Source organism: Cherax quadricarinatus, chromosome 2, assembly GCF_038502225.1.
Source record: "Cherax quadricarinatus isolate ZL_2023a chromosome 2, ASM3850222v1, whole genome shotgun sequence".
NCBI classification, from domain to species: Eukaryota; Metazoa; Arthropoda; class Malacostraca; order Decapoda; family Parastacidae; genus Cherax; species Cherax quadricarinatus.
Window position 1 is genome coordinate 56016641 of NC_091293.1, and position 288358 is coordinate 56304998.

Here is a 288358-nt window from a genome sequence, read left to right on the forward strand (position 1 = left end):
TCATATCGATTACGCTTGCTCTTCATGGTACTCTGCCTTGACAAAAAAACTGAAAGATAGACTGCAAATCACCCAGAACAAAATAGTAAGATTTGGGCCTGGGTGCAAGAGAGCATGTAGGCCAGAATGAATTACAGCAGTTGGATATGCTGAATGCTGAAGCTAAATCATGTTTATAAAATTGCTCACAAACAGTGTCCAGAATATCTTGCTGCCAATTTTGTCAAGGTTGGGAACCAAAGCAACCATAGTACTAGGGGGAGAGAACACAACTCTGTAGTACCCACAGTCAGTGGCCAGGCTTCAAACACCTTTTATTGTACAGCAATAAAGAAATGGAACAGACTGCTCGCACATGTCAAAGCCAGTCATTGCATGAACCAGTTCAAGAAGAGTGCCAAAAGGTGTCTGATGAATATAGCAACAGAAAAGGAGGGGAATGATTTTTTATTTTTTTTTTAGCTAACACGTGCTCTTGATTTAGGGAATTGGATCTGTGCTCCAGTTCCCCGAATTAAGCCTGAATGCCTTCCACATCCCCCCCCCCAGGCGCTGTCTAATCCTCCGGGTTTAGCGCTTCCCCCTTGATTATAATAATAATAATAATAGCTAACACGTGTAATTTTACCTTATTCCTAGTAATGACACTCGTATTGTAGATAGTCTTAATGACCCTCATGTAGTAGATAGTCTTTTTAGTATGATAATAAGATGTTATCTTCATTATAGAATAATAAGATAATAACCAATAATAACCCAACAAAAAGCTGCAGTAAGAATAATCACTAAATCCCATCCCTGGCAACACACCCCCCCACTCTTCATAGATCTAAACTTACTCCCTGTTCAGTACATCCACACTTACTACTGTGCAATCTACATCTACAGGGCCTTAAACTCTAATATCAACCTTGACCTAAAACGCTTTCTTGATAGTTGTGACAGAACCCACAGGCATAACACCAGACACAAACATCTCTACGACATTCCCCGTGTCCGACTAAACCTTTACAAAAATTCAATGTATGTCAAAGGCCCTAAAATCTGGAATACTCTACCTGAGAACTCTAGAACTGCAGACACATTCATCACCTTCAAAACTACCATTAGAAAACATCTTATCTCCCTGATACACCCCGTCAACTAACTACACGAATACCACCTGGTGGTTCACACTTACACTCACTCATTTGACCATAAACAGAAATATTAATCTCAGTCTTAAAATAATGAATCCTGTGATACTCCAATACTGAAACTATGTACTGTGCCAAAACAAAAGCATTCACATTGCTAAACTCACAAACTAGTATTTAGTCACTTAGCCATAATACCAACTTACCTCATAATTTGTAATATTTTACAATTAAGAATAAAACTAAGTATGCCCGAAATGCCTAGCCATGCTAAGCGTTCTAGTGGTACACTCTGTAATCACAATTTTACTACATGTAAACCAAACAATAACCAAATTTCTGTAAACTCAGCATTGTAATCCTTATAGAGAATAAACTTTGAATTGAATTGAATTGAATATAACCTTTATATTATAATAAGGGAAAAGAACCCCAATGGAAATAGGTCACTCTGACTTTTTTGGGTTATCCTAGGTTCTCTACACATATGCTGCTATGTATGATAATCTATGTAACTGTTTATACCTGAATAAATTTACTTACTTATATACAATAGATGAGGTAATCAGTCCCTCAGCCTTGGAGCTGGTGTAGAGATTCTGGAGCACAGGCAAGGAGACACGTTTATATAGGCGTCAGTGGATAGGGACGTGTAGCAGACGACGGCATAGTCACTGGTGGGCGGGATTTCCCAGTGGAAGTAGGTCCTACCCAAAGGGATGGGTTGGTTGTAGTAGCCGTGAAGAAGGTCTTGTAGATGTCCTCTGAACCAAGATTCCATGATGTTGCAGTGTCTGACAAGTTGTGTAAGAAAGGTATACAATGCCGACAAGATGAAAGTTAAGACACATGTGCAACATCTGGTTATCTTTATTGTAGACGTTTCGCCATCCAGTGACTTTATCAATACAGATTCTAGGACATGATTAGAAGACAGTAGAACTATATACAAAACATCATGGAATCTTGGTTCAGAGGACATCTACAAGACCTTCTTCATGGCTACTACAACAACCCGAGTACACTAAGAGACAACACAATAAGTGTCAGGGGCCTAAGACTGTTCAACTGCCTCCCAGCATACATAAGGGGGATTACCAATAGACCCCTGGCTATTTTGAAGAAGGTGCTGGACAGACACTTAAAATCAGTACCTAACCAGCCTGTGCTGTGGCTCTTACGTCGGTTTGCGTGTGGCCAGCAGTAACAGCCTGGTTGCTCAGACCCTGATCCACCACGAGGCCTGGTCACAGACTGAGCCACAGGGGCACTGACCCCTGAAACCCTCTCCGGGTATACCCGAGACAATGAATGCAGGATTAGAGAACACAATCATATCACCACCCCAATCCCAATCATCACTCTTGATTCCCTTTCCTCCACACATCTTCTTAATTCTCCTTTCATACACCTAAATGTCATTTTCCTTCTCACTCGTCTTCCCCCCCAAAAGCACCTAGTACTTCTGAACTATCCCACAATCCTTCGATACTTTCCACGCTCTATTTCTTCTGCTGTCACTGAACTTTTCAATGCTTCTCTTGTCTCTGGATACGACTGGAAACGACTTGTCAAAACTAGATTGCAATCTTGGCTTGTCAGTTAGCAGTTTAAGAACAATAATAGAGACGACTCACTCAGAAATGTTCAAAAATGGCGAAGTATTTTATCCACAGTGGTATATTACAGACCATTCTGGAGAAATACCCTGACTTTGCTCCCTGTAAATAAAGCATTACCACGTGCGTACTCACCTAGTTATACTCACCTAGTTGAGGTTGCAGGGGTCGAGTCCAAGCTCCTGGCCCCGCCTCTTCACTGGTCGCTACTAGGCCACTCTCCCTGAACCTTGAGCTTTATCATACCTCTGCTTAAAGCTATGTATGGATCCTGCCTCCACTACATCGCTTCCCAAACTATTCCACTTCCTGACTACTCTGTGGCTGAAGAAATACTTCCTAACATCCCTGTGATTCATCTGTGTGTGTGTGTGTGTGTGTGTGTGTGTGTGTGTTTACCTGGAGTTTACCTGGAGAGAGTTTCGGGGGTCAACGCCCCCGCGGCCCGGTCTGTGACCAGGCCTCCTGGTGGATCAGCGCCTGATCAACCAGGCTGTTGCTGCTGGCTGCACGCAAACCAACGTACGAGCCACAGCCCGGCTGATCAGGAACTGACTTTAGGTGCTTGTCCAGTGCCAGCTTGAAGACTGCCAGGGGTCTGTTGGTAATCCCCCTTATGTGTGCTGGGAGGCAGTTGAACAGTCTCGGGCCCCTGACACTTATTGTATGGTCTCTTAACGTGCTAGTGACACCCCTGCTTTTCATTGGGGGGATGGTGCATCGTCTGCCAAGTCTTTTGCTTTCGTAGTGAGTGATTTTCGTGTGCAAGTTCGGTACTAGTCCCACTAGGATTTTCCAGGTGTATATAATCATGTATCTCTCCCTCCTGCGTTCCAGGGAATACAGGTTTAGAAACCTCAAGCGCTCCCAGTAATTGAGGTGTTTTATCTCCGTTATGCGCGCCGTGAAAGTTCTCTGTACATTTTCTAGGTCGGCAATTTCACCTGCCTTGAAAGGTGCTGTTAGAGTGCAGCAATATTCCAGCCTAGATAGAACAAGTGACCTGAAGAGTGTCATCATGGGCTTGGCCTCCCTAGTTTTGAAGGTTCTCATTATCCATCCTGTCATTTTTCTAGCAGATGCGATTGATACAATGTTATGGTCCTTGAAGGTGAGATCCTCCGACATAATCACTCCCAGGTCTTTGACGTTGGTGTTTCGCTCTATTTTGTGGCCAGAATTCGTTTTGTACTCTGATGAAGATTTAATTTCCTCATGTTTACCATATCTGAGTAATTGAAATTTCTCATCGTTGAACTTCATATTGTTTTCTGCAGCCCACTGAAAGATTTGGTTGATGTCCGCCTGGAGCCTTGCAGTGTCTGCAATGGAAGACACTGTCATGCAGATTCGGGTGTCATCTGCAAAGGAAGACACAGTGCTGTGGCTGACATCCTTGTCTATGTCGGATATGAGGATGAGGAACAAGATGGGAGCTAGTACTGTGCCTTGTGGAACAGAGCTTTTCACCGTAGCTGCCTCGGACTTTACTCTGTTGACGACTACTCTCTGTGTTCTGTTAGTGAGGAAATTATAGATCCATCGACCGACTTTTCCTGTTATTCCTTTAGCGCGCATTTTGTGCGCTATTACGCCATGGTCACACTTGTCGAAGGCTTTTGCAAAGTCTGTATATATTACATCTGCATTCTTTTTGTCTTCTAGTGCATTTAGGACCTTGTCGTAGTGATCCAGTAGTTGAGACAGACAGGAGCGACCTGTTCTAAACCCATGTTGCCCTGGGTTGTGTAACTGATGGGTTTCTAGATGGGTGGTGATCTTGCTTCTTAGGACCCTTTCAAAGATTTTTATGATATGGGATGTTAGTGCTATTGGTCTGTAGTTCTTTGCTGTTGCTTTACTGCCCCCTTTGTGGAGTGGGGCTATGTCTGTTGTTTTTAGTAACTGAGGGACGACCCCCGTGTCCATGCTCCCTCTCCATAGGATGGAAAAGGCTCGTGATAGGGGCTTCTTGCAGTTCTTGATGAACACAGAGTTCCATGAGTCTGGCCCTGGGGCAGAGTGCATGGGCATGTCATTTATCGCCTGTTCGAAGTCATTTGGCGTCAGGATAACATCGGATAGGCTTGTGTTAATCAAATTTTGTGGCTCTCTCATAAAAAATTCATTTTGATCTTCGACTCTCAGTCTGGTTAGCGGCTTGCTAAAAACTGAGTCATATTGGGACTTGAGTAGCTCACTCATTTCCTTGCTGTCATCTGTGTAGGACCCATCTTGTTTAAGTAGGGGCCCAATACTGGACGTTGTTCTCGATTTTGATTTGGCATAGGAGAAGAAATACTTTGGGTTTCTTTCGATTTCATTTATGGCTTTTAGTTCTTCCCGCGATTCCTGACTCCTAAAGGATTCTTTTAGCTTAAGTTCGATGCTTGCTATTTCTCTGACCAGTGTCTCCCTGCGCATTTCAGATATATTGACCTCTTTTAGCCGCTCTGTTATTCTTTTCCGTCGCCTGTAAAGGGAGCGCCTGTCTCTTTCTATTTTACATCTACTCCTCCTTTTTCTTAGAGGAATAAGCGTTGTGCATACATCGAGTGCCACCGAGTTAATCTGTTCTAGGCATAAGTTTGGGTCTGTGTTGCTTAGTATATCTTCCCAGCTTATATCGGTTAGGACTTGGTTTGCTTGGTCCCACTTTATGTTTTTGTTATTGAAGTTGAATTTGGTGAATGCTCCCTCGTGACTAGTCTCATTTTGTCGGTCTGGGGCTCCACGCATACATGTCTGAACCTCAATTATGTTGTGATCTGAGTATATTGTTTTTGATATGGTGACATTTCTTATCAGATCATCATTGTTAGTGAAGATGAGGTCTAGTGTATTCTCCAGTCTAGTAGGCTCTATTATTTGCTGGTTTAAATTGAATTTTGTGCAGAGATTTAAAAGCTCGTGTGAGTGTGAGTTTTCATCAGAGCTGCCTCCTGGTGTTATTACTGCAACAATATTATTTGCTATATTCCTCCATTTTAGGTGCCTTAAGTTGAAGTCCCCCAGGAGCAAGATGTTGGGTGCAGGAGCTGGAAGATTTTCCAGACAGTGGTCAATTTTTAACAGCTGTTCCTGGAATTGCTGGGATGTTGCATCCGGAGGCTTGTAGACTACCACAATGAATAGGTTTTGGTTCTCGACCTTTACTGCTAAAACTTCTACTACATCATTTGAGGCATTAAGCAGTTCTGTGCAAACAAGTGACTCTGCAATGTACAGGCCCACCCCCCCGACCCCCTTTTGCCTGTTCACTCTGTCACATCTGTATAGGTTGTAACCTGGGATCCATATTTCGTTGTCCAAGTGATCCTTTATGTGGGTCTCAGTGAAAGCCGCGAACATTGCCTTTGCCTCTGCAAGCAGTCCACGGATGAAAGGTATTTTGTTGTTTGTTGCTGGCTTTAGACCCTGTATATTTGCAAAGAAGAATGTTATCGGACTGGTGGTATTGTTGGTACTGGGGGGGGATTTTTTTTCCGGCATTAGTATCTGTATCTGTTGGTTTGGAGTGGAGGCCATCGACTGTGGTTCCACTCCAGGAATGACTGGATTTGGTGTGTGTGTGTGTGTGTGTGTGTGTGTCTCAACAATCAATATTTGCACCAATAACTCATTACAGTTGTGACCGGGTGTGGAAGTGTGAATTTCTTATTACTCTATAATTTGTTCATGATCGTAGCCATGTATAAACGTAAGTAACGATACTTACAGGATTCATTACTTTTGTAACTTGTGAGTTCATTACCTTTATACCTAGTTCAGCTATCAAAACTTTGGGGGCCCAGTCCCTGGACCCATTATGTACCTCTGTAATCTGTAAATACCTTTGTAACTTGTCATGATTGTGGCCAGACCTACCTGGAGTTCATTACCTTTGTAAATTGTGATTTCATTACCTTTGTATATTGTGAGTTCATTACCTTTGTAACTTGCTCAGCTATCAAAACTTTGCGGCCCAGTCCCTGGACCCATTATGTACCTCTGTAATCTTTTGACTACCGTCCACAGGATGAGTATGGGGTGCATAATAAAGATATTAAACTAACTAAAAATTCACCTTGAGATAAATCACTTACTGAATGAGCGATAGTTTGGATTTAGACAACACCACTCTACACAAGACACTTTAAACATCCTAAGACTGTGCAACTGCCCTCGTTGTTAAGAACTAGGAGAAAGCTTTCAACATGGTCTAGCACGACAGCTTGAAGTACAAGCTCTGCAACTCCTTTGATTTTCCAGTCAACATGGCTAAATTATTATGTCACTTCCTTGATGGCCACACTATGCGTATAAAGTTCAGGAATAACTTCTCCGACTACTTTACCCTTCAAGCAGGAGTCCCTCAAGGCTCCATCCTCTCTCCAACACTATATTCTCTACACAAATGACTTACCAGACCCCATATAACCAAATACCATCACAATCTCTTATGCAGACGACATTACACAACTCACTGCACATTGAAAACATCAAACTTCTCACACACAGAACACGAGGTAGACAGGATTAGCGCATGGGAACTACTATGGCATACGAAGACTAATGCCAACAAGCCTAAGATCACCTTTTTCCGAAAACGACGAGTCATCAAAGCTTCTGCAGAACTCAGAACCAGCATCTCACAAACACCTGTACCACGCACATCTTTGGCGTGGATGAAACCACTCATCACTTCTAAGACAGATGTGGCAAGGATTGCACTCTCTCGGTTCTATAAGCTTAGAGATGCACGTCCTGCCAGAAAACTCCACCTGTACTGCTTTTATCAGACCCCTCATCACTTACACTCCACTTGCTTTAACAATGACTGCTAAGGCTAACGCACTCCAGCTACAATGCATCCAGAACCAGGCATATCGCTGGGTGATGGACGTGAGATGGCAGGACTATGCCACGTGCGAGTCACTCCACCTCAGGCCTAGCATACCAGCTCTGAATGTGTTCTGGAAAACACTTAGTGATAGACAACTTAACAGACTTGATCAAGACGCACAATGATTATTGGACTTCCTTGACGACACTATCAGACGCTCTCACAATCTTGAAAACCTCTTCAGTGCTCTTTGCAATTCTGTTCTTCCACCACTTTACACTTAACCTTCCCTAAGCCACTTTTTCTTGATCTTTTTTATGCACTTTGCTCTTTTTTATTGCCCATATGTCAAGAAGAAACTACCATCCTTAGCCGTGGAGGGGCGTCTCTGTGCAGTTCACTTGAAGAGCCCTTAGTGTGACCTTACCTGTGAGTCACTTCGCTTTTTTTTGCTTCAGAGAACTCAAAACTTAAACAGGCAATAATAGAACAAATTCTTATCTCCCGCCGCACTGCTGAGAGGCGCATTTCTGAAATTAGTTCTACAATCGTATGTTCACTGCAGAATGATCTGAACAGCTGCGTTGTTTTCAGCTTAGCACTGGATGAATCTACAGATATTCAAGATATCCCTCAGCTGGCTGCATTTTTTCGTTATGCTACAAACGATGGATATGTAAAAGAAGAATTCTTAGACCTGATAAGCTTAAAGGAAACCACAAAAGGTATTAACATTAAAAAATGCACTTGAGAGAGCTTTATTAAATGCTCAACTACCTTTGCATAAACTTATCAGCATTGCAACAGACAGAGCACCAGCTGTGGTAGGTTAAAATTCTAGCCTAGTTGGGCAATTGACACATGATGTCAGCTATCCATCTTCAGCATTTAGTAAGCAAACACTTCAAGTTCAACAGTGTCATAAATTGCATTTTAGAAATTGTGAATATCATTCGGACAAATGCAAAAACACCGTAAATTTGGAAATTTTATTAAGCTGTAGGTTAAAGAAAAGCCAAGTGACCTTTCATTCTACGGTATTGTAAGACGCTTGTCAACTACCAGTCTTTTGAATAAGGTTGTTGCTCTTTTTGAACCAATCATTGCTTTCATGAAAGAAAGGAAAAATAAATACCCACAACTAGAAGATCACGAATGGGTACAGGATCTGATGTTCTTTACATTTGTAATGCATCACCTCCAATATTTAAATCTGGCACTTCAAGGAAGGGACAAAGTTATTACAGAACTTGCCCAATCACTTTCAGTTTTCAGAATGAAATAAGGCTTTTCCAAAGAGATCTGACAACAAAGAAATTTTACCACTTTCCCAATTTTAAATTAAGAATGCCCTCCAAACTTTCTTCAGCACTGGTGAACACTCTTCCAGATGGATCGAAAAAACTGGAACCGACCTCCGCATGAATCAGATACATGATCTATGTCAACAGCGGCACTTCTCCGCTCCATGGGATATTACCCCATTCCAAACTACCATTCCTCCATTTCCCCCAAACTACTTCTTAAATCACAACCAAAACTTCGCCTAGAAGCCAAACATTATGCCTTAAGCTGTATTGATAACTTAGTCACACAGCACACACACTTGCAAATTATTTACGTTGATGGTTCTGTTCACCAATCCACTGGTGCAGCTGGTAGTGCTGCTGTTGTCGTACAGAGTCATGGTTCTCTTAAAGAAATTGGAGCACGCATTAATAATTGGGCCTCTACCCTTCAGACAGAACTGTTTGCCATACTCCTTGCACTCAAATGTGTCCATGTATCTAAGATGGACACTTTAATTGTAACTGATTCTCTGTCATCCATAAATGCTCTCAACTCATTAAGTATAAGTTGTGGCATGCTTGTGTCAGAAGCCAGACATAGGTAGGGTAAGATTATGGACAGTGGAGTCAGAGTGCACATGCTGTGGATTATATCTCACATTGGTCTTCAGATGCATGATAAAACTGATAAATTGGCTAAGCTGTATGCTCTCAAAGAGGGGGTAGATTGCAATCTTGGCTTGTCGGTTAGCAGTATGAGAACAATAATACGAAAAGAACTTCAACTGAATTTTATTTACTTAAGACTCAGGGAGATTGACACCAGTGAGTCCATCTATCATCATTCTATCATGCAGGAGGAGCCACATGTCTATGGTGCATCCAACAAAATAAGCAAACTCTTGGATGTCACTACCGCCCGGCTCCGGCTGGGTTACAAGTATCTTTGGCAGGTTAAATCACCACCACCAGATGTAGACCAAACGAAATGTAAACTTTGCCAGATGGACTATTGTCACACCTTGCGTCATTATTTACTGGAGTGCGATAAAATTAATGAATTTAGAGACAACTCACTCAGAAATGTTCAAGAAATGGCAAAGTATTTTATCCACAGTGGTATATTACAGACCATTCTGGAGATTATTATTATTATTATAATCAAAAAGAAGCGCTAAGCCACAAGGACTATACAGCACCATTCTGGAGAAATACCCTGACTTTGCTCCCTGTAAATAAAGCATTACCACGTGTGTGTGTGTGTGTGTGTGTGTGTGTGTGTGTGTGTGTGTGTGTGTGTGTACTCACCTATTTGTGGTTGCAGGGGGCGAGTCATAGCTCCTGGCCCCGCCTCTTCACTGATTGCTACTAGGTCCTCTCTCTCCCTGCCTCTGTAATCTTTTGACTACCGCCCACGGGATGGGTATGGGGTGCATAATAAACATATTAAACTAAACTCCCTGCTCCATGAGCTTTATCATACCTCGCCTTAAAACTATGTATGGTTCCCGCCTCCACTACTTCACTTTATAGGCTATTCCACGGCCTGACTACTCTATGACTGAAGAAATACTTCCTAACATCCCTTTGATTCATCTGAGTCTTCAATTTCCAATTGTGACCTCTTGTTTCTGTGTCCCATCTCTGGAACATCCCGTCTTTGTCCACCTTGCCTATTCCGCGCAGTATTTTACATGTCGTTACCTGGAGTTTACCTGGAGAGAGTTCCGGGGGTCAACGCCCCCGCGGCCCGGTCTGTGACCAGGCCTCCTGGTGGATCAGAGCCTGATCAACCAGGCTGTTGCTGCTGGCTGCACGCAAACCAACGTACGAGCCACAGCCCGGCTGATCAGGAACTGACTTTAGGTGCTTGTCCAGTGCCAGCTTGAAGACTGCCAGGGGTCTGTTGGTAATCCCCCTTATGTGTGCTGGGAGGCAGTTGAACAGTCTCGGGCCCCTGACACTTATTGTATGGTCTCTTAACGTGCTAGTGACACCCCTGCTTTTCATTGGGGGGATGGTGCATCGTCTGCCAAGTCTTTTGCTTTCGTAGTGAGTGATTTTCGTGTGCAAGTTCGGTACTAGTCCCTCTAGGATTTTCCAGGTGTATATAATCATGTATCTCTCCCTCCTGCGTTCCAGGGAATACAGGTTTAGGAACCTCAAGCGCTCCCAATAATTGAGGTGTTTTATCTCCGTTATGCACGCCGTGAAAGTTCTCTGTACATTTTCTAGGTCGGCAATTTCACCTGCCTTGAAAGGTGCTGTTAGTGTGCAGCAATATTCCAGCCTAGATAGAACAAGTGACCTGAAGAGTGTCATCATGGGCTTGGCCTCCCTAGTTTTGAAGGTTCTCATTATCCATCCTGTCATTTTTCTAGCAGATGTTTCCCCTGACCCTCCTGTCCTCCAGAGTCGTCAGGCCGATTTCCTTCAACCTTTCTTCGTAGGACAATCCCCTTAGCTCTGGGACTAGTCTTATTGCAAACCTTTGCACTTTCTCTAATTTCTTGACGTGCTTGACCAGGTGTGGATTCCAAACTGGTGCTGCATACTCTAGTATGGGCCTGACGTAAATGGTATACAGAGTCTTGAACGATTCCTTACTGAGGTATACCTGGAGTTTTACCTGGAGTTTACCTGGAGAGAGTTCCGGGGGTCAACGCCCCCACGGCCCGGTCTGTGACCAGGCCTCCTGGTGGATCAGAGCCTGATCAACCAGGCTGTTGCTGCTGGCTGCACGCAAACCAACGTACGAGCCACAGCCCGGCTGATCAGGAACTGACTTTAGGTGCTTGTCCAGTGCCAGCTTGAACACTGCCAGGGGTCTGTTGGTAATCCCCCTTATGTGTGCTGGGAGGCAGTTGAACAGTCTCGGGCCCCTGACACTTATTGTATGGTCTCTTAACGTGCTAGTGACACCCCTGCTTTTCATTGGGGGGATGGTGCATCGTCTGCCAAGTCTTTTGCTTTCGTAGTGAGTGATTTTCGTGTGCAAGTTCGGTACTAGTCCCTCTAGGATTTTCCAGGTGTATATAATCATGTATCTCTCCCTCCTGCGTTCCAGGGAATACAGGTTTAGGAACCTCAAGCGCTCCCAGTAATTGAGGTGTTTTATCTCCGTTATGCGCGCCGTGAAAGTTCTCTGTACATTTTCTAGGTCGGCAATTTCACCTGCCTTGAAAGGTGCTGTTAGTGTGCAGCAATATTCCAGCCTAGGTAGAACAAGTGACCTGAAGAGTGTCATCATGGGCTTGGCCTACCTAGTTTTGAAGGTTCTCATTATCCATCCTGTCATTTTTCTAGCAGATGCGATTGATACAATGTTATGGTCCTTGAAGGTGAGATCCTCCGACATGATCACTCCCAGGTCTTTGACGTTGGTGTTTCGCTCTATTTTGTGGCCAGAATTTGTTTTGTACTCTGATGAAGATTTAATTTCCTCATGTTTACCATATCTGAGTAATTGAAATTTCTCATCGTTGAACTTCATATTGTTTTCTGCAGCCCACTGAAAGATTTGGTTGATGTCTGCCTGGAGCTTTGCAGTGTCTGCAATGGAAGACACTGTCATGCAGATTCGGGTGTCATCTGCAAAGGAAGACACAGTGCTGTGGCTGACATCTTTGTCTATGTCGGATATGAGGATGAGGAACAAGATGGGAGCGAGTACTGTGCCTTGTGGAACAGAGCTTTTCACCGTAGCTGCCTCGGACTTTACTCTGTTGACGACTACTCTCTGTGTTCTGTTATTGAGGAAATTATAGATCCATCGACCGACTTTTCCTGTTATTCCTTTAGCACGCATTTTGTGCGCTATTACGCCATGGTCACACTTGTCGAAGGCTTTTGCAAAGTCTGTATATATTACATCTGCATTCTTTTTGTCTTCTAGTGCATTTAGGACCTTGTCGTAGTGATCCAATAGTTGAGACAGACAGGAGCGACCTGTTCTAAACCCATGTTGCCCTGGGTTGTGTAACTGATGGGTTTCTAGATGGGTGGTGATCTTGCTTCTTAGGACCCTTTCAAAGATTTTTATGATATGGGATGTTAGTGCTATTGGTCTGTAGTTCTTTGCTGTTGCTTTACTGCCCCCTTTGTGGAGTGGGGCTATGTCTGTTGTTTTTAGTAACTGTGGGACGACCCCCGTGTCTATGCTCCCTCTCCATAGGATGGAAAAGGCTCGTGATAGGGGCTTCTTGCAGTTCTTGATGAACACAGAGTTCCATGAATCTGGCCCTGGGGCAGAGTGCATGGGCATGTCATTTATCGCCTGTTCGAAGTCATTTGGCGTCAGGATAACATCGGATAGGCTTGTGTTAATCAAATTTTGTGGCTCTCTCATAAAAAATTCATTTTGATCTTCGACTCTCAGTCTGGTTAGCGGCTTGCTAAAAACTGAGTCATATTGGGACTTGAGTAGCTCACTCATTTCCTTGCTGTCATCTGTGTAGGACCCCTCTTGTTTAAGTAGGGGCCCAATACTTTACGTTGTTCTCGATTTTGATTTGGCATAGAAGAAATACTTTTTTATGTTTCTTTCGATTTCATTTATGGCTTTTAGTTCTTCCCGCGATTCGTGACTCCTAAAGGATTCTTTTAGCTTAAGTTCGATGCTTGCTATTTCTCTGACCAGTGTCTCCCTACGCATTTCAGATATATTGACCTCGTTTAGCCGCTCTGTTATTCTTTTCCGTCGCCTGTAAAGGGAGCGCCTGTCTCTTTCTATTTTACATCTACTCCTCCTTTTTCTTAGAGGAATAAGCCTTGTGCATACATCGAGTGCCACCGAGTTAATCTGTTCTAGGCATAAGTTGGGGTCTGTGTTGCTTAGTATATCTTCCCAGCTTATATCGGTTAGGACTTGGTTTACTTGGTCCCACTTTATGTTTTTGTTATTGAAGTTGAACTTGGTGAATGCTCCCTCGTGACTAATCTCATTATGTCGGTCTGGGGCTCCGCGCATACATGACTGAACCTCAATTATGTTGTGATCTGAGTATATTGTTTTTGATATGGTGACATTTCTTATCAGATCATCATTGTTAGTGAAGATGAGGTCTAGTGTATTCTCCAGTCTAGTAGGCTCTATTATTTGCTGGTTTAAATTGAATTTTGTGCAGAGATTTAAAAGCTCGCGTGAGTGTGAGTTTTCATCAGAGCTGCCTCCTGGTGTTATTTCTGCAACAATATTATTTGCTATATTCCTCCATTTTAGGTGCCTTAAGTTGAAATCCCCCAGGAGCAAGACGTTGGGTGCAGGAGCTGGAAGATTTTCCAGACAGTGGTCAATTTTTAACAGCTGTTCCTGGAATTGCTGGGATGTTGCATCCGGAGGCTTGTAGACTACCACAATGACTAGGTTTTGGGTCTCGACCTTTACTGCTAAAACTTCCACTACATCATTTGAGGCATTTAGCAGTTCTGTGCAAACAAGTGACTCTGCAATGTTCAGGCCAACCCCCCCCTTTTGCCTGTTCACTCTGTCACATCTGTATAGGTTGTAACCTGGGATCCATATTTCGTTGTCCAAGTGATCCTTTATGTGGGTCTCAGTGAAAGCCGCGAACATTGCCTTTGCCTCTGCAAGCAGTCCACGGATGAAAGGTATTTTGTTGTTTGTTGCTGGCTTTAGACCCTGTATATTTGCCAAGAAGAATGTTATCGGACTGGTGGTATTGTTGGTACTGGGGGGGATTTTTTTTCCGGCATTAGTATCTGTATCTGTTGGTTTGGAGTGGCGGCCATCGACTGTGGTTCCACTCCAGGAATGACTGGATTTGGTGTACGATTTCTGCCATTTCCTGCCAGTTTTTTTCCTTCCTGGCACTAAAAAACCTCTCCCTCTTGAGTGGCTGTGGCTACCCAGGTTTTCCCATGGCCTGGATGTTTTGTATCTTTTTGTCCCCTTTAGATGGTATGCCTGGCAATTTAAGTTATAGCACAGTCTTTCCTGTACTGAAGAGGTACACAGTTCAGGGTGAAAAAGCTTACAGGAAGGGAGTTTGCATTTTCCTGTTGTCATATGGGCATGGCATTTTCTAGGGTGGTCATAGTTGCACGTCCCGTCTGTTTTTCCAGATTTCCCATGCCAGCAGATACCGAGTGCATAGTATGTGCACAGGCTTGGTTTCCGTTTGCCTTGGGTTTCTGTGACTGTATTCCCTGTTGGTGCATGTTTCCCTGTCTTACTTCTGTCCTCCCTAGCACCAACAATGGAGCTCCCACCAGTTGTTTTTGGTAATATATCCTCACTATTGCTAGTGGAGTCCTCTTGTTTGCTATTTCCTGCGGTATTTCTAGTTTGCAATATTGGTTTTATCTTATCTTTGACTACACTTGTTTCCCTACTATGGCTCCTGTCCCCTATGAGGTCATTTATATGTATTCCTTCCTGCGTATAATTCCCGACTACCTGGACAAAATCTCCAGCTTCACCATTACTGTCTCCCAGGACAGCATCTCCAGCTTCACCATTACTGTCTCCCAGGACAGCATCTCCAGCTTCACCATTACTGTCTCCCAGGACAGCACCTCCAGCTTCACCATTACTGTCTCCCAGGACAGCATCTCCAGCTTCACCATTACTGTCTCCCAGGACAGCACTATCAGCCCCCCATTTACTGACTACCAGGACATCATCTCCAGCCTTACAGTTTCTGACTACATGGCCAGTATCAAGGGCAGTACCATTCAGCCCAGACTTTTTTTGTTCCCATCTGTTGTAGAAAGCTTCCAGGTTTTCTATGAAAGCAGCTTTGATGTTGACCTCTTTTAATACCCTTGTGATTTTAGTCCACAGATTTATCTCATTTGGGCATACCCAAAAACACTTCCCTGTTTTAATACTGCTTGTAGCTAGTTCTTGGATATCTGCACAAGGGGCGTGACACCAATTTCCACAAAAATGACAATTTATGCATGTGGAAGCCCGTTTGTTTGACTGACCACAGACTACACACAGCTTCATAATGATTTGAATGGTTGATTTACTGCAATTCTACTAGCAACCTCTTGAATATTCTATTAATAACCTCCTTAAATGAAGCTCTAGCTATTTGTATTTCTGTTTCTAACTGTTTTTGTATATTGGACAGCTTACCGTGCACGTTCCTGGTATATATTTAATGTTTGTGTTTATAAGGGCGCCTACAACCCCATCCGTTTACAGTCTGCTTTATTGTCCAACGAAACCGTTTGAAACCAGTCAAGGGTTCGGACCAGTCAAGGGTTCGGACCGGTCCAGGGTTCGGACCAGTCAAGGGTTCGGACCAGTCGATCTGATCTGATCAGTGGGTCACTTATTTAAACCATACTGGTCGGTGATTTGAGCTAACACATGAAGGATCTACTGGAAATTATCTACCCGAGTAATATGTGATTTGATTGATACAAAAGTATAACTTGCGTGTTGAAGAGCCGGTGACTGCTGGCAACTCCTACAATGACGAACGGTCGACCTCCACCCTTGTTTATCAATCGCTGTATCTAGCTTTTCTTTTTTTTCCCCGTCTCCACCACAATAAATGCTATATTATCACTATAGTTGACTGGTGCAAATTTTGTACATAATCTCACCACTTACCAGATATTCTCTTGTGGTCACTTGATGTAGCTAGATCACTCATAACCTATCCAATTACAACATACCTAACTGGCCAGTATCAGTCTGCTATAACTAGAAGGGTTACTTAACTGTGGGTGATTGATACTCCTTATTTCCTCCATTCACCATCTCATTTCGATGTCCTGCTACACCGACACGGTTCTTATTCCAGCAGGACGAGGTATCCGTCGGTTTGTCCCGGTTTAGAAGTCGTGATTCCATAAAGCTTCACTATCCTCGGTACGAGAATCACGCATTCACTCGGAGCAGGGCGATCTATTTCACATCCTGCATTCTCTTAACTCAATGTTATTATCACTGATTACATTACCATTCACAAGATGATTTAACGTCTCATAATTATTATACACATTAGAGGTCACTCCATTAAGATCTGAGGCCGATGAGCGAGGATTAACACACGGGTATTTCCCCTGGACACACACCATGGCAGCGCACCAGTCACACCCCGGTCGAACCATTATTCACCAATTTTACCACCTTTTTACGGTGGTCCCGTAAATCACGTTCCCTCACTCTTCACCAGGAACAGTTACGACACTTCCTATTATGAAATGAGGCCTATATTAATCCTTAGGCCGCCGTGAATGCCAATTTCCTGGTTCCATGCTTTCCCAGCCTCCTCACCACATTCAAAACACTCCCGCCTCCCCCATGGCCCGAGTCGACCTATACCCCCGCACATCCGCGCATGCGCATAGGGAACTCTTGGTTCTATCCTATTGTCAAATACGTTTTTGACTCATATCGACACATTAAACACCTATTAGGCGCTATAGCTTCGGAAAATCAAAAATTTTTCCACAGCCCGGCTGGTCAGGAACCGACTTTAGGTGCTTGTCCAGTGCCAGCTTGAAGACTGCCAGGGGTCTGTTGGTAATCCCCCTTATGTGTGCTGGGAGGCAGTTGAACAGTCTCGGGCCCCTGACACTTATTGTATCGTCTCTTAACGTGCTAGTGACACCCCTGCGTTTCATTGGGGGGATGCATCGTCTGCCAAGTCTTTTGCTTTCGTAGTGAGTGATTTTCGTGTGCAAGTTCGGTGCTAGTCCCTCTAGGATTTTCCAGGTGTATATAATCATGTATCTCTCCCGCCTGCGTTCCAGGGAAAGAGATACATGATTATATACACCTGGAAAATCCTAGAGGGACTAGTACCGAACTTGCACACGATTATTATTATTATTATTATTATTATTATTATTATTATTATTATTATTATTATTATTATTATTATTATTGTTATTATTATTGTTATTATTATTTATTATTATTATTATTATTATTATTATTATTATTATTATTATTATTATTATTATTATTATTATTATTATTATTATTATTATTATGATGATGCACGTAAGACTAAGTTTCCAGCCGGTTCGCTAATATTAGTTATTACTTAGGCTGCTGAAATAAGTCACTTTGACTTTTTTGGGTCATGCTTGGTTTCTACACATATTCATCAATGCATGATAATCAATGTAAGTGTATTTGTGTATACCTGAATAAAGCTACTGAGGTGTGGCAGTGTTGGCTGGACTCCATCAAGAGGCCGTCAGGTCCAGAGTCTCAGATGACTGATAACTAGTGTTAAGCAAACACAGTTGTGTGACCTCCGGCTCAAGATAAGGAAGTTATTTATCCTTGAGTGAATCAACACAACAACAGTGATAATAAACACTGCAGCTAGTACAGTTATCAGGAGGAGAAGAATCCTCATAGTAAACTATATGTATTGTGGTGGAGACTGTTCAACACAAGTTAAGTAGCTGTTGCTGTGCCAGTGTTCCTGTTATATTTAATAACAACTGCCACAGCTCATATATTTCTGGCACATTAAGGAGTGAAAATATGGCTGCTGTTCGTTATTTAGCACGTTATACCAGCGTTAACAGGTTAGTTTTAGTTTTAAGTATGTAAGAAAGGTTCAGTAGGCCTATCTGTAAAGAATGCTTTACAATTAAAGTGATATAATTGAAATACTTTATATTTAGCCCCTGGTCATGCAGAACATGTCAGGCAGCCCTGAAATGTCTTACAAACACCTAATAACTGCAAGTGAAATTTTTGGGTTATCCTCGGTAATTTAAACTACTATATAATAAATGTACTTATGTGTACCTGTGCCTAAATAAGCTTATTTCCTTGTTTACTAAAAATTTGATGGAAGTTTTAGTAAGACAATTTGCTTTAACTTTTGTGGAAGTTACTAAATGTAGTATATTACACGAGGGTGGGGCAGCCTGGGTGGCTACCATACCTCCCACACCTGACTTCTTATAATAAATACTACTCGCCTCACCCTACATTAAGACTAAAAAATATTTTAAGATAAGTATTGAGTGTACTGTGTGTGTATTTTACTTTTTATTGTTTTTAATGCCCAGTTCTATCGCTAACTTAAAATGTTAGTGTAAACTTGTTATCTGCTATTTATATGCATTTATAAATGCATATGTCTGCTTTCCAGAGGTAACCTGGAGCCTAACCTGCTGTATAAGTAGGGCCCTACTGTACTAAAGTTGCTTGAACTTTTCTAATTAATTTAGTGAGGACAGACGTATAGTGTTTGAAGTTTCATATTGATGAATCTTAGGATGCTGTTAGTAAGCAATAATAATAATATAATAATAATAATAATATCTTTATTTACTACAAGTACATGTACAAGGTATACAGTCCTAGCTGACAACAATGACATACTACTACAGTAACTATATAGAAAGTCCTTTGTTATGCTCCGCATTTCGGTACATTTCGGGCAAATTAGGTCAGTGTCCCAGGATGCGACCCACACCAGTCGACTAACACCCAGGTACCCATTTTACATAGGCAACAAGTGGAAAGAAACACGTCCAATGTTTCTACTCTGGCTGGGAATCGAACCCAGACCCTCGCCGTGTGAAGTGAGAGCGTTAGCCACCAGGCCACCAGAGCCCCCCTTTAGTCTTTTATTGGTGTTTTTATGGGACAATGTTATATAATTATGAATTTTGTTTAGAAATGCCTCTACCCATTCATTATTATCAATGGCACTGGAAAATTCTGTAGGCCTGTCGACTGAGCTTAGTTCTGCAGTGAAGTTACTTATTGAAGCCTCATCATGGAGTTGAATGGAGAACTTATTACATTCCGTTGGTTGCAGTTGGGTAGTTGTCAGTAGTGCTGTCCATGATTATCCTCACTTTTAGAGGGGCTAGTTTCTTCATATATGGTCAATTATGGTTGCACTTGTCTCAGTTAGTCTTATTGGCTTTGTAATTGCTGGTATGTGTAGTGTATTGTTCATATTGTTAATGAAGTCAGATACAGGTTGGTCATCTGTTAGACCAAGGTTGATAATAATATAACATAATAATAAATAATATCTTTATTTATTATGAATACATGACAAGGTATACAGGCCTAGCTGACATCAATGACATACTACGTACTATATAAAAAGCCACTTGTTATGCAGAGCATTTCGGGCAAATTAGGTCAGTTTTGTCCCAGGATGTGACCCACACCAGTTGACTCACTCCCAGGTACCCATTTTACTGATGGGTGAACATAGACAACTGGTGTAAGGAAACACATCCAATGTTTCCATCCCTTTGCCGGGAATCGAACTCGGACCCTTACCATGTGATGTGAGAGCTTTTGCTACCAGGCCACGGGGCACCATTTGTTGAAATCTCCTGCTAGTAGTAGGTGGTGCTTATTCATTTGTGTATCTGTAATCAGTGTTTTTAGTTTATCACTAAAGGCTGGGATATTAGTATTAGGCATCCTGTATATGGCCCTAGTAGAAGGATATGGTGTTGGTACATGATAGTTCATTAGAATAATAGATGGCAGCACCTCCCCAGTTTGTTCTGGCCTGCGGTTGTGGATTGCTGTGTATCCTGGTAGTGTGTAGATGTCTGTTGTGTCTTGCTTAAGCCAGGCATCAGTAAGAATAATACAGGAGAAGTTTCCCCTTAATGAATCTAGGAGTGCCAGGAGGTCATCATACTGTTTACTTAGGGATCTAATATTGTAATTCAAAATTGTAATATTTCTGGCGTTGCTGAAGACAGTACAGTGGACCCCCGCATAATGATATTAATCCGTTCCTGAGAGCTCATTGTTATGCGAAATTATCGTTATGCGAATGAATTTTCCCCATAAGAAATAATGGAAATCAAATTAATCCGTGCAAGACACCCCAAAGTATGAAAAATTTTTTTTTACCACATGAAATATTAATTTTAATACACACAAACTGAAAAAGGCATGCACAGTTACATGACACTTACCTTTATTGAAGATCTGGTGATGATTGATGGGATGGGAGGAGGAGAGAGTCTTAGTGTTTAGAAGGGGAATCCCCTTCCATTAAGACTTGAGGTGTCAAGTCCTTTTCTTTTAATGCCACTAGGACCAGCTTCAGAGTCACTGGACTTCTGTCGCACAACATATCTATCCATAGTGGCCTGTACCTCTTGTTCCTTTATGACTTTCCTAAAGTGTTTCACAACAATGTCAGTGTAATAGTCACCAGCACGGCTTGCAATAGCTGTGTTAGGGTGGTTGTCATCAAAAACGGTTTGCACTTTAAGCCACATTCCACACATTTCCTTAATCTTTGAAGTAGGCAACTTCTTCAATTTCTCTCTCCCCTCCTCCGAACCAGTTTCCTCAGGTCTGGCCTCTTGCTGTTGAAGTTGATCTAGCAGCTCTTCAGTGGTTAGTTCTTCATTGTCCTCGTCCACCAACTCTTCCACATCATCCCCACTAACCTCCAACCCCAAGGACTTTCCCAATGCCACAATGGATTCCTCAACTGGCATAGGATTCCCAGAGTTAGCCTCAAACCCTTCAAAATCCCTTTGGTCTACACATTCTGGCCACAGTTTTTTCCAAGCAGAGTTCAAGGTCCTCTTAGTCACTCCCTCCCAAGCCATACCTATAAGGTTTATACAATTGAGGATATTAAAGTGATCTCTCCAAAACTCTCTTAGAGTCAATCGAGTTTCTGAGGAGAGGAGTGGTATTAGGACGCAAAAACTTCACCTTAATTAAGCTCATGTCCCCATAAAGTCGCTCTGCCACGTCTGTAGGATGACCAGGGGCATTGTCTAACACCAGGAGGCACTTAAGGTCTAATCTCTTTTCAGTTAGGTAATCTTTCACATTGGGGGCAAATGCTTGGTGTAACCAGTCATAGAAAAAGTCCTTAGTGACCCATGCCTTCGTGTTTGCCCTCCACAGCACACACAAATTAGCCTTGAGGATATTCTTTTGCCTGAACGGTCTGGAAGTTTCTGAGTGATACACTATTAAAGGCTTCACTTTGCAATCACCAGTAGCATTGGAACACATCAACAGAGTAAGCCTGTCTTTCATAGGCTTATGTCCTGGGAGCGCCTTTTCCTCCTGAGTAATGTAGGTCCTGCTTGGCATTTTCTTCCAAAACAGGCCCGTTTCATCACAATTAAACACTTGTTCAGGTTTCAGTCCTTCACTGTCTATGTACTCCTTGAATTCCTGCACATATTTTTCAGCTGCTTTGTGGTCCGAACTGGCAGCCTCACCATGCCTTATCACACTATGTATGCCACTACGCTTCTTAAATCTCTCAAACCAACCTTTGCTGGCCTTAAATTCACTCACATCATCACTAGTTGCAGGCATTTTTTTAATTAAATCCTCATGCAACTTCCTAGCCTTTTCACTTATGATCACTTGAGAGATGCTATCTCCTGCTATCTATTTTTCATTTATCCATACCAATAAGAGTCTCTCAACATCTTCCATCACTTGCGATCTCTGTTTCGAAAACACAGTTGAACCTTTGGCAAGAACAGCTTCCTTGATTGCCGTTTTGTTGGACACAATAGTAGCGATGGTTGATTGGGGTTTTGTGTACAACCTGGCCAGCTCGGAGACACACACTCCACTTTCATACTTAGTAATGATCTCTTTCTTCATCTCTATAGTAATTCTCACCCTTATTCCTGTAGGGTTGGCACTAGAAGCTTTCTTGGGGCCCATGGTCACTTATTTTGCAGATAAAATCACCAAAAACACTGTAATACAGTGGACCCTCGACTAACGCTATTAATCCGTTCCTGAGAGCTCATCGTTAGTCAAAATAATCGTTAGTCAAGTTAATTTTCCCAATAAGAAATAATGGAAATCAAATTAATCCGTGCAAGACACCCAAAAGTATTGAAAAAAAAAATTTTTAACACGTGAAATATTAATTTTAATACACACAAACTGAAGAAGACATGCACAGTTACATGACACTTACCTTTATTGAAGATCTGGTGATGATTGATGGGATGGGAAGAGGGGAGTGTGTTGATGGTCTTAGTGTTTAGAATGGGAATGCCCTTCCATTAGGACTTGAGGTGGCAAGTCCTTTTTCGGGGTTACTTCCCTTCTTCTTTTAATGCCACTAGGACCAGCTTGAGAGTCACTGGACCTCTGTCGCACAACATATCTGCCCATAGAGGCCTGTACCTCCCGTTCCTTTATGACATTCCTAAAGTGTTTCACAACATTGTCAGTGTCACCATTAAACACTTGTTCAGGTTTCAGTCCTTCACTGTCTTATGTACTCCTTGAATTCCTGCACATATTTTTCAGCTGCTTTTTGGTCCAAACTGGCAGCCTCACCATGCCTTATCACACTATGTATGCCACTACGATTCTTAAATCTCTCAAACCAACCTTTGCTGGCCTTAAATTCACTCACATCACCACTAGTTGCTGGCATTTTTCTAATTAAATCGTCATGCAACTTCCTAGCCTTTTCACATATGATCGCTTGAGAGATGCTATCTCCTGCTATCTGTTTTTCGTTTATCCATACCAATAACAGTCTCTCAACATCTTCTATCACTTGCGATCTCAGTTTCGATAACATAGTTGAACCTTTGGCAAGAACAGCTTCCTTGATTGCCGTTTTCTTGGCCACAATAGTAGCGATGGTTGATTGGGGTTTTGTGTACAGCCTGGCCAGCTCGGAGACATGCACTCCACTTTCATACTTAGCAATGATCTTTCTTCATATCAATAGTAATTCTCACCCTTTTTGCTGTAGGGTTGGCACTAGAAGCTTTCTTGGGGCCCATGGTGACTTATTTTGCAGGTGCAATCACTAAAAAGGCTGTGATAATATGAAATGTTCCGATTGTATGCTTGAAAGCGACCGCGGTGGCTGGCTGGCTTGTAAACACTGGCCAGAAGTGGACGCGTCTCAGACGGAACGAATAGTGTTGGTCGAGTTTTTTAGCGCTAATCGAGGCAAAATTTTTGCGATAAAATGTATCGCTAGTCAGATTTATCGTTAATCGATGCCATCGCTGGTCGAGGGTCCACTGTAATATGAAATGTTCCGATTGTATGCTTGGATGTTACCGCGGAGGCTGGCTGGTAAACAATGCCACCGGCGGAACATGTGAGGCTGGCTCAGGCCGCACATTAGACGCGTCTCGGACGAATAGCGTTGAGCGGGTTTTTTAGCGGTATGCGAGGCAAAATCTTAGCGATAAAATGTATCGGTGTGCGGATTTAACGTTATGTGATGCCAACGGTATGCAGGGGTCCACTGTACTGACTTCTGCTGCTGTGTAGTAATAGCAGTTGCTCTCAGTTAAATGGTAACTGGGATTTAGCTTACATAGATTCAGTTCAGGGTCAATGTCAGCATGACTCACGAAATCGTAATGACACGATTGCAAACAAACCATACCACGGGCGGGATTGAACCCGCGGTCAGAGAGTCTCAAAACTCCAGACCGTCGCGTTAGCCACTGGACCAGCTAGCCACAATAAGATTCGTCCAACTAGGTATATTTCTACACCATAGGAAGGTTAGCATAGGCACCACTGTGACCACAAATGCAAGTTTTTACAGACGAATCTCCAGCTAGCGTCACTAACGCGACGGTCTGGAGTTTTGAGACTCTCTGACCACGGGTTCAATCCCGCCCGTGGTATGGTCAATGTCAGCATTGAGCATTTGGGGTTAACTGATAAAATTTCAATGATTATGAATTGCAGAAGGGTGATAAGGAGTAATATTAATATTTGTAATAAAGGGGTGATTGAACAATAATGGTGTAAGTATTTATTATTCCAGTAGATTGTATAACCTAATAAACATATACTATATGTAGTGATATAGTAGTAGTAATAAAATATAATGAGCTATTAAAACTAGATATTTTAATAGCACCGAACAGTTATTGCACTAATGCTATAATATACTGTATACATTAAACGTTAAAAAAAAATAAAGTTTTTAAATCAGTAGTATCTAACTTTGGATTGTATTGCACTATGTTATAGACTACACACAATAGACAGTAAAAAAAATTAAATATATTTCTTTACTAATAGAGGACAGTAAAAGATAGTTACAAATATAAAAAAATAGAATTGTAAACCTTTTTAGGCAAATAAGATGGTAATACTTTTTACTTTTTTTTTTAGTGCTATTAATTGCTCAAATTTTTTGTTGCAAGTCAAATCTTACTCCTAAATTAATGTTATTTCGTGGTTGCTGTCTGTCCATTTAATTTTGTTTACCACTACTTATTTTAGTCCCTTTTATATTGTGTGGTGCATTTAGTGTATGTTCTTATTACATTATTGTGCAATTCCTTGTATGTACTATCTTTTACAAGCTAGTACCAACTACCTCATACTTTTTACTTTTTTTTAGTGCTATTAATTGCTCAAAATTTATATTACAAGTCAAATCCTACTCCTAAATTAATATTATATCATAGTTACTATCTGTCGATTTAACTTTGTTTACCACTACTTGTTTTAGTCCCTTTCATATTTTCTCCTAAAATAGTTCTCTACGTACCAATACCTCATACTGCCCTTTATTCAGTAATTCCTTTACTCTTAGTTTTAATAATAATTCAGGTGTTAAAGAGTTTTACTTTCACTGTTTTAAAATTATATTCACTAGCTCCTTTATTTTAACTTCAAATAACTACCAATTTGGCCAGTGATGGCCAAATTGGTAGTTATTTTTGGCCAGTGATGGCCAAATTGCAAGTACTGCTGCAACAACATGCAAGGAACCTATAGTGACATAAAAACTGACGGTGATGACAACGAAATGGACTAAATATGACAAAAGAGGGACAGGCATTCAAGTACCAGACCTGCTGCCAGAAGTGAACCAGACATGAGACGTTTTCCACTACAATGAAATAACTGACCTCCATATCAGCTGCACCAGTGTTTGACGGGAAGACAACATGGCAGAAAACCTGATCAACAAGGAAATGACAGGTCTGTAGGGCTTTTTTTCCTCAGTGCCAAACGAGGGAAAAAATTGAGTATTTAAACATGGCTGACCGGCATCCAAACACCAGCTACTGCCAGACGTACAACTAGCGAAGTGAAATTCTCATCTTTACTAACGTTCATCTGTACTGACAGTAGCATCATATCTGTACCACCATCATATCACCTGTGCCAGTGCTAACGAGAGGGAAACACAGGAGACATAGTCAAATCAATAATACAAAACTCCAAGGTTATGGGACGGTTATCCCTCAGTGCCAGTCGTGGGAAAGAAGTGAATAGTTAAACAGCCAAGGTTAATGTTTTAGTAGCTGACCTATATTCAGCTGGCCAGTGTACAGTGAGAGAATCATAGCAGAAAACGCCAAATATATCTATAAACTCGAAAGTCAGGTTGTAAGTGGCGTTTACTTCCCTCAGTGTTTTAAAAATGGTAGAGTCAGCAGACCAGGTCAGGAGTCAACAACACAACACAACCCCTGATAAATGGAAATGAGGGGGATTTGGAAAGATATAACCATTGATTAAACCTTTCTGGTCTACTAGAATGGAAAGGAGTTAGAAGTTAATAGGTGAAACCGGACTGTGAAGTGAGGCGGGAAGGGGAGTGTGTGAAAGGGATGTGTGAAGTTAAGGAAAAGTGAGCAGTGAAGAGGGTTTTGAAGAAGAAAATTTGCTAGTAATTCAGTGGTGATTACTAAAGCAGATATTAGGGTGTACTAGGTGACTGGAAAAGAGAAATAAATATTATTGTATATGAGTAAAAGAGTGAAGAGTGAAAATGGCAGGCATTAGGGGGGTACAGGCTACCATAATTATATTTATCTTTCTTCTTCAATTCCATGAAGAAAGAAATCAGTCATGGGGGCTGGAAAAGGTGAATGGAGTAATAGCACCCTGGACAGTAAAAGCCCAACAGTTGCCATCCTACCAGAAAAGTAAATGTCACTATCGCTGCAAGGTATGGCAACACTGCATACCCAAACAAAAACAGTGGCACACAGCTCTTATTGTAGTGCTCTTAAGTGGTGATATCCAAATTAATCCAGCGCCTCAAACTATTGTGCAGAGGCAAAACAGACAGATAAATGACGGTGATAATGACGGTCTGGTAGCTAGGAATGATAACCTTAACTCCATATGTAATGCATACATAGGTCAATGTGAGACAATACAGCCATTATTATCTTAAACACTACCAAACAGGTGCATACACTGTACTAAAGTACGTATGAAAAACAGAAAAGGCACCTTATGTAAAATGTGCATGATGGATGTATGTACAATTATAGTAACAGTGCCAGAATTCACTTTGTGTGTAACAAATGCACTTTAGCACAGTTACCCTTTAGCAATGATGACATTGATTTACCTAATTTTAATACATATGACCCATTGCCATATATTGATGATTATAATTGTTTTATGAAAACAGGCCTTCACTTTATTCATGTCAACGCAAGATCGCTTCTTCCTAAATTGGCAGAGACTAGGATTCTAGCTAACAAAATTAGGGCGGCAGTTATAACCATCTCTGAATCCTGGTTGGATGATACGGTGACTGACGACGAGGTCAAAATAGAAGGTTACAATATAAAACGCTTAGATAGGAACAGAAAGGGTGGTGGAGTATGTGCCTACATTAGAAATGACTTAGCTTACAACCCAAGACCTGATTTAAATAACAATAAACTGGAGATTCTATGGTTTGAAGTGCTGCTTCCCAAGACCAAACCCATCTTAGTAGGAACTAGTTACCGCTCTCCCACCCAGGACCAGTTCTTAGAAGACTTTTCCAGAGTATTGTCCAGACTTGATAACAATTGCGAGACGGTAATACTAGGAGACTTCAATATCTGTTTTCAGCAGCAAAATAACGGGCTATGCAAAAGGTATAAGCAAATTCTAGGTTTAAATAGTTACACTCAACTAATTAATACACCAACCCGGATCACACAGTTCTCAGCCACCCTAATTGACCACATACTTTGTAACCGCTCTGAGAACATTAGTCGGTCAGGCGTCATTACCACAGGCCTTAGTGATCATTTCATCATTTACTACACTAGGAAAATCACTAGGGATAGGATAGGCCTACACAGGACAATAAAAATGAGGTCAACTAGAAACTACAGTAAAGAAACACTGGTAAATAGGCTACACAATTGTGACTGGACAGTGATAACAAGTTGCACGGACGTAAATGATGCCTGGGAAAAATTCAAAACAATGTTCACTACCATCCTTGATAATATTGCACCAGTTAAAGAGGTTAGGATTAAACGGAGAACTGAACCCTGGATGACTACTGAGATATTAGATAATATGAAATTCAGAGACCAGCTGCTAAAAAGATTTAAAGCAAACAGACAGGATATTGCAGCACTAAATGAATTCCAAAGGGTGAGGAACAGAGTGCAGAGACTTATAAAAGGAGCAAAGGCAAAGCACTATTGCTCAACAATTGAAGAGTATAAGCATAACCCCAGAAAGCTCTGGCAACAACTAAAACAGCTGGGGTATTGCCATAAGCCAGTAGATAGGTCTAACATAGTACTCACTATCGATAACGAGGCATGCCACGAAACGTCTAAGTTGGCAATTTGCTTTAATTCCTTCTACACATCTGTTGCATCAGCACTAGTAAGTAAACTACCAGCTGCATCAAATACCTTTAACACAGACTCTGATAAGTTTCAAACATACTATACCAATGAAGGGGTAACCCCGAACAGTTGTCAACTAGTAAGTGTATCTCATGACTTTATTCAAAAGGAACTAAGCAGGTTAAACCCAACTAAGAGCACTAGCCAGGATAACATCCCGTCTAAGTTCCTAAAAGATGGTGCTTCTGAACTGTCAATCCCTATTGCTCACATAATAAATCTATCAATCGCCAATAATACCGTACCGGATGGGTTCAAGGAGGCCAGCGTTACTCCTATCTTCAAGAAAAATAGTAGGTCTGATGTAAGCAACTACAGTGGACCCCTGGTATTCGATGTCATCGGTATTCGATAAATCCGGTATTTGATGCATTATATCGCAAAAATTTTGCCTCGGTATCCGATCGAAAACTCGATATTCGATACGATTTGTACGAGACATGTCCACGTGTGGCCTGAACTGCCCCATGTGTGCCAGTGTTTACAAGCCAGCCAGTGTGCGCGCATCTAAGGATACATTCGGTACATTCCACATTATCACTGTTTTTGGTGCTTGTTTCTGCAAAATAAGTAACCATGGGCCCCAAGAAAGCTCCTAGTGCCAACCCTTCGAGAAAAAAGGTGCTAATGACTATTGAAATGAAGAAAGAGATAATTGCAAAGTACGGAAGTGGAGTGCATGTGTCGGAGCTGGTCAGGTTGTATAATAAACTCCAATCAACCATCTCTACTATAGTGACCAGGAAAACGGCAATCAAGGAAGCTGTTCTTGCAAAAGGTGCAACTGTAATTACGAAACAGCGACCGCAAGTGTTAGAAAATGTTCAGAGAATGTTATTGGTGTGGATAAATGAAAAACAGATAGCAGGAGATAGCATCTCTCAAGCGATCATTTGTGAAAAGGCTAGGCAGTTGCATGACGATTTGGTAAAGAAATTGCCTGCAACTAGTGGTGATGTGAGTGAATTTAAGGCCAGCAAAGGTTGGTTTGAAAGATTTAAGAATCGTAGTGGCATACATATTGTGATTAGGCATGGTGAGGCTGCCAGTTCAGACCAAAAAGCAGCTGAAAAATATGCGAAAGAATTCAAGGATTACATAGACAGTGAAGACTTGAAACCTGAACAAGTGTTTAATTGTGACGAAACAGGCCTGTTTTGGAAGAAAATGCCAAGCAGGACCTACATTACTCAGGAGGAAAAGGCACTCCCAGGACATAAGCCTATGAAAGACAGGCTTACTCTATTGATGTGTGCCAATGCTAGTGGTGATTGCAAAGTGAAGCCTTTATTGGTGTATTACTCTGAAACTCCCAGAATGTTCAGGAAAAACAATGTCCACAAGGCTAATTTGTGTGTGCTGTGGAGGGCAAACAGTAAGGCATGGGTCACTAGGGACTTTCTATGACTGGTTACACCATGCATTTGTCTCCACTGTGAAAAATTACCTAATTGAAAAGAAATTAGACCTTAAGTGCCTCCTGGTATTAGACAATGCCCCTGGTCATCCTACAGACTTGGCAGAGCGACTTTGTGGGGACATGAGTTTCATTAAGGTGAAGTTTTTGCCTCCTAATACCACTCCTCTCCTGCAGCCCATGGACCAGCAGGTCATTTCCAACTTCAAAAAACTGTACACAAAAGCTATGTTTCAAAAGTGCTTTGTAGTGACCACAGAAACTCAACTGACTCTAAAAGAGTTTTGGAAAGATCACTTTAATATCCTCAATTGTATAAACCTTATAGGTATGGCTTGGGAGGGAGTGACTAAGAGGACCTTGAACTCTGCTTGGAAAAAACTGTGGCCAGAATGTGTAGACAAAAGGGATTTTGAAGGATTTGAGGCTAACCCTGAGAAGCCTATGCCAGTTGAGGAATCCATTGTGGCATTGGGGAAGTCCTTGGGGTTGGAGGTTAGTGGGGAGGATGTGGAAGAGTTGGAGAAGGACAATGAAGAACTAACCGCTGATGAGCTGCTAGATTGTCTTCAACAGCAAGAGGCCACACCTGCGGAAACTGCTTCAGAGGAGGGGATAGAGAAATTGAAGAAGTTGCCTACTTCACAGATTAAGGAAATGTGTGCAATGTGGCTTAAAGTGCAAACCTTTTTTCATGACAATCACCCTAACACAGCTATTGCAAGCCGTGCTGGTGACTATTACACTGACAATGTTGTGAAACACTTTAGGAATGTCATAAAGGAACGGGAGGTACTGGCCACTATGGACAGATATGTTGTGCGACAGAAGTCCAGTGACTCTCAAGCTGGTCCTGGAGGCATTAAAAGAAGGGAAGTAACCCCGGAAAAGGACTTGTTACCTCAAGTCCTAATGGAAGGGGATTTCCCTTCTAAACACTAACGCCTTTCCCCTCCTCCCATCCCATCAATCATCACCAGATCTTCATTAAAGGTAAGTGTCACTTATTCTATTGTTATTGTTGTTATTGTAATTATTACATTAAACTTAATATTTCATGTAGTAAAATTTTTTTTTTCATACTTTTGGGTGTCTTGCATGGATTAATTTGATTTCCATTATTTCTTATGAGGAAAATTGATTCGCTTTTAGATATTTTCGATATTCGATGAGCTCTCAGGAACGGATTAATGTCAAATACCGGGGGTCCACTGTATAGGCCTGTTAGTATACTCAGTATAATATCCAAAATTCTAGAGAGGACGGTGTACTCTCAAGTAGTTAAGTACCTTAATGACAACAGCATTCTCCATAGCTATCAATCGGGCTTTAGAAGATCTTACTCAACCGAGACCTCCCTAATTAATCTGATGGATTACCTGAGAACTGAAATGTCAAAGGGGAACTTCATAGGTATGGTAACCTTAGACCTGCAAAAGGCCTTCGATACTGTCAACCACAATATATTATGTAAGAAACTTCAAGCTATTGGTACAGGTTCTGTAGACTGGTTTAAGTCCTACCTTAGCAACAGGAGACAAATTGTCAAAATCAACAAAATAGAATCAGAACCCCTGCCGATAGCATGTGGAGTTCCCCTAGGTAGTATTATGGGTCCCTTATTATTCTTATGTTATGTCAATGACATGCCCATCATTGTCAAGTGCAAACTCCTACTGTATGCAGATAACAGTGCTCTGTTAGTGCCAGGTAAAGACCCACAAGATATAGCTAATGTTTTAACACTGGAACTTGAGTCCTGCAGCAAATGGTTAGTAGACAACAAACTATCATTACATCTCGGGAAAACTGAAGCCATTCTCTTTGGCACGAAACGTAAACTGAGAAGGGTAAATAATTTTCATGTCCAGTGTAATGGGGAGCCCATCACTTTGGTTTCATCAGTAAAATATCTGGGAATCCCCTTTGACCCATGCATGTCAGGAGAATTGATAGGGAACAGTGTAGTAAAGAAAGCGAATGCCAGACTGAAGTTCCTCTATAGACAAGCACAGTGTCTACCTACTGAGGCTCGCAGGACCCTATGTCTAGCCCTTATACAATGCCATATGGATTACGCTTGCTCTTCATGGTGCTCTGCCTTGACAAAAAAACTGAATGATAGACTGCAAACCACCCAGAACAAAATCGTAAGATTCATCCTGGGGCTGAGACCAAGAGAGCATGTAGGCCAGAATGAATTACAGCAGTTGGATATGCTGAATGTTGAAGACAGAGTAAAACAACTGAAGCTAAATCATGTTTATAAAATTGCTCACAAACAGTGTCCAGAATACCTTGCTGTCAATTTTGCCAAGGTTGGGGACCAAACCAATCATAGTACTAGGGGGAGAGAGCACAACTTTGTAGTACCCACAGTCATTGGCCAGGCTTCAAATACCTTTTATTGTACAGCAATAAAGGAATGGACAGACTGCCACACATGTCAAAGCCAGTCATAGCATGAACCAGTTCAAGAAGAGTGCCAAAAGGTGTCTGATGAATGTAGCTACAGAAAGGGAGGGGAAAGATTTTCTATTTTTTAGCTAACATACGTGTAAATTTTACCTTATTCCTAGTAATGACCCTCATACTGTAGATAGTCTTAATGACCCTCGTGTAGTAGATAGTCATTTTAGTATGATAATAAGATGTTATCTTCATTATAGAATAATAAGAAAACATTATAACCTTTATATTATAATAATAAGGTAAAAGGACCCCAATGGAAATAAGTCACTCTGTCTGACTTTTTTTTTGGGTTATCCTAGGTTCTCTACACACATGCTGCTATGTACGATAATTCTATGTAACTGTATTTGTGTATACCTGAATAAACTTATTTACTTACTTATTCATATGTTCATATTTGTCAAAATAATTAACTTACTAATTCAGGTGCTAAATTGTTTTCCTTTCATTGTTTTATTTTTATATTCACTAGCTCCTTTATTTTAGCTTTAAATAACTATCTTAGTTCATATATTCACATTTGTTTAAATAATTAAGGTGCTATTTCAGGTGCTAAAGTGTAATACTTTCATTATTTTACTATTATATTCCCTAGCTCCTTTATTTTTTAGCTTTAGAATATTTACATTGTTTTATTCTTAAGTCTAGTTATAGAATCACTCTCAATCTTATGATTGCAAGCATTGATCCTGATACCAACCTATTACTAAATGACTTACATGAATCCAACAGCAACTGTAATTATTACACGGCAGAACAAGCAAAGGCACTTCTCAGAGCCAACAACAACATAACTGTCTTTAACTACAATGTCAGATCTTTTAGCAGACACTATGATGACCTCACAGCATTACTAAATTTCCTGCATGCCAGTATGTCCATCATCACCCTCAGCAAAACCTGGCTAAAGCCTGATGCTACAGATGTCTATGCCATTCCTGATTACACAGTTATACTCAACTTTAGGCCAGACCAGCAAAAGGGTGGCACAGCTATATACTACTCAGACCAACTTGAATGTATCAATAATACTTGCACAAGGGATGAACATGGGGAATATATAATAGCTAAATTTAAATCCAAATACATACAAAAACCTCTCACGGTGATAAACATCTACAGAGTGCCAGAGTCAAATGTTAACCAATTTAGTGAAAAACTAGGAAGCATGATAACTGATGCACAAATGAACAAAGACCACTTACTACTCACAGGAGACTTCAAGCTAAATCTCCTGCAAGACCAGGACCCACAAGTAACTGAATTCACAAACACTATGAGCAACTGCTTGCTGCTGCCAACAGTTACAAAACCTACAAGAATCTTGGAGACTAGCATTTCCTTATTAGACCACATCTGGACCAACACCACATCCCCTTTAAAATCAGGCATAATCACAGATAACCCCATAGACCACTACCCTACCTTTCTCATAACCAATCTAGGTAAATTACCCTAAGACACTTCTAAAGTTACCTTCAGACTTCATAATGAGACAGCTGTTAATAACTTCACAACAGCAATGACAAACATCGACTGGCAAACCAAGCTAGAAATCTATACAGATACTGACGAATGAATTAATAATTTTCTAAAAAGACCCAACCCCTCTATAACATGCATTACCCTAAAAAAAACTAAACAGATCACAGCTAAGAGACTGAACAGTCCGTGGCTAACACATAGCATCCTCAAATCCATAAATATAAAGCACTTATATGAAAAAGAGTACAGAATGGGCCAAATATCCAAAGACCAAACAAAGCGCTACTCATCAGTCCTAACCAGCCTGATAAGAAGGGCAAAAAAATTGTATTATGAGAACAGATTACTTAACTTAAAAGGTGATATGACAAAGACCTGGAAAACCCTAGCAGAAATTCTAGGAACTAAAAAGTTATCAGGAAAAAGAACAATCAAACTAACAAAACCAGATGAACCCCTACTCCCACTGACTGAAACAGCAGACTCGATGTTTTCTTCACCATAGGAAAAAATCTGGCGAGCAAAATCCCAAGCTCAGACACCCCACCTAACAACTACCTCACTGGCACCTACCCGAACACACTATTCCTAGCTCCAACCAACCCAACGGAAGTCTCACTTATTATCAACACACCAAAGAACAAGGCAGGATAGGTTGATAGGTCCCGCGCGCGGAGCAAAAAAAAAAATTGAAAATATATGAAAACTGAGTTATTGTTACCAAAAAATAGCTGAACTTTCTGGCTACACGCTGGTATAATTATTATCCTTGTACGATGTTTCTAAAAGGAATTACAGCCATTTATAACAGGCATGGTGACAGCGCTGACGCAACATGTTGCGTAAGAAGCGCTGACTCAACTTTGTTGACGTTTTTGTTACGTTTTTCCCCGTGTTATTTTTATCGTTTTCGTACATCTTTATGTTTAATATAATACAAATTTACCATCTGAGATCATGCCAGAGTGGGCGGAGATAATGTGATCAAGGAACCAATCGGGAACACCTGGGAATAGTGCACAAAATGGCCGACACCTCCAGCCAACAAAATGTTCCATACCCACGCTAATATCAATTATAAGGCTTATTTATCTATCACAATTGATCTATTATGATATAATGCAATATAATAATAGCATATAAACATAAAAATTACACCTCAAAAAAAAATATATAGCATATGACGCCCCAAGGAATAAATTTCTATCGATATTTCCCCTGAAGGTGAAGAGAGGGTCCGCCCTCTCTCATCAGTGATGAGAGGAAACGGATTTACAATGGTTAACTGTAATAAACACTCGTAGGCCGCGGAAAAAGTGTAAAATAAAGCGAATTTTTCGGGGAAAAAAATTATTTCCCGGCCAGCGGGGGTGCCGCGCGCTTGGGCCTATATCTCGAAAGTAACTTATTTACCTATTTAGGGGGATTGCATCCTTATTTATGAATGAATTGACTTGATTTTCACAACAAACATAGAAGAATGATTGCTTTACAAGTTTTATGGTACCTTTCTGAACTATCCCAAATATTTTCAGATTTGTGTGGGGAACAAGACCGACATCTTCCAAAATGTCAAAAAAGTTATGAAACTTTATTTTTTTTTAGCATGAAGATAAGAGTTATTATATAATTTTAATCTGCAAAATGATGGAATTAGAAGTGTTCTATCAGCAGAAAGAGTCAAAACCACTTTTCCAAGTACCACTAAGTACAGGTCCCCTGCCAAATGTAATTTTTCGTAAATTTTGCATATTTCATTTCCTTTTTGGCCGATATTTTTGAAACTTCAGCAGAGCATACTCGATATAAGCTTCTAATAGTACACCAAAAATGAATGTAATCGGTTCATAAATAAAGACGTCGAATATTTTTTTAGCGACCTCGCCTTAAATAACTTGCCACCCTTTATATACAAAAAAGCTTCTCAAGTGCTGTCACCAATTATTGCAACACTCTTTAACAAATCCATCGAATCCTTTACCTTCTGCTCAGTTCTCAAAATAGCGAGGGTCACCCCGATACATAAAGGAGATCAAACAAACCTGAATAACTATCAGTCAGTATCTAACTTACCCCTTCTCTCTAAAATCTTTGAAAAATTAATTCATAAGCGAATCTATTCCTACATCATCTCCCACAACATGCTCAACCCCTGTCAGTTTGGGTTCAGGCCTAATAAAAACGCAAATGATGCTATTATACACATGCTAGAACTAATATACACTGCACTCGAGAAAAAAGAAGTCCCATTGGGAATCTTCATTGATCTATGTAAAGCTTTTGATACAGTTAACCATGATTTGTTGCACATAAAATTATCACATTATGGTATAAGAGGGCACTCCCTCAACTACCTAAAGTCATACCTTAGCAACAGAAGCCAATATGTGCACACAAATGGAGAAAACTCTTCCACACAGCCAATTACAGTCAGTGTCCCACAGGGAAGTGTCCTTGGCCCACTTCTCTTTCTCATTTACATAAACCACCTACTAAATGCATCTCAACTACTCATACCTATACTATTTGCAGATGACACTACATACGTCTTCTCTCACCCAAGTCCAGTCATACTAGCCAATACTGTAAATACTGAATTATAGAAAATATCTACCTGGATGATTAACAAACTTATTCTCAATATTGACAAAACCTATTTCATTCAGTTTGGGAACAGAGCTACAAATGTTCCCCTTAACATAACGATAAATGGAACACCTATCACAAAACTCACAGAGGGAAAATTCTTAGGAATCCACCTTGATAATAGCCTCAAATTTCAGACACATGTACAACAAATTTCCAAAAAAGTCTCCAAGACTGTAGGCATACTGTTGAAGATATGGTACTATGTTCCACAATCAGCTCTCCTTGCCCTGTATCACTCGCTTATTTACCTCTATCTCACCTATGGAATTTGTGCATGGGGCTCAACAACAATAAATCATCTCGGACCATTAATTACCCAGCAAAAGGCTGCAGTCAGAATGACAACAAATTCCCACTCTAGACAGCACACTCCACCAATATTCAAAAGTCTAAACTTACTCACTGTACAAAACATCCATACTTATTATTGTGCCTACCACATACATAGAACACTAAACTCAGATATAAACCCTCCCCTCAAACTTCTCCTTACCAACCTTAACAGTACACACGACCATAACACAAGACACGGATCACTCTTTGATGTTCCCTGTGTCCATCTTGCACTATGTAAAAACTCAATGCACATGAAAGGCCCAAAAATTTTGAATTCATTACCAGTGATTACCAAAGAAACACTGTATATCAATTCAAGACTTTTCTTAAAAACCACCTACTCACACAAAGCTAAATACACAGTATGTACTTACTGTAACTTTACCTACATAGTTAACAAATCACTTTCTTCTGCCTCAAAATATCATTACTCACTGTGTTACTCCCCTAGCCTTAGGACCCCATAAATAAATGCTCAAAGATCAATAAATTCTCATATCTAATCTAATGAAAATATTGAATAACTTATATTTCATAAATATATAACCCAGATGTATAATTAGAGAAACCTTATCAAACTATGCTTTTATAACATTACCTAATAGAATAATTCATTCTTTTGAATGCACTGTAACTCATCTAACGACCATATGAACTGTTATTGTGCTACAGATCATTGATTTGATTTGATTAGATCTGGTTAATAAATTGTATGACTACATATGTAAATTGATCATTTTGTTATATTATTCACTGTAATGTTACACAACTGTAAAACTATAATGCTTCAAATTGAAATGTTCAAATTTCATTGTTTAAAATACTACAGTGGAACCACTGCTTGCGAACATGTCCACTTGCGAGTTTTTCCAAATACAGGTCCTGTATTTGGGACCTGTAGTGTGCCGGATTACTGAGTTTGCCGAATTACAGTGGTTAGGTTAGAATACACTTAATAAAATTAACCAACCTGACTTACATAGTTCATTGAACATCGGCAAAAATCGAACATTTCCGCTACTTTGAGCTCAATTTCAAGGTACTTTTCGTTATGAAAGCAATCAAAATCATGTCTATTTCTGTAATATATCTTCCATTCTATCAAGTGAGTCCAAAAAATGAGAATACAACCATAAAAACCTGCAAAGAGGCAGCAAATGGCTGAGAAGTGAACTCCCTTATTTATCGTCCGTCTTTTTTATTTTTGTTGTACGTTAAGAAGCATTTTTCCATCATACATTGCCCAAGTTTCAATGAGATAACCCAACAAACAACCGAGAAAAAAATAATATTTACCAAAAATCGTATGGCAAGCCCAAGCCAGGTACTGGAAATAAGTCACTTTGTCTGACTTTTCTGGGTTACCTGGAGTTTACCTGGAGAGAGTTCCGGGGGTCACCGCCCCCGCGGCCCGGTCTGTGACCAGATAATATATCCTAGGTTCTCTATACATACACTGCTATGTATGATAATCTATGTAACTGTATTTGTGTATACCTGAATAAACTTATTTACTTCTAGTCTGTCAACTGAGTACAAGAAACTGCCCATTCACTTATTTCAACTACCTAATAAAGTGGTCAGAAATTGGCAATTTGGCCGATTTCACACAAATTTCAACAGATGCCAATTTCAAAATAGGATCCAGAATAAACAATGCAGACATTCCTGGCACTAAAATAACATTTTCTCTGTTCATTAGTCACATCTCCAGGCCCCTCTTATATTACTCTTGCTTACCATTTGGAATTTTTATTCACAAAAAAATAGAAGATTTACTGTTATGCAGACTACTGCATTATTGTAATTATTGTATAAATAATGTCAATCCATTCTTGACTTCGTACTGGAATTTAGACTGGCAGGCGGACAGGTATTGGACGGTGACGTCATTTGTTTACTCTTGAGCTTCGGTAAAGAATAGAACATTTTCGCTACTGTGAGCGCAATTTCAAGGTACTTTTCATCATGAAAGCAATCAGTCATATCTATTTCTGTAATATATCTTTCATTCTATCAAATGAGACTGAAAAAATGAGAATATAACCATAACAACCATACAAAAATATACCGCTAAGCTGCCGCTACTGGCTGAGAAATGAACTCCGCTATTTATGGTTTGATTTCTTTCATTTTTGGTGTACATGAAGAAGTATCTTTCCATCATACATTGCCCAAGTTTGAATAAGATAACCCAACAAACAACTGAGAAAATAATAATAATAATAAAATAATAATAATAATAATAATAATATTTTTATTTACTACATGTACATGTACAAGGTATACAGGCCTAGCTGACATCAGTGACATACTACTGTATAGAAAGGCACTTGTTATGCTGAGTATTTCAAGAAAATTAGGTCAGTGTCCCAGGATAACACCCACACTAGTTGGCTAACACCCAGGTACCCATTTACTGATGGGTAAACATAGACAACAAGTGTAAAGAAACACTCCTAATGTTTCTACCCTGGCTGGGAATCGAATATTTACCAAAAATCATATATGGCTAACCCAAGCCAGGTACTAAAAATAAGCCACGTTGACTTTTTTGGGGTTATCCTAGGTTCTCTACACATATGCTGCTATGTGTGATAATCTCTAGAGAGAAAATAACTTTTTTGTTTCATGTTTATGGTGGAGTACAAGTGTATATCATAGCCCTGTGCTATACTCCGTTTTCTCTAATATAAGCCACCAAGACAAGGATAGGAGAATGGTATTTGTTTACCATATCCTCTTCATAACGCTGTCGAACTGCTCGGTGTTATGCCAAATAATATTCATTCTGGAGTATTTAACATGTTTTATGTTATTTATGTTGTTTCTTATGTCATATTAGATCAATTGTGATAGGCAAATAAGCTGTAGCATTGATATTAGCGTAATAATAAGCATATTCTCCTGCTTCATGAGACTGAGCTCATGGCATCCGACAGTGGCTTCAAAGCCACCTTATCTTTAATGGATAATGTACTGTGTAGGTGCTTTACATAATGAGAAGCATTTCTTTTATTCATTGGAACCATGGCTAGGGCTAAAAGTAAGCAGGTTAAAACAATAAATGGAGAAAAAGAAATTGGAATGACTTATGCAGCAAGTAGCGCCACCAAATAGTACCAGCAGGTTGGTGTGGCGACCCTGGAAATTTGAAATTATGCTAGCCAAAATTAGTACCGAATAACTGAAGGAACCGAATAACTGATTGCTGGATTTGTGATGGCAGACCTGTACAAGCAGTTGATGGGTCAATTTTTTGCTTCCATACGCGAGCAAAATTTCCATAAGCAAGCAGATCTCAAGGCAGGTTCCTTGACACTGGTGAGGGGCTCTTGCTCTTGATCTCGGGAATTGTATCTCATTTGTTTGTTGGACTATCTTATTGAAACTTGGGCAATGTATGATGGAAAGTTGTTTCTTAACATACACCAAAAATGAAAGAAATCTAAGCATAAATAATGGAGTTCACTTCTTAGCAATTAGCCACCCCTTAGCAGTAATTTTGAATGCTTTTTATGGTCGTTTTTTTGGTCTCATTTGATAGAATGGAAGATATATTACAGAAATAGATATGATTTTGATTGCTTTCATGACGAAAAGTGCCTTGAAATTGAGCTCAACCTAGGAGAAATGGTCCATATGCAGTCGTGAATGGGTTGACATTATTTATACAATTATTGCAATAAGGAATAACAGTAAATCTTATATTTTTTGTGAGAATAAAAATTACAATTTATATAATTAATAATAATAATAATATGTATAATAATAATATGTATAATAATAATACATATAATAATGATAGTATAATATAATACATATAATAATAATAATAGTATAATATAATACAATAATAATAATAATAATAACAGTGGACCCTCGACCAACGATATTAATCCGTTCCTGAGAGCTCGTCGTTAGTCGAAATTATCGTTAGTCAAGTTAATTTTCTTCATAAGAAATAATGGAAATCAAATTAATCCGTTCCTGACACCCCAAAGTATTGAAAAAAAAAATTTTACCACATGAAATATTAATTTTAATACACACAAACTGAAGAAGACATGTACAGTTACATGACACTTACCTTTATTGAAGATCTGGTGATGATTGATGGGATGGGATTAGGGGAAAGTGTGAATGGTGTTAGTGTTTAGAAGGGGAATCCCCTTCCATTAGGACCTGAGGTGTCAAGTCCTTTTCTGGGGTTACTTCCCTTCTTCTTTTAATGCCACCAGGACCAGCTTGAGAGTCACTGGACCTCTGTCACACAACATATCTGTCCATAGAGCTCTGTACCTCTCGTTCCTTTACGACTTGTCTAAAATGGGCCACAACATTGTCATTGTAATAGTCACCAGCATGTCTTGCAATAGCTGTGTTAGGGTGATTTTCATCCATAAAGGTTTGCAGTTCAACCCACTTTGCACACATTTCCTTAATCTTTGAAGTAGGCACAATGGATTCCACAACTGGCATAGGCATCTCAGGGTTAGCCCCAAACCCTTCAAAATCTTTCTTAATTTCCATACTAATTCTCACCCATTTTATCACAGGGATGGCACTAGAAGCTTTCTTGGGGCCCATGGTGACTTACTGTGCAGGTGCAATCACTAAAAACGCTGTGATAATATGAAATGTTCCGATTGTATGTTTGGATGCGACCGCGGTGGCTGGCTTGTAAACACTGCGCAGGCCACACGTGGACGCATCTCGAACAGAACGAATTGCGTTGGTCGAGTTTTTTAGCGCTACTCGAGGCAAAATTTTTGCGTTAAAATGTATCGCTAGTCGGATTTAACGTTATACGATGCCATCGTTGGTCAAGGGTCCACTGTATATGTATAATAATGATACATATATAATAATAATGTACTACATATAATAATTATAATAATGGACGGCTTCAAAAGGCTGTCACTAGATGGCAGTGTTAACCACAACAAAGAGGGAGCAGTTGTGGCCGCCTCCACCTGTTACATAATGACATATTTTATTCATTCTAGAGTATATATATCATGTTTCTGTGTTATTCATTTTGTTTATGTCATATTAGATGAACTGTGATAGATAAATAAGCCGTATAGATGATATTAGCGAAATTATTCATGAAGTGCAGTGGAACCTCTACTTACGAGTTTAATCCGTTCCATGACCTTGCTGGCAACTGGATTTGCTTGTTTGCAGAGTCAATTTTCCTCATTTAAATTAAATGAAAAGGAATTAATTTGTTCCAGTGGAATTCCAGGCACGAGAAAATACTTTAATAATTCCCCTAATATCATCTCTGCAGCTTATTTATCTATTACAATTCATGTAATATGACATACTAAACAATATTAATAACATAGAAACATGATATATACACTAGAATGCAAGGAATTCACAAGAGCAGGCGAAATATACACAAACACTGATCTCTGGCTGAAGGAGACTCAAACCTACGAACCTTGGAACAAGGTACGCAGTGCTTTACCAATCTACCCACATTGGACCAATACCTTGGAGTCCAGCTTGTGCTAGACTTTGATCCAAGGCAGCCAGCTTTCAGGGAGATGGCTTACAGTTTTTCATCTCATCCCCTGCATGCATCAGCCTTACTAGAGATACAAAGTCTAGCGCAAGCTGAATTCCAAGGTATTTGTCCAGTGTGGGTAGATTGGTAAAGCACTGCGTACCTTGTTCTGAGGTTCGTAGGTTCGAGTCTCCTTCAGCCAGAGATCAGTGTTTGTGTATATTTTGCCTGCTCTTGCAAATTCCTTGCATTGTTAATATCTCTAGTAAGGCTGATGCATGCAGGGGATGAGATGAAAAGCTGTAAGCCTTCTCCCTGAAAGCTGGCCGCCTTGGATCAAAGTCTAGCGCAAGCTGGACTCCAAGGTATTGGTCCAATGTGGGTAGATTGGTAAAGCACTGCGTACCTTGTTCCAAGGTTCGTAGGTTCGAGTCTCCTTCAGCCAGAGATCAGTGTTTATACACTAGAGTGAATAAAATACATGTCATTATGTTTGTGGCTTGTGATGGTGACAGCTGCCATTGTTGTTGTTGGGGTTTATAGGCCCACCACAGCGGCCATTCCTGCTCCTGACTACATGTGTAGAGAACCTAGGATAACCCAAAAAAAAAAAGTCAGAGTGCTTCAGTTAATTGCTACACTCTTAATACTACACTTAATTTGCTACACTCTTAATGCTACACTTTGCCTCTGCTGCTTCATGATGTCTGCCACTGCTGCTTCATGTTATCTGCCACTGCTGCTTCATGTTGTCTGCCATTGCTACCTCATGATGTCTACCATAGATATCGCCAAAGAATCAAACATTTCTGCTATTTTGAGCTCAATTTCAAGGTACTTTTCATCGTGAAACCAATTAAAATCATATTTATGTAGTACACCTATCATCCGACTTACGACCGAATTCGGTTCCGAGAAACCGGTCGTAAGTCGAACTTTACTACTGAATATCAACAAAACATTTTTGTAATGACTTTATTTTATTGTTTTATTTTGGTATTTCATGTTTTACTTTTTATGCTGTTAGTACTGTATTTTATACTGTAAGGTTTAGGATAAACACTGTGTACAACACAAATAGTTGTTTATTTCCCAGAAATTTGGCATAAAAAACACGGTCGTAAGTCAAGTGGTCGTAAGTCGAGCAGGTCGTAAGTCGGATGGTAGGTGTATATCTTACATTCTATCACAAGAGACCAAATGAAACGAGAATACAACCATTGAAACCATAGGCAAGGCAAACGGAAACCAAGCCTGTGCACATACTATGCACTTGGTATCTGCAGGCATGGGAAATCTGGAAAAACAGATTGGACGTGCAACTTTGACCACCCTAGAAAATGCCATGCCCATATGACAACAGGAAAATGCAAACTCCCTTCCTGTAAGTTTTTCTCCCTGAAATGTGCCCCTCTTCAGTACAGGAAAGACTGTGCTATAACTTAAATTGCCAGGCACACCATCTAAAGGGGACAAAAAGATACAAAACATCCAGGCCATGGGAAAACCTGGGTAGCCACAGCCACTCAAGAGGGAGAGGTTTTTTAGTGCCAGGAAGGAAAAAAAGCTGGCAGGAAATGGCAGAAATCGCACGCCAAATCCAGTCATTTCTGGAGTGGAACCACAGTCAATGGCCTCCACTCCAAACCAACAGCTACAGATACTAGTGCCGGAAAAAAAAGTCCCCCCCAGTACCACCAATACCACCAGTCCGATGACATTCTTTGCAAATATACAGGGTCTAAAGCCAGCAACGAAAAACAAAATACCTTTCATCCGTGGACTGCTTGCAGAGGCAAATGCAATGTTTGCGGCTTTCAGAGACCCACATAAAGGATCACTTGGACAATGAAATATGGATCCCAGGTTACAACCTATACAGATGTGACAGAGTGAACAGGCAAAGGTGGGGAGGGGGGTTGGCCTGTATATCGCAGAGTCACTTATTTGCACAGAACTGCTTAATGCCTCAAATGATGTAGTGGAAGTTTTAGCAGTAAAGATCAAGAACCACAACCTAGTCATTGTGGTAGTCTACAAGCCTCCGGATGTAACGTCCCAGCAATTCCAGGAACAGCTGTTAAAAATTGACCACTGTCTGGAAAATCTTCTAGCTCCTGCCCCCAACATCTTGCTCCTGGGGGGATTTCAACTTGAGGCACCTAAAATGGAGGAATATAACAAATAATGTTGTTGCAGTGATAACACTAGGAGGCAGCTCTGACGACAACTCAAACACACAGGAGCTTTTAAATCTCTGCACAAAATTCAACTATCTAGGCTGGAATATTGCTGCACACTAACAGCACCTTTCAAGGCAGGTGAAATTGCCGACCTAGAAAATGTACGGAGAACTTTCACGGCGCGCATAACGGAGATAAAACACCTCAATTACTGGGAGCGCTTGAGGTTCCTATGTCTGTATTCCCTGGAATGCAGGAGGGAGAGATACATGATTATATACACCTGGAAAGTCCTAGAGGGACTAGTACCAAACTTGCACACGAAAATCACTCACTACGAAAGCAAAAGACTTGGCAGACGATGCACCATCCCCCCAATGAAAAGCAGGGGTGTCACTAGCACGTTAAGAGACCATACAATAAGTGTCAGGGGCCCAAGACTGTTCAACTGCCTCCCAGCACACATAAGGGGGATTACCAACAGACCCCTGGCAGTCTTCAAGCTGGCACTGGACAAGCACCTAAAGTCAGTTCCTGATCAGCCGGGCTGTGGCTCGTACGTTGGTTTGCGTGCAGCCAGCAGCAACAGCCTGGTTGATCAGGCTCTGATCCACCAGGAGGCCTGGTCACAGACCGGGCTGCGGGGGCGTTGACCTCCGGAACTCTCTCCAGGTAAATTCCAGGTAAACCAGCAAATAATGGAGCCTACTAGACTGGAGAATACACTAGACCTCATCTTCTCTAACAATGATGATCTGATGCAAAATGTCACCATATCAAAAACAATATACTCAGATCACAACATAATCAAGATTCAGACATGTATGCGCTGAGCCCCAGACCGAGAAAATGAGATTAGTCACGAGGGAGCCTTCACCAAATTCAACTTCACTAACAAGAACATAAAGTGGGACCAAGTAAACCAAGTCCTAAACAATATAAGCTGGGAAGATAGACTAAGCAACACAAACCCCAACTTATGCCTAGAACAGATTAACTCGGTGGCACTTGATGTATGCTTAAGGCTTATTCCTTTAAGAAAAAGGAGGAGTAGATGTAAAATAGAAAGAGACAGGTGGTCCCTTTACAGGCGATGGAAAAGAATAACAGAGCAGCTAGAAGAGGCCAATATATCTGAAATGCTAGGGAGTAACTGGTCAGAGAAATAGCAAACATCGAACTTAAGCTAAAGGAATCTTATAGGAGTCAGGAATCGCGGGAAGAACTAAAAGCCATAAATGAAATTGGAAGAAACCCAAAGTACAGTGGACCCCCGCATAACGCTATTAATCCGTTCCTGAGAGCTCAATGTTAGGCGAAAATATCGTTATGCGAATTAATTTTCCCCATAAGAAATAATGGAAATCAAATTAATCCATGCAAGACACCCAAAAGTATGAAAAGAAATATTTTTACCACATGAAATATTAATTTTAATACACACAAACTTAAGAAAACATGCACAGTTACATGACACTTACCTTTATTAAAGATGTGGTGATGATTGATGGGATGGGAGGAGGGGAGACTGGATGGTTTTAGTGTTTAGAAGGGGAATCCCCTTCCATTAGGACTTGAGGTGTCAAGTCCTTTTCCGGGGTTGCTTCCCTTCTTTTAATGCCATTAGGACCATCTTCAGAGTCACTGGACTTCTGTCACACAACGTATCTGTCCATAGTGGCCTGTACCTCTCGTTCCTGTATGACTTTACTAAAGTGTTTCACAACAGAGTCAGTGTAATAGCCACCAGCACGGCTTGCAATAGCTGTCTAAGGGTGATTTTCATCCATGAAGGTTTGCACTTCAAGCCACTTTGCACACATTTCCTTAATCTTTGAAGTAGGCAACTTCTTCAATTTCTCTCTCCCCTCCTCCGAAGCAATTTCCTCATGTGTGGCCTCTTGCTGTTGAAGTTGATCTAGCAGCTCATCAGTGGTTAGTTCTTCATTGTCCTCCTCCACCAACTCTTTCACTTCCTCCCCACTAACCTCCAACCCCAAGGACTTCCCCAATGCCACAATTGATTCCTCAACTGGCATAGGATTCTCAGGGTTAGCCTCAAATCCTTCAGAATCCCTTTGGTCTACACATTCTGGCCACAGTTTCTTCCAAGCAGAGTTCAAGGTCTTCTTAGTCACTCCCTCCCAAGCCTTACCTATAAGGTTTACACAATTGAGGATATTAAAGTGCTCTCTCCAAAACTCTCTTAGAGTCAATTGAGTTTCAGAGGTCACTACTAAGCACCTTTCAAACAGAGCTTTTGTGTACAATTTTTTGAAGTTTGCAATAACCTGCTGGTCCATGGGCTGCAGGAGAGGAGTGGTATTAGGAGGCAAAAACTTCACCTTAATGAAGCTCATGTCCCCACAAAGTCGCTCTGCCAAGTCTGTAGGATGACCAGGGGCATTGTCTAACAGCAGGAGGCACTTAAGGTCTAATTTCTTTTCAGTTAGGTAATTTTTCACAGTGGGGGCAAATGCTTGGTGTAACCAGTCATAGAAAAAGTCCCTAGTGACCCATGCCTTATTGTTTGCCCTCCACAGCACACACAAATTAGCCTTGAGGATATTCTTTTGCCTGAACGCTCTGGGAGTTTCAGAGTGATACACTAATAAAGGCTTCACTTTGCAATCACCACTAGCATTGGCACACATGAGAAGAGTAAGCCTGTCTTTCATAGGCTTATGTCCTGGGAGTGCCTTTTCCTCCTAAGTAATGTAGGTCCTGCTTGGCATTTTCTTCCAAAACAGGCCTGTTTCGTCACAAACACTTGTTCAGGTTTCAGTCCTTCACTGTCTATGTACTCCTTGAATTCATGCACATATTTTTCAGCTGCTTTTTGGTCCGAACTGGCAGCCTCACCATGCCTTATCACACTATGTATGCCACTACGCCTCTTAAATCTTTCAAACCAACCTTTGCTGGCCTTAAATTCACTCGCATCACCACTAGTTGCAGGCATTTTTCTAATTAAATCCTCGTGCAACTTCGTAGCCTTTTCACTTATGATCGCTTGAGAGATGCTATCTCCTGCTATCTATTTTTCGTTTATCCACACCAATAACAGTCTCTCAACATCTTCTATCACTTGTGATCTCTGTTTCGAAAGCACAGTTAAACCTTTGGCAAGAACAGCTTCCTTGATTGCCGTTCTCTTGGACACAATAGAAGCGATGGTTGATTGGGGTTTACTATACAACCTGGCCAGCTCGGAGACACTCACTCCACTATCATATTTAGCAATGATCTCTTTCTTCATCTCCATAGTAATTCTCACCCTTATTCCTGTAGAGTTGGCACTAGAAGCTTTCTTGGGGCCCATGGTCACTTACTTTTCAGGTGAAATCACTATAAAAAGGCTATAATAATACGAAATGTTCCGATTGTATGCTTGAATGTTACCCCAGAGGCTTGCTTGTAAACAATGCCACTGGCATTGTTTACAAGTGAGGCTGGCTCAGGCCGCATGGACGTGTCTCGGACAAATTGCGTTGAGCGAATTTTTTAGCACTATGTATGCTAGGCAAAATTTTAGTGATAAAATGTATTGCTATGCGGATTTAACACTATGCGATGCCAACGTTATGCGGGGGTCCACTGTATTTCTTTTCTTATGCCAAATCAAAGTCAAGAACAAAATCCAGTATTGGGCCCCTACTTAAACAAGATGGGTCTTACACAGATGACAGCAAAGAAATGAGTGAGCTACTCAAGTCCCAATATGACTCAGTTTTTAGCAAGCCGCTAACCAGACTGAGAGTCAAAGATCAAAATGAATTTTTTATGAGAGAGCCACAGAATTTGGTTAACACAAGCCTATCTGATGTTATCCTGATGCCAAATGACTTCGAACAGGCGATAAATGACATGCCCATGCACTCTACCCCAGGGCCAGACTCGTAGAACTTCGTGTTCATCAAGAACTGCAAGAAGCCCCTATCACGAACTTTTACCATCCTATGGAGAGGGAGCATGGACACGGGGGTCGTCCCACAGTTACTAAAAACAACGGACATAGCCCCACTCCACAAAGGGGGGCAGTAAAGCAATAGCAAAGAACTACAGACCGATAGCACTAACATCCCATATCATAAAAATCTTTGAAAGGGTCCTAAGAAGCAAGATCACCACCCATCAAATACCCATCAATTACACAACCCAGGGCAACATGGGTTTAGAGCAAGTCGATTCTGTCTGTTTCAACTACTGGATCACTACGACAAGGTCCTAGATGCACTAGAAGACAAAAAGAATGCAAATGTAATATATACAGACTTTGCAAAAGCTTTCGACAAGTGTGACCATGGCGTAATAGCGCACAAAATGCGTGCTAAAGGAATAACAGGAAAAGTTGGTAGATGGATCTATAATTTCCTCACAAACAGAACACAAAGAGTAGTAGTCAACAGAGTAAAGTCTGAGGCAGCTACAGTGAAAAGTTCTGTTCCACAAGGCACAGTACTCGCTCCCATCTTGTTTCTCATCCTCATATCTGACATAGACAAGAATGTCAGCCACAGCACCACGGGTGTCATCTGCAAAGGAATAATAGTAATAATACGATAAAATTGATGAAGGAAATTTTACAAAAATACAAGGGTTGAAGCAGTGGTGGAGGAAGTGGCTGAGGCATTGTCAGTCAGTGTGGCTTTGTTTATGCTGGAGTGAGCATTAGCCTCTGCGCTCTTCCAAACATTTCACAATAATTCATTGTGTTTGGTGCTTGTAGATTGAGTGGAACTGCTACTTAATTAACCGTGGGCCCAAAGGAACTTGCTAGTGCCAGCCCTTTGGTAAAGAAATTGAGAAAACGATAGAATTGAAGAAAGAAATTGTACCAAAATATGAGCAGTGCGCCGCAGTGGTTGAGGCAGTGGTATTTAATGACATACATGTTATTAAACCCTAGGTAGTAGGTTGGTAGACAGCAACCGCCCATGGAGGTACTACCGTCCTGCCAAGTGAGTGTAAAACGAAAGCCTGTAATTGTTTTACATGATGGTAGGATTGCTGGTGTCCATTTTTCTGTCTTGTAAACATGCAAGATTTCAGGTACATCTTGCTACTTCTTCTTACACTTAGGTCACACTACACATACATGTACAAGCATATATATATGTACACACCCCTCTGCATTTTCTTCTATTTTCTTACTAGTTCTTGTTTATTTCCTGTTCTCTCCATGGGGAAGGGGAAAAGAATTCTTCCTCCGTAAGCCACGCATGTTGTAAGAGGCGACTAAAATGCTGGGAGCAAGGGGCTACTAATTCCTTCTCCTGTATATATTACTAAATGTAAAAGGAGAAGCTTTCATTTTTCCTTTTGGGCCACCCTGCCTTGGTGAGATATGGCCGGTGTGTTGAAAGAAAGAAGAATGTTATTTAACCTTAACATGTATGTACTATTTAGCACAATATTTTATGACATTTTCATGTATTTTATGACTGTTCATGGTTCAACAAGTTAAGGAAGCAGTATTGTATTGTATTTCCCTGCAATATACTGGGGCACCAAACATTCACGATTTTTCAACGTTCGCGAGGTTCTTGATCCCCTAACCCTCGCGAATGTTGAGGGAGACCTGTACAGAATTCCACTGGAATGGATTAATTGCATTTCAGTTAATTTAAACGAGGGAAATACTCTGCAAATGAGCAAATCCACTTGTGAGCAAGGTCATGGAATGGATTAAACTCGCAAGTAGAGGTTCCATTGTAAATTGTTTACTGTAACTGTTACCATTAAATCTGTTATAGCTTAAATAATCTTAAGTTAATTTTAAGCCTTCCCATATTGCTCTGCATACAAGGGGCTTTTGACATGTACACCCAACTACTATAATACCTTGTACAACTATGTATCATGTCCTAATAAACTACTATTATTATTATTATTATTATTATTATTATTATTATTATTATTATTATTATTGTTATTATTATTATTATTATTATTATTATTATTATTATTATTATTATTATTATTATTATTATAGTATAAACTATTAGGTGGTGTTTGGACAGCTTAACAATTCACTGCTGTCAGATTGATAATATAGAAATGAAAATTAGGTTCTATAGAAAATAATTGAATAAAAAAATTGGGGTTTCATAACACTTGTGGAAAGTGGGTACATACTGCATTTTGTTCTGACTCAGGCCAATATCACTTAGGAATTTTTTTAGTTCATGTTCAATGGAAGTGAAATATCTCCTTCCTATTGATTACTTTTTGACTGCAATTTTTCCATCCCTTATTTATGTATTGTACATTGTATGCAAATTTCAAGGTGCTGTATTCGTTCTCTTCTGGGAGCACCTTACCAGCGAATTCCAGCATGGTCTGCTGCGACTCAGGTTCGACTTATGAGTGGCTTAAGTGCACAGTTTGAAGAGGCCAAAGCCCGTCTGCTAACTTTAAAGGAAGAACCTAGTAAGTGATTTAAAGTGTTCTTATTGGCAGATACAGGAGGGCCCTGCTTTATGGCACTTCACTTTATGGCAATTTGCTAATACAAACATTTCAAGTTATGACCAAAAATTTGTTTATTCAGCTCCCTGATTCACTATTAATGGCATCCGCATGCCATTCTGTTTAACATCCTCCACGAGCTCTGCATCTCTCGATTACGTCTGGAAACTTTCCAGAATTTCAAGCATTTTAAAGTTATTTCATATTTTATATATACTCTTGTAATTGTACTTATGTGTACCTGTACCTAGATAAACTTACTCACTGTGCTGGCATTCAGGTGCACATTTAAATCACTAAGAGTCTTTCTCTGCTGTTGAAGACACAGTAAGGATAATAGTAATAGTGATAATAATAATAATTCCTCTGGGGCACTTTAAATGTCATATATTACATTAAAATAGACATTTTCATTAATCCATCTATGGTATTTTTTTAATAAGAAACAAGCTACAAATCATATAAGCATAATACAACTAAATGTATAGTATAACAAATCAACATAAATACAAGGTTGTCATCACTACTAAAAGCCAAGCGGCTTGTAGTAGTGACGACAAGAATTCATTTTCTCTAGTCCAATACTAGAGAGAGTGTGTACAGTATAGTATTACTGGGGTAACTGTGTTACATGAGAATGAGATTGTTGCTGTTATTTAATCTACTGCACCAACATGAAGACAACTTGTACACAATGTAAGCCTGGAACATAACCCGCTGTATAAGCGGGGCCCTTCTGTATATGAAACTTCAGGAAGGCCCCACGTACACGGCAAGTTAGGTTTACTGTCATAAATTGAAAATTGCCGAAAAGTGAATCGTCCTTTTTTTTTCACTTTTAATTGCATATAAAATCTGGATGACATGTTTACACTATCATATATTAAGTTAGCAAGAAAAATGTACAATGCACATAGAGTACACTCATTACTTACCTTAAAAAAATTTCGGCCTTAACGTATGGTGAAAGGTGAGTAGTATTTATTGTAGGAAGTTAGGAGGATATACGTATATGGCTGAATAATGACTTGGCTTAAAAGCACGTTTTAACTAGTTTAATCTTCAATCCACACCAGTCTAAGTGTTTCAAAATCAGCAATAAAGTTATCACGTTTCCTAATTACTTTAGTGTCCACTGGTGTAGCACTTTAAGTTTGATGAGTCAAACCAAGCTTATGTCCTATCTCAGCCATCGACATACTTTGTTCTCTGAGTTTAATCATTTCTAACTTGGCATTTAAAGTCAGAGCCTTACAACTCCTCTGTTTATCACAACTACCCTTAGATGTCATTGTGTCAAAAATAGTACATACAATGTTTTTTTTTTTTTTTCTTTTTCTTTAACAAGTCGGCCATCTCCTACCGAGGCAGGGTTACCCCAAAAGAAAGAAAATCCCCAAAAAGAAAATACTTTCATCATCATTCAACACTTTGACCTCACTCACACATAATCACTGTTTTTGCAGAGGTGCTCAGAATATAATAGTTTAGAAGTACAGTGGAACCTTGACTTTGGAGTGTCCCAACTTACGAGTAAGTCAGTCATGTCACTCAGTCAATCAAGTCATTCAGTAAGTCAGTCAAGTCATTCAGTCAATCAAGTCATTCAAAGAGTCAGTCAAGTCATTCAGTAAGTCAGTCAAGTCATTCAGTAAGTCAGTCAAGTCAGTCAGTAAGTCAGTCAAGTCATTCGGTAAGTCACTCGGTAAGTCAGTCAAGTCATTCAGTAAGTCAGTCAAGTCACTCAGAAAGTCAGTCACTCAGCCAGTCAATCATTCAGTCAGTCAGCCATTCAGTCAGTCACACAAACTCATGTTAACCTCTTTTTCTGTGTACAAAGTAACACTTCAGTTAGGGCTACAGGTTATCTCTTGTCTAATTTTTTTTTTATTATTATCACACTGGCCGATTCCCACCAAGGCAGGGTGGCCCGAAAAAGAAAAACTTTCACCATCATTCACTCCATCACTGTCTTGCCAGAAGGGTGCTTTACACTACAGTTTTTAAACTGCAACATTAACACCCCTCCTTCAGAGTGCAGGCACTGTACTTCCCATCTCCAGGACTCAAGTCCGGCCTGCCGGGTTCCCTGAACCCCTTCATAAATGTTACTTTGCTCACACTCCAACAGCACGTCAAGTATTAAAAACCATTTGTCTCCATTCACTATCAAACACGCTCATGCATACCTGCTGGAAGTCCAAGCCCCTCGCACACAAAACCTCCTTTACCCCCTCTCTCCAACCTTTCCTAGGCCGACCCCTACCCCGCCTTCCTTCCACTACAGACTGATACACTCTTGAAGTCATTCTGTTTCGCTCCATTCTCTCTACATGTCCGAACCACCTCAACAACCCTTCCTCAGCCCTCTGGACAACAGTTTTGGTAATCCCGCACCTCCTCCTAACTTCCAAACTACGAATTCTCTGCATTATATTCACACCACACATTGCCCTCAGACATGACATCTCCACTGCCTCCAGCCTTCTCCTCGCTGCAACATTCATCACCCATGCTTCACACCCATATAAGAGCGTTGGTAAAACTATACTCTCATACATTCCCCTCTTTGCCTCCAAGGACAAAGTTCTTTGTCTCCACAGACTCCTAAGTGCACCACTCACTCTTTTTCCCTCATCAATTCTATGATTCACCTCATCTTTCATAGACCCATCCGCTGACACGTCCACTCCCAAATATCTGAATACATTCACCTCCTCCATACTCTCTCCCTCCAATCTGATATTCAATCTTTCATCACCTAATCTTTTTGTTATCCTCATAACCTTACTCTTTCCTGTATTCACCTTTAATTTTCTTCTTTTGCACACCCTACCAAATTCATCCACCAATCTCTGCAACTTCTCTTCAGAATCTCCCAAGAGCACAGTGTCATCAGCAAAGAGCAGCTGTGACAACTCCCACTTTGTGTGTGATTCTTTATCTTTTAACTCCACGCCTCTTGTCAAGACCCTCGCATTTACTTCTCTTACAACCCCATCTATAAATATATTAAACAACCACAGTGACATCACACATCCTTGTCTAAGGCCTACTTTTACTGGGAAATAATTTCCCTCTTTCCTACATACTCTAACTTGAGCCTCACTATCCTCGTAAAAACTCTTCACTGCTTTCAGTAACCTACCTCCTACACCATACACTTGCAACATCTGCCACATTGCCCCCCTATCCACCCTGTCATACGCCTTTTCCAAATCCATAAATGCCACAAAGACCTCTTTAGCCTTATCTAAATACTGTTCACTTATATGTTTCACTGTCAACACCTGGTCCACACACCCCCTACCTTTCCTAAAGCCTCCTTGTTCATCTGCTATCCTATTCTCCGTCTTACTCTTAATTCTTTCAATAATAACTCTACCATACACTTTACCAGGTATACTCAGCAGACTTATCCCCCTATAATTTTTGCACTCTCTTTTATCCCCTTTGCCTTTATACAAAGGAACTATGCATGCTCTCTGCCAATCCCTAGGTACCTTACCCTCTTCCATACATTTATTAAATAATTGCACCAACCACTCCAAAACTATATCCCCACCTGCTTTTAACATTTCTATCTTTATCCCATCAATCCCGGCTGCCTTACCCCCTTTCATTTTACCTACTGCCTCACGAACTTCCCCCACACTCACAACTGGCTCTTCCTCACTCCTACAAGATGTTGTTCCTCCTTGCCCTATACACGAAATCACAGCTTCCCTATCTTCATCAACATTTAACAATTCCTCAAAATATTCCCTCCATCTTCCCAATACCTCTAACTCTCCATTTAATAACTCTCCTCTCCTATTTTTAACTGACAAATCCATTTGTTCTCTAGGCTTTCTTAACTTGTTAATCTCACTCCAAAACTTTTTCTTATTTTCAACAAAATTTGTTGATAACATCTCACCCACTCTCTCATTTGCTCTCTTTTTACATTGCTTCACCACTCTCTTAACCTCTCTCTTTTTCTCCATATACTCTTCCCTCCTTGCATCACTTCTACTTTGTAAAAACTTCTCATATGCTAACTTTTTCTCCCTTACTACTCTCTTTACATCATCATTCCACCAATCGCTCCTCTTCCCTCCCGCACCCACTTTCCTGTAACCACAAACTTCTGCTGAACACTCTAACACTACATTTTTAAACCTACCCCATACCTCTTCGACCCCATTGCCTATGCTCTCATTAGCCCATCTATCCTCCAATAGCTGTTTATATCTTACCCTAACTGCCTCCTCTTTTAGTTTATAAACCTTCACCTCTCTCTTCCCTGATGCTTCTATTCTCCTTGTATCCCATCTACCTTTTACTCTCAGTGTAGCTACAACTAGAAAGTGATCTGATATATCTGTGGCCCCTCTATAAACATGTACATCCTGAAGTCTACTCAACAGTCTTTTATCTACCAATACATAATCCAACAAACTACTGTCATTTCGCCCTACATCATGTCTTGTATACTTATTTATCCTCTTTTTCTTAAAATATGTATTACCTATAACTAAACCCCTTTCTATACAAAGTTCAATCAAAGGGCTCCCATTATCATTTTCACCTGGCACCCCAAACTTACCTACCACACCCTCTCTAAAAGTTTCTCCTACTTTAGCATTCAGGTCCCCTACCACAATTACTCTCTCACTTGGTTCAAAGGCTCCTATACATTCACTTAACATCTCCCAGAATCTCTCTCTCTCCTCTGCATTCGTCTCTTCTCCAGGTGCATACACGCTTATTATGACCCACTTCTCGCATCCAACCTTTACTTTAATCCACATAAATCTTGAATTTACACATTCATATTCTCTTTTCTCCTTCCATAACTGATCATTTAACATTACTGCTACCCCTTCCTTTGCTCTAACTCTTGTCTAATATCTTTGTGAATTCTAAGACTTAAGTGCTTATACCTCTTCATGCCACTTTCAGCAACACTAGTATGGCTACTGGGTGTCATGATTGCTTGGCAGATACAAAATATAGTAATTAAAATATCATAACACAATTGACAAACACAGCTGTCTTGTAGCAGAGAAAGACTGGACATGTATGAATTAGGAATGCTGGGAAGGTGGGGGATGGTGTCGGGGAGTGGTAGGGGATGGTGGGAGGGCTCCCCGGCTGCTACACAACAAGGTGGCCGCTTTGTCAAGCCGTTATGGCTTGACAAAGCTCCTGGAGAGCGAAACGTTGCCACAAAAAAATGTCACGTTAGTTGCACTTGTGTCCTTTTACTTTACATACAGCAGTAAACATGTTTACATCCCTGTGGGAGGCAGTTCTCTCGTGCTTGTTTGCATTTTTTTTAGTCATTTGACCAAATTTCTTTTTTCTAACCATGGGTCCTAGTGATCTACTGCAGTTAGCCTCGAAAGTACTCCATTTTCTCTTACAGTAAGAACATGGGATGATACTATAGTCAAATTGTGACAGAAATGGCCAACGCTTCTGCTGCTGCCACTTCCTCTGCCACCATATTATGGCCTATTTTATTCATTCTAGAGTACAAATCATGTTTCTGTGCTAATTATATTGATTATTATGTCATGTTAGATGAATTGTGATAGATAAATAAGCTGTTAAGTTGATAATAGCATCATATTCAGGTATTTTTTCTGGTCTCTCCAGAGTGCAGGAACGAATTAATGGCTTATCAATTAATTTAAATGAGGAAAATTAATTTGATATACGAATAAATTGAGTTACGAGCTAGCTCCTGGAACAGATTGAACTCGTAAGTCAAGGTTCCACTGTATATACGTATAAAGATACACAACATATCCCTCCAAAAGTGCCAATATCCTAAACCCCTCCTTTAAAGTGTAGGCATTGTACTTCCCATTTCCAGGACTCAAGTCTGGCTATATAAAATAACCGGTTTTCCTGAATCTCTTCACTAAATATTACCCTGCTCACACTCCAACAGCTCGCCAGGTCCCGAATACCATTCATCTCCAATCACTCCTATCTAACACTCTCATGCATGCTTGCTGGAAGTCCAAGCCCCTGGCCCACAAAACCTCCTTTACCCCCTCCCTCCAACCTTTTCGAGGATGACCCCTACCCCGCCTTCCTTCCCCTACAGATTTATATGCTCTCCATGTCATTCTACTTTGATCCATTCTCTCTAAAAGACCAAACCACCTCAACAAACCCTCTTCAGCCTTCTGACTAATACTTTTATTAACTCCACACCTCCTAATTTCCACACTTCGAGTTTTTTGCATAATATTTACACCACACATTGCCATTAGACAGGACATCTCCACTGCCTCCAACCGCCTCCTCGCTGCAGCATTTACAACTCTAGCTTCACACCCATAAAAGAGTGTTGGTACTACTATACTTTCATACATTCCCTTCTTTGCCTCCATAGATAACATTTTTTGCATCTGCATATACCTCAATGCACCACTTGCCTTTTTTCTTTCATCAATTCTATGATTAACCTCATCCTTCATAAATCCATCCACTGACACGTCAACTCCCAAATATCTGAAAACAATCACTTCTTCCATACATCTCCCCAGTTTGATATCCAATTTTTCTTTATCTAAATCATTTGATACCCTCATCACCTTACTCTTTTCTATGTTCACTTTCAACTTTCTACCTTTACACACACACCCAAATTCGTCCACTAACCTTTGCAATTTTTCTTTAGAATCTCCCATAAGCACAGTATTATCAGCAAAAAGTAACTTGTATTTAATTCCCCATAATTTAATCCCACCCCTCTCCCGAACACCCTAGCATTTACTTCTTTTTCAACCCTGTCTATAAATATATTAAACAACCATGGTGACATTACACATCCCTGTCTAAGACCTACTTTTACCGGGAAATAGTCTCCCTCTCTTCTACACACCCTAACCTGAGCCTCACTATCCTCATAAAAACTCTTTACAGCATTTAGTAACGTACCACCTATTCCATGCACTTGCAACATCTGCCACATTGCTTCCCTATCCACTCTGTCATATGCCTTTTCTAAATCCATAAATGCAATAAAAACTTCCCTAACATTTGATCTACACATCCCCTACCCACTCTAAAACCTCCTTGCTCATCTGCAATTCTACCTTCTGTCTTACCTCTAATTCTTTCAATAATAACCCTACCGTACACTTTGGAAAGTTTCCAGACTGAATGAGAGATGTAAAACTCACGGAGGATGTAAACAAACTGAGAGTGGATGGGTGGTGGATGGTCAGATGAACGTATATTAATACCTGTCCACTGGCCGTTACAAACACCTGGCATTGTGTGCAAGCTGTCTTTGTGTTGGTGCATTAGCCTGTATAACAGCAACACTCCCTGGCTCATGCAACACACCCTTTTGAGAACGAGTGATGCTTTTTATGAGTGAAGGCATACCAAAGGAGTGTTTTTCTACAGTTATGTTCCCCCAGTAATATTCACAGTTTCTCTGGTGGTGTTGTACTAGAGAGAACATCTTGTTGTAATTATTGTCTAACACTCCTTTACACCTACCCAGCTACCACACCTCACAGTCATATCAGTTTGTTGTAGTATGGTTGTATGTATTATGTTTATGTAATGTAATATGTAGCATGTTTCTTATATAATTTTGAAAAACTGTCATAGATGGATTAAAGAAAATGTCTAAATTAAAATAATATACGATGAATAAAGTGCCCCAGAGCAATTATTATTATATTATTATTATTATTATTATTATTATTATTATTATTATTATTATTATTATTATTATTATTATTATTATTATTATTATTACAGTGGAACCTCGGTACTTGAACAGCTCCCTACTTTGTAATGATGCCAGATAGTGATTTCACTGTACAGGGGAACCTCTGTTGTCAAACTTAATTCGTTCCAAATGTCAATTCGACAACCAAAATGTCGACAACCAAACCAATTTTTCCCATAAGAATGACAGTATAATTTATTAATAATAATGTACTAACTACAGTAGGACATAAAATAATGTATACAATTATACAGCACACAGAAGCTGTAAAAATGAATACTAAATGAAAATCTAACTGAATTACTGTACAGTAAATGAAAATTTAACCGCCTCTTACCTGTCAGAGGAGGGCTAATGGCAAAATTCTAGCGGCTTCAAATCTTGCGGGAGAAAGCTGGTAGGCCTACCTATGAGAGAATGGGTCTGCATGGTCAGTGTCTGCAGTATAAAAAAAAAAAACTGCAGCATGCAGTGCATAATGAGAAAAAAAAGTGACCTTGTTTTTGGTTTAAAGCAGCAAATTTGTGGTGTATTTTCTTATGGTATTTATGGTTGAATTCTCATTTCCTTGGTCTCATTTGATAGAATGGAAGATATATTACAGAAATATAGATGATTTTGAATGGTTTAAAGACTAAACGTAGCTTGAAATTGAGCTCAAAGCAGCATGGATGTTCGATTTTTGCAGATGTTCAAGAATAAACAAATCATATCACGCGTCCAATACATGTCAACTGGTGGGTCTAATATGCATTCACAAATGTGCTGATATTATTTATACAGTTATTACACTTACGCAGTAGTCTGAACAACAGTAAATCTTCTATTTTTTGTGTGTATAAAAATTCAAAATGAAAGCAAGTGTAATATAAGAGGGGCCTGGAAACATGACTAATGAACAGATACAATGTTATTTTAGTGCCAGGAATGTCTGCATTGTTTATGTTGGACCCTATTTTGAAATTGGCCTTTCTTGAATTTTGTGTGAAATTGGCCAAATCAGTAATTTCAGATCACTTCATTGGGTAGTTGAAATAAGTAAATGGGCAGTTTCTTGTACTCAATAGATAGAATAAAAGGAGTTCTAGCAAAATTGCTATGAGTTTGGTCGACTGAAACAATGGAATTGGCCCAAAATAGGGCTCAAAGTGAGCAAAATCACCAATGCCTAACTATCACTGAGACTGCTAGCTTCACGATAGCGTGATTCCGTAAGCCTTACATCAAATTTCATACTTTTGGTTTCATTACCTTCACAAGATAAACAGCAAGAGTTCGAGATGTTTACAGCATACATGTTAGTCACTATACTGATTGAGACCCACACTGTGGACTCTGTCTGGTGATCACTTGATCCAAGCATTGCCGGTCGACAGCCAAGACCACATAGTACGAAAATCAGGACCGAATTCCATGTTCGAAAACTGATTTGTTTGACTACTAGTCCATTTGACGATTGAGGTTCCACTGTACCTGCACGCTAGCACAGTAAGTTTATTTACATATAGGTAAATGTACTATCACAGCCATAGACATAGTACTACCTTCCTGACTTAGTTTAATCATATCTAACTTTGCACTTAAAGTAAGAGCCTTATGACTCCTCTTTTTATCACAACTACCCTAAAAGAGTGCATACATATAAAATATGCAATAACTTTGAAACACTTGAAACTTTGGAAAGTTTCCAGATGTAATTGAGAGATGCAGAGCTCACAGAACATGTAAACAAAGTGGATGGGTGGTAGGTGGTCGGCGTAATAGTGAATCGGGCCATAAGCAAATTTTTGGGTATAATTTGAAATGTCCGTCTTAGCGAAGCACCGTTAGGCAAAGTGCCATAAAGTTGGGCCTTTCTGTACCTTTCATTTCAAATTCAGATTCAAATTTTTATTTCTCTGGAAGTTTACAGTGTGATTGACATGTTGTAGGGAGTCCTATTTACATAGATAGTTTAAAGTGTGTAATTACAATAATGATTTGCAGTGCAAAGAGAGCCACTATCATGCCTAGGCATTACAGGCAGACCAAATTTAATGGGTTATGGACTACTTAACACTAGACAACTTGGTCATAGTTTGTTAAAGTTGTACATCTGTTTTTATATATAGCAAACAGTAAATTGACTTAAATTATAATATGGGAATATTACAATGGGCCATTTTGAACGTAGTTTACAATATGAGATTGTTACAATTGAGTATAAGTCAGAACAGTTTTGTGCAGGTATTGATTTTTTACAATGTAGTACAGGTCTCCCTCAACATTCGCGAGGGTTAGGGGATCAAGAACCTTGCGAATGTTGAAAAATCACGAATGTTTGGTGCTCCAATATATTGTAGGGAAATATACAATACTGCTTCCTTAACCTATTGAACCATGAACAATCATAAAACACATGAAAAATTGTAAAGTATTGTACTAGTGCCAGCCCTTTGGTAAAGAAGGTGAGAAAGACTATAGAATTCAAGAAAGAACTCGTAGCAGAGTACCAAAGTGGAGGAGGAAGAGAAAGGGGAGAATTTGCCTTCTTCAGTGATTCAGTGATTCTACGACATGTACGATACTAAAGCAGCATGAGTCGATAAATGCTATAGCGCCAGCCAGCGATAAAGTGTAGCATTAAGAGTGTAGCAAGTAAGTTAAACAATTAATCGATAGAAATAGGACAGCATGAACCTAACTCCTCCAATGTTGTTGGAATTATACAGGGCGACTGACAACACCCCCGTTTCTAGTTTCTACTGCCTCTGTTGTCACCTCCACCACCACTATGTACGGCTTATGTCTCAGTGGCCCATATACACCCAACAACAACAACAACAACACAGCAACACTCGTGACATGCTTAATGACGTATTTTATTCATTCTAGAGTACAGTGGTCCCCCAACTTACAGTGGCCTCAGCCTACGATAAAACCAACTTAGGACGCTTGTCAGCGTAAGAATTTGACCCCGACCTACATTGAAAAACTCGACTTACATCATTCGTCCCGTGTGCGTCCACGCGTCCGTCTGGCTTGAGCACTCCTCAGCTGCCCTGCCTTCAGTTAGTATGCCAATGTTTACAAGCCAGTGCAGTCACTTCCACTCATACATTTGGAACATTTTGTATTATTCCAGTGTTTTTAGTGCTTGTAATTGCTAAATAAGCCACCATGGGCCCAAAGAAAGCTTCTAGTGCCAACTCTGTGGTAAAAAGGGTGAAAATTACAATTGAAATGAAGGAGATAATTATTAAGTTTGAAAGTGGAGTGCATGCCTCTGAGCTGGCCAGGTTGTACAATAAACCCCGGTCAACCATCGCTACCGTCCTAGCCAACAAAAAAGCAATCAAGGAAGCTGTTGTTGCGAAAGGTGCAAGTATCTTTACGAAACACAGATCGCAAGTACTCGAAGATGTTGAGAGACTGTTGTTGGTGTGGATAAACGAAAAACAGACATCAGGAGATACTATCTCTCGAGCAATCATATGTGAAAAGGCAAGGCAGTTGCATGATGATTTAATTAAAAAAATGCCTGCAACTAGTGATGTGAGTGAATTTAAGGCCAGCAAAGGTTGGTTGGCTTTAGAGATTTAAGAATTGTAGTGGCATACACAGTGTGATAAGGCACGGTGAGGCTGCCAGTTTGGACCAAAAAACGGCTGAAAAATATGTGCAGGAATTCAAAGGGTACATAGAGGCTGAAAGACTGCAACCCCATCAAGTGTTTAATTGTGACAAAACAGGCCTGTTTTGGAAGAAAATGCCAAACAGGACCTACATTACACAGGAGGAAAAAGCACTCCCAGGACACAAGCCTATGAAGGACAGGGTTACTTTAATGTTGTGTAGTAATGCTAGTGGGGATTGCAGAGTGAAGCCTCTACTTGTGTATCACTCTGAAACTCCCAGAGTTTTCAGGAAAAACTATGTCATCAAGGCTAACTTTTGTGTGATGTGGAGGGCAAACAGTAAGGCATGGGTCACTAGGGACATTTTCTATGACTGGTTTTACCATGTGTTTGGCCCCACTGTGAAAAATTACCTCCTGGAAAATAAATTGGAGCTTAAGCACCTCCTGGTATTAGTGCTCCTGGTCATCCTTCAGACTTGGCAGAGCGAATTTCGGGAAGTTGAGCTTCATAAAAGTTGAGTTTTTGCCTCCTAATACCACTCCTCTCCTCCAGCCCATGGACCAGGAGATAATTTCAAATTTCAAAAAACTGTACACCAAAGCAGTGTTTCAAAAGTGCTCTGAAGTGACCTCAGACACTCGATTGACCCTAAGAGAGTTTTGGAAAGATCACTTTAGTATCCTCAATTGCATAAACCTTGTAAGGCTTGGGAGGGAGTGACTGAGAGGACCTTGAACTCTGCTTGGAGGAAATTTTGGCCAGAATGTGTAGAAGAGGGATTTTGAAGGGTTTGGGGCTAACCCTGAGGAGCCTATGCCAGTTGTGGAATCTATTGTGGCATTGGGGAAGTCCTTGGGGTTGGAGGTTAGTGGCAAGGATGTGGAAGAGTTGGTGCAGGACAACGATGGAGAACTAACCACTGATGAGCTGGAAGAGCATCTGCAACAGCTAGAGGCCACAACTGAGGAAATTGTTTCAGAGGAGGGGAGAGAGAAATCGAGGAAGTTACCTTCTTCAACGATTAAGGAAATGTGTACAGTGTGAACAAGGGTGCAAACCTTTGTGGAAGAAAATCACCCTGACACATCTATTGCAAGCCGTGCTGGTGACTTTTACAATGACAATGTTGTGAACCACTTTATAAAAATCTTAAAGGAACGTGAAGTACAGAGCTCTATGGACAGATTTTTGGTGTGACAGAGGTCCAGTGACTCTCAAGTTGTTCCCAGTGGCATTAAAAGAAGAGGGGAAGTAACCCCGGAAAAGGACTTGCTACCTAAAGTCCTTATGGAAGGGAATTTCCTTTCCAAAAAATAATACACCTCCATCATCTCTCCTCCTCCCATCCCGTCACTCATCACCACATCTTCAATAAAGGTAAGTGTCATTTATTCTTAATTACACGATATATATTGTGCATGTATCCTTCTGTTTGTGTGTATGAAAACGTATATTTCATGTGGTAAATTTTTTTTTTCATACTTTTGGGTGTCTTGAACAGATTAATTTGATTACCATTATTTCTTAAGGGGAAAATTAATTCGATTAAGTCGGGGGTCCACTGTATATGTCATGTTTCTATGTTATTAATATTGTTTATTATATCATATTAGATGAATTGTGATAGACAAATAAGCCGTAAAGTTGATATTAGTGTCATAATGAAGGACTATCTTGTCCTATCTCCAAACAAACTCTGCCACTGCCACAATTCCTAAGATATGTATTGACATATTTTAAATGTGATTGGATGGTTGGGAATTTGCAAATCTTTGAAGCCCTCGAAAGTGGAAAACGCGAATGTTGAGGGAGACCTGTATTAAGTAATGTAATGAACTTTGAGCATCTATTTTTGAAGTTTTGAGATTTAGGTGAGTGACACTGTGATCCTTAGCACAGTATGTGGTAGTGGAGGTGAATTTGAGAGCAGCTTGGAAGCTGTTTAGTTTTGGGTGAGTAGGTGATTTCTAAGAGTCTTGAGAACTGATTTGCAAACAGGGGTTTTTTAGTGTTCTCTGGCAGTGAATTCCAAAACTTAGGGCCCTTTATGTGCATACTGTTTTTGCATAGGGAGAGACGAACACAAGGGATATCAAAGAGTGTTCTGTGCCTTGTATTATGGTTGTGTGTTCTGTTGCAGCTGTCAAGGCAAAGTTTAAGAGGAGGGTTTATATTAGAATGCAGTGTTCTATGTATGTAGTAGGCACAATAGAAAGTGTGGGTGTTTTGTATATTGAGTAAATTCAGACTCTTGAATAGTGGCAGAGTATGTTGTCTCGAGTTGGAATTTTTTATTAATTGGACTACTGTTTTTTGTTGGGTTATTAAGGGTCTGAGGTGAGCTACTGTAGTTGAGCCCCATGCACATACTCCATAGGTGAGATAGGGGTAAATGAGTGAGTGGTAAAGAGCAAGGAGAGCTGATTGCGGTACATAGTACCGTATCTTTGATAGAATGCCCACTGTCGTAGAGACTTTCTTAGAAATTTGCTGTATGTGTGTCTGGAACTTGAGACTGCTGTCAAGGTGGAGTCCTAGAAATTTACCCTCCATGAGTCTAGAAATGTGCTTTATAGTAATCTGTTTACATTAATGTTTTATCACTGATTTCATCATTGCTTAGTTAATCTTAAGTTAATTTTAAGCCAGCCCGTAATGCTATGCATAGTATAAGTGGCTTTGGCATACTGCTCTTATCTGTATTTTTTTGTACCTCTGTATTTGTGCTCAAATTGGAAATAAATAAATAAATAAATAAAAAATTATGTTAAGCCATACATTTGAAGCCCTTTTTCCAAATAGCATGAAGTAGGTTTTGTCTATATTGTGAGTAAGCCTGTTGTTCATCATCCAGGTAGATATTTTCTGTAATTCAGGATTTACAGTATTAGCTAGTATGAGTGGATTTGGGTGAGAGAAGATGTAACTAGTGTCATCTTCAAATAATGTGGGTTTGAGGAGTTCAGGTGCATTTGGGAGATCACCGATGTAAATGAGAAAGAGAAGTGGGCCAAGGACACTACCCTGTGGGACATCAACAGTGACTGGTTGTGTGGTAGAGTTAGCTCCATTTGTGCATACATATTGGTTTCTGTTGCTAAGGCATGACTTTAGGCAGTTGAGAGAGTGCCCGCTTATTCCATAATGAGTTAACTTTAGGTGCAATAAGTCATGATCAACTGTATCAAAAGCTTTTCGTAAATTGATGAAGATTCCCATGTAGAGTTCTTTTTTTTCGAGTGTCATATATATTAGTTCTAGCATGTGTATTATAGCATAGTTCGTGCTTTTTTTCGGCCTGAATCCAAACTGACTGGGGTTGAGTATGTTGAGGGAGACTAAGTAGGAATAGACTTGTTTATGGATTAATTTTTCAAAGATTTTAGAAAGAATGGGTAAGTTAGATGTGGGCCTGTAGTAGTTCAGATCAGTTGCATCACCTCCTTTGTGGATCGGGTTGACCCTTGCTATTTTAAGAATTGATGGGAAGGTGGAGGATTCAATGGATTTGTTAAAGAGAGTTGCAATAATTGGTGACAGTACACGAGAAGCTTTTTTATACATAAACATGTAACAAAACAAAATGTTTTATGAATTACCTGGTTAAACTTTTTAATATTGGAGCCTATGATACATTTCTTCTCAGCTGTTTTGTGTTGCCTAACCCTAAATTAAGGACTTGTAGGTTCATCATTTTTTAAACAGTGGTTCTCTTTTTAGATAATGATGTGAAATTGAAAATTTATGCCCTGTTCAAGCAGTCTACCTCTGGTACTGTTACAACCAAGAGACCAGGGATGGTGGACTTTGTTGGGCGTGCTAAGTGGGATGCTTGGAATGCTCTAGGCAGCATGAGCCAAGAGGATGCTCAGAAAGCCTACATTGACCTAGTCAATTCACTTGCAGGTGGAGAGGTACTGTACTAAAATTTGTATGAAAATTAACTAAATTGTTAGGCATTTTGCTTCAGTTCATATAACGTAAAAATTATAGTGAATAATAAGGTAGATTTAGGGTAAAATGCAGTATTTACTTTACTGCATTATTTTTTTAAGCACTTCATAATAATAGCCATTGATGTGGCCTTTCATTGTCATTAATGTTATGTTATTAGTCAGGCATAATTAATTGCCACTTGCTGAATTGTCAACTGAAGTGTTACACACCTTTTGGACGTGCAAGATAAATGATATGGTAGGACCCGACTTTCCAGGTCTTTAATTAACCCCTAAATGGTCCAAACATATATATACGTTCTCTCACCCAGTGCCACGAATATTTTGAAAAATAAAAAAAATAGCTTTTTTTTTACATTGAAACAAAGAGAAAATTTTTCTAAAGGATTAAAATAAAAAAATAGGGTCAGTACTTACTGAGATATGAGGCTACAAAGTTGGCACTTAATGCTCACCTGACAGCAACATAGAGTCCTGCCGCTTGCAGAAGCGTTGCTGATATACCATTTTTTCTCATTTTCATATTATTTTATATAATTTTTTATAGGTAGTAGGTTGGTAGACAGGAACCACCCAGGGAGGTACTACTGTCCTGCCAAGTGAGTGTAAAACAAGAGCCTGTAATTGTTTTACATGATGGTAGGATTGCTGGTGTCTTTTGTCTGTAAAAGTCTGCCTTAGACAGGGATGTGTGATTTACATGGTGTAAGAAGTACGAAGAGGTATGGGGTAGGTTTAAAAATGTAGTGTTAGAGTGTTCAGCAGAAGTTTGTGGTTACAGGAAAGTGGGTGCGGGAGGGAAGAGGAGTGATTGGTGGAATGATGATGTGAAGAGAGTAGTAAGGGAGAAAAAGTTAGCATATGAGAAGTTTTTACAAAGTAGAAGTGATGCAAGGAGGGAATAGTATATGGAGAAAAAGAGAGAGGTTAAGAGAGTGGTGAAGCAATGTAAAAAGAGAGCAAATGAGAGAGTGGGTGAGATGTTATCAACAAATTTTGTTGAAAATAAGAAAAAGTATTGGAGTGAGATTAACAAGTTAAGAAAGCCTAGAGAACAAATGGATTTGTCAGTTAAAAATAGGAGAGGAGAGTTATTAAATGGAGAGTTACAGGTATTGGGAAGATGGAGGGAATATTTTGAGGAATTGTTAAATGTTGATGAAGATAGGGAAGCTGTGATTTTGTGTATAGGGCAAGGAGGAACAACATCTTGTAGGAGTGAGGAAGAGCCAGTTGTGAGTGTGGGGGAAGTTCGTGAGGCAGTAGGTAAAATGAAAGGGGGTAAGGCAGCCGGGATTGATGGGATAAAGATAGAAATGTTAAAAGCAGGTGGGGATATAGTTTTGGAGTGGTTGGTGCAATTATTTAATAAATGTATGGAAGAGGGTAAGGTACCTAGGGATTGGCAGAGAGCATGCATAGTTCCTTTGTATAAAGGCAAAGGGGATAAAAGAGAGTGCAAAAATTATAGGGGGATAAGTCTGTTGAGTATACCTGGCAAAGTGTATGGTAGAGTAATTATTGAAAGAATTAAGAGTAAGACGGATACTAGGATGGCAGATGAACAAGGAGGCTTTAGGAAAGGTAGGGGGTGTGTGGACCAGGTGTTTACAGTGAAACATATAAGTGAACAGTATTTAGATAAGGCTAAAGAGGTCTTTGTGGCATTTATGGATTTGGAAAAGGCGTATGACAGGGTGGATAGGGGGGCAGTGTGGCAGATGTTGCAGGTGTATGGTGTAGGAGGTAGGTTACTGAAAGCAGTGAAGAGTTTTTACGAGGATAGTGAGGCTCAAGTTAGAGTATGTAGGAAAGAGGGAAATTATTTCCCAGTAAAAGTAGGCCTTAGACAAGGATGTGTGATGTCACCGTGGTTGTTTAATATATTTATAGATGGGGTTGTAAGAGAAGTAAATGCGAGGGTCTTGGCAAGAGGCGTGGAGTTAAAAGATAAAGAATCACACATCAAGTGGGAGTTGTCACAGTTGCTCTTTGCTGATGACACTGTGCTCTTGGGAGATTCTGAAGAGAAGTTGCAGAGATTGGTGGATGAATTTGGTAGGGTGTGCAAAAGAAGAAAATTAAAGGTGAATACAGGAAAGAGTAAGGTTATGAGGATAACAAAAAGATTAGGTGATGAAAGATTGGATATCAGATTGGAGGGAGAGAGTATGGAGGAGGTGAATGTATTCAGATATTTGGGAGTGGACGTGTCAGCGGATGGGTCTATGAAAGATGAGGTGAATCATAGAATTGATGAGGGGAAAAGGGTGAGTGGTGCACTTAGGAGTCTGTGGAGACAAAGAACTTTGTCCTTGGAGGCAAAGAGGGGAATGTATGAGAGTATAGTTTTACCAACGCTCTTATATGGGTGTGAAGCATGGGTGATGAATGTTGCAGTGAGGAGAAGACTGGAGGCAGTGGAGATGTCATGTCTGAGGGCAATGTGTGGTGTGAATATAATGCAGAGAATTTGTAGTTTGGAAGTTAGGAGGAGGTGCGGGATTACCAAAACTGTTGTCCAGAGGGCTGAGGAAGGGTTGTTGAGGTGGTTCGGACATGTGGAGAGAATGGAGTGAAACAGAATAACTTCAAGAGTGTATCAGTCTGTAGTGGAAGGAAGGCGGGGTAGGGGTCGGCCTAGGAAAGGTTGGAGGGAGGGGGTAAAGGAGGTTTTGTGTGCGAGGGGCTTGGACTTCCAGCAGGCATGCGTGAGCGTGTTTGATAGGAGTGAATGGAGACAAATGGTTTTTAATACTTGACGTGCTGTTGGAGTGTGAGCAAAGTAACATTTATGAAGGGATTCAGGGAAACCGGCAGGCTGGACTTGAGTCCTGGAGATGGGAAGTACAGTGCCTGCATTCTGAAGGAGGGGTGTTAATGTTGCAGTTTAAAAACTGTAGTGTAAAGCACCCTTCTGGCAAGACAGTGATGGCGTGAATGATGGTGAAAGTTTTTCTTTTTCGGGCCACCCTGCCTTGGTGGGAATCGGCCAGTGTGATAATAATAAAAAAAAGAAGTACGTGTATTTCGCTCTAGGTCACTGTAAAGTTGTATACTATATGCAAATGGTGTGACTTGCAATACTCAGCCTGTAGTTGTTGGAGTGCCACAGGGAAGTGTCCCAGGTCCTCGGTCCTTTACTCTTTTTTATTTACATCAATTACCTCCCAAATGCATCATGACTCCTAAAACCAGTTCTATTCGCAGAAAACACCACTTGTGTTTTCTCCCACCCAAACCCAGCTATACTTAGTAACATTGTAAACAGCGAGCTTCACAAAATATCAAACTGGATGACGACCAACAAACTTACTCTCAATATAGACAAAACCTACTTCATGCTTTTTGGAAACAGAGCATCAAATATCGAGCTTAACATATCAGTAAATGGTTTGACCATTACAAGACTCACTGAGGGCAAATTTCTAGGTCTCCACCTTGACTGTAATCTTAAATTTCAGACCCACATCCAGCATGTAACTAAGAAAGTTTCCAAAACAGTAGGTATCCTTTCCAAGATACGATACTATGTACCCCAAAGGGCCCTCCTTACCTTGTATCACACTCTAATATATCCTTACCTCACCTATGGTATTGTGCCTGGGGATCTACCATGGCCAGTCACCTTAAACCTTTAACCAGTAAATGGTCCAAGCAGATCTATGTTCACATGTGTAGTGCTACAAAAGTAGATCTACGTTTTTTTTACAGATTTTCAAATATAGCAAAAAAAAAAAGTAGATCAAAGTTTTTTACACATTTTCAAATGTAAAAAAACAAAAAGATCATCTACCTTTTTTGCATACTTTCAAATGTTGAAAAAACGTATATATACGTTTGGACCGTTTACGGGTTAATAACCCAACAAAAAGCTGCAATGCGAATGATCACAAACTCCAGTGCCAGACAACATGCTCCACCTCTCTTCAAGAGCATGAACTTACTTAATATACGTAAAAAATGAATATCCTCTGGGGCTCTTCATAGACCTACGGAAAGCATTTGATACAGTAGATCACAATATCTTGCACCTAAAACTAGAGCGTTACGGGATCAGAGGACACTCTAGTGGACACTAGTGACATGGTCCTCAGACAAATAGAGAAATTAAAAGCTAACAAATCCCCTGGCCCTGATGAACTGTTTGCAATGGTGTTAAAGGAATGTAAAGAGGACCTTAGCATACCTTTGGCTAATCTTTTCAGTATATCACTACAAACTGGCATAGTAGCTGACAAGTGGAAAATGGCAAATGTAATACCTATTTACAAGGCAGGTGACAAGTCCTTAGCTTTGAGCTATAGACCAATAAGCCTTACCTCTATTTTTTTTATTTTTTTTTATTAACACACTGGTCGATTCCCACCAAGGCAGGGTGGCCCGAAAAAGAAAAACTTTCACCATCATTCACTCCATCACTGTCTTGCCAGAAGGGTGCTTTACACTACAGTTTTTAAACTGCAAGATTAACACCCCTCCTTCAGAGTGCAGGCACTGTACTTCCCATCTCCAGGACTCAAGTCCAGCCTGCTGGTTTCCCTGAATCCCTTCATAAATGTTACTTTGCTCACACTCCAACAGCATATCAAGTATTAAAAACCATTTGTCTCCATTCACTCCTATCAAACACGCTCACGCATGCCTGCTGGAAGTCCAAGCCCCTCGCACACAAAACCTCCTTTACCCCCACCCTCCAACCTTTCCTAGGCCGACCCCTACCCCGCCTTCCTTCCACTACAGACTGATACACTCTTGAAGTCATTCTGTTTTGATCCATTCTCTCTACATGTCCGAACCACCTCAACAACCCTTCCTCAGCCCTCTGGACGACAGTTTTGGTAATCCCGCACCTCCTCCTAACTTCCAAACTACGAATTGTCTGCATTATATTCACACCACATAGTGGGAAAATTTATGGAATTGATAATTGCCGAAGCAATTCGTAGCCATCTCGAAAGGCATAAATTGATTAATGAATCTCGGCACGGTTTTACAAAGGGGCGTTCCTGTCTTAAGAATTTACTAACTTTCTTCACTAAGGTATTTGAGGAGGTAGATCATGGTATTGAATATGATATTGTGTATATGGACTTCAGTAAGGCTTTCGATAGAGTTCCACATCAGAGGCTATTGAGGAAACTTAGGGCACACAGAATAGGAGGAGAAATTTTTTCCTGGGTTGAGGCATGGTTCACGAATAGGCAGCAGAGAGTTTGCATAAATGAGGAGAAATCAGAATGGGGGAACATCACAAGCGGTGTTCCACAGGGGTCAGTGTTGGGCCCCTTGTTGTTCATAATCTACATAAATGACATAGATGAGGGAATAAATAGCAACATAAGCAAATTTGCTGATGACACGAAAATAGGCCATCCAATTCATTCTAACGAGGACATTATAGCACTCCAGGATGATTTGAATAGACTCGTTCAGTGGTCGGAGAAGTGGCAGATGCAGTTTAACCCTTTCAGGGTTTCCAGCGTACTAGTACATGTATATCTTACGCACCAGGGTTATTGATGTACTAGTATGCGTAAATTCTAGCGCCTTCAGATCTAGCGAGAGAAAGCTGGTAGGCCTACATGTGAAAGAATGGGTCTATATAGTCATTGTGCACAGTAATAAAAAAATCCTGCAGTACACAGTGCATAATGATAAAAAAAACTTTGACCATGTTTTTGGTTTAAAACAGTGACTTTGCAGTGTATTTTTGTATGGTATTTATGGTTGTACAGGTCCGCCATCACAAATCCGGCAGTCAGTTATTTGGTTCCTTCAGTTATTCAGCACTAATTTTGGCTAGCATAATTTCAAATTTCCAGGGTCACCACAAAAACCTGCTGGTGCTGTTCGGTAGTGCTACTTGCTGCATATCATTCCAATTTTTTTTTCCCCATTTATTGTTTTAACCTGCTTACTTTTAGCCCTAGCCATGGTTCCAATGAATAAAAGAAATGCTTCTCATTATGTACAGCACCTACACAGTACATTATCCATTAAAGATAAGGTGACTTTGAAGCCACTGTCGGTTGCCATGAGCTCAGTCTCATGAAGCAGGAGAATATGCTTTATTACGCTAATATGAACACTACAGCTTATTTGCCTATCACAATTAATTAATTATTAATTAATTAATTAATTTGAACATGATACAAAGAAGTACAAAGGAATACAGTTATTAAAGCGCAACATGCCAAAGCCCCTTGTATGCAGAGCATTATGGGCAGGCTTAAAATTAACTTAAGATTAACTAAGCAATAATATATTCAGTGGTAAAAACATTACTGTAAATAGATAACAATTTAGCACAAATGAGTATTGCAAAGACAGGTCATATAGTGCTTTACTGTGTTTCTGTGCATTCAATAGAATGGAGTATTCTGTTATGAAATGTGTTTAAAAAATAACATTGTTTATTCTGGATCCTATTTTGAAATTGGCATCTGTTGAAATTTGTGTGAAATCAGCCAAATTGCCAATTTCTGACCACTTTATTGGGTAGTTGAAATAAGTGAATGGGCGGTTTCTTGTACTCGGTTGACAGACTAGAAGTAAATAAGTTTATTCAGGTACAGTGGACCCCCGCATAGCGAACTTAATCCGTGCAAGAGGGCTGGTCGTTATGCGAAATGTTCGCTATGCGAATTAATTTTCCCCATAAGAAATAATGGAAATAAAATTAATCCGTGCAAGACACCCAAAAGTATGAAAAAAAATTTTTTTTACCACAAAAAAAATGTTAATTTTAGTACACACAAACTGAAAAAGGCATGCACAATTACATGACACTTACTTTTATTGAAGATCTGGTGATGATTGATGGGATGGGAGGAGGGGAGAGAGAGTGTTAGTGTTTAGAAGGGGAATCCCCTTCCATTAGGACTTGAGGTAGCAAGTCCTTTTCTGGGGTTACTTCCCTTCTTCTTTTAATGCCACTAGGACCAGCTTCAGAGTCACTGGACTTCTTTCGCACAACATATCTGTCCATAGTGGCCTGTACCTCTCGTTCCTTTATGATTTGTCTAAAGTGGTTCACAACAGTGTCATTGTAACAGTCACCAGCACGGCTTGCAATAGCTGTGTGAGGGTGATTTTCATCAAAAAAGGTTTGCACTTCAAGCCATTTTGCACACATTTCCTTAATCTTTGAAGTAGGCAATTCCTTCAATTTCTCTCTCCCCTCCTTTGAACCAGTTTCCCCAGGTCTGGCCTCTTGCTCTTGAAGTTGATCTATCAGCTCATCAGTGGTTAGTTCTTCATTGTCCTCCTCCACCAACTCTTCCACATCCTCCCCACTAACCTCCAACCCCAAGGACTTCCCCAATTCCACAATTGATTCCTCAACTGGTATACTACTCCTCTCAGGGTTAGCCTCAAACCCTTCAAAATCCCTTTTGTCTACACATTCTGGCCACAGTTTCTTCCAAGCAGAGTTCAAGGTTCTCTTAGTCATTCCCTCCCAAGCCTTACCTATAAGGTTTACACAATTGAGGATATTAAAGTGATCCTTCCAAAACTCTTTTAGAGTCAATCGAGTGTCTGTGGTCACTTCAAAGCACTTTTGAAACAGAGCTTTTGTGTACAGTTTCTTGAAGTTGGAAATGACCTGCTGGTCCATGGGCTGCAGGAGAGGAGTGGTATTAGGAGGCAAAAACTTCACCTTAATGAAGCTCATGTCCCCATAAAGTCGCTCTGCCACGTCTGTAGGATGACCAGGGGCATTGTCTAACACCAGGAGGCACTTAAGGTCTAATTTCTTTTCAGTTAGGTAATCTTTCACATTGGGGGCAAATGCATGGTGTAACCAGTTATAGAAAAATTCCCTAGTGACCATGCCTTACTGTTTGCCCTCCACAGCACACACAAATTATCCTTGAGGACATTCTTTTGCCTGAACGCTCTGGGAGTTTCAGAGTGATACACTAATAAAGGCTTAACTTTGCAGTCACCACTAGCATTGGCACACATCAACAAAGTAAGCCTGTCTTTCATAGGCTTATGTCCTGGGAGTGCCTTTTCCTCCTGAGTAATGTAGGTCCTGCTTGGCATTTTCTTCCAGAACAGGCCTGTTTCATCACAATTAAACACTTGTTCAGGTTCCAGTCCTTCAGTTTCTATGTACTCCTTGAATTCATGCACATATTTTTCAGCCGCTTTGTGGTCCGAACTGGCAGCCTCACCATGCCGTATCACACTATGGATGCCACTACGCTTCTTAAATCTCTCAAACCAACCTTTGCTGGCCTTAAATTCACTCACATCATCACTAGTTGCAGGCATTTTTTTAATTAAATCGTCATGCAACTTCCTAGCCTTTTCACATATGATCGCTTGAGAGACGCTATCTCCTGCTAGCTGTTTTTCATTTATCCACACCAATAAGAGTCTCTCAACATCTTCCATCACTTGCGATCTTTGTTTCGAAAACACAGTTAAACCTTTGGCAACAACAGCTTCCTTGATTGCCGTTTTCTTGCCCACAATAGAAGAGATGGTTGATTTTGGTTTCTTGTACAACCTGACCAGGTCGGTGATACGTACTCCACTTTCATACTTATCAATGGTCTCTTTCTTCATTTCAATGGGTATTCTTACCCTTTGAGGTGTAGGGTTGGCACTAGAAGCTTTCTTGGGGCCCATGGTCACTTATTTTCCACAAACAGCACCGAAAACACTGTAATAATACGAAATATTCCGAGTGTATGCTTGAATGTTACCGCGGAGGCTGGCTGGTAAACAATGGGACGGGCGGCACATGTGAGGCTGGCTGAGGGCGCACATTGGACGCGTCTCGGACGAAGGCCGCTGAGCGGGTTTTTGTCCACTATGCGGGGCAAAATTTTAGCGAACAAAGCGTCCGCTATGCGGATTGTTCGCTATGCAAGGCGTTCGCTATGCGGGGGTCCACTGTATACACAAATACAGTTACATAGATTATCATACATAGCAGTGTATGTATAGAGAACCTAGGATAACCCAGAAAAGTCAGACAAAGTGACTTATTTCCAGTACCTGGCTTGGGCTTGCCATATATGATTTTTGGTAAATTTTTTTTTCTCGGTTGTTTGTTGGGCTATCTCATTGAAACTTGGGCAATGTATGATGGAAAGATGCTTCTTAACGTATATTTTCGTATGTTTTTTATGGTTGTATTCTCATTTTTTTGGACTCATTTGATAGAATGGAAGATATATTATAGAAATAGACATGATTTTGATTGCTTTCATTACAAAAAGTACCTTGAAATTGAGCTCAAAGTAGCAGAGATGTTCGATTTTTGCCGATGTTCAATGAACTTTGTATAAGTCAAGTTGGTTAATTTTATTAAGTGTATTCTAACCTAACCACTCTGTAATCCGGCAAACTCAGTAATCCGGCACACTACAGGTCCCATTGATGCCGGATTTGTGATGGAGGACCTGTACATGTATTTTAGTTTTCCTGGTCTCATTTTATAGAATGGAAGACATATTACAGAAATTGAGATGATTTTTATTGGTTTCACAATGAAAAGTACCTTGAAATTGAGTTCAAAAGTAGCAGAAATGTTCGATTTTTGCCAAAGTTCAAAAGTAAACAAATCGTGCCATTCGTCCAATACACATCAATTGGCGAGTCTAATATTCTTTCACAAGTGCACTGATATTATTTATACCATTTCTACACTAATGCAGTAGTCTGCATAACAATAAATCTTCTATTTTTTGTGAGAATAAAAATTCAAAGTGGAAAGCAAAAGAAATGTAAGAGGGGCCTGGGGACGTGACTAATGCACAGAGAAAATGTTATTTTAGTGCCAGGAATGTCTGCCTTGTTTATTCTGGACCCTATTTGGAAATTGGCATCTTTTGAAATTTGTCTGAAATTGGCAAAATTTCCAATTTCTGACCACTTTATTGGATAGTTGAAATTGGTAAATGGGTGGGTTCTTGTACTCATTCAATAGAAAAAATGGAGTTCTAGTGAAATAATTATGATATTTGTTGACTAGTACACTGGAATTGGCCGAAAACAGGACTCAATGTGGCTGAAATTGCCGATGCGTAAACATCGTCGAGACCGCTAACTTCGCAAAAGCATAATTCCGTAAGTTTTCCATCAAATTTCATACTTTTGGTGTCATTATGACCGGGAAGAGATTCTCTATCATTTCATAAGAAATAAATAATTTTTTTTTTTTCCCAAAAAATTTTCGACCCTGGAGATTCGGGATGTAAATAGCGTGCTAAAAATATCTAACATAGACAGGACTCACAACAATGGCTTTAAATTGGAAAAATTCAGATTCAGGAAGGATATAGAAAAGCACTGGTTTGGTAATAGAGTTGTGGATGAGTGGAACAAACTCCCGGGTACCATCATATCGCTAAGATGTTGTGTAGTTTTAAAAATAGGTTGGATAAATACCCTGAGTGGGTGTGGGTGGGTGTGAGTTGGACCTAGCTTGTGCTACTAGGTTGGATGCACTGCCCCTCCCTTAAGTGATGTGTCTGACCTCACTAGGTTAAGGCATTAGCTTAAGCCGGTGGGAGAATTGGAGCTGCCTCGCATAGGCCAGTAGGCCTGTTGCAGTGTTCCTTCTTTCTTATGTTCTTAACAGAACACACAGGCATAACATGAGGCACAAAACACTTTTTGACATTCCTTGGGTCTGGCTCGCACTATGCAAAAATGCAATGCACATAAAGGGCCCAAAGATCTGGAACTCTTTGCCTGAAACAGCAAAAGGTTCCCTACCCACAAATCAGTTTAGGGCCATACTCAAAAATCATCTCATCTCGCAATAACAAACAAACCCACGTTATGCTAAACCCTAACCAAATTCAAAGCAACTCTCCCAAATATTTTATTGCCCTTAACTATTAAGTCATTAAAAATGTATGTTTGTACCACTAATTGTACTGCCTCATATTAATAATAGAGTGAAATACTGAATATTTGTATTCTAATAACCCACACATAGAAGAGAGGAGCTTACGACGAAGTTTCAGTCCGACCTGGACCATTTACAAAGTCACAATTTGTAAATGGTCCAAGCCAGACTGAAATGTCATCGTAAGCTCCTCTCTTGTATGTGCGGGTTATTTGTGTATTGTTCCAGTCACGGTATTGTGCCTTTTTTTTGTTATTTGTATTCTATCACTCTTCACCTGTCTAGACTTAAGTAGACTATAAGTATTAGGTTAAGTCTGATAGTGGTTTTCTTTATTCCAATCTAATTATAAAATGTAAACATACATTGTAACCTTAGCAAAGAAAGTTTTGTTTTGTTTGTTTGTTGTTTGTTTACTGTGAGGAGGAGGCTGGAGGAATTGAAGATGTGTTTGAGTGCAGTGTGTGGTGTGAATGTATTGTAGAGAATGTAGAGCTTGGAGATCAGGAGGTGTGCAGTTACAAAAGCATTCAGTGGGTTGAGAAGGGCTTGCCGAGGTGGTTTAGGCACTTAGAAAGGATGGAAAAAATTAGGAAGTTTAGGATGGGTATAAAAATCTGGGGTGGAGGGGTAGGGGACATTCTAGGAAAGGTTGAAGGTGGGGGGGGGGGGTAAAGGAAGCTTGGAATGCTAGGGGCTGAGATATCCAATAGGCTTGTGTGAGCATCTTGGATAGGAGTAAGCGGAGACAAATGGTTTTAATGGACATGTTGTTGGAATGTGGACAAAGTAACTTTTATGAAGGGATTCAGGGCAATTGTTAGCTGGACTTGAGTTGCAGAGGTGGGAAGTAGAGTGCCTTCACTGTGAAGGAGAGATTGGGATGATGTTGCAGTTTGAAGGGTCATCTAAACTGATGTCAGCACATTTCTGGCAAGGGAGTGATTATGAAAATGTTATACAATACAGACAAGTACATGAGTAAGACACATGTGCAACAGCTGGGTATCTATATTGTTGAAACATTTCACTTGCACAGTAGGTGGTGGTGCAGTAAAGATTATGTGATCAGTCTGTCAATATCGAAGTAGTGTTTTTGAAGTGGTCAGTTCTTCTCCAGGCTGAGGGACCGACCACCTCACAGACTACTACAGCTTCAAGGTTGATGGCCTGATCACATATTTACATTGCTACTACTTTGGCTGCTTCCATATTAATATAATTTCCTCCTGTGTTTGACTGAAGAAGCCTGCTGTGTAGGCAAAATGTTTCAACAATATAGATACCTAAGTGTTGCACATGTTTTACTCATTTACCCAAGACAGTGGCTGAATGAATGATAATGAAAGTGTTTTCCTCCTTTTTAGGTTATCCTACCTTGGTGGGAGATGATCAGTGTGTTAAAAAATAAAACAATTATTTTTTGGCAATGTTTGTTATATATTCTTTCTTCTCGTCTTACTCTTGATACATGGCACGAAGAGTAATGCTGTAGTGCAAGCATGAAGCTTGTCTTGAATAAAAGGTTATTGTTTGCTTTGGTAGAATGAGACAAGTACAACATACTTTATATACTGTATTTGCAGGAGAAGACTGCAGCAGCTCAGACAGACTCTGGTCAAAAATATAAAAACCTCCTGATAACCTGTGAGAATGGCCTCCGTACTATCACACTTAATCGCCCAGAGAAGAAAAACGCAATTACTAAAGAAGTAAGTAAAGCTTTACATGCCATGATTACCTGTATATAACTTCAGGAATGTGGCTACAGTTTTGGTGTTGTGGCTTCAGAGTTTTTGTTTTGAGTTTTTAAACTTTTCAGTGGTTGAAACACACATCTTTTGCATTCCTTTCAAATTTTCTACTACTGTTTGTGAAGAAATACTTCCCAGTATCATTTTTTGTTTCTGTTTACAATTGGGACTACTGTTTATTTTTTTCTTATCCTTTTGTTACAATTTTATGATGTGTAATTAAACTACAGTAGTCCCTTGAGTTACAATAATTTTGAGTTACAATTTGTCTTCATAAAGAATTTAGTTTTGATTTGTGACAAAAAATTGGAGATATCATACTTGCACAATGGTTGGCAGGCACAATAACCCAACATAAGAACATAAGAATGAAGGAACACTGCATCAGGCCTACTGGCCCATGCGAGGCAGGTCCAAGTCTCCTACTGGCTTAATCCAATGCACCAAACCTAGTCAGGTCAGGTCACATTGACTTGAGGGAGGAACACAGCAACTGACCTGGTAGCCCAAGCTATCAGGTCCAACTCACACCCACCCACATCCACTCATGTATTTATCCAACGTATTTTTAAAGCTACACAATGTTCTGGCCTCTATAACTGTACTTGGGAGTTTGTTCCACTCATCCACAACTCTATTACCAAACCAGTACTTTCCTATATCCTTCCTGAATCTGAATTTTTCCAACTTAAAACCATTGCTGCGAGTCCTGTCTAGGCTAGATATTTTCAGCACACTATTTACATCCCCTTTATTTATTCCTGTCTTCCATTTATATACCTCAATCATATCCCCCCTAATTCTACGTCTTTCTAGAGAGTGCAGATTCAGGGCCCTTAGTCTATCCTCATAGGGAAGGTTTCTGATACATGGGATCAACTTTGTCATCCTCCTTTGTACATTTTCCAGAGCATTTATATCCATTCTGTAATACGGTGACCAAAACTGTGCAGCATAATCTAAATGAGGCCTAACCAAGGATGTATAGAGTTGAAGAACAACCTGAGGACTCCTATTATTTATGCTTCTTGATATGAAGCCGAGGATTCTATTAGCTTTATTGCGAACACTTATGCACTGTTGTCTTGGTTTCAGATTTCTGCTAACCAGAACTCCTAAATCTTTTTCGCAATCCGTAACATTAAGATCTACATTATTTAGTTTATATGTGGCATGGTTATTGTCCTGTCCAATGTTTAGAACTTTGCATTTGTCTATATTAAACTGCATCTGCCACTTCTCCGACCACTGCATCAGTCTATTCAAATCTTCCTGGAGTGCTCTAATGTCCTCGTCAGAATGAATTCGACGGCCTATTTTAGTGTCATCGGCAAACTTGCTGATGTCACTCTTTATGCCCTCATCTATGTCGTTTATGTAGATTGTGAACAGCAGGGGGCCCAACACTGACCCCTGTGGAACACCGCTTGTGACGCTTCCCCACTCTGATTTCTCCCCATTTATGCAAACTCTCTGCTGCCTATTTGTCAACCATGCCTCTATCCAGGAAAAAATTTCTCCTATTCCATGTGCCTTAATTTTCCTCAATAGTCTCTGATGTGGGACCCTGTCAAAAGCCTTACTGAAGTCCATATACACAATATCATATTCATTACCATGATCTACCTCAAATACCTTAGTGAAAAAAGTTAATAAATTCGTAAGGCAGGAACGCCCCTTTGTAAAACCATGCTGAGATTCGTTGATTAATTTACGCTTTTCAAGGTGGCTACGAACTGCCTCAGCAATTATTGATTCCATAAATTTTCCCACTATGGACCACACTCCACATGCACACAGTCCCAATTTCCCCTAGCACAAATACCATTCTCACTGCTGCCTCTCACAAAATCCCACCCCCTTCTCATTCCCTCAACCCACATCAACCCCTTCCACCCCTTGACCCATGAGCAAAAAACTAGGAATTCAGGAACCCATGAACTGGAACACAGTACAGAGACTCCCCTACATATGAACTTTCAGTAATACGAACAATTTGCCCTGAAGTCGAAAGTTTGGGCATAAGATTTAGTTTGCAGTGTAGTGCAGGGAGTGCCGAGATGTAAACAAGACATAGTAGGTTACTCTACTGGCATCATTCATACATGTGCTTGTGCTGTCTCCACAAATTCAGTGTTATTTGCGATTATTATGCCTCCAATATGTCTGGTGTTATACACAAAAGCAGTGGTGATTCAGGTGGTAGTGCTGAGAAGTGCCAGATCATCACATTGGAAACAAAAATGGACATAATAAAGAGAGTAGAGCAAAGTGAAAAGATGGTGAATATTGCCCGTTCATACTACATGAATTGTTTCACTATTAGCATGATTCTCAAGAACAAGGACAAGATTATGGAACACATGAAAGGTTCAGTGCCAGTGCAGTCTACAATAATCAGTAAGAGACGTGAGAAAGTGATGGAAGATCTTGAAAAACTGTTAAGCATTTGGCTCGAAGATCAGCAACAGCAGTTTGAGAAGGTGGAAGAAGAATCTATAAACTTTTTCATTTATAACACATGTTTTGTTTACTAGTGTACAGTGTTTTTCCTGTGTTCACATATGTGTTTAAGCTATGTACACTTCTAGGTTACTCTATGATCATACATACATATACAGTAGGACCCAACTTATTTGGCAGGTTAGGTTCCAGGCTACTGCTGGAAAGCAGACTTAGCTGGAAAGCAGAACTCCATTTTTTCCATTTATAAATGCATATAAATGCAAGATAACAAGTTTACACTAACATATATTAAGTTAGCAATAGAACTAGACATTAAAGTGGGAGTTGTCACAGTTGCTCTTTGGTGATGACACGGTACTTTTGGGAGATTCTGAAGAGAAGTTGCAGAGGTTGGTGGATGAATTTGGTAGGGTATGTAAAAGAAGAAAATTAAAAGTGAATATAGGAAAGAGTAAGGTTATGAGGATAACAAAAAGATTAGGTGACGAAAGACTGGATATCAGATTGGAGGGAGAGAGTATGGAGGAGGTGAATGTATTCAGATATTTAAGAGTGGACATATCAACAGATGGGTCTATGAAGGATGAGGTGAATCACAGAATTGATGAGGGGAGAAGGGTGAGTGGTGCACTTAGGAGTCTGTGGAGACAAAGAACTTTGTCCATGGAAGCAAAAAGGGGAATGTATGAGAGTATAGTTGTGCCAACACTCTTGTATGGGTGTGAAACATGGGTGATGAATGTTGCAACGAGGAGAAGGCTGGAGGCAGTGGAGATGTCATGTCTGAGGGCAACGTGTGGTGTGAATATAATGCAGAGAATTCGTAGTTCGGAAATTAGGAGGTGTGGGATTACCAAAACTATTATCCAGAGGGCTGAGGAGGGGTTGTTGAGGTGGCTTGGACATATAGAGAGAATAGAACAAAACAGAAAGACTTCGAGAGTGTATAAATCTGTAGTGGAGGGAAGGCGGGGTAGGGGTCGGCCTAGGAAAGGTTGGAGGGAGGGGGTAGAGGAGGTTTTGTGTGCGAGGGGCTTGGACTTCCAGCAAGCATGCGTGAGCGTATTTGATAGGAGTGACTGGAGACAAATGGTTTTTAACCCTTTCAGGGTTTCCAACGTACTAGTACGGCTTACGCGCCGGGGTTTTTGACATATTAGTACGCATAAATTCTAGCGCCCTCAGATCTAGCAAGAGAAAGCTGGTAGGCCTACATATGAAAGAATGGGTCTATGTGGTCAGTGTGCGCAGTATAAAAAAAATCCTGCAGCACACAGTGCGTAATAAGAAAAAAAAACTTTGATCGTGTTTTTGGTTTAAAACAGTGACTTTGTACTGTATTTTCGTATGGTATTTATGGTTGTATTATAGTTTTCCTGGTCTTATTTTACAGAATGGAAGAATATTACAGAAATTGAGATGATTTTGATTGGTTTCACAATGAAAAGTACCTTGAAATTGAGCTCAAAGTAGCAGAAATGTTTGATTTTTGCCAAAGTTCAAAAGTAAACAAATCATGCCACGCGTGCAATACTCATCAATTGGTAAATCTAATGTTCTTTTACAAGTGTGCTGATGTTATTTATACCATTTCTACACTAATACAGTAGTCTGCATAACAGTAAATCTTCTATTTTTTGTGAGAATAGAAATTCAAAGTGGAAAGCAAAAGAAATGTAAGAGGGGCCTGGGGATGTGACTAATGAACAGAGGAAATGTTATTTTAGTGCCAGGAATGTCTTTCTTGTTTATTCTGGACCCTGTATGGAAATTGGCATCTTTTGAAATTTGTGTGAAATTAGCTAAAGTGCTATATTCTGAGCACTTTATTGGATAGTTGAAATCGGTAAATGGGTGGTTTCTTGTACTCATTCGATAGAAAAAATGGAGTTCTAGTGAAATAGTTATGATTTTTGTCAACTAGTACACTGGAATTGGCCAAAAATAGGGCTCAAAGTGGGCAAAATCGCCGATGCGTAAGCATCATCAAGACCGCTAAATTTGCGAGAGCATAATTCCGTAAGTTTTCCATCAAATTTCATACTTTTGGTGTCATTATGATCGGGAAAAGATTCTCTATCTTTTCATAAGAATTTTTTTTTTTTTTTTAATTTGGCCGACCCTGAGAACGAGTCTCGGAGAGGGCCTGTCGACGCTCAAAGGGTTAATATCACATTTGTTTATGCCCATCATCCACTTACACACTTCGATGATATCTCCCCTCATTCTACGTCTCTCCAGAGAGTGGAGATTCAAAGCTCTAAGTATCTTCATACGGGAGATTCCTTATACAGTAAATCATTTTAGTCATTCTTTGTATGTTCTCCAATGAGTCTATATCCATCCTGTAGTAAGGAGACCAAAACTGAATGGCATAATCCAAATGAGGCCTCACTAGTGATGTATAGAGCTGTAAAATAACTTTTGGACTTCTGTTACTTATACTTCTTGAAATAAATTCTAGTAATCTGTTAGCCATGTTGCACACACTTAGGCACTGCTGTCTTGGCTTTAGATTTCTGCAGGTGTGGGTTTTCTTGCAAGCTCAGTTAAGGGTGTTGTTAGAACTTTAAACTAGGATTAGTTAGAGGTATGGGTTTAGAAATGAAAAATAATGAGTTTGGATATATTGACTTAGGCTTTGATATTTTGAAACTTAGTAATAACAGTCATGGAAAACACTGGATAATGATAATTACAGAAATTGTGTAAATGCAAAGTTGAATAGGGAAAATGTGCAAAAGAAAAAATATATGACTCTATTTTATGCTAAGACTTGAAGTGCAAGAAATAAGATTAATGAATTACATTTGGTAGCATGTGCTGGGAACCCAGATGTCATTGCAATAACTGAAACATTGTATGATTTAAAGAGTGAGGATATGATTGCTGAGTGTAATATTCAAGGATTTATGTTGCTCAGCGTGGAAAGATATAATGGGAAGGGGGGAGGAGTTGCATTATATGTACGAGAAAATATAAATTGTTGCATAAAAACTGGTATAAAAATAGATGGACTAGTAATAGAATCTGTTTGGGTAAGGTTTGTAGGTCAAGAAAAACTAATTATAGGGGTAATATACCGACCTCCAGGCTTGGATCACGATAGAGGGAGACTTCTTTGGGATGAAATGGTTAGGGCTTCTAGACACAGTAACGTAGTAATGGTAGGGGATTTTAACCCTTAAACGGTCCAAACGTATATATATGTACGTTCACTTGCGTAGCGCCCCAAAATTTTTGAGAGAATTTTTTTTTTTTTTTTAACAGGAAAAAAGAGCATATGGTACCCAGGCATCCCCAATTATTTTAATATGGCACACATTGAGTGCGCACACCCATTCTCTCATGTCTAGGCTTTGGCATGCTGCTCTTATCTGTATTTTTTTGTACCTCTGTATGTATGCTCAAATTGTTAATAAATAAAATAAATCATGGCAATGATGAATGAATGACAAAGAAAACATATATACATGTGTATATGTTTGGGGCGCTACGCACGTGAACGTATATATACATTTGGACCGTTTAAGGGTTAACTTTAGTCAAATTGATTAGACTTCTTTGACCGGTAATCTGGAGTTCAGTGACTTTATGGAAGTAGTTCAGGACTGTTTTCTGAAGCAGTGTGTAACAGAGCCTATCGGGTAATAATTTGCTCGACTTAGTCTTGTCAAATAAAGAAACACTCGTAAATAATCTGGAGATCGCTGAAAAGCTTGGCGCAGGTGATCACAAATCCATCACTTTCAGCATTAACTGGGAATACAAGAATAATGATAATACAGTAAAAGTCCCCAATTTTTGTTCTGCCGATTATAATGGACTTAGGGAACACCTGGTTAATCTCGTTTGGGGTTATTTAGCTAATGATTTTATTGACTATGATCATACAGGGATCTGTGTCTAGGATATTTTTCTTAATAATGTACAACATGCTCAGAGTATATGATACTGTTTATTTGGATTTTAGTAAAGCCTTCAATAGAGTACCTCACAAGAGACACTTAAGAAAAGTGGTAGCTCATGGTAGAGGAGGTAAAGTTCTAGCATGGATAGAGGCATGGATTATCAACAGAAAACAGAGAGTTTCCATTAATGGGGTCAAATCTGATTGGGGATTAGTCACTAGTGGCATTCCACAGGAATCAGTTTTGGGTCCTCTGTTGTTCATAATTTACATTAATGCCCTTGATGTAGGAATTATGAGTGACATTAGCAAATTTGCTGATGATACAAAGATAGGCCGTATGATTCATTCTGAGGAGGATACCAATGAACTCCTGGAGGATTTGCACAAATTAGTGTCATTGTCTGAAAAATGGTAGATGAAGTTCAGTATGGATAAGTGTAAGGTACTAGTCCTTGGTAATGAAAATAACCCTCGAAGCTATAAACTAGGTGAAGTAGAGCTTGATCATACAAAATGTGAAAAAGACTCGGGAGTCATGGCAAGCCAAAATCTAAAGCCAAGACAGCAGTGCCTAAGTGTGCACAACATGGCCAACAGATTACTAGGATTTATCTCAAGAAATATAAGTAAGAGAAATCCAAAAGTTATTTTACAGCTCTACACATCACTAGTGAGGCCTCATTTAGATTATGCCACTCAGTTTTGGTCTCCTTACTACAGGATGGATATAGACTCATTGGAGAACATACAGAGAAGAATGACTAAAATGATTCACTGTATAAGGAATCTCCCGTATGAAGATAGACTGTCGCAACCCCAAATCCTGAGGTATCTCCTGGTGTCGGAAAATTTCCCCCCCAAAAAAAAAAAAAAATATTTTCTCTTATGAAATGATAGATAATCTTTTCCCAATTGTAATGACACCAAAAGAACAAAATTTGATGGAAAACTGACGGAATTATGCTCTTGCGAAGTTAGCGACCTCAGCGATATTTATGAATCAGCGATTTTGCCCACTTTGAGCCCTATTTTCGGCTAATTCCATTGTTCCAGTCGACCAACCTCATAGCTATTTCTTTAGAACTCCATTTTTTCTATCGACTGAGTACAAGAAACTGCCCATTTACCGATTTCAACTACCCAATAACGTGGTCAGAAATTTGTAATTTGGCCAATTTCATGAAAATTAAAAAATATGACAATTGCAAAATAGGGTCCACAATGAACAATGCAGACATTCCTGGCTCTAAAATAACATTTTCTTTGTTCATCAGTCATGTCTCCAGGCCCCTTTGATATTACTCTTGCTTTCTATTTTGAATTTTTATTCAAACAAAAAATAGAAGATTTACTGTTAATGCAGACTACTGCAATATTGTACTAATTGTATAAGTAATGTCAACCCATTCATGACTGCATATTAGAATGGTTACTTGGACATTTATTGGAAAATGACACCATTTGTTTACTTTTGAATATCTGCAAAAATCAAACATTTCCCCTACTTTGAGCTCCATTTCAAGGTTCTTTTCATAGTAAAACCAATCAAAATCACCTCTATTTCTATAATATGTTTTCCATTCTGTCAAATGAGACCAAGAAAGCGAGAATACAACCATAAATACTATACAAAAATAGACCACAAAGCAAGCATTTTAATTAAAAAAGCTGACCACACAGACCCATTCTATCACATGTTTGCCTACTAGCTTTCTCCTGCTTGATTTGAAGCCACTAGAATTTATGAGTATGTATACATCAAAAACTGTGGCTCATAAGACGTATATATATGACCAAAGCAGTCAAAGGGTTAAAACCTTGAATCTCTACTCTCTGGAGAGATGTAGAATGAGAGGAGATATCATCGAAGTGTATAAGTGGATGATGGGCATAAACAAAGGTGATATCAATAAAGTACTGAGGGTGTTGAACCAGGTAAGAACCAGAAATAATGGATTTAAGTTGGATAACTTTGGATTTAGAAAGGACATAGGTAAGTACTGGTTTTCGAAGAGTTGTGGATGCGTGGAGCAATATTCTAAGTAGGGTGATTGAGGCTAGGACCTTGGGTAGCTTTAAAAAGAGATTGGGGAAATATATGAGTGGGAGGGGTTGGGTTTGATTGGTGTCATTGGGTGTGGGAGTAAATTCTTGGGTAGCTTTGGGAAGGGGTTGTTTTGATAAGGACCTGCCTTGTATGAGCCAGTAGACTTGCAGTGTTCCTCCATTCTTATGTTCTTATGAATCCCAAGTCTTTTTCACATTCTGTATGATCAAGCTTTACTTCACCTAGTTTATAACTTCGAGGGTTATTTTCATTACCAAGGACTAGTACTGTACACTTGTCCACATTGAACTTCATCTGCCATTTTTCAGACCAAGACATTTATTTGTCCAAATCCTCCTGGAGTTGTAGATGAATGGTTCAGAGAACCGACATGTTGATAAATTAGACACATGTGCAACTCTTGGGTATCTTTATTGAGGAAACGTTTCGCCACACAGTGGCTTCATCAGTCCATACAAAGGAGAATCTTGAAGAACAGGAGGAGAATGAGGTAATCAGTCCCTCAACCTTGAGTCGATGTGGTCAGTCCATCAATCTATTCAAGATTGATGGACTGACCACATCGACTCAAGGTTGAGGGACTGATTACCTCATTCTCCTCCTGTTCTTCAAGATTCTCCTTTGTATGGACTGATGAAGCCACTGTGTGGCGAAACGTTTCCTCAATAAAGATACCCAAGAGTTGCACATGTGTCTAATTTATCCTCCTGGAGTTCATTGGTATCCTCCTCAGAATGAATCATGTGGCCTATTTTTGTATCATCAGCAAATTTGCTCATATCACTTGTAATTCCTTCATCAAGGTCATTAATGTAAATTATGAACAAGAGAGGGCCTAAAACTGATCCTTGTGGAATGCCACTAGTGACTAATCCCCATTCAGATTTGACCCCATTAATGGAAACTGCTTTCTGTTGATAAGCCATGCCTCTCTCCATGCTAGAACTTTACCTCCTATACCATGAGCTGCCACTTTCTTAAGAGTCTCTTGTGAAGTAGTACTCTATGGAAGGCTTTACTAAAATCAAAATAAACATTATCATATTCTTTATCACTGTCTACTGCCTCAAATGTTCTATTGAAGTGTAAGCAGCAGAAGTCCAACAGTTATATTACAGCTTTATACATCATTAGTAAGGCCTCACCTAGCTTTTGAGGCTATTGATCATGATAAAGGATTTGATATTGTTTATTTAGATTTTAGTAAGGCTTTTGATAGATTACTTCACCAAAGACTGTTAAAGCAAGTGGCAGCTCATGGCATTGGGGGAAAAGTGCTCTCATGGATCGATTCGTGGCTCGTGCACAGGAAGCAGAGAGTGTGCATAAATAAGATTAAATCCGAGTGGGGATCTGTAACAAGTGGCATTCCACAAGGATCAGTCTTAGGCCTGTTTTTTTTTTTTCTCAACAAACCGGCCGTATCCCACCAAGGTAGGGTGCACCAAAAAGAAAAACGAAAGTTTCTCTTTTTAAATTTATTAATTTATACGGGAGAAGGGGTTACTAGCCCCTTGCTCCCGGCATTTTAGTCGCCTCTTACAACATGCATGGCTTACGGAGGAAGAATTCTGTTCCACTTCTCCATGGAGATAAGAGGAAATAAACAAGAACAAGAACTAGAAAGAAAATAGAAGAAAACCCATAGGGATATGTGTGTGTGTGTGTGTGTGTGTGTGTGTGTGTGTGTGTGTGTGTGTGTATATCGGTGGGAGACGGCCAACTTGTTGAAAAAAAAAATATATATATATATATATAAGGTGATGAGAGTATCAAATGATTTAGATAAAGAAAAACTGGATATCAAATTGGGGAGGAGGAGTATGGAAGAAGTGAATGTTTTCAGATACTTGGGAGTTGACGTGTCGGCGGATGGATTTATGAAGGATGAGGTTAATCATAGAATTGATGAGGGAAAAAAGGTGAGTGGTGCGTTGAGGTATATGTGGAGTCAAAAAACGTTATCTATGGAGGCAAAGAAGGGAATGTATGAAAGTATAGTAGTACCAACACTCTTATATGGATGTGAAGCTTGGGTGGTAAATGCAGCAGCGAGGAGATGGTTGGAGGCAGTGGAGATGTCCTGTCTAAGGGCAATGTGTGGTGTAAATATTATGCAGAAAATTCAGAGTGTGGAAATTAGGAGAAGGTGTGGAGTTAATAAAAGCATTAGTCAGAGGGCAGAAGAGGGGTTGTTGAGGTGGTTTGGTCATTTAGAGAGAATGGATCAAAGTAGAATGACATGGAAAGCATATAAATCTATAGGGGAAGGAAGGAGGGGTAGGGGTCGTCCTCGAAAGGGTTGGAAAGAGGGGGTAAAGGAGGTTTTGTGGGCGAGGGGCTTGGACTTCCAGCAAGCGTGCATGAGCGTGTTAGATAGGAGTGAATGGAGACGAATGATATTTGGGACCTGACGATCTGTTGGAGTGTGAGCAGGGTAATATTTAGTGAAAGGATTCAGGGAAACCGGTTATTTTCATATAGTCGGACTTGAGTCCTGGAAATGGGAAGTACAATGCCTGCACTTTAAAGGAGGGGTTTGGGATATTGGCAGTTTGGAGGGATATGTTGTGTATCTTTATATGTATATGCTTCTAAACTGTTGTTTTCTGAGCACCTCTGCAAAAACAGTGATTATGTGTGAGTGTGGTGAAAGTGTTGAATGATGATGAAAGCATTTTCTTTTTGGGGATTTTCTTTCTTTTTTGGGTCACCCTGCCTCGGTGGGAGACGGCCAACTTGTTGGAAAAAAAAAAAAACATGTATGTGTAGTGTGACCTAAGTGTAAGTAGAAGTAGCAAGATGTACCCGAAATCTTGCATGTTTATGAGACAGAAAAAAGGACACCAGCAATCCTACCATCATGTAAAACAATTACAGGCTTTCGTTTTACACTCACTTGACAGGACGGTAGTACCTCCCTGGGCAGTTGCTGTCTACCAACCTACTACCTAGGTCTTAGGCCCGTTGTTGTTTATAATATACATGTACATGTATATCAATGACCTTGATGAGGGAATTACTAGTGAAATGAGCAAATTTACTGATGACACAAAGATAGGTAGGGTAATTGTTTCAAATGTAAATATCATGGAAGTTCAGGAGGATTTAGACAAACTCAGTACCTGGTCAGAAAAGTGGCAGTTGCAGTTCAGTGTAGATAAATGCAAGGTTCTGAAGCTCGGGAATGTCCATAACCCTGGCACTTAAAAGTTAAATAATGTAGAACTTAGCCATACAGACTGCAAAAAGGATTTGGGGGGGGGGTTTATGGTAAGCGGCAACCTTAAATGAAGACAGCAATGCCTAAGCATACATAACAAGGCAAACAGGTTATTGGGATTTATATCAAGAAGTGTATGCAATAAAAGTTCAGCGGTTATATTACAGCTTAAAAAAAAATTTTATGATTGCATCATTAGTGCTTTTATTTTTCCTAAATCCAAATTGGCAGGGGTTGAGTATGTTTTGTGCTGTTATAAATGAATATAGTCTCCTGTGCATGAGTTTCTCAAAGATTTTGGATAGCAATGGTAAGTTTGATATTGGCCTATAGTTGTTTAAGTCTGTAGGGTCACCACCTTTATGTATTGGTGTAACCCTTGCCATCTTGAGTAGTTTCGGGAAGGTGCTAGTTTCTAGTGATTTGTTAAAAAGTAATGAAATAACATGCGAAAGGATATGGGCCGCTCGCTTGTACAGTAATGGTGGGACATTAGACAGATTCCCTGAGTTGTTTTTAAGTGACTTTATAATCTCGGTGACTTCCGAGGGCTCAGTTGGTGCAAGATAGAAGGAATTTGGGAAATTCCCATCTAGGTAGTCCCCGGCTTGGGCATTAGTATGTGGGATTTTATTGGCGAGATTAGATCCTATGGTTGAGAAGAAGTCGTTTATCTTGTTAGCTGTGTCAGTGGGATGTAGTGGTGTTTCATTAGGTTTAGTTAGGACAATATTCTTGGTTTTTTTCAGTTTGTGGGTCCCTAGAATCTGAGAGAGTGTTTTCCAGGTCTTTTTTATATCTCCTCTAGTGTCTGTGAATCTACTGGAGTAGTATAGTTGTTTGGCTTTCTTTATTACTTTGGTGAGAACTGATGAATAGTGTTTAAGAATATCTTTGTGTATTAAGCCCTGTCTAAAATAAAAGCACTAATGATGCAATCATAAAAATGCTAGATCTGCTTTACACAGCATTGGAAAATAAGGAATATCCACTAGGAATTTTTATTGACCTAAGAAAAGCTTTTGACACAGTAGACCACGACATCCTACTCCACAAACTTGACCATTACGGTATAAGAGGCCATGCGCTTGCTTATTTCAAATCTTACCTTACTAATAGGTATCAGTATGTTACCATTAAAGACACAGCATCAACAACACGGCCACTTGATACTGGAGTTCCGCAGGGAAGTGTCCTTGGTCCCCTGCTCTTCCTCATGTACATCAATGATCTTCCAAACGTATCCCAACACCTGAAACCCATTCTCTTTGCTGACGACACGACTTATGTCATCTCTCACCCTAATCTTGCCACCCTCAACACCATTGTTAATGAGGAGCTGATCAAAATACGTGTATCGACTTGGATGACAGCCAATAAACTTACGCTTAACACTGACAAAACCTACTATATTATGTTTGGTAGCAGAGCAGGAGATGCACAAATTAACATTAAGATCGACAACACTCTAATTACCAGACATAATGAGGGCAAATTCCTAGGCCTATACCTTGACAACAACCTGAATTTCAGCACCCATATCCAACACATAACCAAAAAAGTATCCAAAACAGTTGGGATCGTCTCCAAGATACGATACTACGTGCCGCAAAATGCCCTTCTCACACTATACCACTCACTTATTTATCCATACCTCACCTATGCTATTTGTGCTTGGGGATCAACTGCAGCAACACACCTAAAGCCAATAATAACCCAACAAAAAGCTGCAGTAAGAATAATCACTGAATCCCATCCCTGGCAACACACCCCCCACTCTTCATAGATCTAAACTTACTCCCTGTTCAGTACATCCACACTTACTACTGTGCAATCTACATCTACAGGACCTTAAACTCCAATATCAACCTTGACCTAAAACGCTTTCTTGATAGTTGTGACAGAACCCACAGGCATAACACCAGACACAAACATCTCTACGACATTCCCCATGTCCGACTAAACCTTTACAAAAATTCAATGTATGTCAAAGGCCCTAAAATCTGGAACACCCTACCTGAGAACTCTAGAACTGCAGACACATTCATCACCTTCAAAACTACCATTAGAAAACATCTTATCTCCCTGATAAACCCCATCAACTAACTACACGAATACCACCTGGTGGTTCACACTTACACTCACTCACCCATTTGACCATAAACAGAAATATTAATCTCAATCTTAAAATAATGAATCCTATGATACTCCAATACTGAAACTATGTACTGTGCCAAAACAAAAGCATTCACATTGCTAAACTCACAAACTAGTATTTAGTCACTTAGCCATAATACCAACTTACCTCATAATTTGTAATATTTTAAAATAAAGAATTAAACTAAGTCTGCCCAAAATGCCTAGCCATGCTAGGCGTTCTAGTGGTACACTCTGTAATCATTATTTAACTATATGTAAACCACACAACAACCAAATTCTGTAAATTCAACATTGTAATCTTTATAGAGAATAAACTTTGAATTTGAATTGAATTTGAATCATTAGTAAGGCCTCACCTAGATTATGCAGCTCAATTCTGATCTCCATATTACAGAATGGACATTAATCATAGATTGACTAAATTAATACATAGCATTAGAAATCTTCTGTACGAAGAAAGATTGAAGACCCTTAAACTACATTCACTTGTAAGATGAAGAACGAGGGGAGACATGATCCAAGTGTATAAGTGGAAGATGGGTATTAACAAAGGGGATATAAATAAGGTTTTGAGGATATTTAGTGCAATACAATACTTTATTTGGACATGATACATAGTTCTACAAGGAATTATAGTAGTTGGGTGTACATGCCAAAAGCCCCTTGTATGCAGAGCATTATGGGCAGGCTTAAAATTAACTTAAAATTTAGTAAGCAGTGATAGTTTCAGTGGTAAAAATTATCATAAACAGTTTACGGTATGAAGTACAATTGAGTATTTGAAACAAAGAAGTTTGAACATTTTGATTTTGAAGCATTTAGTTGTGAATTTGTTGCATTACAATGTATAAGATAACAAGATGATCAGTTTGCTATTAGTTGTCTTGAGGTTTTAAGATTTAAGTAAATGGGAGATTTATTGGTAAAGTTAAATATTGAGTATTGATTATTTAGTCCAGAGCGAGTAAGTGGTTTTTTAGAAGAGTCTTAAATTGATTTTTCAGACCAGGTTACTTTAGTATTTTCTGGTAATGAATTCCAAATTTTGGGGCCCTTATGTGCATAGTTTTTACACAGTGTGATATGGACACTGTGTGCATCAAAAAGAGATCCGTGTCTTGTGTTATGGTCGTGTGTCTTGTTAAGGTTGGTGAGGAGAAGTTTGAGTGGGGGGTTTATGTTTGCATGTTTTGTTCTATGTATGTAGTAGGCACATGAATAAGTGGATGTTCTTAATGGTGAGCAGATTTAGACTTTTGAATAAAGGTGGAGTATGCTGTTGCAAGTGGGAATTTATCATCATTATTCTGACTGCTGCCTTTTGCTGGGTTATTAGTGGCCTTAGGTGATTTAATGTTGTTGATCCCCATGCACAAATCCCATATGTAAGATAAGGGTAGATGAGTGAATGATACAGTGCAAGGTGAGCTGATTGTGGAACATAGTACCGTATCTTTGATAGTATGTCTACTGTCTTAGAGATTTTCTTGGAAATTTGTTGTATATGTGTCTGGAATTTGAGGCTGCTGTCAAGGTGGATTCCTAGGAATTTTCTCTCTGTGAGTCTTGTGATGGGTGATCCATTTAGTATTATGTTAAGTGGAACATTTGCAGCTCTGGTTCCAAACTGAATGAAATAGGTTTTGTCAGTATTGAGGGTAAGTTTATTAGTCATCATCCAGGTAGATATTTTCTGCAATTCAGCATTGACAGTGTTGGCGAGTATGACTGGGTTTCGGTGGGAGAAGATGTATGTAGTGTCATCTGCAAATAATATGGGTTTGAGTAGCTGTGATGCATTTGGTAGATCATCGATGTAGATGAGAGAGAGTAGTGGTCTAAGGACACTTTCCTGTGGGACTCCTACTGTGATTGGTTGTGTGGAAGAGTTTGCACCATTTGTGTACACATATTGGCTTCTGTTACTAAGTTATGTCTTTAGGTAGTTGAGGGAGTGGCCTCTTATACCATAGTGTGTTAATTTAGTGTGCAGCAATTCATGGTCAACTGCATCAAAAGCTTTACGTAAGTCAATGAAAATTCCCAGTGCGACTTCTTTCTTCTCGAGAGCGGTATACAGTGGACCCCCGGCTATTGGCAAGTTCAGTTTTCGGCCGTTTTTTCGGCGCCCGGTTATCGGCCGTTTGGGAGGCGTCCATCCTCCAGCTGGGGCCACTTGTGAATCAGTTTGGCTTTGTCTCTTAGCGAGTGAGGAAGCTTCTGCTCATTCATACAAACATTTTGCTATAATCCATTGTTTTTTGTGGTTATTGATTGAGTGCAACTGCAAAATAAGCAACCATGGGCCCAAAGAAACATGTTACATAGTACACCTACCATCCGACTTAGGACCTGCTCGACATACAGTGGACCCCTGCATACAGTACGCATCACATAACGTTCAATCCGCATACCGCTCGCTTTTATCGCAAAAATTTTGCCTCGCATACCGCTCAAAAACCCGCTCACCGCTCTTCGTCCGAGACACGTCCAATGTGCGCCCTTAGCCAGCCTCACATGTGCCGCCGGTGGCATTGTTTACCAGCCAGCCTCCGCGGTAACATCCAAGCATACAATCAGAACATTTCGTATTATTACAGTGTTTTTGGTGATTTTATCTGCAAAATAAGTGACCATGGACCCCAAGAAAGCTTCTAGTGCCAGCCCTAGAGCAATAAGGGTGAGAATTACTATAGAGATGAAGAAAAAGATCATTGATAAGTATGAAAGTGGAGTGCGTGTCTCCGAGCTGGCCAGGTTGTATAATAAACCCCAATCAACCATCGCTACTATTGGTGGTACAGCTGCTGCTGCTGCTGTACCACCGTCAGTTGCTGCTGCTGCTGCTGCTGCACTGTCAGCTGCTGCTGCTGCTGTACCACCGTCAGCTGCTGCTGTAGTACCGTCTGCTGCTGCTGTAGCATCGTCTGCTGCTGCTGTAGCACTGTCAGCTGCTGCTGCTGCTGTACCACCGTCAGCTGCTGCTGTAGTACCGTCTGCTGCTGCTGTAGCATCGTCTGCTGCTGCTGTAGCACTGTCAGCTGCTGCTGCTGCTGTACCACCATCAGCTGCTGCTGTAGTACCGTCTGCTGCTGCTGTAGCATCGTCTGCTGCTGCTGTAGCACTGTCTGCTGCTGCTGCTGTACCACCGTCAGCTGCTGCTGTAGTACCGTCTGCTGCTGCTGTAGCATCGTCTGCTGCTGCTGTAGCACTGTCAGCTGCTGCTGCTGCTGTACCACCGTCAGCTGCTGCTGTAGTACCGTCTGCTGCTGCTGTAGCATCGCCTGCTGCTGCTGTAGCCTGTCAGCTGCTGCTGCTGCTGTAGCACTGTCAGCTGCTGCTGCTGCTGCTGCTGTAGCACCGTTGTTGGTGTGGCTTATTGAGAATACCAAGAAACAATTAACCCCAGAGGATTTGCCACCCAGGATAACCCAAAAAAGTCAGTGTCATCGAAGACTGTCTAACTTATTTCCATTGGGGTCCTTAATCTTGTCTCCCAGGATGCAACCCACACCAGTTGACTAACACCCAGGTGAACAGGAAAAAATGCCTGGAACTAGTGCTCATATTGGTGAATTTAAAGCCAGCAAAGGTTGGTTTGAGAGATTTAAGAATCGTAGTGGCATACACAGTGTGATAAGGCCTGTTCTGGAAGAAAATGCCAAACAGGACCTACAGTACTCAGGAGGAAAAGGCACTCCCAGGACACAGTGTCTCATCAGTCATTGCTGCATCTTCAATAAAGGTAAGTGTCATTTATTCTTCATTTAGTAGAGTAGTACATGCACAATATATATTGTGCATGTACTACTCTACTATTGTGCATGTATCCTTCTCTTTGTGTGTAGGAAAATGTATATTTCATGTGGTAAAAAATTTTTTTTCATACTTTTGGGTGTCTTGCACGGATTAATTTGATTTCCATTATTTCTTATGGGGAAAATTCATTCGCATACCGATCATTTCGCATAACAATGAGCCCTCTTGCACGGATTAAAGTCGCTATGCGGGGGTCCACTGTACATCCACTCGACTTACGACCGTGCATCTGGCAGCTGGGCTGGGCCGGCTGATGCACACCACTGTACAATATTTGACAATACTCGCGGCGGCAATGTGTCATGCAGGCAGCATCAGTTTGAGTAACCCTGCCCTATCTGCAGCATCATACTGTATTAACTGTGCTAACTGGACAGTAAATTTCACCATGGCCCTTAAGATGAAGTCTGAATCTTGCACTTGAGATTGTGGCAAGAAAGGCTCTTACTCTTGAACTCTCCATTTGTTTTTCACTGTTGCACATAAACCTGTCTGTATCTGTCTGCCTGTATATCTGTGTATGTATCTGTGTGTGTCTGTTTGTCTGTCTTTCTGTCTACCTGTGTCTGTCTACCTGTGTGTCTTTGTCTATCTGTGTGTCTGTCTTTCTGTCTACCTGTGTCTGTCTACTTGTGTGTCTGTCTTTCTGTCTACCTGTGTCTGTCTACCTGTGTGTCTTTGTCTACCTGTGTGTGTCTTTCTGTCTACCCGTGTGTCTTTGTCAACCTGTGTGTCTTTCTGTCTACCTGTGCATGTCTTTCTGTCTACCTGTGTCTGTCTTTCTGTCTGCTTGTCTGTCTCAGAGCCACTCATTAAGAATGTAATTGGTCTTGAAGACGCCATATTAATAATGATAATAACACAATAATCACTGAGGCGCATTAAATGTGTATAAAATGTTGATATAGACATTTTTTATAGGTAGTAGGTTGGTAGACAGCAACCACCCAGGGAAGTACTACCGTCCTGCCAGATGACTGTGAAACAGAAACCTGTAACTGTTTTGCATGATGGTAGGATTGCTGGTGTCTTTTTCTGTCTCATAAACAAGCTAGATAACAGGGATATCTTGCTACTCCAACTTGCACTTTGGTCACACTTCACAGACATGCACATGCATATATACAGTGGACCCCCGGTTAACGAACTTTTTTCATTCCAGTAGTATGTTCAGGTGCCAGTACTGATTGAATTTTTTCCCATAAGGAATATTGTGAAGTAGATTAGTCCATTTCAGACCCCCAAACATACACGTACAAACGCACTTACATAAATACACTTACATAATTGATCGCATTTGGAGGTGATCGGTTAAGCGGGGGTCCACTGTATATACATACATCTAGGTTTTTCTCCTTTTTCTACATAGCTCTTGTTCTTTATTTCTTCTATTGTCCATGGGGAAGTGGAAAAGAATCTTTCCTCCGTAAGCCATGCGTGTCGTATGAGGCAACTAAAATGCCGGGAGCAATGGGCTAGTAAACCCTTCTCCTGTAGACATTTACTAAAAAAGAGAAGAAGAAAAACTTTATAAAACTGGGATGCTTGAATGTGCGTGGATGTAGTGCAGATGACAAGAAACAGAGGATTGCTGATGTTATGAATGAAAAGAAGTTGGATGTCCTGGCCCTAAGCGAAACAAAGCTGAAAGGGGTAGGGGAGTTTCGATGGGGAGAAATAAATGGGATTAAATCTGGAGTATCTGAGAGAGTTAGAGCAAAGGAAGGGGTAGCAGTAATGTTGAATGATCAGTTATGGAAGGAGAAAAGAGAATATGAATGTGTAAATGCAAGAATTATGTGGATTAAAGTAAAGGTTGGATGCGAGAAGTGGGTCATAATAAGCGTGTATGCACCTGGAGAAGAGAGGAATGCAGAGGAGAGAGAGAGATTTTGGGGGATGTTGTGAATGTATAGGAGCCTTTGAACCAAGTGAGAGAGTAATTGTGGTAGGGGACCTGAATGCTAAAGTAGGAGAAACTTTTAGAGAGGGTGTGGTAGGTAAGTTTGGGGTGCCAGGTGTAAATGATAATGGGAGCCCTTTGATTGAACTTTGTATAGAAAGGGGCTTAGTTATAGGTAATACATATTTTAAGAAAAAGAGGATAAATAAGTATACAAGATATGATGTAGGGCAAAATGACAGTAGTTTGTTGGATTATGTATTGGTAGATAAAAGACTGTTGAGTAGACTTCAGGATGTACATGTTTATAGAGGGGCCACAGATATATCAGATCACTTTCTAGTTGTAGCTACACTGAGAGTAAAAGGTAGATGGGATACAAGGAGAATAGAAGCATCAGGGAAGAGAGAGGTGAAGGTTTATAAACTAAAAGAGGAGGCAGTTAGGGAAAGATATAAACAGCTATTGGAGGATAGATGGGCTAATGAGAGCATAGGCAATGGGGTCGAAGAGGTATGGGGTAGGTTTAAAAATGTAGTGTTAGAGTGTTCAGCAGAAGTTTGTGGTTACAGGAAAGTGGGTGCGGGAGGGAAGAGGAGCGATTGGTGGAATGATGATGTAAAGAGAGTAGTAAGGGAGAAAAAGTTAGCATATGAGAAGTTTTTACAAAGTAGAAGTGATGCAAGGAGGGAAGAGTATATGGAGAAAAAGAGAGAGGTTAAGAGAGTGGTGAAGCAATGTAAAAAGAGAGCAAATGAGAGAGTGGGTGAGATGTTATCAACAAATTTTGTTGAAAATAAGAAAAAGTTTTGGAGTGAGATTAACAAGTTAAGAAAGCCTAGAGAACAAATGGATTTGTCAGTTAAAAATAGGAGAGGAGAGTTATTAAATGGAGAGTTAGAGGTATTGGGAAGATGGAGGGAATATTTTGAGGAATTGTTAAATGTTGATGAAGATAGGGAAGCTGTGATTTCGTGTATAGGGCAAGGAGGAATAACATCTTGTAGGAGTGAGGAAGAGCCAGTTGTGAGTGTGGGGGAAGTTCGTGAGGCAGTAGGTAAAATGAAAGGGGGTAAGGCAGCCGGGATTGATGGGATAAAGATAGAAATGTTAAAAGCAGGTGGGGATATAGTTTTGGAGTGGTTGGTGCAATTATTTAATAAATGTATGGAAGAGGGTAAGGTACCTAGGGATTGGCAGAGAGCATGCATAGTTCCTTTGTATAAAGGCAAAGGGGATAAAAGAGAGTGCAAAAATTATAGGGGGATAAGTCTGCTGAGTATACCTGGTAAAGTGTATGGTAGAGTTATTATTGAAAGAATTAAGAGTAAGACGGAGAATAGGATAGCAGATGAACAAGGAGGCTTTAGGAAAGGTAGGGGGTGTGTGGACCAGGTGTTTACAGTGAAACATATAAGTGAACAGTATTTAGATAAGGCTAAAGAGGTCTTTGTGGCATTTATGGATTTGGAAAAGGCGTATGACAGGGTGGATAGGGGGGCAATGTGGCAGATGTTGCAAGTGTATGGTGTAGGAGGTAGGTTACTGAAAGCAGTGAAGAGTTTTTACGAGGATAGTGAGGCTCAAGTTAGAGTATGTAGGAAAGAGGGAAATTATTTCCCAGTAAACGTAGGCCTTAGACAAGGATGTGTGATGTCACCGTGGTGGTTTAATATATTTATAGATGGGGTTGTAAGAGAAGTAAATGCGAGGGTCTTGACAAGAGGCGTGGAGTTAAAAGATAAAGAATCACACATAAAGTGGGAGTTGTCACAGCTGCTCTTTGCTGATGACACTGTGCTCTTGGGAGATTCTGAAGAGACGTTGCAGAGATTGGTGGATGAATTTGGTAGGGTGTGCAAAAGAAGAAAATTAAAGGTGAATACAGGAAAGAGTAAGGTTATGAGGATAACAAAAAGATTAGGTGATGAAAGATTGGATATCAGATTGGAGGGAGAGAGTATGGAGGAAGTGAATGTATTCAGATATTTGGGAGTGGACGTGTCAGCGGATGGGTCTGTGAAGGATGAGGTGAATCATAGAACTGATGAGGGGAAAAGGGTGAGTGGTGCACTTAGGAGTCTGTGGAGACAAAGAACTTTGTCCTTGGAGGCAAAGAGGGGAATGTATGAGAGTATAGTTTTACCAACACTCTTATATGGGTGTGAAGCATGGGTGATGAATGTTGCAGCGAGGAGAAGGCTGGAGGCAGTGGAGATGTCATGTCTGAGGGCAATGTGTGGTGTGAATATAATGCAGAGAATTCGTAGTTTGGAAGTTAGGAGGAGGTGCGGGATTACCAAAACTGGTGTCCAGAGGGCTGAGGAAGGGTTGTTGAGGTGGTTCGGACATGTAGAGAGAATGGAGCAAAACAGAATGACTTCAAAAGTGTATCAGTCTGTAGTGGAAGGAAGGCGGGGTAGGGGTCGGCCTAGGAAAGGTTGGAGGGAGGGGGTAAAGGAGGTTTTGTGTGCGAGGGGCTTTGACTTCCAGCAGGCGTGCGTGAGCGTGTTTGATAGGAGTGAATGGAGACGAATGGTTTTTAATACTTGACGTGCTATTGGAGTGTGAGCAAAGTAACATTTATGAAGGGGTTCAGGGAAACCGGCAGGCCGGACTTGAGTCCTGGAGATGGGAAGTACAGTGCCTACACTCTGAAGGAGGGGTGTTAATGTTGCAGTTTAAAAACTGTAGTGTAAAGCACCCTTCTGGCAAGACAGTGATGGAGTGAATGATGGTGAAAGTTTTTGTTTTTCGGGCCACCCTACCTTGGTGGGAATCGGCCAGTGTGATAATAATAAAAAAAAATAATAGACATTTTGCTTAATCCATCTATGATTTCTTTTTCAAAATTATAATAAACATGCTACATAACATATAAACATATAAATTAACAAATATGAGATGTTTTTCTGGTCGGCTTGACAGAGTGAACAGAAACCATTCGTGTCTGGGCTGGTAACAACAACAACAACAACGACGACGTTTGTTTACATAACTTGCCAACCTTCTACACTCTTATTCAAATCAAATCAATTCTAATCAAATCAAGTTTATTCTCTATAAGGGTTACAATGTGGGGTTTACAGGATTTTGATATTGTATGGTTTACATGTTATAAAATACTAATTACAGAGGGGACCACTAGGACACCTAGTATGGCTAGGCATTTCGGGCAGACTTAGATTAATTCTTAACATTAAATCCTTACAGATTATGGTATTAAGGCTAGGTCACTACATTATAATTTGTGAGTTTAGCAATGTGAATGCTTTTGTTTTAGCACAATACAAAGTGTCTATATTGGAGTATCATAGGCAAACTTATGACTAGTTAGGATTCATTATTTTAAGATCGATTAGTTTTCTGTGTTTATAGTCAGTGGGTGAGTGAGTGTAATTGTGAACCACCAGGTGGTTATCATGTAGTTAGTTGTCAGGGTGTATCAGGGAGATGAGATGTTTTCTAACTGTAGTTTTGAAAGTGACGAGTGTGTTTGCAGTTCTAGAGTTTTCAGGTAGAGTGTTCCAGATTTTAGGTCCTTTGAAATACATTGAATTTTTGTGAAGGTTTAGTTGGACACAGGGAATGTCATAGAGATGTTTGTGTCTGGTGTTATGCCTGTGGATCCTGTCACAACTATCAAGAAAGCATTTTAGGTCAAGGTTAATATTGGAATTTAAGGTCCTGTAGATATAGATTGCACATTAGTAAGTGTGGATGTTCTGAACAGGGAGTAAGTTTAGATCTATGAAGAGTGGGGGTGTGTGTTGCCAGGGATGGGATTTAGTGATTATTCTTACTGCCGCTTTTTGTTGGGTTATTATTGGCTTTAGGTGTGTTGCTGCAGTTGAACCCCAAGCCCAGATAACATAGGTGAGGTATGGATATATAAGTGAATGGTATAGTGTGAGAAGGGCAATTTGCGGTACGTAGTATTGTATCGTTTGTTCATTTAAACTTGTTTACTCACCTCTCACTCTGCATTAAGGCTACAGATATTTTAAGGTAAGTAATGAGTGGACACGATTATTATACTGTATTATAGTTTAATAATAATATTAATATTAGTACATATGTATTATTGTAATAATAGTATTAATAATTATTATTAATATTATTATTAGAGAGTTGGAGCAAAGGAAGGGGTAGCAGTAATGTTGAAGGATCAGTTATGGAAGGAGAAAAGAGAATATGAATGTGTAAATTCAAGAATTATGTGGATTAAAGTAAAGGTTGGATGCGAAAAGTGGGTCATAATAAGCGTGTATGCACCTGGAGAAGAGAGGAATGTAGAGGAGAGAGAGAGATTTTGGGAGATGTTAAGTGAATGTATAGGAGCCTCTAAACCAAGTGAGAGAGTAATTGTGGTAGGGAACCTGAATACTAAACTAGGAGAAACTTTTAGAGAGGGTGTGGTAGGTAAGTTTGGGGTGCCAGGTGTAAATGATAATGGGAGCCCTTTGATTGAACTTTGTATAGAAAGGGGTTTAGTTATATATAATACATATTTTAGGAAAAAAGAGGATAAATAAGTATACAAGATATGATGTAGGGCGAAATGACAGTAGTTTGTTGGATTATGTATTGGTAGATAAAAGACTGTTGAGTAGACTTCAGGATGTACATGTTTATAGAGGGGCCACAGATATATCAGATCACTTTTTAGTTCTAGCTACACTGAGAGTAAAAGGTAGATGGGATACAAGGAGAATAGAAGCATCAGGGAAGAGAGAGGTGAAGGTTTATAAACTAAAAGAGGAGGCAGTTAGGGTAAGATATAAACAGCTATTGGAGGATAGATGGGCTAATGAGAGCATAGGCAATGGGGTCGAAGAGGCATGGGGTAGGTTTAAAAATATAGTGTTAGAGTGTTCAGCAGAAGTTTGTGGTTACAGGAAAGTGGGTGCGGGAGGGAAGAGGAGCGATTGGTGGAATGATGATGTAAAGAGAGTAGTAAGGGAGAAAAAGTTAGCATATGAGAAGTTTTTACAAAGTAGAAGTGATGCAAGGAGGGAAGAGTATATGGAGAAAAAGAGAGAGGTTAAGAGAGTGGTGAAGCAAAGTAAAAAGAGAGCAAATGAGAGAGTGGGTGAGATGTTATCAACAAATTTTGTTGCAAATAAGAAAAAGTTTTTGAGTGAGATTAACAAGTTAAGGAAGCCTAGAGAACAAATGGATTTGTCAGTTAAAAATAGGAGAGGAGAGTTATTAAATGGAGAGTTAGAGGTATTGGGAAGATGGAGGGAATATTTTGAGGAATTGTTAAATGTTGATGAAGATAGGGAAGCTGTGATTTCGTGTATAGGGCAAGGAGGAATAACATTTTATAGGAGTGAGGAAGAGCCAGTTGTGAGTGTGGGAGAAGTTCGTGAGGCAGTAGGTAAAATGAAAGGGGGTAAGGCAGCCGGGATTGATGGGATAAAGATAGAAATGTTAAAAGCAGGTGGGGGATATAGTTTTGGAGTGGTTGGTGCAATTATTTAATAAATGTATGGAAGAGGGTAAGGTACCTAGGGATTGGCAGAGAGCATGCATAGTTCCTTTGTATAAAGGCAAAGGGGACAAAAGAGAATGCAAAAATTATAGGGAGATAAGTTTGTTGAGTGTACCTCGTAAAGTGTGTGGTAGTTATTATTGAAAGAATTAAGAGTAAGACGGAGAATAGGATAGCAGATGAACAAGGAGGCTTTAGGAAAGGTAGGGGGTGTGTGGACCAGGTGTTTACAGTGAAACACATAAGCGAACAGTATTTAGATAAGGCTAAAGAGGTCTTTGTGGCATTTATGGATTTGGAAAAGGCGTATGACAGGGTGGATAGGGGGGGCAATGTGGCAGATGTTGCAGGTATATGGTGTAGGAGGTAGGTTACTGAAAGCAGTGAAGAGTTTTTACGAGGATAGTGAGGCTCAAGTTAGAGTATGTAGGAAAGAGGGAGATTATTTCCCGGTAAAAGTAGGCCTTAGACAAGGATGTGTGATGTCACCGTGGTTGTTTAATATATTTATAGATGGGGTTGTAAGAGAAGTAAATGCGAGGGTCTTGGCAAGAGGTGTGGAGTTAAAAGATAAAGAATCACACATAAAGTGGGAGTTGTCACAGTTGCTCTTTGCTGATGACAATGTGCTCTTGGGAGATTCTGAAGAGAAGTTGAAGAGATTGGTGGATGAATTTGGTAGGGTATGCAAAAGAAGAAAATTAAAAGTGAATACAGGAAAGAGTAAGGTTATGAGGATAACAAAAAGATTAGGTGAAGAAAGATTGGATATCAGATTGGAGGGAGAGAGTATGGAGGAGGTGAATGTATTCAGATATTTGGGAGTGGACGTGTCAGCGGATGGGTCTATGAAAGATGAGGTGAATCATAGAATTGATGAGGGGAAAAGGGTGAGTGGTGCACTTAGGAGTCTGTGGAGACAAAGAACTTTGTCCTTGGAGGCAAAGAGGGGAATGTATGAGAGTATAGTTTTACCAACGCTCTTATATGGGTGTGAAGCATGGGTGATGAATGTTGCAGCGAGGAGAAGGCTGGAGGCAGTGGAGATGTCATGTCTGAGGGCAATGTGTGGTGTGAATATAATGCAGAGAATTCGTAGTTTGGAAGTTAGGAGGAGGTGCGAGATTACCAAAACTGTTGTCCAGAGGGCTGAGGAAGGGTTGTTGAGGTGGTTCGGACATGTAGAGAGAATGGAGCAAAACAGAATGACTTCAAGAGTGTATCAGTCTGTAGTGGAAGGAAGGCGGGGTAGGGGTCGGCCTAGGAAAGGTTTGAGGGAGGGGGTAAAGGAGGTTTTGTGTGCAAGGGGCTTGGACTTCCAGCAAAGTAGGGCAAATGTTTGATTTTTGCCGATGTTCAAAAGTAAACAAATGATGTCATTGTCCAATATATGTCTAACTAGCCATTCTGATATGCAGTCATGAATGGGTTGACATTATTTGTACAATTATTACAATATTGCAGTAGTCTGCATAACAGTAAATCTTCTATTTTTTGTTTGAATAAAAATTCAAAATAGAAAGCAAGAGTAATATCAGAAGGGCTTGGAGACGTGACTGATGAACAAAGAAAATGTTATTTTAGAGCCAGGAATGTCTGCATTTTTCATTCTGGACCTTATTTTGAAATTGTCATGTTTTTTAATTTTCATGAAATTGGCCAAATTACAAATTTCTGGCCACATTATTGGGTAGTTGAAATTGGCAAATGGGCAGTTTCTTGTACTCAGTCGATAGAAAAAGCAGAGTTCCAAAAAAATAGCTGTGAGTTTGGTTGACTGGAACAATGGAATTAGCCGAAAATAGGGCTCAAAGTGGGCGAAATTGCAGATTTGTAAATATCGCCGAGGTCGCTAACTTCACGAGAGCACAATTCCGACAGTTTTCCATCAAATTTCGTTTTTTTTGGTGTCATTACTATCGGGAAAAGATTCTCTATCATTTCATAAACAATTTTTTTTTTTTTTTTTTTTTTTTTTTTTTTTTAAATTTTGCGACACCAGGAGACACCTCAGGATTGGGGGTTGCGACAGTCAAGGGGTTAATGGATTTAAGGATGCTGGGTGTTAGCCAGGGACTATTCAGTCTCTTAGCTGTGATCTGTTTAGTTGTTTTTAGGGCAATGCTTGTTATAGAGGTAGTGGGTTTTTTTATTTTTAAGAAATTATTAATATATTCATCTGTATTTGTACATGTATATGTTTCAAGCTCATTATGCAAGTCAACGTTATTCATAGCTGTTATAAAGTTATAAACAGCTGTCTCATTATGTAGTCTGAAGGTAACTAGTAGTATCTTGGGGCAATTTACCTAGGTTGGTTATGAGAAAGGTAGGGTAGTGGTCTGTGGTGTTGTCTGTGATTATACCTGATTTTAAAGGGGATATAGTGTTAGTCCAGATGTGGTCTAATAACGAGATACTAGTTTCGGAGATTCTTGTAGGTTTTAACCCTTTGAGGGTTTTCGTCGTACTAGTATGTCTTACGCGTAGGGGTTTTTGACGTACTAGTACTCATAAATTCTAGCGACCTCAAATCTAGTGGGAGAAAGCTGGTAGGCCTTCATATGAAAGAATGGGTCTATGTGGTCAGTGTGCACAGTCTAAAAAAAATCCTGCAGCACACGGTGCATAATGAGAAAAAAAAAACTTTTTCCATTTTTTTTTAATAAATCAGCGACTTTGCAGTGTATTTTCGTATAGTATTTATTGTTGTATTCTAGTTTTCTTGGTCTCATTTTATAGAATGGAAGACATATTACTGAAATTGAGATGATTTTGACTGGTTTTACAATGAAAGGTGCCTTGAAATTGAGCTCAAAGTAGCAGAAATGTTCGATTTTTACCAAACTTCAAAAGTAAACAAATCGTGCCAAGCGTGCAATACACGTCAACTGGTGAGTCTAATATTCTTTCACAAGTGCACCAATAATATTTATACCATTTTTTACACTAATGCAGTAGTCTGCATAACAGTAAATCTTATATTTTTTGTGAGAATAAAAATTCAAAGTGGAAAGCAAAAGAATATAAGAGGGGCCTTGAGACGTGACTAATGACTAGAGGAAATGTCATTTTAGTGCCAGGAATGTCTTTCTTGTTTATTCTGGACCCTATTCCGAAATTGGCATCTTTTGAAATTTGTGTGAAATTGGCAAAATTGCTAAATTCTGACCACTGTACTGGATAGTTGAATTTATAAATGGGTGGTTTCTTGCACCCATTCGATAGAAAAAATGGAGTTCTAGCGAAATATTCATGTTTTTTGTTGACTAGTACAGTGAAATTGGCCGAAAATGGGGCTCAAAGTGGGCAAAATCGCCGATCCGTAAACATCGCCGAGACCGCTAACTTTGCGAGAGCATAATTCCGTAAGTTTTCTATCAAATTTCAAACTTTTGGTGTCGTTATGATCGGGAAAAGATTCTCTATCTTTTCATAAGAGAAAATAATTTTTTTTTTTTTTAAATTTGGCCGACCCTGAGAACGAGTTTCGGAGAGGGCCTGTCGACCCTCAAAGGGTTAATATTGTTGGTAGCAACAAGCAGTTGGTCATAGTGTGTGTGAATTTGGTTACTTGTGGGTCCTGGTCATGTAGTAGATTTATGTTGAAATCTCTTGTTAGCAGAAGGTGGTCTTTGTTCATATATGCATCAGTTATCAAGTTTCCCAATTTTTCACTAAAATGGTAAATGTTTGACTGTGGTACTCTGTAAATGTTTATAACTGTGAGGGGTTTTTACAGATCTTTTGAGTTAAATTTTACTATAATATATTCACCATGTTCATCCCTTGTTCAAGAATTATTGATACATTCAAGGTGATTTGAGTAGTATATAGCTGTTCCATCCCCTTGCTGGTCTGTCCTACAGTTGTGTTTGGCTGTGTAACCAGGAATGGCATAGACATCTGTAGTGCTAGGCTTTAGCCAGGTTTCTGTGAGTGTGCTGATTGACATACTGGAATGAAGGGAATTGAATAATGCTGTGAGGTCATCATAATGTTTGCTCAAGGATCTGACATTGTAATTAAATATACAGGTCTCCCTCAACATTCACGTTTTCAACTTTCACGGGCTTCACACATTCGCGAATTCCCAACCGCCAAATTCCCAGCCACCAAATTCCCAGCCGCCAAATCATATTTACGTTTCCCGCCACCTGCGAGCCCCTACTACCCTCCCTCCGACCCCTGCAACTGGCAGCCAGCCCTCCCACCACTCAGTGTGGTTAGTGTTTTGTTTATTCATTATTTGCTATTAAACTACAATACAGCAGGGCCCCACTTATATGGCAGGTTAGGTTCCAGGCTACCGCTGTAAAGCGGAAACCGCCGTAAAGTGAAACACCCTTTTTTTCCACTTATAAATGCATACAAACATTAGATAACAAGTTTACACTAACATATATTAAGTTAGCAATAGAACCAGGCATCAAAAAACAATAAAAAAGTACAATACACACATAGTGCACTCATTACTTACCTTAAAATATTTATAGTTTTAATCTAGGGTGAGACAAGTAGTATTTATTGTAAGAAATCAAGTGTGGTATGTATGGTAATCAGCCAGGCTACCTTACCAGGCCACCCCACCCACACATACTATTCTATGATATTTAAGCATCCCAGAGCGATAAAATGTATATACAGTTCACTCATTACTTACCTTAAAATATAGGGTGAGATGAGTAGTATTTATTGTAAAAAATCAAGTGTGGTATGTATGGTAGTCAGCCGGGCTACCATACCAGGCCAACCCACCCACACATATATTCTATGATATTTAAGCATCCCATAGCGATAAAATGTATATGCAGTTCACTCATTACTTACCTTAAAATATTTGTAGTCTTAATGTAGGGTCAGGAGTAAGTAAATGAGATAAAATGAATAAATGAGAGAGAGAAAGAATGAGTACATGAGAGGGGACAGGCGCAGTTATGTAAACAAACCAGGCGAACGTAAGTTTTGTAAACAAACGAAGTGTACACGTCTGGTTTGTGTACAAGTTACATTGTGTACAGGTTGTCTCTACATTGATATGGTAGAATTAATAAAGAAGAACACTCCCATTCTCATGTAACATCATTTTGAGAAGAAATGAAGCTCTGAGTGAAGGCAATGGAAATAAGTCACACTGACTTTTTTGGGTTATCCTAGGTTCTCTAGACATATGTTGTTATGTATGATAATCTATGTAACTGTATTTGTGTATACCTGAATAAACTTACATACATACGAAAGGAATAATTTTCTATAGTTACCCCCAGTAACACATTTTCTCTTATGTTAGATTAGAGAAAATGTTATTCTTGCCATCACTTGTACAAGTTATGTGGCTCCCACATCTTATATTTATGTTTATTTATTCTATTGTGGGGTGTATTTATCATCTTTTTATGTTATGTATCGTGTTTATTATATAATTTTGAAAAAAATATCATGGATGGATTAATGAAAATGTGTATATTAACGTAATATACGACATTTAATGAGACTCGGTGAGTATTGTTATTATTATTATTATCATTTCTAATATGGCGTCACTTGTGCAAGTCGTCTGCTACCACATCTCACATTTATGTTTATTTATTCTACTGTGGGGTGTATTTATCTTATTTATATGTTATGCATCGTGTTTATTATATAATTTTGAAAAAAATATCATAGATGGATTAATGAAAATGTGTATATTAACGTAATATACGACATTTAAATGACTCGATGATTATTATTATCATTACTAATATGACGTCTGGAGACATAAGACACTTACCAATTTTAATGTGTACCTGCATGCCAGCACAGTATGTAAGTTTATTTAGGTACAGGTATACATAAGTATAATTATCAGAGTATATATAAAATATGAAATAACTTTTTAAAACATTTGAAATTTTGGAGTTTCCAGACAAAATGGAGAGACTTAGTGCTTACTGAGCTCATGGAGAATGTAAACAAACAGGGTGGGGCACGGTGACTGTATTAGAAAGTCAGGTGGGGGGAGCCGTATAGCGAGTTTTGGTCATAATTTGAAATGTCCGTATTAGCGGAACGCCGTAAAGTGAAACGCTGTAAAGCGGGGCCTTCCTGTATAAATAATGTAAACCCATTCATGACTGCATATTGGAATGGCTATTCGAACAGGTATTAGACGGTGACATCATGCGTTTACTCTTTAACACTGCAAAGAATTAAACATTTCTGCTACAGCTAATAATAACAATAGTAGTAGTAGTAATAATAATAATAATAATAATAATAATAATAATAAATATGATATAATTGAAGAAGGAAATTGTACAAAAATACGAGGGAGTGGTTGACACATCGTCAGTGTGACTTTGTTTATGCTGGAGTGAACATTAGTTTCCCTGCTCTTCCAAACATTTCACAATAATTCATTGTGTTTGGTGCTTGTAGATTGAGTGTGACTGGAGTGGTAGAGGCAGTGATTGAGGCAATGGTATTTAATAACATACATGTTAATAATAATACATGTTATTAATAATATGTACTATTATTATTTATAACATATATGTTATTAAATACATACATGTTAATAATAATACATGTTATTAATAATAACATGTACTATTATTATTTATAACATATATGTTATTAAATACCACTGCCTCAACCGCTGAATTATTGTGAAATGTTTGGAAGAGCAGGGAGACTAATGTTCACTCCAGCATAAACAAAGTCACACTTACGATGTGTCAACCACTCCCTCGTATTTTTGCACAATTACCTTCTTCAATTATATCGTATTTATTATTATTATTATTATTTTTTTTTTCAACAAGTCGGCCGTCTCCCACCGAGGCAGGGTGACCCAAAAAAGAAAGAAAATCCCCAAAAAGAAAATACTTTCATCATCATTCAACACTTTCACCACACTCGCACATTATCAGTGTTTTTGCAGAGGTGCTCAGAATACAACAGTTTAGAAGCATACACATATAAAGATACACAACATATCCCTCCAAACTGCCAATATCCCAAACCCCTCCTTTAAAGTGCAGGCATTGTACTTCCCATTTCCAGGACTCAAGTCTGACTATATGAAAATAACCGGTTTCCCTGAATCCCTTCACTAAATATTACCCTGCTCACACTCCAACAGATCGTCAGGTCCCAAGTACCATTCGTCTCCATTCACTCCTATCTAACACGCTCACGCACGCTTGCTGGAAGTCCAAGCCCCTTGCCCACAAAACCTCCTTTATCCCATCTCTCCAACCCTTTCGAGGACGACCCCTACCCCTCCTTCCTTCCCCTATAGATTTATGTGCTTTCCATGTCATTCTACTTTGATCTATTCTCTCTAAATGACCAAACCACCTCAACAACCCCTCTTCTGCCCTCTGACTAATACTTTTATTAACTCCACACCTTTTCCTAATTTCCACACTCCGAATTTTCTGCATAATATTTATACCACACATTGCCCTTAAACAGGACATCTCCACTGCCTCCAACCGTCTCCTCGCTGCTGCATTGACCACCCAAGCTTCATACCCATATAAGAGTGTTGGTACTACTATACTTTTATACATTCCCTTCTTTGCCTCCATAGATAACGTTTTTTGACTCCACATATACCTCAACACACCACTCACCTTTTTTCCCTCATCAGTTCTGTGATTAACCTCATCCTTCATAAATCCATCCGCCGACACGTCAACTCCCAAGTATCTGAAAACATTCACTTCTTCCATACTCCTCCTCCCCAATTTGATATCCAATTTTTCTTTATCTAAATCATTTGACAAGAAAATTGTCAAAGTGGGAAGTCTGAATGTGCGTGGATGTTGTGCAGATGATAAGAAAGAGATGATTGTGGATGTTATGAATGAGAAGAAGCTGGATGTCCTGGCTTTAAGTGAAACAAAGCTGAAGGGGGTGGGAGAGTTTCAGTGGAGAGGAATAAATGGGATTAGGTCAGGGGTTTCAAATAGAGTTAGAGCTAAAGAAGGAGTAGCAATAATGTTGAAGGATAAGCTATGGCAGGAAAAGAGGGACTATAAATGTTTTAATTCAAGGATTATGTGGAGTAAAATAAAGATTGGGTGTGAAAAGTGGGTTATAATAAGCGTGTATGCACCTGGAGAAGAGAGAAGTGTAGAGGAGAGAGAGAGATTTTGGGAAATGTTGAGTGAATGCGTGGGGAGTTTTGAATCAAGTGTGAGTGTAATGGTGGTTGGGGATTTCAATGCTAAAGTGGGTAAAAATGTTATGGAGGGAGTAGTAGGTAAATTTGGGGTGCCAGGGGTAAATGTAAATGGGGAGCCTTTAATTGAGCTATGTGTAGAAAGAGATTTGGTAATAAGTAATACATATTTTATGAAAAAGAGGATAAATAAATGTACAAGGTATGATGTAGCACGTAATGAAAGTGGTTCGTTAGATTGTGTATTGGTGGATAAAAGGTTGATGGGTAGGCTCCAGGATGTACATGTTTATAGAGGGGCAACTGATATATCGGATCATTATTTAGTTGTAGCTACAGTTAGAGTAAGAGGTAGATGGGAAAAGAGGAAGGTGGCAACAACAAGTAAGAGGGAGATGAAAGTGTATAAACTAAGGGAGGAGGAAGTTCGGGTGAGATATAAGCGACTATTGGCAGAAAGGTGGGCTAGTGCAAAGATGAGTAGTGGGGGGGGGGGGGGTTGAAGAGGGTTGGAATAGTTTTAAAAATGCAGTATTAGAATGTGGGGCAGAAGTTTGTGGTTATAGGAGGGGGGTGGGGGCAGGAGGAAAGAGGAGTGATTGGTGGAATGATGAAGTAAAGGGTGTGATAAAAGAGAAAAAGGTAGCTTATGAGAGGTTTTTACAAAGCAGAAGTGTTATAAGAAGAGCAGAGTATATGGAAAGTAAAAGAAAGGTAAAGAGAGTGGTGAGAGAGTGCAAAAGGAGAGCAGATGATAGAGTGGGAGAGGCACTGTCAAGAAATTTTAATGAAAATAAGAAAAAATTTTGGAGTGAGTTAAACAAGTAAAGAAAGCCTAGGGAAAGTATGGATTTGTCAGTTAAAAACAGAGTAGGGGAGTTAGTAGATGGGGAGATGGAGGTATTAGGTAGATGGCGAGAATATTTTGAGGAACTTTTAAATGTTAAGGAAGAAACAGAGGCAGTAATTTCATGCACTGGTCAGGGAGGTATACCATCTTTTAGGAGTGAAGAAGAGCAGAATGTAAGTGTGGGGGAGGTATGTGAGGCATTACGTAAAATGAAAGGGGGTAAAGCAGCTGGAACTGATGGGATCATGACAGAAATGTTAAAAGCAGGGGGGATATAGTGTTGGAGTGGTTGGTACTTTTGTTTAATAAATGTATGAAAGAGGGGAAGGTACCTAGGGATTGGCGGAGAGCATGTATAGTCCCTTTATATAAAGGGAAAGGGGACAAAAGAGACTGTAAAAATTATAGAGGAATAAGCTTACTGAGTATACCAGGAAAAGTGTACGGTAGGGTTATAATTGAAAGAATTAGAGGTAAGACAGAATGTAGGATTGCGGATGAGCATGTAGGTTTCAGAGTGGGTAGGGGATGTGTAGATCAAGTGTTTACATTGAAGCATATATGTGAACAGTATTTAGATAAAGGTAGGGAAGTTTTTATTGCATTTATGGATTTAGAAAAGGCATATGATAAAGTGGATAGAGGAGCAATGTGGCAGATGTTGCAAGTATATGGAATAGGTGGTAAGTTATTAAATGCTGTAAAGAGTTTTTATGAGGATAGTGAGGCTCAGGTTAGGGTGTGTAGAAGAGAGGGAGACTACTTCCCAGTAAAAGTAGGTCTTAGACAGGGATGTGTAATGTCACCATGGTTGTTTAATATATTTATAGATGGGGTTGTAAAGGAAGTAAATGCTAGGGTGTTCGGGAGAGGGGTGGGATTAAATTTTGGGGAATCAAATTCAAAATGGGAATTGACACAGTTACTTTTTGCTGATGATACTGTGCTTATGGGAGATTCTAAAGAAAAATTGCTAATAATAACTATTGTTATTATTAGCAATAGCAGAAATGTTCAATTCTTTGCTGTGTTCAAGAGTAAACACATGATGTCACCGTCTAATACCTTTCCTAATAGCGATTCCAATATGCAGTCATGAATGGGTTTACATTATTTATTCTGTAGTTTAATAGCAAATAATGAACAAACAAAACACTCACCACACTGAGTGGTGGGAGGGCTGGCTGCCAGTTGCGGGGGTCGGAGGGAGGGTTGTAGGGACTCGCAGTGGTGGAGGCAGTGGTGGAGTCTGTGGTATTTAATAACATACATGTTATTAAATAACATACGTTATTAAAGCTTAACATGTATATATTTAGTACGATTTACGACGTTTTCGTGTATTTTATGATTATTCATGGTTCAACAAGTTAAGGAAGCAGTATTGTAATATGTTTCCGTACAATATATTGGGGCACCAAACATTCACGGTTTTACTACATTCGCGAGGCTCTTTATCCCCTAACCCTCGCGAATGTTGAGGGAGACCTGTATAGTGATCAAATGTACAAAAGTAAAATGGACTGTTAGTAAATATGGTGGTGAACAAAATCTTAGAAAGTAATATTAATTAAAAAAATAAAAAAGAAATAAAATAATTTCTGTTACATGTACATGTATTAATTTTTTTATGAACAACTACAGTACTGTACAGTGGTCCCTAGTTTTTCGTAATTAATCTGTTCCTGGAAGTGTGACTATTATTGAAATTGATGATTTTCGAATCCGTTTTCCTCATAAGAAATAATGTAAATACAGTTAATCCGTTCCTGACACCCAGAAGTATTAAACAAAAAAAATTTTTACGTGAAATATAGATGTAGTACATACACAATGCAGTGGGATGTGATGAATGAAACATTAACAGCATAACACTTACCTTTATTGGCAATTCTTCTTAGTGTATGAAAAACTGGAGGAGGAGAGAGATTGGATTAGTTACTGTTTGGAAGGGTAATCCCCTTTCATCAACACCTCAGGTACCAAGTGCTTTTCTGTGGTTACTTCTCTGTTTCTTAATGCCACTAGGACCAGCTTGAGAGTCACTGTACACCTGTGGCACTAAATACTTGTCCAGAGAGCTCTGTTTCTGGCATCTCTTTAAAACTTCCCTAAAATGGGCCAAGACTTTGTCACTGTACAAGTTGCCGATATGGCTTGCAACAGCCTTGTAAGGGTGATGTTTCTCCATAAATCTTTCCATCCTACCCCACATTTCAAAAAATCTCCTTAATTTCTGAAGAAGGTGACTTCTTCCATCACTCTTCCTCCTCCTCTGCAGCAATATTCTGAGCTGCGGTCTGTTGCTGTTCCTGGTGACGCTCTTGCAGCTCCTCAGTGGTTAACTCTTCGTTATGGTCCTCCACCAACTCTTCCACATCCTCCAAACTCACATCCAACCCCATGGAACTCCCCAATGCCACAGTAGATTTCACAACTGTCATAGGCTCATCAGGGTCAGCCCCAAACCCTTCAAAATCCCTCTTGTGGGCACAATCTGGCCACAATTTTCTCCGAGCAGAGTTCAAAGTCCTGGTAGTCACTCCCTCCCAAGTCTTACCTATAAGGCTTATGCAATGGAGGATACTGAAGTGATCTTTCCAAAACTCTCTTAGGGTAAAGTGAGTGTCTATGGTCACATTAAAGCACCTTTGAAACATTGCTTTGGTGTAGAGTTTTTTAAAGTTTGAAATGACCTGCTGGTCCATAGGCTGGAGGAGAGGAGTGGTAATAGGGGGCAAGAATTTTACTGTGATGAACCCAAACTCCTCCAGAATTAGGTCATCCAAGTTTGGAAGATGAGCAGGTGCATTGTCCATTAGCAGGAGGCACTTGAGATCCAATTTCTTTTCCAGGAGGTAATTTTTCACACTAGGGCCGAACACTTCATTGAACCACTCGACAAAAATTTCCCTCGTGACCCATGCCTTATTATTAGCTTTCCAAAACACACACAATTTACTCTTCATAACATTGTTTTTCCTGAACACACTGGGATTTTCAGAATGGTACACTAGTAACGGCTTCACTTTGCTATCCCCACTTTCATTAGCACAAAACATGAGCGTAAGCCTGTGTTTCGTAGGCTTGTGTGCTGGCAGTCCCTTTTCCTTCTGAATAATGTAGGTCCTCTTTGGCTTTTTCTTCCAAAAGAGGCCTGTTTTGTCACAATTGAACATGTGTTCAGGTTTCAATCCTTCAGCCTCTATGTACTCCTTGAATTCATCTATGAATTTTGTAGCTGTAATTTTGTCCAAACTGGCAGCCTTGCCATGCCTTATCACACTGTGTATGCCACTACGGTTCTTAAATCTCTCAGACAAGCCTTTGCTGGCCTTAAATTCACAAATATCAGTACTCGTTGCAGGCAATTTCTTTGAGATCGTCATGCAACTGCCTAGCCTTTTCACAAATAATTGACTGCATAAGACTATCTCCTGCTAATTGTTTCTCTTTTATCCAAACCAATAATAACTTCTCAACATCTTCGAGTACTGGTGATCTCATTTTTGTCAGCATAGTAGGTTGGTAGACAGCAACCACCCAGGGAGGTACCACCCTCCTGACAAGTGAGTGTAAAACCAAAGCCTGTAATTGTTTTACATGATGGTAGGATTGCTGGTGTCCCTTTTTCTGTCTCAGAAACATGCAAGATTTCAGGTAGTACCATCTTGCTACTTCTTACACTTAGGTCACACTACACATACATATTCGAGCATGTATATACTTACCCCTCTGGGTTTTCTTCTATTTTCTTTCTAGTTCTTGTTCTTGTTCTTGTTTATTTCCTTTTATCTTCATGAGAAAGTGGAACAGAATTCTTCCTCTGTAAGCCATGCGTGTTGTAAGGGGCGACTAAAATGCCGGGAGCAAGGGGCTAGTAACCCAATCTCCTGTACAAATTACTAAATTTAAAAAGAAAAACTTTCATTTTTCTTTTTGGGCCACCCTGCCTTGGTGGGATACAGCCGGTTTGTTGAAAGAAAAGATTTACCCCCTTTTCAACAACAGCTTCCATGATTTCCTTTTTCTTGGCCATGATGGAAGCTATGGTTGTATGGGGTTTGTTATACACCCTGGCCAGTTCGGCCACACGTACTCCACTTTCATATTGTTCAATGATGTTTTTCTTGAATTCAGTCATATTTCTCACCTTCTTTACCAAAGGCCTGGCACTAAGAGCTTTCTTTGGAGTCATGGTAGCTTATTTAGCAGATGCAAGCACTAAAATGAATGGAATATGTATTATGAAATATTTCGTATGAACAAGTGAGGGGACCGTCACTCGCTGGTAAACAATGGCACACTGGCTGGGAAGGGAGGGCGAGGCGGCTCGGAGCCATGTGTACGTGTCTGGGACGAACGATGATTTGCAAGCCAATGTTTTGACAAAAATAACATTACGATTTTCAAAAATTACGACTATCGAGCCTTACGATTATCAAGGGACCACTGTATATCAGAGGTATAAGATATTTGTGATATGTAATACATATTTTATTTACAGATGTATGAAGAATGGATCGAATCTCTTAAAGAAGCTGCAGAAGATCCTGGCACTGTCATCACTGCAATTACTGGATCAGGAGATTACTATTGCTCTGGAAATGATCTTTCTAATTTTGCCAACATAGATCCAAGCAAAATGCATGAGAGCTCTAAAGAAGCAGGAGTTCTATTAAATAGGTAAATAAATATAATAGAAGAAACTCTACAGTTACTGTTACTCCAGGTAGGTAGACTTGATCACAGAACCTAATTTTTTTATTTTATTTTTATTAAATTACATCGGCCGTCTCCCACCAAGGCAAGGTGGCCCAGAAAAAGGAAAACTTTCATCATCATTCACTCCATTACTGTCTTGCCAGAAATGTGCTTACACCACAGTTATAAAACTGCAACATTAACTCTTTCAGGGTCCAGAGGCCAAATTTCAGAGTGTGCACCAAGGTCCAAGAATTTTCAAAAAATAATTTTGTTATTTTTTCTTATGGAATGGTGGAGAATCTTTTTCTGAAGGTAATAAAACAAAAAGTACAAAATTTGATGGAAAATTTACGAAATTATGCTCTAGTGAATTTTGATGCGTCAGCGATATTTATGAATCGGCGATTTTGCCAACTTTGACTCCCATTTTAGGCCAATTACATTATTCCAATCAACCAAATTCTTAGCTATTTCACTAGTACTACTTCTATTCTTTCGATTGAGCACAAGAAATCGCCAGGTCAACTGTTTCAACTGCAAAATAAAATGATCAGAAATTGGTAATTTGGCCAATTGAACGCAAAGTTCAAAATATTCCATTTTCAAAATAGGGTCCAGAATAAACAATGCAGGCATTCCTGGCACTAAATTAACATTTCCTCTGTTCATCAGTTACGTTTTCAGGCTTTACAAATTGATTCCATTTTAATTTTTTATTCACATAATGAATTTTTATTCAAACCAAAAAATAGAAGAGTTACTGTTATGCAATATTGTAATAATTGTACAGTATAAATAATATCTCCACATTTGTGAATGTATATTAGACCCACCAGCTGGCGTGTATTAGACATGTGAGGTCATTTTTTTTACTCTTGAACATCGACAAAAATTTAACATTTCCGCTACTTTGAGCTCAGTTTCAAGCCATTTCCATTACTAAAACCAATGAAAATCATCTCCATTTCTGTAATATATCTTCCATTCTATCAAATGAGACCAAGAAATCGCAAATAAAACCATAAAAAAACATAGGAAAAACACTGCAAAATCTCTGTTTTAATCGAAAATTATGGTCTTTTTTTTTTTTCTCATTATGCACTGTGTGCTTCAGGATTTGTTTTATGTGGTGCACACGTGCCAAATAGATGTATTCTCTCGAATCTAGGCCCAAATTTACCGCTCACAGCTTATCAGAGCGAGTTGAGCTCATGGCGTAGTTCTACGGTTTGGACGCTCAACTCAAAACCGTAGAACTACAGCACGGACCCTGAAAGGGTTAACATCCCTCCTCCTTCAGAGTGCAAGTACTGTACTTCCCATCTCGAGGACTCAAGTCCGACCTGCAAGTTTCCCTGAATCCCTTCATAAATGTTACCTTGCTCACACTCCAACAGCATGTCAAGTCCTACAAACCATTTGTCTCCATTTGTTGCTGTCTAACATGCTCACGTGTGCATGGACAAAGTTCTTTGTCTCCATAGACTCTTAAGTGCACCACTCACCTTTTTCCCTTCATCAGTTCTGTGATTCACCTCATCTTTCATAGACCTATCTGCTGACACATCCACTCCTAAATATTTGAGTGCATTCACCTCCTCCTCCATACTCTCTCCCTCCAGTCTGATATCCAATCTTTCATTATCTGATTTTTTGTTATCCTCATCATCTTACTCTTTCTTATATTCACTTTTAATTTTCTTCTTTTACATACCCTACCAAACTCATCCATCAACCTCTGCAGCTTCTCTTCAGAATCTCCCAAAAGCACAGTGTCATCAGCAAAGAGCAACTATGACAACTCCCACGTTGTGTTAGATTCTTTATCTTTTAACCCCACACCTCTTGCCAACACCCGAGTGTTCACTTCTCTTACAACTCATCTATAAATATATTGAACAACCATGGTGACATCACACATCCTAGTCTAAGGCCTACTTTTACTGGTAAATAATCTCCTTCTCTCCTATATACTCTAACCTGAGCCTCACTATCCTCATAGAAACTCTTCACTGCTTTCAGTAACCTACCTCCTATTCCATGCATTTGCATCATTTCTCACATTGCTCCCCTATCCACCCTGTCATATTTTTTTTTTTATTATCACACTGGCCGATTCCCACCAAGGCAGGGTGGCCAGAAAAAGAAAAGCTTTCACCATCATTCACTCCATCCTCGAAAGGGTTGGAAAGAGGGGGTAAAGGAGGTTTTGTGGGCGACGGGCTTGGACTTCCAGCAAGCGTGCATGAGCGTATTAGATAGGAGTGAATGGAGGCGAATGATACTTGGGACCTGACGATCTGTTGGAGTGTGAGCAGGGTAATATTTAGTGAAGGGATTCAGGGAAACCGGTTATTTTCATATAGTCGGACTTGAGTCCTGGAAATGGGAAGTACAATGCCTGCACTTTAAAGGAGGGGTTTGGGATATTGGCAGTTTGGAGGGATATGTTGTGTATCTTTATACGTATATGCTTCTAAACTGTTGTAGTCTGAGCACCTCTGCAAAAACAGTGATAATGTGTGAGTGTGGTGAAAGTGTTGAATGATGATGAAAGTATTTTTTTGGGGGGGATTTTCTTTCTTTTTTGGGTCACCCTGCCTCGGTGGGAGACGGCCGACTTGTTGAAAAAAAAAAAATTGCACAAATGTTGCACATGGGTTATTATCGAGGTTTTTGATATTTCCTGGACCACTTATGGCCACATCCACCTCAAAGCCACTAAACTCAGGGTCAACATCACTTTCCTCTTAAAATGGGAGTGTTAATACTACAGTGGACCCCCGCATACCGATGGCATCACATAGCGATTAATCCGCATACCGCTTGCTTTAATCGCAAAAATTTTGCCTCACATACCGCTTAAAAACCCGCTCACCGATTTTCGTCCTAGACGCGTCCAATGTGCGGCCTGAGCCACGCTCACATGTTCCGCCGGTGGCATTGTTTACCAGCCAGCCTCCGCGGTAACATCCAAGCATACAATCGGAATATTTCGTATTATTACAGTGTTTTCGGTGCTTTTTCTGGAAAATAAGTGACCATGGGCCCCAAGAAAGCTTCTAGTGCCAACCCTACAGCAATAAGGGTGAGAATTACAATAGAGATGAAGAAAAAGATCATTGATAAGTATGAAAGTGGAGTGCGTGTCTCCGAGCTGGCCAAGTTGTATAATAAACCCCAATCAACCATCGCTACTATTGGTGGTACAGCTGCTGCTGCTGCTGCTGCTGCACTGTCAGCTGCTGCTGCTGCTGTAGCATCGTCTGCTGCTGCTGTAACATCGTCTGTTGCTGCTGTAGCGTCGTCTGTTGCTGCTGTACCACCGTCAGCTGCTGCTGCTGCTGTAGCATCGTCTGCTGCTGCTGTAACATCGTCTGTTGCTGCTGTAGCATCGTCTGTTGCTGCTGTACCACCGTCAGCTGCTGCTGCTGCTGTAGCATCGTCTGCTGCTGCTGTAACATCGTCTGTTGCTGCTGTAGCATCGTCTGTTGCTGCTGTACCACCGTCAGCTGCTGCTGCTGCTGTAGCATCGTCTGCTGCTGCTGTAGCATCGTCTGTTGCTGCTGTACCACCGTCAGCTGCTGCTGCTGCTGTAGCATCGTCTGCTGCTGCTGTAGCATTGTCTGCTGCTGCTGTAGCATCGTCTGCTGCTGCTGTAGCATCGTCTGTTGCTGCTGTACCACCGTCAGCTGCTGCTGCTGCTGTAGCACCGTTCTTGGTGTGGCTTATTGAGAATACCAAGAAACAATTAACCCCAGAGGATTTGCCACCCAGGATAACCCAAAAAAGTCAGTGTCATCGAAGACTGTCTAACTTATTTCCATTGGGGTCCTTAATCTTGTCTCCCAGGATGCAACCCACACAAGTCGACTAACACCCAGGTGAACAGGGAAAAATGCCTGGAACTAGTGCTCATATTGGTGAATTTAAAGCCAGCAAAGGTTGGTTTGAGAGATTTAAGAATCATAGTGGCATACACAGTGTGATAAGGCCTGTTCTGGAAGAAAATGCCAAACAGGACCTACAGTACTCAGGAGGAAAAGGCACTCCCAGGACACAGTGTCTCATCAGTCATTGCTGCATCTTCAATAAAGGTAAGTGTCATTTATTCTTCATTTAGTAGACTAGTACATGCACAATATATACTGTGCATGTACTACTCTACTATTGTGCATGTATCCTTCTCTTTGTGTGTGGGAAAATGTATATTTCATGTGGTAAAAATTTTTTTTTCATACTTTTGGGTGTCTTGCACGGATTAATTTTATTTCCATTATTTCTTATGGGGAAAATTCATTCGCATACCGATTATTTCGCATAACAATGACCCCTCTTGCACGGATTAAAATCGGTATGCAGGGGTCCACTGTATATGACATCCGTGAATCCCAAGTGTTTGCCTCACTGCTTTCTTTAGCTGGCGCTTAACTGAACTGGTGCTCCCATAGGGTACTAAGTGGTCCCAGATTTTTTTAATACTGCACGCACACTGACGAGGCATCTCAGGCCAATCATGCCAAATTTGGAGGCAGGAAATATAAAATGTAGATCTACGTTTGAAGTGTTAGCAGCAAGAACATAGATCTGCGTTTGGACCGTTTACGGGTTAAGTGACCAATAGAACTAGGCAAAAAAAAAAAAAAAATGCATATACAGTACACTCATTACATAAAATATTTTCATTTTTAGCTTAGAGTGAGTGATGAGCAGCATTAGCCCCTAGCAAGAGTGTTAGCCTGTCTTTTGCAACTTCTCTTCTTTAGCAATAAATGACCTAGAGAGTATCTTCTTCCATAATAATGTGGTTTCATCGACATTAAAAATCTGTTGCTTGGTAAATCTGCCTCATTTGATAAACCGTTATTGTAGACAGCCTGTACTGTCTGCACAGACAGCCCATGCTGTCTGCCAGCTTAGTTCATATTTTGCGCCATGCTGGTGCTGCCACCTAGAGGCCTTGCCACTTCAGTATGCCCAGACTTGCCTCACCCTCTCTCACACAGCAGCCTAGCAGGAAGACACAAGTACTCCCAGCTCTCTCTCGTGGGCATAGCCCTCCCGGGCCATGGGCACAACACAAGCCTGTGTACCCACCACTACTTAAGAATAAAAGAAGAAGCCTCTGAAGACATATCATTAACTCCCCACTACCAGAATACCAAACAAATTCCCTTTTTATATTATTCACTCTGCACTTTGATGTTGTGAAGTTAGCTTCTTTCCCTGCACCTTTCAAACCAGCCTCTGCTAGCTTCGAATTTATCTTCAGTATGTATTAAGTGTGCAGTAGAGCTAGGCCTACAAAAAAAAAAAAAGGTTACAAAAGTAAATGGAATGTAAAAAATTGCCAGAATACAAACACACACAGCTCACAAATTCTGTAAACAGACTGAATCACTGACAGTACACCCTGGCTCATGGGAGCTGTTATGCAGGCTGTTGCATTAATGTGATGATAATTTGTATATGTAAGGTATATTGTAGGGAAACTGCTCCATAAATGTATATAGACAGGTGCTCCTCAACTTACAATGAGGTTACGTTCCAACAAGCCCATCAGAAGTCGTAAATATCGCAAGTCGAATATGAATATAATTTTTTTTTTCAACAAACTGGCCATATCCCACCAAGGCAGGGTGGCCCAAAAAGAAAAGCGAAAGTTTCTCTTTTTAAATTTAGTAATTTATACGGGAGAAGGGGTTACTATCCCCTTGCTCCCGGCATTTGAGTCGCCTCTTACAACACGCATGGCTTACGGAGGAAGAATTCTTTTCCACTTCCCCAGATAAGAGGATATTAAACAAGAACAAGAACTTGAAAGAAAATAGAAGAAAACCCAGAGGGGTGTGTATATACATGCTTGTACATGTATGTGTAGTGTGATCTAAGTGTTAGTAGAAGTAGCAAGACGTACCTGAAATCTTGCATGTTTATGAGACAGAAAAAAGGACACCAGCAATCCTACCATCATGTAAAACAATTACAGGCTTTGGTTGTACACTCACTTGGCAGGACAGTAGTACCTCCCTGGGCGGTTGCTGTCTACCAACCTGCTACCTAGGATGAATATAATATTCTGACTAAATAAGTAATTACTGTCACTGAATAAGTAAATAAACAAATAATTATTGTAACTAAATACCAGTACTGAACAGTGAATAAATGAATGCAAGTTATAGATTTGCATCCTGGGTAATTATCTTAAGTTTCATGTCCAAAGTAATTGCTTTTACACCATTGTAAAGTCGAAATATCACAAGTCAAACCATCATAAGTCAAGGAGCACCTGTAATGTCAGTGTTTTGGGTGGACATGTAATAGACACTGTCAGATGGACATGTATTAAACGCACTTGGACAGGTATTGGACGTCCATTTTTCAAGACGTACCTGAAATCTTGCATGTTTATGAGACAGAAAAAAGACACCAGCAATCCTACCATCATGTAAAACAATTACAGTGGAACCTATACTTGTGAGTTTAATCCATTCCATGACCTTGCTCGCAACTGGATTTGCTCGTTTGCAGAGTCAATTTTCCTCATTTAAATTAATTGAAATGCAATTAATCCGTTCCAGTGGAATTCTGTACTTCAGTAATTTCGCTAATATCAACTCTACGGCTTATTTATCTATCTCGCTTCATCTAATGTGACATAATAATTAACATAGAAACCTGATATATACTCTAAAATGAATAAAATATGTAATTCATGTTATGCATTATTGCAATAATTGTATAAATAATGTCAACCCAAGCAATGGAGCATTTCTCATACGTTGACCTCAATTTAAAGGTACTTTTCATTGTGAATGCAATCAAAATTATGTCTATTTCTGTAATACGTATATCTTCCATTCTATCATATGAGACCAAAATAACGAAAATACAACCATAAAAACCATACGAAAATACCCCTAAGGAGTGGCTAATTGCTGAGAAGTGAACTCCATTACTTATTCTCCAATTTCTTTCATGTTTGGTGTACGTTAAGAAGCATCTTTCCATCACACATTGCCCAAGTTTCAATTAGATAGTCCAACAAACAAATGAGATACAATTCCCCTCACAGAGCCCCTCACCAGCATCAAGGAACCTGCCTTGAGGTCTGCTCGCTTATGGAAGCAAAAAATCGACCCATCGACTGCTCATATTTGGAAAAACTCGCACGTGGATGCGCTCACTAGTAGAGGTTCCACTGTATGTGTAAATTACTTAGGATAACCCAAAAAAATAAAAATGACTGTGCGAAATACAGTGAACCCCCAGTTTTCATCCGGTGCGGAAATGGCACAATTCTGATTTCGAGCACTTTTTTTGGCGAAATTTTCCCCTGGGTTTCGTACATCCACTCGGAAATCGTCCATATCAGATGCGTCCACCCGCCAGACTTCGTCTGCCTCTCTCTATCGTTGAGTTAGCAATACTCCACATGTTCATCCATTGTTTTTGTGCTTGTTTATTGATTGCGACTCTGAAATAAGCCACCATGGGGCCAAAGAAAGTTCAGAGAGCAGCCCTTTGGTAAAGAAGGTGAGAAACCTGGTAGAATTCAAGAAAGAACACGTAGAATGAGTTGCAAAGTTTTGTGGAGAAATATCACTACCACCCTCTACAAAGGTAGAGGATGGTAGTGATTGTGGTATTGATGGTGATACAGGGTGGTACAGGGGGGTAGTCATTGTGATGGTAGTACAGGGTGATAGTGGTTGTGATGGTGGTAGAGGGTAGTAGTGATGGTAGTAGAGGGTGGTAGTGATGGCAAACAATCAAAGATGTTGAGAAGTTGTTGTTGGTGTGGCTCAGCAAAAAACAGTTAGCGGGAGATAGTGTTGTGGAGGCAATAATTTGCGAAAAGGCAAGGCAGTTGCATGTGGATCTCGTAAATAATATGCCAGCAAGAGTCTTCAGTAAAGGTAAAGCTGATTTAAATTTAGTTTATTTATCCATTAAAATTAATGCTTTATATTAATTTCTCAGTAGGTAGTAGGTTGGTAGACAGCAACCGCCCAGGGAGGTACTACCGTCCTGCCAAGTGAGTGTAAAACGAAAGCCTGTAATTGTTTTACATGATGGTAGGATTGCTGGTGTCCTTTTTTCTGTCTCATGAACATGCAAGATTTCAGGTACGTCTTGCTACTTCTACTTACACTTAGGTCACACTACACATACATGTACAAGCACATATATACACACCCCTCTGGGTTTTCTTCTATTTTCTTTCTAGTTCTTATTCTTGTTTATTTCCTCTTATCTCCATGGGGAAGTGGAACAGAATTCTTCCTCCGTAAGCCATGCGTGTTGTAAGAGGCGACTAAAATGCCGGGAGCAAGGGGCTAGTAACCTCTTCTCCTGTATATATTACTAAATGTAAAAGGAGAAACTTTCGTTTTTCCTTTTGGGCCACCCTGCCTCGGTGGGATACGGCCGGTGTGTTGAAAGAAGAAAGATTAATTTCTCATTGTTTTCTGTATGTAAAACTATAGTTATTCTTTATAAAATGTATGTTTTGTTAATATTTTTTGGCCGCCTGCAACAGATTAATTGGATTTACATTATTTCTTATGGGAAGTATTACTTCGGTTTTCGTCCATTTCGGATTTCAGTTGACCTTCTGGAACAGACTTAAGGATGAAAACTGTAGTGATTTTTTAATGTACTTGCATGCCAGCACAGTAAGTTTATTTTGATACAGATATACTTAAGTACAATTATCAGTACTTTCACAGCCATAGACATATTTTGCTCACTGAGTTTAATTATTTCTAACTTGGCACTTAAAATAAGAGCCTTGTGACTCCTCATTTTATCACAGCTACCCTTAGATGCCATTGTAGCACAAAAAGAGTATACAGTAGGGCCTGCTGTACAGCGTTTTGCCTTACGGCATTCCTCTAACATGGACCTTTCAAATTATGACCAAAACTCTCTATACGGCTCCCCTACCTGACTTTCTAATACGGTCACTGCGCCCCACCCGGTTTTTTTACATTCTCAGTGACCATGACTCTCCATTATGTCTGGAAACTTTCAAAAATTTCAAGTGTTTTAAACTTATTTCATATTTTATATATACAGTGGACCCCCGCATAACGATCACCTCCGAATGCGACCAATTATGTAAGTGTATTTATGTAAGTGCGGTTGTATGTGTATGTTTGGGGGTCTGAAATGGACTAATCTACTTCACAATATTCCTTATGGGAAAAAATTTGGTCAGTACTGGCACCTGAACATACTTCTGAAGTGAAAAAATATCGTTAACCGGGGGTCCACTGTACTCTGATTATTATACACCTACCATCCGACTTACGACCGAGTTCGGTTCCGAGAAACCAGTCGTAAGTCGAAATGGACGCGTCGAATTACTACTGAATATCAACATCACATTTTTGTAATGACTTTATTTTATTGTTTTATTTTGGTGTTTCATGTTTTACTTTACTTTTTATGCTGTTAGTACTGTATTTTATACTGTAAGGTTTAGGATAAACACTGTGTACAACACAAATAGTTGTTTATTTCCCAGAAATTTGGCAAAAAAAACAGTCGAAAGTCGAGTGGTCGTAAGTCGAGCAGGTCGTAAGTTGGATGGTAGGTGTACTTATGTGGACCTGTACTTAAATAAACTTGCACACTGTGCTGGCGTGCAGGTACATGTTAAAATCACCAATAGTGTCTTATTAGTCTTGAAGACACCATAACCCCTTGACTGTCGCAACCCCATATCCTGAGGTGTCTCCTGGTGTCGTAAAATTTCTGAAAAAAAAAAACTCATGAAATGATAGAAAATCTTTTCCCGATTGTAACGACACTGAAAGAACGAAATTTGATGGAAAACTAATGGAATTACGCTCTCGCGAAGTTAGTGGCCTCGGCGATATTGACGAATCGGAGATTTCGCCCACTTTGAGCCCTATTTTCAGCTAATTCCATTGTTCCAGTTGATCAAACTCATAGCTATTTCTGTAGAACTCATTTGTTCTATCGATTGAGTATAGGAAACTGCCCATTTACCGATTTCAGCTACCCAGTAACGTGGTCAGAAATTTGCAATTTGGCCAATTTCACGAAAATTAAAAAAATATAACAATTTCAAAATAGGGTCCAGAATGAACAATGCAGACATTCCTGGCTCTAAAATAACATTTTCTTTGTTCATCAGTCACGTCTCCAGGCCCCTCTGATATTACTCTTGCTTTCTATTTTGAATTTTTATTCAAAAAAAATAAATTGAAGATTTACTGTTATGCAGACTACTGCAATATTGTAATAATTGTATAAATAATGTCAACCCATTCATGACTGCATATTAGAATGGCTAGTTGGACATTTATTGGACAATGACATCATTTGTTTACTTTTGAACATCGGCAAAAATCAAACATTTCCCCTACTTTGAGCTCCATTTCAAGGTTTTTATCATAGTAAAACCAATCAAAATCACCTCTATTTCTATAATATGTTTTTCATTCTATCAAATGAGACCAGGAAAACGAGAATACAACCATACTGTAATTTGAAACAAATGTATTAGCAAAGCAACGAAAAGTGAAGCTCTGTAAACTGGGGCCCTACTCTAAGCAGGGAGAGTCTTCATTGTAGATGTTTCACACACAGTAGCACTTTATCATGTGGATGAAACATCTAAAATATTTTTTTCTCCCAATAATTCATTAATAATTCTTAATAATTCATTTTCACTTTCATTCTCCAGGCATTGTTATTTAAAATAATTTTTTTTTTCAGATTTGTGTCTGCTTTTATTGACTTCCCCAAGCCACTGGTAGCTGTTGTTAATGGTCATGCTATTGGAGTGTGTGTTACTGTCATGGCACTATTTGATGCTGTTTATGCTTCAGATATGGTTAGTTTATTACATATAGGAAATTTTACTGAATAACATGTAGCATGTTATCTTAGGATGATACATACAATATATGCTTCAGATGTCAACAAACTTGACAGGGTAAGTTATCTTCTTAAGATTTTAGTAGTTTTAGAGGCTTCCTTTTCTATAATTTAATTCTCACATAAGAGGGGAATCAAGAGTTTGTCTCCTTTTTATTTCCACTATATTTACATTTTTTTTCACTGCTTACATAGAATTGGTAAAATATTGTGACAGTTTAGACAATCTCACCTAACTTTGAATGTTTTCTAGTGATGATTAAATTAATCTTTATACTGAAAAGAATTGCAGATCTACTTATAATCTGCACACAAAAAAGGCTGACAGTTATGCAAGACTTATGCAAAGTACATTCTGATGATGCCACTATTAGTGGAACTGGCCTAGAGGGGTTGGAGATGTTCATTGGCATTGATGTGTGCATTGCTTTCCAGTTTTTGTCGATTTTTCCTTACTAAAATGGGAGGTAAGGCAGGAGGCATAGCATATATCCAGTTAACAGTAAAGGTACCATACAAATTACAAAATGCCATCATTATTTATGATCTAATTATTGGCTTGTATATTTAGGTTTCTAGTTGATGAAGGGCTAGTTATACACCTTCATAGACTGGTGGTTTACTGACTGCATTTTACGATGAACAAGATGCTCTGGTGTCGAGGATGCCCCCAATTCTGACTGGCTAAATTTTGGAAAATGAAGATGAATGGTATCCATGGTAATAACATTATGTTAAGCCTGAGGCATTACATGTTGATGGTTCATTCTGTGGTTGTTTACCACTGATGCAGCTGACTGGCAGGTTGCCAAATGAAATTTTCAAATATTTGGGCTATTAGAAATTTTTTTCAGTAGAATTGTAAAACATTCATTGATGAATGATTATTGTGAAAATGATTTCATTCCATTCATTATTATTAGTAAAATTATAGTAAATAGGTCAATAAGTTACTTTCAAGTTATTCAAGGAAAACTGGGGCAAGCATATTACTTTTTTTCTCAACACGTCGGCCATCTCCCACCATGGCAGGGTGACCCAAAAAAGAAAAACACTTTTACCATTCATTCAACATTTTCACCATCATTTACACTTAATCACTATCTTTGCAGAGGTGCCCAGATATGACAGTTTAGTTGTCACTCCAAACAGCCAATATTCCAAACCCCTCCTTTAAAGTACAGACATTGTACTTCCCACCTCCAGTACTCAAGTCTGGCTAACTAGTTTCCCTGAATCCCTTCACAAAATATTACCCTGCTAACACTGCAATAGCTCATCAGGCCCCAAAGACTATTTATCTCCATTCAATCCTATCTAATACACTCACACATGCCTGCTGCATGTCCAGGCCCCTTGCACATACAACCTTTTTTTACCCTCTCCCTCCATCCTTTCCTAGGATGACCCCAACCCCTCCTCCCCTCCACTACAGATTTATACACTCTCTAAGTCATTCTGTTTTGCTCCATCCTCTCTAAATGACCAAACTTCAGCCCTCTGAATAATACTTTTTGTAACCCCACACCATCTAATTTCCACACTACGAATTCCGTGCATAATATTTACACCACACATTGCCTTTAGGTAGTAGGTTGGTAGACAGCAACCACCCAGGGAAGTACTACCGTCCTGCCAGATGACTGTGAAACAAAAACCTGTAACTGTTTTGCATGATGGTAGGATTGCTGGTTTCTTTTCCTGTCTCATAAACACGCTAGATAACAGGGATATCTTGCTACTCCTACTTACACTTTGGTCACACTTCACAGACACGCACATGCATATATATATATATATACATACATCTAGGTTTTTCTCCTTTTTCTAAATAGCTCTTGTTCTTTTTTATTTCTTCTATTGTCCATGGGGAAGTGGAAAAGAATCTTTCCTCCGTAAGCCATGCGTGTCGTATGAGGCGACTAAAATGCCGGGAGCAATGGGCTAGTAACCCCTTCTCCTGTATACATTTACTAAAAAAGAGAAGAAGAAAAACTTTATAAAATTGGGATGCTTAAATGTGCGTGGATGTAGTGCGGATGACAAGAAACAGATGATTGCTGATGTTATGAATGAAAAGAAGTTGGATGTCCTGGCTCTAAGCGAAACAAAGCTGAAGGGGGTAGGAGAATTTCAGTGTGGGGAAATAAATGGGATTAAATCTGGAGTATCTGAGAGAGTTAGAGCAAAGGAAGGGGTAGCAGTAATGTTAAATGATCAGTTATGGAAGGAGAAAAGAGAATATGAATGTGTAAATTCAAGAATTATGTGGATTAAAGTAAAGGTTGGATGCGAGAAGTGGGTCATAATAAGCGTGTATGCACCTGGAGAAGAGAGGAATGCAGAGGAGAGAGAGAGATTTTGGGAGATGTTAAGTGAATGTATAGGAGCCTTTGAACCAAGTGAGAGAGTAATTGTGGTAGGGGACCTGAATGCTAAAGTAGGAGAAACTTTTAGAGAGGGTGTGGTAGGTAAGTTTGGGGTGCCAGGTGTAAATGATAATGGGAGCCCTTTGATTGAACTTTGTATAGAAAGGGGTTTAGTTATAGGTAATACTTATTTTAAGAAAAAGAGGATAAATAAGTATACACGATATGATGTAGGGCGAAATGACAGTAGTTTGTTGGATTATGTATTGGTAGATAAAAGACTGTTGAGTAGACTTCAGGATGTACATGTTTATAGAGGGGCCACAGATATATCAGATCACTTTCTAGTTGTAGCTACACTGAGAGTAAAAGGTAGATGGGATACAAGGAGAATAGAAGCATCAGGGAAGAGAGAGGTGAAGGTTTATAAACTAAAAGAGGAGGCAGTTAGGGTAAGATATAAACAGCTATTGGAGGATAGATGGGCTAATGAGAGCATAGGCAATGGGGTCGAAGAGGTATGGGGTAGGTTTAAAAATGTAGTGTTAGAGTGTTCAGCAGAAGTTTGTGGTTACAGGAAAGTGGGTGCAGGAGGGAAGAGGAGTGATTGGTGGAATGATGATGTAAAGAGAGTAGTAAGGGAGAAAAAGTTAGCATATGAGAAGTTTTTACAAAGTAGAAGTGATGCAAGGAGGGAAGAGTATATGGAGAAAAAGAGAGAGGTTAAGAGAGTGGTGAAGCAATGTAAAAAGAGAGCAAATGAGAGAGTGGGTGAGATGTTATCAACAAATTTTGTTGAAAATAAGAAAAAGTTTTGGAGTGAGATTAACAAGTTAAGAAAGCCTAGAGAACAAATGGATTTGTCAGTTAAAAATAGGAGAGGAGAGTTATTAAATGGAGAGTTAGAGGTATTGGGAAGATGGAGGGAATATTTTGAGGAATTGTTAAATGTTGATGAAGATAGGGAAGCTGTGATTTCGTGTATAGGGCAAGGAGGAATAACATCTTGTAGGAGTGAGGAAGAGCCAGTTGTGAGTGTGGGGGAAGTTCGTGAGGCAGTAGGTAAAATGAAAGGGGGTAAGGCAGCCGGGATTGATGGGATAAAGATAGAAATGTTAAAAGCAGGTGGGGATATAGTTTTGGAGTGGTTGGTGCAATTATTTAATAAATGTATGGAAGAGGGTAAGGTACCTAGGGATTGGCAGAGAGCATGCATAGTTCCTTTGTATAAAGGCAAAGGGGATAAAAGAGAGTGCAAAAATTATAGGGGGATAAGTCTGTTGAGTGTACCTGGTAAAGTGTATGGTAGAGTTATAATTGAAAGAATTATGAGTAAGACGGAGAATAGGATAGCAGATGAACAAGGAGGCTTTAGGAAAGGTAGGGGGTGTGTGGACCAGGTGTTTACAGTGAAACATATAAGTGAACAGTATTTAGATAAGGCTAAAGAGGTCTTTGTGGCATTTATGGATTTGGAAAAGGCGTATGACAGGGTGGATAGGGGGGCAATGTGGCAGATGTTGCAAGTGTATGGTGTAGGAGGTAGGTTACTGAAAGCAGTGAAGAGTTTTTACGAGGATAGTGAGGCTCAAGTTAGAGTATGTAGGAAAGAGGGAAATTATTTCCCAGTAAAAGTAGGCCTTAGACAAGGATGTGTGATGTCACCGTGGTTGTTTAATATATTTATAGATGGGGTTGTAAGAGAAGTAAATGCGAGGGTCTTGGCAAGAGGCGTGGAGTTAAAAGATAAAGAATCACACACAAAGTGGGAGTTGTCACAGCTGCTGTTTGCTGATGACACTGTGCTCTTGGGAGATTCTGAAGAGAAGCTGCAGAGATTGGTGGATGAATTTGGTAGGGTGTGCAAAAGAAGAAAATTAAAGGTGAATACAGGAAAGAGTAAGGTTATGAGGATAACAAAAAGATTAGGTGATGAAAGATTGAATATCAGATTGGAGGGAGAGAGTATGGAGGAGGTGAACGTATTCAGATATTTGGGAGTGGACGTGTCAGCGGATGGGTCTATGAAAGATGAGGTGAATCATAGAATTGATGAGGGAAAAAGAGTGAGTGGTGCACTTAGGAGTCTGTGGAGACAAAGAACTTTGTCCTTGGAGGCAAAGAGGGGAATGTATGAGAGTATAGTTTTACCAACGCTCTTATATGGGTGTGAAGCGTGGGTGATGAATGTTGCAGCGAGGAGAAGGCTGGAGGCAGTGGAGATGTCATGTCTGAGGGCAATGTGTGGTGTGAATATAATGCAGAGAATTCGTAGTTTGGAAGTTAGGAGGAGGTGCGGGATTACCAAAACTGTTGTCCAGAGGGCTGAGGAAGGGTTGTTGAGGTGGTTCGGACATGTAGAGAGAATGGAGCGAAACAGAATGACTTCAAGAGTGTATCAGTCTGTAGTGGAAGGAAGGCGGGGTAGGGGTCGGCCTAGGAAGGGTTGGAGGGAGGGGGTAAAGGAGGTTTTGTGTGCGAGGGGCTTGGACTTCCAGCAGGCATGCGTGAGCGTGTTTGATAGGAGTGAATGGAGACAAATGGTTTTTAATACTTGACGTGCTGTTGGAGTGTGAGCAAAGTAACATTTATGAAGGGATTCAGGGAAACCGGCAGGCCGGACTTGAGTCCTGGAGATGGGAAGTACAGTGCCTGCACTCTGAAGGAGGGGTGTTAATGTTGCAGTTTAAAAACTGTAGTGTAAAGCACCCTTCTGGCAAGACAGTGATGGAGCGAATGATGGTGAAAGTTTTTCTTTTTCGGGCCACCCTGCCTTGGTGGGAATCGGCCAGTGTGATAATAATAAAATAAAAAATTGCCCTTAGATACATCTCCAGCCTCCTCCTTGCTGCAGCATTTACAACCCATCCTTCACACCCATATAAGAGTGTTGGTACCATTATACTCTCAGTGGATAAGATTTTTTGTCTCCACAGATACCTCAATGCACCACTCACCTTTTTTCAATCTGCTGACAGATCTACTCCCAGATAACTGAACACATTCAGTTCTTCCATACTCACTCCCTCCAATGTGATATCCAATTTTTCTTTACCTAAATTGTTTGATACCTTCATCACCTTACTCTTATCTATGTTCACTTTCAACTTACTTTCTTTACACACCCTCCCAAACTTATCCACTAACCTTTGTAACTACTCTTTAGAATCTCTCAAAAGCACAATATCATTAGCAATAATTTGATCTCACCCTTCTCCTTAACACCCTGGCATTTACTCCTTTTAAAACCCCATCTATAAATATGTTAAATAGCCACGGTGACATTACACACCCCTATGTGTAATGCCACTGGAAAGTAATCTCCCTCTCTCCTACACACCCTAACCTGAGCCTCACTATCCTCAATAAAAGCCTTTACAGCATTTAGTAACTTACTACTTATTCCATGCAACTGCAACATCTGCCACATTACTCCCCTGTCCAACCTATCATATGCTTTTTCTAAATCCATAAATGTAATGAAAACATCCCTACCTTTATCTAAATATTGTTCACTTATATGCTTCAATGTAAACATTTGATCTACACATCTCTTACCCATTCTAAAGCCTCTGGTTCATCTGCAGTCCTGTTCTCTGTCTTATCTCTAATTCTTTCAATAAAGACCCTATCATACAATTTACCTGGTATGCTCAGTAAACTACTACTACTACTTCAACAAACCAGCTGTATCCCACCAAGGCAGGGTGGCCCAAGAAGAAAAACAAAAGTTTCTCTTTTTAACTGTAGTAATGTATACATGAGAAGGGGTTACAAGCCCCTTGCTCCTGGCATGTTAGTCATCTCTTACAACACGCATGGCTTACGGAGGCAGAATTCTGTTCTACTTCCCCATGGAGATAAGATGAAATAAACAAGAACAAGAACTAGTAAAGGTAAAGGAGGTTTTGTGGGTGAGGGGCTTGGACTTCCAGCAAGCGTGCGTGAGCGTGTTAGATAGGAGTGAATGGAGACGAATGGTGTCTGGGACCTAACGAGCTGTTGGAGTGTGAGCAGGGTAATATTTAGTGAAGGAATTCAGGGAAACTGGTTATTTTTATATAGCTGGACTTGAGTCCTGGAAATGGAAAGTACAATGCCTGCACTTTAAAGGAGGGGTTTGGGATATCGGCAGTTTGGAGGGATATGTTGTGTATCTTTATACATATACATGTATGCTTCTTAACTGATGTATTCTGAGCACCTCTGCAAAAACAGTGATTATGCGTGAGTGAGGTGAAGGTGTTGAATGATTAAAGTATTTTCTTTTTGGGGATTTTCTTCCTTTTTGGGTCACCCTGCCTCGGTGGGAGACGGCCGACTTGTTAAAAAAAAAAATCCTCCTCCTCCCCTCCTCCCTCCTCCTCCCTCCTCCCTTCTCCCTCCTCCTCCCTCCTCTCTCCTCCCTTCTCCCTCCTCCTCCCTCCCTCCTCCCTCCTCCTCCCTCCCTCCTCCCTCCTCCTCCTCCCTTCTCCCTCCTTGTCCCTCCTCCTCCTCCCTCCTTGTCCCTCCTCCTCCTCCCTCCTTATCCCTCCTCCTCCTCCCTCCTTATCCCTCCTCCTCCTCCCTCCTCCTCCCTCCTCCTCCTCCCCCTTCCTCCTCCCTCCTCCTCCTCCCTCCTCCTCCTCCCCCCTCCTCCTCCCTCCTCCTTGTCCTCCCTCCTCGTCCTCCCTCCTCCTCGTCCTCCCTCCTCGTCCTCCCTCCTCCTCGTCCTCCCTCCTCGTCCTCCCTCCTCCTCCTCCCTCCTCCCTCCTCTCTCCTCCTCCCTCCTCTCTCCTCCTCCCCCTCCTCCCTCCTCCCTCTGCATCCTCCTCCCTCCCTCCTCCTCCCTCCTCCTCCTCCCTCCTCCTCCCTCCTCCTCCTTCTCCCTCCTCCTCTCTCCTCCTCCCTCCTCCTCCCCTCCTCCTCCCTCCTCCTCCCCCCTCCTCCTCCCTCCTCCTCCTCCCTCCTCCTCCTCCCTCCTCCTCCCTCCTCCTCCCTCCTCCTCCTCCCTCCTCCTCCCTCCTCCTCCCTCCTCCCTCCTCCTCCCTCCTCCTCCCTCCTCATCCCTCCTCCTCCCTCCTCCTCCTCCTCCCTCCTCCTCCTCCTCCCTCCTCCTCCTCCTCCCTCCTCCTCTTCCTCCCTCCTCCTCCCTTCTCCCTCCTCCTCCCTTCTCCCTCCTCCTCCTCCTCCTCCTCCCTTCTCCCTTCTCCTCCCTTCTCCTCCCTCCTCCTCCTCCTCCTCCTCCCTTCTCCTCCCTCCTCCTCCCTTCTCCCTCCTCCTCCCTTCTCCCTCCTCCTCCTCCTCCTCCTCCTCCCTCCTCTTTCCCTCCTCCTCCCTTCTCCCTTCTCCTCCCACCTCCTCCCTCCTCCTTCCTTCTCCTCCCTCCTCCTTCTCCCTCCTCTTCCTCCCTCCTCCTCCCTCCTCCTCCCTCCTCTTCCCTCCTCTTCCCTCCTCCTCCTCCTCCCTCCTCCTCCCTCCTCCCCCCTCCTCCCCCTCCCCCTTCTCCCACCCCCTTCTCCCTCCTCCCTCCTCCTCCTCCTCCCTCCCTCCTCTCTCCTCCTCCCTCCTCCTCCCTCCTCTTCCTCTCTCCTCCTCCCCTCTCCCTCCTCCTCCTCCCCCTCCTCCTCCCCTCCTCCTTTCTCCTCCCTCCTCCTCCTCCCTCCCTCCTCCTCCCTCCTCCTCCTCCTCCCTCCTCCTCCCTCTTCCCTCTTCCCTCCTCCTTCCTCCTCCCTCCTCCTCCTCCTCCCTCCTGCTTCCTCCTTCCTCCTCCTCCTCCCTCCTCCCCTCTCCTCCTCCTCCCCCTCCCCCTTCTCCCTCCTCCTCCTCCTTCCTCCCTCCTCCTCCCTCCTCCTCCCTCCTCCTCCCTCCTCCTCCCTCCTCTTCACTCCTCCTCCCTCCTCCTCCTCCCTCCTCCTCCTCCTCCTCCTCCCTCCTCTTCCTCTCTCCTCCTCCTCCCCTCTCCTCCCTCCTCCCCTCTCCTCCTCCTCCTCCCCCCTCCTCCTCCCTCCTCCTCCCTCCTCCTCCCTCTTCCTCCTCCTCCCTCTTCCTCCTCCCTCTTCCTCCTCCTCCCTCTTTCTCCTCCTCCCTCTTCCTCATTCTCCCTCTTCCTCCTCCCTCTTCCTCCTCCTCCCTCTTCCTCCTCCTCCCTCTTCCTCCTCCTCCCTCTTCCTCCTTCTCTGTCTTCCTCCTCCCTCTTCCTCCTCCTCTCTCCTCCCTCCTTCCTCCCTCCTCCCTCTTCCTCCTCCTCCCTCTTCCTCCTCCTCCCTCTTCCTCCTCCCTCTTCTTCCTCCTCCCTCTTCTCCTCCCTCCTCCTCCTCCCTCCTCCTCCTCCTCCCCCCTCCTCCTCCTCCTCCTCCCTCCTCCTCCTCCTCCTCCCTCCTCCTCCTCCCTCCTCCTACTCTCTCCTCTCTTCTCCCTCCTCCTCCCTCCTACCTCCTCCCTCTTCCTCCTCCCCCTAATCCACCTCCTCCTCCTCCTCCTCCCTCCTCCTCCTCCCTCCTCCTCCTCTCTCCTCTCTTCTCCCTCCTCCTCCCTCCTACTTCCTCCCTCTTCCTCCTCCCCCTAATCCCCCTCCTCCTCCTCCCTCCTCTTCCTCCCTTCTCTTCCTCCCTCCTCCTCCTCATATACTTCCACATATCCAAAAATCCCAGAACCTATAATTTTTTTTTTCTCAACAAGTTGGCCGTCTCCCACCGAGGCAGGGTGACCCAAAAAGGAAAGAAAATCCCCAAAAAGAAAATGCTTTCATCATCATTCAACACTTTCACCACACTCACACATTATCACTGTTTTTGCAGAGGTTCTCAGAATACAACAGTTTAGAAGCATATACGTATAAAGATACACAACATATCATTCCAAACTGCCAATATCCAAATGAAAATATTTTATGTAATGAGTGTACTGTATATGCATTTTTTTTTTTTTTGCCTAGTTCTATTGGTCACTTTACCCGTAAACGGTCCAAACGCAGATCTATGTTCTTGCTGCTAACACTTCAAACGTAGATCTACATTTTATATTTCCTGCCTCCAAATTTGGCACGATTGGCCTGAGATGCCTGGTCAGTGTGCGTGCAGTATTAAAAATATCTGGGACCACTTAGTACCCTATGGGAGCACCAGTTCAGTTAAGCGCCAGCTAGAGAAAGCAGTGAGGCAAACACTTGGGATTCACGGATGTCATATAGTATTAACACTCCCATTTTAAGAGGAAAGTGATGTTGGCCCTGAGTTTAGTGGCTTTGAGGTGGATGTGGCCATAAGTGCTCCAGGAAATATCAAAAACCTCGATAATAACCCATGTGCAACATTTGTGCAATTTTTTTTTTCAACAAGTCGGCCGTCTCCCACCGAGGCAGGGTGACCCAAAAAAGAAAGAAAATCCCCAAAAAGAAAATATTTTCATCATCATTCAACACTTTCACCACTCTCACACATTATCACTGTTTTTGCAGAGGTGCTCAGAATACAACAGTTTAGAAGCATATACGTATAAAGATACACAACATATCCCTCCAAACTGCCAATATCCCAAACCCCTCCTTTAAAGTGCAGGCATTGTACTTCCCATTTCCAGGACTCAAGTCCGACTATATGAAAATAACCGATTTCCCTGAATCCCTTCACTAAATATTACCCTGCTCACACTCCAACAGATCGTCAGGTCCCAAGTACCATTCGTCTCCATTCACTCCTATCTAACACGCTCACGCACGCTTGCTGGAAGTCCAAGCCCCTTGCCTACAAAACCTCCTTTACCCCTTCTCTCCAACCCTTTCGAGGACGACCCCTACCTCGCCTTCCTTCCCCTATAGATTTATATGCTTTCCATGTCATTCTACTTTGATCCATTCTCTCAAAATGACCAAACCACCTCAACAACCCCTCTTCTGCCCTCTGACTAATACTTTTATTAACTCCACACCTTTTCCTAATTTCCACACTCCAAATTTTCTGCATAATGTTTACACCACACATTGCCCTTAGACAGGACATCTCCACTGCCTCCAACCGTCTCCTCGCTGCTGCATTTACAACCCAAGCTTCACACCCATATAAGAGTGTTGGTACTACTATACTTTCATACATTCCCTTCTTTGCCTCCATAGATAACGTTTTTTGACTCCACATATACCTCAATGCACCACTCACCTTTTTTCCCTCATCAATTCAATGATTAACCTCATCCTTCATAAATCCATCCGCCGACACGTCAACTCCCAAGTATCTGAAAACATTTATTTCTTCCATACTCCTCCTCCCCAATTTGATATCCAATTTTTCTTTATCTAAATCATTTGATACCCTCATCACCTTACTCTTTTCTATGTTCACTTTCAACTTTCTACCTTTACACACATTCCCAAACTCATCCACTAACCTTTGCAATTTTTCTTTAGAATCTCCCATAAGCACAGTATCATCAGCAAAAAGTAACTGTGTTAATTCCCATTTTGAATTTGATTCCCCATAATTTAATCCCACCCCTCTCTCGAACACCCTAGCATTTACTTCTTTTACAACCCCATCTATAAATATATTAAACAACTATGGTGACATTACACATCCCTGTCTAAGACCTACTTTTACCGGGAAGTAGTCTCCCTCTCTTCTACACACCCTAACCTTAGCCTCACTATCCTCATAACCTATAAATACTTTGTATATTTTCCAAGACAATAGTAAATGGCCAAGGCAGGTAGGTGTAAATGTCCACCTGTCAGTGTGTTTGTGACAATTTGAGTACAATTTCAGTACCTAATACTAGTGTCAGAACAAAGTTTGGTTATGAAATGACAAAAACTACTATGAATTGTAATTTTTTTTTTTTCAACAAGTCGGCCGTCTCCCACCGAGGCAGGGTAATCCAAAAAAGAAAGAAAATCCTCAAAAAGAAAATACTTTCATCATCATTCAACACTTTCACCACACTCGCACATTATCACTGTTTTTGCAGAGGTGCTCAGAATACAACAGTTTAGAAGCATACACATATAAAGATACACAACATATCCCTCCAAACTGCCAATATCCCAAACCCCTCCTTTAAAGTGCAGGCATTGTACTTCCCATTTCCAGGACTCAAGTCCGACTATATGAAAATAACCGGTTTCCCTGAATCCCTTCACTAAATATTACCCTGCTCACACTCCAACAGATCGTCAGGTCCCAAGTACCTTTCGTCTCCATTCACTCCTATCTAACATGCTCATGCACGCTTGCTGGAAGTCCAAGCCCCTTGCCCACAAAACCTCCTTTACCCCCTCTCTCCAACCCTTTCAAGGACGACCCCTACCCTGCCTTCCTTCCCCTATAGATTTATATGCTTTCCATGTCATTCTACTTTGATCCATTCTCTCTAAATGACCAAACCACCTCAACAACCCCTCTTCTGCCCTCTGACTAATACTTTTATTAACTCCACACCTTTTCCTAATTTCCACACTCCGAATATTCTGCATAATATTTACACCACACATTGCCCTTAAACAGGACATCTCCACTGCCTCTAACCATCTCCTCACTGCTGCATTTACCACCCAAGCTTCACACCCATATAAGAGTGTTGGTACTACTATACTTTCATACATTCCCTTCTTTGCCTCCATAGATAACGTTTTTTGACTCCACATATACCTCAACGCACCACTCTCCTTTTTTCCCTCATCAATTCTATGATTAACCTCATCCTTCATAAATCCATCCCCCGACACGTCAACTCCCAAGTATCTGAAAACATTCACTTCTTCCATACTCCTCCTCCCCAATTTGATATCCAATTTTTCTTTATCTAAATCATTTGACACCCTCATCACCTTACTCTTTTCTATGTTCACTTTCAACTTTCTACCTTTACACACATTCCCAAACTCATCCACTAACCTTTGCAATTTTTCTTTAGAATCTCCCATAAGCACAGTATCATCAGCAAAAAGTAACTGTGTCAATTCCCATTTTGAATTTGATTCCCCATAATTTAATTCCACCCCTCTCCCGAACACCCTAGCATTTACTTCCTTTACAACCCCATCTATAAATATATTAAACAACCATGGTGACATTACACATCCCTGTCTAAGACCTACTTTTACCGGGTAGTCTCCCTCTCTTCTACACACCCTAACCTGAGCCTCACTATCCTCATAAAAACTCTTTACAGCATTTAATAACTTACCACCTATTCCATATACTTGCAACATCTGCCACATTGCTCCTCTATCCACTCTATCATATGCCTTTTCTAAATCCATAAATGCAATAAAAACTTCCCTACCTTTATCTAAATACTGTTCACATATATGCTTCAATGTAAACACTTGATCTACACATCCCCTACCCACTCTGAAACCTCCTTGCTCATCCGCAATCCTACATTCTGTCTTACCTCTAATTCTTTCAGTTATAACCCTACCGTACACTTTTCCTGGTATACTCAGTAAACTTATTCCTCTATAATTTTTGCAGTCTCTTTTGTCCCCTTTCCCTTTATATAAAGGGACTATACATGCTCTCTGCCAATCCCAAGGTACCTTCCCCTCTTTCATACATTTATTAAACAAAAGTACCAACCACTCCAACACTATATCCCCCCTTGCTTTTAACATTTCTGTCATGATCCCATCAGTTCCAGCTGCTTTACCCCCTTTCATTTTACGTAATGCCTCACGTACCTCCCCCTACACTTACATTCTGCTCTTCTTCACTCCTAAAAGATGGTATACCTCCCTGACCAGTGCATGAAATTACTGCCTCTGTTTCTTCCTTAACATTTAAAAGTTCCTCAAAATATTCTCGCCATCCACCTAATACCTCCATCTCCCCATCTACTACTCCCCTACTCTGTTTTTAACTGACAAATCCATACTTTCCCTAGGCTTTCTTAACTTGTTTAACTCCAAATTTTTTTCTTATTTTTATTAAAATTTCTTGACAGTGCCTCTCCCACTCTATCATCTGCTCTCCTTTTGCACTCTCTCACCACTCTCTTCACCTTTCTTTTACTCTCCATATACTCTGCTCTTCTTATAACACTTCTGCTTTGTAAAAACCTCTCATAAGCTACCTTTTTCTCTTTTATCACACCCTTTACTTCATCATTCCACTCCTCTTTCCTCCTGCCCCCACCCTCCTATAACCACAAACTTCTGCCCCACTTTCTAATACTGCATTTTTAAAACTATTCCAACCCTCTTCAACCCCCCCACTACTCATCTTTGCACTAGCCCACCTTTTTGCCAATAGTCGCTTATATCTCACCCGAACTTCCTCCTCCCTTAGTTTATACACTTTTACCTCTCTCTTACTTCTTGTTGCCACCTTCCTCTTTTCTCATCTACCTCTTACTCTAACTGTAGCTACAACTAAATAATGATCTGATATATCAGTTGCCCCTCTATAAACATGTACATCCTGGAGCATACCCATCAACCTTTTATCCACCAATAAATAATCTAATAAACTAATTACGTGCTACATCATACCTTGTATATTTATTTATCCTCTTTTTCTTAAAATATGTATTACTTATTACCAAATCTCTTTCTACACATAGCTCAATTAAAGGCTCCCTATTTACATTTACCCCTGGCACCCCAAATTTACCTACTACTCCCTCCATAACATTTTTACCCACTTTAGCATTGAAGTCCCCAACCACCATTACTCTCACACTTGATTCAAAACTCCCCACGCATTCACTCAACATTTCCCAAAATCTCTCTCTCTCCTCTACACTTCTCTCTTCTCCAGGTGCATACACGCTTATTATAACCCACTTTTCACATCCAATCTTTATTTTACTCCACATAATCCTTGAATTAATACATGTATAGTCCCTCTTTTCCTGCCATAGCTTATCCTTCAACATTATTGCTACTCCTTCTTTAGCTCTAACTCTGTTTGAAACCCCTGACCTAATCCCATTTATTCCTCTCCACTGAAATTCTCCCACCCCCTTCAGCTTCTCATTCATAACATCCACAATCATCTCTTTCTTATCATCTGCACAACATCCACGCACATTCAGACTTCCCACTTTGACAATTTTCTTCTTCTTATTCTTTTTAGTAATCTTTACAGGAAAAGGGGTTACTAGCCCATTGTTCGAGGCATTTTAGTTGACTTTTACAACACGCATGGCTTACGGAGGAAAGATTCTTATTCTACTTCCCCATGGATATAAAAGGAAAAGTAATAAGACCAAGAACTATTAAGATAAAATCAAAGAAAACTCAGATGAGTGTGTATAAATAAATGTGTACATGTATGTGTAGTGTGACCTAAGTGTAAGTAGAAGTAGCAAGACATACCTGTAATCTTGCATATTTATGAGACAGAGAAAAGACATCAGCAATCCTACCATCATGTAAAACAATCACAGGCTTTCGTTTTACACTCACTTGGCAGGATGGTAGTACCTCCCTGGGTGGTTGCTGTCTACCAACCTACTACCTACTACCTAATTATCAGAATATAAAAATTATATAAAATAATATGAAAAATAGAAAAAAATGTGTATCGGCAACACTTCCGCAAGAGGCAGGACACTGTTGCCGTCACGTGAGCATCCAGTGCCAACTTCTCGACCTCATATCTCTAAGTACTGACCCTAATTTTTTTTATTCTATAACACTTAGAAAAATGTGCTCTTTATTTTCATCAAAAAAAAATATATATATATATTTTTTTTTTTTTTTCAAAATATTCGGGTCACTGGGGTAGTGAACGTATATATACATTTGGACTGTTTAGGGGCTAAATGTCAATGAAGAAAGGGTGGCGGTAATTTCATGCACTGGTCAGGGAGGTATAACATCCTTTAGGAGTGAAGAAGAGCAGGATGCGAGTATGGGGGAGGTGTGTGAGACATTATGTAGATTATCATACATAGCACCCAAAAAAGTCAGTGACTTATTTCCATTAGGGTCCCTGTACCATATGGTACATTGTACCATATAGTACAGTGTACCATGTGGTACCATTGTACCATGTGTTACCATTGTACCATATGGTTCAAAACCATATAATTCCTCTTCATATCTGCTTCCATCAGTGTTAGAGCTATAACTTGGGAAGAGGAGAGTCAGACTTCGCTGAGGAGTGAGAGCTTCCTTGCCGCCAGGCATGATGAACAAAGTGTACTGAGATGGCGTTCCCACAATGCAATGCGAGTGCTCCAATTTTTTGTTTACTATGCATGCTGACCACATAGACCCATTCTCTTAGATGTAGGCCTACCAGCCTTCTCGCTCTAAATTTGAAGCCGCTAGGATCTTGGCGTAGATCTACGGCTTTGATCCTGGCTTCAAAGGCATAAATCTATGGGACTTATCTTTATCTTCAACAGGTTAAAGGTTTTCCTCTTTTTATTTTTAGTAAGCTGTATGGGAAAAGGGATTAATAGCCCATTGCTCCCGGCATTTTAATTGACTTTTTTAACACATGGCTTACGGAGGAAAAATTCTTATTCCGCTTCCTCATGGATATGAAAGGAAAATAATAAGAACAAGAGCTATTAAGAAAAACCAAAGAAAAGTCAGGTGAGTATGTTTATATAAATGTGTATGTGCATGTGTAGTGTGATCTAATTGTAAGTAAAAGTAGCAAGATATACCTGTTATCTTGTGTATTTATGAGACAGAAAAAAAGACACCAGCATTCCTACCATCATGTAAAACAAATACAGGTTTCTGTCTTATACTCATTTGGCAGGACAGTAGTACCTCCCTGGATGGTTGCTGCCTGCCAACCTACTACTACTTGGGAACAAATATAGGTTGACCATCACTAAGCTCGTGTGTGTGTGACCCAATTAATATTTGCACTAATAACTCATTACAGTTTTGATTGGGTGTGGACGTGTGAATGGCTCATTACCTTGTAATTTGTTCATGATTGTAACCATGAACAATGGACCCCCAACCTACGATATTAGTCCGTTCCTGAGAGCCCATCGTAAGACGAAATGATCGTAGGTTGAATTAATTTTCCCCATAAGACCTCTTCAAGCGGGGGCTCCTTGGCGTGGTGAAGAGGCTCTTGGTCTGAGCAATTAGACCTGTCAGTCTCCTTCCTCAGACCGAACCTAATTACCCCCCAATCCCCCCTTCCCTATCCCATCCTCCCCTTGTTCCTTTCCTCCTCTCCACACCTCCCTTTTGCCCTTCCTCTTTTTGACCTTTGGGATTTTTCCCACAGGCGTGCTAGTTCCTTGGTAGGGGAAAGGGTACCGGGGTCCATCCCATTCCGTTGAGGTTCTTGGCGGTGGTGTAGTTTGCCGTGGAATCTGGATCGCCTGGGGATGTCCCGATCCCTCTCCGGTATCCCGGAGGGTGGCTTTGGGTGTCTTTCGGGCGACGGGTGTATCTCTGAAAGCCACCTTTTGGATTCCAGGGGTGGTGGCCGAAGGAGGTATGCTTTGTGGTGGATATCCGGCCGCCCTCTCTTTTGTCCACCGAGGTAGCTCAGCAGATGTGAGGTTGCTATCCCGGATTGCTGGTTTACTGGCATGAAGGTTCCTTGCTGCATCTGCGCTACTTGCAGTGCTGAGGTCCTCTTGGGCACGGAGGGAGATTTCTGGCCCTTTCATTCCTCCTAGGAACTATCCCTCCCCGGTCTCCCCTTTTTTTTTTTTTATTTTTATTTTCTTCTTTCTTTTTTTTCTTAAAAACAAAAAGAAAGAAGTAACCTAACCATGGAGTACCCGATCCATGACCCCGCTACCCCTGGGCCCCTTATTGTTACCGCACCCCATTCTGACCTCGCCTCGTCTTTTTTTTATTTATTTATTTATTTATTTAGTAATTTAAGCATACATACAGAGGTACAAAAAATACAGGTAAGAGCAGCATGCCAAAGCCACTTACATGCATAGCATTACGGGCTGGCTTAAAATTAACTTAAGATTAACTAAGCAATGATGAAATCAGTGATAAAACATTATTGTAAACAGATAACTATAAAGCACAAATGAGTATTACAAAGACAGGTCATATGGTTGCATGCATTGCTGTACATTCAGTCGAATGGAGTATTCTGTTAGGTAGTGTATTCGGACACTCCTAAGGCCCCTGTACCTCTTGCTGGTGCTGTTTTGTCACCCGCTTCAGGTGCCAGGGTTCCGACTGACTCCTTCGATTTGTCTGACCTCCGCTCTCCTTTGACTATGCTTCCGGCCTCTCTCTCTACGGTGCGGCGATTTTCGAATCGCCAGCCCGTCCCACATCGGACCGACTCTGGTCCCACTTCTAAACACCAACGACAATCTCCTGATGATGTTACTTCGTTACCTTCCCATTCTACTCGGAAAAGACCGACATGTCATGCACTCCCTCTCCACACTCAGTTTCAGACCACACAATGGACTAAATTCTTTACTTTAAGACCAACTTCTTCTACTGCCTATCTTTCCAACCATAGTATTGGCAAAGCGCTCCTACGCCACTTTGGTAGAGATATTTCCTTTCATGCTCTTAAGAGTGGTACGTGCATCATCACAGTCCAGAATTCTACCCAAGCTCATGATCTTTCTCTTCTTTCACATATCGATACTGTTCTTATCACAATCGAAAAACATCATTCCCTCAATTCTTGTAATGGTACTGTTATTCTGCCCCATACCATAGTCCAACAGAATTTCCAGACATGTGGCAATGACATTCTCGAACAGCTGGAACTCCACGATCTCCCAATTCTCAAGGTAGACACTTATGTTCTTCCTGCCAGCGGACGAAGACTATACCCTTGCAATGTGGCTCATTTAACTTTTGACAGCCGTGAACTCCCATCCTCTGTTTATGTAGCAGAACATCGGTTACAAGTTCGGAAGGTGATCCCTACACCGCAGCAGTATAGGAATTGCTGGCGATTTGGCCACCCAGCAAAATATTGCAGATCTATAGCCGAATGCCCAGTCTGTGGTGCCGATGACCATTCTAATATGTCTTGCAGTCGACCTCCCTCTTGCCTTAATTGTCATGAGGCTCACCCTTCGTACTCTCGCCGTTGCCAGGTCTACTTAAATGAGCAGGAAGTTCGTTACCTCAAAGAGGCAGAAGGTCTCCCTTATGCTATGGCAGTTTCTCATCTCCACCTCCAAGGGAGACTACCCCGTGTTTCTTATTCTCGTGTTTCAAAACGTCCCCCCACTTCTGGGGTCCCATCTTCTGCAGCTTCCTCTGCGGTTGCCAGTCCCATAGTCACTCCTGTAACTAATTCTTTTGCTGTCCTGGGCTCAGACATCCCTACTTAAACACCTCAGTCTGTTCTCACTTCGTGTTCTCCCTCACTAACCCCGATATCGACAAAACCTAGTACGACACCTCCTCCCAGTCGTCCCTCTACTTCTCAGAAGTCCAAAAAATCTCCTTTAACCCCTCCTTCCCTTCATCCACCTCCACATTTTACCTTCCCGGTCTCTGTACCTGGGTCTTCCCCTTTCACTGGCTATGTTACAAGTGTGGAGGTTCATCCTCCTCCTCATACTGTGCCTCCTTCCCTGTCCCCTCCCAAGTTTCTTCCTCTTCTGCCACCTCCCAGATTTCTGCCTCTCTGTCCCCTCCCACACTTCTCCAGTTCCCTCCACCCTTTCGCCCCTCCCTACCTTGGTACAGTCCATTACAGTTCCGATCTTTACTCAAACTCCTCCTCCTTCCATCTCTGATATTGTCTCCCATACGACGTCTCTGAACTCCGAAACACTTGAAGCAATCTCTGAATATATTGCAGAGACCAAACCATCAATGGACACTGATCCACCCTCTGTTCCTTCTCTTTCCTCTTCTCCGTCTGCGCAGCTCCTTTCTTCACAGCGCACCGTTCCTTCGCTGCTTGAACGTTTTCCCCTGCCACCACAAGTGGACTTTTCTAACCCCTCTAGTCCGTAAGTACCCTTCCCTGCGGATTTCTAGTATCTTTATTGTTGCCAATCATGGCCTATTTACAGTGGAATATACGCGGCCTCGGGTAATCGGGGTGAGCTTCAGACGTTGCTTTCCCAAATTTCCCCTGTTGTTGTTTGCTTACAAGAACCAAAATTACACTCTGCTGTTATCTATCCCATCTCAGGCTATAATTTATTTTATTCTTTGGATCCTTTTCCTGATAGGACCTTTAATGAAAGTGCCCTTCTTCTACGCACTGATATTCCGTACCATCAGCTATTTGTTCGTACTTCGCTGCATTACACAGCAGCCCGTATCCACCTGCATAGGTAGTATACACTGTTCTTTGTATCTCCTTCTCGAGCATTATCTATTCCGGATATTGCCTTTCTTGTTTCATCATTGCCACAACCACTTTTGTTACTTGGCGATTTTAATGCCCATCATTTTCTCAGGGGGGGGGGCTCACTGTGATTGCTGTGCCATTCAGCTAGAGGCTTTTCTTGCTTCCCACCCCCTCCATGTTTTAAATACAGGTACTCGCACCCATTTTGATCCTAGTACTCATACGCTCTCTTGCATCAATCTCTCAGTCTGCTCTTCCTCCGCCGCACTAGACTTCACCTGGTCTGTTCTCCCGGATTTACATGACAGTTATCATTTTCCAATCATTCTTACTTCCCCTTCATATTCACCACCTCTTCGCAGCCCACGCTGGCAGTTTGATCGGGCAAATTGGGACCTTTACTCACAACTAACTGTTTTTAGTGAGGTTCTTTCTTTGTCCTCCATTGATGAGCTTTTACACCTCTTCTCGTCCTCAGTTTTAACCACAGCTTCTCATTCTATACCCCAAACCTCGGGCAGGCATTCTCAGAAATGCATGCCTTGGTGGTCTCCTGCTTGTGCTCGTGCAGTACGTTTGAAATGCGCTGCGTGGGGCAGGTACCGGTATAATAGAACCACTGAGAGACTTCTTAATTTTAAGCAGAAGCGTGCGATCGCTTGCCGTGTCATTCGTGTTGCTAAACACACTTGCTGGCGAGATTGTCTCCACCATCACCTCTGCTTCCTCTATGAGTGCAGTCTGGAAAAAAGTACGGAAACTGAGTGGTAAATATTCTCCTGACCTGGCTCCTGTTCTGCAGGTTGCCGGTGGTGTTGATATAGCAAACCCTCTAGATGTTGCCATTGAAATTGGCAATCATCTAGTCCGTATTTCTCTGGGGCTCCATCTCTGCCCCTCGTTTCTTTCCTCAAAGTCTGCCAGAGAGTTAGCACCCTTGGACTTTTCTTCTCTCAGAGAAGAACAGTATAATGTGCCTTTTACACTTCAGGAACTGGAGGCAACACACTCAGCTTGCCGATCATCTACAGCTGGGCCTGACGACATTCATATTCGTATGTTACAGCATTGGTCACAAGTTCTTCCACAGCTGTGGAAATCTGCCATTGTTCTCTCTTTCCGCAAACCGGGTACTACGGGACATGAAGCCTCCCATTATCGTCCCATCGCTCTTACCAGTGCATTTTGCAAAGTGATGGAATGTCTGGTAAATAGACGTTTAATGTGGTATTTAGAGACACACAACAGTCTCTCTACTCGTCAATATGGCTTTCATAAGGGCCGTTCTACCATAGACCCCTTACTACGTTTGGATACATATGTTTGTAATGCCTTTGCGAATAAACACTCAGTTATTGCCATATTTTTTGACCTTGAGAAGGCATATGACACAACTTGGAGGTATAATATTTTGGCCCAAGCCCACTCCTTAGGCCTCCGAGGCAATCTACCATCTTTCCTTAAGAACTTTTTAACTGAGACATTTCCATGTTCGAGTCAATAATGTGCTCTCCCCAGACTTTATCCAAGCTGAAGGTGTCCCTCAGGGGTGTGTTCTGAGCACAACACTTTTTCTCGTTGCTATAAATGATTTGGCCTCTGTTCTTCCATCCAGTATTTGGTCATCACTCTATGTAGATGACTTCGCTATTGCTTGTGCAGGCGCTGACTGTCACCTCATTACAGTTTCTCTCCAACAAGCGGTCGACCGTGTTTCCAATTGGGCCACTACGCATGGGTTTAAATTTTCCAGTACCAAAACTCACCAAATTACTTTCACTAGACGCTCTGTCATCTCCGATCATCCTTTGTACCTCTATGGCTCCCGTATCCCTGAACGTGATAGTCAGGTTTCTAGGCCTTCTCTTTGACCGTAGGTTATCCTGGAAACCCCACATTGCCTCTCTAAAAGCAACTTGTCACAGCCGGCTGAACCTTCTTAAGACCCTTGCTCATCTTTCATGGGGAGCTGACCGTCGAACTCTCCTTCGCCTACATTCCGCCCTCATTTTATCGAAACTCGATTATGGTGACCAGATCTATTCAGCAGCCTCTCCTGCTACTCTCTCTAGCCTTAACCCCATTCATCACCAAGGATTACGTTTATGCCTTGGTGCTTTTCGCTCTTCCCCTGTTGAGAGCCTCTATGCAGAAACGAATGTTCCATCCTTGTCTGATCGCCATGATGCCCATTGCCTTCGCTACTTTGTGCGCTCTCACGATCTCCGCAATCCTTCCATTTATAGAATGGTCACTGATATAAGTAGACATTCTTTGTTTGTTCGCCGCCCCTGTTTACTCCGTCCCTTTTCTCTTCGCCTACATTCGCTCGTCTTCCCTTCAGTTACCGCCTTTATATGTTCATGTAGCATCTCACTTTTCCCTACCCCCCTGGGAAGTTCCAGCTGTTCGGGTCTGTTCTTTCTCACTCCCTTGCTCGAAAGCCAACTGCCTACGGTGGCTTCCCACTATATTTTTCTTGACCACTTCCACTCTCATTCCCATGCCGTCGCCATGTACACAGATGGCTCTAAATCTTCTGACGGCGTTGGATTTGCAGCAGTGTTTCTGGACAGCATTGTGCGAGGGCATTTACTATCTTCGGCTAGCATTTTTACTGCTGAATTGTATGCCAATCTTGCAGCACTTATTCATATCGCATCTGTGCCTGTGTCATCATTTGTGGTTGTCTCAGACTCCCTCAGTGCTCTACAGGCTATACGGAAATTTGATACACCTCACCCCCTAGTTCTCCGTATCCAACTTTGGCTATGCCGTATCTCTACCAAGCATAAAGATATTGTTTTTTGTTGGGTCCCTGGTCATGTTGATGTACAGGGCAATGAACAGGCAGACACTGCTGCATGGTCAGCAGTACATGACCTACCAATTTCATATAGAGGTGTTCCATTTCCGGACTATTTTGCTGTAATAGCTACCCATCTTCGCATCCGTTGGCAACAACGTTGGTCTGCTCTGCTCAAAAACAAACTTTGTTCTATTAAACCGAGTATAGGTTACTGGCCATCTTCTTGTTGCCAGTGTCGAGATTGGGAGACTACTCTCTCCCGCCTTCGCATTGGCCATACTCGTCTTACTCATGGACATCTCATGGAGAGGCGCCCTGCTCCTCTCTGTGAGCATTGTCAGGTTCCATTATCGGTCAGCCACATTCTGTTAGACTGCCAATTTATCAACGAGCACGCAGAATTTACCTCCAACATCGTCTCTGCTCTACTACTCTCTCTTTACCTTCCCTTCTCACTGATGGACCCACCTTTCATCCAGACACTCTCATTGACTTTTTGACAACAACTGGCTGACTCCACAAACTCTGATGATACCTTCAGCCCTTTCTACCTCAATCTCTTGCTACCCCCTACCCCCGCACTATCCCCTGCCCCGCTGTTTTCTGTAACCTACTAACCATCCCTCCCCCCTTCTGCCGCCCGATACCCTCGCTTCCTTCCCTACCCTGCAGCGCTGTATAGCCCTTGTGCCTTAGTGCTTCTTTTTGATTATAATAATAATAATTTCCCCATAAGAAACAGTGGAAATCAAATTAATCAGTTCAAGACACCCAAAAGTATGAAAATTTTTTTTTACCAAATGAAATATACATTTTCCTACACACAAAAAGAAGGATACATGCACAATAGTAGAGTAGTACTTGCACAATATATATTGTGCATGTACTACTCTACTAAATGAAGAATAAATAACACTTACCTTTATTGAAGATATAGTGATGACTGATGAGACACTGTGTCCTGGGAGTGCCTTTTCCTCCTGAGTAATGTAGGTCCTGTTTGGCATTTTCTTCCAGAACAGGCCTTATCACATTGTGTATGCCACTATGATTCTTAAATCTCTCAAACCAACCTTTGCTGGCTTTAAATTCACCAATATGAGCACTAGTTCCAGGCATTTTTTCTTGTTCACCTGGGTGTTAGTTGACTGGTGTGGGTCGCATCCTGGGAGACAAGATTAAGGACCCCAATGGAAATAAGTTAGACAGTCCTCGATGAAGCACTGACTTTCTTGGGTTATCCTGGGTGGCTAATCCTCTGGGGTTAATTGTTTCTCGGTATTCTCGATAAGCCACACCAACAACAGTCTCCACATCTTCGAGTAGTACAGCTGATCGTGGTGCAGCAGCAGCTGACGGTGCTACAGCAGCAGCAGCAGCAACAACTGACCATGGTGCAGCAGCAGCAACTGACCATGGTGCAGCAACTGCAGCAGCAGCAACTGACCATGGTGCAGCAGCAGCAGCAACTGACCATGGTGCAGCAGCAGCAGCAACTGACCATGGTGCAGCAGCAGCAGCAACTGACCATGGTGCAGCAGCAGCTGACCATGGTGCAGCAGCAGCTGATGGTGCTACAGCAGCAGCTGACAGTGCTACAGCAGCAGCAGCAGTTGACCATGGTATGATAGTATTTCAATAGTATTTCTCACCCTTTCTACCACAGGGTTGGCACTAGAAGCTGCTTTCTTTGGGCCCATGGTGGCTTATTTAGCAGTTACAAGCACTAAAAACACTGGAGTAATACAAAATGTTCTGAATGTATGCGTGGGAGCAACCGCTCTGGTTTGTAAACATTGGCACACTAACTGAAGGCAGGCCAGCTGAGGTGCGCTCAGGCGGACAGAGACGTGGGGATGCATACGGGGCGAATGCTGTAGGTCGAGCTTTTCACCATACGTCAGAGTCAAATTTTTACGCTGAAATGCATCGTAGGTCTTTTTTTATGTAGGTTGGGGACATCATACGTTGGGGTCCACTGTATGCATGTGTAGATGAATCACTACCTTTGTAACTTGGTCATGATTGTGACCAGATCTACCTGGAGTTCATTACCTTTGTACCTTGTTCAGCTATCAAAACTTTACAGCCCAGTCCCTGGACCCATTATGTACCTCTGTAATCTTTTGACTGCCACCCACAAGATGAGTATGGGGTACATAATAAAGATATTAAACTAAGTAACCATCACTAATCCGGCATCAACGGAACCTATAGTGTGCTGAATTAGTGATTTTGCCAGATTACAGAGTGGTTAAGTTAGAATACACTTAGCCCAACAGATAACCATCTCGTGCTACCTTTAAAATACCACGTAAATCAGTACAAGTTGGTTAACCCTTTCACTGTTGTGGTCCCTGCTCACAAACTTACTCCAAGTGTCAGAGAATTTAAAAAAAAAATTATTTTATGAAATGATAGAATCTTTTTCCAAAGGTAATAAAACCAAAAGTACGAAATTTGATGGCAATACGTATTTACACTTCGGCAATTTTGCCCAATTTACACTATATTTTTGACCAATTCCATTCTTCCAACTGACCAAACTCATAGCTATTTTACTAGTATTCTTTCAGTTATGTCGATTGAGTATAAGAAACCACCCATTTACCTATTTCAACTATGCAGTAAAGTGATCATAAATTGGTAATTTGATCAATTTCACTCAAATTTCAAGAGATGCCAATTTCAAAATAGTATCCAGAATAAACAATGCAGACATCCCTGGCACTAAAATAATGTCACATCTCCAGGCCCCTCTTATATTATGCTTGCTTTCCATTCTGAATTTTTATTTACACAAAAAATAGAAGATTTGCTGTTATGCAGACTACTGCCTTATTGTAATAATTGTATAAATAGTGTCACCCCATTCGTGACCGCATATTAGACCAGCTAGTTGAACACACATTGGACACGGGATGTGATTTATTTACTTTTAACCCCTTAACTGTCCAAATGTAGATCTACGTTGTTACTGCTAGTGCTCCAAACGTAGATCAACGTTTTATTTTTCCAGCCTTCAAATTTGGCACAATTGGCCTGAGATATCTGGTAAGTATAGAATGGGTCTTAACACTCAGTGTGTGCAGTATTAAAAAAATCTGGGACCACTTAGTACCTTGTGGGAGCACCATTTCAATTGAGTGCCAGCTTGAGCAAACAGCATGACACACACACCAGGGATTCACTGATGTCATGTCATATTAACACTCCCCTTTTGAGAAGAAAGTGATGCTGATGCTGAGTTTAGTGGCTTTGAGATGGATGTGGCCTCAAGTGGTTGAGGAAATATAAAGAAAACCTCGATAATAACCCATTTGCAACATTTGTGCAACATTCTTTCAATTTTGATACCACTGGTAGTCTCATCCTACCAGAATGTCCTGTAATCTATGCTCTAAGTAAAGAGAAACAATTTTGGAATGTGTAATACATGTTCGGCAGATCACAACAATGTATCTAACACATCTGCTTCGAAAATGATAGGATGGATAATGAGAATCTTCAAAACTAGGGATGCCAAGCCCATGATTCTTTTCAAATCACTTATTCTGTCTAGGTTGGAGTATTGCTGTATACTATAAGCCCTTTTTAAGGCAGGCAAAATTGCAGACCTGGAGAATGTACAGAGAACTTTTACAGCATGCTTAAGTATGATAAAGCACCTAAATTATTGGGAATGGTTCAATCCCCTTGATTTGTATTCCTTGGAATGCAGACGAGAAAGATACATAATAATATACACTTGGAAAAAATCCTAGAGGGACTTGTCCCAAATTTGCACACAGAAATCACTCCCTATGAAAGCAGAAGACTCAGCAGGAGATGCAGCATCCTCCCACTGACAAGCAGGGGCACCATGAGTATGCTAAGAGACAACACAGTGAGGCCCAAAACTGTTCAACTGCCTCCTAGCATACATAAGGGGGATTACCAGTAGACCCCTGGCTGTCTTCAAGGCACTGGACAAGCATCTAAAGTCAGCGATCAACAGTTACAGGCTGAGTAGTCGAGGTTACACTGTTTATGGAGACATAGTGGTATCTATTGATAAGATAAGATTTTAGGTATTCAAGGGTACATCCTATGACCCCATAATGTTCTAGTTTAAGGAGCAAGGTATTGTGGTTCTCTGTATCAAATGCTTTTCACAGATCTATGAAGAGCTCCAGAGGATATTCAATTTTTTCAAGGGCTGCATATAGCAGTTCAAGCATTTGTATAATTGCATCACTCATGCTTTTTTTTACTTAACCCCTTGTCTGTCACAACCCCGAATCCTGAGGTGTCTCCTGGTGTCGCAAAATTTAAAAAAAAAAAATTATTTTTTCTTATGAAACGATAATCTTTTCTCAATTGTAATGACACCAAAAAAACAAAAACGAAATTTGATGGAAAACTGACGGAATTAAGCTGTCGCGAAGTTAGCGACCTCGGCGATATTTACGAATCGGCGATTTCGTCCACTTTGAGCCTTATTTTCGGCTAATTCCATTGTTCCAGTCGACCAAACTCATAGCTATTTCTTTAGAACTCCATTTTTTCTATTGACTGAGTACAAGAAACTGCCCATTTACTGATTTCAACTACCCAATAACATGGTCAGAAATTTGCAATTTGGCCAATTTCACGAAAATTAAAAAATATGACAATTTCAAAATAGGGTTCAGAATGAGCAATGCAGACATTTCTGGCTCTAAAATAACATTTTCTTTGTTCATCAGTCACGTCTCCAAGCCCCTCTGATATTACTCTTGCTTTTTATTTTGAATTTTTATTCAAAAAAAAAAAAAAAGATTTACTGTTATTCAGACTACTGCAATACTGTAATAATTGTATAAATAATGTCAACCCGTTCATGACTGCATCTTAGAATGGCTAGTTGGACATTTATTGGACAATGACATCATTTGTTTACTTTTGAACATCGGCAAAAATCAAACATTTCCCCTACTTTGAGCTCCATTTCCAGGTCTTTTATATAGTAAAATCAATCAAAATCACCTCTATTTCTATACTATGTTTTCCATTCTATCAAATAAGACCAAAAAAACGAGAATACAACCATAAGTACTATACGAAAATAGACCACAAATTCGACATTTTAATTAAAAAAAAACGGTCAGTTTTTTTTTTTTCTCATTATGCACTTCGTGCTTCAAGATTTTTTTTATATGGTACACACTGACCACACAGACCCATTCTCTCACATGTGTGCCTATCAGCTTTCTCCTGCTTGATTTGAAGCCACTAGAATTTATGAGTATATATACGTCACCCTGCCTCGGTGGGAGACGCCCGACTTGTTGAAAAAAAAAAAAATATACGTCAAACACGGTACCTCGTAAGACGTATATATAATACCGAAAAAGTCAAAAGGTTAAACCCAAAATGGCAAGGATTAAGTATGTTGTGAATGATTAAGTAGGAGTAAACTCACTTATGAATTATTTTTTCAAAAGTTTTTGATAGTAAGGGCAAGTTTGATATAATCCCATAGTTATTCACCTCAGTTATTCACTCCAGTATGTACTCTCAGCCACCACACTTTACAATTGTGTAAATTTGTTTTTGTAAGGCATCCTGTATTGTGTTTATATGATATGTAGAATGTTTCTTTTTTTTTTTTATTATTATTATTAACACATTGACTGTTTCCCACCAAAACAGGGTGACCCAAAAAAGAGGAAATACTTTCATCATCATACACTCCATCACTGTCTTGCCAGAGGGTTGCCTACACTACAGTTAAACTACAACATATCAACACCCCTCCTTCAGAGTGCAGGCATTGTATTTCTCACCTCCAGGACTCAAGTCTGACTAACCTGTTTCCCTGAATCCTTTCATAAATGTTACTTTGCTTACATTCCAATAGCACATCATCATAAAACGCATTTGTCTCTACTGACTACTATCTGATATGCTCACACACAAAACCTCCTTTACCTCTTCCAACCTTTCTTAAGATGACCCCAACCCTACCTTCCTTATACTACAGATTTATATGCCCTCCAAGTAATTCTATTTTGTTCCATCCTTTCTAGATGTCCGACCCACCTCAACAACTCCTCAGCCCTCTGGATAATACTTTTAGTGACCCCACACCTCCTAATCTCCTAACATGGATTCTATGCATTATATTCACACTGCACAGTTTCCTCAAAGACGACATCGGCAATACCTCCACCCTTGTTGTTGCAACACTCACCACTCATGCTTCACACCCATATAAGAGTGTTGGTATAACTTTACTCTCATACATTCCCCTCTTTGCTTCCATGGATAATGTTCCTTGTCCCCACAGACTCCTCAGTGCACCACTTCAGTTTTTTTTTAACACATCGGTCGTTTCCCACCGAGGCAAGGCGACCCAAAAGAAAGAAAAACCCAAAAAGAAAGAAAAAAACTTTCATTTTCATTCAACACTTTCACCATCACTCATACGTGATCACTGTATTTGCAGAGGCACCCAGATACAACAGTTTAGATAGTCACTCCAAACTGCCAATATCCCAGATCCCTCCTTTAACCTTTTCAGGGCCCATGCCGTAGATCTACGGCTTTATGTTCAGGGTCCAAACCGTAGATCTACGCCATGAGCTCAGCTCACTCTGATAAGCTGTGAGCAGTAAATTTGGGCCTAGATATGAGAGAATACATCTATGTGGTATGTGTGCACCACATAAAACAAATCCTGCAGCACAGTGCATAATGAGAAAAAAAACTGAGACCGTAGTTTTCAATTAAAACAGCAACTTTGCAGTGTTTTTCATAAGTTTTTTATATCTGTATTTGTAATTTCTTGGTCTCATTTGATAGAATGGAAGATATACTACAGAAATAGAGATTATTTTGATTGGTTTTAGTACTGGAAATGGCTTGAAACTGAGCTCAAAGTAGCAGAAATGTTAAATTTTTGCTGATGTTCAAGTGTAAATAAATGACCTCACAAGTCTAATACATGACAGCTGGTGGGTCTAATATACATTCACAAATGTGGTGATATTATTTATACAATTATTACAGTATTACATACCAGTGAATCTTCTCCTTTTTGGTTTGAAAAAAAAATTCATTATGTGAATAAAAAATCAAAATGGGATTCATTTGTTAAGCCTGAAAACATAACTAATGAACAGAGGAAATGTTAGTTTAGTGCCAGGAATGCCTGCATTGTTTATTCTGGATCCTATTTTGAAATTGGAATATTTTGAACTTTGCATTAAATTGGCCAAATTACCAATTTCCAGTCACTTTATTTTGTTGTTCAAACAGTTGACTTGGTGATTTCTTGTGCTCAATCAATAGAATAGAAGTAATACTAGTGAAAAAGCTAAGAATTTGGTTGACTGGCATACTCTAATTGGCCTAAAATGGGAGTCAAAGTCGGCAAAATCACTGATGTGTAAATATCGCCAACACATCAGAATTCACGAGAGCATAATTTTGTCAATTTTCCAATGGTAGATTCTCTACCATTTCATAAGAAAAAATAATAAAATTATTTTTTGAAAATTCTTGGGCCCTGGTGCACACTTTGAAATTTGGCCTCTGGACCCTGAAAGGGGCATTGTACTTCCCATTTTCAGGACTCGAGTCTGGCTAACTGGTTGGTAGACGGCAACCGCCCAGGGAGGTATTACTGTCCTACCAAGTGAGTGTAAAACGGAAGCCTGTGATTGTTTTACACGATGGTAGGACTGCTGGTGTCTTTTTTCTGTCTCATAAGCATGCAAGATTTCAGGTACATCTTGCTACTTCTACTTACGCTTAGGTTACACTACACATTCATGTACACGTTTATGTATACATACTCATCTGAGTTTTCTTTGATTTTATCTTCGTAGTTCTTGTTCTTATTACTTTTCCTTTCATATCCATGGGAAGTGGAATAAGAATCTTTCTGTGGGCACCTAGCTCCCTTGTAGTGCTCCTCTTTCATAGTATTTGACTGGCTGCTGCTCCTCCATACTATCTTCCCCACTACTACCTTCTACCTCCACTACTACCACTACCACCTCCTGCCTATATATACTCCCCCCTTCTCTCCTTTTCGTTAGTGTGACTTTGTAAATGGTCCAGGTCGGACCAAAACGTCGTTGTAAGCTCCTCTCTTCTGTGTGCAGGTTATTTGTAAATCTTTCTTCCTGTAAGCCATGTGTGTTGTAAAAGTAACTAAAATTTATGGAGCAGTGGGCTAGTAACCTTTTTTCCCATATACATTTACTTTCTCCATACTCCCTCCTTCCATTCTGATATCCAGTCTTTCATTACCTAAATTTTTTTTGATATCCTCATCACCCTGCTCTTTTCTATGTTCCCTTTTAATTTCCTTCTTTTACATACCCTTCCAGACTCATCCACCAACCTCTGCAACTTCTTTTCAGAATCTCCCAAAAGCACAGTGTCATAAGCAAAAAGCAACCGTAATAACTCGCACTTTGTGTTAGTCTTTATCTCTTAATTCCTCACCTCATGCCAACACCCAGGCATTCACTTCTCTTACAACCCCATCTTAAATATATTGAACAGCCATAGTGACATCACACATCCCTGTCTAAGGCCTACTTTTACTGAGTAATAATTTCCCTCTTTCCTACATCTCTATCCTGAGCCTCACTATCCTCATAAAAAACTCTTAGCTTCATTTAGTAACCTACCACCTCTTCCATACATTTACATTAACATCTGCCACATTGCTCCCCAGTCCACCCTATCATATGTCTTTGTATCAACTGATAATTTTACATAGGATGGTCATTATACGTACTTTCTTTTATTGGTGGGATACGGCCAACATGCTAAAATAAAATTTAAATTAGCGAAGAGCTAGTAACCCCTTCTCCTGTATAAATTAGTAAATTTAAAATGAAAAACTTTAGTCTTTTCTGCTTTAGGTCACCCTGCCTTGGTGGGATGGGGCCAGTGTGTTGAAAAAAAAAAATCTTAAATTGTCACTTTAAATTTCTTATCTCAATATCTGTTCTCCTAACCCCTTACAAATTGAGGCATATAATATACCTATTATGTAACTAGTTTATGTTTTGCATAACTATGGGCTTTAACATGACAGAAAAATATAAAATGTAAAACAATGTACTTCCAGGGAAAGTAAACTATAACACTCCAAGACATACACAAAACACTTCAGACAGGTGCTTAATTTCAGATGTTTTGATTGAAAAGTATCCAAACATATCTGGAAGCATTGCTGTGATACTATATTATGAACAATGTACATACTACAGGGCAAAAGAGAGCACAGATGCATTACAGAATTCCTGGGCACTCCAGTACAGACCGGGCCGCCGGGGCGTTGACCCCCAGAACTCTCTCCAGGTAAACTCTGCATTGACATAAACACAAAACCACAGCCATCCACAGTCATCCAACTTGGCCCATAGGGTCACAGCAACTCTCACCACACATTTTAAGATTAACATGCACCAAGTACTCACTTTGAGGTAAAAGCAAGTTTTTGACTATAAACCTCACTACATCCAACTAGGCTTAGTAGGTCCACATCAGCCCTCTCTACACACACTTCCAAATCAACAGCAATGTTTGCTACAAGGTTAAGTATCAAAAACTATTATTTTTTGATTATTTAAGAAATTTAAAAAAAAAATATTATTTATCTTGAAAGTGTCAAGAATGTCACTCTATTTTCCCTTATGTTCTTCAGCCTATATATCACAATTTCACATATAGTGCCAATTATCAGGAACATAATCCACTCGAGTTCACTGTGCCTTAGATCTAATTCTAATGAATTATTCCTTATAGGGCTTGGTATCCCTGCAACGCTTGGTTGATCACTCACAAGCTCTTGCGACTATCTTGTTTAACAATTCTGACTGAGAAATGACTTCAATACTGCATTTTTTCATGATCCCCTTCAGTAAAAATTTTAACATGACATAATGACTTCGTGACATTTGTTTTTTGTGTGAAGTTGTGAACCTTCTCTTGTATAAATGAAATTAGTTTACAAAAATCTTTAATATTTATTATCAAAGCTAATTCAGCATCACTCATCAGGCAACTTTCCACACACCATTCAGTGCACTTGGTCAGTCTCCTGAGGGTTGCTCTACCTACACATTCCCAAAGATTATGGGGCCAGCGAAAGCCAATGAAATGCTCCTCTTCAACAAAAAGGTAAGTGAATACAAATACAGTGGACCCCCGGTTAACGATATTTTTTCATTCCAGAAGTATGTTCAGGTGCCAGTACTGACCGAATTTGTTCCCATAAGGAATATTGTGAAGTAGATTAGTCCATTTCAGACCCCCAAACATACACGTACAAACGCACTTACATAAATACACTTACATAATTGGTCGCATTGGGAGGTTATCGTTAAGCGGGGGTCCACTGTACAGTAGAACCCCAGTTTTCATAATTAATCCGTTCTAGAAGGTTGGCCTGAATCCAAAATGGCCGAAAACCGAAGTAATATTTCCCATAAGAAATAATGTAAATCCAGTTAATCTGTTTCAGACACCCAAAAATATTAAAAAATACATTTTATAGAGAATAACTATTGTTTTACATACAGAAAACAATGAGAAATAAATATAAATGACTAATTTTAATGATAAATGAACATTACATACCTTTATTGAAGACTCTTCTTGGTGAGTAGTATTTATTTGTAGTCCCAAAGGGCTACATCCCAAGCTTATACCTACCAGCTACATACACTGCAGTCTACAGCCATATTATTACCATCAACATACCACGTTCACTGAGTTTAATCATTTCTAACAACTACCTTTAGATGCCATCATAAACAAAGGGAGAAGTTGAACATCAAAATGGTATATAATACCGACAGGTTGGTAGATAAGACACATAGGCAACAGTTAGGCAACTTTATTCCGAAACGTTTCGCCTACACAGTAGGCCTCTTGGTACAGAAAACACCTTGGACAACCCTTTCAAGTGAGAACTGTTGGATCTGAGAGGGACCTGACCTCTCTGGCTACATTCTCACTACTACTACTACTCTGCACCTCTCCTTCCGACAGTATTTAAGTCTCCGCACTGTCACTTGATCTTCAGATAGTTCCTGACTATGGAACTGAACTTCTCCAGGCTGAGGGACTGACAACCTCAAATTCTACGACTTCAAGGGTGATGGACTGATTACATCGTCTTCACATCTCTACTGTTCCTGCCTACTTTCTGTATTCGACTGAAGAAGCCTACTGTGTAGGCGAAACGTTTCGGAATAAAGTTGCCTAACTGTTGCCTATGTGTCTTACCTACCAAAGGGAGAAGTAATGAATAATTCATGCCAAGAATTGTAAACAAAAGCCTTGTGTACTATTAAGGGTGGTTACTGGGCCATTGCAGATGATTCATACACGCTTTCTCTGAAGCTGGACCAGAGAAAACATAATGTTTACCCTCCACCCGACCCCCTCCACTCGATAGCATATAAACATTGCATGTTTATATTGTATGTAATGTGTTATAGTATAATTTTGAAGAAAATATAGATGGATTAATGAAAATTTTTATATTAACGTAAAATGGGACATTTAATGTGCCCAAGAATGAGTCACGAACATATGAGCGGCTCAGGTGGATGCATCTGGTACCATCAATTTCTGAGCCGATGTACGAAACCGGGGGGGAAATTTCGCCAAAAAAGTGCTTGAAATTCGAATTGGATGATTTCTGCACCGGCTGAAAACTGGGGGTCCACCATGTGCTTATCTTATTGTCTTTACCAAATTTGGAGTTTGGCTAATGGGGCTTCTACCTCACATTCTTACATTTATCAGAGTTACATATGCCACTGATATTATTCTGTTTATTACAATTCATGAGTCATAATGGCTTTGAGGGGACTTGAGCTAGAGTTCATCATGGCCATTGTGGTCACAGTGGGATCCATGCTGACCTCCCAGTGGTGTATAAATATACCTAGTTGGATGAATCTTATTGTAGCCAGCTGGCCGAGTGGCTTGCACACTGACCTGGAGTTTTACGACTCGCTTGCCATGAGTTCGAGCCCCACCCATACCATGGTTTATTTGCAATCGTGTTATTACGATTTCGTGAGTCTGTTTGTTAACCTCCAGCAGGACATTTTATGTCCACCTTTATCTCTCTCTCACTTTCTCATCTTAGTAGTTATATGTTAGTTTTATTATTCTACATTGTACATTTATATTGTGTATCTTATAAGCTACATTTTATTTTAGTATTACTACTTTAAAGAGTACTATTTCATTGTCAGAACTGGTATTTTATTTAAATATTATTACCCCATTCATTGTTCTGTTTATTTTATTGTAAAGTATTATGGATTTCCAATTGTCATACTGTATTGTATTTTATATTGTACTACGTTGTCTTTTATACTGTTTCTGGATAATCTAGATTAGCATTACCATCTCAAATTATATTATTTTTATATTTAATAATCTTAAAAATAGTTACCATTATCATTTTTTATTTCTACTATTTTATTGTACAAGTACTTTTTTTACTCTGCAATACTAATATCTTGCTGTCATCATATTTTTGATCCCTTAATACTCCCTTAATGCCTCTTGCTTGTACTTACCAACATTCTTTTTATCATTGCAGTTAAATCTTTTTTATAAAAATATGATTTCTTTAATTGCCATTATTGAAGCCCATTAACCCTTTTAAGTCCAGACCCTCACAATAAAACTTCTTCTCAATAACCAACAACGTCATCCCCCACAAAACATTTTGTTTTCTTGTGAAGTGGGAGAAAATTATTTTTTGAAGGTAATAACACCAAAAGAGCAAAGTTTGATGGAAAACTCATGGAATTATGCAGGTGCAAAATGGCCTCAAAACAATTTACACCGGCAATTTTGCCCACTTTCAGTCCTATTTTAGGCCAATTTTGTTGTTCTAATCAACTAAATTTTTAGCTGTTTTGCTAGTACAGCCTCTAAAGCCAAGACAGCAGTGCCTAAGTATGCACAACAAGGCTAACAGATTACTTGGATTTATCTCAAGAAGTAAGTAACAGAAGTCCAAAAGTTATTTTACAGCTCTATACATCACTAGTGAGGCCTCATTTAGATTATTCCACACAGTTTTGGTCTCCTGACTACTCTGTGGCTGAAGAAATACTTCCTAACATCCCTGTGATTCATCTGTGTCTTCAACTTCCAACTGTGTCCCCTTGTTGCTGTGTCCCATCTCTGGAACATCCTGTCTTTGTCCACCTTGTCAATTCCTCTCAGTATCTTGTAAGTTGTTATCATGTCCCCCCTATCTCTTCTGTCCTCCAGTGTTGTCAGGTTGATTTCCCTTAACCTCTCCTCATAGGACATACCTCTTAACTCTGGGACTAGTCTTGTTGCAAACCTTTGCACTTTCTCTAGTTTCTTTACATGCTTGGCTAGGTGTGGGTTCCAAACTGGTGCCGCATACTCCAATATGGGCCTAACGTACACGGTGTACAGGGTCCTGAACGATTCCTTATTAAGATGTCGGAATGCTGTTCTGAGGTTTGCCAGGCGCTCATATGCTGCAGCAGTTATTTTGTTGATGTGCGCTTCAGGAGATGTGCCTGGTGTTATACTCGCCCCAAGATCTTTTTCCTTGAGTGATGTTTGTAGTCTCTGGCCCCCTAGACTGTACTCCATCTGCGGTCTTCTTTGCCCTTCCCCAATCCTCATGACTTTGCACTTGGTGGGATTGAACTCCAGGAGCCAGTTGCTGGACCAGGTCTGCAGCCTGTCCAGATCCCTTTGTATTTCTGCCTGGTCTTCGATCGAATGAACTCTTCTCATCAACTTCACGTCATCTGCAAACAGGGACACCTCGGAGTTTATTCCTTCCGTCATGTCGTTCACAAATACCAGAAACAGCACTGGTCCTAGGACTGACCCCTGTGGGACCCCGCTGGTCACAGGTGCCCACTCTGACACCTCGCCACGTACCATTACTCGCTGCTGTCTTCCTGACAAGTATTCCCTGATCCATTGCAGTGCCTTCCCTGTTATCCCTGCTTGGTCCTCCAGTTTTTGCACTAATCTCTTGTGTGGTACTGTGTCAAACGCCTTCTTGCAGTCCAAGAAAATGCAATCCACCAACCCCTCTCTCTCTCTCTCTTGTCTTACTGCTGTCACCATGTCATAGAACTCCAGTAGGTTTGTGACATGGGATTTCCCGTCTCTGAAACCATGTTGGCTGCTGGTGATCAGATCATTCTTTCTAGATGTTCCACCATTCTTCTCCTGACAATCTTTTCCATGTTTTGCATGCTATACATGTCAGTGACACTGGTCTGTAGTTTAGTGCTTCATGTCTGTCTCCTTTTTTAAAGATTGGGACCACATTTGCTGTCTTTCATGCCTCAGGCAATCTCCCTGTTTCGATAGATGTATTGAATATTGTTGTTAGGGGTACACATAGCACCTCTGCTCCCTCTATCAGGACCCATGGAGAGATGTTATCTGGCCCCATTGCCTTTGAGGTATCTAGCTCACTCAGAAGCCTCTTCACTTCTTCCTCGGTTGTGTGTACTGTGTCCAGCACATGGTGGTGTACCCCACCTCTCTGTCTTTCTGGAGCCCCTTCTGTCTCCTCTGTGAACACTTCTTTGAATCTCTTGTTGAGTTCCTCACATACTTCACGGTCATTTCTTGTTGTCTCTCCTCCTTCCTTCCTTAGCCTGATTACCTGGTCCTTGACGGTTGTTTTCTTCCTGATGTGGTTGTATAACAGCTTCGGGTCAGATTTGGCTTTTGCTGCTATGTCGTTTTCGTATTGACGTTGGGCCTCCCTTCTTATCTGTGCATATTCGTTTCTGGCTCTACGACTGCTCTCCTTATTCTCCTGGGTCCTTTGCCTTCTATATTTCTTCCATTCCCTAGCACACTTGGTTTTTGCCTCCTTGCATCTTTGCGTGAACCATGGGCTCATCCTGGCTTTTTCATTATTCCTGTTACCCTTGGGTACAAACCTCTCCTCAGCCTCCTTGCACATTGTTGCTACATATTCCATCATCTCATTAACTGGCTTCCCTGCCAGTTCTCTATCCCACTGAACCTCATTCAGGAAGTTCCTCATTCCTGTGTAGTCCCCTTTCCTGTAGTTTGGTTTCATTTGTCCTGGCCTTTCTGCTTTCCCCTCCACTTGTAGCTCTACTGTGTATTCGAAGCTCAAAACCACATTATCGCTGGCCCCAAGGGGTCTTTCATATGTGATGTCCTCAATATCTGAACTACTCAAGGTGAATACAAAGTCCAGTCTTGCTCGTTCATCCTCTCCTCTCTCTCTTGTAGTGTCCCTTACGTGTTGGTACATGAAGTTTTCCAGTACCACCTCCATCATCTTAGCCCTCCATGTATCTTGGCCCCCATGTGGGTCCAAGTTCTCCTATTCGATCTCCTTGTGGTTAAAGTCGCCCATGATCAGGAGCTTTGCCCTGCATGCATGAGCTCTTCTGGCCACTGCAGCCAGTGTGTCAACCATCGCTCTATTGTTCTCGTCATACTCTTGCCTTGGCCTCCTGCTGTTCTGTGGTGGGTTATACATCACTGCAATTATCACCTTGGGACCACCAGAGTGAAGCGTTCCCGATATGTAATCACTTTCTTCTCCGCTGTCTCCTCTCTCCAGTTCATCAAAATTCCATCGATGTTTGATCAGCAATGCCACTCCTCTACCCCCCCTGTTCCTTCTGTCTTTTCTCAGGATCTGGTATCCCGCTGGAAAGATGGCATCTGTTATCATACCTGTAAGCTTGGTTTCTGTGATCGCTATGATGTCTGGTGATGCCTCTTTGACTCTTTCGTGCCACTCCTCCCACTTGTTTGTTATTCCATCAGCGTTTGTGTACCATACCTTCAGTTTCCTTTCCAACACTGTGGTTTGGGGGGCCTGTGGGGGTGGGAGACCTGGTAGCATACTGTGGGATTCTATGGTTGGGGGTTGGGTGGAAGCTGTGGGTATGGATTGTATTGTGTGTTGGGATGGTGTGATAGGTTGTGGGGTTCTGAGGATAGTTGTGTGTGTGCTTGCCCTTGCTGCTCTGTTCTGCTCTGACTGACCTCTGCTTGTCTCCTTTCCTAGCTCCTTTCGCTTTTTTGTCCTCTCCCTCAGCTGCTGTCTCTCTGTTTGTGTTCTGTCTCTGTCTAGGAACACCTTCTTGTACTCTTCCGAGCTTTTCAACCGTGGTTTCTCTTGGAGGATCCTGTTCCACACTGTTTCTGTCCTGAGAATCAGCTTGATCGGTCGGTTTCTCCCCTTCAAGTACCCCCCTATTCTCTGAAAATTTACAATCTCATCCATGTCTTCTCCCCCTATTTCCATGATGATTTTCTCAATCTCCTTTCTTTCTTCCTGCCGTCTTTCAGTGTGTGTCCTTTCCTCTCTCTCCCGAAGCCCATGGATAATCACTGATTTTGCCCTTTCCTCCTCCCATTGCCTCTCCCTCTGTGACTCTGGTTCCTGTCTGTATGTGGTCATTTTCTCCCTTGATTTTTCCAGTGGCTCTTGGTAGCATGGTTGTGCCTCAGCATTTGACCTATCTCCCTCTCCATCTGCACCCATCTGCTCTTCCCTTCCACTCCCTGGCCCTTCTTTGCAAGCTGATATGACCTTAGCATAATTCATATCTCCTTCCTTCCTGTTCAGCCTCTCAGCTTCGTATGGTGTGTCTTCTCTGGTCACTACCCCTGAGACTTGCTTCAGCCTGTTTACCTCAAATTCTAGGACCTTTACCCTGGCTACTGCAGTTTCGACTTGTGCCTCCCAATTCTTCGTCTCCTTCTCCAACCTCTTTTCCCATTTCACAGAGAGCTCTTTCTCCATTTTTTCAGAAAGCTCTCCTAATTTTCTCTCCCATTCTTGCTCTATCCTTTTCCACTGTTCCTCCATCCATTCCTCCCTACCAGTACCATTGTCATCTGATCCCTGATTCCTGTGAGTCCCAACCATTTTTTTTTTTTTTTTAGTGAAAGAGAGAGAGAAAGAGAAAAAGAAAAAGGGGGAGAGAGTGAGAGAGAGGGAGAAAGAGAGAGAAGGGGAGCCTAGAAGGAGGGGAAATGAAGGGAAAAAGGGGGAGAAAGTGAGAGAGAGGGAAAAGGTAAGAGAGAGGGGGGGAGTGACAAGGGAAGAGAGAGAGAGAGAGAGAAAAGAAGAGGAAGAGAGAGAGGAAGAGAGAGAGAGGGAGGAGAGAGAGAGGAAGAAGGAGAGAGAGAGGAAGAGAGTGAGAAAGAGTGAGAGGAAGAGAGAGAGGATGAGAGAAAGGGAGAGAGAGAGAGAGAGGAAGAGAGAGGAGAGGAGAGGGAGAGAGATGGGGGGGGGAAAAGAAGGGTTATAGGGTCACTTCACGGGAAGGTGTGAAATCCTGTGTGTGTGTGTGTGTGTGTGTGTGTGTGTGTGTGTGTGTGTGTGTGTGTGTGTGTGTGTGTGTGTGTGTGTGTGTGTGTGTGTGTGTGCGCGCGCGCGCGCGCGCGAGTGCGTGCGTGCGTTCATGCATGTGTGTGTGTGTGTGTGTGTGCTACAGCTATTCAAGTGCCTAACAGCAGAGCCTGTTCTCACCTAGTGTGTGTGCATATGTTTATGTAAACAGTCCTTATTTCCCACGTATGTACTGTATTGCATATGTACCCGATCTCTTGGTTCCCACTGTACTGTCTTATGTGTTTAAAATTACGTTCAAAAATAAATACACTAGGCTTCGCCTATATGCCGCTACCTCTAAATTGTATTAAATGCCAGTAAATGCTGCTTATTCTAATTCTGATAGCTTGAGGAGATATCATGTGGGGTTCGAACACGTGGATAGGGTAAAGAAATACTCACGTAAGCTGCAAGTACGTATATTACGGATAATGTGGGTAGCGCCCTAACAGCCGTGACCTGCCTCCTTGCTCACTCTCCTAAGACTAACCAACCCCAGTACCCATATGTGAGGGGGATGTTTGAAATACTGCTGTGGTCAGCACAATATGAATACAGACAGTGATTCACGCAGAGACGGTTGGTAGTGAGTCATCTACTGGTACACTGGTTACTGGTAACTGGTTACTGGAACTGGTACTGCTACTGAGAGCTCGGCGACGCTAACGTATGTCGTCCCGACATACAACTAATACAAACTAGAGATGGCAGGTATACGGCTTGGGCTGATTCTATACAATGTCAAAGTACACAACAATTGAACATTATAACATACATAAGTAGAACATTGGAATGGAAGCTTACATAACTGAAACTGTAATGCAATACAAGGTATAATATAGCACAACTCATCGAATGAAACTCAACGTTGGGATTACACAATAGAAGTGATAAAAAAAAATTTGATCGATCGATCTGTATTCATGTGATCTACGGATTCTGAGGAAGGAATATATACAAAGAAAGAGTGTTTTTATTTATTTATTTATTTATTTACAATTTGAGCACACATACAGAGGTACAAAAAAATACAGATAAGAGCAGCATGCCAAAGCCACTTATACTATGCATAGCATTATGGGCTGGCTTAAAATTAACTTAAGATTAACTAAGCAATGATGAAATCAGTGATAAAACATTAATGTAAACAGATTACTATAAAGCACAAGTGAGTATTACAAAGACAGGTCATATGGTTGCATGCATTGTTGTACATTCAGTAGAATGGAGTATTCTGTTAGGTAGTGTATTTAAAAAATAATAAAGTTAGATTGGGTTTTAGGTTTAACATTTATGTGATATAATTGTGAGAAACATTTAAGATATACAATTTATAAGGTTCAGTTATTCAGTATTTATTTGGTTTTGGGTGAGTAAGTGATCTTTGAGAAGAGACTTGAATTTATAAACAGGTAGTGTTTCTTTTATATTTACAGGTAATGAATTCCAGATTTTAGGGCCTTTTATGTGCATTGAGTTTTTGCATAGCGTGAGATGGACACGAGGAACATCAAAGAGTGATCTGTGCCTTGTGTTATGGTCATGTGTTCTGTTGAGGTTGGCAAGGAGATGTTTGAGGGGAGGGTTAATATCAGAGTTAAGTGTTCTATGTATGTAATAGGTGCAGTAATAAGTATGGATGTTTTGTATGGTGAGTAGGTTGAGTGTATTGAATATTGGTGGAGTGTGCTGCCTGTAGTGAGTATTTGTTATCATTCTAACTGCAGCCTTTTGTTGGGTAATTAGTGGTCTGAGATGGTTACTTGTTGTTGAGCCCCATGCACAAATTCCATAGGTGAGATAGGGGTAAATAAGAGAGTGATATAGGGCCAGGAGGGCTGACTGTGGAGCATAGTACCGTATCTTCGATAGTATGCCTACAGTCTTGGAAATTTTCTTAGAAATTTGTTGTATATGTGTATGAAATTTGAGTCTATTATCAAGGTGGATTCCTAAGAATTTTCCCTCTGTTAGCTTTGTGATAGGTGATCCGTTTATCATTATGTTAAGAGGGACATCTGTAGCTCTGTTACCAAACTGAATGAAGTAGGTTTTGTCAATGTTTAGTGTAAGTTTGTTAGTCCTCATCCAGGTAGATATTTTCTGTAATTTGGTATTTACAGTATTGGCTAGCGTGACTGGGCTCGGGTGGGAGAAGACGTATGTAGTGTCATCTGCAAATAGTGTGGGTTTGAGTAATTGCGAAGCATTTGGTAGGTCATTTATGTATAGGAGAAAGAGAAGAGGGCCAAGGACACTTCCCTGTGGGACACCAACTGTAATTGGTTGTGCAGAAGAGTTTGCCCCATTTGCGTACACATATTGGCTTCTGTTGCTGAGGTATGACTTGAGGTAGTTGAGGGAGTGCCCTCTTATACCATAGTGTGACAATTTTACGTGGAGCAAGTCATGGTCAACTGTATCAAAAGCTTTACGTAAGTCAATGAAGATCCCCAGTGGGACTTCTTTTTTCTCTATTGCAGTGTATATATGTTCTAGCATGTGTATAATAGCATCATTAGTATTTTTATTAGGCCTGAATCCAAATTGGCAGGGGTTGAGTATGTTTTGGGAGATAAGGTAGGAGTAGATTCGTTTATGAATTAATTTTTCAAAGATTTTTGAGAGAGGGTGTAAGTTGGATATTGGCCTATAGTTATTCAACTCTGTTTGGTCTCCTCCTTTGTGGATCGGGGTGACCCTTGCTATTTTGAGTACTGTAGGGAAGGTGGAGGATTCAATGGATTTGTTAAAGAGTGTTGCAATGATTGGTGATAGCACTTGTGACACTTTTTTGTATATAAAGGGTGGTAAGGTATTTAAATCTCCTGCCTTGTTTTTTAGTGTGTTGATAATAAGGGAGACTTCGTATGGGTTAGTCGGAGCTAGGAACAGTGTGTTCGGGTAGTTGCCAGTGAGGTAGTCATTTGGTGGGGTATCTGAGCTTGGGATTTTATTGGCAAGGTTTTGTCCTATAGTGGAGAAGAAATCATTGAGTCTGTTTGCTGTTTCTGTTGGTGGGAGTTGGGGTTCATCTGATTTTGCTAATTTTATTTCGCTATTTCGTGATATCTTTTTTGTTCCCAGAATTTCTGATAGGGTTTTCCAGGTCTTTTTTACATCACCTCGTAAGTTGGATAATCTGTTCTCATAATACAATTTTTTTGCCCTTCTTATCAGGCTGGTTAGGATTGACGAGTAACGTTTTGTTTGGTCTCTGGTTATGTGACCCATTCTGTACTGTTTTTCATATTGGTGTTTTGTATTTATGGATTTGAGAATGCTGGGTGTTAGCCAGGGACTGTTCAGTCTCTTAGCTGTCATCTGTTTAGTTTTTTTAGGGCAGTGCTTGTTATAGAGGTATTGGGTCTTTTTTAGAAAATTATTAATACATTCGTCAATATCTGTATAGATTTCTAGCTCAGTGTGCCAGTCAATGTTTGCTACTGCTGTTGTGAAGTTATTAATGGCTGCCTCATTGTGAAGTCTGAAGGTGACTTTAGTGTTTAGTAGTTTAACAGAAAGGCAGATTCGGTGCACTCAAATCTAGACTGTTAACTCTCAGAATTCGGAGAGAACGTGAACACAAAAAAAAATTCTTGAATACTGATAAGTTGATACTGTAATTATTCATCTATACAGGTTATTTACATTTAACCCCAACTCTGCTAGGGTAAGATTGACATATGCAGAATGGGTGTCATCTCTGGGAGGATCAAACTCTGTTGCACTGGCTAACTCATGCCGTATTTGAGGCAAATCTGAATTGGAAGTTACAAATGATACTTGAGGATTTCTCAATACCTGTCGTGTACGTAGGGAATAACGACATTCAGGTTGATCGTCTGACTGAGTATCAGAGGAAGAGAGTACAGGATCAGGAGGATTGTCAGAGTCTGTCACAGTAGTCTGGGTTGGAACATCATTATCATCACATACTAACTTCATATGATCTAATTGCGATTCTTTATACTGACCAGTACTAATTTCTCTAACCTTATACTTATTACCAGTGATATGTTCAACTACTCAATAAGGACCAACAAACTTTTGATCAAGCTTTGGCATTGCAGACGTTTTGTTAAAGTTAGTCAGCATAACTCTCGAACCTACTTTGATTTTGGATGGCTTTGCTCGAGTGTTTGCGACTCTTGTAAATTCTGCTGTTGATTTATGAAGTGTTTCACGGATTCTTCTAAAAACACTTTGAGCTAAGCTGGTACGAGTTGCTATGAAATCATCAGGGTTGTAATTTGGTTTTGGATTAGAATACAACAACTCGTAAGGCAAACGTTTATCTACACCGTACAATGCATAATGTGGAGTGTCACCTATAGAAACATTGTAAGCAGAATTTATAGCACACTGCACATCAGGTATGACTTCATCCCAAGTTTCACTGTTGGGATTGATAGTGGCTCTCAAGACATCAAGTACTTTTTTATTGGTTCGTTCCGCTAACCCATTGCTGGCAGGATGATGAGGAACAATGGTGGATTTAGAGATCTTGTACAAGGTACACAAATTTTCAAGAATCTCATTACAGAATTCACCTCCATTATCTGTTACTAGGGACTTAGGGGTGGTATGCCTGCAGATAATGCGTTCTTTAAACGCTTTAGCTACTGTCTCGGCAGTCTTATCTGCAATAGGAACTAACTCACAATATCTGGTGAAATGGTCTACCATAACACAGATGTTTGTTGCCTTGGAGGGAACATTGGAAATTAGTTAACAAATCTAGCGCAACTCTTTCCCACGGTTCGCTAGTAGTTGGATATACTTGGATTGGATTAGGACCATTAGCATTACCTTTATGTTGCATGCAGACACTACATTTCTTAACATACTCAGAAATATCAGTTGCCATACGAGGTCAAAAGTATTTCAATCTGGCTTGTTTTACTGAACGATCCATACCAGGGTGTGCAACACCTGGTACATCGTGAACTAGCTGTAAGGCTACATTCACTAGTGACTGTGGAATTACTAACTGGTATACTCTTCTGCTAGGAGTACCCAACTTGGCTGTTCGATACAGTAATTCTTGGTTCATGACAAAGTCACTGATGGGTGCTGGTGGCTTCACAGTCAGAATAAGATCTTCCTGGAGCAGGAATCGAATCACACCAGACCACATGGGATCTGTTCATTGAGCATTCTTTACATCTTCAGCACTAAATGGAGGGTCTGCAGTTACTATACTAACATGTCGCGATAAGGCATCTGCGACTACATTTGACTTGCCAGGTAAGTGTTCAAAGGTGGGATTGAACTCTTGGATAGTCAAGGTCCATCTGGCTAACCTTCCAGTAGGTTGTTTGTTCTGGAATAAAGGTATCAGTGGAGCATGGTCTGTCAAGACATGAACAGAGTACTGATAAATAATGTCTCAGAAGTGCTTTAAAGACCATACTATTGCTAAAGCTTCTTGCTCAGTTACTGTATAATTACGTTCAGCCTTTGTAAGGACTCGGCTAGCAAATGCAACTGTGTTGTACTTGCCATCAGTCGTCTGAGCTAGTACGGCACCTATGCCAATGGAACTAGCATCAGTTGTCAGATAGAAGGGCTTAGAAAAATCTGGAAATTTCAAAATTGGAGCAGATGTTAGCTTTTCTTTTAGAGTTTGGAATGCTCTTTCTTGACAGAAGGTCCAAACAAAAGGAGCATCTTTCTTAAGCAACTCAGTCAGAGGAGCAGCTATGGAAGAAAAATTAGCAATGAAAGATCTATAAAAACCTGCTAAGCCCACCAAGGATCTTACGGCATCAGCAGTTTTGGGTGTTGGAAAATTTAGTACTGCAGTTACTTTACTTTGGTCAGTTGTAACCCCTCTAGGAGTGACTACGTGACCAAGAAACTTAATTTCTGATCTGAAAAATTGACATTTAGACAGTTTGATCTTTAAATTGGCTTCTTCAAGCTTACCAAGTACTACATCAAGTCTTTTCAAGTGTGTATCCACGTCTTTAGACATGACGATTACGTCATCTAAGTACACCATAAGTGCATTACCTATGAGACCTCTAAAGATATTAGTCATGAGCCTTGAGAACGTGATAGGGGAGGATCGTAATCCAAACGCCATACGGAGGAAGTGATAATGACCTGTAGGAGTGGAGAATGCAGTTAGCTCTTGGCTGTCCTCGTGAAGAGGGACTTGCCAAAACCCTTGTAACAAATCCAGGGTTGAAAAGACTTTATCTCCGATGTTACGTAAAAGATCACCCAGTACAGGAAGTGGGAAGCGATCTGGAATGGTTTTCGCATTTAACTTCCTAAAGTCAATTACTGGGCGCCAAGTACCATCCTTCTTAGGTACTAGGATCAAGGGTGCATTCCAAGGTGAATTGCTAGGTGCAATAACTCAATCATCAAGCATTTGATTAATTAATTCTTCTGCGACAACAACTTGTGAATGAGGCATTCTGTACGCAGGTATGTAGATAGGTCTAGTACCAGGTTCAAGTGGAATATGATGGGACAATAAGTTCGTTATACCCATCTTCTCACCTGGTAAGGCAATGGCTTTACGACGTTTGTTCAACAGAGTCAACAAACGCCTGACTTCATCTGGGAAGTCAGTGGGAGCTAAGTCTTTCTCCTCAACTGGTGGAACAGATTGATCCAGTGAAGTGGATGACTCCCCGGCAGAAATAGCACCGACCCACTGGTCAGGTGACAACTCATCCTCTACCTGAACAGGGTAAGGATAGTGAACAAGGTCATCAAGATTGGTATTAGCTCTGAGACGAACACTGTGACCAGAAGTGTTAGCTAGGAAGAAATGGATCTTACTATCTCTTACAACATGTAAGGATGGTTCAACAAATAGACCTTTTACTTTGCAGGAATCACTGTCAACTAGGACGTTATCACCATCTGGAACACTAGGAACAACTACAGACACTCTAGTGAGAGCACTAGCTGCAACAGAGACGTCTTTCTGCAGATGGCATGTGACATCAACAAGAGATGGCATTACTAGTTTCAAGTAATCATTTTCTGACAAGGCATCCCCTGTGGAGAAACTACTACTTGAACTAGCAATCATTGCAAGGATAGGTTGTGCACTCAAGGCAGTCTGAGTGTCCTCGGACACTTGAGGCAACACACTATCCTGCAAGTCTGAAGGTATAGGTGGAACACAGACGGGAGTGACAGAATTACCAGTGCCTGACCGCTTGGGTACGCTACTGGAGAATGCATTGGCTTGTAAGGACTTAATCCGTACATCATACTCTGCAGCAGTATGACAGATTTCTGATCCAAGCTGGTAACCCCAGAATGGAACGATCAAGTCGTCAATTTGGGCATGCCATCGGTACGGGTCGAGCACAATGCGTAAGTCTCGCATGGAAGCAAATCCCAGTAGAAGGTCACCAGGGAAAGTAATCTGGTCGACAACAAGGAAGGAAGCAGTGAAGTCTCTACCTTGGATAGAAAAAGTTAGGGAAGTCCGACCTCGGACACGCAGGTGAGAGCCAGCTACTCCACTAAGGGAGGACACATGAGTCGGTTCTACGAGAAGGACATGTAGTAACTGCTTATCCTTAAACAAACTAGACCTAATAATATTGACTTGCGCACCAGAGTCCATTAACAAATGAACGGGCGCATTATGAACAGATGCTTGCACTATAGGGCCTATGGTTGCATTGGAAGTTATGTGCAAACAAAAAGGTGAATTGTCATCAGAAAAGACTTGTTCCACTTCATCCCCAAAATCATCTATGTCAGAGACATGTGAAGCAACATCATCAGCAGTATTGTCATTCTCGAGACTGCTTAAGGCTTCAAAGGAATTGTGAACGGGAATGGTGTACTCATTATCACCTACTGTCACCATGGGACGGTTTGACTGGGGCGCTCGAATTCCCCCGAATTGGAAGAATGAGCCTGGTTCTGGTTAGTTTGAGAACCACGACGTCTGTTTCCTCTACGGGTTCTGTGGTTGGAACGGCCACGGAAAGACCTAGCGTACTGAAGGTTGTAGAGAGCATTGCACTCAGATGTGTCATGTCCATGTATTCTATGATAAGTACAGTACGGCAGTGACTGGTACTCATCATCAGTACGACGTCTCTTAGGGTAACTATCAGGACAAATAATTGCAATATGGCCACGGAAACCACAGTTGTAACAAGTCCGCTGACTATGGTTACTGAATGTACTATGAATACTACGAGGTTTATAACGACTCTGTACACTGGTCCTTGGTGATCTCTGAGATGGTTGACGACCACGATTTGTCGCTGTGGTGCAAACAAGAGGTGGTGCAGACTGAGGCATAGGTGTGAAATTACTTTTGATACATGGAAAAGTACCCTGGGGGCACAAGGAACGTACATGATTTAGGGCTGTAAGTGGTTCCATCGTCACAGTTGGAGGATTAGCCTCATAAGCACACACGGAAGCAGGTGGCATTAGTTCTTTAATTGCTCCAAAAGCTGCTATTTTAGCAAACGGTTCTGTGAATGGTTTAACCTCGTCAGGGACAAAAGCTGAGGACTGGACAGCATTGATAAATGATGATAAAAGTTTGTCTAATCTAACAGCAAAGGCACTCAACGATTCATTAGTCATGGGTGTAGCATTCACTAGTTCCCTAAGAACGACATATGGATCAGCTGTTTTAACTGGTACAAGGAAAGAACGAATCAGTTCCTCATATTGTGACCACTTAGTAATATTCCTCAAGTCACGCATATCAAGGAGATCAACAACGTGAACAGCAGCAGGGGATCGATGAAGAGCTTCTTTAGCAAGTCTGATAAGACTTTCCTCTGAAGGAGGACCTTCAACTAGAGCCTTAGCATGAGAACGAATGGCAGTAAACCATGCTTCAAGACTATGTACATGGCCATTGAATAAAGGTAACGCATCAAGGGAATCATGAGTATAACTATAGTATCTCAGTGTCTGGGTCGGTCTGTCAGTCGCTGAACTGTGAGGACTGATGACAGCAGCAGCAGTAGCCTGAGAGGTCTGAGTGTCGACATTCACTAAAGTATCACTTGACGGTATATGAGACATAATGGCAAAGTAACACGAGAACAAATAAGGCAAAAATAATGAACAATAAAAATGATATAAAATTCTAGAATTGAAATAAAAGATATACAACTAATTCTGCAGAAGTAATAAAAAAAAATGTCTAAGATACACTGCAAGAAGGACAAATCAATGTAAAGGACTATTGGCCAAGAAAAAAAAATTACATTGAAATATACAAGTAAAAATATTACTGGAGACTGAATTAAATGCAAAATGAGCTGTCTTTACTCTTGCTAATAAAGGAATTAATTAATAAAATTTTAAATCAATGTAAAAAGTATAAAATAAAATCACTAAATTGTATGCAACGAGAGATAACTGGGAAATTTAAATATTCTCTAAAAATGTATAAACAAAATTAAAATATAATGCAAAGACAACATCAGGAAAATTAATAAAATGAAAAACAAGATGCAATAATGAACTGAGAATAATAATGCATAAAAATATCAATAAAAGAAAATAATTCACTGCAGAACTAGTGCAACAAAATAAGGTGTAGAAATAATCACTGCAATAATAAAGTCTCACTGGGAAAACTCAGGTTAAATAATAAAATAAAAATATGAATAAAAACTGATTGAACACTTTAACTCTTAATTGTTAGACAAAACAATTTACTCAAACAGAGTAAAGAAAACACTTTACGTTAAAAAGAAATTGAAATTATATCAAGAGTGAATTTGTTCAAAGAAATATAAAAATTATGAATAAAAATTAAAACAAGGAACAAAACGGGAAGTGTAACACTTACAAGTGGTGAGGCAAGTGTAACACTTACAAGTGGCGGGGCACACAACACTTAATCACGTATTCATTATTTTAGTATATTCTTACAACAAAATCTTGCTGTGACTGATACGACAAAAATTTGCTGGCAAAAATAATGGTACACAAGTCTGCGAAAAAATTAGAGGAATGAGACACTGCTGGCATACGAAAAAAAGGTACACATAGAAATAAATGGATAATTTAGTATACTGGGGTGAATATCACTGCATGAAATACAATGACAATTACTGGAGAATACAATGCTGAAAGAATACAATAAGAAATGAATCACTTCACACAGAGTGACTGACTGGTACACTACACAATAATACTTACTACAGACAGAGAGTAGCATAAAAAAAAAACACAGATAAAAAAGATATGAGCGAAAACACTGAAAAAATATTGCAAAAATAACGAGTCAAAGAAACACTGAGTCTACACTGAAAACACAAGGCTTAGAGTACACAAGAAATTCACTATAAATGTCTCACACATGCAAATGTCTTTAAATGCAAGAAAAATGTCTCTAAACAGAAAATTATGGAGTCTGGAGTGGTCTACGGTGATGGTGACGAGGGTAGGTTGTCGAAGGTTGTCCTGCGCGGTGATGACTGACGCCTCCTACACTCACTGTTGTTGGAAGATATGCGCTTTCTCGGTGAACTCACATAACTGGTTTTATTGTTGGCGCTCAGCTACAATCTTGACCAATTATGTGAGCCAAAACAGTATTAGGACCCGGTACAAGGGTGCAAACAACCACAGGTAGACGAGGTGGATGGCTGGTGGTGGTGTGAGTAGAGTGGATGGGTGGTGGTGGGAGTGATGCTCGCTGGCGCTCACTGGCGCGCACTCCACTCACCACTCACAAAGGTGGCTTGATAAGCCACTCTATGCCACAAGAATGGTGAAATTCACTCTTAGCATCCAATAGGGAGCACAAAGCGATATACGAGACAATACTTCAGAGGAACTTGCATGGCTTACTTCTCTCTCTCAGCTGGGTTAGAAGCTGGGTTGGCTGACTGGCTTAACCCACGAGAATGGCTGACTGGAAGACGGGTAACGATGCACACAGCATGAAGGAGCAGGTGGATGACAGGAGACAGGCTGGATGACAGGCTGACTGGCGTTCTCCACAGTCTGGCTTACTGACTGGCTTAATTGCAAAATCTGGGTCAACCCCTCGGAGATTGAAGCAATTAGCAAACGAACTAAGCCAGAAGCTTGAAAAACAGCTGCAACAGGCTTGCAGGCTGGAGTACAGGGTGGTGGTTGTGAGTGAGGGTAAGCGGCTAGCTACGGTTCACCTTTGACCCGCCGGCTACTCACAAACAGTCTTCTAATGTCTTGAAATACCCTTAAAAAGCTTAATCCACGCCCCACACCGTTGCCACCATTTATCATGTGGGGTTCGAACACGTGGATAGGGTAAAGAAATACTCATGTAGGCTGGAAGTACGTATATTACGGATAATGTGGGTAGCGCCCTAACAGCCGTGACCTGCCTCCTTGCTCACTCTCGTAAGACTAACCAACCCCAGTACCCATATGTGAGAGGGGTGTTTGAAATACTGCTGTGGTCAGCACAGTATGAATACAGACAGTGATTCACGCAGAGACGGTTGGTAGTGAGTCATCTACTGGTACACTGGTTACTGGTAACTGGTTACTGGAACTGGTACTACTACTGAGAGAGAGTGACCCCCAATTCCAGCTAGAGACAGGTACTATTGACCCCATACAACTCAAACTAGGTGAATATTACTTGCGGCTGGCAGTGGAGTAACGTTGCGGGTCTGTCCTGTCCCAGAAGTTGAAGAAGTTTGATGCTTCTCGGTAATTTTTCCACTAACTTCCTGTATGCACTATAGTCTCTAGCTCTTCTAATTTTTTCACTCACTCACTGTATTTACTGACACATCTATACATATCTCTTATCTCCCTGGTCTTGAGTTGCACTTATTCTTCAAATACCCCACTGCGTTATTATGGCAACACTATTTAGGCCTGACACAACCGTTCACCCTTCCAACAGTCCCCACTAAACACTCAGCCACTATTTCCTTTGTTTTCTTTTCTGTGATCACTTATATTTCCTTTTTTCGGGGCTTAAGTGATTATATGCACTCTTATGCGTGCACACGCCTATATCCCCCACACTATTCCTTATGGCACAGTCAGAAATTACCACCAAAACACGAGCTCAAACCGCGTGACTCCTCCAAGAGTGTGTGTGTGTGTGTGTAATTGTGTGCACATGTGTTTGTATGTGTGCATGTGTGCACTCACTTATTTGTTGTTGCAAGGGTCGAGTCACAGCTCCTGGCCCTGCTTCTTCACTGTGTGTGTACTTATGTGCGTGTGTGCATGCATACACCTACGTGCACGTGAATGCATCTGTATGCTACACAAAATGATTGTGAGCAGAATTCCAAGCAATTAAGGTTATTGCAACAGCATTAACTTAAAAAACATGAATATTCATGAGTATGTGTAAATACACTATTATTTGTATTAATGAAACATTATTAGCCCATTAACTGTCCAAACACAGATCTACATTGTTACCGCTAGTGCTGCAAACATAGATCAACGTTTTATTTTTTCCTCCTCCAAATTCGACATGATTGGCCTGAGATGCCTCATCTGTATAGAATGGGTCTTAACACTTAGTGTGTGCAGTATTAAAATAATTTGGGCCCACTTAGTACCTTATGGGAAAACCAGTTCAATTGAGTGCCAGTTAGAGCAAACAGCATGGCAAACACAAGGGATTCACTGATGTCATGTTATATTAACACTCCCTTTTTAAGAGGAAAGTGATGTTGACCCTTAGTTTAGTGGCTTTGAGATGGATGTGGCCACAAGTGGTCAAGGAAATATCTAAAACTTTGATAATAACCCATATGCAACATTTGTGCAGCATCCCATCATTCCTCATACCACTGGTAGTGTCATCCTGCCAGAATGTCCTATAACCTATGCCCTAAGTAAAGAGAAACAATTCAGGAACGTGTGTAATACGTGCTTAGTAGGCCGGCTGCTTTGGCTGGCTGGCTGGCTGGCTGGCTGGCTGGCTGGCTGGCTGTCTGATTGACTTTGGCTGTCTCTGTCTCCGTCTGTCTGTATCTATCTCTGTCTATCCCTGTCAGTGTCTATCTCTGTCTCACAGGTACACATAAATACAGTTATTATTCATAGTGTAAATTACCAAAAAATCCAGACAGAGTTCTATACTGTGCTTGTAGATCTAAGGCATAATAAGCATGACTGGCAAGTAATACTCATTCTCACTTGTTCAGGAATCAGACGTGACGACTCTACATTGTTGTGTAATACCTGTTGGTTCTTGAGTGGCTCTCTGAGACAGAATGAGACAAGCAGACAGAGAGACAGGAAGACAGATACTAAGATAGGAGACAGAGATAAACAGAGTGCTAGACAGACAGATAGGAAGATAGAGACAGAGTGACAGACAGACAGGAGTTAGGGGAGTTAGGATTAGGGGAGACATGATAATGACATACAAAATACTGCAAGGAATAAAGGTAGACAGAGACAGGATGTTCCAGAGAGGTGCCACAGAAACAAGGGGTCAAAATTGGGAGCTGAAGACTCAGCTGGGTCAAAGGGATGTTAGGAAGTATTTCTTCAGTCATAGAGTTGTCAGTAAATGGAATAGTCTGGCAAGTGATGTAGTGGAGGCAGGAACCATACATAGTTTTAAGACAAGGTGTGATAAAGCTCATGGAGCAGGGAGAGAGGGGACCTATTAGCGACAAGTGAAGAGGCGGGGCCAGGAAGAGAATCTCGACACCTGCAACCATAATTAAGTGAGCAGCTGAAACTGACGGGATAATGACAGAAATGTTAAAAGCAGGGGGGATATAGTGTTAGAGTGGTTGGTATTTTTGTTTAGTAAATGTATGTATGCTAAAGTGGGTAAAAATGTTGTGGAGGGAGTAGTAGGTAAATTTGGGGTGCCAGGGGTAAATGAAAATGGGGATTCTTTAATTGAGCTATGTGTAGAAAGAGGTTTGGTAATAAGTAATACATATTTTATGAAAGAGGATAAATAAATATACAAGGTATGATGTAGCATGTAATGAAAGTAGTTTGTTAGATTATGTATTGGTGGACAAAAGGTTGATGTGTAGGCCCCAGGATGTACATGTTTATAGAAGGGCAACTGATATATCAGATCATTATCTAGTTGTAGCTACAGTTAGAGTAAGAGATAGATGGGATAAGAGGAAAATGACAACAACAAGTAAGAGGGAGGTGAAAGTGTATAAACTAAGGAAGGAGGAAATTCGGGTGAAATATAAGCAACTATTGGCACGAAGGTGGGCTGGTGCAGGTATGAGTAGTGGGGGGGGGGGGTTGAAGAGGGTTGGAATAGTTTTAAAAATCCAGTATTAGAATGTGGGGCAGAAGTTTGTGGTTATAAGAGGGTGGGTGCAGGAGGAAAGAGGAGTGATTGGTGGAATGTTGAAGTAAAGGGTGTGATAAAAGAGAAAATGGTAGCTTATGAGAGGTATTTACAAAGCATAAGTGTTATAAGAAGAGTAGAGTATATGGAGAGTAAAAGAAAGGTGAAGAGAGTGCAAAAGGAAAGCAGATGATGTGGGAGAGGTACTGTCAAGAAATTTTAATGAAAATAAGAAAAAATTTTGGAGTGAGTTAAACAAGTTAAGAAAGCATAGGGAACAAATGGATATGTCAGTTAAAAACAGAGTAGGGGAGTTAGTAGATGGGGAGATGGAGGTTTTGGGTAGATGGCGAGAATATTTTGAGGAACTTTTAAATGTCAACGAAGAAAGGGAATCGGTAATTTCATGCACTGGCCAGGGAGGTATACCATCTTTTTGGAGTAAAGAAGAGCAGGATATGAGTGTGGGGGAGGTGCGTGAGGTATTACGTAGAATGAAAGGGGGTAAAGCAGCTGGAACTGATGGGATCATGACAAAAATGTTAAAAGCAGGGGGGGACATAGTGTTGGAGTGGTTGGTATTTTTGTTTAATAAATGTATGAAAGAGGGGAAGGTACCTAGAGATTGGCGGAGAGCGTGTATAGTCCCTTTATATAAAGGGAAGGGAGACAAAAGAAATTGTAAAAAATATAGAGGAATAAGTTTACTGAGTATACCAGGAAAAGTGTACGGTAGGGTTATTGTTGAAAGAATTAGAGGTAAGACAGAATGTAGAATTGCGGATGAGCAAGGAGGTTATAGAGTGGGTAGGGGATGTGTAGATCAAGTGTTCACATTGAAGCATATATGTGAGCAGTATTTAGATAAAGGTAGGGAAGTTTTTATTGCATTTATGGATTTAGAAAAGGCATATGATAGAGTGGATAGGGAAGCAATGTGGCAGATGTTGCAAGTATATGGAATAGGTGGTAAGTTAGTAAATGCTGTAAAGAGTTTTTATGAGGATAGTGAGGCTCAGGTTAGGGTGCGTAGAAGAGAGGGAGACTCCTTCCCGGTAAAAGTAGGTCTTAGACAGGGATGTGTAATGTCACCATGGTTGTTAATATATTTATAGATGAGGTTGTAAGAGAAGTAAATGCTAGGATGTTGGGAAGAGGGATGGGATTAAATTATGGGGAATTAAATACAAAATGGGAAGTGACACAGTTACTTTTTGCTGATGATACTGTGCTTATGGGAGATTGTAAAGAAAAATTACAAAGGTTAGTGGACAAATTTGAGAGTGTGTGTAAAGGTAGAAAGTTGAAAGTGAACATAGAAAAGAGTAAGGTGATGAGAGTATCAAATGATTTAGGTAAAGAAAAATTGGATATCAAATTTGGGAGGAGGAGTATGGAAGAAGTGAATGTTTTCAGATATTTGGGAGTTGACGTGTCAGCGGATGGATTTATGAAGGATGAGGTTAATCATAGAATTGATGAAGGAAAAAAGGTGAGTGGTGCATTGAGGTATATGTGAAGGCAAAAAATGTTATCTATGGAGGCAAAGAAGGGAATGTATGAAAGTATAGTAGTACCAACACTCTTATATGGATGTGAAGCTTGGGTTGTAAATGCTGCAGTGAGGAGGCGGTTGGAGGTAGTGGAGATGTCCTGTCTAAAGGCAGTGTGTGGTGTAAATATTATGCAGAAAATTCGGAGTGTGGAAATTAGGAGAAAGTGTGGAGTTAATAAAAGTATTAGTCAGAGGGCTGAAGAGGGTTTGTTGAGGTGGTTTGGTCATTTAGAGAGAATGAATCAAAGTAGAATGACATGGAGAGCGTATAAATCTGTAGGGGAATCAAGGCGGGGTAGGGGTCGTCCTCGAAAAGGTTGGAGGGAGGGGGTAAAGGAGGTGTTGTGGGCGAGGGGTTTGGACTTCCAGCAAGTGTGCGTGAACGTGTTAGATAGGAGTGAATGGAGACAAATGGTATTTGGGACCTGACGAGCTGTTGGGGTGTGAGCAGGGTAATATTTAGTGAAGGGATTCAGGGAAACCGGTTATTTTATATAACCGGACTTGAGTCCTGGAAATTATAGGGGAATAAGTTTACTGAGTATACCAGGAAAAGTGTACAGCAGGATTATTATTTAAAGAATTAGAGGTAAGACAGAGAATAGGATTTCAGATGAGCAAGGAGGATTTAGAGTGGGTAAGGGATGTGTAGATCAAGTGTTTACATTGAAACATATATGTGAATAGTATTTAGATAAAGGTAGGGAAGTTTTTATTGTATTTATGGATTTAGAAAAGGCATATGATAGTGGATAAGGGAGCAATGTGGCAGATGTTGCAGGTATATGGAATAGGTAGTAAGTTAGTAAATGCTGTAAAGAGTTTTTATGAGGATAGTGAGGCTCAGGTTAGGGCGTGTAGAAGAGAGGGATATTACTTCCCTCTTAAAAAGTAGGTCTTAGACAGGGATGTGTAATGTCACCATGGTTGTTTAATATATTTATAGATGGGGTTGTAAAAGTGGTAATTGTTGTAGAAGTGGTAAAGGTGTAGGGGATAGGGGTGGGATTAAATTATGGGTAATCAAATACAATGGGAGTTGACACAGTTTTACTTTTTGCTGATGATACGATGCTTATGGGAGATTCTAAAGAAAAGTTGCAAAGGTTAGTGGATGAGTTTGGGAGGGTGTGTAAAGGTAGAAAGTTGAAAGTGAACATATATAAGAGTAAGATGATGAGAGTATCAAATGATTTAAATAAAGAAAAATTGGATATCACATTGGAGAGAGGGAATATGAAGAAGTGAATGTTTTTAGATATTTAGGAGTTGACGTGTCAGTGGATGGGTATACGAATGATGAGGGAAAAAAGGTGAGTGGTGCATTGAGGTATATGTGGAGACAAAAAACGTTATTAATGGAGGCAAAGAAGGGAATGTACGAAAGTATAGTGGTACCAACACTCTCATATGGGTGTGAAGCTTGGGTTGTAAATGCTGCAGTGAGGTGGCAGTTGGAGGCAGTGGAGATGTCCTGTCTAAGGGCAATGTGTGGTGTAAATATTATGCAGAGAATTCGAAGTGTGGAAATTAGGAGAAAGTGTGGAGTTAATAAAAGTATTAGTCAGAGGGCTGAAGAGGGGTTGTTGAGGTGGTTTGGTCATTTAGAAAGAATGGATCAAAGTAGAATGACATGGAGAGCTTATAAATCTGTAGGGGGAGGAAGGCAGGGTAGAGATCATCCTCGAAACAGTTGGAGGGAATGGGGTAAAGGAGGTTTTGTGGGCGAAGGGCTTGGACTTCCAGCAAGCGTGCATGAGCGTGTTAGGAGTGAATAGAGACGAATGGTTTTTGGGACCTGACGAGCTGTTGGAGTGTGAGCAGGGTAATATTTGCTGAAGTGATTGAGGGACTGGTTAATTTTATATAGCCGGACTTGAGTACTGGAAATGGGAAGTACAATGCCTACAGTTCTTCTAATATGAAATGATAAACAATATATATCACATAGAAACCTGATATGAACTCAAGAATGAATAAAATATGTCATTCATGTAGTTGTATGGGTGCTGTCGGCGGCCAACGAGAGTTTGTCTGGAGACGGGACAACATACTCCTTGAATATTTCACTATCATCAACTCTACGGCTTATTTATCTATCGCATTTCGTCTAATATGAAGTAATAAACAATATAAATCACACAGAAACCTGATATATACTCTAGAATGAGTAAAATGTCATTATGTAAGAGGTGGAGGCGGCCACAACCGCTCCCTTTTAGTTGTGGTAAACACTGCCATCTAGTGACGGCCTTTTGAAGCCGTCTATTATAATTATTATATCTAGGTAGTAGGTTGGTAGACAGCAACCACCCAGGGAAGTACTACCGTCCTGCCAGATGACTGTGAAACAGAAACCTGTAACTGTTTTGCATGATGGTAGGATTGCTGGTGTCTTTTTCTGTCTCATAAACACGCTAGATAACAGGGATATCTTGCTACTCCAACTTACGCTTTGGTCACACTTCACAGACATGCACATGCATATATATATACATACATCTAGGTTTTTCTCCTTTTTCTACATAGCTCTTGTTCTTCTTTATTTCTTCTATTGTCCATGGGGAAGTGGAAAAGAATCTTTCCTCCGTAAGACATGCGTGTCGTATGAGGCGACTAAAATGCCGGGGGCAATGGGCTAGTAACCCCTTCTCCTGTAGACATTTACTAAAAAAGAGAAGAAGAAAAACTTTATAAAACTGGGATGCTTGAATGTGCGTGGATGTAGTGCAGATGACAAGAAACAGATGATTGCTGATGTTATGAATGAAAAGAAGTTGGATGTCCTGGCCCTAAGCGAAACAAAGCTGAAGGGGGTAGGGGAGTTTCGGTGGGGGGAAATAAATGGGATTAAATCTGGAATATCTGAGAGAGTTAGAGCAAAGGAAGGGGTAGCAGTAATGCTGAATGATCAGTTATGGAAGGAGAAAAGAGAATATGAATGTGTAAATGCAAGAATTATGTGGATTAAAGTAAAGGTTGGATGCGAGAACTGGGTCATAATAAGCGTGTATGCACCTGGAGAAGAGAGGAATGCAGAGGAGAGAGAGAGATTTTGGGAGATGTTAACCCTTTGAGGGTCGACAGGCCCTCTCCGAAACTCGTTCTCAGGGTCGGCCAAATTTAAAAAAAAAAAAAAATTATTTTCTCTTATGAAAAGATAGAGAATCTTTTCCCGATCATAACGACACCAAAAGTTTGAAATTTGATAGAAAACTTACGGAATTATGCTCTCGCAAAGTTAGCGGTCTCGGCGATGTTTACGGATCGGCGATTTTGCCCACTTTGAGCCCCATTTTCGGCCAATTTCACTGTACTAGTCGACAAAAAACATGAATATTTCGCTAGAACTCCATTTTTTCTATCGAATGGGTGCAAGAAACCACCCATTTATAAATTCAACTATCCAGTACAGTGGTCAGAATTTAGCAATTTTGCCAATTTCACACAAATTTCAAAAGATGCCAATTTCGGAATAGGGTCCAGAATAAACAAGAAAGACATTCCTGGCACTAAAATGACATTTCCTCTAGTCATTAGTCACGTCTCAAGGCCCCTCTTATATTCTTTTGCTTTCCACTTTGAATTTTTATTCTCACAAAAAATATAAGATTTACTGTTATGCAGACTACTGCATTAGTGTAAAAAATGGTATAAATATTATTGGTGCACTTGTGAAAGAATATTAGACTCACCAGTTGACGTGTATTGCACGCTTGGCACGATTTGTTTACTTTTGAAGTTTGGTAAAAATCGAACATTTCTGCTACTTTGAGCTCAATTTCAAGGCACCTTTCATTGTAAAACCAGTCAAAATCATCTCAATTTCAGTAATATGTCTTCCATTCTATAAAATGAGACCAAGAAAACTAAAATACAACAATAAATACTATACGAAAATACACTGCAAAGTCGCTGATTTATTAAAAAAAAATGGAAAAAGTTTTTTTTTTCTCATTATGCACCGTGTGCTGCAGGATTTTTTTTAGACTGTGCACACTGACCACATAGACCCATTCTTTCATATGAAGGCCTACCAGCTTTCTCCCACTAGATTTGAGGTCGCTAGAATTTATGAGTACTAGTACGTCAAAAACCCCTACGCGTAAGACGTACTAGTACGACGAAAACCCTCAAAGGGTTAAGTGAATGTATAGGAGCCTTTGAACCAAGTGAGAGAGTAATTGTGGTAGGGGACCTAAATGCTAAAGTAGGAGAAACTTTTAGAGAGGGTGTGGTAGGTAAGTTTGGGGTGCCAGGTGTAAATGACAATGGGAGCCCTTTGATTGAACTTTGTATAGAAAGGGGTTTAGTTATAGGTAATATATATTTTAAGAAAAAGAGGATAAATAAGTATACAAGATATGATGTAGGGCGAAGTGACAGTAGTTTGTTGGATTATGTATTGGTAGATAAAAGACTGTTGAGTAGCCTTCAGGATGTACATGTTTATAGAGGGGCCACAGATATATCAGATCACTTTCTTGTTGTAGCTACACTGAGAGTGAAAGGTAGATGGGATACAAGGAGAATAGAAGCATCACGGAAGAGAGAGGTGAAGGTTTAAAAACTAAAAGAGGAGGCAGTTAGGGTAAGATATAAACAGCTATTGGAGGATAGATGGGCTAATGAGAGCATAGGCAATGGGGTCGAAGAGGTATGGGGTAGGTTTAAAAATGTAGTGTTAGAGTGTTCAGCAGAAGTTTGGGGTTACAGGAAAGTGGGTGCGGGAGGGAAGAGGAGCGATTGGTGGAATGATGATGTAAAGAGAGTAGTAAGGGAGAAAAAGTTAGCATATGAGAAGTTTTTACAAAGTAGAAGTGATGCAAGGAGGGAAGAGTATATGGAGAAAAAGAGAGGTTAAGAGAGTGGTGAAGCAATGTAAAAAGAGAGCAAATGAGAGAGTGGGTGAGATGTTATCAACAAATTTTGTTGCAAATAAGAAAAAGTTTTGGAGTGAGATTAACAAGTTAAGGAAACCTAGAGAACAAATGGATTTGTCAGTTAAAAATAGAAGAGGAGAGTTATTAAATGGAGAGTTAGAGGTATTGGGAAGATGGAGGGAATATTTTGAGGAATTGTTAAATGTTGATGAAGATAGGGAAGCTGTGATTTCGTGTATAGGGCAAGGAGGAACAACATCTTGTAGGAGTGAGGAAGAGCCAGTTGTGAGTGTGGGGGAAGTTCGTGAGGCAGTAGGTAAAATGAAAGGGGGTAAGGCAGCCGGGATTGATGGGATAAAGATAGAAATGTTAAAAGCAGGTGGGGATATAGTTTTGGAGTGGCTGGTGCAATTATTTAATAAATGTATGGAAGAGGGTAAGGTACCTAGGGATTGGCAGAGAGCATGCACAGTTCCTTTGTATAAAGGCAAAGGGGACAAAAGAGAGTGCAAAAATTATAGGGGGATAAGTCTGTTGAGTATAGCTGGTAAAGTGTATGGTAGAGTTATTATTGAAAGAATTAAAAGTAAGACGGAGAATAGGATAGCAGATGAACAAGGAGGCTTTAGGAAAGGTAGTGGGTGTGTGGACCAGGTGTTTACAGTGAAACATATAAGTGAACAGTATTTAGATAAGGCTAAAGAGGTCTTTGTGGCATTTATGGATTTGGAAAAGGCATATGACAGGGTGGATAGGGGGGCAATGTGGCAGATGTTGCAGGTGTATGGTGTAGGAGGTAGGTTACTGAAAGCAGTGAAGAGTTTTTACGAGGATAGTGAGGCTCAAGTTATAGTACATAGGAAAGAGGGAAATTATTTCCCAGTAAAAGTAGGCCTTAGACAAGGATGTGTGATGTCACCGTGGTTGTTTAATATATTTATAGATGGGGTTGTAAGAGAAGTAAATGCGAGGGTCTTGACAAGAGGCGTGGAGTTAAAAGATAAAGAATCAAACATAAAGTGGGAGTTGTCACAGTTGCTCTTTGCTGATGACACTGTGCTCTTGGGAGATTCTGAAGAGAAGTTGCAGAGATTGGTGGATGAATTTGGTAGAGTGTGCAAAAGAAGAAAATTAAAAGTGAATACAGGAAAGAGTAAGGTTATGAGGATAACAAAAATATTAGGTGATGAAAGATTGGATATCAGATTGGAGGGAGAGAGTATGGAGGAGGTGAATGTATTCAGATATTTGGGAGTGGACGTGTCAGCGGATGGGTCTATGAAGGATGAGGTGAATCATAGAATTGATGAGGGGAAAAGGGTGAGTTGTGCACTTAGGAGTCTGTGGAGACAAAGAACTTTGTCCTTGGAGGCAAAGAGGGGAATGTATGAGAGTATAGTTTTACCAACACTCTTATATGGGTGTGAAGCATGGGTGATTAATGTTGCAGTGAGGAGAAGGCTGGAGGCAGTGGAGATGTCATGTCTGAGGGCAATGTGTGGTGTGAATATAATGCAGAGAATTCGTAGTTTGGAAGTTAGGAGGAGGTGCGGGATTACCAAAACTGTTGTCCAGAGGGCTGAGGAAGGGTTGTTGAGGTGGTTCGGACATGTAGAGAGAATGGAGTGAAACAGAATGACTTGGAGTGTATCAGTCTGTAGTGGAAGGAAGGCGGGGTAGGGGTCGGCCTAGGGAAGGTTGGAGGGAGGGGGTAAAGGAGGTTTTGTGTGCGAGGGGCTTGGACTTCCAGCAGGCGTGTGTGAGCGTGTTTGATAGGAGTGAATGGAGACGAATGGTTTTTAATACTTGTCGTGCTGTTGGAGTGTGAGCAAAGTAACATTTATGAAGGGGTTCAGGGAAACCGGCAGGCCGGACTTGAGTCCTGGAGATGGGAAGTACAGTGCCTGCACTCTGAAGGAGGGGTGTTAATGTTGCAGTTTAAAAACTGTAGTGTAAAGCACCCTTCTGGCAAGACAGTGATGGAGTGAATGATGGTGAAAGTTTTTCTTTTTCGGGCCACCCTGCCTTGGTGGGAATCGGCCAGTGTGATAATAAATATGTAGTACATTATTATTATATATGTATTATTATTATCCATATTATTATTATTATTATTATTATTATTATTATTATTATTATTGTATTATACAGGTCCGCCATCACAAATCCTGCAATCAATTATTCGGTTCCTTCAATTATTCAGCACTAATTTCGGCTAGTATAATTTCAAATTTCCAGGGTCGCCACACCAACCTGCTGGTACTGTTTGGTGGTGCTACTTGCTGCATAAGTCATTCTAGTTTCTTTTTCTCCATTTGATATAACCTACTTACTTTTAGTCCTAGCCTTGGTTCCAATGAATAAAAGAAATGCTTTTCGTTGTGTAAAGCACCTACACAGTACATTGTCCATTAACCCTTAAACTGTCTAAGCAGATCTATGTTCACATGTGTATTGCTCCAAAAGTAGATCTATGTTTTTTTTTACATATTTTCAAATACAGTGGACCCCAGCATAACGATATTAATCCGTTCATGAGAGCTCATTGTTATGCGAAATTATTGTTATGCGAATGAATTTTCCCCATTAGAAATAATGGAAATCAAATTAATCCGTGCAAGACACCCATAAGTATGAAAAAAAAAATTTTACCACATGAAATATACATTTTCCTACACACAAAGAGAAGGATACATGCACAATAGTAGAGTAGTACATGCACAATATATATTGTGCATGTACTACTCTACTAAATGAAGAATAAATGACACTTACCTTTATTGAAGATGCAGCAATGACTGATGAAACAGTGTGTCCTGGGAGTGCCTTTTCCTCCTGAGTACTGTAGGTCCTGTTTGGCATTTTCTTCCAAAACAGGCCTTATCACACTGTGTATGTCACTACGATTCTTAAATCTCTCAAACGAACCTTTGCTGGCTTTAAATTCACCAATATGAGCACTAGTTCCAAGCATTTTTCCCTGTTCACCTGGGTGTTAGTCGACTGGTGTGGGTTGCATCCTGGGAGACAAGATTAAGGACCCCAATGGAAATAAGTTAGAGAGTCCTCGATGATGCACTGACTTTCTTGGGTTATCCTGGGTGGCTAACCCTCTGGGGTTGTTTCTCGGTAATTGTTTCACGTTAAACCACACCAAACACACACTCTCCACATCTTCGAGTAATACAGCTGATGGTGGTGCAGCAACAACAACAGCTGTGGTGCAGCTGACCATGGTGCAGCAGCAGCTGGGTGCAGCAACAGCTGACCATGGTGCAGCTGCAGCTGTGGTGCAGCAGCAGCTGACTGGTACGATAGTATTTATCACCCTTTTTACCACAGGGTTGGTACTAGAAGCTTTATTTGGGCCCATGGTGGCTTATTTAGCAGTTACAAGCACTATAAATAATGGAATAATACAAAATGTATCGAATGTATGCATGCAACCAGCCACCCTGGCTTGTAAACAATGACGGCAAGGCAGGCGCTCAGGCTGGACGGACACATTCGGGACAGGTTTGGGACGAGTCATGTTCAGAAACAGCTGATGGTGCAACAGCAGCTGACCGTGGTGCAGCAGCAGCTGACTGGTCCAGCAACAGCTGACTGGTCCAGCAACAGCTGACTGGTCCAGCAATAGCTGACTGGTCCAGCAACAGCTGACTGATCCAGCAACAGCTGACTGATCCAGCAACATCGATTCTTAAATCTCTCAAACCAACCTTTGCTGGCTTTAAATTCACCAATATGAGCACTAGTTCCAGGCGTTTTTCCCTGTTCACCTGGGTGTTAGTCGACTGGTGTGGGTTGCATCCTGGGAGACAAGATTAAGGACCCCAATGGAAATAAGTTAGACAGTCTTTGATGACACTTTTTTGGGTTATCCTGGGTGGCTAACCCTCTGGGGTTAATTGTTTCTTGGTATTCTCAATAAGCCACACCAACAACAGTGCTACAGCAGCAGCTGACAGTGCTACAGCAGCAGCAGACGATACTACAGCAGCAGCAGACGGTACTACAGCAGCAGCAGCAGCAGACGGTACTACAGCAGCAGCAGCAGCAGATGGTACTACAGCAGCAGCAGCAGCAGACGGTACTACAGCAGCAGCAGCAGACGGTACTACAGCAGCAGCAGCAGACGGTACTGCAGCAGCATCAGCAGCAGACGGTACTACAGCAGCAGCAGACAGTACTACAGCAGCAGCAGCAGCAGCAGACGGTACTACAGCAGCAGCAGCAGCAGACGGTACTACAGCAGCAGCAGCAGCTGACGGTGGTACAGCAGCAGCAGCAGCTGACGGTGCTACAGCAGCAGCTGACAGTGCTGCAGCAGCAGCTGACAGTGCTACAGCAGCAGCAGACGATGCTACAGCAGCAGCAGACGATGCTACAGCAGCAGCAGACGATGCTGCAGCAGCAGCAGCAGACGGTACTACAGCAGCAGCAGCAGCTGACGGTGGTACAGCAGCAGCAGCAGCTGACGGTGCTACAGCAGCAGCAGCTGACGGTGCTACAGCAGCAGCAGCAGCTGACAGTGCTACAGCAGCAGCAGCAGCAGCAGTTGACCATGGTACCACAGTATTTCAATAATATTTCTCACCCTTTTTACCACAGGGTTGGCACTAGAAGCTTTCTTGGGACCCATGGTCACTTATTTTGCAGATAAAATCACCAAAAACACTGTAATAATACGAGATGTTACGATTGTATGCTTGGATGTTACCGCGGAGGCTGGCTTGTAAACAATGCCACCGGCGGAACATGTGAGGCTGGCTCAGGCCTCACATAGACGCATCTCCGACGAATAGCGTTGAGCAGGTTTTTTAGCGGTATGCGAGGCAAAATCTTAGCGATAAAATGTATCAGTATGCGGATTTAACGTTATGTAAGGCCAATGCTATGCGGGGGTCCACTGTATAACAAAAAAAAAGTAGATCAAAGTTTTTTTTTACACTTTTTCGAATGTAAAAAAAGAAAAGAACATCTACTTTTTTTACATACTTTCAAATGTTGAAAAAACGTACATCTCCGTTTGGACAGTTTAAGGGTTAAAGGTAAGGTGGTTTTGAAGTCACTGTCAGTTGCCATGAGCTCAGTCTCGTGATGCAGGAGAATATGCCTTATTATTACGCTAATATCAACACTACAGCTTATTGCCTATCACAATTGATCTAATATGACATAATAAACAATATAAATAATAAACATAAAACATGTTAAATACAGTGGACCCTCGACCAGCGATGGCATCGATTAACGATAAATCTGACTAGCGATACATTTTATCGCAAAAATTTTGCCTCGATTAGCGCTAAAAAACTCGACCAACACTATTCGTTCCATCTGAGACGCGTCCACTTCTGGCCAGTGTTTACAAGCCAGCCAGCCACCGCGGTCGCTTCCAAGCATACAATCGGAACATTTCATATTATCACAGCCTTTTTAGTGATTGCACCTGCAAAATAAGTCACCATGGACCCCAAGAAAGCTTCTAGTGCCAACCCTACAGCAAAAAGGGTGAGAATTACTATGGATATGAAGAAAGAGATCATTGCTAAGTATGAAAGTGGAGTGCATGTCTCCGAGCTGGCCAGGCTGTGCACAAAACCCCAATCAACCATCGCTACTATTGTGGCCAAGAAAACTGTTATTGGTATGGATAAACAAAAAACAGATAGCACATATGATCTCAAGCGATCATATGTGAAAAGGCTAGGAAGTTGCATAACGATTTAATTAGAAAAATGCCAGCAACTAGTGGTGATGTGAGTGAATTTAAGGCCAGCAAAGGTTGGTTTGAGAGATTTAAGAATCGTAGTGGCATACATAGTGTGATAAGGCATGGTGAGGGTGCCAGTTTGGACCAAAAAGCAGCTGAAAAATATGTGCAGGAATTCAAGGAGTACATCGACAGTGAAGGACTGAAATCTGAACAAGTGTTTAAAGGTGACACTGACAATGTTGTGAAACACTTTAGGAATGTCATAAAGGAACGGGAGGTACAGGCCTCTATGGGCAGATATGTTGTGCGACAGAGGTCCAGTGACTCTCAAGCTGGTCCTAGTGGCATTAAAAGAAGAAGGGAAGTAACCCCAAAAAAGGATTTGCCACTTCAAGTCCTAATGGAAGGGGATTCCCCTTCTAAACACTAAGACCATCAACACACTCCCCTCTTCCCATCCCATCAATCATCACCAGATCTTCAATAAAGGTAAGTATCATGTAACTGTGCATGTCTTCTTCAGTTTGGGTGTATTAAAATTAATATTTCATGTGGTAAAAAAATTTTTTTTCAATATTTTTGGGTGTCTTGCACAGATTAATTTGATTTCCATTATTTCTTATAGGGAAAATTAACTTGACTAACGATTATTTTGACTAACGATGAGCTCTCAGGAATGGATTAATAGCGTTAGTCGAGGGTCCACTGTACTCCAGAATGAATAATATTTGGCATAACACTGAGCAGTTCAACAGAGTTATGAAGAGGATATGGTATACAAATACCATTCTCCTATCCCTGTCTTGGTTCTTATATTAGAGAAAACGGAGTATAGCACAGGGCTGACTGAGATATACACTCGTACTGCACCATAAAACTGAAACAAAAAAGCTATTTTCTTTATATAGATTATCACACATAGCAGCATATGTGTAGAGAACCTAGGATAACCCAAAAAAGTCAGACAACATGGCTTAATTCTAGTACCTAGCTTGGATTAGCCATATATAATTTTTGGTAAATATTCAATTCCCAGCCAGGGTAGAAACATTAGGCATGTTTCTTTACAACTGTTGTCTATGTTCACCCATCAGTAGATGGGTACCTGGGTGTTAGTCGACTGGTGTAGGTGTTATCCTGGGACACTGACCTAATTTGCTTGAAATACTCTGCATAACAAGTGGCTTTCTATATAGTAGTATGTCACTGATGTCAGCTAGGCCTGTATACCATATACAGTGGACCCCCGGTTAACGATATTTTTTCATTCCAGAAGTATGTTCAGGTGCCAGTACTGACCGAATTTGTTCCCATAAGGAATATTGTGAAGTAGATTAGTCCATTTCAGACCCAAAACATACACGTACAAACGCACTTACATAAATACACTTACATAATTGGTCGCACTGGGAGGTGATCGTTAAGCGGGGGTCCACTGTACATGTACATGTAGTAAATAAAATTATTATTATTATTATTATTATTATTGTTGTTGTTGCTATTTTCTCAATTGTTTGTTGGGTTATCTTATTGAAACTTGGGCAATGTATGATGGAAAGATGCTTCTTAACGTACACCAAAAAATGAAAGAAATCAGAACATAAATAGCGGAGTTCACTTCTCAGCCATTAGCGGCCGCTTAGCGGTATATTTTTGTATGGTTGTTATGGTTATATTCTCATTTTTTCGGTCTCTTTTGATAGAATGGAAGATATATTACAGAAATAGATATGATTTTGATTACTTTCATGACGAAAAGTACCTTGAAATTGCACTCACAGTAGCAGAAATGTTCTATTCTGTAGCGAATCTCAAGAGTAAACAAATGACGTCACCATCCAATAACTGTCTGCCTGCCAGTCTAAATTCCAATATGTAGTCAAGAATGGGTTTACATTATTTATACAATCATTACAATAATGCAGTAGTCTACATAACAGTAAATCTTTTATTTTTTTATGTGAATAAAAATTCCAAATGGTAAGCAAGAGTAATATAAGAGGGGCCTGGAGCTATGACTGATGAACAGAGAAAATGTTATTTTAGTGCCAGGATTGTCTGCATTGTTTATTCTGGACCCTATTTTGAAATTGGCATCTGTGAAATTGGCCAAATTGCCAATTTCTGACCACTTTATTGGGTAGTTGAAATAGGTGATTGGGCAGTTTCTTGTACTCAGTCGACAGACTAGAAGTAAATAAGTTTATTCAGGTATACACAAATACAGTTACATAGAATATGATACATAGCTGTGTATGTATAGAGAACCTGGGATAACCCAAAAAAGTCAGACAAAGTGACTTATTTCCAGTACCTTGCTTGGGCTTGCCATGTATGATTTTTGGCAAATATTTTTTTTCTCAGTTGTTTGTTGGGCTATCTCATTGAAACTTGGGCAATGTATGATGGAAAGATGCTTCTTAATGTACACCTAAAATAGAAAAGACAGATGATAAATAAGGGAGTTCACTTCTTAGCCATTAGCCGCCTCTTTGTGGTATATTTTTGTATGGTTTTTATGCTTGTACAGTGGACCCCCGGCATACGATATTAATCCATTCCTGAGAGCTCATCGTATGCCAAAATTATTGTAAGGCGAATTAATTTTCCCCATAAGAAATAATGGAAATTAAATTAATCCGTGCAAGACACCGAAAAGTTTGAAAAAAAAAGTTTTACCACATGAAATATTAAGTTTAATGCACACAAACTGAAGAAGACATGCACAATTAGTAGTACAGTGGACCCCCACATAACGATATTAATCCGTTCCCGAGAGCTCATTGTTATGCGAATGAATTTTCCCCATAAGAAATAATGGAAATCAAATTAATCCGTGCAAGACACCCCAAAGTATTAAAAAAAAAATAATTTTACCACATGAAATATTAATTTTCATACACACAAACTGAAAAAGACATGCACAGTTACATGACACTTACCTTTATTGAAGATCTGGTGATGATTGATGGGATGGGATGGGAGGAGAGAGTCTTAGTGTTTAGAAGGGGAATCCCCTTCCATTAAGACTTGAGGTGTCAGGTCCTTTTCCGGGGTTACTTCCCTTCTTCTTTTAATGCCACTAGGACCAGCTTCAGAGTCACTGGACTTATGTCGCACAACATATCTGTCCATAGAGGCCTGTACCTCCCGTTCCTTTATGACTTTCCTAAAGTGGTTCACAACATTGTCAGTGTAATAGTCACCAGCACGGCTTGCAATAGCTGTCCTCTTCAAGGGGGGCTCCTTGGCGTGGTGAAGAGGCTCTTGGTCTGAGGAATTAGACCTATCGGTCTTCTTCCTCAGACCGAACCTAATTACCCCCCAATCTCCCCTCCCCTATCCCATCCTCCCCATCCTCCCCTTTTTCCTTTCCTCCTCCTCCTCCCCACTCCTCCCTTTTGCCCTTCCTCTTTTTGTCCTTTGGGATTTCTCCCACAGGCGCGCTAGTTCCTAGGTGGGGGAAAGGACACCGGGGTCCATCCCATTCCGTTGAGGTTTCTTGGCGGTGGCGTAGTTTGCCGTGGAATCTGGATTGCCTAGGGATGTCCCGATCCCTCTCCGGTATCCCGGAGTAGCTTTGGGTGTCTTTTGGGCGACGGGTGTATCTCTGGAAGCCACCTTTCGGATTCCGGGGGTGGTGGCTGAAGGAGGTATGCTTTGTGGCGGATATCCGGCCGCCCTCTCTTTTGTCCACCGAGGTAGCTCGGCAGATGTGAGGTTGCTATCCCAGATTGCTGGTTTACTGGCATGAAGGGTAGGGTATGGCACGGGTTCCATGCTGCATCTGCGCTACTAGCGGTGTCGAGTCCTCTTGGGCGCGGAGGGAGATTTCTGGCCCTTTCATTCCTCCTAGGAACTATCCCTCCCCGGTCCCCCCTTTTTTTTTTCTTTTTTTTATTTTTATTTTCTTTTCTTCTTTCTTTTTTTTTCTTAAAAACAAAAAGAAAGAAGTAACCTAACCATGGCAGCCCTAGTCCATGAACCTGGTACCCCCGGGCCCCTTCTTGATACCGCACCCCGTTCTGACCCCGCCTCGTCTTTGGACCACTCTTCAGACATTCCTCATGCCTCTGTACCTATTGCCGGTGCTGTTTCCTCACCCGCTTCAGGTACTGAGGCCTCGACTGACTCCTTCGATTTATCAGACCTTCGCTCTCCTCTGACTATGCTTCCGGCCTCTCCCTCTACGGTGCGGCAATTTTCAAATCGCCGACCCGTTCCACGTCGGACCAACTCTGGTCCCACGCCTAAACGTCAACGACAATTACCTGCTGATGATACTTCTCCACCTTCACCTTCTCGTTCTTCTCAGAAACGATCGACACGTCCTTCACTACCTTTCCACGCTCAGTTTCAGACTGAACAGTGGACTAAATTCTTCACTTTACGACCAACTTCCTCTACTGCCTATCTTTCTGACCATAGTATTGGCAAGGCACTCCTACGCCATGTTGGTAAAGATATTTCTTTTCATGCTCTTAAGAGCGGTACGCGCATCATTACCGTACAGAATGCTACCCAGGCTCGTGAGCTCTCTCGTCTTTCCCATATAGATACTGTTCCTGTCACCCTTGAAAAACATCATTCCCTCAATTCTTGTAGTGGTACCGTTATTCTGCCCCATACCATAGTTCAACAAAATTTCCAGACATGTGGCACCGACATTCTAGAACAGCTGGAACTCCAAGATCTCCCAATCCTCAAGGTAGACACTTACGTTCTTCCTGCCCGTGGGCGGAGACGATACCCTAGCAATGTGGCTCGTTTAACTTTTGACAGCCGAGAACTCCCATCCTCCGTTTATATAGCAGGACATCGGTTACAAGTTCGAAAGGTGATCCCTACACCACAACAGTGTAGAAATTGCTGGCGATTTGGCCATCCAGCGAAATATTGCAGATCTATCGCCGAATGCCCAGTCTGTGGTGCCGATGACCATTCTAATACGTCTTGCAATCGATCTCCCTCTTGCCTTAACTGTCATGAGGCTCACCCTTCGTACTCTCGCCGTTGTCAGGTCTATTTAAACGAGCGGGAAATCCGTTACCTCAAAGAGACAGAAGGTCTCCCTTATGCCATGGCAGTTTCTCATCTCCGCCTCCAAGGGAGACTCCCACGTGTTTCTTATTCCCGTGTTTCAAAACGTCCCCCCACTTCTGGTATCCCATCTTCTACACCCACCTCTGTGGTTACCTCTCCCATAATCACTCCTGTATCTAATCCTTTTGCTGTCCTCGGCTCAGACGTCCCTACTTCAACGCCTCAGTCTAATCTCGCTTCTTCGAGTTCTCTCTTACAAGCCTCAGTATCGACGAGACCTCGTACGACACCTCTTCCCAATCGTCCCTCTACTTCTCAAAAGTCAAAAAAAGGTCCGGTAACACCTCCTACCCATCTTCCACCTCCTCATTTTACCCTCCCTGTCTCTGTCCCTAGTTCTTCCCCTCTCACTGGCTCAGTTACAAGTGCAGAGGTTCACCCTCCTCCTCGTAATGTACCTTCCTCCCCTGTTCCCTCCCAAGTTTCTTCCTCTTCTGCCACCTCCCAGGTTCCTGTCTCTTCTGTCCCCTGCCACGCTTCTCCAGTTCCCTCCACCCTTTCGCCCCCCCCTACCTTGGTACAGTCCAATACAGTTCCAATCTTTACTCATCCTCCCCCTACCATTCCCAATATTGTCTCCCATACGACATCTTTGAATTCCGAAACACTTGAAGCAATCTCTGAATATATTGCAGAGACCAAACCATCAATGGACACTGATCCACCTTCCGCTCTTTCTCTCTCCTCTGCTCCATCTGCGCAACTCCTTTCTTCACAGCGCACCGTTCCTTCGCTGCTTGAACATTTTCCACTGCCTCCGCATGTGGACTTTTCTAACCCTTCTAGTCCGTAGGAACCCTTACCTGCGGATTTCAAGTATCTTTATCATTGCCAATCATGGCCTTTTTACAGTGGAATATACGCGGCCTCAGGGGTAATCGGGGTGAGCTTCAGATGTTACTCTCCCAGTTTGCCCCTGTTGGTGTTTGCTTACAGGAACCAAAATTACACTCTGCTGTTATTTCTCACATCTCAGGCTATAATTTATTGTATTCTTCAGATCCTTTTCCTGATGGGACCTTTAATGAAAGTGCCCTTCTTCTCCGCACTGATATTCCGTACCATCAGCTATTTATTCATACTTCGCTGCATTACACAGCAGCCCGTATCCACTTACATAGGTGGTATACGCTCTGTTCTTTATATCTCTCTCCTTCTCGGGCATTATCTATTCCGGATTTTGCCTTCCTTGTTTCGTCATTACCGCCACCGATTCTGTTACTTGGTGATTTTAATGCCCACCATTTCCTCTGGGGAGGGTCTCACTGTGATTCCCGTGGAATTCAGTTAGAGGCTTTTCTTGCCACCCACCCCCTCCATGTTTTAAATACAGGTACTCACACCCATTTTGATCCTCGGACTCATACTCTCTCTTGCATAGATCTCTCAGTTTGCTCTTCCTCCGCCGCATTAGACTTTACTTGGTCTGTTCTCCCGGACTTACATGACAGTGATCATTTCCCAATCATTCTTACTTCCCCTTCATATTCGCCACCTCTTCGCACCCCACGCTGGCAATTTAATCGGGCAAATTGGAACCTTTACTCACACCTGACTGTTTTTAAAGAGGTTCCTTCTTCGTCCTCCATCGATGAGCTTTTACACCTCTTCTCGTCCTCCGTTTTCACCGCAGCTTCTCATTCTATACCCCAAACTTCGGGCAGGCATTCTCAGAAATGCGTGCCTTGGTGGTCTCCTGCTTGTGCTCGTGCAGTACGTTTGAAACGCGCTGCATGGGGCAGGTACCGGTACAATAGAACCACAGAGCGACTCCTTGATTTTAAACAGAAGCGTGCGATCGCTCGCCGTGTCATCCGTGACGCTAAACGCACTTGCTGGCGAGATTATGTCTCCACCATCACCTCTGCTTCCTCTATGAGTGCAGTCTGGAAAAAAGTACGAAAACTGAGTGGTAAATATTCTCCTGACCCGGCTCCTGTTCTGCGGGTTGCCGGTGTTGATATAGCAAACCCACTAGATGTTGCCAATGAAATTGGCAATCATCTGGTCCGTATTTCTCAGGGACTCCATCTATGCCCCTCATTTCTTTCCTCAAAGTCTGCCAGAGAGTTAGCACCTTTGGACTTTTCTTCTCTCAGAGAAGAACAGTATAATGTGCCTTTTACACTTCAAGAACTGGAGGCAACACTCTCAGCTTGTCGATCATCGGCAGCTGGGCCCGACGACATTCATATTCGTATGCTACAACATTTACATCAGTCAGCCCTTGCAGTCCTATTACGCCTTTACAATCTTATTTGGTCACAAGGAGTTCTTCCACAGCTGTGGAAATCCGCCATTGTTCTCCCTTTCCGCAAACCAGGCACTACGGGACATGAAACCTCCCACTATCGTCCCATTGCTCTTACCAGTGCAGTTTGCAAAGTAATGGAACGTCTAGTAAATAGACGTTTAGTGTGGTATTTAGAGACACACAACAGTCTCTCCACTCGTCAATATGGCTTTCGTAAGGGACGTTCTACCATAGACCCCTTACTGCGCTTGGATACGTATGTTCGTAATGCCTTTGCGAATAACCACTCAGTTATTGCCATATTTTTTGACCTTGAGAAGGCATATGACACAACTTGGAGGTATAATATTTTAGCCCAAGCCCACTCCTTAGGCCTTCGAGGCAATCTACCATCCTTCCTTAAGAACTTTTTAACTGACAGGCATTTCCGTGTTCGGGTTAATAATGTGCTCTCCCCGGACTTTGTCCAAGCTGAAGGTGTCCCCCAGGGATGTGTTCTGAGCACAACACTTTTTCTCCTTGCTATTAATGATTTGGCCTCTAGTCTTCCATCAAATATTTGGTCATCACTCTATGTTGATGACTTCGCTATTGCCTGTGCAGGCGCTGACTGTCACCTCCTTACAGATTCTCTCCAGCATGCAGTCGACCGTGTTTCCAATTGGGCCACCACACATGGGTTTAAATTTTCCAGCACTAAAACCCACCAAATCACTTTCACTAGACGCTCTGTCATCTCTGATCATCCTTTGTACCTCTATGGCTCACGTATCCCTGAACGTGATACAGTCAAGTTTCTGGGCCTCCTCTTTGATCGTAGGTTATCCTGGAAACCTCACATTACCTCTCTGAAGGCAACTTGTCACAGCCGGCTGAACCTTCTTAAAACCCTTGCTCATCTTTCGTGGGGAGCTGATCGTCGAACCCTCCTTCACCTACATTCCACCCTTATTTTATCGAAACTTGATTATGGTGACCAGATCTATTCAGCGGCATCTCCTGCTACTCTCTCTAGCCTTAACCCCATTCATCACCAAGGATTACGTTTATGCCTTGGTGCTTTTCGCTCTTCCCCTGTCGAAAGCCTCTATGCAGAAGCGAACGTTCCATCCTTATCCGATCGCCGTGATGCCCATTGCCTGCGCTACTATGTACGCTCTCATGATCTCCGCAATCCTTCCATTTATAGAATGGTCACTGATATTAGTAGACATTCTTTATTTGTTCGCCGCCCCTGCTTACTCCGTCCCTTCTCTCTTCGCCTTCATTCGCTCTTGTCTTCTCTTCAACTACCACCTTTCTATGTACATGTAGCATCTCACTTTTCCCTACCCCCCTGGGAAGTTCCAGCTGTTCGAGTCTGTTCTTTCTCCCTCCCTTGCTCGAAAGCCCAACTGTCTACGGTCGCTTCCCGCTCTCTTTTTCTTGACCACTTTCACTCTCATTCTCATGCCATTGCTGTGTACACAGATGGCTCTAAGTCTTCTGACGGCGTAGGATTCGCAGCAGTGTTTCCGGACAGCGTCGTACAAGGGCATTTACTATCTTCAGCTAGTATTTTTACTGCTGAATTATATGCCATCCTTACAGCACTTATCCGTATTGCATCTATGCCTGTGTCATCATTTGTGGTTGTCTCAGACTCCCTTAGTGCTTTACAGGCTATACAAAAATTTGATACACCTCACCCCTTAGTCCTCCGTATCCAACTTTGGCTACGCCGCATCTTTACTAAGCATAAAGATATTGTTTTTTGTTGGGTCCCTGGTCATGTTGACGTACAGGGCAATGAACAGGCAGACACTGCTGCGCGGTCAGCAGTACATGACCTACCAGTTTCTTATAGAGGTATTCCATGTACGGACTATTTTGCTGTAATATCTTCCCACCTTCACACCCGTTGGCAACAACGTTGGTCTACTATGCTCGGCAACAAACTTCAGTCTATTAAACCGAGTATAGGTTACTGGCCGTCTTCTTATCACCAGTGTCGAGGTTGGGAGACTACTCTCTCCCGTCTTCGCATTGGCCATACTCGTCTTACTCATGGATATCTCATGGAGAGGCGTCTTGCTCCTCTCTGTGAGAATTGCCAAGCTCCATTATCAGTCAGCCACATTCTGTTGGACTGCCCACTTTATCAACGAGCACGCAGAATTTACCTCTGTCGTCGTCTTCGCCCCGCTGCTCTCTCTTTACCTTCCCTTCTCGCTGATGGACCCACCTTTCATCCGGACTCTCTCATTGACTTTTTGACAACGACTGACTTACTTCACAAATTCTGATACTTTCAGCCCTTTCTACTTGTATCTCTTGCTACCCTCTACCCCCGTACTATCCCCTGCCCCGCTGTTTTCTGTAACCTGCTGATCATCCCCCCTCCCTTCTGCCATCCAATTCCCTTGCTTCCTTCCCTACCCTGCAGCGCTGTATAGCCCTTGTGGCTTAGCGCTTCTTTTTGATTATAATAATAATTGCAATAGCTGTGTTAGGGTGATGTTCGTCCATGATGGTTTGCACTTTAAGCCACATTGCACACACTTCCTTAATCTTTGAAGTAAGCAACTTCTTCAATTTCTCTCTCCCCTCCTCCGAAGCAGTTTCCTCAGGTCTGGCCTCATGCTGATGAAGATGATCTAGCAGCTCATCAGTGGTTAGTTCTTCATTGTCCTCCTCCACCAACTCTTCCACATCCTCCCCACTAACCTCCAACCCCAAGGACTTTCCCAATGCCACAGTGGATTCCTCAACTAGCATAGGATTCCCAGGGTTAGCCTCAAACCCTTCAAAATCCCTTTTGTCTACACATTCTGGCCACAGTTTCTTCCAAGCAGAGTTCAAGGTCCTCTTAGTCACTCCCTCCCAAGCCTTACCTATAAGGTTTACACAATTGAGGATATTAAAGTACTCTCTCCAAAACTCTCTTAGAGTCAATTGAGTTTCTGAGGTCACTACAAATCACCTTTCAAACAGAGCTTTTGTGTACAGTTTTTTGAAGTTGGAAATGACCTGCTGGTCCATGGGCTGCAGGAGAGGAGTGGTACTAGGAGGCAAAAACTTCACCTTAATGAAGCTCATGTCCCCACAAAGTCGCTCTGTCACGTCTGTAGGATGACTAGGGGCATTGTCTAACACCAGGAGGCACTTAAGGTCTAATTTCTTTTCATTTAGGTAATTTTTCACATTGGGGGCAAATGCTTGGTGTAACCAGTCATAGAAAAATTCCCTAGTGACCCATGCCTTAGTGTTTGCCCTCCACAGCACACACAAATTAGCCTTGAGGATATTCTTTTGCCTGAATGCTCTGGGAGTTTCAGAGTGATACACTAATAAAGGCTTCACTTTGCAATCACCACTAGCATTGGAACACATGAGAAGAGTAAGCCTGTCTTTCATAGGCTTATGTCCTGGGAGTGCCTTTTCCTCCTGAGTAATGTAGGTCCTGCTTGGCATTTTCTTAAAAAACAGGCCTGTTTCATCGCAATTAAACACCTGTTCAGGTTTCAGTCCTTCACTGTCTATGTACTCCTTGAATTCCTGCACATATTTTTCAGCTGCTTTGTGGTCTGAACTGGCAGCCTCACCATTCCTTATCATACTATGTATGCCACTGCGCTTCTTAAATCTCTCAAACCAACCTTTGCTGGCCTTAAATTCACTCACATCATCACTAGTTGCAGGCATTTTTTTAATTAAATCCTCATGCAACTTCCTAGCCTTTTCACTTATGATCACTTGAGAGATGCTATCTCCTGCTATCTGTTTTTCATTTATCCACACCAATAAGAGTCTCTCAACATCTTCTATCACTTGCGATCTCTGTTTCGAAAACACAGTTGAACCTTTGGCAAGAACAGCTTCCTTGATTGCCGTTTTCTTGGACACAATAGTAGCGATGGTTGATTGGGGTTTACTATACAACCTGGCCAGCTCGGAGACACGCACTCCGCTTTCATACGTAGCAATGATCTCTTTCTTCATCTCTATAGTAATTCTCACCCTTATTCCTGTAGGCTTGGCACTAGAAGCTTTCTTAGGGCCCATGGTCACTTATTTTGCAGATAAAATCACCAAAAAACACTGTAATAATACGAAATGTTCCGATTGTATGCTTGGATGTTACCGCGGAGGCTGGCTGGCAAACAATGCCACCGGCGGAACATGTGAGGCTGGCTCAGGCCGCACATTTGACGCGTCTCGGATGAATAGCATTGAGCGGGTTTTTTAGCGGTATGCGAGGCAAAATCTTAGTGATAAAATGTATCGGTATGCGGATTTAACGTTGTGTGATGCCAACGGTATGTGGGGGTCCACTGTACTCTACTAACAGTAGAATACATAACACTTACCTTTAATGAAGATCTGGTGATGATTGATGGGATGGGAGGAGGGGAGTGTCAAACTTATTGTTTAGAAGGGGAATCCCCTTCCATTAGGAGTTGAGGTATCAAGTCCTTTTCCGGGGTTACTTCCCTTCTTCTTTTAATGCCACTAGGACCAGTTTGAGTCACTGGACCTCTGTCGCACAACATATCTGTCCATAGAGCTCTGTACCTCTCGTTCCTTTATGATTTGTCTAAAGTGGTTCACAACATTGTCATTGTAATAGTCACCAGCACGGCTTGCAATAGCTGTGTGAGGGTGATTTTCATTCATAAAGGTTTGCACTTTAAGCCACTTTGCACACATTTCCTTAATCTCTTTTTTCAATTCCATACTAATTCTCACCCTTTTTACCACAGCGATGGCACTAGAAGCTTTCTTGGGGTCCACAGTGACTTATTTTGTAGTTACAAGCACTAAAAACACTTTGATAATGTGAATTGTACCGAATGTATGCATAGATGCGACCACATTGGCTGGCTTGCGAACACTGGCGCTGAGGCCACACATGGGACGCGATGCGTCCTGAACATGTGAGGCGAGTTTTTTAACGTGAGGCGAGCCAAAAATTTTTGCTTTAAAATGTATTGTATGCCGGATTTAACGTAATGGGATGCCATCGTATGCCGGGGGTCCACTGTATTCTCGTTTTTTGGTCTCATTTGATAGAATGGGTGATACATTACAGAAATAGACATGATTTTGATTGCTTTCATGACAAAAAGTACCTTGAAATTGAGCTCAAAGTAGCAGAAATGTTCGATTTTTGCTGATATTCAAGTTGTTGTAAGTCAAGTTGGTTAATTTTATTAAGTGTATTCTAACCTAACCACTCTGTAATCCGGCACACTACAGGTCCCAATGATGCTGGATTTGTGATGGAGGACCTGTACTGTTATTATTATGCGTATTATTATTATTATACATATTATTATTAATATTATTATATAAATACTAATTTGTAATTTTTATTCACACAAAAAATATAAGATTTACTGTTATTTCTTATTGCAATAATTGTATAATGTCAACCCATTCACGACTGCATATTGGAATGGACAGTGACGTTATTTGTTTACTCTTAAACATAGCCAAGCAATGGACCATTTCTCCTACGTTGAGCTCAATTTCAAGGTACTTATCGTTGTGAAAGCAATCAAAATCATATCTATTTCTGTAATATATCTTCCATTCTATCAAATGAGACCAAAAAAATGAGAATACAACTATAAAAACCATGTAACTATACCGCTAGTGTGGCTAATTGCTGAGAAGTGAACTCCATTATTTATGCTTAGATTTCTTTCATTTTTGGTGTACATTAACCCTTTGACTGTTTCGGTTGTATATATACGTCTTACGAGGTACAGTGTTTGACGTATATATACACCTACCATCCGACTTACGACCTGCTTGACTTACGACGACTCGACTTACGACCGTGTTTTTTATGCCAAATTTCTGGGAAATAAACAACTATTTGTGTTGTACACAGTGTTTATCCTAAACCTTACAGTATAAAATACAGTACTAACAACATAAAAAGTAAAGTAAAACATGAAATACCAAAATAAAACAAAGTCAAGTCATTACAAAAATGTTTTGTTGATATTCAGTAGTAAAGTTCGACTTACGACCATTTCGACTTACGACCGGTTTCTCGGAACTGAACTCGGTCGTAAGTCGGATGGTAGGTGTACTCATAAATTCTAGTGGCTTCAAATGAAGCAGGAGAAAGCTGGTAGGCCCACATGTGAGAGAATGGGTCTGTGTGGTCAGTGTGCACCATATAAAAGAAATCCTGGAGCATGCAGTGCATAATGAGAAAGAAAAACTCTTGACCGTTTTTTTTTAATTAACCCTTTCAGGGTCCGTCCTGTAGATCTACGGCTTCACGTTGAGTGTCCAAACCATAGATCTATGCCAAAATTCTAGCGCCGTCAAATTTAGCGCGAAAGCTCTCATACGCCTACATGTGAGAGAACGGGTCTGCGTGGTGGGTGTGCACCATAAACAAAAAATCTAGGCGCCCGCATAGCATTGTGGGAACGCCGGCTCAGTTACCTTTGTTCACCATGCCTCGTCGCAAGGCAGCTCTCACTCCAAGGGAAATTGGGACTCTCCTCTTCCTATCTGATAGTTCTGACACTGATGGAAGTGGAAATGAAGACGAATTCTATGGCTTTTGATCAGTTAGTGACCGAAAGGAATGACCAGGATATCGATAATAGTGCAGAAAACCCTGACGATCCTCAACCTTCTACTTCTGGTGTGGGCACTCGTGACTCACGGTCGGTTGTACCTCAATGCAAGAGAAAACTAATATTTTCGCCTGGCCAGGCCTCTGACTTCAGTAATGATGATGATAGTGACATGGATTGTGATTTTATTGCGCTTGACGATCATTCGAGTAGTGATAGTGAGGAATCATATTCACCAGTGAAGCGTCGGTATGTACGCCGCCGCATGCGCTTGGGTAGTGTACCCTATGCTGTCCTCAGGGGACGGAGTACATCCCGGAGTACATCCCGTGGCCCTACACCAGGTTTAGATAGTGATAGTGAGGATGATGTGGCTACACTTGGCATGGATAGACCACAGGCATCAGTAGATGGTGGTAGTGGTGACGGTAGTGGCACCGCCATGCGTGACTCACCAGCCCAGGCTGGGACCCACACTGCTGACTCCTCAGTTCAAGGACAAAGCGGAGTGTCAGCCACCAGCCCACCACAACCACCCGCACAACCAGCCTATGATGTCCAGTATCCACCAGCAAACCGTATGTGGGATTGGCAGCAAAATCCCAATTTTGTTCCCAAGCCCCACCACTTTGATGACTCTCAAAGTGGAATTCTACCTACTTGTCCCCTTGGAACCACGGCCAATGAACTGGAATTCTTTGAATTATTCTTTGACCAGCCATTGATGGAAACTATTGTCAGGGAAAGTAATAAGTATTTTGAGTACACCATGGCAAATACGATCATATCACCACAGTCAAGACTACACCGGTGGAAAGAGACGACTGTTGCAGAAATGTGTTTGCTTTTTGCAACAATAATGCTTATGCCTCATGTCTATAAGCATAATATAAAAGCATACTGGTCCACAGATCGGCTAATTTCTACCCCGGTCTTCAGTGAAATCATCCCAGTGAACAGGTTTATCTTACTGTTACATATGTTGCACTTCTCTGACAAAACCAGGCCTGACAGAAGTGACAGGTTATACAAGATTAGAAATGTTTTTATGTATCTCAAACAAAAGTTCATCATATACTTTTATCCATTCAAGAATCTTGTAATTGACGAGTCTTTGATTTTGTTCAAAGGTAGACTGTCATTCAAGCAGTATATACCTAGCAAGAGGAAACGCTTTGGTATAAAACTGTTTGTACTCTGTGACTGTGACAGTGGCCTGGTGTTGGATATTGTTGTATACACGGGAAGTAAAACATTGAAAGATACCAAGATGTTATTGGGTATCTCAGGTGACGTAGTGAGAAACATGATGGCACCTTATCTTGGTAAGGGGCATACATTATATACCGATAACTGGTACACAAGCCCATTACTCAGTGATTTCATGCGAGTGAACAAGACAGATGTGTGTGGCACAGTGCGTTTTAATCGTAAACATATGCCCAGGCTCAACGCAGGTGCTCGTGGTGATGACGTGCAGGTGTTTACTGCCAATGACATCATGGCATTACGGTAGCATGACAAACAAGATGTCACATTGTTGACAACCATTCACCGTAATGAAATGCAAGACAGTGGCAAAGTTGATCGAGTGACTAATGAACATATTCGAAAACCAGTGACAGTGATTGATTATACACAAAAGTTGACAAATGTGACATGCAGATGGGTTTTGTTGATTGTGTTCGTAAGAGTTACAAGTGGTATATGAAACTTTTCTTCCATCTCATGGACATTTCAATGCTCAATGCATATAATATGTACCAAATAAAGACTGGCAACAGACCACCATATGGTGAATTTTGTTTGTCTGTTGTCAGACAACTCATAATGAAGTACCAGGTAAGAACACCTGCTATACAAGAAGGTCCTCGAATTACTCAGGATATACCCAAGCGTTTGAGGAGGGAAGGTGATCATTTCATAATACACCTTCCTTCAACTCAGAAGAAATTTGCTCAGAAGAGATGCATCGTCTGTGCACAAACAAAACGACAGCAACAAAGACGCAAAGACACTCGGTTTATGTGTGAGGAATGTAAGGTGCCTCTGTACATGGTGCCTTGTTTCAAGGAGTTCCACAAGCTCCAGCAGTTCTAAAACCATGTCCAGTGATTGTAAATATGTAAATATATGATAGAACATTAATATTATACAAGATTTGTGCATGTTTATTGTAATAAACAACAGTGGTAAACAATAATATGATAATAACTTTAGTGTGGTTATTGTGTTCAATACAGTGAGTTTATATATATACATTATATACAGTATTGGTCTCTCAGGCCCCAAATGTTAGTAGGAAAAGAAAAAAATTGGAAAAGAAAAGAAAAAAAAACTACAAAAACCGCTAAATAAAGTAATGCGCGTATGTCGAAATCGTCGATGTTGCCACCACCACATCATTTTGGACAAACTTCTTGGCACTGTATCTCGGTAAGTACTGATGAGAAATTTTTTTTTGTCTTATTACCTTCACAAAAATATGCTCTTTAATTCTGTAAGAAAAAAAATAACTTTTTTTTTTTTCAAAATTTCTTGGACACTGGAGCACCCCTTCAGATTTTGGCCTTGGACCCTGAAGGGGTTAAAATGCCAAATTTGTGGTCGATTTTTGTATAGTATTTATGGTTGTATTCTTGTTTTCCTGGTCTCATTTGATAGAATGGAAAACATATAGAAATAGAGGTGATTTTGATTGTTTTTTCTATAAAAAGAACCTTGAAATAGAGCTCAAAGTATGGGAAATATTTGATTTTTGCCAATGTTCACAAGTAAACAAATGATGTCATTGTCCAATAAATGTCCAAGTAGCCATTCTAATATGCAGTCATGAATGGGTTGACATTATTTATACAATTATTACAATATTGCAGTAGTCTGCATAACAGTAAATCTTCTAAATAGAAAGCAAGAGTAATATCAAAGGGGCCTGGAGACGTGACTGATGAGCAAAGAAAACGTTATTTTAGACTCAGGAATGTCTGCATTGTTCATTCTGGACCATATTTTGACATTGTCATATTTTTTAATTTTTGTGAAATTGTCATATTTTTTAATTTTTGTGAAATTGGCCAAATTGCAAATTTCTGACCACATTATTGGGTAGTTGAAATTGGTAAATGGGCAGTTTCTTGTACTCAATCAATAGAAAAAATGGAGTTCTAAAGAAATAGCTATGAGTTTGGTCGACTGGAACAATGGAATTAGCTGAAAATAGGGCTCAAAGTGGGCGAAATCGCTGATTTGTAAATATCGCCGAGGTCGCTAACTTCACAAGAGCGTAATTCCATTAGTTTTCTATCAAATTTCGTTTTTTTTGGTGTCATTACAAGTGGGAAAAGATTCTCTATCATTTCATGAGTTTTTTTTTTTTTTTTCAAAATTTTGCAACACCAGGAGACACCGCAGGATTGGCGGTTGCGACAGCCAAGGGGTTAAGAAGCATCTTTCCATCATACATTGCCCAAGTTTCAATAAGATAGTCCAACAAACAAATGAGATACAATTCCCGAGATCAAGAGCAAGAGCCCCTCACGAGTGTCAAGGAACCTGTCTTGAGGTCTGCTCGCTTATGGAAATTTTGCTCGCTTATGGAAGCAAAAAATCGACCCATCGACTGCTCATATTTGGAAAAACTCGCACGTGAACACGCTCACAAGTAGAGGTTCCACTGTATATGTATGTCAAACACATTGGCTCATAAGACATATATATACAATCGAAACAGCCAAATGGTTAAATTAGCAATAGAACTAGGTATTAACCCTTAAACTGTCCAAACATAGATACATGTATACGTTGATATGCGGCAGGCTCCGAACGTAGATCTACGTTCTTTTATGTGCTTTCATATGGGGAAAATCAAGGTCGGAGCGCTACATACATGAACATAGATCTACGTTTGTACAGTTTAACCCATTCAGGGCCCATATCGTAGATCTACGGCTTTACGTTCAGGGTCCAAACCGTAGATCTATGCCAAAATTCTAGCAGCATCAAATTGAGCGCGAGAAGGCTGGTAGGCCTACATCTGAGAGAATGGCTCTGGGTGGTCAGTGCGCACACCATAGAAAAAATCTGGACGCTCGTATGGCATTGTGGGAATGCCGGCAAAGTAGCTTTGTTCATCGTGCCTGGCGGCAAGGAAGCTCTCACTCCCCACTCACTCTCTGGGTGAATTCTGACTCTCCTCTTCACAACTTACAGTTCTAAGACTAATGGAAGTGGAGCTGAAGACAAATTCTATGGTTTTAAACCATATGGTACCATTGTGCCATGTGGTACAATGGTGCCATGTCATACAGTGGTATCATATGGTACAATGGTATATGGTACAATGGTACCATATGGTACAATGTACCATATAGTACATTGTTCCATATGGTACATTATGCCATATGGTACAGGGACCCTAATGGAAATAAGTCTGTCTGACTTTTTTGGGTTATCCTAGGTTCTCCAAACATATGCTGCTAAGTACAGGTCCACCATCACAAATCCGGCAATCAGTTATTCGGTTCCTTCAGTTATTCAGCACTAATTTTGGCTAACATAATTTCAAATTTCCAGGGTCCCCACAAAAACCTGCTGGTACTGTTTGGTGGCGCTACTTGCTGCATAAGTCATTCCAATTTCTTTTTCTCCATTTATTGTTTTAACCTGCTTACTTTTAGCCCTAGCCATGGTTCCAATGAATAAAAGAAATGCTTCTCATTATGTAAAGCACCTACACATTACATTATCCATTAAAGATAAAGTGGCTTTGAAGCCACTGTCGGTTGCCATGAACTCAGTCTCATGAAGCAGGAGAATATGCTTTATTATTACGCTAATATCAACACTACAGCTTATTTGCCTATCACAATTGATCTAATATGTCATAAGAAACATTATAAATAACATAAAACATGTTAAATACTCCAGAATGAATAATATTTGGCATAACACCGAGCAGTTCGACGGAGGTATGAAGAGGATGTATGGTATACAAATACCATTCTCCTATCCCTGTCTTGGTGGCTTATATTAGAGAAAACAGAGTATAGCACAGGGCTAACTGTGATATACACTCGTACTGCACCATAAACATAAAACAAAAAAGTTATTTTCTCTCTATAGATTATCACACACAGCAGCATGTGTAGAGAACCTAGGATAACCCAAAAAAAAGTCAATGTGGCTTATTTTTAGTACCTGGCTTGGGTTAGCCATATATGATTTTTGGTAAATATTCGATTCCCAGCCAGGGTAGAAACATTAGGTGTGTTTCTTTACACCTGTTGTCTGTATTTACCCATCAGTAAATGGGTACCTGGGTGTTAGTCGACTGGTGTGGGTGTTATCCTGGGACACTGACCTAATTTTCTTGAAATGCTCAGCATAACAAGCGCCTTTCTATATAGTAGTATGTCACTGATGTCAGCTAGGACTGTATACATTGTACATGTAGTAAATAAAGATATTATTATTATTATTATTATTGTTATTATTATTATTATTATTATTATTATTATTATTATTATTATTATTATTATTATTATTATTACAGTGCCTGCACTCTGAAGGAGGGGTGTTAATGTTGCAGTTTAAAAATTGTAGTGTAAAGCACCCTTCTGGCAAGACAGTGATGGAGTGAATGATGGTGAAAGTTTTTCTTTTTCGGGCCACCCTGCCTTGGTGGGAATCGGCCAGTGTGGTAATAAAATAAAAAAAATATTATTATTATATTATTTTCTCAGTTGTTTGTTGGGTTATCTTATTCAAACTTGGGCAATGTATGATGGAAAGATACTTCTTAACCCTTTCAGGGTCCGTCCCGTAGATCTACGGCTTTACGTTCAGGGTCCAAACCGTAGATCTACGTCATGAGCTCAGCTCACTCTGATAAACTGTGAGTGGTACATTTGGGCCTAGATATGAGAGAATACATCTATGTGGTATGTGTGCACCACATGAAACAGATCCTGCAGCACTGTGTATAATGAGAGAAAAAAAACAAATCATGATTTTTCGATTAAAACAGCGACTTTGCAGTGTTTTTTCGTATGTTTTTTATAGTTGTATTTGCGATTTCTTGGTCTCATTTGATAGAATGGAAGACATATTACAGAAATAGAGATGATTTTGATTGGTTTTATCACTGGAAATGGCTTGAAACTGAGCTCAAAGTAGCAGAAATGTTAAATTTTTGCCGATAGTCAAGAGTAAACAAACGACCTCACACGTCTAATACACGCCAACTGGTGGGTCTAATATGCATTCACAAATATGGTGATGATATTTATACAATTATTACAGTATTGCATAACAGTAAATCTTCTATTTTTTGGTGTGAATAAAAATTCATTATGTGAATAAAAAATCAAAATGGAATTTATTTGTAAAGCCTCAAAACAGAGGAAATGTTAGTTTAGTTCCAGGAATACCTACATTGTTTATTCTGGACCCTATTTTGAAATTGGAATATTTTGAACTTTGTGTTAAATTGGCGAAATTACCAATTTCCGATCACTTTAATTTGTAGTTGAAACAGTTGACTTGGCGATTTCTTGTGCTCAGTCGATAGAATAGAAGTAATACTAGTGAAATAGCTAAGAATTTGGTTGACTGGAATAATGTAATTGACCTAAAATGGGAGTCAAAGTCGGCAAAATCACCAATTCGTAAATATCGCTGACACATCAAAATTCGCAAGAGCATAATTTCGTCAATTTTCCATCAAATTTCGTACTTTTTGTTTTATTACCTTCACAAAAAGATTCTCTACCAATTCATAAGAAAAAATAACAAATTTTTTTTTTTAAATTCTTGGACACTGGGGCACCACTTCAGATTTGGGCCTTGGACCCTGAAGGGTTATAATGAACACCAAAAATGAAAGAAATCAGACCATAAATAGCGGAGTTCACTTCTCGGCCATTAGCGGCCGCTTAGCGGTATATTTTTGTGTGGTTGTTATGGTTATATTCTCATTTTTTTGGTCTCATTTGATAGAATGAAAGATATATTACAGAAGTAGATATGATTTTGATTGCTTTCATGATGAAAAGTACCTTGAAATTGTGCTCACAGTAGTGAAAATGTTCTATTCTTTAGCGAAGCTCAAGAGTAAACAAATGATGTCACCATCCAATACCTGTCCGCCTGCCAGTCCAAATTCCAATGCATAGTCTGGGTTGACATTATTTATACAGTTATTACAATAATACAGCAGTTTGCATAACAGTAAATCTTCTATTTTTTTGTGAATAAAAATTCCAAATGAAAAACCAAGAGTAATATAAGAGGGGCCTGTAGCCGTGACTAATTAACAGAGAAAATGTTATTTTAGTACCAGGAATGTCTGCATTGTTTATTCTGGAGCCTATTTTGAAATTGGCATCTGTTGAAATTTGTGTGAAATTGGCCAGATTGCCAATTCCTGACCACTTTATTGGGTTGCTGAAATAAGTGAATGGGCAGTTTCTTGTACTCAGTTGACAGACTAGAAGTAAATAAGTTTATTCAGGTATACACAAATACAGTTACATAGATTATCGTACATAGCAGTGTATGTATAGAGAACCTAGGATAACCCAGAGAAGTCAGACAAAGTGACTTATTTCCAGTACCTGGCTTGGGCTTGCCATATATGATTTTTGGTAAATATTTTTTTTTCTCGGTTGTTTGTTGGGCTATCTCATTGAAACTTGGGCAATGTATGATGGAAAGATGCTTCTTAATGTACAACAAAAATAAAAAAGACGGATGATAAATAAGGGAGTTCACTTCTCATCCATTAGCCGCCTTTTGCAGTATATTTTCGTATGGTTTTTATGGTTGTATTCTCATTTTTTTGGACTCATTTGATAGAATGGAAGATATATTACAGAAATAAACTTGATTTTGATTGCTTTCATGACGAAAAGTACCTTGAAATTGAGCTCAAAGTTGCAGAAATGTTCGATTTTTGCCGATGTTCAATGAGCTGTGTAGGTCAAGTTGGTTAATTTTATAAAGTGTATTTTAACCTAACCACTCTGTAATCCGGCACACTATAGGTCCCAGTGATGCCGGATTTGTGATGGAGGACCTGTATGATATTCTATATAACTTTATTTGTGTATAACTAAATAAACTTACTTATGATGCCACATGCACTTGAATAAGTTTATTCAGGCATACAGAAATACAATTACATAGATTATCATACATAGCAGCATACGTATAAAATCCTAGGATAACCCAAAAGAGTCAGGGTGACTTATTTCCATAGTTATCCCTGTATCTGTACCATGTGGTGTCCTTTACTGTATGGTACCCTGTACCATATGGTACCCTGCATCATATATTATCCTGTACTGCATGGTACCCTATACCATATAGTACAATGTACCATATGGTACCCTGTAACATATGATACCTTGTACCATATGGTCAATACATGTTGGTGGCATGAGACACCAGCCAAGACTGAGTGAGTGGCGACGCAAGCTAGCTACTGACTCGGCAGTTTCCAAGAGAAAGTGCTTTGTCACCCACCTCAAGGAACACGTCAAGTTCCTGTACACTTGTAAATATATAATAGAACATTACTAATATACAACATTTATGCATATTTTTGTTGTAAACAACTATTGTAAACAAAATAATAATGGAAATATTAGTGTGTTTATTGTGTTGAATACAACAGTACCATATAGTACCATACGGTACAATGAACCATATGGTATCATTGCATCATATGGTACCATTACACCATATGGTACCATAAGGTACCATTGCACCATATGGTACCATTGTACCATATGGTACCATTGTACCATATGGTACCATTGTATCATGTGCCATTGTACCATATTGTGCCATATGGTACCATTGTATCATATGGTGGTGCCATTGTACCATATGGTACCATTGCACCCTATGGCACCATTGTACCATATGGTACCATTGTATTCAACACAATAACTGCACTAATATTTTCATCAATTTGTTTACAATAAACTTGTAAACAAGTTTTGTAAGCAATATAATGATAAATTAGTGCAGTTATTGTATTGAATACAATGAGTGTACACTTATACAATATCCATTATACTGGTCTCACAGGCCACAAATGTTATTAGAAAAAGAAAAAAATTAGAAAAGAAAAGAAAAAGTATAAAAAACGTAAAAAAAAAAATGGGATTTTGCAGAAGTCACTGATGTTGCCACCACCCAGTAATTTTGGGTCAACTTCCCGCCACTGTATCTCGGTAAGTACTGATTAGAATTTTTTGTTTTGTTTTATTACCTTCACAAAAATATTATCTTTAATTCTGTAAGTTTTTTTTTTTTTTTTTTTTTTTTTTTTTTTTAATTGGACACTGGGGCACCACTTCAGATTTTGGCCTTGGACCCTGAAAGGGTTAAGGGTTAAAAAATAATAAAAAAGTAAAATACACATATAGTACACTCATTACTTACCTTAAAATATTTGTAGTTTTAATCTAGGGTTAGATGAGTAGTATTTATTGTAAGAAATCAAGAGTGGTATATATGGTAGCCAGCCAGGCTACCATACCAGGCCACCCCACCCACTCATAATATTCTATGACATATAAGCGTCCCGAGCAATAAAATGCATATGCAGTTCACTCATTACGTAACTTAAAATATTTGTAGTCTTAATGTAGGGTCAGAGGTGTGTAAGCAAGATAAAACAAATACAGTAAATGATAGAGAGAGAGAATGGGTATGTGAGAGAGGACAGGCGCAGAGTTATGTAAACAAACCGGGCATTCGCGAGCTTTGTAAACAAACCAGGGAAACACGTCTGGTTTGTGTACAAGTTTTCTCTACATTGATATGATAGAATAAATAAAGAGGAACACTCCCATTCTCATGTAGCACCATTTTGAGAAGAAATGACGCTCTGAGTGAAGGCCAACGAAATGAATAACTTTCTACAGTTACTCCCAGTAACGCATTTTTTTCTTATGTTGGACTAGAGAAAACTTTATTCTTGCTGTCACTCATACAAGTTGTCTGGCTACCACATCTCATATTTATGTTACAGTAATTTATTCTACTGTGGGATGTATTTATCATATTTATATGTTATGCATTGTGTTTATTATATAATTTTGAAAAAAATATCATAGATGGATTAATGAAAATGTGCATATTAACGTAATATACAACATTTAATGAGACTTGGTGATTATTATTGAGTATTATTATCATTACTAATATGGCATCTCGAGACATAAAACACTCTTACTGATTTTAATGTGTACCTGCGCACCAGCACAGTGTGTAAGTTTATTTAAGTACAGGTATTCATAAGTATAATGATCAGAGTACAGTGGACCTCCGGTTATCAGCCGCTTCTGTTATCGGCCAACTTGGTGGTCAGCTGGTTTTTTGGCGCCTGGTTATTGGCTGTTAATTCGGCGATCGGCCGTTTGGGACGCGTCTGCCAGCTGGGGCCACTTGCACGTCAGTTTGACTGTGTCTCTTGGTGGCTGTGGAAGCTTCTGCTCATACATCCAAACATTTCACTTATTTCCCATTGTAGTTTGTGTTATTTTTACAGTGCAACTGCAAAATAAGTAACCATGGCTCCAAAGAAAGTTCCTGTGGTAAAGAAAGCATGTATGCATGGGAGTGTAACAGACATGCAGGGAGTGTACCAGGGATGCTGGGAGTGTAGGAGACATGCAGGAAGTGTAGCAGGCATCCAGAAAGTGTAGCAGGCATGCAGAAAATGTAGCAGACATGCAGTAAGTGTAGCAAGCATGCAGGGAGTGTAGGAGGCATGCTGAGAGATTAGCAGACATGCAGGAAGTATAACAGGCATGCAGAGAGTGTAGCAGGCATGCAGGAAGTGTAGCAGACATGCAGGAAGTGTAGCAGACATGCAGTAAGTGTAGCAGACATGCAGAAAGTGTAGCAGGCATACAGGAAGTGTAACAGGCATGCAGAGAGTGTAGCAGACATGCAGGAAGTGTAGCAGACATGCAGGAAATGTAGCAGGCATGCTGGAAGTGTAGCAGACATGCTGGAAGTGTAGCAGACATGCAGGAAATGTAGCAGACATGCAGGAAGTGTAGGAGGCATGCAGGGAGTGTAGCAGGCATACAGGAAGTGTAGCAGGTATGCAGGAAGTGTAGCAAACATGCAGGAAGAGTAGCAGGCATGCAGGGAGTGTATCAGGCATGCAGGAAGTGTAGCAGGCATGCAGGAAGTGTAGCAGGCATACAGGAAGTGTAGCAGGCATGCAGGAAGTGTAGCAGGCATGCAGGGAGTGTAGCAGGCATACAGGGAGTGTAGCAGGCATGCAGGAAGTGTAGCAGGCATGCAGGAAGTGTAGCAGGCATGCAGGAAGTCTAGCAGGCATGCAGGGAGTGTAGCAGGCATGCAGGGAATGTAGCAGGCATACAGGAAGTGTAGCAGACATGCAGGAAGTGTAGCAAGCATGCAGGAAGTGTAGCAGGCATGCAGGGAATGTATCAGGCATGCAGGAAGTGTAGCTGGTCCTAGTGGCATTAAAAGACCAAGAAGAAAAGTAACCCTGGATAAGGACTTGGTACCTGAAGTCCTTATGGAGGGGGGATTCCCCATCCAAACACTAAGCCCTCCCTCTTTCCTCCTTCCTATCTTCCATAAGCCAGCATTAGTCTTCAATAAAGGTATATAATTTTTATGTAATTGTTAATTTTTTTTTTGTGAATATTTTTGTCTGAAATGGATTAATTGTATTTCCATTATTTCGTATGGGAAATATTATTTCGGTTTTTGGCCATTTCTGTTTTCAGCTGACCTTCTGGAATGGATTACGGCCAATAACTGAAGGTCCACTGTATATATAAAATAACTTTTAAAAACATTTGAAATTTTGGAGTTTCCAGACATAATGGAGAAACGTGGTGCTTACGGAGCTACGGAGAATGTAAACAAACTGGGTGGGGCGCGGTGACCATATTAGAAAGTCAGGTGGGGAGCCATATGCGAGTTTTGGTCATAATTTGAAATGTCTCTTATCAGCGGAACGTCGTAAAGTGAAACGCCGTAAAGTGGGGCCGTACTGTATGTAAAAAGAGGGGTAATAAAAGTGAATATAGGAGAGAATAAGGTGATGGGGATAACAAAAACTTAGGTCATTAAAGATTAGATATCAGATTGGAGGGTGAGAGTATGGAGGAGGTAAATCTATTCAGATATTTAGGAGTGCACATGTCAGCAGATGGGTCTATGAAAGATGAGGGAATCATAGAATTGATGAGGGGTAAAAGGTGAGTGGTGCACTGAGGAGTCTGTGTAGACAAAGAACATTATCCATAGAAGCAAAGAGGGAAATATATGAGAGTATACTTATACCAACGCTCTTTTATAGGTGTAAGGCATGGGTTGTGAATGTTGCAACAAGGAGAAAGCTGGAGGCAGTGGAGATGTCATGTCTGAGGGCAATATGTGGTGTGATTATAATGCAGAGAATCTGTAGTTTGGAAATTAGGAGGTGTGGGATTACCAAAATTATTATCCAAAGGGCTGAGGAGGGATTGTTGAGGTGGTTCAGACATGTAGAAAGGGTGGAACGAAATAGAATGACTTCGAGAGTGTATAAATCTTTAGTGGAGGGAAGGAGGGGTAGGTGTCGGCCTAGGAAAGGTTGGATGGAGGGGGTAGAGGAGGTGTGAGGAGCTTAGACTTCCAGCAAGCATGCGTGAGCATGTTAGATAGGAGCGAATGGAGACAAATGGTTTTTTATACTTGACGTGCTGTTGGAGTGTGAGCAAGGTAACATTTATGAAGGGATTCAGGGAAACCAGCAGGCCAGACTTGAGTCCTGGTGATGGGAGGTACAGTGCTGGCATTCTGAAGGAGGGGTGATAATGTTGCAGTTTTTAACTGTAGTGTAAGAACACCTCTGGCAAGACAGTGATGGAGTGAATGATGAAAGTTTTTCTTTTTTAGGCCACTCTGCCTTGGTGGGAAATGGCCGATGTGTTAATAATATAATATAAAAATATTATGAACCATTATATATTTTTTAAAGAGTACTATAGTGCCTTTTATATTGATGCACATGTATAATTATTATTAAAATCCTACAGATTACAGCACAGCAGGCCTGTGATGTGGGTTTGGTGGCAGAAGTGATTCCTGCAAATAGTTTCCAGCAGAAAATTTGGCCCAAACTACAAGCACATGCAAAGTTGCCAGTCAAGTCCCTTGTCTACTCTAAAGCACTGACACGAGACATGGAGAAGGATATTCTTCATAAGGCAAGTTTTGACACTTTTGCCAGTAGAAGAGTACTTAGCTGTAGATCTGTTTTTTTTTGTAGCCAGTCAGGTTCAGGTTTATTTTTCCCAGATTTATAAAGAGCTTTCTAAATTAAAGTCTGTGGAGAGGACATTTTGGTGAGTTTTTGAATGTTAGTGTTGAAGGAATGCAGTTAACTTCATACATGGGAGCAGGGAGGAGGAGCCTGATGGGATAAAGACAGAGATGCTTAAAGCACATAGCCATATTGTATTGGAGTGGTTAATGGGGCTGTTCAATATATGCATGATAGAAGGGAAGGCAGCAAAGGATTGGAAGAGAGCATGCATAGCTCTTGTGTATGAGGAAAAAGGGGACAAGAGAATGCAAGAATTATAGTGGGACAAACCGGTCGAGTATGCCAAGTAAACATTTGATAAAACAGAATCCTATAAAGTAGATGATGGATAAAACAGATAAATTGTCGGAACCAAGGCTCAACATGGATGTTTAACACTTTGACTGGTCAGATGTATGAAATTAATATTGCTCTTAGTATCCATATTTAACCCTTTCAGGGTCCAGACCCCCAATCTGAAACTTGTTCTAGAGGTCCACAAATCCCCCCTCACACACACACACACACACACACACACACACACACACACACACACACACATCCTAGGTAGAGACCTATCTCTACCTTTCTCACTCTTTACCTATATCTCTCTCTCTACCTATCTCTCTCTCTTCCCTCTCCCATCTCTCCCCTCTAACATCACTTACCTCTAACACCTCCCCCCCTCTAACATCTCTCCCCCTCTAACATCTCTCCCCTCCCTTTCCCTCATCTCTCTCCCTCCTCCCCTCCCTCTCCCCTAGCCTCTCTCCCCTCTTGCTCTTCCATCTCCCCCCTCTTTCCCCCATCTCCCCCCTCTCTCCCCCTCTGCCTTCTCTCTCTCTCTCCTCTCTCTCTCCCTCCCTCTCTCTCTCCCCTCTCTCCTCTCCTCTCTCTCCCTCCCTCTCCCTCTCTCTCTCTCTCTCTCTCTCTCTCACTCTCTCTCTCTCTCTCTCTCTCTCTCTCTCTCTCTCTCTCTCTCTCTCTCTCTCTCCTCTCTCTCTCATTTTCCCTTCCCCTCCTCTCCCCTCTCACCCTTCCCTTCCTCTCTCTCCCCTCTCTCTCTGACTCTCTCTCTCTCTCCCTCCCTTCCTCTCTCTCTCTCTCTCTCTCTCTCTCTCTCGCTCTCTCTCTTCCCCCATTTTCCTTCTAACCCTCTCCCCCTCTCCTACCCTTCCCTTCTCTCTCCCCCTCTCTCTCTCTCTCTCTTCCCCTTTTTCCTTCTCACTATCTCCCTCTCTACTACCTTCCCTTCTCTCTCTCTCTCTCTCTCTCTCTCTCTCTCTCTCTCTCTCTCTCTCTCTCTCTCTTCTCTCTCTCTTCTCTTCTTCCCTACCCCTCTTCTACCTCCCCTCTCCTCCCTTCTTCACTCTCTCTCCCCCTCTCTCTCTCTCTCCCTCTCTCTCTCGCTCTCTCTCTCTCTCTCTCTCTCTCTCTTCCCTTCTCTCTCTTCCCCTCCCTTCTGCTCCCTCCCCCTCTCTCCCTTCCCCATTCTCTCTCTCCTCTCTCTCTCTCACTTCTCTCTCCTTCTCTCCTTCTCTCTCTCTCTCTCTCTCTCTCTCTCTCTCTCTCTCTCTCTCTCTCACTCTCTCCCTCCTCACTCTCCCCCTCTCCTTCCCTTCCCTTCTCTCTCTTGACCCCTCTCACACGCTCTCTCCCCCTTTCCCTTCTCACTCTTCCCCTCTATCTCTCCTTCTACCTTTCCTTTCTCTCTTCTCTCACAAAAAAAAAGAAAAAAAAATATGGTGGGGACTCGCAGGAACCAAGGATCAGATGAGAATGGTTCTGGTAGGGAGGAGTGGATGGAGGAGCAGTGGAAAAGGATGGAACAAGAGTGGAAGAGAAAATTAGGAGAGCTTTCTGAAAAAATGGAGAAAGAGCTCTCTGTGAAATTGGAAAAGAGGTTCGAGAAGGAGACAAAGAATTGGGAGGCACAAGTCGAAACTGCTGTAGCCAAGATAAGGGTCCTAGAAGTTGAGATAAATAGGCTGAAGCGAGTTACAGGGGCAGTGACCAGAGAAGACACAGCATATGAAGCTGCGAGGCCGAACAGGAAGGAAGGAATTACGAATTATGCTAAGGTCATATCAGCCTGCCAAGGAGGACCAAGGAGTGAAAGGGAAGAACAGCTGGTTGCAGATGGAGAGGGTGATAGGTCGAATGCTGAGGCACAACCATGCTATCAAGAGCCACTGGAAAAATCAAGGGAGAAACTGACCACATACAGGCAGGATCCAGAGTCACAGAGGGTGAGGCAATGGGAGGAGGAAAGGGCAAAATCAGTGTTTATCCATGGGCTTCAGGAGAGAGAGGAAAGGACACACACTGAAAGGCAGCAGGAAGAAAGAAAGGAGATTGAGAAAATCATCACGGAAATAGGTGAAGAGATGGACGAGATTGTAAATTTTAAGAGAATAGGGGGGTACTCGAAGGGGAGAAACCGACCAATCAAGCTGATTCTCAGTACGGAAACAGTGCGGAACAGGAGACAGAACAAAATCAGAACGACAGCAGCTGAGGGAGAGGACAAAAAAGCGAAAGGAGCTAGGAAAAGAGACAAGGATGGAACCAGCAGAGGTCAGTCAGAGCAGAACAGAACAGCAAGGGCAAGCACACACACAACTATTCTCAGAACCATACAACCTATCACACCATCCCAACACACACTACAATCCATACCCACAGCCTCCACCCAACACCAAGCTATAGAATCCCACAGTATGCCACCAGGTCTCCCACCCTCACAGGCCCACCAAACCACAGTGTTGGAAAGGAAACTGAAGGTATGGTACACAAACACTGATGGAATAACAAATAAGTGGGAGGAGTGGCATGAAAGAGTCAAAGAAGCATCACCGGACATCATAGCTCTCACAGAAACCAAGCTTACAGTCATGATAACAGATGCCATCTTTCCAACGGGATACCAAATCCTGAGGAAAGACAGAGGGAACAGGGGGGGGTGGAGGAGTGGCATTGCTGATCAAAAATCGCTGGAATTTTGATGACCTGGAGAGAGGAGACAGCGGAGAAGAAAGTGATTACATAGCGGGAACGCTTCACTCTGGAGGTCCCAAGGTGGTAATAGCAGTGATGTAGTAATAGCAGTGATGTATAACCCACCACAGAACAGCAGGAGGCCAAGGCAAGAGTACGACGAGAGCAATAGAGCGATGGTTGACACACTGGCTAGAGTGGCCAGAAGAGCTCATGCATGCAGGGCAATGCTCCTGATCATGGGTGACTTTAACCACAAGGAGATCGATTGGGAGAACTTGGACCCACATGGGGGCCAAGATACGTGGAGGGCTAAGATGATGGAGGTGGTACTGGAAAACTTCATGTGCCAACATGTAAGGGACACTACAAGAGAGAGAGGAGAGGATGAACCAGCAAGGCTGGACTTAGTATTCACCTTGAGTAGTGCAGATATCGAGGACATCACATATGAAAGACCCCTTGGGGCCAGTGACCATGTGGTTTTAAGCTTCGAATACACAGTAGAGCTACAAGTGGAGGGAGAAGCAGGAAGGCCAGGACGAATGAAGCCAAACTACAAGAAAGGGGACTACACAGGAATGAGGAACTTCCTGAACGGGGTTCAGTGGGACAGAGAACTGGCAGGGAAGCCAGTTAATGAGATGATGGAATATGTAGCAACAAAATGCAAGGAGGCTGAGGAGAGGTTTGTACCCAAGGGTAACAGGAATAATGAAAAAGCCAGGATGAGCTCATGGTTTACCCAAAGGTGCAGGGAGGCAAAAACCAAGTGTGCTAGGGAATGGAAGAAATATAGAAGGCAAAAGACCCAGGAGAATAAGGAGAGCAGTCGTAGAGCCAGAAATGAATATGCACAGATAAGAAGGGAGGCCCAAAGACAATATGAAAATGACATAGCAGCGAAAGCCAAATCTGACCCGAAACTGTTGTACAGCCACATCAGGAGGAAAACAACAGTCAAGGACCAGGTAATCAGGCTAAGGAAGGAAGGAGGAGAGACAACAAGAAATGACCGTGAAGTATGTGAGGAACTCAACAAGAGATTCAAAGAAGTGTTCACAGAGGAGACAGAAGGGGCTCCAGAAAGACGGAGAGGTGGGGCACACCAACATGTGCTGGACACAGTGCACACAACCGAGGAAGAAGTGAAGAGGCTTCTGAGTGAGCTAGATACCTCAAAGGCAATGGGGCCAGATAACATCTCCCCATGGGTATTGAGAGAGGGAGCAGAGGCGCTATGTGTACCCCTAACAACAATATTCAATACATCTATCGAAACAGGGAGATTGCCTGAGGCATGGAAGACAGCAAATGTAGTCCCAATCTTTAAAAAAGGAGACAGACATGAAACATTAAACTACAGACCAGTGTCACTGACATGTATAGTATGCAAAATCATGGAGAAGATTATCAGGAGAAGAGTGGTGGAACACCTAGAAAGGAACAATCTCATCAAGAGCAGCCAACATGGTTTCAGGGACGGGAAATCCTGTGTCACAAACCTACTGGAGTTCTATGACATGGTGACAGCAGTAAGACAAGAGAGAGAGGGGTGGGTGGATTGCATTTTCTTGGACTGCAAGAAGGCGTTTGACACAGTTCCACACAAGAGATTGGTGCAAAAACTGGAGGACCAAGCAGGGATAACAGGGAAGGCACTACAATGGATCAGGGAATACTTGTCAGGAAGACAGCAGCGAGTCATGGTACGTGGCGAGGTGTCAGAGTGGGCACCTGTGAACAGCGGGGTCCCACAGGGGTCAGTCCTAGGACCAGTGCTGTTTCTGGTATTTGTGAACGACATGACGGAAGGAATAGACTCTGAGGTGTCCCTGTTTGCAGATGACGTGAAGTTGATGAGAAGAATTCACTCGATCAAAGACCAGGCAGAACTACAAAGGGATCTGGACAGGCTGCAGACCTGGTCCAGCAATTGGCTCCTGGAGTTCAATCCCACCAAGTGCAAAGTCATGAAGATTGGGGAAGGGCAAAGAAGACCGCAGACGGAGTACAGTCTAGGGGGCCAGAGACTACAAACCTCACTCAAGGAAAAAGATCTTGGGGTGAGTATAACACCAGGCACATCTCCTGAAGCGCACATCAACCAAATAACTGCTGCAGCATATGGGCGCCTAGCAAACCTCAGAACAGCATTCCGACATCTTAATAAGGAATCATTCAGGACCCTGTACACCGTGTACGTTAGGCCCACATTGGAGTATGCGGCACCAGTTTGGAACCCACACCTAGCCAAGCACGTAAAGAAACTAGAGAAAGTGCAAAGGTTTGCAACAAGACTAGTCCCAGAGCTAAGAGGTATGTCCTACGAGGAGAGGTTAAGGGAAATCAACCTGACGACACTGGAGGACAGGAGAGATAGGGGGGACATGATAACGACATACAAAATACTGAGAGGAATTGACAAGGTGGACAAAGACAGGATGTTCCAGAGATTGGACACAGTAACAAGGGGACACAGTTGGAAGCTGAAGACACAGATAAATCACAGGGATGCTAGGAAGTATTTCTTCAGCCACAGAGTAGTCAGTAAGTGGAATAGTTTGGGAAGCGATGTAGTGGAGGCAGGATCCATACATAGCTTTAAGCAGAGGTATGATAAAGCTCACGGCTCAGGGAGAGTGACCTAGTAGCGATCAGTGAAGAGGCGGGGCCAGGAGCTCGGACTCGACCCCCGCAACCTCAACTAGGTGAGTACAACTAGGTGAGTACACACACACACACACACACACACACACACACACACACACACACACACACACACACACACACACACACACACACACACACACACACACACACACACACACACACACACACACACACACACACACACACACACACACACACGCACGCACGCACGCACGCGATTAAGGGACATGACGGCATACAGGAAGGTGTATCCCGACCGCGACAGAACACAAGAAGAAAGGAAGAAACTGAGAGAGATGGTACAAAGGCGAAAGGAGGAAAGAGAGGGGATGGAGAAGACAGACAGGAGATCCCAGACCCAGGAAGAAGATCAAATACAGCCTCCCTCACAACTTCCTATAGAAGCCTCCCAACCAGGTCAACCCCAGTGCAACCAAACACTCTAAATCAAAACACCCATGCCACATCCAATGCCCCCACCCACTACATTACAAACTTCACTCCCACAGCAACAACCCATAGTTCCTAACCAGGTCTCCCACTTCCCCAACCCCAATATACTTCCCAGACCACAGTCTTAGAAAAGAAGTTGAAGGTGTGGTATACAAATGCAGATGGAATAACAAACAAGTATGAGGAGTGGCACGAAAGAATCAAAGAGACATCCCCAGACATAATAGCACTCACAGAAACAAAACTCACCAGAATAATAACAGATTCAATCTTTCCATCCGGATATCAAATCCTCAGGAAAGACAGAAGGAGGAGAGGGGGAGGAGGAGTTGCACTGCTCATTAAAAACCAGTGGGGTTTTGAGAAAATGGAAGGAATGGATGGCATGGGCGAAAGGGACTACTTAGTAGGAACAATCCAGTCTGAGGGACATAAGGTGATAATTGCAGTAATGTACAACCCACCACAGAACTGCAGGAGGCCAAGAGAAGAATACGATGAGAGCAACAGAGCAATGATCGACACACTAGCCGAGGTGGCCAGGAGAGCACACATGGGGGGGAGCAAAGTTACTAGTTATGGGTGATTTCAATCACAAGGCGATTGACTGGGAAAACCTGGAGCCCCATGGGGGTCCCGAAACATGGAGAGCCAAGATGATGGATGTGGTACTGGAGAACCTCATGCATCAACATGTTAGAGACACTACCAGAGAGAGAGGAGAGGATGAACCAGCAAGGTTGGACCTTGTATTCACCATGAGTAGTTCGGACATCGAGGGTATCATGTATGAAAGGCCCCTGGGAGCTAGTGATCATGTGGTTCTGTGCTTCGACTACATAGTTGAGCTCCAAGTGGAGAGAGTAGCAGGAATAGGCTGGGAAAAACCAAACTACAAAAGGGGGAACTACTCAGGCATGAGGAACTTCCTTCAAGACATTCAGTGGGAGAGGGAACTGACAGGAAAACCAGTACAAGAAATGATGGACTATGTAGCAACAAAATGCAAGGAGGCAGAGGAGAGGTTTGTTCCCAAGGGAAACAGAAATAATGGGAAGAACAGAACGAGTCCTTGGTTCACCCAAAGGTGTAGGGAGGCAAAAACTAGGTGTACTAGAGAATGGAAAAGGTACAGAAGACAGAGAACTCAGGAAAATAAAGAAATCAGCCGAAGAGCCAGAAACGAATATGCACAGATAAGAAGGGAGGCTCAGAGACAATATGAAAATGACATAGCATCAAAAGTAAAGACTGACCCGAAGCTGTTGTACAGCCACATCAGGAGGAAAACAACAGTCAAGGACCAGGTAATCAGACTGAGGAAGTTTGATGGGGAATTCACAAGAAACGACCGAGAGGTATGTCAGGAGCTCAACACAAGATTTAAAGAGGTATTTACAGTGAAAACCAGTAGGACTCCAAGAAATCAGAACAGGGGGGCACACCAGCAAGTGCTGGATGAGGTACATATAACCAAGGAGGAGGTGAAGAAGCTGCTATGCGAACTTGACACCTCAAAGGCGGTGGGACCAGACAACATCTCTCCATGGGTCCTTAAAGAGGGAGCAGAGATATTGTGTGAGCCATTAACAAAGATCTTCAACACATCATTTGAAACTGGGCAACTCCCTGAGGTATGGAAAATGGCAAATGTAGTCCCAATTTTTAAAAAGGGAGACAGACATGAGGCACTTAACTACAGACCTGTATCACTAACGTGTATAGTATGCAAGGTCATGGAGAAGATCATCAGGAGGAGAGTGGTGGGGCACCTGGAAAGAAACAAGTGTATAATTGACAACCAGCACGGTTTCAGGGAAGGAAAATCCTGTGTCACAAACCTACTAGAGTTTTATGACAAGGTGACAGAAGTAAGACAAGAGAGAGAGGGGTGGATCGACTGCGTATTTTTGGACTGCAAGAAGGCCTTCGACACAGTTCCTCACAAGAGGTTACTGCAAAAGCTAGAGGATCAGGCACACATAACAGGAAAGGCACTGCAATGGATCAGAGAATATCTGACAGGGAGGCAACAACGAGTCATGATACGAGACGAGGTGTCAGAGTTGGCGCCTGTGACAAGCGGGGTTCTACAGGGGTCAGTCCTAGGACCTGTGCTGTTCTTGGTATACGTGAACGACATAACGGAAGGGATAGACTCAGAAGTGTCCTTGTTTGCAGATGATGTGAAGTTAATGAGAAGAATCGAATCGGACGAGGATCAGGCAGGACTACAAAGAGACCTAGACAGGCTACAAGCCTGGTCCAGCAACTGGCTCCTTGAATTTAACCCTGCCAAATGCAAAGTCATGAAGATTGGGGAAGGGCAAAGAAGACCGCAGACACAATATAGTTTAGATGGCCAAAGACTGCAAACCTCACTCAAGGAAAAAGATCTGGGGGTGAGTATAACACCGAGCATATCTCCTGAGGCGCACATCAATCAGATAACTGCTGCAGCATACGGGCGCCTGGCAAACCTACGGATAGCGTTCCGATACCTCAGTAAGGATTCGTTTAAGACTCTGTATACCATCTACGTCAGGCCCATACTGGAGTATGCAGCACCAGTTTGGAATCCACACCTAGTCAAGCACGTCAAGAAATTAGAGAAAGTGCAAAGGTTTGCAACAAGACTAGTCCCAGAGCTACGGGGATTGTCCTATGAAGAAAGGTTGAGGGAAATCGGCCTGACGACACTGGAGGCCAGGAGGGTCAGGGGAGACATGATAACGACATATAAAATACTGCGCGGAATAGACGAGGTGGACAAAGACGGGATGTTCCAGAGATGGGACACAGACACAAGAGGTCACAATTGGAAGTTGAAGACTCAGATGAATCAAAGGGATGTTAGGAAGTATTTCTTCAGTCATAGAGTAGTCAGGCCATGGAATAGCCTAGAAAGTGATGTGGTGGAGGCAGGAACCATACATAGTTTTAAGGCGAGGTATGATAGAGCTCATGGGGCAGGGAGAGAGAGGACCTAGTAGCAATCAGCGAAGAGGCGGGGCCAGGAGCTGTGACTCGACCCCTGCAACCACAAATAGGTGAGTACACACACACACACACACACACACACACACACACACACACACACACACACACAATAACAATAACAGCTAGCAGTAATCAGTGGTAGTGGAACGTCAGTGAACAATACTACGAGTGATAATTAAAGTTATTAGTTAAAGAAAGTGAGAGGAAAGCTGAAATCATAATATTTCAAAGCGCAAACCGTTGGGGGTCTTAGGCGCTGTTGCCACATAGGCAGCGGTAGGCCTGAAGAAGTGACGTCACGACAAGTTGTGCGCCATTATACATATAAAGTGAAGTGTATATAATGTGAAGTGTATACTATCATCAGTGAAGAGTGAAATCGCGTGAGGAAGCAAAATGCAAGGAGGCAGTGGAAAGGTTTATTCCCAAGGGCAACAGTAACAACGGGAAGACCAGAACGAGCCCCTGGTTTACCCAACGGTGTAAGGAGGCAAAAAACAAAGTGCAATAGATAATGGAAAAAGTACAGAAGGCAGAGAACACACGAAAATAGGGAGATCAGTCGCAGAGCCAGGAATGAGTATGCACAGGTAAGGAGGGAGGCCCAGCGACAGTATGAAAATGACATAGCATCGAGAATCAAGACTGACCCGAAACTGTTGTATAGCCACATCAGGAGGAAGACAACAGTCAAAGACCAGGTGATCAGATTGAGGACAGAAGGTGGAGAACTCACAAGAAATGATCAGGAGGTATGTGAGGAGCTGAACAGGAGATTTAAGGAAGTTTTTACAGTAGAGACAGGAAGGGCTGTGGGAAGACAGCACAGAAGGGAACATCAAGAGGGAATATACCAACAAGTGTTGGATGACATATGAACAACTGAGGAGGAGGTGAAGAAGCTCCTAAGTGACCTTGACACCTCAAAGGCGATGGGACCGGACAACATCTCCCCATGGGTCCTTAGAGAAGGAGCAGAGATGCTGTGAGTGCCTCTAACCACAATCTTCAACACATCCCTTGAAACTGGGCAACTACCTGAGAAATGGAAGACAGCTAATGTAGTCCCCATATTTAAGAAAGGAAACAGAAACGAGGCGCTAAACTACAGACTTGTGTCTCTGACATGTATTGTGTGCAAAGTCATGGAGAAGATTATCAGGAGGAGAGTGGTCGAACACCTGGAAAGGAACAAGATTATAAATGAAAACCAGCATGGGTTCATGGAAGGCAAATCTTGTATCACAAACCTCCTGGAGTTTTATGACAAGGTAACAGAAGTAAGACACGAGAGAGAGGGGTGGGTCGATTGCGTTTTCCTAGACTGCAGGAAGGCCTTTGACACAGTTCCCCACAAGAGATTAGTGCAGAAGCTGGAGGATCAGGTGCATGTAAAAGGGAGGGCACTGCAGTGGATCAGGGAATACCTGACAGGGAGGCAGTAACGAGTCATGGTACATGAAGAGGTATCACAGTGGGCGCCTGTTACGAGCGGGGTCCCACGGGTCAGTTCTAGGACCAGTGCTATTTTTGATATATGTGAACGACATGATGGAAGGAATAGACTCTGAAGTGTCCCTGTTCGCAGATGATGTGAAGTTGACGAGAAGAATTAAATCGGACGAGGATGAGGCAGGACTGCAAAGAGACCTGGACAGGCTGGACATGTGGTCCAGTAACTGGCTTCTCGAATTCAACCCAGCCAAATGCAAAGTCATGAAGATTGGGGAGGGGCAAAGAAGACCGCAGACAGAATATAGGCTAGGTGGACAAAGACTACAGACCTCACTCAGGGAGAAAGACCTTGGGGTGATCATAACACCGAGCACATCACCGGAGGCACACATCAATCAAATAACTGCTGCAGCATACGGGCGCCTGGCAAACCTGAGAATAGCGTTCTGATACCTTAATAAGGAATCGTTCAAGACACTGTACACTGTGTATGTTAGGCCCATACTGGAGTATGCAGCACCAGTCTGGAACCCACACCTGGTCAAGCATGTCAAGAAGTTAGAGAAAGTACAAAGGTTTGCAACAAGGCTAGTCCCAGAGCTCAAGGGAATGTCGTACGAGGAAAGGTTAAGGGAAATCGGACTGACGACACTGGAGAACAGAAGGGTCAGGGGAGACATGATAACGACATACAAGATACTGCGGGGAATAGACAAGGTGGACAGAGATAGGATGTTCCAGAGAGGGGACACAGGAACAAGGGGTCACAACTGGAAGCTGAAGACTCAGACGAGTCACAGGGACGTTAGGAAGTATTTCTTCAGTCATAGAGTTGTCAGGAAGTGGAATAGCCTAGCAAGTGAAATAGTGGAGGCAGGAACCATACATAGTTTTAAGAAAAGGTATGATACAGCTCAGGAAGCAGAGAGAGAGAGGACCTAGTAGCGATCAGTGAAGAGGCGGGGCCAGGAGGCGAGTCTTGACCCCTGCAACCACAATTAGGTGAATTAGGTGAGTACGTACACACACACACACACACACACACACACACACACACACACACACACATGCGCGCACACACACACACACACACACACACACACACACACACACACACACACACACACACACACACACACACACACACACACACACACACACACACACACACACACACACACACACACACACACACACACACACACACACACACACACACACACACACACACACACACACACACACACGGCCAGATTAAGAAGTCTCCTGGCCCTAGGGTATTCAGATTGGCGGGGCCCCTTTGAGTTACGGGTAAGCGAAGCGACCCCTTCCAGCTTGGGGGTGGGGTGGGGGGGGTCGGTGTGAGCCTGTTTAAGATCTAATTAAATACATTCTGGCTATTTAGATTAAATTTAATAGGGAAAGTACATCAAGACAACCAAAACCATTTACCAACAGCCATTATAACTATCGTTTTAAATCATGCATTTTAACCCTCTGACTGTTTTCGACGTATAAATACGTCTTCCGAGCCAATGTTTCTGACGTATATATACTCAATAATTCTAGCGGCTTCAAATCAAGCGGGAGAAAGCTGGTAGGCCCACATGTGAGAGAATGGGTCTGTGTGGTCAGTGTGCACCACATAAAAAAAATCCTGCAGCACACATTGTGTAATGAGAAAAAAAGAACTGATCATTTTTTTGGAATAAAACGCCGACTTTGAGGTGTATTTTCGTATAGTATTTATTGTTGTATTCGCGTTTTCATGGTCTTAGGTGATAAAATGGAAAGCATATTACAGAAATAGAGATGATTTTCATTACTTTGACGATGAAAACGACCTTGAAACTGAGCTCAAAGTAGCGGAAATGTTCGATTTTTACCAATGTTCAAGAGTAAATAAATCACACCACACGTCCAATACACGTCAGCTGGGGAGTCTAATATTCTTTCACTAGTGCACTGATATTATTTATACCATTTTTACAATAATGCAGTCGTCTGCATAACAGTAAATTTTGTATTTTTTTGTATGAATAAAAAATCAAAATAGAAAGCAATAATAATATAGGAGGGGCCTAGAGATGTGACTAATGAACAGAGCATATGTTATTTTAGTGCCATGAATGTCTACCTTGTTTATTCTGGACCCTATTTTGAAATTGGCATCTTTTTTAGTTTGCGTGAAATTGGCCAAATTGCCAATTTCTGACCACCATATTGGGTAGTCCAAATTAGTAAATGGGAGGTTTCTTGTACTCAGCTGATAGGTAAAATGGAGTTCTAAAGAAATAGCTATGAGTTTGGTCAACTGGAACAATGGAATTGGCTGAAAATAGGGCTCAAAGTCGGCGAAATCGCCGATACGCATATGTCGCTGAGACCGCTAACTTCGCGGGAGCATAATTCCACGAGTTTTCGACCAAATTTCGAACTTTTGGTGTCATTACCATCGGGAAAAGATTCTCTATCATTTCATAAGAAAAATAATTTTTTTTTTTGTCAAAAATTGAGCGACATAGAATGACAGTTTCAGAGAAGGGCCTGAAACAGTCAAAGGGTTAAAGAGTATATTTTTGTGAAGGTAATAAGACAAAAAACAAAAAATTCTGATCAGTACTTACCGAGATACAGTGCCAAGAAGTTTGTCCAAAATGATGTGGTGGCGGCAACATCGACGAATTCCACATACGTGCATTACATTATTTAGCGGTTTTTATAGTTTTTTCTTTTCTTTTCCAATTTTTTTCTTTTCCTACTAACAGTACGCCCCAATACTGTATATAATGTATATATATAAACTCACTGTATTGAACACAATAACCACACTAAAGTTATTATCATATTATTGTTTACCATTGTTGTTTATTACAATAAACATGCACAAATCTTGTATAATACTAATGTTCTATCATATATTTACATATTTACAATCACTGGACATGGTTTTAGAACTGCTGGAGCTTGTGGAACTCCTTGAAACAAGGCACCATGTACAGAGGCACCTTACATTCCTCACACATAAACCGAGTGTCTTTGCGTCTTTGTTGCTGTCGTTTTGTTTGTGCACAGACGATGCATCTCTTCTGAGCAAATTTCTTCTGAGTTGAAGGAAGGTGTATTATGAAATGATCACCTTCCCTCCTCAAACGCTTGGGTATATCCTGAGTAATTCGAGGACCTTGTTGTATAGCAGGTGTTCTTACCTGGTACTTCATTATGAGTTGTCTGACAACAGACAAACAAAATTCACCATACGGTGGTCTGTTGCCAGTTTTTATTTGGTACATATTATATCCATTGAGCATTGAAATGTCCATGAGATGGAAGAAAAGTTTCATGTACCACTTGTAACTCTTAGGAACACAGTCAACAAAACCAATCTGCATGTCACATTTGTCAACCAAGCGCATGTTTTGTGTATAATCAATCACTGTCACTGGTTTGCGAATACGTTCATTAGTCACTCGATCAACTTTGCCACTGTCTTTCATTTTATTACGGTGATTGGTTGTCAACAATGTGACATGTCGTTTGTCATGCCACCGTAATGCCATGATGTCATTGGCAGTAAACACCTGCACATCATCACCACGAGCACCTGTGTTGAGCCTGGGCATATGTTTACGATTAAAACGCACTGTGCCACACACATCTATCTTGTTCACTCGCATGAAATCACTGAGTAATGGGCTTGTGTACCAGTTATCGGTATATAATGTATGCCCCTTACCAAGATAAGGTGCCATCATGTTTCTCACTACGTCACCAGAGATACCCAATAACATCTTGGTATCTTTCAATGTTTTACTTCCCGTGTATACAACAATATCCAACACCAGGCCACTGCCACAGTCACAGAGTACAAACAGTTTTATACCAAAGCGTTTCCTCTTGCTCGGTATATACTGCTTGAATGACAGTCTACCTTTGAACAAAATCAAAGACTCGTCAGTTACAACATTCTTGAATGGATAAAAGTACAGTGGACCCCCGCTTAACGATCACCTCCTAATGTGACCAATTATGTAAGTGTATTTATATAAGTGCGTTTGTACGTGTATGTTTGGGGGTCTGAAATGGACTAATCTACTTCACAATATTCCTTATGGGAACAAATTCGGTCAGTACTGGCACCTGAACATACTTCTGGAATGAAAAAATATCGTTAATCGGGGGTCCACTGTATATGCTGAACTTTTGTTTGAGATACATGAAAACATTTCTAATCTTGTATAACCTGTCACTTCTGTCAGGCCTGGTTTTGTCAGAGAAGTGCAACATACGTAAGAGTAAGATAAACCTGTTCACTGGGATGATTTCACTGAAGACCAGGGTAGAAATTAGCCGATCTGTGGACCAGTATGCTTTTATATTATGCTTATAGACATGAGGCATAAGCATTATTGTTGCAAAAAGCAAATACATTTCTGCAACAGTCGTCTCTTTCCACCTGTGTAGTCTTGACTGTGGTGATATGATCGTATTTGCCATGGTGTACTCAAAATACTTATTACTTTCCCTGACAATAGTTTCCATCAATGGCTGGTCAAAGAATAATTCAAAGAATTCCAGTTCATTGGCCATGGTTCCAAGGGGACAAGTAGGTAGAATTCCACTTTGAGAGTCATCAAAGTGGTGAGGCTTGGGAACAAAATTGGGATTTTGCTGCCAATCCCACATACGGTTTGCTGGTGGATACTGGACATCATAGGGTGGTTGTGGTTGTGGTGGGCTGGTGGCTGATGCTCCGCTTTGTCCTTGAACTGACGAGTCAGCAGCGTGGGTCCCAGCCTGGGCTGGTGAGTCACGCATGGCAGTGCCACTACCATCACCACTACCACCATCCACTGATGCCTGTGGTCTATCCATGCCAAGTGTAGCCACATCATCCTCACTATCACTATCTAAAACTGGTGTAGGGCCACGGGATGTACTCCGGAATGTACTCCGTCCCCTGAGGACAGCATAGGGTACACTACCCGAGCGCATGCGGCGGCTAACATACCGACGCTTCACTGGTGAATATGATTTTTCACTATCACTACTCGAATGATCGTCAAGCGCAATAAAATCACAATCCACGTCACTATCATCATCATTACTTAAGTCAGAGGCCTGGCCACGCAAAAATATTAGTTTTCTCTTGCGTTGAGGCACAACCGACCGTGAGTCACGAGTGCCCACACCAGAGGTAGAAGGTTGAGGATCGTCAGGGTTTTCTGCACTATTATCGATATCCTGGTCATTCCTTTCGGTCACTAACTGATCAAAGCTATAGAATTCGTCTTCATTTCCACTTCCATCAGCGTCAGAACTATCAGATAGGAAGAGGAGAGTCCCAATTTTCCGGGGAGTGAGAGCTGACTTGCGACGAGGCATGGTGAACAAGGATAACTGAGCCGGCGTTCCCACAATGCTATGCGGGCGCCTAGATTTTTTGTTTATGGCGCACACCCACCACACAGACCCGTTCTCTCACATGTAGGCCTATGAGCGCTTTCGTGCTAAATTTGACAGCGCTAGAATTTTGGCGTACTACGGTTTGGACACTCAACGTGAAGCCGTAGATCTACGGGATGGACCCTGAAAGGGTTAACACAAAGTTCAAAATATTCCAATTTCAAAATAGGGTCCAGAATAAACAATGTAAGTATTCCTGGCACTAAACTAACATTTCCTTTGTTCATTAGTTACATTTTGAGGCTTTACAAATAAATTCCATTTTGATATTTTACTCAAATAATTAATTTTTATTCACACCAAAAAATAGAAGATTTACTGTTATGCAATATTGTAGTAATTGTATAAATATCATCACCACATTTGTGAATGTATATTAAACCCACCAACTGGGGTGTATTAGATGTGTGAGGTTGTTTGTTTACTCTTGAACATCGACAAAAATTTACCATTTCTGCTACTTTGAGCTCAGTTTCAAGCCATTTCCAGTGCTAAAACCAATCAAAATCATCTCTATTTCTGTAATATGTCTTCCATTCTACCAATTGAGACCAAGAAATCGTAAATACAACTATAAAAAACATACGAAAAACACTGCAAATTCGCTGTTTTAATCGAAAATCACAGTCTCAGTTTTTTCTCTCATTATACACAGTGTGCTACAGGATTTGTTTTATGTGGTGCACACATACCACATAGATGTATTCTCTCATATCTAGGCCCAAATTTACCACTCACAGTTTATCAGAGTGAGCTGAGCTCATGGTGTAGATCTACGGTTTGGACCCTGAACGTAAAGCCGTAGATCTACGGGACGGACCCTGAAAGGGTTAACACACTATGGCTAACCAAAACTGGCTTGTGCAACCATTGACTTTCCTGTTTGCTCACAAGATCACCCCTCACACTACTTCCCTTTTGTGATGCAGTTCAGATGGGCTTGTGAGGTCTCTAGGGAGACCTAATTATATGGTCACACCTGCCTTAGCAAATGTCGGGTAGTCACGCCCACGTCTGAGGTCTTTTGTTCTTAACAGCGTCAGACCTCGGCATCAGGTTGTAACACGTGGTACATACACCATTGGGGAGGGGGTACTTTGACTACAATATAAGCCCAGGGAATTTTTTTTTTTTTTTTTTTTTTTGTATGGCTATAGTTTACTTAATAACATAAAAGGGCTAGAATACAACATATCCTGATGGAAATTTACACAATATAACAATTGACCTATGAGACTTATTACCAGGGGGAAGGGTAGATGTTATCAGTAACACGGACTAGTACTCACTCTTAATTCACCGACCAGCTGACCCGAGATTCCCAAATGCGTGGTCCACTACACACGCGGCTGTCCAGAGCTCTCGCTCGACGGACCTGTCACCAACAACCTCTTTGCCCCGCTGTTCCCTGGGCTTATATCGTAGTCAAAGTACCCCCTCCCCAATGGTGTATGTACCACTTGTTACGACCTGACGCCGAGGTCTGACGCTGTTAAGAACAAAAGACCTCAGACGTGGGCGTGACTACCCGACATTTGCTAAGGCAGGTGTGACCATATAATTAGGTCTCCCTAGAGACCTCACAAGCCCATCTGAACTGCATCACACTTTGCCAATAAGTACTTTAATCCTTGCAACACTTTATGACCCATCCTGGTTTGAAATGAGCTGAGGTAAGATAACAGCACTTAGTCTGTAAATTCTGGTTTAAAACAGCTGAGGCTTTTCTGCCTCCTTAGTAAAGTTGGGTATGTGTAGTTTTTCAGGGTTATGTGATGAGGCATATGATATTTGTTACCTGTGATAATTTTTGACAAATGTGAAGGTTCATGAGTCTGGGCCTTGAGTAAAATGCATTGGTATGATATTATTAGTTCAAAGTATATATAATGGAGGTAGAGTCAACAGGTTGGTATCATTCAAGTTGTTTAATGGCTCAGTATTTTTTTTTTTTTAATTTCTTTGTTGCCATCATTCTCGCAAGGGAGGTTCCTTGATGCCAGTAAGGTACTCTTGATCTTAGGAATTGGACCTGTGTCCCCCCTTCCTTGGACTGAACCCAGTGCCTTCCATTACCCCAGGTGTTGTATGACCCCTATGGGTTTAGTGCTCTTCTTGAATGTAATAATAATCTGTCAGAAAATATTAGATTACATTTATGGGGGAGTACCTCAACACAGGAGGGTCATACAGTGCCTGGGGAAATGGGAAGTATTCAGATTTGAACCAAGGAAGGTAAAAACAGGTACAATTCCTTACATCAAGTGTGTGTCACCAGCATCAAGGAACCTTCCCTGAGGGGTTATCTTCAATGTATCTGTCTTGCACTTCTCAGTGCAAGTGGTGATAGCTTTACATGCAATTGCCTAAAAAAGCTTCAGGCCAGTTTAAAAAATGGCAAAAAAAAAAAAAAAAAAATTTTATACCATCCTTTCAAGGAAGGAAAAGTTTCAAGAGGACATAAAGCATCAAATTTGTAAACAAGACAGATTAAAATTTGTGAATTTATGAAGAAATCCTTTATTCTTTTTGTTTTAATCTTCATATTCATAATTTTTATAACTAGGTTTTTCTGGATTTTTCAGCTGATTAACAATTAATTGTCTCCAATATCATTCGCATTTTTTCCAGGTGAATGATGCTGAATGTGACCGCCTGGTTGAGCGTTGGACTTCAGAAGATTGCATTAATGCTATTGTGAATTTCTTTAACCGCAAGAAATAGAAAAATTACTTGTAATAATTTTTAGATATTAAGAAATATTGTCATTTTGCATATCATAAAATAAATATTTTTAATACAGTAATGAAGTCCATTCAGGTGAGGATAAGGAGTACAATTTCTGAGTCAATTATTTTGTATGTGGCCCATTTTTATCACTGCTATACTAATAGATATTGTACCTTAAATATACTTAGAAGATTAAATTCTTAATATAGTTCTTAAAATATTTAAGCATAAACCATATTTCAGAAACTTTTTTTGTTTATAACTGTGTTAAGTCACATTTTCTGCTATCAAGAAATTGTTTATTGGATAATAGAAATGCCATACACAGCTAAAAAAAATAATTTACTGCTTATTAACCTTTTCACTGTCCAGACCCCAAAAATTAATATTGCTCAATATTCACATTTAACCCTTTCAGGGTTGTGACCCCTTCTCTCAAACTTGTTCTCAGGGTCACAGAATTTAAAAAAAAATATTTTTTCTTACGAAATGTTAGAGAATCTTTTTCTGAAGGTAATAACAAAAATACAAAATTTGATAGAAAACTAGAAAAATTACACTTTCGCGAATTTTGCTGTGCAGCAATATTTATTTATCAGTGATTTTGTCCACTTTTAGGCCACTTCCACTGTTGCAGTTGACCACATTCTTAACTATTTCACTAGTATGTCTTCCATTCTATCAATTGAGTACAAGAAACTGCCCAATTTAAACTACCCAATTGGTAAATTGGCCATTTTCATACAAAATTTAAGAAATCCCAATTTCAAATAGGGTCTAGAAAAAACAATGCAGACATTCCTGGCATTAAAATAACATTTTCTCTGTTCATTAGTCACGTCTCCAGGCCCCTGTTATACAGTGGACCCCCGGTATTCGATATTAATCTGTTCCTGAGAGCTCATCGAATACCGAAAATATCGAAAAGCGAATCAATTTTCCCCATAAGAAATAATGGAAATCAAATTAATCTGTGCAAGACACCCAAAAGTATGAAAAAAAAAAATTTTACCACATGAAATATTAATTTTAATACACACAAACTGAAGAAGACATGCACAGTTACATGACACTTACCTTTATTGAAGATCTGGTGATGATTGATGGGATGGGAGGAGGGGAGAGTGTGGATGGTGTTAGTGTTTAGAAGGGGAATCCCCTTCCATTAGGACTTGAGGTAGCAAGTCCTTTTCCGGGGTTACTTCCCTTCTTTCAATGCCACTAGGACCAGCTTGAGAGTCACTGGACCTCTGTCGTGCAACAAATCTGTCCATAGAGCTCTGTACCTCCTGTTCCTTTACGATTTGTCTAAAATGGGCCACAACATTGTCATTGTAATAGTCACCAGCACGGCTTACAATAGCTGTGTTAGGGTGATTTTTATCCATAAAGGTTTGCAGTTCAACCCACTGTGCACACATTTCCTTAATTTTTAAAGTAGGCACAATGGATTCCACAACTGGCATAGGCTTCTCAGGGTTAGCCCCAAACCCTTCAAAATCTTTCTTAATTTCCATACTAATTCTCACCCTTTTTACCACAGGGTTGGCACTAGAAGCTTTCTAGGGGCCCATGGCGACTTATTTTGCAGAAACAAGCACCAAAAACAGTGATAATATGGAATGTACCGAATGTATCCTTAGATGCGCGCACACTGGCTGGCTTGTAAACACTGGCACACACAGGGCAGTTCAGGCCACACGTGGACACGTCTCGTATGAATTGTATCGAATACCGGGTTTTCAGTCAGATACCGAGGCAAAATTTTTGCATTAAAATGCATCAAATACCGGATTTATCGAATACCGATGCCATCGAATACCGGGGGTCCACTGTATTACGCTTTCTTTCCATTTTATATTTTTATTCCCCCCAAAAATAGAAGATTTACTGTTATGCAAACTACTGCATTTTTGTAATAATCATATAAATAATGTCAGTGCATTCATAAATGCCTATTAGACTAGCCAGTTGGATCATATCAGACAACGTTATACAAGTACCATCCGATTTACGACCAAGCTTGGTTCCAACCAACTGGTCATAAGTCAAAATGGATGTAAGTCAAACCTTTGAAAATTACTGACATACTGGGTAGGGCATAACGTCAAACCTTTGCTATAAACTACAGTGGAACCTCAAAAATCAAACGTATCACATATCGAACGTTTCGAAAATAGGACCATTTTTTCGGACAAACTGTGTCCCTACTATTGAACACGCCCCTATTTTTGGGCCGCTGCGTACGGGACCTATCTGCCGCCCACTCTGTCCGCGTCCCCTCACAGGCGCTGTGAGCAGTCTAGCTTTGTTTATGCTTGAGTGAACACTAACCTGCGCTCTCATTCACGCATTTTACAATTATTTCGTTGTGTTTAGTGCTTGTGGGACTGTGAAATAAGCTGCCATGGGCCCGAAGAAACTTGCTAGCAGTACCCCTGTGGTAAAGAAAGTGAGAAACACCATAGATGTGAAGAAGGAAATAATACAGAAGTATGAGAGTGGTATGAGACTTGTTGAGCTTGCCAGGATGTATGGGAAAAACAAGTCGACCATCAGTTCTATCCTGTCAAAGAAAGAAGAAATCAAGGAAGCTGATGTTGCAAAAGGTGTTAATATAGGGAATGGATGAGGTGCCTTCTTCAAAGATTAAGGAGATTTGTGCCAAGTGGAATGATGTCCAAATGTTTGTGGAGAAGTACCACCCTGAGCAAGCTGAAACAAGCCATCTTTGCAACAAGTTCAGTGACATAACCATGTCCCATTTTAGGGAAATGTTAAAGAGGCGCCAGAAACAGAGGACTGTGGAGAGTTATTTTATGAGACAGGGGTCCAGTGACTCTCAAGCTGGTCTTAGTGGCATTAAAAGACAGAGAAGGGAAGTAACCCCAGAGAGGGCTTTACCGGAAGTCCTCATGGAGGGGGATTCTCCTTCCAAACACTAACCCCAACTCCCTCTCTCCTCCTCCCTATCTTCCAGATGCCATCACCAATCTTCAATAAAGGTAAGTAAAAATGTTATTTTATATGTATTACTATACATAATTAAAAACTATAGTATTTGTTGTATGTAAAACTGTAATTAATCTCTATAAAATGTATTTTTTGTGTGAATATTTTTTTGGTTTCTGGAATGGATTAATTGTATTTCCATTATTTCTTATGGGAAATATTGCTTCGAATTTCAGACTTTTCGAATTTAGAACTAGCTCCTGGAACGGATTAAGTTCGATTTTTGAGGTTCCACTGTACCTACATAGTAATGTAATGTACAATCATTTCATTCTTTTTTACCATAATGTACTATTGATATATTTTAATCATTTATGTACTGTATATTATGTATACATGGTAGTGGACTGTATCGTATGTTACTGTTATTTTTAACCCTTTCAGGGTCGACAGGCCCTCTCGGAGACGTGTTCTCAGGGTCGGCCAAATTTCAAAAAAAAAAAAATTATTTTTTCTTATGAAAAGATAGAGAATCTTTTCCCAATCATAATGACACCAAAAGTATGAAATTTGATGGAAAACTTACGGAATTATGCTCTCACAAAGTTAGCGGTCTCGACGATGTTTACGCATCGGCGATTTTGCCCACTTTGAGCCCTATTTTTGGCCAATTCCAGTGTACTTGTCGACAAAAATCATAACTATTTCGCTAGAACTTCATTTTTTCTATCGAATGAGTACAAGAAACCACCCATTTACCAATTTCAACTATCCAATACAGTGGTCAGAATTTAGCAATTTTGCCAATTTCACACAAATTTCAAAAGATGCCAATTTCCGAATAGGGTCCAGAATAAACAAGAAAGACATTCCTGGCACTAAAATAACATTTCCTCTGTTCATTAGTCACGTCCCCATGCCCCTCTTACATTCTTTTGCTTTCCATTTTGAATTTTTATTCTCACAAAAAATTGAAGATTTACTGTTATGCAGACTACTGCATTGGTGTAGAAATGGTATAAATATTATCAACGCACTTGTGAAAGAATATTAGACTCGCCAGTTGACGTGTATTGGGCGCATAGCATGATTTGTTTACTTTTGAACTTCGGTAAAAATCGAACATTTCTGCTACTTCGAGCTCAATTTCAAGGTACTTTTCTTTGTAAAACCAGTCAAAATCATCTCAATTTCTGTAATATGTCTTCCATTCTATAAAATGAGACCAGGAAAACTAGAATAAAACAATAAATACCATACGAAAATACAGTGAAAAGTCGCTGTTTTAATAAAAAAACACAAAGTTTTTTTCTCTCATTACGCACTGTGTGCTGCAGGATTTTTTTTATACCACGCACACTGACCACATAGACCCATTCTTTCATATGTAGGCCTACCAGCTTTCTCTCACTAGATTTGAGGGCGCTAGAATTTAGGCGTACTAGTACGTCCGTGTGTAAGCCGTACTAGTATGGCCGAAACCCTGAAAGGGTTAAGTATTGTCGACGCAGTTGAATGGGAGAATACCACTGGTAGTGTCATCCTTCCAGAATGTCCTATAATCTATGCCGTAAGTAAAGGGAAACGACTCTGGAACATGTGTAATACGTATTTGGCTGGCTGGCTGGCTAGCAGGCCAGCTGAGTGGGTGCATGGGTGGTTGGTTGGTTGGTTGGTTGGTTGGCTGGCTGCCTGGCTGACTGAATTTGGCTGTCTCCATCTGTATCTGTCTCTCTCTATCTCTGTCTGTCTCTCATAGGTGCACGTAAGTAATCATACATAGTGTAAATTACCTAGGATAACCCAAAAATCCAGACAAAGTGCTATACAGCATTATACAGTGGATCTGTGCTCCAGTTCCCTATATTAATAAAAGTATTAATAATTATTACAATAATACGTATGTACTAATATTAATAATAATAGTGTAATATTGTTATAGTGTAATAATAGTGTTCACTCATTACTTACTTACCTTAAAATATCTGTAGTCTTAAAGTAGAGTGAGAGGCGAGTAAACAAGATTAAATGAATAAACGAGAGAGAGAATGAGTGTGTAGAAGGTTCGCGAATTTTGCAAACAAACTAGTTGTTGTTGGTGTTGTTACCAGCCTGGACACAAATGGTTTTTGTTCACTCTGTCAAGCCAACTGGAAAAACATCTCATATTTATGTTAATTTATGTTATATAGTGTGTTTATTATATTTTTTTTTTCAACAAATCGGCCGTATCCTACCGAGACAGGATGGCCCAAAAAGAAAAACAAAAGTTTCTCTCTTTAAATTTAGTAATATGTATAGGAGAAGGGGTTACTAGCCCCTTGCTCCTGGCATTTTAGTCACCTCTTACAACACGCATGGCTTACGGAGGAATTCTGTTCCACTTCCCCATGGAGGTAAGAGGAAATAAACAAGAACAAGAACTAGAAAGAAAATGGAAGAAAACCCAGAGGGGCGTTGTTACAAAAAACGTGATTCTAAAAGCTTAGAGATCTCCAGTGAATACTAGAAAGGACTGCCCTTCTAGCATCCAGCCTGTTACTGGGTTTTCGTAACAGTTAGTATCCTTGTCCAATTATCCATTAGAATTCAGTATGATTCAATAGAGCTTCAGGATTACAACTGGTAGGCTACTAGCTAGAGAAATTAAAATTTAATAAATTTATTAAGTTGTCTAGGCGTATATCAAATTAAATTAAATTAAATTAATCACAGTAATCAAAATAATATTAATCACTTCTCTCGTGTACAATATTATTGTGCTGAAAGCACATATCACATATTTATGTCTTAAGTACCGTCTGGTACATTAACATTTAATAATACAATATACAAATAAGTTTGTGTGTATGTGTGTAAGTGCTCTAAGTAGTTCGCTATGTCTCACGACTCGACTAGACTTAAACAAGTGACTGACAAAGTCCTCTCATAAACTAACTTCTTGCCCAACTGGCAATCAGAACAGTCTGCTTGAACAATAAAAAGAATGCTAAGCCCAATAGCAATATAACAAGCGACTGCGACACAATCAGGATCAAGGAGATAATATAACGACACTAAGTAGGGACCATCAGCAGATCCTCCACAAAAGTCACAAAACTCCCATACTACTGAATCTAAGTTCAGCATAAGAAAATCCCCGACTGTGACAGTACACAGATACCAGTACAAGTTAGGTCAGAAGCTACAGCTCAGGACCTGAGTTGCTCAGAGTGTCTAAGAGACACACAACTTCACTACAACGTCGAAAATCACTAAGTCTATGCAATGTTCTGTGAACAGAGTTCTACAGAACTAACAAGAAAGCTACAGAGACGATCTTCCAACAAGGGCCAATAAGGAAGAGTTAGGCACTTGTCAGGAATACGTCCAACCACCAAGCGAGTCTGGACCAGACTGAGTACTTCAGGCGAGATGAGGACACCCCCCCCTCGATCACGTGATAGCTCTGTGGACAGCTGCTGCTCAGCAACAGCGAGAAGCCGGCAGAGTAACGAGCAAAGAGCGATAATTACAGTAGTTAGACAATCAAGACTTGAACTGAGCACATAATAATATGTTACATCCTACCTAACAAAATTTAACTAAGTCAAATAATAATATAAAGCAATATATTCACAATTTAGCTATTATCGCAAATATAAGCAATATAAAATTATATGAAAAGGTAATATACATGTAATATATATACATAATATACATTGCAACCTATTCAGGGGTTGCAACACCCCCCCAACACGACAAACGGTCGCACTAGGAGTTGCATTAATGTCTTTCACATTATTACTGATTACTCAGGTTACTTTACTAACACAATTTAATATAAAAAATAATGAGAGTCACTCTTGTGCCAAGCACTTCTATAATTTCAGTGTCTATATCACTAAGTTATGCCGCTAGTAATAGGGCAGTACACAGTATCGTATCTCTGCATACTCGTGGTTATGTACATCAGTGTAGAGACAGGATAGCGTAGACAAGCATGACACGTTGAGGCTCGATCATAGTAGTGGAGACTGCATATACACGATAGTCTTGTGCGATAGACAGGAGACAGCATTCCACTCTTAAGTAGTGGTTGTGGAATGCTATGCAGTATAGACATCTGAGTATGAAACAGCTTAAGGTGTGTAGTGAGGGGGGGGGGGGTCTGCGGCAGGACAGTGTTCCGCCAAGCAGTAACATCGTCCACACTACACTACCCACTCAACACTCAGCTTCTGTCTCCTCCCATATATATCACCACTACTGTAAATATATGAATATAATTAGACATGACATGAGTATACATAGTTAATATGGGCTGGAGGGATTAAGTTACTCTACTGAATTTGACATAGCAAGTAACAAAAAGGTAACAAAAAAGTAACAAAAGTAATTTGGGCATAAAATTACGTTAATTTAAAATGGGGAAGTGCCCAAATACACGTCAAAATGTTCAAAGGACACCAAAAGAGCTAGAGCCTCTTTCTCAATAGTGGCATAATTTTTCTGGTGTCGTTTAAGCTTAGATGAATAGTAACACATAGGATGGAGAATATCAGTGGATGTTGACTGTTGGACCAGCACAACACCCACTGCATAACCACTCGCCTCTATATGTAAAAAGGGAAGATTGAAATTGGGACTCTTCACAAGAACAGAGGAAAGCAGATGCTTCAACCTTTTGAACAAATCTGAACAATCACTAGTCCAGATGAACTGAACTTTGCTAATAGTGAACATAGTGAGAGGTGTAGGTGGTGGTGGGTGTGCTGGCTTGCCTGTCACTTGACACACGTGGCAACGTCGCACATGATCAGCTACTGTTTCCTTCATTTTAGGCCAAGTAAAATGTTTTACCAGTTTACCGAGTGTCTTCTTGACACCCAAATGTCCTCCTATGGGACTATTGTGAGCAAAATCAATGGCTTGTTCACGAAGTGTAACTGGTAACACTACGAGATGCTTGACTGTGGTGGAAACACTATCAGCTGACAACTTACATGTATTTTTCTCCATAAGTACACCGTTACTATAATAGTAACAATTATCGAGATCCTTTGCTTCACTCTCAGTAACTGCTATATCTCTCAGTCTTTCCAGTGACTGATCAACAAACTGATCCTTGATTAAATCATCAAGAGTTAGAAATTTAACATCAGTTGTGTCCTGACTAGGTTGATGACTGCGTGGAGTCAGTGTTAATGACCCTGGACGCAGATCATCACTAAACAACATATTCAAGCCCAAATCATAGTCATCCACTAACTCAACAGGAGACAAGGATGGTTGTTATATCTTTGACATAGCTCTAGTAATTGCGCTGAGAGGAAATAAAATAGATTTCTCTCTACAAGCTTCAATGGCATAATTATCATCAGTGTTATTATCAATCACAAGTGATTCCTTACATATACCAGCATGAAGGATATCGTTCCCTATCAACAAGTCCACTGACCTGATGGGAAATACACCACTGGATATACCCACTGAAATATAACCAGTATAATAGCTTGTTTCAATGTAAACTTTGTACAGAGGTACTTTTTTAACAGCCCCTCCATAGGCTTCTAACAATACATCTATCTTGCAATAGGTATCATCAGTTATGGGCAGTACATCTTCTCTTAATAACGTGAGATAACTGCCAGTGTCTCAAAGTAATTATCTCAGATGTAATTTGTCAAATCCTACTTTACCTCTCGAAAAGTAAGGAGTCATCGCTGAACGAATCTTTTTGTCAGATACACTTTCTGACGCTAGTCATCTGTTCTGAGTAATATTATCTAAAACAGTAGGATCAGAGGTAGTACTAGGATTTTGATGCCTTTGTTGCTCGGAAGAGGATACGACTTGTGTGGGGGCGCCAGCTGCACGACTGCTTCTCGTATCTCTTTCTAACTTATAGCAATACTCTCTAGCATGTCCTTTTCTGTTACAATAGGTACATTTCACTTCTTCTCGATATCAGATTTCTGTCTAGCCACAGAGACAGATTCAGGATTGTGAGTTTTCCTGGTAAAGGTACGAGAAGTTACAGTAACAGGTACATCAGGCCGGCAATGAGCAGCTGATTTAGGTTGCCAACTTCTAGGACAACTTTTAGTTACCTTGTTTCTCTGTGTTTTAGTATGTACAAGTTTGTGAGAAATCTCGTAATTGTCTGCTAATGCTGCAGTTTCCAGAATATTCGAGGTAGTGTGATCGATCAGATATTCTTGTATGTCACCAGACATACAGTTGTTAAACACTTCATGTAGTAACAACTGAACAAGGCTGTCGTAGTTGTTACATTTCGCAGACCTACACCACCTCTCAAATGCAACTTTTTTCTCACGAGCAAACTCGACACAAGTTTGATCTTGCCGTCGTTTAATGTACGAAATACACGTTGATAACTTATGGGTAACAAGTTATGTCTCTAGAATAGTTTGCTTGACAGTAGCATAACTAATGTACTTGGCAAATGGTAAAGCAGCAGTACAAGTTTGAGCTCTTCCTGTCAAAGCTGTGTGCAACAAGGTAGCCCAGTGCTTACGTGGCCAGTTCATAGCATGTGCCTGGTTCTCGGACACATCAAAAAAGGTGTCTAAGTCACTTTCAAAAAACTTAGGAACCATGGATGCAGCTTTCTGCACATTAAATGTGTCCTGTGATCTATCAGTCTGTTGTCTTCCCAGACGAACATTTTCTCTCTGGAAATCTTCTTCATTCAATTTCCTCTGTGCCTCTATTTGTGCAGTCTCCAACATAATGAGGCGTTCAAACCTCTCAAACTGTTCCTGAGAGAGAGGACCAGTGGGTAATGGAGGAGTAAGGAATCTAACGTGGTCTGGACGGTCCTTAGGTCGGACACCTTGTCCAGGCGTCTCTAGAGAGTCTAGATCTTGTCTAGGATAAGTAGATACAGATGTAGTATACACGGTACTAGTATGAGGCTGAGTCATACTACCAGCTAGGAGGGAAGACGTGAGCGAGAACTGAGCTACACTAGGCTCAGACACTAAGCTCACTTCTGCCTTAGTTGCTCTTTCTTCTACGTCATCAAATAGTCATACTTCCTAATTGTGACACTAGGCTTTCTGAATCTGAATCATAATCAGACATCTCTGTAAGAACAGGAAACAATATATCTTTAATTAACGCTCTGACAGTTTCTGCGATGTAATTCCTGTTATACACCACAACGAGATATTTGGCTACTCGCCAACACATCTGAAGTTTTAATGTACTTAACTCAGACAAAGTCAGGGTATCAATTAACTGTTTCACTTTGGCATACATCACGAAAATAAGTGTACTATGAGAGAGTGATTATGGGAAACTATAATCCTAATAGGAATTTTAGTGTTGGTGGTCTTAGAGCTAGAGCTCATAAACAGTATTTCCATCTCCTTGGATCAAGAGACTCAGTCAGGTACATACATCCACCTATTATGTTGTACAAGATAAAACTCAAAGTCTTCAGATTAGGAAAATACTCAGGCTCTGGTGGCCTGGTGGTTAACGCTCTCGCTTCACACGGTGAGGGCGTGGGTTCGATTCCCAGCCAGAGTAGAAACATTGGACGTGTTTCTTTCCACCTGTTGTCTATGTTCCCCATCAGTAAAATGGGTACCTGGGTGTTAGTCGACTGGTGTGGGTCGCATCCTGGGACACTGACCTAAGGAGGCCTGGTCACAGACCGGGCCGCGGGGGCGTTGACCCCCGGAACTCTCTCCAGATAAACTCCAGATAGAGTTACTAGTATGTCAAACTGGACAATTTCTCCAACACCTTGGATCAAGAGCCTCCCAGACAGGCCCCCATTTGTTACAAAAAATGCTATTCTAAAAGCTTAGAGATCTCCAGTGAATACTAGAAAGGACTGCCCTTCTAGCATCCAGCCTGTTACTGGGTTTTCGTAACAATTAGTCAGTATCCTTGTCCAATTATCCATTAGAATTCAGTATGATTCAATAGTGCTTCAGGATTACAACTGGTAGGCTACTAACTAGAGAAATTAAAAATTTTTTTTTTATTTATTTATTTATTTATTTAGTAATTTAAGCATACAAACAGAGGTACAAAAAATACAGGTAAGAGCAGCATGCCAAAGCCACTTATATGCATAGCATTACGGGCTGGCTTAAAATTAACTTAAGATTAACTAAGTAATGATGAAATCAGTGATAAAACATTATTGTAAACAGATAACTATAAAGCACAAATGAGTATTACAAAGACAGGTCATATGGTTGCTTGCATTGCTGTACATTCAGTCGAATGGAGTATTCTGTTAGGTAGTGTATTTAAAAAAATAATAAAGTTAGATTGGGTCCTAGGTTTAACATTTGTGTGATATAATTGTGAGTAACATATAGGATATACAATTTATAAGGTTCAGTTATTCAGTATTTATTTGGTTTTGAGTGAGTAAGTGATCTTTGAGAAGAGACTTGAATTTATAAACAGGTAGTGTTTCTTTTATATTTACAGGTAATGAATTCCAGATATTTAATTTAATAAATTTATTAAGTCGTCTAGGCGTATATTAAATTAAATTAATCACAGTAATCAAAATAATATTAATCACTTCTCTTGTGTACAGTATTTTTGTGCTGAAAGCACATATCACATATTTATGTCTTAACCCTTTGACTGTCGCGGCCGTATATATACGTTTGTGAGGTACCGTGTTTGACGTATATATACTCATAAATTCTAGCGGCTTCAAATCAGGCAGGAGAAAGCTAGTAGGCCCACATGTGAGAGAATGGGTCTGTGTGGTCAGTGTGCACCACATAAAAAAAATCCTGGAGCACGCAGTGCATAATGAGAAAAAAAAAACTCCGACCGTTTTTTTTAATTAAAATGCCGACTTTGTGGTCTATTTTCGTATAGTATTTGTGGTTGTATTCTCGTTTTCATGGTCTCATTTGATAGAATGGAAACTATATTATAGAAATGGAGGTGATTTTGATTAATTTTACTATAAAAAGAACCTGGAAATGGAGCACAAAGTACAGGAAATGTTTGATTTTTGCCAATGTTCAAAAGTAAACAAATGATGTCATTGTCCAATAAATGTCCAAATAGCCATTCTAATACGCAGTCATGAATGGGTTGATGTAATTTTTACAATTATTACAGTATTGCAGTAGTCTGCATAACAGTAAATCTTCTATTTTTTGTTTGAATAAAATTTCAAAATAAAAAGCAAGAGTAATATCACAGGGACCTGGAGACATGACTGATGAACAAAGAAAATCTTATTTTAGAGCCAGGAATGTCTGCATTGTTCATTCTGGACCTTATTTTGAAATTGTCGTATTTTTTAATTTTCGTGAAATTGGCCAAATTGCAAATTTCTGACCATGTTATTGGGTAGTTGAAATCGGTAAATGGGCAGTTTCTTGTGCTCAATCGATAGAAAAAATAGAGTTCTGAAGAAATACTTATGAGTTTGGTTGACTGGAATAACGGAATTAGCCGAAAATAGGGCTCAAAGTGGGCGAAATTGCCGATTTTTAAATATCACCGAAGTCGCTAACTTCGCGAGAGCGTAATTCCGTCAGTTTTCCATCAAATTTCGTTTTTTTGGTGTCTTTACAATCGGGAAAAGATTCTCTATCATTTCATAAGAAAAAATAATTTTTTTTTTTTCGAATATTTTGCGACACCAGGAGCAACTTCAGGATTAGGCCCTTCGACAGTCAAAGGGTTAAGTACCGTCTGGTACATTAACATTTAATAATACAATATACAAATAAGTTTGTGTGTAAGTGCTCTAAGTAGTTCGCTATGTCTCACGACTCGACTAGACTTAAACAAGTGACTGACAAAGTCCTCTCATAAACTAACTTCTTGACCAACTGGCAATCAGAACAGTCTGCTGAACAATAAAAAGAATGCTAAGCTCAATAGCAATATAACAGGCGACTGCGACACAATCAGGATCAAGGAGATAATATAACGACACTAAGTAGGGACCATCAGCAGATCCTCCACAAAAGTCACAAAACTCCCATGCTACTGAATCTAAGTTCAGCATAAGAAAATCCCCGACTGTGACAGTACACAGATACCAGTACAAGTTAGGTCAGAAGCTACAGCTCAGGACCTGAGTTGCTCAGAGTGTCTAAGAGAGAGACAACTTCAGTACAATGTCGAAAATCACTAAGTCTATACAATGTTCTGTGAACAGAGTTCTACAGAACTAACAAGAAGGGCCAATAAGGAAGAGTTAGGCACTTGTCAGGAATATGTCCAACCACCAAGCAAGTCTAGACCAGACTGAATACTTCAGGCGAGATGAGGACACCCCCCCCCCCTCGATCACGTGATAGCTCCGTGGACAGCTGCTGCTCAGCAACAGCGAGAAGCCGGCAGAGTAACGAGCAAAGAGCGATAATTACAGTAGTTAGACAATCAAGACTTGAACTGAGCACATAATAATATGTTACATCCTACCTAACAAAATTTAACTAAGTCAAATAATAATATAAAGCAATATATTCACAATTTAGCTATTATCGCAAATATAAGCAATATAAAATTATATGAAAAGGTAATATACATGTAATATATATACATAATATACATTGCAACCCATTCAGGGGTTGCAGCATGTGTGTGTATATATATATAATGTTTGTACATGTGTATGTAGTGTGACCTAAGTGTAAGTAGAAGTAGCAAGACGTACTTGAAATCTTGCATGTGTGTGTGAGACAGAAAAAAAAAAAGACACCAGCAATCGTCCCATCGTGTAAAACAATTATAGGCTTCCATTTTACACTCACTTGGCGGGACAGTAGTACCTCCCTGGGTGGTTGCTGTCTACCAACCTACTACCTAGGTTTTATTATATAATTTTGAAAAAATCTTGGATTAAGCATAATGTCTATATTAACGTTTTACACACATTTAATGCGCCTCAGAGTGATTATTATTATTATTACTATGGCATCTTCAAGACCAATAACACACTCTTAGTGATTTTAATGTGTACCCACATGCCAGCACAGGTGCAAGATGTGGAGTTTAGAGCAGTTAAGTTCATATTTTATTCATTCTAGAGTGTATATCAGGCTTTTATGTTATTTATATTGTTTATTATGTCATATTAAATGAATTGTGATAGATAAATAAGCTGTAGAGCGATATTAGCGTTATATTGAAGATATGACAACTCTGTTTCGTGTGTAATACCTGTTGGTTCATGAGCGGCTCTGAGACAGAGAGACAAGCAGACAGAAAGACAGACACACAAGTAAACAGAAAGACACACAGGAAGACAAAGACAGACACACACAGGAAGACATAAAGACAGATAAGCAGATAGACAGACAGACAGATACAGACAGGCATAGATATACAGGCAGACAGATATAGGCAGGTTTATGTGCAACAGTGAAAACAAAGAGTTCGAGAATAAGAACCTTTCTTGCCTTTTTGCCACAATCTCCAGTGCAAGATTCACACTTCCTCTTAGGGGCCATGATGAAATTTACTCTCCAGTTAGTACAGTTAATACAGTATGATGCTACTGATAGGGCAGGGTAACTTGAACTGATGCTGCCTGCATGGCGTGTTGCCGCCATGAGTATCATCAAATATTGTACAGCAGTATGCATCAGCCAGTCCAGCCCAGCTGCCGAATGCACGGTTGTAAGTCAAGTGGACGTATGTCGAGCAGGTCGTAAGTCGGATGGTAGGTGTACCAAAAATATCTCCTGGAAGCACTCTGGCTCAACAGGCACATACCGGGGAACTAATGAGGCTTTGTGAAAAGTACTCATTGAACCAACAGATAACTGATCCCACTAGAAATAAAAATGCCCTGGATTTGATATTCACAAACAGGAACTAATCAGAGACATGATTACAAAAACAATATGCGTGCTCTGACCATGACATCATAGAAGTACAAACAAGTATTAACTCAGGGTTAGGGAACTGCAGCACTAATATAAGAGATGGGATGTTCAGTAAGTTTAATTTCAACAACCTTAGAACTGACTGGGAAAAAAAACAAGAACTATCAGACATATCTTGGGAACCAGACCTGAGCACCCTAAATCCCCATCAGTGCCTAGAGAAGCTGAATATAGAGGCATACAAGGTTTGTATTAAAGACGTACCATTGAGGAAACCCAGAAGATCAGATATAGAGTGTGTAGGAGATGGTACAAAAGGAGAAAATGGATTACTGAATTTCTTAAAAACAAAACAGAGGAAAGATAGCCTTAGCCAAGAGATCATTAAATTAGAACAAAAACTTAGGATGTCATACCAAACAGAAGAAGTACAAAGGGAACAAAAGGCCATACAGGATATTGCAAGAAACCAAAAATATTTCTATTCCTATGCAAAATCCAAGCTAAGAACTACCTGTAGAATTAGACCATTATTGAGAGGTGTTGCATGCAAAGAGTACATTACACTTTATTTGGTATATGTACACACTCCCATATAGGCTACCTCCCAACCAGTGAACCGGGTGCTAAGGGTCTAACAATCTTTTAGGCCCCATCGTTAAATCATTGACCAATCACAGTCACTTGTGGTCAGCATTTGCCAGACTCGCCTCTAGCTGGTTGAAGCACGGTGCTCTCTCTCTCAGGCTTCTGTCTTTGCCTTATCACTGTGTGGTACACTTATATCCAATTCCTATACATAGTGTACATAAGTTTGCATATCTGTATATAAACATTTGGTGAAGGAAAATACAAGTTAAATACTACTGCTGTGTTTATTTTGCTGCAACCCATTGTGACCAGGTCAACAGGCCATTATTACCTGTGTTTGTAATGTCCGGGATCTGCAGCTGGAGCTGGTCTTAGTATTGTTGAGGAGCTGAAGGTAGTCTTAGTATCGCTCAGATAGCCTTGCTATCGCTTGGCATTGCGTGTCAGCTTTGCCATCGGTTTTGTTATTGCGTATCAGCCTTGTAATCGCTTTTGTTATTGCGTGTCAGCCTTGCTATTGTGTGTGTATCCTGCAGTCATACTGTGCATTGCTGCTTGTTGGGTGTATTGCAAACATCGTGTTAGGTTGGGGTTAATGCCACCTACACGAGTCAGATGGATGATTTCTGAGTTTACTAAATCTGCGCAAATTATCTCTACAGCATTGCTGGCAAATTGCTCGTTCTATTGGTATAGAGTATCAACGAACTCTCACTGCTGTGCAGCTTCGTGACATTATTTGTGCAAAGTTGAGGGTTGAAGCAACTATGGCGCACCAAACTGAGGCATCTCCCGCTACAGGAGCTGTTAATCGCCGATTTCTGCTTAGGTTCCTTCGTAATGTGGGAGGAATAACACCAGAAAAATCAGACCAGCTGTCTTGTGAAGTAGCATGTTCATCGGGTTTGTCTCAGGGCAAGTCCACGTCATTGGCACTTGAGTTAGCCAAACTCAATCTTCAAATAACCAGGGAGCAGTGAGCATTTGCTAGGGAGGAGTTTGATAGAGAGAAGGAGAGGAGGCAGTTTAAACAAACTATGGATGACTTTAGTGTGCAAAAGGCAGGTCAGCTAGTTCCTCGTTTTGTTGAAGTTGAGCCTGAACAGTTAAGGTGGCCTGAGGAGCATTGGTGCATATCACATTGTATGGTAAGGCACAAGAGTTCACATATATGTTAATAACAAGGAATTTGTCAACTATCGGGTGGCTAAAACCACGGGGCTTATCAATGTATTTGTGCCAAATACAGGAGGGAATTCAAATTGGGCAAACGTCAGCTGGGTCAGTCTCGTGTAGACTTTGTAATGCAGCATTCGAAAGTCTTCACCAAATGGTACAAGGCAAGTGGTGTCGCCAATTTTTCTGATTTAGTCCAGCTACTTTTGGTGGATAACCTGCTGGAATCTGTTGGACCAGAGGTTCAAGTCTTTCTTGAAGATCATTCGTTGACCACTGCATTGGAAGCAGCCAGGTTGGCTGACACTTTTGAGACTAACCACTCCTTGTCCGAGCGGTTTCATCTTTCTTCCCAAAATGAGTAGAAATCATCAGAGAAGAGTTCTTGACTGGAGGACAAAGTGGCAGGATGAAGGTGAATGACGACGCCAACCAAGTCACCTGGTGAACCACGATATCAAACTTACGATCAACCTGGTGAGCGACGTCAAACTTACGGTCAATCTGGTGAGCAACATCAAACTTATGTTCGACACGGTGAACAACGACATTAGTACACAGACTGGTGCCAACCACAAAATCAGCAGGGAGCCAAAGTAAAACCTGAGGTAACTTGCTATCATTGCCATAAACCTGGTCATTTTAAGCCTAACTGCCCCTCTAAACCCCCAACTGTTAGGTAACATAAGATGAGATGAGTTGAACCATAATGAAGTAGTGTGTGGTATGGCCCCATACTACAGAACTGGCTGTATCTCCCTTCAAGAGAACTTAAAGAAAACTGAAGTAAAAACATTTAAGGATACTGGGGCTTATTTGTTCCCTTATAAGAGAGGGAGTACTTCTTCTCTGAGAAAGCATTGCACTCATCAGTTCTCTTAAAAGCAGTTGGAGGAGCACTATTTTCTGTCCCTTTACATAGAATATACGTGCAGAGTAAATACCACACTGGATATTTGACGATAGGTGTTTCTGATGGATTTCCTATGAAAGACGCCATGTTATTACTAGGTACTAACATTATTAATTCTACCAAATGTCCAGAACCTATAATGTCGAATCTTTCTCCAATGTTGGCCATAACTCGAGCAAAATCCCAAGAGATGTCTGTTGAGAATGCTAACCCATCCTTGGACGACTCTGACCTAGGACTAGACAATTTGTTTTACAAGGAAAACTGGCCAGGGCCTTGTAAATTTAGTAAACAGACCCAGATCAAGCCTTCCTATCCCAGGCTTGCAGGATTGGCAGATATCTCTGTCTCCATGTCTGAGGGACTGTCTTTTTGGGAAGAACAGCAAAAAGATCCTTCCTTGAATTTCACTTTCCAGGCAGCCATGGGTGAATCCCACTCAGATCATCCAGTCAAACATAAAATTAAAAACAACTTCTTAATCTGCACAGAAACTAGTAAGGAGGTAAAGGGAAGGAAAAAGACAGATAGATTGGTAGTTCCTAAAAAGTTTAGGTCACAAATATTAAATATAGCTCATCATTCTTTGTTAGGAGGACACTTAGGAATTACCAAAACTTTGTATAGAATATTAAAAGAGTTTTACTGGCCAAAGATAACCTGGAGTTTACCTGGAGAGAGTTCCGGGGGTCAACGCCCCCGCGGCCCGGTCTGTGACCAGGCCTCCTGGTGGATCAGAGCCTGATCAACCAGGCTGTTGCTGCTGGCTGCACGCAAACCAACGTACGAGCCACAGCCTGGCTGATCAGATGTGAAAAATCACATCTGCAGTTGTAGGGAATGTCAGCAAGTAGGAAAACCTGGACACCCCATTAAATCTGTACGACTCCATCCTATACCTGCAGATGGAGAACCTTTTGCAAAGCTAATCATTGATTGTGTAGGTCCATTACCTAAGTCCAAGCCTGGGAACCAGTACTTATTCACTATTATGGACAAAACTACTAGGTACCTGGAAGCAGTCCCAATGTGCAGTATCAATACCAAAGCTGTTCTTAAAGCCCTAACTAAATTTATTTCCCACTTTGACATTCATAAGTCTATTCAGAATGACCAGGGTACTAATTTTACTGCCAAAGCATTTAGGGAAGCATTAACTAGGCTAGGAATAATTCATAAATTATCCTTTGCCTATCATCCTTAGTCCCAAGGTGCCTTGGAAAGATTTCATCAGACATTAAAAACAATGATGAAAACTTATTGCATGCATTTTCCTACAGACTGGGATGAATCACTTCCTCTGTTGCTCTTTGCAATGAGAGAAACTGCAGTAGTCCACAGGGTACAGTCTATTTAAGCTAACCTTTAAGCACAATGTACAAGGTCCTCTTCATGTGCTGAAGGAAGGAAGGACGGATGGGAGAAGATGCCTGCATAACACTCTACAACCCTTCAAGGTTGCAGGTGGCACGTCAGTTGGCTAAGGCTAACTTTAAAACAGCTCAAAATACTATGAAACAGAGGTATGACAGAAACTCAAAGTTTCACTCCTTCAATCAAACAAACAAAGTTTATTTCTTTGCACGGTTACATTGAGATTATGAAATTATAATAATGGGGTACAGTGCAAAGAGAGCCACTATCATGCTTAGGCATTATGGGCAGACTTAATGGCTTGCATACTACTAAATACTAAAGGAATTTATTATAGTTTGTTTAAGGTATACTTCTTTGTTTATAGCAGACAGTAGTTTTTTTCTAATTACAACAGTTCCATTAACAAATATTGAAATTAAATTATGGGACTATAATATTGTGAGTTGTTGAAAGTAGTTAACAGTATGAGACTGCTACAATTGGGTGTAAGGCTGTATTGTTTTGAGTAGGTATTTATACTATGTATTGGTAGATAAAAGACTGTTGAGTAGACTTCAGGATGTACATGTTTACGGAGGGGCCACAGATCTATCAGATCACTTTTTAGTTGTAGCTACAGTGAGGGTAAAAGGTAGATGGGATACAAGAAAAATAGAAGCAGCAAGAGAGAGGTGAAGGTGTATAAACTAAAAGAGGAGGCAGTTAAGGTAAGATATAAACAACTATTGGAGGATAGATGGGCTAGTGAGAGTATAGGCAATGGGGTTGAAGATGTATGGGGTAGGTTTAAGAATGTAGTGTTAGAGTGCTCAGCAGAACGTTGTGGTTACAGGAAAGTGGGTGCGGGAGGGAAGAAGAGTGATTGGTGGAATGATAATGTAAAGAATGTAGTAAGGGAGAAAAAGTTAGCATACGAGAGGTTTTTACAAAGTAGAAGTGATGCAAGGAGGGAAGAGTATATTGAGAAAAAGAGAGGTTAAGAGAGTGGTGAAGCAATCTAAAAAGAGAGCAAATGAGAGAGTGGGTGAGATGTTATCAACAAATTTTGTTGAAAATAAGAAAAAGTTTTGGAGTGAGATTAATAAGTTGAGGAAGCCTAGGGAACACATGAATTTGACAGTTGAAAATAGGAGAAGAGAGTTATTAAATGGAGAGTTAGAGGTATCAGGAAGATGGAGGAAATATTTTGAGGAATTGTTAAATGTTGAAGAAGATTGGGAAGCTGTGATTTCGTGTATAGGGCAAGGAGGAATAACATCTTATAGGAGAGAGGAAGAGCAAGTTGTGAGTGGGGCGAAAGTTCGTGAGGCAGTGGGTAAAATGAAAGGGGGTAAGGCAGCTGGGATTGATGGGATAAATATAGAAATGTTAAAAGCAGGTGGGGATATAGTTTTGGAGTGGTTGGTGTTATTATTTAATAAATGTATGGAAGAGGGTAAGGTGCCTAGGGATTGGGAGAGAGCATGCATAGTTCCTTTGCATAAAGGCAAAGGAGATGAAAAATCGTAATGACACGATTGCAAACAAACCATACCCCCGGCCGGGATTGTACCCGCGGTCATAGTCTCAAAACTCCAGCCCGTCGCGTTAGCCACTAGACCAGCTAGCCACAATAAGATTCATCCAACTAGGTATATTTCTACACCATAGGAAGGTTAGCACAGGCACCACTGTGACCACAAATGCAAGTTTTTACAGACGAATCTCCAGCTAGCGTGGCTGTGACGAACTCGGGTTCAATCCCGGCCGGGGGTATGGTTTGAGATAAAAAAGAGTGCAAAATCTATTTATTTATTTATTTATTTAGTAATTTAAGCATACATGCAGAGGTACAAAAAATACAGGTAAGAGCAGCATGCCAAAGCCACTTATATGCATAGCATTACGGGCTGGCTTAAAATTAACTTAAGATTAACTAAGCAATGATGAAATCAGTGATAAAACATTATTGTAAACATATAACTAACTGTTGTCCAGAGGGCTGAGGAAGGGTTGTTGAGGTGGTTCGGACATGTAGAGAGAATGGAGCGAAACAGAATGACTTCAAGAGTGTATCAGTCTGTAGTGGAAGGAAGGCGGGGTAGGGGTCGGCCTAGGAAGGGTTGGAGGGAGGGGGTAAAGGAGGTTTTGTGTGCGAGGGGCTTGGACTTCCAGCAGGCGTGCGTGAGCGTGTTTGATAGGAGTGAATGGAGACAAATGGTTTTTAATACTTGACGTGCTGTTGGAGTGTGAGCAAAGTAACATTTATGAAGGGATTCAGGGAAACCGGCAGGCCGGACTTGAGTCCTGGAGATGGGAAGTACAGTGCCTGCACTCTGAAGGAGGGGTGTTAATGTTGCAGTTTAAAAACTGTAGTGTAAAGCACCCTTCTGGCAAGACAGTGATGGAGTGAATGATGGTGAAAGTTTTTCTTTTTCGGGCCACCCTGCCTTGGTGGGAATCGGCCGGTGTGATAATAAAAAAAAATAAAAAAAAAAAATATAACTATAAAGCACAAATGAGTATTACAAAGACAGGTCATATGGTTGCATGCATTGCTGTACATTCAGTCGAATGGAGTATTCTGTTAGGTAGTGTATTTAAAAAAATAACAAAGTTAGATTGGGTCCTAGGTTTAACATTTGTGTGATATAATTGTGAGTAACATATAGGATATACAATTTATAAGGTTCAGTTATTCAGTATTTATTTGGTTTTGAGTGAGTAAGTGATCTTTGAGAAGAGACTTGAATTTATAAACAGGTAATGAATTCCAGATTTTAGGGCCTTTTATGTGCATTGAGTTTTTGCATAGCGTGAGATGGACACGAGGAACATCAAAGAGTGATCTGTGCCTTGTGTTATGGTCATGTGTTCTGTTGAGGTTGGCAAGGAGATGTTTGAGGGGAGGGTTAATATCAGAGTTAAGTGTTCTATGTATGTAATAGGTGCAGTAATAAGTATGGATGTTTTGTATGGTGAGTAGGTTGAGTGTTTTGAATATTGGTGGAGTGTGCTGCCTGTAGTGAGAATTTGTTATCATTCTAACTGCAGCCTTTTGTTGGGTAATTAGTGGTCTGAGATGGTTAATTGTTGTTGAGCCCCATGCACAAATTCCATAGGTGAGATAGGGGTAAATAAGAGAGTGATAAAGGGCCAGGAGGGCTGACTGTGGAACATAGTACCGTATCTTCGATAGTATGCCTACAGTCTTGGAAATTTTCTTAGAAATTTGTTGTATATGTGTATGAAATTTGAGTCTATTATCAAGGTGGATTCCTAAGAATTTTCCCTCTGTTAGCTTTGTGATAGGTGATCTGTTTATCGTTATGTTAAGAGGTACATCTGTAGCTCTGTTACCAAACTGAATGAAGTAGGTTTTGTCAATGTTTAGTGTAAGTTTGTTAGTCCTCATCCAGGTAGATATTTTCTGTAATTCGGTGTTTACAGTATTGGCTAGCGTGACTGGGCTCGGGTGAGAGAAGACGTATGTAGTGTCATCTGCAAAAAGTGTGGGTTTGAGTAATTGCGAAGCATTTGGTAGGTCATTTATGTATAGGAGAAAGAGAAGAGGGCCAAGGACACTTCCCTGTGGGACACCAACTGTAATTGGTTGAGCGGAAGAGCTTGCCCCATTTGCATACACATATTGGCTTCTGTTGCTGAGGTATGACTTGAGGTAGTTGAGGGAGTGCCCTCTAATACCATAGTGTGACAATTTTACGTGGAGCAAGTCATGGTCAACTGTATCAAAAGCCTTACGTAAGTCAATGAAGATCCCCAGTGGGACTTCTTTTTTCTCTATTGCAGTGTATATATGTTCTAGCATGTGTATAATAGCATCATTAGTATTTTTATTAGTTCTGAATCCAAATTGGCAGGGGTTGAGAATGTTTTGGGAGATGAGGTAGGAGTAGATTCGTTTATGAATTAATTTTTCGAAGATTTTTGAGAGAGGGTGTAAATTGGATATTGGCCTATAGTTATTCAACTCTGTTTGGTCTCCTCCTTTATGGATCGGGGTGACCCTTGCTATTTTGAGAGCTATAGGGAAGGTGCAGGATTCAATGGATTTGTTAAAGAGTGTTGCAATGATTGGTGATAGTACTTGTGACACTTTTTTGTATATAAAGGGTGGTAAGGTATTTAAATCTCCTGCCTTGTTTTTTAGTGTGTTGATAATAAGGGAGACTTCGTATGGGTTAGTCGGAGCTAGGAACAGTGTGTTCGGGTAGTTGCCAGTGAGGTAGTCATTTGGTGGGGTATCTGAGCTATAGGGAAATAAGTTTGAGTGTACCTGGTACAGTGTATGGTAGAGTTATTATTGAAAGAATTAAGAGTAAGACGGAGAGTAGGACAGCAGATGAACAAGGAGGCTTTAGGAAAGGTAGGGGTGTGTAGACCAAGTGTTTACAGTGATACATATAGGTGAACAGTATTTAAATAAGTGTAGAGGTTTTTGTGGTATTTATGGATTTGGAAAAGGCATATGACAGGGTAGATAGGGGGCAATGTGGCAGATGTTGCAGGTGTATGGTATAAGAGGTAGGTTACTGAAAGCAGTGAAGCATTTTTACAAGGATAGTGAGGCTCAGGTTAGAGTATGTAGGAGAGGAGATTATTTCCCAGTAAAAGTAGGCCTTAGACAAGAATGTGTGATGTCACCGTGGTTGTTCAATATATATTTATATATTTATATATTTATAGAAAATTAAAAGTGAATACAGGAAAGAGTAAGATTATGAGGATAAAAAGATTAAGTGGTGAAAGATTGGATATCAAATTGGAGGGAGAGAGTATGGAGGAGGTGAATGTATTCAGATACTTAGGAGTGGACGTGTCAGCAGATGGGTCTATGAAGGAGGAGGTGAATCGTAGAATTGATGAGGGGAAAAGGGTGACTGATGCACTTAGGAGTCTGTGGAGACAAAGAACTTTGTCTGTGGAAGCAAAGAGGGGAATGTATGAGAGTATAGTTGTACCAGCACCCTTGTACGGGTGTGAAGCATGGGTGATGAATGTTGCAACGAGGAGAAGGCTGGAGGTAGTGATGTCATGTCTGAGGGCAATGTGTGGTGTGAATACAATGCAGAGAATTCGTAGTTTGGAAATTAGGAGAAGGTGTGGTATTACCAAAACTTTTGTCTAGAGGGCTGAGGAGGGGTTATTGAGGTGGTTCGGACATGTAGAGAGAATGGAACAAAACAGAATGACTTTGAGAGTGTGTAAATCTGGAGTGGAGGGAAGGCGGGGTAGGGGTTGGCCCAGAAAGAGTTGGAGGGAGGGGGTAAAGGAGGTTTTGTGTGCGAGGGGCTTGGACTTCCAGCAAGCGTGCCTGAGCATATTTAATAGGAGTGAATGGAGACGAATGGTTTTTAATACTTGATGTGCTGTTGGAGTGTGAGTAAAGTAACATTTATGAAGGGATTCAGAGAAACCGGCAGGCCGGACTTGACTCCTAGAGATGGGAAGTACAGTGTCTGCATTCTGAAGGAGGGGTGTTAATATTGCAGTTTTATAACTAGCGTAAAGCACCCCTCTGGCAAGACAGTGATGGAGTAAATGATGATGAAAGTTTTTCTTTTTCGGGCCACCCTGCCTTGGCGGGAATCAGCCTATGTGTTAATAAAAAATGTAAATATAAATTTATACTACAAAGTAGGATAAATAATGTATGAACTTTGGGCGTCTAGATTTGGATCATTTTTTTTGGTAAAAGTTAAATATTGAGTACAGTGGAACCTTGGCTTACGAATGCCCCACCATGCGAATTTTTCAGGATAAGAACCGTCGTTCTGTCAATTTTTTGCTTCTGGATACGAACAAAATTTCAGGATGCGAACTTCCCCATCAAGGGAGGTTCCTTAAATAAATAAATAAAATATTTATTTCTTTGCAAAGGTTACAATGTGTGTTTACATGTACAGTGGACCCCCGACCAACGAAGGCATCGTCTAACAATAAATTCAACTAACAAAGTGTTTGAGTGTAAAAGTTTTGGCCCAATTAACAATGAAAAACTCGACCAACACGATTCGTCCCAAACGTGTCCACGTGTCCCGTCTGGCCTGAGCGCACCTTAGCTGCCCTGCTTTCAGTTAGTGTGCCAGTGTTTATAAGCCAGTGCGGTCACTTCCAAGCATGCATTCGGTACATTTTGTATTATTCCAGTGTTGTTAGTGCTTTTAACTGCTAAATAAGCCACCAAGGGCCCCAAGAAAGCTTCTAGTGTCAAACCTGTGGTTTAAAGGATAAGAATTACAATTGAAACGAAGGAGATAATTAATAAGTATGAAAGTGGAATGCGTGTCTCCAAGCTGGCCAGGTTGTATAACAAACCCCAATCAACCATTGCTACTATCTTGGCCAACAGAAAGGCAATCAAGGAAGCTGTTGTTGCGAAAGGCGCAAGTATGTTTTCGAAACAGATTGCAAGTACTCAAAGATATTGAGAGACTGTTATTGTTGTGGATAAACAAAAAACAGATATCAGGAGATAGTATCTCAGTCAATAATATGTGAAAAGGCAAGGCAGTTGCATGATGATTTAATAAAAAAAAATGCCTGCAACTGGTGGTGATGTGAGTGAATTTAAGGCCAGCAAAGGTTGGTTTGAGAGACTTAAGAATTGTAGTAGCATACACAGTGTGATAAGGCACAGCGAGGCTGCCAGTTCGGACAAAAAAGTGGCTGAAAAATATGTGCAGGAATTCAAAGGGTACATACAGGCTGAAGGATTGCAACCCCAACAAGTGTTTAATTGTGACGAAACAGGCCTGTTTTGGAAGAAAATGCCAAACAGGACCTACATTACACAGGTGGGAAAAAGCACTGCCAGGACACAAGCCTATGAAAAACAGGCTAACCTTAATGTTGTGTAGTAATGCTAGTGGGGATTGCAGAGTGAAGCCTTCACTCATGTATCACTCTGAAACTCCCAGAGTGTTCAGGAAAAACAATGTCATCAAGGCTAATTTGTGTGATGTAGAGGGCAAAAAGTAAGGCATGAGTCACTAGGGACATTTTCTATGACTGGTTTTATCATGTGTTTGGCCCCACTGTGAAAAATTACCTCCTGGAAAATAAATTGGACCTTTAGTGCCTCCTGGTATTAGACAATGCTCCTGCTCATCCTTCAGACTTGCCAGAGCGAATTTCAGAGGAGTTGAGCTTCGTAAAAGTGAAGTTTTTTGCCTCCTAATACTACTCTCCTCCAGCCCATGAACCAGCAGGTCACTTCAAATTTCAAAAAACTGTACACCAAAGCAATGTTTCAAAAGTACTTTGAAGTAACCTCAGACACTCGATTGACCCTAAGAGAGTTTTGGAAAGATCACTTCAGTATCCTCAATTGCATAAACCTTATAGGTAAGGCTTGGGAGGGAGTGACTAACAGGACCTTGAACTCTGCTTGGAGGTTAGTGGGGAGGATGTGGAAGAGTTAGTGGGGGACGACGATGAAGAGCTAACCACTGATTAGCTGCAAGAGCATTTGCAACAGCAAGAGGTCACAACTGAGGAAATTGCTTCAGAGGAGGAGACAGAAATTGAGGAAGTTGCCTTCTTCAGTGATTAAGGAAATGTGGACAAAGGTGCAAACCTTTATGGAGGAAAATCACCCTGACACAACTATTGCAAGCCGTGCTGGTGACTTTTACAGTGAGAGTGTTGTGACCCACTTTGGGAAAATCTTAAAGGAAAGCGAGGTACAGAGCTCTATGGATAGATTTTTGGTGCGACAGAGGTCCAGTGGCTCAAGTTGTTCCCAGTGGCATTAAAAAACAAAGAAGGGAAGTAACCCCGGAAAAGGACTTGCTACCTAAAGTCCTTATGGAAAGGGATTCCCCTTCCAAAAATTAATACACCTCCATCTCCCCTCCTCCCATCTCATCACTCATCACTACATCTTCAATAAAGGTAAATGTCATTCATTCTTCATTTAGTACAGTACATTATTTATTGTGCATAAATGTATGGAAGAGGGTAAGGTATCTAGGGATTGGCAGAGAGCATGCTAGTTCCTTTGTATAAAGGCAAAGGGGACAAAAGAGAGTGCAAAAATTATAGGGGGATAAGTCTGTTGAGTATAGGTAGTAGGTTGGTAGACAGCAACCACCCAGGGAAGTACTACCGTCCTGCCAGATGACTGTGAAACAGAAACCTGTAACTGTTTTGCATGATGGTAGGATTGCTGGTTTCTTTTTCTGTCTCATAAACACGCTAGATAACAGGGATATCTTGCTACTCCTACTTACACTTTGGTCACACTTCACAGACACGCACATGCATATATATATATACATACATCTAGGTTTTTCTCCTTTTTCTAAATAGCTCTTGTTCCTCTTTATTTCTTCTATTGTCCATGGGGAAGTGGAAAAGAATCTTTCCTCCGTAAGCCATGCGTGTCGTATGAGGCGACTAAAATGCCGGGAGCAATGGGCTAGTAACCCCTTCTCCTGTAGACATTTACTAAAAAAGAGAAGAAGAAAAACTTTATAAAACTGGGATGCTTAAATGTGCGTGGATGTAGTGCGGATGACAAGAAACAGATGATTGCTGATGTTATGAATGAAAAGAAGTTGGATGTCCTGGCCCTAAGCGAAACAAAACTGAAGGGGGTAGGGGAGTTTCGGTGGGGGGAAATAAATGGGATTAAATCTGGAGTATCTGAGAGAGTTAGAGCAAAGGAAGGGGTAGCAGTAATGTTGAATGATCAGTTATGGAAGGAGAAAAGAGAATATGAATGTGTAAATGCAAGAATTATGTGGATTAAAGTAAAGGTTGGATGCGAGAAGTGGGTCATAATAAGCGTGTATGCACCTGGAGAAGAGAGGAATGCAGAGGAGAGAGAGAGATTTTGGGAGATGTTAAGTGAATGTATAGGAGCCTTTGAACCAAGTGAGAGAGTAATTGTGGTAGGGGACCTGAATGCTAAAGTAGGAGAAACTTTTAGAGAGGGTGTGGTAAGTAAGTTTGGGGTGCCAGGTGTAAATGATAATGGGAGCCCTTTGATTGAACTTTGTATAGAAAGGGGTTTAGTTATAGGTAATACATATTTTAAGAAAAAGAGGATAAATAAGTATACAAGATATGATGTAGGGCGAAATGACAGTAGTTTGTTGGATTATGTATTGGTAGATAAAAGACTGTTGAGTAGACTTCAGGATGTACATGTTTATAGAGGGGCCACAGATATATCAGATCACTTTCTAGTTGTAGCTACACTGAGAGTAAAAGGTAGATGGGATACAAGGAGAATAGAAGCATCAGGGAAGAGAGAGGTGAAGGTTTATAAACTAAAAGAGGAGGCAGTTAGGGTAAGATATAAACAGCTATTGGAGGATAGATGGGCTAATGAGAGCATAGGCAATGGGGTCGAAGAGGTATGGGGTAGGTTTAAAAATGTAGTGTTAGAGTGTTCAGCAGAAGTTTGTGGTTACAGGAAAGTGGGTGCGGGAGGGAAGAGGAGCGATTGGTGGAATGATGATGTGAAGAGAGTAGTAAGGGAGAAAAAGTTAGCATATGAGAAGTTTTTACAAAGTAGAAGTGATGCAAGGAGGGAAGAGTATATGGAGAAAAAGAGAGAGGTTAAGAGAGTGGTGAAGCAATGTAAAAAGAGAGCAAATGAGAGAATGGGTGAGATGTTATCAACAAATTTTGTTGAAAATAAGAAAAAGTTTTGGAGTGAGATTAACAAGTTAAGAAAACCTAGAAAACAAATGGATTTGTCAGTTAAAAATAGGAGAGGAGAGTTATTAAATGGAGAGTTAGAGGTATTGGGAAGATGGAGGGAATATTTTGAGGAATTGTTAAATGTTGATGAAGATAGGGAAGCTGTGATTTCGTGTATAGGGCAAGGAGGAACAACATCTTGTAGGAGTGAGGAAGAGCCAGTTGTGAGTGTGGGGGAAGTTCGTGAGGCAGTAGGTAAAATGAAAGGGGGTAAGGCAGCCTGGATTGATGGGATAAAGATAGAAATGTTAAAAGCAGGTGGGGATATAGTTTTGGAGTGGTTGGTGCAATTATTTAATAAATGTATGGAAGAGGGTAAGGTACCTAGGGATTGGCAGAGAGCATGCATAGTTCCTTTGTATAAAGGCAAAGGGGATAAAAGAGAGAGCAAAAATTATAGGGGGATAAGTCTGTTGAGTATACCTGGCAAAGTGTATGGTAGAGTTATTATTGAAAGAATTAAGAGTAAGACGGAGAATAGGATAGCAGATGAACAAGGAGGCTTTAGGAAAGGTACGGGGTGTGTGGACCAGGTGTTTACAGTGAAACATATAAGTGAACAGTATTTAGATAAAGCTCAAGAGGTCTTTGTGGCATTTATGGATTTGGAAAAGGCGTATGACAGGGTTGATAGGGGGGCAATGTGGCAGATGTTGCAGGTGTATGGTGTAGGAGGTAGGTTACTGAAAGCAGTGAAGAGTTTTTACGAGGATAGTGAGGCTCAAGTTAGAGTATGTAGGAAAGAGGGAAATTATTTCCCAGTAAAAGTAGGCCTTAGACAAGGATGTGTGACGTCACCGTGGTTGTTTAATATATTTATAGATGGGGTTGTAAGAGAAGTAAATGCGAGGGTCTTGGCAAGAGGCGTGGAGTTAAAAGATAAAGAATCACACATAAAGTGGGAGTTGTCACAGTTGCTCTTTGCTGATGACACTGTGCTCTTGGGAGATTCTGAAGAGAAGTTGCAGAGATTGGTGGATGAATTTGGTAGGGTGTGCAAAAGAAGAAAATTGAAAGTGAATACAGGAAAGAGTAAGGTTATGAGGATAACAAAAAGATTAGGTGATGAAAGATTGGATATCAGATTGGAGGGAGAGAGTATGGAGGAGGTGAATGTATTCAGATATTTGGGAGTGGACGTGTCAGCGGATGGGTCTATGAAAGATGAGGTGAATCATAGAATTGATGAGGGGAAAAGGGTGAGTGGTGCACTTAGGAGTCTGTGGAGACAAAGAACTTTGTCCTTGGAGGCAAAGAGGGGAATGTATGAGAGTATAGTTTTACCAACGCTCTTATATGGGTGTGAAGCATGGGTGATGAATGTTGCAGCGAGGAGAAGGCTGGAGGCAGTGGAGATGTCATGTCTGAGAGCAATGTGTGGTGTGAATATAATGCAGAGAATTAGTAGTTTGGAAGTTAGGAGGAGGTGCGGGATTACCAAAACTGTTGTCCAGAGGGCTGAGGAAGGGTTGTTGAGGTGGTTCGGACATGTGGAGAGAATGGAGCGAAACAGAATAACTTCAAGAGAGTATCAGTTTGTAGTGGAAGGAAGGCGGGGTAGGGGTCGGCCTAGGAAAGGTTGGAGGGAGGGGGTAAAGGAGGTTTTGTGTGCGAGGGGCTTGGACTTCCAGCAGGCATGCGTGAGCGTGTTTGATAGGAGTGAATGGAGACAAATGTTTTTTAATACTTGACGTGCTGTTGGAGTGTGAGCAAAGTAACATTTATGAAGGGGATCAGGGAAACCGGCAGGCCGGACTTGAGTCCTGGAGATGGGAAGTACAGTGCCTGCACTCTGAAGGAGGGGTGTTAATGTTGCAGTTTAAAAACTGTAGTGTAAAGCACCCTTCTGGCAAGACAGTGATGGAGTGAATGATGGTGAAAGTTTTTCTTTTTCGGGCCACCCTGCCTTGGTGGGAATCGGCCAGTGTGATAATAAAAAAAATAATAAGTCTGTTGAGTATACCTGGTAAAGTGTATGGTAGAGTTATTATTGAAAGAATTAAGAGTAAGACGGAGAATAGGATAGCAGACGAACAAGGAGGCTTTAGGAAAGGTAGGGGGTGTGTGGACCAGGTGTTTACAGTGAAACATATAAGTGAACAGTATTTAGATAAGGCTAAAGTGGTTTTTGTGGCATTTATGGATTTGGAAAAGGCATATGACGGTGGATAGGGGGGCAATGTGGCAGATGTTGCAGGTGTATGGTGTAGGAGGTAGGTTACTGAAAGCAGTGAAGAGTTTTTAAAAGGATAGTGAGGCTCGAGTTAGAGTATGTAGGAAAGAGGGAGATTATTTCCCAGTAAAAGTAGGCCTTAGACAAGGATGTGTGATGTCACCGTGGTTGTTTAATATATTTATAGATGGGGTTGTAAGAGAAGTAAATGCAAGGGTCTTGGCAAGAGGCGTGGAGTTAAAAGATAAAGAATCACACATAGAGTGGGAGTTGTCACAGTTGCTCTTTGCTGATGACACTGTCCTCTTGGGAGATTCTGAAGAGAAGTTGCAGAGGTTGGTGGATGAATTTGGTAGGGTATGCAAAAGAAGAAAATTAAAAGTGAATACAGGAAAGAGTAAGGTTATGATGATAACAAAAAGATTAGGTAATGAAAGATTGGATATCAGATTGGAGGGAGAGAGTATGGAGGAGGTGAATGTATTCAGATATTTGGAAGTGGACGTGTCAGCGGATGGGTCTATGAAAGATGAGGTGAATCATAGAATTGATGAGGGGAAAAGGGTGAGCGGTGCACTTAGGAGTCTGTGGAGACAAAGAACTTTGTCCTTGGAGGCAAAGAGGGGAATGTATAAGAGTATAGTTTTACCAACGCTCTTATATGGGTGTGAAGCATGGGTGATGAATGTTGCAGCGAGAAGGCTGGAGGCAGTAGAGATGTCATGTCTAAGGGCAATGTGTGGTGTGAATATAATGCAGAGAATTCGTAGTTTGGAAGTTAGGAGGAGGTGCGGGATTACCAAAACTGTTGTCCAGAGGGCTGAGGAAGGGTTGTTGAGGTGGTTCGGACATGTAGAGAGAATGGAGCGAAACAGAATGACTTCAAGAGTGTATCAATCTGTAGTGGAAGGAAGGCGGGGTAGGGGTCAGCCTAGGAAAGGTTGGAGGGAGGGGGTAAAGGAGGTTTTGTGTGCGAGGGGCTTGGACTTCCAGCAGGCATGCGTGAGCGTGTTTGATAGGAGTGAATGGAGACAAATGTTTTTTAATACTTGACGTGCTGTTGGAGTGTGAGCAAAGTAATATTTATGAAGGGATTAAGGGAAACCGGCAGGCCAGACTTGAGTCCTGGAGATAGGAAGTACAGTGCCTCTGAAGGAGGGGTGTTAATGTTGCAGTTTAAAAACTGGCACCCTTCTGGCAAGACAGTGATGGAGTGAATGATGAAAGTTTTTCTTTTTTCGGGCCACCCTTCCTTGGTGGGAATCGGCCAGTGTGTTAATAAATAAAATAAAAAGTATCCTCCTTTTTCTGTGTAGGAAAATGTATATTTCATGTGAATTTTTTTTTTTTCATACTTTTGGTTATCTGGAATGGATTAATTGGATTTCCATTATTTCTTATGGGGAAAATTAATTCGACTAATGATAAATTCGTCTAACAATAAGCTCTTTGGAACGGATTAATATCGTTGGTTGAGGGTCCACTGTAATATGATCGGAGCAAAGAAAGCTTCTATTATGCTGAGGCATTTTGGGCAGACGTAACCTAATATAGTGGACCCCCGCTTAACGATCACCTCCCAATGCGACCAATTATGTAAGTGTATTTATGTAAGTGCGTTTGTACGTGTATGTTTGGGGGTCTGAAATGGACTAATCTACTTCACAATATTCCTTATGGGAACAAATTTGGTCAGTACCGGCACCTGAACATACTTCTGGAATGAAAGAATATCGTTAACCGGGGGTCCACTGTACTAATAGACTACTTAAGTCTAGACAGGTGAAGTGTACTAGCAGTGATTACCAATGTTTTTCTGATGGTGGTGCCAACTACTGGCAGCCTTTTGAAGTTTCTCCTTACTGTTATTATTATTATTATTACTATTATATTGTTATTGTTATAATAATTATTAGTAGTAGTAGCACATACATGGTGAGGGACTCTTTGATCTAGGGAATTGGATCTGTGCTGTACATGCATGCATACATATATTTATATTAGTGAGTATAGTGACATGAGTCTTGGGTACTCACAGCAATGCCACTTTTCATTTGAGGAGATTTTACACCATTTGCTGAGTGTTTTGCTTTCATAGGGAATGATTTCCATGCAGATATGGGTCTAGTCCCTCTAGGATTTTTCCAGGTATAAATTATGATGCATCTTTCCCAGTAACTGAGGTGCTTTATTCAACTTATTCAGTGAAGGTGCTCTGTACATTCTCCAGATCTGCAATTTCACCTGCTTTGAAAAAGGCTGTTAGTGTACAGCAGTTTTCCAGCCTAGATTATAATAATATAATAAAAAAGAAGCGCTAAACCTACAAAGGTCATACAGCGCAGTCTAGATAGAACAAGCGACTTGAAAAGGTTCATCACTGGCGTGGTTGTGGGAAACAGGCATTGTTCAAGTGGTCCATTCTCTTGGCATATTTGTGCTCAGAAAATTTGTGTGGAAGTATCTTGATGTTTCTTCCATGTATCTTTGTCTAATCTGTCATCAGCCTACCCAGAATTACTTTCAAATTTAACTCTTCACATTCTTAGATGCCTTGATACAGCCCACTGTGGTTGAAACATTGTCAATAAAATATCGCATTATACTATCATTGTCTTTAACCATCTTTTATACCATTTCTCTCTATCATTATTGCATGTTAAAATACTCATTGTTATTCCAGTCTTATCCTGGTTGATAATTTCCTATTATTTAAGTGTAGGTCATATCTTCATATGGTAGTAAAGTTACAATTCTGAACTCCAGCATCTCACTTACCAGTAAGTGCACAAGTTCAAATTTTTATTCCTGTTGCTTTATTTCTTCAAATTTCTCACCACTATTACCATTATTTTTAAATTTTGAATGTTTCTTCAGAATCCTTCATGAGTTTACCTTATTTCTGTCCACTAGTTGCTGACTTGTCTGCTACAAACAGTAAGCTCCTTCTATATAAAGGCAGGTAGATATAAAAACTAACCAGACATTCTTTACTGGAGATATTTTTTTATTACTGTGTATATATATTTTTTTATTATTACTGTGTATATATAATTTCTGTACAATGTGGAAGTTGGCACAAGGCCACTGGATTCTGGACACATCCTAAACCAGTTACCAAGAAAACTGGATACCACAGGTAACCAGGTGAGATAGACCAGGTAAAAAAAAAAAAAAACAGCTATAAATATTTCAAGAAAATGTTACAGATCAAGAGCACAAGGTCAAGAGAAAATGACATACCTGGGAGGTCAAAAGGATGAGACCAGGAGACCAAATACTGTGATTGACAGCTTCTTGTGACTAACTGGCAAGTAAAACTTTAAAGGCTACACCACTGGGTTTAGAGAACTGCAATATATGGTAATCAAACAGAAATTAATGTATTCACATTTAGTAGTGGTCAAATATTAAATAGGCTACCAACACAATTCACTAAGTACAAGTGACAGAGTAAGCTCGTACATTACCAGGATTGAAGTGAAATGGTAAAGCAAGAACATAACAAATGTTCTTGGACTCACGAAATCGTAGTGACACGATTGCAAACAAACCATACCATGGGTGGGGATAGAACCTGCGATCAGAGAGTCTCAAAACTCTGGTCCAGTGGCTAACGCGACGGTCTGGAGTTTTGAGACTCTCTGATCGCGGGTTCTATCCCCGCCCGTGGTATGAAATGTTCTTGGAATTAGTATAAATATTAAAAGGTATACGAAGGCAATGAAATGATAGTATGCCACAAAATGACAAGTGGATGTAAACTATCATGCTATCAACAATACCACAGTCATAATTTAAATGTTCTACCAGTTATTGCTGCAGTTTACATTAATGGCTTTTGTGGCTTTGTCATAATTATTTGGGGGAGGGAGTTAGGGAGAGTGTATATGTACATGCACGCACACATGTGCGCGCACACACACACAGCTATGATTCGACCCCTGCAACCACAATTAGGTGAGTATACACACACACATGGGGCCAGAAGCTGTGACTCGACCCTCACAACCATAACTAGGTGAGTGCACACACACACACACCAAGAGCTATGACTCGACCCCTGCAACCACAACTAAGCGAGCACACACACACACACACACACACACACACACACACACACACACACACACACACACACACACACACACACACACACACACACACACTCACACACTCACTCACTCTCACACTCACTCTCACACTCACACTCACTCTCACTCTCACACTCACACTCACTCTCACTCACACTCACACTCACACTCACACTCACACTCACTCTCACACTCACTCTCACACTCACTCTCACACTCACTCTCACACACACACTCTCTCACACACACACTCTCTCTCTCTCTCTCTCAAGATGCAAATAATAAACCACAGGGAAAGGTTATAAACAGAGCTTGAGGCCCATTGGTATAATGTCTCAAGAAACTAGGTCACTGAATGCTTTAGCTGTGAAGTCCAAAGAATGTATTATAAACCAGATGTTCCTCTGAAGAAACACAGGACACCAGTGAGTGTATTGTTGGAATGACAACATTTCAGGAAAAACAAAAAGAGGCACCCACCAGTTATAAGATATTGCAAGAGCAAACAACACTGAAGCTCAATATAAAGTGGTTATCATATGTGTGAACATCTCCTATGGTTATTATATGCCTGGTGAATATACATGTTATAGGTAATCTAGTGTATGTTTATACTAGATTGTGTAAGGTTCACAGCTGACAACTGACAGGCTAATTTTACAAACTGATAACTTAAATACTTGAGAGAAATCTTATTTAGTTGTCCATTATATGGGACTGATTTAAATCTTATCGATACAAGTATTATCACAAAGAACACACTCAATTTTTAGCAGTGTCAGTGTTTGTTAGTTTGAAAACTACATAATTAACAATAACAGTTACTATGTCAACACAATATATTTCAGTTTCAAAATTACAAAATCCCTTCTGGGAATATTACTTTCCAAGTCATTTTAAAGACTGAGAATCTGCTAAATTGGTCACAGCTTCCATTAATTACTATACGTTATAGTACAGCCTCTCCTCACCTAGCGACGTACTCGTTTACCGATGACTCGGACTTACAACAGACTCTCTTGACTAGTGTGCCTACCTAAATAATGTATATTAGAGCTGATTTCCTCTATTCTCTTTATTACAATATACAGTACACTACTGTATCAACATTTAAAAATATACCAGAAATGTTATAAATGGTGCAAAGGTGACATTAAAACAATATCAAAGATGGTTGACACAAACCCACTACCGTTATAGTATGCTCCTCACTTAGCGACTAATTCATTTGCCAACGTGGTCATAGGAACGGAACTCTGTCGTTAAGTGAGGAGAGGCTGTACTACAATTTATTCTTCATGGTTTCAGAAACTGTTGGAAAGTGAACCAGCCTCCAATATTCACTGAGTACATTAAAACCTTCAGGTTTTACAAAACGAAGATTCAGAAAAGAAAATTCAAAATTCACACAGAAATTTATGTAGCTAATGTGAGTTGGCATGGTACTGTGTGAAAAATTAAAGCTTGTTCATCCTCAAATAATGAGTAAATGACTAGGACAAGAAAATATGACCCTCATAGTGAGTGTGACTATTTTTACACCAACAACATTTAAAGTTATTTTTTAATAAAGCACTAGTCTGAAGGGTTGAGTTTTCTATTACGATCATATGCTTATTTTTTTGTGGGAAGAAAGAGATTTGTCATATAAAATGTTATTCCTGCCTACATTACCAGCTTAAATTTCTTTATTAATTTGGGGCTTTCTTTCCTAAAACTTTGTTCTGTAATTGAACATACTGTATCATTTTGTTAACACACAATATTAAGTTGGAGAATGCTAGTTGGGGTCATTTTCCAACTGTTTTTGGAGTTATGGAATATAAAGCGAGTATAACATACAGCACTTGTTTTCACAAAGGTTGTGCCGTATTTACCGTTCTTTGGGGGAATATTATAACAAATTTAGATTTTTTAAGACTTTGGCTTCACTAGTGAAATATAGGGCGTGGTAACATTAATTTGTTACTAATTATACAACTTTCAAACTCATACCAACCTAGTGCAATGAATTATGATCCCGTTTGTGACAGTATAAGGTGTTTAATAAACTTAGCCCATGAAGAATCTATATTATTGTAACTCATTGTTTTTCTTTTCCGGTGATTTAGGTATGAGAATGGTGTTTAACTCACAGGTTGTTTTCTTGAGGTTTTTTAATTAACTCTTATTCAAATCAGCCTTGTATACTGAAGGGCTATAGGTCATTGCTTGGCACACAGTACACATTAACAGTTAAAGCATTAACATTATTATTATAATCAAGGGGGAAGTACTAAACACGTAGGATTATACAGCGCCTGTGGGGGAATGTGCAAGGTATTCAGGCTTAATACAGGGATCTGGAGCACAGGTCCAATTACCTAGATCAAGAGCCCCTCACCAGCATCAATTCAGTAATATGATTTGCCATGTACATTTGTATGAAAAGCCTAGTGGTTAACACACTAAAAATTATTGTAATTTACTAACCAGCAATTAGTTTTCACAAGTTGCATCTCGTTTGAATACTATGTACTTGTATTATTAAGTCTTGATCCCTCAAGGAACAGGATTTAGCCACCCTTTTCTTGGGTTGAATCTGAGTGACTCCCAGGTGCTGTACAAGCCCTTTGGGTTTAGCGCTTCCCTGTGATTATAATAACATTTAAACCCTGCATAAGAATGGAGTCAAATATGATTTTTTCCCGAGCTAGTTTAGTTTATGGTGTCTAAAATTAGCTTGTGGTAGTTGCTGACTGTAAACTTTACAATTGTATATCCATTAGTAATATGTAGACTATCAATCATTGGGCATATAATAACCATAAGAGTTGTTGAAGTTATTATCCTCTTGCCAAACTACTTGATTTTTACCTATACTATCTGGTGGGTGCATCTCCTGGGGTCTCCTGAGAAACATGTGGCACTACAGTCTTCTGTATTTGAATAACTTAACTTCTGAAAACAGTTTAAACTGAAAGGCCTCAATCTGTTATGAATTTCCCTTAGTAGTTTATTTGTATAAAAGCCTGTCTTGCAATGCTTTTTGCACGTGTCTTAACCTCCAAAAATGGAGGGTATTAAGACATTTAAGCTTCACTATATTGGTTAATTTATTATTTGTATACATTTAATAAAAACAGTAGCTATTGAATAGGGTCAGGTTGCCTATTGTGATACAGTAAAAAAAATCAAATATAATTTCGTAGGTTGTCCAATCTTGTTCCATGCAACAAAGTAAAAATTAACGTAAAAGCCTGAGGAATCTTTAAATTGTGTAATCAATATTTAGCTGAATTTTCTTTAGAGAAGCCCAACATCCTGATGCCTAATTAGACAATCCACAACTATCAATAAAAATTGTGTTAATGATTTTAAAGAAAATAAGATTTTTGGTTTCTGAACCCATGGTTTATAACAAAGCTTAAGGAGTGAAGAATAAAAAAAAATAATTTAGCATACAACCACAAGGCATTGACATATTCTACTCCAGCAATTTAAATCTCAAGATATCAAGGGCTTATTAAGTCTAAGCTATAAAACTCTTTATAGCCTAAACTCCTTAACAATAACTAACCCAGGGATCAGTATTCATTTTCTTTATTTTATATTTTTGTTGGGGAAGGAGAGGGTAGGTGGAAATTCCAGTTTAGAGGTTGCTTGTCAATCATGTACCAAATTACTTTTAAATATTATAGTATTCCTTTATAAAGCTTCATATGTTATGAAATGAATAAGCAGACATGTATACGTGATGGTCATTAGCCTGTCAAAGGTTGCTTTTTTAATTGACCAATCTATTTATTTAAATGCAACACAAACTGCAAGAAACTATTACCCGTAGGATCCTCTGCCTTAATCCCCAATGGCATGCGTTGTGTGCTTAACAGGTACTTGAGAATTTTGACAACTAGATTACTTGATGAACAATATGTTCTTGCAGGTACTAGAAATATTTTCTTAGCATTTACATGTATACAATTTGTTTCCCATCATAGATCACATTTTAATCATAAATTTCATAATTGAAATTTTTATCAAGACTAAAATTATTTTTAAAGCAGAGGAAACCCTTAAGTAGTTTAGAAACATGAAAGAAGTTGAAAATGGATGGATCAATCATACATAAAATAATCTGGCAGGCAGTAACATGTACTTATTATTTAATTACATGAAAAACATACATTCACCCAATTTACTTTTTACAGGACTCATAACTGCACATAGAAGCATTATGGACAGAAAACAGTCAAAGAAAAGCAAGAAAAATTTGTATACACATTATCAAACACATTAAACCATAAAAAATAAATTGTTACAGTAAAAATGTAAAAAATTCCTGACCCATCACATTCCTGTAGATTTTGGGTCAGCTTAACATCTTTACAAAAAATACAAAAAACTTATCCAATGTACAATATACACCTTTACACATTTGGTTTTGTAACTAACTGGTCAGAACACAAAATGAATACCAACTAGTATCCAAGGCTGTCAATTGTCTGTTATAAAAACTGACATGTAATCACCAGTTATCCAACATTAACTACTTGCTGCTAGTTCATAGTACAGTCTAACATGCATGTGGCAGCACTGACCATATTTCAAAAACCAGTTTGTAAATTCCATATATCCTTTTGTGTGTTGATACTGTTGTGTCTAGATGGCTGGTTTAGTGTTAGCTGATGTAAAACTATGATGGAGGAGTCTAAGCCTGGGTGTACAGCATCTCATGCCAACTTCCTGGCTGGCACAAATAACTGCAAGTCTCTCACAAAGCCCATGCTATTTATCCAAAGGCAACACCTAACTAGTTCCATGCTCACATGGAAACCTTACCACTGCTGTTTAGTAACCAGACCTGGTTGTAGCACCATTGGACAAAACCACCAAGCTCACCACAATACATGTAACAATCTCCTTAATATTATGATTTAAAGGTAATTTACGTCAATAAGGACATTAAGAAATATAAATTCATATTTAAATGGAAATATACTACTGACTTCTGAAGTCTTTACAGTTGCCCATTCCAGTTAGACTGGAGGCACCCTGCAGAAAGGTTGGTGAGAAAGCCAATTTCCTCAACATTGCTTTGCTACCATAAGGAAACTATGAACAGTGGCAACATTAAGTAACAATCTTAAATATGTAATAATAACATTAAGCCTCCTTTCAGGTGCAAGTGGGGTAACACGTGTAACAAGACAAGTGGCCACTAATGTCGCAGTCGTCATTGCCGTGTACTGAGATGTGTCGAGTCTGATCGTTTTGGTGGAGGTGGTGGCGGTTTCTTCCTCCCAGGCATAGTCTGGGATAAGCGGTGCAGGTCATCAGCATGTGGTGGGGGTGAAGGTTGCAAAGTGTGGCTATTAATTGGTAATGCTGCATCTACAGAGTCAGCACTAGGAGGGATACCATGCGGAGAAAGGTTCTCATATAAACTGCCATAATGTTCCTGAATCCAAGCCCCAACATTCCGTTCTGCTTCACTAGGCAAAATTGGATCTCTAAATCCCAAAACTTCATGAGGCATTTTATCAAAGTCTTTGCATTTCTGTGCTACTTGCCACTTTTTCTGCATTACACGTTGCAGATTATTTAAGAAAGACCTTGGTGGAGTAATCTTGTTCCCTGGACTATCTAAACGGCCTGGATTTATCGACAGCCTCGTGGATTCTGAACGTCGTGGAAGAGGTGGTTTTGCAGTTGGGGACTCGGGTGTTGGAGGTATATTCTGTACATCATCCATGAAAGTAATTCTTTTGACTTTTTTCTGTGGACTCTTTTGTGGCTGTGCATACACTGGTTGGTGTGGAGGAGGAGAAGGTGGTGGTGGTGGTAATGGAGAGTCTGGATGCCAGCCACCATTATGACTGGATGAATGTGAGGCTGGTTGCGAGTTAGGCCCTACATTGGCATTATGAGCACGCAATTCAACCAAGAATGGTGGTGAAACATAGGTCATTGATTCATTCAAGTCCCGCTTTGGTTTTGGTGCTACTGCAGGTGGTGTCACCGATTGATAAACTGGTGAACCAGTAGATTGGTATATAGGTGAACCAGATGTTTGATAAACAGGAGAACCTGCAGTTTGATAAATAGGGGAGCCACCATACACTGGTGAATCTGCACCCTTTGGCTTAGTTGACTTAGGTGTACTGGGTAGAGGTAATGGCAGACCATGGGGTGGAGGGTGTGGCACATTAGTTTGTGATGGTAAACTTGAGTGCGGTGGTGGGAGTGGTGGCACTCCTGAATGAGGTGGACTAGATGGTTTTGGTGGACTAGGTGGTGGTGGTGGTGGTAATGAAGTGATGCTGGCCATCATGAGATCTTCTGGATTGATGGGTGGCAAAGAATCCTCATCAGGTGGAGGAGGAAGTGAATTAAGGCTGAGGGTTGATGCCAGTAATTCTGGTGGTGGTGGCGGCAAACATTCCATGGCACATTCAGACAGTTCATGTGGTGGTGGTGGTAATGGCAAACTATCCATCTCCTCCTCTTGAGGCACTGGACTTGACATACTACTACTGGTACTTATGATATTACTTGATGCACTACTACTACTAACACTGGTTCGTGACTGGGAATTACGTCTGCGTAATGTGTTAACTTCGTCTGTCAGTGAGCGACGCGCACACTGGCGAATTGTTCCTCGCCCTGAAGCAGAGTCTATGACATCTTCTCCTTCCACTTCCTTAACAAGTAGTCTTGTAGTTGATGTAAGGGGAAGCTTGGGGTTATTGGATGGCTTCCTTTTAATAGTTCCCTGTGGAAACTCTGACTCAAATCCATGCTCCCCAGTTGGAGTACCTGCTGACGAACGTTCACTTAAACAACCACTTGAACTACTGGAAGATCCACTCTTGAGGCTGTCCTGCCGCCAGACGGGTGGACGGCCTAATGTGTTCACTGGAGTATCTTGTGAAGATGACCCAGCTGAAGACTGTGCATCGTCATCGCCTTCTTCCCCATCAGCAACACTTGGTGCGAGACTTGGGGCCAAGCAAGAGTCTAGAGAACGGGATTCAGAGGACGGCGTAGTGGCCTGGGATGCCCCACGCGATCCTCCACCCATGCCACTTTGCCCTGCCATTGAAGCTATGCTGAAAGATCTTGAAGAAGCCAGCATGTCAATGTCCTCCTGGGCCAAGTCTTCAACTAATGCTCGATAATTTTCAAGGAGTCGTCTTCCACTCTGTTGATAAGGATAACTGATAATCTCTAAAGCAAACAGCTAAAAAAAAAAAAAAGTTCCACAAAAGTACACACACTATTACATGCATACAATTTCACTAGTTTAAAAAATTAAGGTAAACAATTATTGATATCAAAGAAAAATTGGATGGGATTCAAACTCATGGTTCAGTGAGGGTGAATCCAGCACTCGGCTATCAGTTTCAAATCCTACCCACTTTTTTTTTTAATTTACTTGGTCATTTGTTACTACTGGCCAAGGGCTGGGCTGCAGGAATAGGAAAAAAAAACTTAAACCCTTCAAAAGTATGAGGAATTTAATTAAACATGATTTTCCCTATTTCTCCAGGGTCACTATAATGATTCCTTATGAGTGAGTTCTACCAGGGAGGTACTACCATCCTGCCAAGTGAGTGTGAAACGGAAACCTGTAATTGTTTTACACAACAGTAGGATTGCTGGTGTCTTTTCATGTCTCATAAACATGCAAGATAACACATACATCTTGCTACTTCTATGTACACTTGGGTCACACTACACATGCATGTACACATACGTACGTGTGTGTATGTACGCACACCCACACACATCTTTCTTCTTTCAACATACCATCTGTATCCCACCAAGGCATGATGGCCCAAAAAGAAAAGTTTCTCTTTATAACTTTAGTAGTGTATACAGGAGAAGAGGTTACTAGCTCTTTGCTCCCAGCATTTTAGTTGCCTCTTATGATATGCATGGGTTACAGAGGAAGAATTCTGTTCCATTTCCCCATGGAGATGAGAGGGAATACGCAAGAACAAGTACGTACTAGTAAGAAAATAGGAGAAAACCCAGAGGGGTGTGTGTATATACAGTAGGGTTTTGCTTTACGGCATTCCGTTAATATGGTCATTTCAAATTATGACCAAAACTCGCTATACAGTTCCCCCCACCTGACTTTCTAATACGGTCACCGCACCCCACCCGGTTTGTTTACATTCTCTGTGAGATCCAAGCACTAAGTCTCTCCATTATGTCTGGAAACAACAAAATTTCAAGTGTTTTTAAAAGTTGTTTCATATTTTATATATACAGTGGTCCCTCGCTTTTCGTAGTTCTCAGCAATCGTAAATTTCGCCAATCATAGGGGTATTTTCGTATAAACATGGACTCGCTTTTCATAGGATGACTCGCGAATAGTAGTTCGTCCGGGACATGTATGCACGGTGTGAGCCAAGGCGGCCTCCCTACCCAGCCAGTCTGGCATTGTTTACCAGTGAGTGAAGGTCCCCTCAAGTGCTCCTACGAAATATTTCATAATATTCCACTCATTTTAGTGCTTTCAAGTACAGTGGACCCCCGGTTAACGATATTTTTTCACTCCAGAAGTATGTTCAGGTGCCAGTACTGACCGAATTTGTTCCCATAAGGAATATTGTGAAGTAGATTAGTCCATTTCAGACCCCCAAACATACACGTACAAACGCACTTACATAAATACACTTACATAATTGGTTGCATTCGGAGGTGATCGTTATGCGGGGGTCCACTGTACTAAATAAGCTACCATGGCTCCAAAGAAAGCTCCTAGTGCCAAGCCTGTAGTAAAGAAGGTGAGAAATATGTACAGTGACAAAGTCTTGGGCCATTTTAGGGAAGTGTTAAAGAGACGCCAGAAACAGAGCTCTCTCTCCACAGTTACTTTCCGAGACAGGACTAGAGTGACTCTCAAGGTGGTCCTAGTGGCATTAAGAAACAGAGAAGAGAAGCAATTGGTACCTGAGGTGTTGCTGGAAGGGGATTCCCCTTCCAAACAGTAAACAATCCAATCTCTCTCTCCTCCTCCAGTCTCCCATACACTAAGAAGAATCTCCACTAAAGGTAAGTGTTATGCTGTTAATGTTTCAGTCATCATTTCCCATTGTATTGTTTATGTACTACATGTATATTTCATGTAAAAAAAATTTTTGTTTTAATACTTCTGGGTGTCAGGTACGGATTAATTGTATTTACATTATTTCTTATGGGGAAAATTGATTCGCAAATCGTAAATTTCGTTTATAATAGCTCCTCCAGGAACGGATTAATTACGAAAAACGAGGGACCACTGTACTCCGATAATTATACTTTTGTATACCTGTACCTAAATAAACTTACACACTGTGCTGGCATGCAGGCACACATTAAAATCAGTAAGAGTGCCTTATGTCTCAAGACGTCATATTAGTAATGATGATAATCATCGAGTCTCATTAAATGTCGTATATTACGTTAATATACATATTTTCGTTAATCCATCTATGATATTTTTTCAAAATTATACAATACACACGATGCATAACATATAAAGATGATAAATACACCCCACAATAGAACAAATAAACATAAATATGAGATGTGGTAGCCAGACTTGTACAAGTGATGGCAAGAATAACACTTTCTCTAGTCTAACATAAGAGAAAATGTGTTACTGGGGTAACTGTAGAAAATTATTCCTTTTGTATGTATGTAAGTTTATTCAGGTATACACAAATACAGTTACATAGATTATCATACATAGCAGTATGTATGTAGAGAACCTAGGATAACCCAAAAAAGTCAGACAGAGCGACTTATTTCCATTGCCTTCACTCAGAGCGTCATTTCTTCTAAAAATGGTGTTACATGAGAATGGGAGTGTTCTTTATTTATTGTACCGTATCAATGTAGAAACAACTTGTACACAATGTAACTTGCACACAAATCAGACGTGTACACTTTGTTTACAAAATTTACCTTCGCCTGGTTTGTTTACATAACTGCACCTGTACTCTCTCATGCACTGACTCTCTCTCTCTCTCATTTATTCATTTTGTCTCGTTTACTCACCCCTGACCCTACATTAAGACTACAAATATTTTAAGGTAAGTAATGAGTGAACTGTATATGCATTTTATCGCTCTGGGATGCTTAAATATCATAGAATATTGTGTGTAGGTGGGGTGGCCTGATATGATGGCCCGGCTGACTACCATACATACCACACTTGATTTCTTACGATAAATACTACTCATCTCACCCTAGATCAAGACTACAAATATTTTAAGGTAAGTAACGAGTAAACTGTACAGTGGAACCTCTCCTAACGAACGCATCGCATAACATTAAATCCGCCTAGCGATACATTTTAACGCAAAAATTTTGCCTCGGCTAGCGCTAAAAAACTCGCTCAAAGCGATTCGTTCGAGATACGTGCGGCCTGAGCCCACCTCACTTGTTCCTTGGGTGCCAGTGTTTACAAGCCAGCCACCACGGTCGCTTCCAAGCATACAATCGGAACATTTCATATTATAACAGCCTTTTTAGTGATTGCACCTGCAAAAAAAGTCGCCATGGGTCCAAGAATGCTTCTAGTGCCAACCCTACAGCAAAAAGAGTGAGAATTACTATGGATATGAAGAAAGAGATCATTGCTAAGTATGAAAGTGGAGTGCGTGTCTCCGAGCTGGCCAGGTTGTACACAAAACCCCAATCAACCATCGCTACTATTGTGGCCAAGAAAACGGCAAGCAAGGAAGCTGTTCTTGCCAAAGGTGCAACTTTGTTTTCGAAACAGAGATCGCAAGTGATAGAAGATGTTGAGAGACTCTTATTGGTGTGGATAAACGAAAAACAGATAGCAGGAGATAGCATCTCTCAAGCGATCATATGTGAAAAGGCTAGGAAGTTGCATGACGATTTAATTAGAAAAATGCCTGCAACTAGTGATGTGAGTGAATTTAAGGCCAGCAAAGGTTGGTTTGAGAGATTTAGAATCGTAGTGGCATACATAGTGTGATAAGGCATGGTGAGGCTGCCAGTTCGGACCACAAAGCAGCTGAAGAATATGTGCAGGAATTCAAGGAGTACATAGACAGTGAAGGACTGAAACCTGAACAAGTGTTTAATTGTGACGAAACAGGCCTGTTTTGGAAGAAAATGCCAAGCAGGACCTACATTACACAGGTGGAAAAGGCACTCCCAGGACATAAGCCTATGAAAGACAGGCTTACTCTGTTGTTGTGTGCCAATGCTAGTGGTGATTGCAAAGTGAAGCCTTTATTGGTGTATCACTCTGAAACTCCCAGTGTCTTCAGGAAAAACAATGTCCTCAACATGACTCACGAAATCGTAATGACACGATTGCAAACAAACCATACCCCGGCCGGGATTGAACCCGCGGTCAGAGAGTCTCAAAACTCCAGACCGTCGCGTTAGCCACTAGACCAGCTAACGCGACGGTCTGGAGTTTTGAGACTCTCTGACCGCAGGTTCAATCCCGGCCGGGGTATGGTTTGTTTGCAATAGTGTCATTACGATTTCGTGAGTCATGTTGACTGCAGTGAGGGGACTTGAGCTAGAGTTCGTCATGGCCACGCTAGCTGGAGATTCGTCTGTAAAATCTCGCATTTGTGGTCACAGTGGTGCCTATGCTAACCTTCCTATGGTGTAGAAATATACCTAGTTGGACGAATCTTATTGTGGCTAGCTGGTCTAGTGGCTAACGCGACGGTCTGGAGTTTTGAGACTCTCTGACCGCGGGTTCAATCCCGGCCGGGGTATGGAATGTCCTCAATGCTAATTTGTGTGTGCTGTGGAGGGCAAACAGTAAGGCATGGGTCACTAGGGACTTTTTCTATGACTCGTTACACCATCCATTTGACCCCCACCGTGAAAAATTACCTAATTAAAAAGAAATTAGACCTTAAGTGCCTCCTGGTATTAGACAATGCTCCTGGTCATCCTTCAGACGTGGCAGAGCGACTTTCTGCGGAAATGAGCTTCATTAAGGTCAAGTTTTTACCTCCTAATACCACTCCTCTCCTGCAGCCCATGGACCAGCAGGTCATTTCCAACTTCAAGAAACTGTACACAAAAGCTATGTTTGAAAGGTGCTTTGTAGTGACCTCAGAAACTCAATTGACTCTAAGAGAGTTTTGGAGAGATCACTTTAGCATCCTCAATTGTGTAAACATTATAGGTAAGGCTTGGGAAGAAGTGACTAAGAGGACCTTGAACTCTGCTTGGAAGAAACTGTGGCCAGAATGTGTAGACAAAAGGGATTTTGAAGGGTTTGAGGCTAACCCTGGGAATCCTATGCCAGTTGAGGAATCCATTGTGGCATTGGGGAAGTCCTTGGGGTTGGAGGTTAGTGAGGAGGATGTGGAAGAGTTGGTGGAGGAGGACAATGAAGAACTAACCACTGATGAGCTGCTAGATCATCTTCAACAGCAAGAGGCCACACCTGAGGAAACTGCTTCGGAGGAGGGGATAGAGAAATTGAGGAAGTTGCCTACTTCAAAGATTAAGGAAATGTCTGCAATGTGGCTTGAAGTGCAAACCTTTTTTGATGAAAATCACCCTCACACAGCTATTGCAAGCCGTGTTGG

At 40.8% G+C, this 288358-nt stretch overlaps 2 protein-coding genes across 9 annotated transcripts in view; one reads left to right on the forward strand and one right to left on the reverse strand.

Annotated features, from left to right (window-relative positions):
- The first annotated feature begins 17872 nt into the window (after nucleotides 1-17872).
- Nucleotides 17873-241305, forward strand: LOC128694615 (enoyl-CoA delta isomerase 2-like). Of its 3 annotated transcripts, none has more exons than XM_070088394.1 (9): nucleotides 17873-17983; nucleotides 50821-50963; nucleotides 66075-66283; nucleotides 78788-78913; nucleotides 117535-117713; nucleotides 128487-128604; nucleotides 161084-161203; nucleotides 221911-222081; nucleotides 240855-241305. In XM_070088394.1, coding segments are annotated over exons 1-9 (1161 nt in total). In that variant the 5' UTR covers nucleotides 17873-17981; the 3' UTR covers nucleotides 240948-241305. The 3 variants fall into 3 exon arrangements, with proteins under 3 accessions (XP_069944495.1, XP_069944486.1, XP_069944490.1); XM_070088385.1 differs by lacking the exon at nucleotides 17873-17983 and adding an exon at nucleotides 18012-18397; XM_070088389.1 differs by lacking the exon at nucleotides 17873-17983 and adding an exon at nucleotides 18013-18397 and having other exon boundaries at nucleotides 66090-66283.
- A 33371-nt stretch (nucleotides 241306-274676) lies between these two features.
- The window catches only part of pico, a 571549-nt gene continuing 557867 nt past the window's right edge, over nucleotides 274677-288358 (reverse strand). For all 6 annotated transcript variants that reach the window (XM_053784277.2, XM_053784363.2, XM_053784200.2 and 3 more), the window contains one exon: nucleotides 274677-282969. In XM_053784277.2, the coding sequence (XP_053640252.1) occupies nucleotides 281002-282969 (1968 nt within the window). In that variant the 3' untranslated portion in view covers nucleotides 274677-281001. The remainder of the gene's footprint in view (nucleotides 282970-288358) is intronic.

Coding starts and splice junctions, on each gene's coding strand:
- LOC128694615 (XM_070088385.1), top strand. CDS start 18,354: ATGGCTGCTGTTCGTTATTTAGCACGTTATACCAGCGTTAACAG. Junction 18,398..50,820: donor CGTTATACCAGCGTTAACAG/GTTAGTTTTAGT, acceptor GCAAATTTCAAG/GTGCTGTATTCGTTCTCTTC. Junction 222,082..240,854: donor AGAAGGATATTCTTCATAAG/GCAAGTTTTGAC, acceptor CATTTTTTCCAG/GTGAATGATGCTGAATGTGA.